General features: G+C 41.6%; 8 protein-coding genes across 10 annotated transcripts; 6 read left to right on the forward strand and 2 right to left on the reverse strand.

Moving 5' to 3' along the window:
* Positions 1–7039: 7039 nt before the first annotated feature.
* On the forward strand, positions 7040–16702 carry sgpl1 (sphingosine-1-phosphate lyase 1; the record flags this gene model as incomplete). 2 transcript variants are annotated; one of them, XM_080848718.1, is made up of 14 exons in its annotated part: positions 7040–7148; positions 9741–9906; positions 10783–10850; positions 11562–11709; positions 12177–12256; positions 12735–12863; positions 13193–13281; positions 13478–13586; positions 13916–14014; positions 14522–14668; positions 14991–15229; positions 15773–15919; positions 16072–16192; positions 16544–16702. In XM_080848718.1, the coding sequence occupies 14 exons, from the start codon at positions 7137–7139 to the stop codon at positions 16679–16681; spliced, it is 1692 nt and encodes a 563-aa protein (XP_080704844.1). In that variant the 3' UTR covers positions 16682–16702. The 2 variants fall into 2 exon arrangements, with proteins under 2 accessions (XP_080704844.1, XP_080704843.1); XM_080848717.1 differs by lacking the exon at positions 7040–7148 and having other exon boundaries at positions 9603–9906.
* Positions 16703–19203: 2501 nt separating this feature from the next.
* On the reverse strand, positions 19204–22775 carry pcbd1 (pterin-4 alpha-carbinolamine dehydratase/dimerization cofactor of hepatocyte nuclear factor 1 alpha). The gene is made up of 4 exons (XM_080848719.1): positions 22658–22775; positions 20736–20867; positions 20378–20458; positions 19204–20093 (listed from the first exon to the last, which is right to left on the reverse strand). Exons 1-4 carry the CDS (start codon positions 22658–22660, stop codon positions 20001–20003), a joined length of 309 nt encoding a protein of 102 aa, XP_080704845.1. The 5' UTR covers positions 22661–22775; the 3' UTR covers positions 19204–20000.
* Positions 22776–24150: 1375 nt separating this feature from the next.
* On the forward strand, positions 24151–62494 carry LOC308373675 (heparan-alpha-glucosaminide N-acetyltransferase; the record flags this gene model as incomplete). Its single annotated transcript, XM_080849279.1, has 18 exons — positions 24151–24235; positions 26857–26951; positions 27772–27893; positions 29576–29694; positions 32126–32195; positions 32461–32527; positions 33215–33285; positions 39808–39884; positions 42805–42835; positions 43555–43715; positions 46966–47078; positions 47382–47503; positions 49304–49427; positions 49934–50020; positions 52331–52408; positions 58719–58789; positions 62012–62124; positions 62313–62494. 18 exons carry the CDS (start codon positions 24151–24153, stop codon positions 62492–62494), a joined length of 1788 nt encoding a protein of 595 aa, XP_080705405.1.
* A 5734-nt stretch (positions 62495–68228) lies between these two features.
* On the forward strand, positions 68229–90333 carry ret (ret proto-oncogene receptor tyrosine kinase; the record flags this gene model as incomplete). Its single annotated transcript, XM_080849388.1, has 20 exons — positions 68229–68292; positions 80002–80247; positions 81180–81473; positions 81665–81903; positions 82662–82857; positions 83201–83400; positions 83591–83873; positions 84550–84681; positions 84983–85090; positions 85308–85421; positions 85794–86050; positions 86199–86346; positions 86505–86612; positions 86743–86957; positions 87161–87283; positions 87380–87450; positions 87723–87860; positions 88134–88233; positions 89037–89184; positions 90176–90333. The coding sequence occupies 20 exons, from the start codon at positions 68229–68231 to the stop codon at positions 90331–90333; spliced, it is 3342 nt and encodes a 1113-aa protein (XP_080705514.1).
* Positions 90334–102385: 12052 nt separating this feature from the next.
* znf451 (zinc finger protein 451) lies at positions 102386–108107 on the forward strand. Of its 2 annotated transcripts, XM_080848359.1 has the most exons (13): positions 102386–102444; positions 102575–102658; positions 102772–102885; positions 102990–103101; positions 103787–103940; positions 104053–104179; positions 104340–104499; positions 104707–104854; positions 105137–106719; positions 106959–107033; positions 107130–107207; positions 107289–107318; positions 107956–108094. In XM_080848359.1, exons 1-12 carry the CDS (start codon positions 102394–102396, stop codon positions 107306–107308), a joined length of 2706 nt encoding a protein of 901 aa, XP_080704485.1. In that variant the 5' UTR covers positions 102386–102393; the 3' UTR covers positions 107309–107318; positions 107956–108094. The 2 variants fall into 2 exon arrangements, with proteins under 2 accessions (XP_080704485.1, XP_080704484.1); XM_080848358.1 differs by lacking the exon at positions 107289–107318 and having other exon boundaries at positions 107956–108107.
* Positions 108108–108229: 122 nt separating this feature from the next.
* On the forward strand, positions 108230–109827 carry bag2 (BCL2 associated athanogene 2). Its single transcript, XM_080849197.1, has 3 exons — positions 108230–108532; positions 109064–109173; positions 109371–109827. The coding sequence occupies exons 1-3, from the start codon at positions 108408–108410 to the stop codon at positions 109766–109768; spliced, it is 633 nt and encodes a 210-aa protein (XP_080705323.1). The 5' UTR covers positions 108230–108407; the 3' UTR covers positions 109769–109827.
* Positions 109828–113714: 3887 nt separating this feature from the next.
* Positions 113715–122014, reverse strand: rab23 (RAB23, member RAS oncogene family). Its single transcript, XM_080848439.1, has 7 exons — positions 121915–122014; positions 118901–119136; positions 115922–116007; positions 115154–115310; positions 114819–114901; positions 114566–114655; positions 113715–114367 (listed from the first exon to the last, which is right to left on the reverse strand). Exons 2-7 carry the CDS (start codon positions 119053–119055, stop codon positions 114228–114230), a joined length of 711 nt encoding a protein of 236 aa, XP_080704565.1. The 5' UTR covers positions 119056–119136; positions 121915–122014; the 3' UTR covers positions 113715–114227.
* A 1578-nt stretch (positions 122015–123592) lies between these two features.
* prim2 (DNA primase subunit 2) lies at positions 123593–188571 on the forward strand (the record flags this gene model as incomplete). Its single annotated transcript, XM_080848797.1, has 13 exons — positions 123593–123737; positions 124073–124185; positions 124551–124645; positions 124828–124948; positions 127905–128000; positions 128191–128328; positions 151576–151643; positions 153820–153892; positions 154861–155046; positions 177284–177410; positions 177908–177990; positions 185232–185300; positions 188305–188571. 13 exons carry the CDS (start codon positions 123593–123595, stop codon positions 188569–188571), a joined length of 1581 nt encoding a protein of 526 aa, XP_080704923.1.
* Between the last annotated feature and the right edge of the window lie 42494 nt (positions 188572–231065).

Consider the following 231065-nt stretch of genomic DNA (forward strand, 5'->3'; position numbering starts at 1 on the left):
TGTCAGTACCTTCTTCCTGATGCCCTTGGATATCTCGTTTCCTCTCGGAATTGTTGATCTGTGTGGGTACACCTTGGCGCTACAGTAGTTTGGTTGCCCAACCCTTTTCCTAAGGATGTCTCAGTTGGTTGGTTTGCTTAATTGACTTATTAAGCACCCAAATATGTTTCACCGAATCTGTTAACTGCTTGACTTTACCAATGCAGCTGGGGGTTCACTTACTTTTGCAAATACACTAATTCTATGTTTCATGTAGTTTTTTGGCTACTCAAACAATTCCCTCTAAACAAGTACATGCAAATGATAAACATAAACCTGAAATTTCAACTATGGAAAATTGGTAATGAAAAAAATGAAAAATCCTAGTAAAACAACAGAAAATCTTAAGTGCTCAAGGGGTTCACATACTTCCAAGTGGCAATGTATATATATTTTTTAGTTTCTGTTCACAACTCACTGAAAAGAGCCCAGTTGTCTAGGCTAGACCTACTATTACTGATGAAGAGTGGCCCAAATCCTAGTTGTTCCATCTCCAATTCAAAAATCTCATGTTTAAGTCTGGAGCTGAACATTATATATTAACTTTCTGAGTCATTGTATGGATGATTCAGGTCTTAAACGTTTTGTTTGATGATATGATATGGTCGTCAATTGTTTGGTCAGTGAAGTCTTTAGAAATAGTGTTCGACAAAACTCAACTATTTCCATGTGCCATAATAATTGCATTCTTTGTGAAAACCGTCTCGGACGTTTGGGTGTTGGACAATTCGAGTTCATATGTTGACACCTCTGCATCCTTTTGGGCTCCATTGTACGACCTTTTTTCTATCTGCTATTTTGAGCATGGGGGTTGAGAGGTCACTGTGTTAATTAACACAGATTGGGTCACTAGCCTCTGTCGCTATAGCGACTTTCGATAAAGGCTGCTTCACGGCTTTTGAGGTATTTTGGCACTCAGTCAGCCAAGACACAGCATGATGGCAGAGTTTTGGTCAAAGGTGAGACAGAGAACTACGCAATGTGAAGAATACCAGTGTCTGTACAACATCAGTCAGGGAGCATATGCTGTCAAAGTTGCACACAATTGTTGACTGTTGGCTGGTAGGCCATGTTAACTTTGCTGACTAACTAACCCGCTAGCTAGTTCATGGCCATCACGTTGGTGCTTTTGCAAGGTGTCCCAGAGGTATGAAACTCCGGGTTTACAAGGCTGTTTTGCAACAAGTTGCTGGTTTGAAGTAGTTGCATCTCGTTGCGTCGCGAATCTTAGGTCTGAACTGGCCTAGAGTACCTATTGGTTGCTACCCTGTGAAGTATGTGGGTCATGAAATGGCCGGTCCCGATACTATTTAAACCTAAGTCGCATCGATTTTACCACTCACTCTCACGGGAATGCGCCAACCTCACAGAAAACATCACATATGTTCGGTACGGTCAAAGACAGAATTTACAATCAACTCTGCTTCTATCGTATCATCAGAGTATTAAAAAAGAACTGGTACTCCCCAAATTACTACACTTCACTAAGTGAGTCAGCCAAGTGATTAAACGATCTTATCATTTAATCATTTATATTTAATTACTACCTAGGAACCTCAATCAAAACATCATTACTGAAATAGCAAAACAACATAAGCCTATACAGCCATCAATGGTGTTAAATTTGGCTAGGCAGTCTACATCTCTAATGTAACACGAAGTATTACTCTTATTATGAAAACATACAAGGGAGGAAAATACAAGTTATTCAAGAGTAAATAAAATATATATAAACTTTAAATTAATGACAGAATCAAGTCAAGAACGTGTAAGGTGCTGACCACTGAAGATGATCTTGGCATCAGTGACCTGTCTGTGAAATTACACTCCAAATACATTTGCAGGTACAGATCAGCTGTGCAGAATTAGCAGGTAAGTCTATAATTTTAGAGCTGCGATCGTTGAAATCACCAGTTTTGATTTACTCTAAAAGCTGATGGCCCTGGGAAAGCACCGGCACCTGTCAGGTCCAAAACATTTCCCAGAGCTTCAGAATGACGAATGTCACGGCAACCAAACTCCTCAAACAGCATGCAGGTAGATTGCGCCCCAGCATCTTGCCAGCCAGGCGATGGCATAGGGGAAGTCCATCTGGAAGAACATGTGGTTGATTGGCTGCTATATTCATGGGCGCAATAGTCTGGAGACATTAAGTGAGTTTGGTATGCCTCGATGGTCAAAGTATGTCCCATATAATCTCCCATTCTGAGGGTTTCCGTCAATGCCCATATATAGTTGTGCGCAAACCTTAATGTCTCTATTTTAGTTAATTTGGCATCATCCGGCAAGGCTGGTAAGACATCTCTAAGCGCATCCAGCGCTGAGTTGAGACTGTGCATGCGGTCCCTCTCTCTGTCATTGGCCTTAACCCGTCGACTCACTCGCCGTTTGATGCAGTAATGGTTAGCTTTGGATCGAAACCCCCCAATTTTTGTATTCTCATCAATACAAATCCGGTTGTCCTTGGAACTGCTTGAATCTCCCATTCTCACACTGCTCTTTGACGCATAGATGTGTTGCTGATTTTTGCTCCTGTTGCGTCCAGAAAGTTGGGTTGACTGTTCGTTGGCGTCAGACGTATGTCTGTCGATGGAGTGGCACGCCGATTTGGGAGACATCCTTTAAAAACACGTCTGGGGTTATTAAACAGACATATAATTTTACAGTTTGCAATAAAATCAATGAAATGTGTATCTGTTGCCTTACATACATGCTTCACAAAAAGCGCAGACAATTGGTAACATGCAGAAATAAAAACAAAAACAATATTTGAATATTAGTTTCATACGGATGCTCACCTGTTCCAATTGCGCTTCACCAGATTATTTTTGAATAACAGAGTCCTCAATGTAATGGTTGTCAGGTCTCAGAGTAAGGCAGGTTTTTCCGTGGAAGCAGCAAAGTCTGAAGTCGTCGTGCCTTTTTCAGTTTCAATGACGCATTGATATTCGGCTTGGTAATTTATGTATCTTTTACCTTATCAGTGCGCAAGGAGCGTGCCTAGAGCATAATATAGGGCTGAGAAGTGGCCAATCATCTTCTAGAGAGGTCTTCGAGGTCTTCTCTTCCCAGTCAATACTTGAGTTTCAATCCCCAAGTTCAACAAAAGACAGCATGGTCGTGAAGAGGACCGTGTGGAAATTGGTAAACAAATCGTTTACGCAGACATTTGAACTGAGCCCCGCACACCTTTCATGTCAAATGCTTCACCCTTGTTCACTCTCTCTATTAAATGGTGTACCTGTCTTAAACAATTCAGCTGGAGGTAATTCTTTATTAATTATAACTAAAGTTAAGCTTTCAAGAAAATAACTGCGTAATCCACAATGGAACTAGAGCGCACGCCCTGTACATTGTTAATGGCCTATATAGCCTACAATGAAAAAAGAGTTACGCATTGAGGTCTAAGCGTAATTGATTTTTCTTAATTGGTTATTCTTGGAGAATTGGCATTCATCCTAAAAAAGTAATTCATATGTTACACCCCCAACAACCCTATAATAGTATTGTTATATATTGCGCTTTATGCACTCCAAAACGAGCTTTCAGGCTAAAATGAAATGGTTTAGCGACTGGCTATTAGAAACAAATAATGTGGCCAAGCCTGGGTTAAACTGGGACACATTTGGAATTATCTGCTGTGTTCTCCAGATAACGTAAATTATATACATATATTGGTTGTATATCAATACATGTTAACTCGTTTATTGGAATAATACGCATTTCCAAGTTGAGACACTTCAGTTGTGATTTACGCCGTGGATTATTTATATGAAGAACTCCGAAAAAAGGAAAACAGAAGAATTTGAAATTAAATTAAGTCATGGTTACTTGGTTCATATCTGTTATTAGTTTGTACAAATAAAATATAAAATATTTAACCGACCGTGGCTCCTACGTGCGCCCTGGCGTCACCTGTTTGGAGCAATCATTAAGGCAAGAGTGTGTACTTTTTTTTTTTTTTTTTACGAATAATATGGAAAGCTTTACAAACCAAAGGGGCACACATGTTCACTTTCTTCTTTACATACCCTGTATCTTAATCTTTTAGCGTTTATGAGACAAACTTAGTTGGATTGGATGTTTGCCATTGTTCGCGCAGTGCCCACATAGGTACTTCTCGACATTCTAACTAAATATGTATTTTGGGGGGCATCTGATAACCATATGCTTTCAATAAAATGGACAAATACTCCTAAGAGATAGGGGATGTTGTCATGCTGTTATAAAAGGCTCCAAATAGTACCGCTTTACAAATAACCATTCATGCCAAAACCATATTCGCGTATCGCGGACAGGTGTGAGTTTGAGTCTCTCAGTTTTGTCTCCTGATTTTTTATCAGTGTCTTGTAATATCCTGCTTGTTATGCAAAGCATGGGCAAACATTTGCCACCAGTTGCTGTGGAAATCGCAGATATCGTCTGAGTTGGTCCGAAAGTGATTTAACAATAACCCATACTAACTGGAGAGCAGGTGATAGGTGCCCCAAGTGCCATGATTAATACTTCCGTTACTACTTCACTTTACAGTCTGTTGCAATTATTTATTAAACGAAATCTATTTATTATTATTTTAGCAAACAGAAGTACCAGGTGGGGCTTTATTTTCATCCACAGCCTTTGTTTGAAGGACATTTGAAGAGGGCAATCAAAGACCAAAAACTCGCTGACCAGATTGTTGCCATCCATTTGTTCCAAACTCGCAAGCAAGCCATTGAATTCTTCCCCCTTGTTCAGCCACGGGAAAGGAACTGCGTACAAAGACGAAAAGGGAAACTTCACTCAGAAGAAAAAAACAACTTCAGAACATTCAATTACAAACCGTATGCCATATGTACACGTCTTCTAAAAACTCCAACAAAGCTATTGCTTTTATTTAGTACAGCGTGCGTCTTTGGAGATGTGCGCATTTGGAGAGGTGCGCGCGTCGTAACCAGAATGACCCCCAATTACACTTTACACAAAAAGTAATGCAGTTTTAATGTGCTGGAGAGGTTCCTTTTGAAAATCCACGTATTGTGTCCCTGTGCATATGCTTTTGATGACCAAATAAACCAATTACAATTGAATAGAAGGTGGCCTCCCCATGAAACGTCTGTTTTCTTTGTGCTGTTGGGGTCATCCAAGTGAATCCGTTCAGCATGTTAAATACAAGTTCAGTAAAACATTTTTAGAGCTCATCTGAACTGGACGTGTGTTTGCAGAAAAGAAACACGAAACTCCTTGGAAAGAATGTATTTTGCAAACGTTAAATGTAAACCTATGTTAAGGAGGAATGAAGAGAATAGACACGGACAAAGAAAATAGACTATGTCTATTGGATATGGCTATGTATAATATATCATAAAGCGTATGTCATGTTTCGACAGATCAATATGTTTGTGTATGACCCATAGCTTAAAATACCCTTTGTTAAATATAAAGATATAGGCTACTGTTAATTAATCGTTTTATGCATATTTCTGGCCTGCCTATAATTCCAGTAGGCCTACCCCGAGAACCATGCAAATCTGTAAAGTGGAGTTAACATACTTGATTCATTTTGTCTGAATATGGACCATTTGAAGATCAGACCGGAGTTGTGTTTAGATGACAAGTGTATTTTGGAAAATACAAATGGAAACACCTCGCTTGAAACTAAAGACTTGTGAAACTACTTAGGCTGCATTGCCATAGTGGATGTACTGGGTAACACTAAAACATTGTATTGTCGTGTTCCAATTTGCTTCTGTTTGTTCACAGTTTTGACCAATTGTTGTTCTATATTAGTTTCTTATCCTGGGTACCAAAATATAACTGTAAATGACAATAAAAGTATACATCAAATAACGATGTTTCAACATTTGAGAGATGTTATTGCAACCTTTAGCCAACCACTTAAATAAAAACAAGAACAAAGGAAAAAGTGGTAAATCTCATGGTCAATGTTTTAAAATGAATAAATATATATATATTTTTAAACATGGGAAGAGAAAACGCGTTGGGACGTTATTGCTGTAGATACTCATTTGTTCTGTCCTTAACTGGTCAAAGTTAAAATATATTTAAAAATTGAACATTATCTGCCTGTAATGGAGACGTGTTGCTCCCCCATGTGGCCATTCAGGACAATTCCATTTTGTTTAGTGTATTTTAGTTACTAAATATTATAGCCTAGGGCCTAGGCTATGGCCATGTGATGTCAAACGTATGTGCGAACGAACGTGAAGAATATTTCAGTTTTCCAGTTATAATGCAGCCTAATCGAGTTGTCTATAAATACCCTTTGAACAACCATGATGCCGTTTATATTAAAAAATAATAACAGTAGGCCTACACTAACGTCCATTTCTCTTTTGCCTGGTAGCTGGTAGAGCCTAAATTCTGATAAAGCAAATCGCTACCCCTAGTTTGACGATAAATTGAGTCTCACATTAGCCTATGCCTGCCTATTCCATCAAAGTATCTAGGCTAGGTCATATTACTGGCGTATCGTTTGATTAAACAAGTAGACCTATCGTGCGGTGCGCATCACAAGTTTTTAATACTTTCATTCACAATTGGGTGATGGCCCTACCCTATGCTGGGACTAAAAGTTTATTTTTGCATTTTGCAGTGATTTCTATCACCACAGCCATGTCAAGGCTATGTCCTGTCAACACACTAGCGGCTGAGGAGAGCAAAATCATCCTTTTTCAACAAACATATTCTAAGCAATTCTTCCGGTGAAACGTCATAGTGATGTGCGACGAAATCGCTTTGGTAACAGCTAAGCTCATGGGTATGTAAACTGTGCTGACTGCCGCAGTTTCCCTGGAGAAAGCCTGTTTTTCCTCCAGAACATCTTGAACAGCAAAGCAGAAAGGAAATCCACATGATATAGAAGACTGGGCATGCGCAAACTCCACATCGGCTACACGTTTGCGAACAGCGATAGGTTGCTTTTTAGTTTCCAGTCACTTCCTGATACAAGGTTGTGTCTATGATTGTATCATGACAATAAGATCCCAGACACCAAGCAGGTCAAACAACGTTCTTAAGAATCAACTTTCTAAATATACTGAACTTCGTAAAAGTCGTCTATCATATCTGCCTACGGATTGTGCTCAGTGAAGAACATGGACTACTGGGTAAGTGAATCAAATGTCAGCTCAAGAGCAAAGTGTTCTTTATCAAACACCAGGCTTTAAAGAGGAACCTGCTAATAGATAATTTATCAAGGTCAGCGAACACTTAGTTAATTGATATGCGTGTACAGTCAAGGATAGCTTGGGATATACAAGAGGCGACGATACTTGCTCAGTTCGTCAGTTAGATATAAAACTCGCTGTGAGCTCACGATACATTCGAGCTTGTCTATTAAAGGCAAGTCTGTTTCACAAAGAAATGTTGTAATAACTTTGCACGATGTAGCTTGCGAGGCGGCAAACTTCCACAGACAAACATTGCAACATTACTGATGCGACCTAAAGTGAAGGAGCATGGGATACGGTCAGACAATTTTTTTGGACAGACGAATCATGAGTCAGACAGTCTGATTAAAACCTTCAGCGCATGCAAAGATTGAGAGCTATAGCTGCTAAGTTTAAGGTTGTTCGGTGTCGTTCTTTCATTGTGTGCTGCATCATGTCTCTATCAATAGACTTCCTCTGATACATCACTCAGGGGAAGTAGCCCTCTGTTACAGCTGTAGTAACACGCATTGGGAAGGAGTGGGTTGACATGACTGCCTTAGAACTTGGCTGTAAGCCACATAAGGTCTAGTAGCTTTGTTTTGGACTTATTTATTCATCTCCAGACAACATTGCGGGTAGTTTAGCTTCTTTAGTTTCGCAGACAAGTCGTTGTGGAACGATCTTAAGAACGCTTCAGTTACCATCTGTTGTTTGTGTTCTACAGTTCGTGTGGGCACTCGTTTGCATTTTAGGAAGACTCTTTAGGAGACTCTTCTACCCTTTGTAAAGCAATAAGACATACCTAAGCAAATCCGATCCTAATTAGGATGCAAACTGAGACCTAGACTTTAGTTTTGCCCCTCAACTCACTTGAATGGTTTCTATGCACATATACTTCCACAAGGGAAATATGACCTCCCTTGAGACAACAAAGGTCTCCTCACACAGCCCAGCTTGCTTTGGAAAAAGGCAGAGGCGCCTGCTCAACAATGGGGGGCAAGAAGAAAACAAGTGTTTACAGGCCACATCTCATGTGACATGAGACCTGACACTTTTTTTTATATTCCCTCCTTGTTTCCTCCCATTTCTTTGCACAGCCATAATCTGGCTGCCGAATGCCTTCCCCATGGGGTGATGGTTCTCACCAACGCATAGAGCTTCTTTCTTAAAGGCAAACAAATCAAACTGTGCTGTCACAAACGTGAAAAACATGCATTTGATAACCTGGCTGACCTCCTTGTTACAACACATTTGTGCCTTTCGCCCCATGTTAAGATAACATATTTTAATCTCATTGCTTTATGGCAGAGGTAAAGAGATGCCGGAGGCGATGCAGATTCAGATAGCTGTTCTCAGGATTTCTTGCAATATCGTTTCCTGACGTCTGCATCGGGAGCTGTAGTAGTGGAACAGCGAGACTGGGTCTTCCCAGAGAGTGACAGTTATATTCTTACATGGTTTGTTTGCCCAGTTTCGCTGATCCAATTAGCTAACCCTGCCAAACCTGTCTAAGGTCTTGTTGTAAGCCAGCAGCTGTTGATGGGGGGATGTTTTTTTCACACTGAGCAGCCACATCCAGTCAGGCCTATTCATCTCCTCCCGTAAGTCTGTCAAATAAGACATTTATCACCACAAGGGAAAGTTTGTATGATTAAACCAAGGCCAGAAGAACATGTTTGTTGAAAGGAGCTCAATCATCAACCTCTAAAATTGCAGTTGAAGTTGCTGTTTCCAGGTCACTAAGTTGATTTTTTTTATTGGTTATTCAACACTTAAGTCACGTCAGCTGCTCCTATTATCATGGTTACTTAAGAAACGGTTATGTGACGAGAAGTTTTCGTCATTACAAATGGTGTTTTTTTTTTTTTTCACTATATGGCCCTTTTTCCCTCTGCATTGATGGTACAATCATTCCTGTTATCAGTCACCCTGGCCTTAAGTCATAAAACATACTGATAGATGTGTGCTAAAGGCATATCATATATTAGACTGACTTTGTTAAATAATTGAAAAAGAATTATGCGTTTCAGGATAGACTAATCATGGTTGTATTGTTATACCAGTCAACAATCTGTTCTTTTGTTTAATTTACTTTAGACGAAACTAAAAGGTGTTAAGAGGTGGTTTCTTGTGTACTCCAACCAATAACACTTCAGTCTAACCTTAGATAAAGACAGCAGCTACTTCATTGGTTAAAAATCCATTGATAAGCACTAAGGTGGGGCCAGGAAGATCTCCTGTACAGACTTGGTTTGCTACTACTTTCACTCACTTGAGTATCAGACAGGAACTATTCAAGGTAAACTGCACAAGCTTTGACTTGGCTTAGGTGACGTAAACCGTTGCTGTTTGGAGCAGAATCACCTAAATCTTCCGAAATGAGTCAGACTTCAAGTGTAAGTAATTTGAATGACTGTTCTACAGGGACATATGTTTGCTGTCTGTTCTACAGGGAAAGAAAACACAAATTTGACACGCTGTAAGTGGATTTGGGTTAAGATGTGTGATACTGAATTATACCCATATTTGGTGTACTTATTTCCCCAGAGTGCCTTGGAGGTGTACAGGGAGATGATTCTTCTGTATGCAGAGGAGGGTCGTAAGCTGGTGAACTTGACGTGTGCTGACCTGGAGCCATGGCAGATCATTGCTGCCACCATACTTTCCACCCTAGGAGTGGTGTGGGTCAAAGGCTTTGTCTTTCAACAAGAGAGTAAGTGTTAATCTTAGGACTCCAATATACAATATAACACACCGTGTCTATAAATCTTAGTGATATTTGGTAAATGTATGCAAATAACGCTCTCTATTCTGACCATACCTGAAGTTATTTGCATTTCATGCCAACGTATTTAACATGAAAAGCACCATCACTGGCTGAAGTTAAAAATGTGGTGTTGTTTAGGGTCTTGCTAAATGAGATTGACACACACATCCAGATGGAACTGGACTCGGAACCTTGACATCCCAGACGTTTGCTTTCCATTCTGTTGCTTTTTGTGAATCTATTCTTAATGCTCAACTCAGTAGCCATGCTGGACATTGTGTATGAGACATATCTGAATGCCCCTAGTGTCCACTGATACTCCGTAATTTGCTGTGACTCAAAAGCATTATGTCAAAATTGCTGACAGTCATGATTAAAACGCAGCTTTTGAAGACTTTAAAGACAAAGCTTCTTGTTGTTCTCCTTGTGGTTGGCAGCTGATGCTTGATGGCAGTAGTTGCTCAAGTAATCGCAAATTGTTTCTTGGTTTTGAAAGTGATGTGAAGTAAAAATAAATAAATAAATAAAAAGGCAGCCCACATTGTAATGTGTTGTGACATTCACCCTGTTCTATATTCAGAACAGGTCTTACTAGTACCTCAAAGTTATGTTATCATTGCAAGCTACTTGTTGACTGACGCTAAAGTCAACATGTGTGAACGTGCAAGAAAATCAGGCTAATAAAGCCTTATTAAGAAATTGAGTTTGAGAAGGTTTTTGGTCACTTGATAGTCTGTACTTCCCCTTGGTTCAAAAGGCTTTTCAAGTGCACTGGATGTGATGTGTTAACTACTCTCTGTACTTTGATCTTGTGATCTACAGGTCTGATGTCACGAATGAAGAAGCAGTTCTTTCGCATAATCAGAAAAATACCCTTTGTTGGCACGACAGTAAGTGTACCGTGGTTATGCAGTTCCCTTTCTTCACACGAATGCCTCATTGAGTAATAGAAGAGTCAGACAGTCACAAGATATGAGGGAGTCTGTACCTTTGACCCAGTTCATCATTGCAACAAGATAATGACAGAGTTTACCCAAGGTCATTGATACCTGCTGTCTGGATTAAACCAACGGTTTGTGTGTTGTGTGGTTTTGTGTTCCGTCAACAGTTTAATGAAGGCAAATTTGACAAAATGTAATAAATGATGTGACTGTAATGTAACTTATTTGATTACTTTTGATTACCTATTGATTGGCAGACGAGAGGCGGTGCAAATTCTAACAGGAGAACCAATCAAAAAGCTCTGTTACATATAACAAGTTACTCCCCAACTCTGATCATAGCAATATCATTTACATACTACAAGGTCTGTTAGAGTTGTTTGAATACACCAGAGGTATCTCTGCCCACTGATATTATTATTGAGTTACCACAAAGATCAAAGGAATTTGGCTTCAAAATTTAAATATGAATTATGTCAAAGCTTTAGACAGTGCGTTTGATTTATGTGTAATGCATTTCATGAGGTATTTATCATAGGGCTTTTAAATTGTGGAAACCCTACTAATAATAAAAACACTAGTAATCATTCCACTACAGTAGTGACACTAGTCATTTCAACAATGCTGATTACAATACACCTGCACCATTTTACCTTTCAGATTCAGGGCCAGCTAAACAAGGCCCTGGATGACATGTCTCAGAGCCTGTGCACCCTGAAGGACGGCATGTCCTACATCAAAAGGCTACCAGCACAGGGACTCACCGAGGAGCAAGTCCTGCAGCGCATCCGAGAGTACCAGACTCTGAGTGAGTGAACACCAACCTGGGCTAACTGACTATATTTGTCAGAAAAGGTTAAACTTGTTTATGCATTAGCTTCAAATCTCATTGTTTTCAGCAGTTTTAGTATGATAAAATCTCTGTTTAATCACAGACACAATGTTGTCTTTTTTTGTTGCACAGTTGACAGTCAGAGGATTGTTGAAGCCATATTTAGTGACAACATTTAGTTACAATGCAGGATAGGGTCCTTGTGTGGAAAGTTATGAGGATGTTGAATGTACTATATTACACTGGAGGAGTATCCCTGGGTCAGCCATGAACCTACTGAGTTTGCAAAGAATAAAATGAGAGATAGCACTGAGCCCTCTTGTAACAGAGCTTAAAAAATAACTGAAGGTACATTAGGTGGTTAAACACCAGATGGTGTCTTTCCACCCATTGTCACAAATGGCTGGTGATTAACCGTTAAACTCCTCTCTGTTTCATTGCAGATGAGGTGCAGTGGAGGAATGGCAAGGTGTCTGGTGCTGTGTACTGGGGAGATGAGACGCTGACCAAGCTCCTGGTGCAGGTATACTCACATTAAGTCTCAGTCTCTTCTGAAAGGCATCCTATTTGTCAAAGTTTAATGTAGGTCTTCTATTTACACAATCTTCAGTTTTAAGCCGTAGATCTGAATGCACTGTTGGGTGTGCTCAAATACTTACTTTCCGCGACAAATGCAAATCTATTCATAACTTTTATAAAATGCAGTTTTCTGGATGTTTTTGTTGATATTCTGTCTTTCACTGTTAAAAATAGACCTACCATTACAATTATAGATCACACATTTCTTTGCAAGTGGCTAAACTCGGCAGGGGGTCAAATACTTTTTTTCCCCACTGTACTTAGTTGTCTAAAATCCAATACTTTGTCCCAACTGGAATTTTTTCTTTAGCCATTCCTGTTCCATATGCTTGAAGTTCCTGAGCGTATAATCTATTTAACAGCTGTCAAAGCCTTATTAGCCATTTTGTCACACAGTCTTGTGTTGCGTTGTTGTTTTGCAGGTTTACGGGGACTTTGCCTGGAGCAACCCCCTCCACCCAGATATCTTCCCAGGGGTGAGGAAAATGGAGGCTGAGGTGGTGCGCATGGCCTGTGACCTTTTCCATGGTGGATCGAACTCCTGTGGCGCAGTAAGCCCTCATCCTGCCCAGTCTTCTCTCTCTCTCTCTCTCTCTCTATCTATATCACTCTCTATCTATATCACTCTCTATCTATCTCTCTCTCTCTCGCGCGCGCTCTCTCTCTCACACCAGATCTGTTAAGACATGCTAATGACCTTCAACTGTCAGGACTGTCGCTGTTCAGACCACCAAGTTCCCTTCAGTGGCTCTGCAGAGCCCTCCCTTGGGTGCCATTGGCAGCCCTACCTCATTAGAGCCTTATGTGATGTACCAAAGCTTTGGCTTTGTGATGCTGTTGTACTGCTTGTTAAACTGCTTGTTTGTTTGTAAATCCTCAGGTTACGTCTGGAGGGACTGAGAGCATCCTCATGGCCTGTAAGGCCTACAGGGAAATGGCCTATGAACGTGGGGTCAAGCACCCAGAAATGTAAGTCTCTCGCAACATAGGGGTGATGTTTACACTGATTACAATAATAATTGTGCTGGGAATAGAATGAACGTGTGTAATAAACCAAGGTTTTAGTGGATAACATGGTGACTTAATGCTGCATTAAGGATGTAATGAAGTTTCCTCAGCATTACTGTTAATCCTCTGTGTTTCTTCACCTCTTTTCTGGTCGTAGCCTTGCTCCAGTCAGTGTCCACGCTGCCTTTGACAAAGCTGCTCATTACTTTGGGATGAAGCTCGTCCACATACCCCTGGACAACAAGACCATGCAAGTGGACGTGAAGGTGCATATTCACACTCAGTTTTGAATTGAGGATGCCACCACATTAGAGAATTACAAACGTTACAATAAGCAATACATCAGCAAATTGTTCTATATAAATTCTTGGAAACAAAAATGTGTTTTAAAAGACTAATTATATATATATATATATGTATTTATCTAAAGTAATTATAGATAAATAGTTAATCTGTGCTCTTGAAATGACACCAATCTAGTTGTTTGTGTGTGTTGGCAGTCATTGTTTGTTTGTTTGTTACTTTTGATTGATGGTTGTTGTTGATTGTGTGTCAGCCTTCCTAATGGTACTTTGGGTCTGTTTCTGCCCTGTAGGCCATGAAGAGGGCCATCTCTAAGAACACAGCCATGCTGGTGTGCTCCGCCCCTCAGTTCCCTCATGGAGTCATAGACCCCATACAGGAGGTTGCGAAGGTAGGGCTTACACACACACACAAACAAACAAACAAACACACACACACACACACTCTCACTCACACAAATACTCACTCTCAATCACACTCACACACACACACTCACACACACACTCACACACACACACTCACACACACACTCACACTCACACTCACACACTCACACACTCACACTCACACACTCACACACTCACACACTCACACACTCACACACTCACACACTCACACACTCACACATTCACACACTCACACACTCACAGAGCTCCATCCAGTGTTCCAGACAATGATCACTCTTGGGCTGCCCTTTTGCTTTCGCCAATCTCCATTCAAAATGCTATTTAGTCATGGTGCACTTCCTGTCAGCCAAACGTCCAAAAATGCCCTCATGAATCTGTAGGGTATGTTATTTTTAAAGCATCCAGGAGGGAGACAAGAATTGAAGAATGAAACAATAAAACAAAACACTGTAGCGTTAGTAACAAGTGCTATCTCCTTTTGATTTTTACAGCTGGCTTTACGATATAAGATCCCTCTCCATGTTGATGCCTGTTTGGGAGGGTTTCTCATTACCTTCATGGACAAATGTGACTTCCCTCTAGCACCATTTGACTTCCGGGTCAAAGGGGTGACCAGCATCTCTGCAGATACACACAAGGTAAGTTGCGCAGAAGCAAGGGTCCAGAGGTTTGTGTGGACGGGATACTTTGTTATGTGACATAACTTTTGTCTTGTTCTCAGGGGTCAAAAAGAATGAGGATAGTTAATACCAGTTGCATAATTGCGTATATGTAATCGCTTTGTAACTTATTTTGTTGAAAGGCCTTGATATTGTTCAAAGGATATTGCTAGGTGTTACAATTCCTGATATGTGTACAGTTGTAGAAATTGTTCAAAAAGACAACGGTGCCAGAACTTCCCATGCAAGTTACTCCCATTTCCCATGAAGCTTACTTATTGCCATGTCCCTCTCCTGGCAGTATGGCTACGCCCCCAAAGGCTCCTCAGTGGTGCTTTACAGCAGTAAGGAGTATCGCCACTACCAGTACTTTGTGGCCCCAGACTGGCAGGGTGGCATCTATGCCTCTCCCTCGATCGCTGGCTCCAGGCCGGGGGGCATCATCGCGGCGTGCTGGGCCACCATGATGTACATGGGGGAGAAGGGATACGTGGACGCCACCAGGAAGGTGATCACGACGACCCGCACTATTGACGAAGCGTGAGTAGACAGCTTTTTAATCTTGGGACCATAATGCAGAGCTTGAGTTCTCTCCAGTGCTCTGGTATATTGAATTGAACAGGAATGAACACTTCTCTTAAAGGTGGACTCTGCTATTTGAATCCAGTACACTTTTACTCAAATTCAGCAAACATCTCCTCATGGTCTTCTGGCCATCCGTTATGTGTGTGTAAATAAAGGGGTTTGTACATACACTGTAACTGGGAGAGAGAGTGGCTCAGACAAAGCCATATACTATTCCAGCCGACATGTTTCAGGAGCACAGAAAGGAGGGGTGTCATTTGATTGCCTGTTGAGCTCAAATATCAACAACTTTTCACCAGTATCATGGACTGTGCCTTTAATCCTCACTTAAATCAGGAAAGGGAAGAGTAAATCACCACATGTGATTTATTTTTTCGTTTTCTCTTGTAGTCTCAATTCAGGGCCTGGTATTCATTGGAATACAATATGATGTGTTTGTGCTACTAAGCTAATTTGAGGTAGGAAGACGTAATTTGTTTGTGTATTCATTTTTGGCAGAATGCGTCAAATAGACGGAATATTTGTTTTCGGGAAACCCGAGGTGTCCGTTGTGGCGATAGGGTCGGAAGTCTTTGACATCTTCCGCTTGTCCAACGGGCTCACGACCAAGGGATGGAATCTCAACACACTGCAGTTTCCTTCTAGGTGAGTTCCAAGTTTGACCTGGTTGTCAATCACAGCTAATTTTACAAGTCATATTGTGATTATAGAATAAATGCCAGCGCTCACATCAAAGGGTTAATATCATTGACATAATGGACTTAATATAGATGATAAGACTGTTTGTTCCTCCACAGCATCCATATTTGTGTCACAGTGTTGCACACGCAGCCTGGCGTGGCTGACGAGTTCATCAGTGACGTCCGAGAGCAGGTTGACCACATCATGAAGAACCCGAAGGAGAAGACCACAGGAATGGTGAGCTCACATGTTTACTCATCTGACTGTTGATCACATGCTCACTCATCTGACTGTTGTTCTCCAGCACAGGCTGGTTTAAGAGACTACAGTTGTACAAACATAGAAATGACATGTTTGAACAAGAGAGCACAAATCAATCAGTGGTTGAATCCTGCTCAGAAATGAGTGTTTTCTCTAAAATCTAAAAGCAAAAAATAAAAGAAAACAGATCAAGGGCTACAAACACCATGATTTTGCTTCCATTATTTGGTAGAATATTTGTGTTTTTATTCTTAATCTAATTTCCACACAAAATGTCAACAATGATTAAAAAATATATATATATTGTTTTTTTGTCGTTATTTTTAGGGAGCTATTTATGGTATGGCGCAGTCCATCCCAGACCGATCAATGGTGACGGAGATTTCTCACGGGTTTTTGGACTGCCTCTTCAGCACAGAAGACCCCAAAGCCAAGAACAACCACATGAATGGCAAAACCCACTGAGTGCTTCAGCGGTGGATACTCGTCTGCTCACTCGCTGCCTTACGCCTTTCCTCTATTAATCCGCTCTCTCCTAATGGCCAGTGTCTCTGTCAAGCACAAAATAGCAATGAGTGAGGTTCAGTTTTTTTTCTTTTCTTTGTTCACTCAAAGTATGGGTTACCAAAAGACTGTCGTACAAATGTCAGTGTGAACGTCGGAAAGTGTTTCCAACCTGGATGTTTGTGGTGGAGTTGGCGTTGAGTAGATAACAGTGCACCCTCATCAAGTGGAGCCTCCTGATTTGTTTGTCAACAATGACTTCTTAAATGGCTTGCTTTTTAGGATTATGATTATCATTCAGTTGTCTTTGACAAAACTACTAGATAGGAGATAGGATAACTACTAGGTTTGAGTCTACAAAGCGCCCATCTACCTTGCTCTAAGTCCTGATTATGGTTGACAAAGAGGTGCAAAATTGTCATAGATATCATTCATCGATAAAATTCAAGTATATTTTTCTGTAATAACATTAACTAAACCACTCCTTTCATTATATGCAATATATGCAGCAGAGGCTGTAAACATAACGTACGGCTTTTATACAAAGCAGATAAAGACGATAACATTATTAAATACGTTAACAGTAAGAAGCCCATACACAGGTCAGGTGTTGATGTCCCCAGAATCCAATAGCCTTTTTACACAAGAATAGGGGTCCATTTTCATAAACGGTTTTATTCTGTGTTTCTGTACTGCTTCCTTACAGCAAACCAATGTGCTACTTGTATCCCTGTTTTATGCCCCAAAGTCAGTTTATACTGTATCTCTCAAACACTTTTTGAAGCACTTATTCAACTGATGGAGTGTATTTATTTGCTTTCAAACTGTAATACTTTCTCTACCTGAGGGCAACCTTTGGCAACTGTTATGATATGAAAGGTTCTGGGTTTTAGTTTTTTTTTAATTAATTAATTTGCGGGCTGTAGCCCAGAATGTATGGAGACCCAGACACGTTTCAGCATATGGTAATTGATCACTTTTAATTGATGAGGCTTGGACATCTCAACGTCCTGACTTAAAAACGTCCTTTAGAAAAATGCATCTTATGTGACCTTATACTCCACTGTAATCTGCTTTTATATCTACCTCAGTTAGTAACTCAATAGTATTAACTATTCATTTATTAGTCATTATTCATTCCAATTTAGTTTTCCCCTTAGTTTTTATTTCAGAAAGACTTTGCCAGTCTGGCTCACTGTACTGTCAGATTCCCCATCTGCATAATGTGTAGTGACAAACTAGTTCTTGGGTGCAAAAGCGGAGAATGGTTCTCCTCCTAATTCAGTCCTTTAATTCATGCCTTGGCCTGTCAGCTTTTATCATTGTCCTTTCCTTTTAAACTTTTTTTTTTTACTGTGCAATGAGTGATTGAGTCGTCATCGTTCCTTAGAGTTGCCCAAAGGGAAAAGTCTTTTGCATCTCAAGCAGGGATGAAATGGCACAATAGCGTGGCAATATGGTACCATTGAATTGTAACACTAGGCCTCTTTAGCGGTATTTTATCTGAAGCCTTCATGATGTTTGTGACCACTGTGTATGTTTTACATAATATTATTAATCACTAACAACATGTCTTATTTCAATTTTTGTATAATTATTTGTCCGTGTTGTGTGTTACTGTAACAGTTTTTGATTTTTGTTTGGGGCACAATGGTGTGTGGACTCATCCCCCCCTATTGAAAACAGTACCACTATATGGAAAAAAAATGGAGCAAAAAAATCAGGGTCAAATCTTTCCTGAATGTCATTGTCCCCTATGCAATAATCGAGTGTTTGCTACCTGAAATTATAGATGTCGAGCTATCTGTCTGATTGTAACCATTCCTCGTATGAGTTCAGGCTGTGCAAAAGCACAATAGTAACCGTGATGCCGCATTCACCTGTATGCCTTCTAGTCAGTGTGTGCTTAAGGGCTAAATACATGGGCATAGATCCACCTCAGGGATAGGGCTGTACCACACCACACCACACCAGGAGACCAATTCAGTGCTCTTTTATATGTAATTGTTGTTCCTTTTAAAATCATTAAAGGTTTCATTTTTTTGAAACTCAGGTGTTTGTCTATGTACAGTCTTTTCACTCTAGACCAGAAAACCAAGGTTACAGGGGTAAGGGTAAGGGTTTTCCAGGGGAAACACCTTGTAAATATATACATTTAGTCTCTAGTAAGCCTTAACAAATTAAACAATCGGCCCAGGAATACCCGGTGTCCACACAGGAAGCCAGGCCCAGCAGCACCGGCCTGATTAGGCCTTAAATGATGACATGATTACCGTCCAAAATAACACCATATTCTTCTTGACAACAGCTGCACTTCAAATTTGACCAAGAATGACATCAGAGGGGAAGTGGTGAATGTTGTATATTGTTGTCCTTCAGCCTTGCTCGTTTATAGCTTAAGCCTCGAACAAGGACAACCAAGAAGCTTGCTAGTGGGTTTTGATATTTCCAGTTTTATTTTGCTTCTCTTCACAAAAGGATCTACAAGAAAAGTTACAACATGGCCCCTACACATCACAAATGAAAACTTCACAGGGGAAGGCACAACATTTTTGCAATTAATAAAATTGACCCACAATAATACGTTTAATTTAATACGTTAAACCTTCATAAACTGCTATCCATCATTAAAATTATTGGTCTCGGTACCCTTTTAGCAAACAGTTTGACACTCTTGGCAAGGTAAAGATTTGATCAGAGGTAAGTTTTTTTTTTTTTTCTAGAGGTACTATTTAGGTTTCGTTAACGGGAATTTGATAGATTGCCTTTTCTTACAGAAAGGATGCCAATTCCCTTAGTTGGTTAATTTTATTTAAGTCCCGGGAATGTATCATTGTATTCTGGTCTGTGCTGCCAACAACAAACACAGTTTTTTTGTATTATTGTAATCATAACTTAAATAATTCAAAATTTGAAAATGTATGACCACACATTTGAACATGATATGATGTTAGGAGTCTTTTGTGATAGTGATTTTCACTAGTAAAAACCACAAGCCTGGACATATTGCCTGATAACTAGTGGTTTGTTTGGGGAGTAGTCACCATTTTGGGCAGGTCACTGAAATTGAGGTGAAGGCAGGAATGTCTTTTATCCCACAAATGAAATATCTTTTTTTCCCCCTATGGTAAAACAGTCACTTTGTTAACACCAGTCAATGATTTTGAGAATTCCACTAGTCAACAGACAATAACAGGCCTCTGAAAGTTGCTGCTGCGTGACTCTGAGCCTTTAATTCCCACACATGGACGTTTGTCTGACATGCTTGTTTGGCGGCGCCTCAGAGGACTGAGGCCTGGTCGATGAAGGTAGCTAGCGTGATGTCATTCTGTGACAGCCCTCCGCAGTCATGTGTGCTCAGTGTAATCTGCACCTGTGGAACAGTAGGAAGCAAGGAGCTGACAGACCTTAGTGTGTTGTATACATAAATAAAGCTGTGTGGTGGCTGCACGTTTATAGAAGCAGATTTGATATTCATTGACTATTGAAAAGTCAAAGTACAAAAAAGTTAGCCATCGGGACAGAACTTCAACATTAAGCAATGCAATCTGTGGATTATGATGGGCCTGCATGCCAAACCAAAAGCTTTTATTAAAATTGCTTGTGCTGAAATACTTGTTTATCTGGATAGAAACTTGGAGAAGCAGGATGTCATACCTTATTATAGACATTGAACCACTCTGGGTGATGGTCCATCTTTTCAGCCTGCAGTGCTACTCGTGACATGAAGCCAAAAGCCTATCACAGAGTGGATGGGAATTCATTTAGATAGATACTTTAGTTCAAACAGGAGATTGGTCCTAAAAGAGATACATTTATCCTCTACTTTGTTTATTACACATTAGTGCACATAAACATTTCTTCAATAGAGTGAATAATAATTTCTTGTCACTAATATATTCAGATTTCAAAGGTAATCTAAGTGCATGACGAAAGATGGATAAAAATGATATGCTAATATGTAGGTTCATTTTTTTCTATCGTTGATGGGAGTCGTGTCCTTTAAAAAGTCTACCTGGTTAAAGTCTTTAAAGACAAACTCCTTGTAGATGGCATCCCTTCCCACCACTTCCACCCACTGTGCATTCCGTAGTAGAGGAAGCAAATGATCTCTCTCCTCTGCTGTCAGGGACTGGATCTTACCTGCCTAGAAATCAGCAAATCCAAATGCATTTTAATTAGGTGAAACAGCTTGGTGTGATATACTGTACATACATTTGTTATGTGACATACATAAAGGAAAACATCAAATCAGTTGAAATGTCGATATTAGCGGGTTTGTAATTAAATATAATTGCATCCATGATATCACATAAAGTTAAGCTGAAAGTGTAAAAATGTCCACTATGTAAATATAGTACTGCCTACTTTTAATTAATGAATGAATTAATTAATATTATCCATTCAGGTATATTTAATGCATTTGCACGTCAGAATATCTAAGGAACAGGGTTACTGTGACTGAATTACAAAATACTACAGTTGGACCTGCATTGTTTTAGATCATATTAATTGCACGGCTTATCAGTTGCATTCTTTACATTTTGCAAGCTTATTGATGCTAAGCTTTAGGTGTAGGTGTGCTGTAAAAAATGCAGATCATTCGGCAGAGAATAGCACTGGTAGCTAGGTTCAATGGCCAGATATCCAGCCGTGTCTTTATACAGGCAGTCTGAAGAGGGGCAGCTTCCCAAATAACAACTGTGATTGGTTACAAAGACCTCCATCTGGAAACAATGATGACTTACATTCCCTGAACTTTCTGTTGCTGGTCACATAAAAGGCATTCCAGCCCCCCCTCCCCCTCCCAACACCGACAGCATCACATGGGACTCACAAGTGCAAAAAAAATAAGATTCTACATCTTTAAAAATCTTGTGAGACATTAGTCAATGCTTGTTAGGGATTATTGCGAAAACCTTTGAATATTGTGACTGTTACTCAACTGTTAGTAAGTAACATTCCATATATATACACGTGCAAAACACAAAGTGGGCATTATCATTGTGCTTAATACAATAAAGTACATTCCTCATACAGACAAATTTGTAGATCTAACAGATGCAAAACACACCAGTTCAATTAAATGATAAAACCAAACCGAAAATCATTGTATTCAACAAGCAAGACCTTTTATAGCCTTTCAACATTTATGGGAGGGAAAGCTTGCTCGTAACAAGAGCATATTACTGATAGTATTTTATTGTCTTAGTATTTTCAGTCCTTCTGTCCCCGCTTGAGCTAGTATCTCTGTTTCGACATCAGCACAAAGCAAACAGATGTCACAATGAAGCCCACTGTGCTGATAACGATGAATGACTTCAACAGGTATCATAGCAACCAGCTAATCTGCTCCACATCCACTAATGCCTGTAGGCTTTAGAGAAGAGCAGTGGTGACCGAAACAAGAGTGGGCTTGAACCTTCATTCACTGAATTAAAACCTCACACATGTCGACATGCTTGAATAGACAAAGAGACTCTACAATGGGCAACACAAACAGAAGGTTAACAACTGAGTGTATGTGGTGTTAAGGTATATAGAAAGAAAACATTAATCAAACAACACAGCATGCACTATAACACTAGTTCTGCAGTGGAGAGCAGCAAAAGAGAGTCAGGTCAGTAATAATCATCAGAACACAATCCCTGCTTTCAAATGTCAAGTACACCCATTTATATAATCAAGATTGCCACTGTGCCTTATTTACTTAAGTGAGCACACTAAGACATCTAGCTATTGTATTTCCCTTTCCTTTTAACTGTCCACCTGTGTATTGTAATAGGCATTTGCTATGAACATTTGCATAAAGCAACGAGTACACAAGCCAGAGCAGGCAGAAGAGTTTGCAGCATGCATCTGTAGTGTGTTTTTTCATGTATCTTGTTATTTCTTCTGCTGTAGTATGCAAGAGTAAAGCCATTAGAGCAGTCTTACCATGCTGGTTGTTTTCAGTGAGGCAGGGCTGCTTGCTGGTTTAGCCGCGCTCAGACTAAGCCGCTCTGACAGGCAGCACAGGCAGCTGCAATCATGGGGCTGGAATTCATCGCAAGGCCCTGACAAAAGCTGCCCTGGCAGAAGCCTGAATGAAAATGTCAGCAGCTGAGTGGCAAGCCACCACCTGGAGGTAAATAGACGCCAGTTGAACCATGTGGTTTTTACTGGAAGAAAATCCAAAGGGTCATGAAACCAAAGAGGCCATGATAGATTTGAGCTGAAGGTAAATGCCTATTTCAAAATGCATTTACATGTAGCTTCTGTTACATGTCTACAAATATAGTCACATACACATACTCATATGTTCATATCATTTGAACATCCAAATACACATTTAACACTGGCATTTCCTGTGTAAACAGAGATGCCTTTAAAGCTGTAACACAAAGGTGGAGCTTTTAACCAACCCCAAATCTCTGGTTACACATTATGTGCAGCAAGTTAATTCGTTTTTCTCCCCGCATGGGTAACAAACCCGCTGTGAATCAGGGAGTAGAAGGAGGAAGGGTAAGCTTGGTTGGTCATCAGTGCACTCCAGGAAATACAACTGATTCACAAAGGGGAGGAAGAGGAAGTGCAGAACAATAATTAAACTAAAAGGAAGAATGTAGTTCTACTATGTTCCTTAAAGTTTCACTTTCATTAAAAAATGATTGTAGCCTTTACTTTAAATCTGTCTGTGTTATTAAGTATGGGTGGTTTAATTTAGCCTCTTCGGATAATTTATCTTAGGCAGAAGTAGTATGTCCCAACTGAATATATAAAGTACTGTGTTGTCATATTTTCACATTAGAGAGAAGACAATGGCCATATTTCATATCAGTACCAGGGGTGTGTGTGAAACAGTGATGCAAACAATAGCATTAATCCATGAGGGTTTTAACAACTACTGTCAACAGTCATAACCATTCTCATCATCATTACCATCATCATCATCATCGTCGCCACTGTCCTAGACGTTTATGGTAGCTATAAGTCTCGGACACTACATGTTTCTCCTGGCTTTTATCATGCATCATAACATTAGCATTTTATTAATGTGTTCAGATTTACCAACCTCAAACCTCTTATTGACGGTGAACATGTGTCTAAGTGATCCTGCACCAGTCATGTGTCTCAAACACAGTGCATTTGAGATTGGAATCCATGTAGCTATGTTATGTAACTTACTCATAAGAAGGCACTACAGAGTATCAAGTATATGACTGCTGTTTCGTCTCTGTGGCATAATGGACCACAGATGAGATTAATCTGATACATTTCTAGATATAAAGGTTTGGATATTTTATCCAATCATGCGTCAGTGTCCAAAGCACGTGCAATAAAAGCACACAGTGCTCTTTGAACTCTGTTTATATTCATCTGTGTCATAAATTCACCGTGGGACCATTCTCATAGAGTGCTGGGAGACCAATCTGACAAGGCGATTAGAAATGAGAGTCGTTAGAGGAATACTAACTAAGGTCCTATTGGCAGTCATTTTCTCAAATGGACTTTGCAAAGGATCGTCAGAAAAGGGTAAGTAGATTTATGTGGATGTGTGTGTGTGAGTAAATGACTGGACTACAGGTTGCATAGTATTGAGACTCTCAACCCTACAATTTCCTCCTTTCCCCTGTTTGCACAGGTTGATATTATTGAACTGAGCCGAGGGTACTACTTCATTGAGGTGCTATAAGTGCTATTTTTGGATATGACTTTCGATGTTCAAATGAATAGAAATGCTCATGATATGGGAGAAGAACTCTGTCTGTCCAGTGGCAGGGCCTGTTTCTATGAATCAAGTGTCTATAATAATGTATTCTATCCAGTATGATGTGATCTGTTAATTACATGACATTACACAATAACCTCTTGAATGTGTTACTTTATCATGTAAGTATTATTATGCATAATATTACCTTTACTCGAGTCGCATGCAATGTTATCAGTTCTTTACTTCAAAAATTCGAAGGTATTATGGATACATAGCTTTATGTAAACCTTATGGTCACTTATAATGCATTATGTATATTTGAGTTCATGTAAATTCAGTTGCATTTTCTTTTGATTGTATTTTCACAACTGTCTGCCACTATTTCAACCAATGGTGCTTCACATTTACCAGGTGGCATACATGCGATTTGGAAAATAGTATTTTCCATATTCTATTCTATATTCTATATAATATCTATATTCTAAAATCTATTGTCTTTTTAGTTATCAACACTTGGCAACCAGCACTTCCACACTGTTTAGGCTTTCTCCCTGTCTTTGCCACTAGCTAGGCTTGCAGTCCAGTTCTTCAGAAACAGGACAGGGCAGTTCCTCTCTGTCTATTGGTCCTTGACTAAACACCATCTGTAGCCGAGAGGGCTGTCAGTCACAGTTTCCATTACTGTCCTCCCACTTGGAATATTAAATATCGGCTTTCCATCCTCTTAGATTTTGGGGGAATTCCTGCATTGCTTTCTACAGAGCAAATCATTCAGAATGCACTGATTGCACCATAGTACATATGGCAAAAAGGTGTGAAATCTTTTTGGCAAGCTGCACAGAAAACATCATGTGCTGGATGCACCCTGAACTCCATTCAAACTGACAGCTTTAGTTGAAACATTTCACCTTCTTGAGCCCGAAGTAAATGCACTAAATATGGGATATTTATGATGTTTTGCCTCAGGCATGTGTTGCAGGTTGATATGGATGATATTCATAGCACCCCTGGGGAATAAACCCAGTCCCAGAGGGGTGGAGGGCCAGTTTTAACATACAGTATGTTTCGGAGGATTTGATACAACCCTATGCGGTTTTGAATGACAACATGACGTGAGCTGTTGTGGACATGCATGAACATTAGGGGTGTGTTCAAAATATCGATACGGGGATACATCGTCGCGGGCCTCTTTACGATGCGTGTATCGATACGGAGGCGTCAGTATCGATACTTCACGTGCAAAAAAAAAAAAAAAATATATATATTATTTTTTTTTTTTTGTCTGTTTCTTTGTACAGCGTCTACTTGGTTCATGTGCCTGCCTGAATACTTTGCCCATCATCCAGTTGATGGTATAATTTGAAAGCAGAGTTTCTGTAGAATCCACATGAGGTGACATATGTTATGATGTACTGTCAAGGAGTTACAGGCAATTTGTTTGGTTATAAGCCTAAAATATCGGGATACGTATCGTATACGTACGTATCGCATGTATCGCGACCCCTGTATCGGGATGCGTATCGTATCGCGAGGTGGTTGGCGATACCCACCCCTAATGAACATGTACGCCTGGAGCTCCCTTAAATTCGGCCACTCATTGTATCTTGTCCCATGACTGTCAGGGCATCTACATGTTCTGGTCCAAAGTTATGGTCTTCTGAGTGAGTAGACCGGTGTTAGTTCATGTTTATAAAGCAGTGTGTGGTTGTCAAGTGTTGCCCACATTCAATCATGAACATCGGATCTTCTCACCTGCAATGTCAGCCCAGGGAAGGCTCAGATGACCTTTATAGAGCCTATTTCTCTCCACTGACATTTAAATTGGGCAGGTCACGTCTCATAGTCTCCAGTTCACATATTAGTGTGAAGAACAGAATAGCATTGTAGACAGGGGCAGTAGGGGCTATCAACGGCTATCAGATATAGGCAGTCTTTCGGATGGGCAGTAGGGGCTATCTACAGCTGTCAGATAAAGGCAGTCTTCTGGATGGGCAGTAGGCGTCAAATTCTTAGCATAGGCAGGGTCAAATCTTATTATTCATGTATTCTAAATGTGTCCACTATCACCTGAGCCCATAATTCACTGTGGAAGGCCTAGTACATCAAATATATTGATTATTGTCCCAAGAAACATCTCTACTCAAATATATTGATTACTGTCCTAAGAAAACTATGGCTGGTTACAAATATACAGACTGTTTCCATGGTATTCAAATATGCATGATAATTAAATCAGTACAAATATTATATTATGGACATTCACAATGTTCTTAACCAAGTTCAGTCGGTAATGTTAATAATTATCATTTTGTGGTCCTCTGTAAAGAAGATAATGTTCATGCTGACTTTTAAAAGCTTATCGGTGCTGGATCTGAAACAGGTAATAAGGAACCCCACATAAAATGTTGTAATCTTATGTGGCATCTGTTGTCCCTGCATGTAGAACATGTCTTGAAAATGGATGAAGCCTTGCTAACAGTCCACAACCACCTGCCAGAGGGCATCACACTTCTCTTTGTCTCCGACTACTGCTACAAGGTATTCTTTAGGTATCTCAGCCTTATGTGTAATTACCTCCGCCAAGGAGGTTATGTTTTCGCCCCTGTATGTTTGTTTGTTTGTTTGTTTGTTTGTTTGTTAGTTAGCAGGATTACGCAGAAATGCATGGACTGATTTCCATCAAACTTTGTGGGGAGATTGGGTAATATAATGGCAATAATTGATTAGATTTTCAGATTTCAAGGTCAAAGGTCAAGGTCACAAGGCGGAGGTTTGCATTCTCTGAATTATCCCATTCTTGTTGTCACATACGTTTACATACTTAGAGAAATATATGATAATTATTTCTTTCTAGCTTATTCATATTGAACAGCATAGGACCATGGTTTTTATTGTATAGTTTGTTATTGTTGTTTGTATTTCTATGTGTGCTTGATGGACACAAAGCTGAAAAGAAAGTGGTCCTACTGTCACTTTGGCTCTGTTGCATTACTGAACTGAGTACTAAAAAAGTTATATCAATCCATTATGATGAAGGTTTTAACAGAAATACACTATTTTCAAAACACTTCCTGTTTTCACCACATTCCGTACGTCTGTTATGTGTTGCATAAAGTGCAGTTTTAGACGGGGCAGATAGCTCTACGGTGTCCAGAAGACAACTTGCAGATTATTGATTACACAAAGATGGCTCACCTTACGCTCTTGGCTCCAGACCGCTGCTTGCTTGCAGCTACATCAATCACTGTTTAGATGTAAAATTCTTGCTAGGTGCTTTTCATATGCTAACCCGATGGTCGTAGAAATACGATAGAATAAGATTCCTGCAAAGACTGACATGATGACTCTCATCCTGCAGTGTCTGTACCAGCCACTGGTCAGTGTTAGTGGAGGACCAAGCAATACGTCTGTAGTTGTGAGCACACTCTTCGCCCTCACTCTAATGGTGGAGCAGGAGCCTGGAAACCGGACCTTATGCAGGTAAAGAATTCTACAGTTGTGAACAGCGTTAGCCGCTAAAGCTTCTCAAAGAACAATATGCACACTTCACTGGCGCTACACTGAGGCAGTCATAAAGACTGTAGTCAATGATTTAATATCAAAGTCAAAGTCAAAGTGTTTATTTAGCAGATAGGCCTATAGCCTACCTATTTGTTTTTATGTGAAAACAACCATGCGTACATCATCAATACAATAGAATATCAAATATTTGAAACGTGCAAAAACAAGGGTGGTATTTTGGTATAGGTATAAGTAAGTTGAATGAGACCATTCGTTCATTTGTTGATTAATTCATTCATCCATGCGTTTCAGTATGTATCTCTTAGTCTATCCAGCTATCCATCTTTGTATTTACATGTATTTATCTATGCATGTGCACATCCAGTGATACCTTTGCTTCCAATCTGATAAAAACCTTTTTTCCAGACATTCATCACGTCAGTGGACTACCCAAAGAGCCTTGACCCTGTGCAAAAAATACGGCCTGGGGGCCACATGCTAACCCCTCAGACTATTTACCACGACGTAGGGCACTATGGTGACCTGGCCTCTGGGTCCTAAGAGCAGGCCCTTCAGGGGAGGCTTCTCTTAAGTATCGATTCCCATGGCCTTTTCGGGTTAATACAAGCTGACACTCCAATAATGATGAAAAGAGCCATTAAGGCTTCAGAGCCATGGTTTCACTCAGATCTCTTGTCGGGGATATTGGACTGGCTACCATCGTGGTGGATGGATGTGTTTATACCACACACAATACAATACAAACTGAGTTTGAGACAGTGGGGGCAGCCATTTTGGGGACATACTTAAATGCCCAGTTGGGCAAGACAAGGTTCTCTTTTTTCCTCTTTCTTCCCTTTCATCCTTCCGCCAACTGGGGTCTCTTCATTGGCCTGCCTCAGGAGATCAATGGTGAGGTTTCTAACCAAACCGAGCCGATATCGATTTTCCCTCCCCCTTAAAACACGCGGGCCAGTATGTCATCCTGAGGTGGATCAATGCCGGCTTGTGATTGCACATTTTGGGGATGAAACTGGAGATGCAGGCTGCCTTTCCCATGAGCTGCCACTAGGTGTCCTCCATGGGCTTCTTCATGCCTTACATGGATGCTGGGCTGAGTGCAGACCAGACATGCCCAGCAGCTGAATATCCCCTTGCTTTTCAATGGCATCTCTGCCAGGACGGAGATAGACCAGGAGGAGAGATATGGTTGGCCAAAAGATGAAATATGATGTGACTGTTTCACACTGAAAGGAAGTGTTTCTCAGAGCTGCCCTCTGCAGTCTTCTAACCTTAAGAGAGAAATTCATCTGGTTTCTGCACATTCTGGTTCCCTTCAGTACAGATATCATGAGCAATTTCAAAGTATAATGTATAATCATTTTATTGTGACCCCTGAAACAGAGTGACTTGATGGGTGTGTTGTAAATATCCGAATTAAATAAAAGCTTTCATCCATTAGTTCAGATCACAAAATCCCATTTGCAAAACAGAAATTACATTATCAGGTCGAAGCAAAGTCAAGAAAAGCATGAGGAAATTAGCATGCACGGTCACATCGAACAGTCTGTGTATTTTCCTCATCTTTTTGAATGGGAACAAACACTTTGGCCTGGTGTATGCTCTGGTGTTGATTGGGTCATGTTTGCCATTGCCCCTAGGAGGATGGAGACTTTTGAGGAGGCAGGACATTACTCCCTCTGGGTCAGAGAGTCTGAGAGACCAAGCGATGTGACCTGCTTTCTGTCTGTGGACAAGAATCCAAGCAACAGCTTCCTACGTGAGTATCTGATCCCAAAGAACAGCTTAGTTATTTCTTGTGCAAGCTCACATACACACATTACACCTTTATGGTGATTTATTAATAGTATACATCCTTCGTATCATTGTAGGTTTAAATTAAAGGCTGTATCATCATAATTTCAGATATGAACATCCTTACGTCATCTAATAAACTGTTTAATAATCAAAATCAATATATTTTTGAGGATCCATTATAACGTGCATAAAGGCAAAATCAGTGAAGTAGCTACTGTCTCAAAGAGTGAAGCTGACATAGTATGATGACATGACATTTTCAGTAAAATATACTTAAAAAAGCCACTGAATGTTATTCAATTACATCTAACCGTCCCTTTAATCTCACAGACCTCTAAATTGAGTCAGCGAAGAAAGGAAATGTCTTGTGCTGTCAACTTCCACGGCAAAATGCTTTTCTCTCTCTCATCCCAAGGGTCAGATGCGCACTGTATTGATCAGATAAGCTGTACTTTTCTTCAAAACAGCTCCAAAAAGAAAGAAAAAAGCCCCCCCCCCCATGTTTGTTGTCAAGGCTTCCCCATGAGGAGCACACGGCTGGAAACACATTAAGGGAGCGAAAAGGATTAGGAGACATAATGGGCCTTTGAAAGCACCTCTCTATAATGTAGAGTCAGTTTTACAACAGCGGAGATTATGTTGTAGATTGGACTTTTAAGGCCAAGTAGCTATTATCTGTTAGACACATTGGCAGTGTGACTAAAACTCCCTGCCTTATGATGATTCTCCATTAGTCCTCCAGTCTGGTGCTTATGGAGGGGCTCCATAGGGCTTTCACAAGGAAAGTAATGAGTCTGGTAATCAGGGAAGGCCCCCTAGGTGAGGATACAACAGGGAATTTACCTTTTAAGCTGACTGTAGGTAGCAAGGTGTGTACATAGACCATGTTTCTGTCACAGATTTACTTACAGCGAAGGGAGAGTGGGCTATTGACCTCCTTTTCTATAATCCCGAGGCTGGTTTTAAGCGAAATGGCCAGAGCAGTTTATAGAGTTAGCCGGCACAGGTGCCTATGAGAGTCATGACAGTCATGTTTCTTTCATCAGGGTACATATAAAGATATATATAGATAATATGATAAAATGATAATCAATAGAATAGACAAAAAAATGAAATAAAAGACACTAACGTCAGGTTCTCTCTTTTAATTAAGTGAAATGAAACCCACGTAACTGAAGATGAAGATCTTTAACAACTATTCTCTGGTATTTCTCTGCAAACATAAATGTATTTAACCAGCTGTCCATAATGAAGTCGTTTTGGGTGAAAAACACTTAATGAAAAGCAGACTAGCACTGTACATCCTTGTCATGCCATGCTGCCTTCTCACCCCGCTGATTGAATGGACATTTCCTTGTTTGTTTTTCCGCCCATCGCGTCCACCTGTCCCCTGCGGCACGGATGAGTCCAGATGGTAGCGAGGGGAAAATCCAGAATATAAGAGCTTTTAGTGTACAGCTCGGAGTTTCTCTCACATCGAAATGAGATTTATGTATGGTAAATAAATACTTGTCCTCTCCTCCCTCATTCATCTCATATCTTGTTATAGCCTATGCCCTCCTTCTCTCATTTAACAGTGAATGATGCATTCCTTGGAGATAATTAAAATTGATTCGATCGTACCAGCCGAGCATTTACACATCAATGGCTGAGCGAGATCCAATATGTACATTTTTCCTGTGTTATTATCAGTTCTCTAGACAGTAATGGCAATAGACAAATATCTCTGAAAACTAAACTGAGTTTTCAGACCTCAAACATCGCCTCTGACACTGCATCACGCAAGGACCGACCTCAAAGGTTAAATGGCCTGAGACCTTGACTGCAGCCCTTATGACCCAAAACCGCAAGGGCATAACGTTTCCCTCCATGCATCCTGTAATGTTTCTCTCCGGACAGGCCAATCAAACTCCGGCATGATGCTCTCTGGCAGCAGTCATCATCTCTCCCCTCACAGGCTGTGAAAATATGGCCTGGGAGAATGTTGCTTATGGCCGGCCATATAGGGTTGAATTTCACAGATTGATTGCTTGCCTATGGATTGGTTTTGAGTTGCACAAGAGGGCACCATAGGCTCCTTGAGAGCTCCCCAGTGACGTGGCAAGGCTGAGGGAGAGACACACAGCACCGTCTGGGGAAGAGGGTGGGGAAGGTGGGGTAGCATAGACAACATGACGGCAGCACTTACACCGGGCCCTGGTTTTTACAACATGGTATTCTGAAACAACACGTTGATTTTTGGCTCACTTCCATTTTCACCTTGTGTAAAATCACATGATGTGTACTCATAGACAAAGCCCTTGGTGATGAGGTGACTAGTCAAACTCAACTACACTTGCGGCTAAAATACTTTGTGAGTGAAGGGAGTGTCCTTGTGTTCTTGTCTTGTCCAGCTCTCCTGGCCGCAGCTGTCCTTCTGTCCTTTCTGTCTCTCCTCTGGACAGTGGCGCCGTACATCTACAGGTACAGCTGTGTACATCTGCAAAGTTCCTGAAACACATAACCCTTTTCCAAGCAGTAGAAAAACAAGAACGTATAACAGCAACACTAGTATCCCCCAAGAAGTTTTATGTTCTTTAATTGCTACGCAGATATTAAAGGTCGCTCTGGATAAAGGACTCAGTACCTTATCAAGGTCTAGATAAAAAAACAAAAAACATTTGAAATTATGCTTACAGCAGCAGCCATCTGAAAAGTATCTTTAAACGTGGCTATCTGTCTTCAACAGATGGAAGTGTACTTCAAAGATCATCAATTTAATTTCCTGCCGGCGCCCTCAATTATCTACAGAAAATGTAAGTATCAAGTACAGCTACATAGGCTGCCATGGGACGAAGTCTGCAGAAGAAGAGGCTCCCATTGATTATTTATCATTCATCACGAGTGGGGATACACTAATGGGCCTTGATGGCTGAAAAGCAAGAGAGGAGGCAGCTCCCGTCTAAACTTTTGTTGTCTGCGTCAGGAGGTCTAAGATCAATCGTTGTCTTTTGCTGACAATGTGGATGGTTTCAGAGAGCACACACGACTCTGAAAAGCCTGAAAAGTGTCTCTGTGAGAGGACCTTTCTCATTTCCCAGTGGACGAGTGCTCTCGTCTCCCATATGCCTCCATGATGGCAGAGATATCCATCATGGAGAATTAGAGCAGGCATCTTCCTGCTCTGGCTCCTCTGAAAACTATGCGGAGCTTCTGCCCAGGGTAATCAAACTAGGACTTGCAATCCTGGGTGATCTAGTCTGCCCCACAGAAACACTAGAACCCCATTCTAAGCCTTTAGAAAGTCGTAAACTCAGTTAGCAGAGCGGCCAATTTGTGTAGAGACGTAATTCGACAGACGAAAAATTTGGAAATGCTCTGTTTAAGGGTTCTAGTGACTTAGACATCTGATTGTGGTGTGTTGCTGCATGGCGTGGAGCATGCTTGAAGTGTCATTCTTTCCATGTATTCCTGATTCCTCCTTAATGTTTTTTTTTGTGCAGGAAGGTCCATCCATTGAATCTGGTAGCCAGCCAAGATCGTCGCGGCTAAAGTCACTGGACACCTTTCGAGGGTACGTTATAAAACTCCATGCTCATCTATAGTTAATATTGTGTTCAAAACTATTGTTTATCTGACTGGCCTTATTAATTGATAAGATTTGAGAATCACTGCTGTGCTCCTTAGGTATCGTATCATATAGCTGGAAATAAGAGGGATGGGTGGTGTGGGGGGGCTGGGGTCAATGTCTGGTTGCATGGTTACTTGAGCCCTTGTTATCTGGCGCAAGCCTCGGGCAATATTTCTAATATCTTTGGCGTTCATGGTTAAAAACAAGGGATTGCTGTTGAACAGGAGTGATGTGATTTAATCTGGTATCCCAGCACCCCTTAATTGAGACTCGGGGGCAGACACAAAGCACGCGTCTCAGGAAACAGGAAGCTGGTGTGGCTTTGACCTCCCACTTACCGAATAATTGATGTAACAGTACAACCAACATATCAGCACATGTCCAGAAGGCAGTGGATCTGGAGGCTCTGTGAGAGAGAGCAGAGAAGGGCTCTGGGGCTGGGGCTGGGGCTGGGGCTGGGGCTGGGGCTGGCTATCAGGCTGTGTGGTGTGTGGAGATGGCTCTGATGCCATAGCTCGTTTATTGAGCTGATATATGGATGGCGATAAAAGTGCATAATGGGAAAAAAGGCGGTCATGCAGAAAAGGTGGCACGCAATAAAACACTGAGAGCATTTTTCCCTATTTCTGTCCTCAAATCATTATGAACCATAATATACGAGAGCACTCACACAAAGACCACTATTTCAAAATAAAACCTCCACGCAGAGACGCAAGCACAGGATTCATTATTCGGAGTCGTGCCTTGATTTGCATACGGGTTGTTCTGTGGCGATCATCATTACGAAACCAGACGCTCAGCACACACCAGCATTGTTTGCCTTCTAGTCGCCTGATTGGGATTCACCAGTCCACTTCCTCTTTACATGTAATGGCTTTATCATTACGCTGAATCAGTGTCTCCAGGAGCCCATCCCCCACCCCAACCCCCCACAAACCTCTGCTGTCAAAACCTACTTATGAGCGGTCAACACACACTGAGATGTACAGAATTATTGTGATGGATACTGTGTAGCATATGTAGTTGCAGATACAGCATTTACAGCAGAGGCATCGGTGAAGGCGCATTGGAGAGGCAATGTGATTCTCCAAATGTAGTTGACAATGTCAGTAAAGGCTTTGGTATTTCTATTCTATTATTTTCTATGTGTATTAAAGTGCATTAACATTGTGATCTGAAAGATTTAAATGGTCTGTTTACCGTTTGAGTCCATTTTACAATGGAAATATCGTATCCACAAGCATATGTCTACTTGAGATATGTCAAAGTGTAAAGAAAGGTTTATGCCAACACCTATGGTGATACCAAAGTATGGTGTCCTCAAATGTTCATTCACTCTCCCTTCAGTCTCTCCAAAAGTGCTCTTGTGTGTTTCTGCTCCACTCAGAACAACTGGGTTGCCAAATAGGTGAAGTAAGGACATTGAGAAATATTCCCCCATAAATAATATGGCGCAAAGTAGCTCCCGTACTCAGTCATACTCCTGAGGATATCAGTCTCCTTCATATTGATGTCCCCTCAATTAATTGCATTATTGTTGAGGTGGAATCAGAAATTGTACGTCAGCTCCTTGCTAGTGCCTCCAACTGAGCTAATGCAAGTGTGTGAAATATGTGCCCTCGGCTAATAAGTTAAAGTTTTCTGCGGTGGACACGAACATCTGTCATCTGCCAACCAGGCCCCATGAAATTTCTGAGGAGCCTGCTCCTTGCCTTTCTGCTGCAAAGCTTCGCCATCTATTTGTCAGACGTCATTTGTGTGATATATATATACGGTGCACCACCACTGTAGACTTTGCATTTTAATTTCTTAAAAAGGATCTTGGTTTCAATCTTGTTCGAGCTTGCTGTTCCTGGTTCCGTTCATATCAGTGACGGCATTTCCTGAATCTTGTGGTGTAGAACTGACGATGCACTGATATAAAAGGAAAGTTATTGTTGTGGAAAACCTATTCTTCACATGGTAGGTATCATAAAAATAGAGCCATCAGGACTTAGTTTGGATTTGTTTAGTGTTGAAACTAGTTAATTCATTTTTATATAACAAGATTAAAATAACGGCAAGAACAAATTGTTTATTAGTGAAATGTATGGTATTTGTTAAAAACAAAGAGATCAGATCATCATTTAAACATTTAGTGCAGGTCTTATTTGTCAACAGTTTGGCCAAGGTTCACAGACTTCATTAAAGTAATTATATACTTGTCCAGTGGCAGTCTATCACAGGTGTTTACATGAATTGGAGTTATGGCAGGTTCTTGAATCATGTCCATAGCTAGTTACAGCAATATTTTGTCAGACAGTGTGCTGAACTATGAGACATTTGCAGCATTACACAATGGATCAAAACTTCATCAACAAACTTCAGAGAGTGACGCAATTAATTAAAACTGCTTAGGTAGCCTACCTTTGGCAGGGCACTGAGGGCAAAAGCAATGAAGGTCTTATAACATGAGAGCACATTTCCTCTCGAAGACAATCATTATGTCCATTCATATCCACACATGTTCAGCAGTGCCATGTTAGATGTCTTTAAAGTGGATGTGTAAGGGCTGCTGCTGCTGACATGGGTGAGAGGAGGTGTCACTGACCTGATTCCAAAATATTATATATAAATATTATAATATATAAACCACATACTGTAGATATAAGTCAACACAGTGGAATAACTAATATACTGGTCAAATAGTATTTACAAATCATTAAAATAGGATTATGAATTTACAAGTACGAGAACAATTTTGTTGTATTTGATTGAAAAGACTGGTAATTAGTTGCTTCATGGACAATTTTTACAGATATAATTAAAAGAGTGTCTTTGTCTTTGTTTTTACAGTTACTAATGAATACAGTCTGAAAGGTGTGTGTGTGTATGTGTGTGTCTTAGTGTGTATGTGAGGACTCCTCTGGCTTTGCTCAGCCCTAATAGTCCTTTTGAGATGATAGCATGTGATTAAAATCTTGTATCAGCAGGTTAGGTCTAAAAAGGAGCAGTAATGGTTTCTGTTGTATCTCTTAATTAAATTATGTTGGACAAACAAGGGAAGTCAGTGGATGTACACAGAGAGCTCTCTCTGAATATCTATTTTGGGGACTGATTCTCTTTGTTGCACTTAAGCAACATATCACTTCTGAGCTGAGCCATCCTTAGTTTATTCGCAAATAAAAACAGCTTGAATGAGTGACATGACATTTAAAATAGATGTACAGGTGTTGGATGAAATGAATGGATGTGTGCTACTTCACATTCATCTCTTCTCCTCCACCAGATTTATGTGGCGGAAAACTGGTAAACCTTCCATGTCACACACAGCAAATATATATGCCTGTGGCAGTCACTGTGTCAACGCATGGTATCATTCCATCAAGTGCGAAATCCATCCTCCCTCTGGCTGATGTGAAGTGAAGTTATACACTCCTAGTAAATTACACGAAGAGAGCTTTAGTCAGCGTTTCTGCATGAGGAGATCCAGAGGACAAGCGCTCATTTCCTGAGTGATTCATAATGCTTAGGCTGCATTACCTTATACACACCAGTTCTGAGTCGATATATATATTATTATATATACATATATATATATTATTATATATCCATGGCCCTTTGATCTTAAATATTTGCATCTACTAGAGGCAATTCTACTGATGCCACACCTAACAGCTGAGTGTTACCCCCTAAACACACAATAAGGATTGATGATGGGTGTCAAGATGATGTATTTGCGTGCAAGAACGCGTTACGATACATATTCCCCTCAGCTTTGGGAACAGCATGCTTAACTCCCCTAGCCTGGTAGGTAACAGTGTATAAAAGCAAAGGGTATAATGTTCCGAGTGTGTAGTCGAGCAGACTACACAATATTCTGAAAGGTCTCAGTGACACCTAGTCTGGCATATGTCAGGAGAAGCCCGGAGGATATCCAGTCACAAGCGAACCCATCACAACAAGAATTAAGGGGAACAAGGGGACAGGACATGTTATGCCGCCTCAGATGAGGTCATAGACTTCCTGTCAGGAAAAGTCTGGAATTTGGAGTCGAGCAGGAACTGAAAGACAGAAAGCATCATTTTAGCAGATTGAGTTTTTCTAATTTCCATGGTTGGTGTTTTTTGTATTCATATTAATCATATATACTCTGTTGATACTTGTGTGGATATGTTTACTAAGCCACACTGACACATGCTACAAACAACCTATGTTGGATCGATTGAATATTTAGTTTCAATCTAAATAAATAACAATTTCCAGAAAATGGTCAACATGGGTCACCGGACCCATTTTAGAAAGATGCCTGTGCATAATTTTTCATTTACATCTACAGCTTGATGAAGGCGCCTCATGAATGTCTGTTTCAGCAATGGCTTGTGTACCTCACATATACTCCAGCAAATTCACTAGAACTAGTGAGATATGGACACTAGGCAACTGGGCATTGCCATTGGACAACTCTGCCTCTCTGTGATAACTGATAGCAAATGCTAACAGTTTCTCACAAGCATATGTGATAGAGTACAGAGCCTTGGTTTCTAATACAAAAGGGAAAGGAAACACACGCACAGTAGATTTAAGAATAGGGGTAAGTCTAATGACTTATAAACACAAGTCTCTTGAGTCTCTGGCTGTCAATTTGGCTAATTTTGTCCTGCACTTTTGAACCTCCCCCTGAACAGGATGTGCTGAATATGATGCAGGGGGTGGGTGAGAGTGAGATCCTTAGACAGGTTCTCGGAAAAAAAAGATAAGACTGTTGTGTTCCTTTTTCTTTAATTTACTTGACTCATAACGTCACATTTCAATGCCACATTATCTATCTGAATCACTTTTTTCTCAGGGGCACAAATATGAATAAAATGTTCCTGTGCTTCTGACACCATTCATCAAAAGCACAGTAGCTGCTAATAAGACACTGAATGGTTGTGTGTTTATTTTACATCAACCTTATAGCTCTGTTACTTTTGGGAGATTATGCACAGGTTTTCAGGTTTAAATACATGTCCCATTAAGACTTTGGTATATGCATCCACAAAATCATGACTAATGTTTTCTTTCCAGGAACCTCCGAGTCTTTCATAGTCATTAATTTCTACAATTGAATAATCTCTTGGACAAGAAATATTTTGTAATTAACTGAGTAGGCTAAGAAATGTGATTGTAGGTACTATGGGCCTGATTTACTAACATGCGACCGCTGCTTAATCTGCGCTCGCACATTAACGCTCAGTGTTTTTGCGCATCTTCCGTGGTATTTATCAAACCAGATCACGCTGGGCAAACTGTGTTTACTCCGCCCTATATAGGGCCTGATTTACTAACATTGCGACCGCTGCTTAAACTGCGTTCGCACATTAACGCACAGTGTTTTTGCGCATTTTCCGTGGTATTTATTTAGGAAGAGAAAATGAAGCTTCAGCGAAGTGGAGATAGATATATTGGTTCACGTTCGCTCAATCACTGAACCTGATTCAATGTGTGCGCTGCTATATTGTTGTTCTGCCCGCCATCACCTACAGCGAGATGTTTGAAAGAACACGATTATAAAGAATATGCTATTGGTGGCATTAATGCATACACTGTCTATTATAACAATATAGATGTGTACATGGCGAGATTAATAATTTCTACAAGGGACATGGGTTCACTACAATATATATGGACGTGGGTGGAATCAATGGTTCATATTACGTTCGGAAAGTTTGCGATTTCAAAAAAAGTCCTGTTTGATGTCTCTAATTTCAGCTGTGGCAGTGGGGAAATGTCTTGACCAGTGCGCCATAGCAATGCGTCGAGTACCTGTGTGAATATTTGGCTGAGTGAAGGTTGAGATATACCAACTGCTGATGCTATAACTGTTTGAAATGATCCGATGCCAATATTTGCAATGTTGTCCAGAGTTTACCAACTGATTGAATGGAATGTGATCTCCGGTTGGAGGGTTAGATGTCGTCTTCCGATCTTCAGTAATTGAAGTATTGCGTGGCTGGTTAACCTGTACCGTCTAATGACTTGTGGTTCATTTAACTGAAAATGTGTTATACGAGTTGAAAAAATTATTTCTGTGCGCTGTCTCTGTCTTCTTTCTTCGCCTTGCTCTTATCACTGCTGCCATATCAACGTTATCAGACTCAATGGAAATGCGCTTCCTGGTTAAGACGCGCTTTTATGAGGCGGAGAATTAGCGCGCAAATCGGAGACGTGCGCTCGCCAGGCAGTTTAGTTAATATCACGCAATACATCATTAGGCGCACTTATCTTCTCTCCTCCCAAATATTTGCGCATGTTTCCACCCACCTTTTCGTGTCCTCCCTGTCCACACCCACAAAGCGTTAATATGCGCTGCGCCCCCTTAGTAAATACCGTTTTATGTTTACGACCGCTATTTTACGCCAGAAATGGGCGCAATCCTCTTAGTAAATCAGGCCCTAAGAGTTTGACTCTGATTCTTCCCCCACTTTTGTGTTTTTGTGTCAGGTTCTCTCTTACTATCATGGTGTTTGTGAACTACGGAGGAGGAGGCTACTGGTTCCTTCAGCATGCTCCATGGAATGGTGATGTACACAGCTCCATACGTTCACGTTTAAACCTGATAGATGCACTGCATGCAATATACAGCCGCGGAAAAAATTAAGAGACCACTTCAAAATTATCAGTTTCTCTGGTTTTACTATTTATTGGTATGTGTTAAAGTAAAATGTACATTTTTGCTTTATTCTATAACCTACTGGCAACATTCCTACCAAATTTCAAATAAAAATATTGTCATTTAGATCATTTATTTGCAGAAAAATGACAATTGGTCAAAATAGCAAAAAAGATGCAGTGTCTTCAGATCTCGAATAATGCAAATAAAAAAACAAGCTCATATTCATTTTTAAACTACACAATACTAATGCTTACACTTAGGAAGAGTTCAGAAATCAATATTTGGTGGAATAACCTTGATTTAAAATCACAACTTTCATGTGTCTTGGCATGCTCTCCACCAGTCTTTCACATTGCCGTTGGGTGACTTTATGCTACTCCTGGCGCAAGAATTCAAGCAGCTCGGCTTCTTTTCATGGCTTGTGACCATCCATCTTCCTCTTGATCACATTTCAGAGGTTTTTTTTATGGGATTCAGGTCTCGAAATTGGGCTGGCCATGACAGGGTCCTGATCTGGTGGTACTCCATCCACACCTTTACTGGCCTGGCTGTGTGGCATGGAGCATTGCCCTGCTGGAAAAAACATTTCTCAGAGTTGGGGAACATTGTCAGAGCTAAAGGAAGCAAGTTTTTCTTCCGGGACAACGTTGTACTTTGCCTGGCTGAAGTTTGTAAAAGACCATAAGGATTGAAAAAAGCGGACTGGAGGGTCTTCTAGTTCGTCTTCTCTGATGAGTCCAATTTTCAGCTTTGCCCAACACATGGTCGTCTGATGGTTAGACGGAGACCTGGAGAGGCCTACAAGCCAGAGAGTCTTGCACCTACTGTGAAATCGGACTCATCAGAGAAGACGAACTTAGAAGAACCTCCAGTCCGCTTTTTCAATCCTTATGGTCTTTTACAAACCTCAGCCAGGCAAAGTACAACGTTGTCCCGGAAGAAAAACTTGCTTCCTTTTGCTCTGACAATGTTCCCCAACTCTGAGAAGTGTTTTTTCCAGCAGGCCAATGCTCCATGCCACACAGCCAGGCCAGTAAAGGTGTGGATGGAGTACCACCAGATCAGGACCCTGTCATGGCCAGCCCAATTTCGAGACCTGAATCCCATAAAAAACCTCTGAAATGTGGTCAAGAGGAAGATGGATGGTCACAAGCCATGAAAAGAAGCCGAGCTGCTTGAATTCTTGCGCCAGGAGTAGCATAAAGTCACCCAACGGCAATGTGAAAGACTGGTGGAGAGCATGCCAAGACACGTGCAAGTTGTGATTTTTAATCAAGGTTATTCCACCAAATATTGATTTCTGAACTCTTCCTAAGTGTAAGCATTAGTATTGTGTAGTTTAAAAATGAATATGAGCTTGTTTTCTTTGCATTATTCGAGATCTGAAGACACTGCATCTTTTTTGCTATTTTGACCAATTGTCATTTTTCTGCAAATAAATGATCTAAATGACAATATTTTTATTTGAAATTTGGTAGGAATGTTGCCAGTAGGTTATAGAATAAAACAAAAATGTACATTTTACTTTAACACATACCAATAAATAGTAAAACCAGAGAAACTGATAATTTTGAAGTGGTCTCTTAATTTTTTCCGCGGCTGTATATGCGCTGTAATAGATCAGAATCGCACATTTTGGAAATTGACAGTAACTTAAATGGTAGTGGCAACAAAATAGAAACCAAAGAGAAGGTTCTGAAACAGTGGGTGGTTGGAAATGTTGTCTTAAATAAATAACATTAGAAATAAATAGTATTAATGCATTGAAACGGATCATTTAACATCTACGTGAGGTATATTATTTAGGCAACAGTATTTAGTTTAAATGAGTCACAAAACAAACAAACATCTACATGACGTATATCATTGAGCCAACAGTATTTATTAAATGAGTCACAAAACAAACAAAAACTCTTGATGCGGTCCCCTGAACTGCTATAAAAAAACCTGTTTTTCTGAACCATGCCTTAAAGCTGTAAGCAGACCTTTAGATTACAATGTAATGCAGATGCTACACTCTCCACCTACACAACTGTAAGAGATTACATTTATATTTTCATCTTGTTGGGTAGTTCTAGAGAGGTAACAGAGCTCTCATCTCACATCAAATGTACAGAAAATGTACAGTATGAGACATGCTTGGGCCTTAATATTAAACAGAGAAAACAGTTTGATTTCTTTACCTAAACCAAATTAAGCATCCATCTCCGAGATCAATATCACTAATAATCTCCAGGCGAGTCAGATAAGAAGGAGGTGGCATGTTAAAATTTAATGGGAGCTATTACAAAGTGCATCTCCTGGAGTATTTAAAGATGAACTCAATTTAAGCTTTATAATAGGCTCTTCATCACATCAGCAGAATTGTATTGATCAGAGAGGAAAAGCTGATGGATTTTCATCTTTTTTCTAGGCCTCCAATGGCACAGATGTAGGCTCGTTTATAAATCACTCACTGTCTGAAAATCGAAAGATAATAAGAAAACAACGTTTTAGGGGCATTCATGGTAGTTCCATAATGATGCTCACAAGTTTTTGCTTGTGTCATTTGTGTGCCTTTATCGTAAGTCTTCATTATCTGTGGTCTACACATGGTTAAACCCAGTAATCGTAGAATTACCATGATAAAATCATAATGTGTTGGCCTGCCTGCTACCATCATGCATCTGTCCACCTGTCTTGTTTATCAATGAAACCTTTTATGTTTGGTTTCCTTCTTCAGGCTTTTGTCTCTTACACTAGGAATGGCCATATAAATATGTGTGCGAGTAGCCTGTGTGACTGACTTGTGTGTCTCTGTCTGTATTTGTCATGATGTCTTATAGGTCTAACGGTGGCTGATCTGGCATCACCTTGGTGAGCTGCCAACATGTACTTAATCAATCAATAGGAAATTATGACTTTCTCTCTTTTAGAAATGCAAAGGAATGGAACACAGGCTCAGATGACTTCAGTCTATTCCCACTCACTTGACCTTTCTGATTGACCCAGAGTGCAAATTCAAAATATTACGTGACAGTTTGTCTTTGACTATAAACCGAATATATGTCAACTGTATTGTACACCAGTACTTGCAGACATGTATTCGGTTTTGAAATAAAGGAAATATTTCCCGGGTCATCATATCTGGTGCTGTAATGACAACCACATTAAAGACAGCCTGGCCTGCATAATTATACATTAGGCATATTATTTAGTAATGAGGGCTTAATTTGAGAGGAAATATTAACGTGGGCTGTTTTACATTAATTTCTCTGTTGTTAATTAATCTGTAATTATAACTACATGTTCCAGAAAAGAGGGCTATCCTACTTTACACAGTAAAGGCTGAAATAGATTACTTGCCTGATACATCTGAAATAATTCACATTAAGTTAAAGATATTAAATACACAACGTATTCAAACTTGCCCTCCGAAATGCATTGAACTAATCTGCTAAATTAAGGAAACATTGCTACAACAATGCTGACTGGATTTAAACTGTTTAAATATCAATGTTATAAGTGAGTACCATCACAGTCAAGGCATACTCATGTCGTGAGCATGTTTCTATGATTCTGTGTTCTTACCACAGGTTTGTGTTCATCCTCGGTACGTCGGTGGCGCTGGCGTTTAGCTCCATGCGCAGAAGAGGGGTGGGCCGCCTGCAGCTGCTGAGGAAGCTGTCCTGGAGATCGGCGGTACTGATGCTGATAGGCTTCTGCTTCATCAACTACAGCCCCAAAGATGGACTGTGTATGTATGGTTTGTCTTTTTTTTTTTTACTGAAATTTGCTGTGAAAAGTGTCAGAAGGAAACGGCACTCTGTGTGTGACACTCTGGTGCAGTCGTTACACCCATTGCTTTTCTGAGAGACTGAGGACAAACGGCCTTAAGGACAGGAATTTAGTTTTTTTACGGGAGACTGTTAAAGTTCTACGTCGCCACATACATAACTATCGTCACAATGTAGTGCAAAGCAAACTATTCATATCCTGAAAATCAGTGAGATTACCAGCATCCATGGCATCACCTCTTACTCTTCTTGAACAGAGGAACACAACTCACCCTCAGAAACACCCTCAAGCGCTGACACCCACTACTGGAAACAGGGACACATGGAAGATATGCTTACGTCCGCATTCTGGAGGTTTATATCCACTCAATTAATTGAAGGCTGCCTCTATTCAGGCCATAGATTCTGAGCTTTGCTGGCCCACCCCTTAGTTACCCTGTCAAACTGCCAAGACCCTGCTTGAAATATGGATGGCTCTCAACAGAAACCTCAACAGACATGTTATGCCATGCGAGCCTGTTGTTGTGAAGCCACAGAGAATGTGACTGGATGGTTGCCACAAGCTGAGAAAATCTGATACTTGATGTCTGGTTGGTAGTGTCATAAAACAAGGTGAAGTTCAATGCCTTAGATAGGTATGATTTCTTTTAATCCAATTGGAGGTATTATTTAAAAAAAAAAAATCTTAAATTAGTATTAACATCCAGATGGCATTATGCAATGTTACGTTATGCAATGTATTGAGACAGACAGACACACAGACGGATAGCTTAATTCATTCACTGAATAACAGGTAGGTTCATAAATTACTGATAGAACAAAAAATGCTGATATATCATCTCACCTGGACAGCCATGGCTAATCCTGACTAAAAAGGGATTCTTCTCATGTAAAATGGTAAATGTGTTGGAAGCGTATGGACCTTATATTTATTTCCAATTAAAATTTCCAATCTGAACAGCCTGATGTAGAAATGCTAGACTTGCAGAGCACTTCAGAGTCTGTGTCAAGATAAATCATGCAATATATAATGAAAAGAAGCTCATCGTTTAAGAAAAGGTCAGCCATTTCTTATAGGCAGCCACTCATGCTGAGCTGATTGAAGAAGCCTGTTCAATTTCACACTCCATGCTAATACAACTGTCAGTGTAATTGTGCCAAAGGTTGACATCTACCACAAGGCCACTCACCCATTTCTTTGTTTGCATATCAGAAGACCCTTCCCTTTCTAACTGTGAAATATTCCTCCTTTCCCCCCATATCGGTAGAGTCTGGAGGTGACCGTGCCTCCTAAGCTAAGAGCAGAGTCAATTACCATTAGCCTCCGATGAGGAACAAGAGAACAAGCTGATTTCTACATAATGACATCCGGTGGTACTTCACTGAAGATGCGACAGAGTGAAGTGTGGGAAGGGTTGATAGGGTTTCCTGTGGAGATACAGCTGTCTGAAGGGAGGGAATTGGTGTCCCTCCATCGCTAGCTTTTTCAGGAAGATAAATGCTAATGCACTAGCTTGACTGTTTAACCAGGTTAGCGCAAATATTGTGATACTGTATAGCTCCAGTGGCAAATATCCTGAGGGGTGTTGAAGAGAGGTCAGGTTTGGGAACAACAAACGCTACTGTAATGGACAATTACTGCAGATAGAGTTTCGTTGACATGGCTCCAGCAGAGCAGTAGATTTTCATATAATGGAATCAGGGGGCTTTTACCATAAACCGCTGAATTTTCTACCACTTTTTTCAGTGTGGGCACTTTGTCAATTCCCCTGTGACAGTAACACCCTACTGTCTACCTCCAAACTGTGGTCAGGGTTAGTTGTGTGGTGTTTTTGTTTCCTTTTGCCATTTCCACCCCACCAATCTTTCACTGTTTCAAAGAGAAGTAGCCTCAACATTAGATATGTGACGATGATGGTTTGTGTTTCTGTGTGTTGGCACATGTCTGTGAGTGTTTGTGTATGCAGTGCAGAAACCAAAGCAGGTGAGGCCATTACTTTCTCTGGCTGTTAATTCAATCCAATAGGAGGTGGGAGTACAAGCTGTCTAATGTGCCAGGCACTGTAACAGCCAAGTGTGTGTTAATGGAGTTGCTTACAGTCCAACATATCCTAGCCAGACGGATCCATGGTCAAGGCTAAAGAGTGTCTGATCCATTGGTCTGTCAGTAAGGGATACATTGTTGATTGTCTTGCCCTTAGGCAAACATAGACCTCATTTGTTGATCACATACAAGTGTATGATTCATTTACTTCTGTTTATGTTTTTTTTCATGGTGGAGGGGTAAGTGAAAGTCATGTTATCTAAATTCTAACAAGTATTTTATGTCGTAAAAAGATTTATTGATTTCTTGATCTGATCTTTGATTCTCAGAGTTGTGAGTGATGGGGTGGGTCCCGCTTAAGAAGCACAACATGCGCTTTAAAACGACAGATGCCATTACTCATTAAAACCTCCTTCCTGCTCTTCCTGGGGAGCAGGGCGACGTTTCCTCTTTTTATTTGATTTGTTGGATCAATAATCAGGATTATATTGTTTCTCTCACTCTTACTGTACAGAACGTGCCACAAAGAGGTTTTCAATTAACTAATGTGTAGATTACCATCAATCTCTCCGCCTTCCAGCACACACACACACACACACGCAAAGGCCATCTCCGTCCAGCTTCCTTTCCTGATATCACAGGACCTGCGATTCATCTTCAGCTGCCCAGACCACAGTTAACCACTGAAGGAGTGGCAGAGTCCTCATCCTGCTCCTCTGCGTCAGCATCTTATCCTCAGATTGCCTTTCAGTTGGGCTAACTGCTATTTTAGAGAACACATCCTTTTTGCTCAACAGGGCAACAGTGTTACACAAACTGTACCATTTTCTTGTACTGGTACAAATGTACTAGCACTGTTTGTTGTTTTTCCTGAATGTAGATTTGAGGGCTGTTTAAAAACCTTTTTAACACATTCTTTAGAAAAGCCAACTGAATAATGCTCCTGTCACAGCCAAGTTAAGTCAAGTCAGGTTTATTAGTCATGTTCGGTTATATCTGGCTGTGGAAAAATGTAGAAGTAAAAATAGGTTAACAAATGAACATTTATTTGCAGTGTATTGACTGCGTATACAGTATGTGTGTGTGTGTTTGGGCATTTGTGTACATGCTTGGGTTCTTCAATGGGTGCGTTCCTCTGTGTGTATCTTTGTGTTTACATGTTCTAGTGTCGTGGTCATGGTTACGGATTCCTGGAGTTTTGCAGCGTTTGGGCTTCACCTACTTTGCTTTGGCATTGATGCAGACCTTCACAGCCCAGACAGGCGTCCCACTCAAACAGGTGGGACACCATCTCACAGGCTCCAAACTACTCACTCAATCACTCAAAGGGGGTTCTTCAAGAAAAAAGTACAGGACAAAACCTCAAGGTTGTATGAGTTGACAAGTCATTGTTGACCATGCCAGTTTGAATTTACTTGCTGTGAGATCCAATTAAAGGACTTGCATATGTAAATATGATGGAGATGAAGTAGAACATTCCAAAAGAGGTGCAGACTGTACATAACGTTCATATGATCGGAGCAAAATCTTTAAACTCATTTCTACTTTTTCACTTGAACTGGATATTTTTATATCTTTGCAGCATCATTGGTGGAACCCTATTCAGGATGTGGTTTTATATTGGCCAGAGTGGGTCTTCATCATCATTCTGGAAACTGTGTGGTTGTGTGTCACCTTCCTTCTCCCCGTCCCGGACTGCCCTACGTAAGTCAGTTACTGGCCTCAGGCTTTCAGCAAACACCTTCACCTCGCAGACGCGAGGTGGTGCTTCATTCTGACACTCTTGGCATACATTTGGTAGGAATGGGCAGGGTGCTTCATTCTTCAAAGGCTGTATGTGTAGAACTTCAGACAAAGGGCTGAATTCATTAAACTATGTTGGCATGTACAAGCGGTTCCTACTCAAGGGGCTGTAGATGTCAAAGTCCGTAATCGAATTTGCTCTGAAGTGACACAGCTCTGAAAGTGATCAAAAATAGACTGCAGCAGCATAAGATGTTTTGTTGCTGAATGTTCCATTCTCAAAACAATTAAGCGATTGACAACGATCAGAGTGTCTGTGTTTTTTTGTAATGTGGGAAATGTTAGTGGGTGAGAAGTGTTTTCTAATGCCCTCAAAGGGAGCTGTTGTAAATGGACTTTTTGTAGCTGTTTCTTTCACTGTTTCTTTCTTTCTTTCTTTCTTTCTTTATTTCTTTCTCTCGCTCTCTCTGTCTCTTGCTCTCTCTTTCTCTGTGCCTGTGTGTGTGTGTGTGTGTGTGTGTGTTGGTGTTTAAATGAGTCTGTATTAGGTACATTAGTGTGTATGTGTGTTCATACAGTACATGTAGACATGCGCATATGCACAAATGTGGGTGTGTATAGGGTGCATAAATGCAATTGTATGTGTGATTCAGGTCGAGGATTAGTGTGTGACTCTTTACCTCTCTGTATACCTTTGTTAATGTGTCTGTGTTTTTCTGTATTTCTGTTGGTGTGTGTATATGTAAGTGTCTGTGTGCCATTGTGTGTGTGTTTGTGTGTGTGTGTGTGTGTGGGGGGGGGGGGGGGTCCAGTGCGCATGTGTGCAAGTCTCTCTATGTGTCTCTCTATGTGTATGTTACGGAGGTCTTTAGAGCTCCACACAATGATTTATGAGTCAGTGGCACACGCTAGAGAGGAGATAATTAGCAAATCTCAGTCTGTCATGTGCAATAAGAGAAGGATGGGGCAGAGGATCCATCTTCGCCTATCCCTCCGTCTCGCCTTTCTGCCGCGCCCCATCCCTTCATTCATGCTCTCTTTCCTGGACTTTGCTGCCTGGCTATACCTGGGCTGGTGTCGGCACGTGATGCTCTCCACTTGATTAATGAGCTGAACTTTTTAGCACTGCCTCCAAAATGCATTTATACTCACACTGTTCCCAAATCTGCATTGGCCGTGTGTAGTGAGGATACATTACTGGATTTTTAGAGACAGAGCTGCGGTTTCATTTTTCATTCTTCTTTTTTCACGATATTAACAGATGATGGACAGGAAACTTTGATTCATTACCCCCCCCCCCCAGACATGCACACACACACACGTACACGCGCACGTACACACACACACACAAACACACACACACACACACACATACACAAACAATACGCATAAACACACTCCAAAAAAGTATACCATGCACATTTAGTTCTGGATGTGTGGTTGTGCGGACACAAAACATTTGAAACTCTCTCATATATCTCTATAGATACCACAAAACACTACATTGTAAAATACTCTACAGTATGTGGATTAGTTTGTCCAAAGTGACTGACAGTTGAGTAGTGTGCAGTAACATCATGGCCTAGAAAATGGGATGATGACGCATCCATAGTGTCATACTGATATGAAAATATGTATCGGTTCACTTAACAATTTTAGTGCACTTTCTTCAAAAAGTCTCAAAATGGTTGTGAAGCTAATGACATAGTTGACCTGTTGTGCTGTCTGTCTTGTTTGAAAACCAATCCCTGCATTAAAAAGCGGCTACTTGGGGCCCGGAGGTATTGGAGATGAAGGCCTGTTTCCAAACTGCACGGGAGGAGCCGCTGCATACGTAGACAAGTGGTTGTTAGGAGACAACATATACTGGCATCCAACATGCAAGGCAGGTGCTATCCTTGGATTCTGACATGCTACAGCAATGAGTTATTGTGGATATATTACACTGAAAAAGAATGTGTCCTTTTTCCCACCCCTGTTGTGGTCTGGTCTGGGGAAGTATGTAGACTAAGTATACCCAAGACCTCATGAATTGCTGTAAGCCTTTTTGTGCTATTTTCTTCATTTGGTGGTTCTAGACATGTTCATTGTTCACATCAAACTTCCTTTATTACAATCTTTTCTGAGCTAGAGGCATCTCTATGACTGCATCAGTCTTGAAATGAAATTTCTTTGGTGTTTGGTAAAGTATTGATGCAAGCACTAAATGATGTGCTCCATGTTGAAAGGATAGCAATAGAGACATGTGGTTTAGTTGAGTAGCCCAGAACCTCTATGGTGACTTGGATGTAGGGAAATAGAACATAAAGAATCATAGATGCACTGTAGGTGTAATGCTGGTCTCTGTGGATTACTGAGGGCTTCACTGACCGTTCTGATGTCTTTGTGCAGGCCCTTTACCGTACAACACAGCCCTTTGACCCTGAGGGAGTCCTAGGGACGATCAACTCTGTGGTCATGGGATTCATGGGGATGCAGGTAAAGTTAGTACGTGTATGTATATATGTATGTATTTTATATGTATGTATGTACTGTATGTACTGTTTGTACTGTATGAACGAGTGTGGGGAATAATGTACTGTATACTGACACTGTTTAAAGGCAGTGCTGTTTTACCTTTCTTTATTCAGTCTAGTGGAATTCTAATGCAAATTCAGCAAATTGGTACTATGGCTGTTTGTTCTGTGAATGCCCTCAAAAAACTCTGACATCTCCTAATCTGTTAACTTTACATTCCACTCAATGTGCTCAAAGTCATGGCAGGATCTGTGAGACCAGCGAGGGCAGTCTGATGATCTAATTTAATGAGCATAGTCACAGTAGTGCAGGGCAGGCTAAAACCATCAACTGCCAATTACAATTACACAATGTAATTCTGCATTGGACTTTATAACTCATGACTATGAATTTAATAGCATCCTATTATTCCTATCAAACTCTTCTCCAATTCACTCTTCTCCGATTTTATCACAACACGTCTCTATTCATATTCTGAAGTGATGATGGGATGTTAGCTGCCATAATGGACACAGTGCCTTAGCTTGTAAGCACATTTTACTCTTAATTTAGTCTTTCTTAATTACTTTTTTATAATTTCTAAAAGTAGAGCAAATTGACATGAATGGAATTTTACTCCTCTTCAATATATCCTAAAAACATGGTTGTGGTTTAGATTGTTTCCTCAAAAAAATGCTGTTTAAACTGGTTATCAGCTTCATTTTGTTGCACACTGAAATACACTCACACACACAGACACACACACACACACACACTCTTTGGATGCCATTTTTCACATCCCATTCACTCCTGTCTGGTTTTAAAAACACACCAGATCTGTTAAGACATGCTAATGACCTTCAACTGTCTGTACTATCGCTGTTCAGACAACCAAGTTCCCTTCAGTGGCTCTGTAGAGCCCTCCCTTGGTTGCCATTGGCAGCCCTACCTCATAAGAGCCAATTTTTTTTTTTTAGTTTTGTTTTGTTTGGATTCGCCCTATGTAAAGCGTCTGAGTACCTAGAAAAACGCTATATAAGTTAAAGTATTATTATTATTATTCGAATGTGATGTATCAAAGCTTTGGCTGTGATGCTGTTGTGCTACTTGTTAAACTGCACGCACAGCTGCACTCAGTCAAATGAGAGGACCAGAACAGAGAGGACAGAAACAGATGTGGGTGTGAGGTGTGTGTTTGTGTGTGTGTGTGTGTGTGTGTGTGTGTGTGTGTGTGTGTGTGTGTGTGTGTGTGTGTGTCTGTGTCTGTGTCTGTGTCTGTGTGTGTGTGTGTGTGTGTGTGTGTGTGTTCGTCCCCATGCCTTTGATGGTAGTCCTTGAGCGTGTGTGTCTTTGGCGGGAGACTGTTTAAGAGGGTCGGTTCACACACTCTCCTCAGTGACACTGCCACGGCACCAGCGCAGCCCCTGCCTCAGATGAGCGTTTTGCACGCATTCATGAACTCCCCCGTGGGCACCCGGAGAAAAAACAGTTAGTGGTGAGCTCCTCAATCAGCACGGCTTAGAGGACACGCCAGGTGTCTGCCACCCTGTCTGCATGGGCCGGGGCTAATGTCCTCTGCTGCGACGTGTTCGTCATCGCTGACTTAATCAGCCCGCGCGGCGGACGACCCAAGTGGCACATCTGGTGCCGAGAGCACCAGGAAACATGAGCCTTGTCAGGGACACTCCCTCTCGACACATCCGCTGCCAACCAATTACTGTACCTACACATCACATGGCAAACATCCTACCTCTCAACCTCTGTGAAGCTCTTCCGGACAGTCTTAACTACAAGAGGCCGCCTGTATTTCTGTGCAAAGAATCATCATAACTCCAAACAGATAGTTACAGTGATGTGCACCTAATAATAGAGTTATTAGTAATAGCGTAATATTAGTGAACATTGTTTTGACTGATTGTACTGTAACACACCAAATATCATATAGCAAAGCTGGATCTGACTAGGCAATGTGATCAAATATAACAAGGTATCAACTACCAAGCTATCTTAAATTTCACTGTACATGACACACATTTTGTCTCTGTTCTGTGCCCTTCGTGCAATAACAAAAGTACACAGTAGTTGAACAAGAAGATAGAAAAAAATATGGGAATTGTGATTCAGTGAATGTACTTGGAAAAAAGCATGACAATGACTGCTTTTATATTCTGGACTATGATTCTTCTGTGGGACTATTGGTAATCTTTATTTCATTCAGAAAAATCGGTCTCAAATAGTGACATTTACTGTACTGTACTGTATTTTGCTAACGGCAAAATGGTCTTTTTACAGGCTGGGAAAATTCTCCTGTTCTTTGGCACGAAGACTCATGAGGTCTTGACCCGCTTTCTTGTTTGGGCCATTCTCCTGGTATGTTGGTCCTCTCCACCACTCTGCATGACTACATGTAGACCTCTCCTGCCACACAGGTCATGGTCCCTTGACCTGAAAATGTACAGCAATCAATATCAAATATATTCTCTCTTTTTTGACAAGTTCTCTTGAAGCTGCTCTCCAAGGGTTGTAGTTAATCACAGTCGTCACTGCTTGAGATGTCTGTCTCAGTGCATTTCTCCATGAACCTGTATTTGTAGTAATAACTAGTTTATAAAAAGTCCCTAGGTGATAGCAGTACTGTGGGATCAGGTATGTTCTTTTTATTGTAAAAGGAATTTGCCACACTGTCAATCTGATATTTATGCTGGCTCTTTGTAATTGAACCACATAATGCAATTACAATACAAAGGGGAAAAAATCTATAGTTATTAGTTCATTACACACATTTGACTAAATATGCACTAGTTATCTGTGCATTTGAGTGTGTGTGTGTGTGTGTGTGTGTGTGTGTGTGTGTGTGTGTGTGTGTGTGTGTGTGTGTGTGTGTGTGTGTGTGTGTGTGTGTGTGTGTGTGTGTGTGTGTGTGTGTGTGTGTGTGTGTGTTTGTGTGTATTCTGCATGTTTGCATGATTAAGGATTTGGTTCCAGGCAGAGAAACATACAAAACCTCCTGTGGGACCCAACCGGATGGATCTCATGGCTTGCGTGTTCCTAATGGTTTCCCTATCCTCTACTCCAATATGAATACACACAGTGATTCACAGTATGCATAGACTAGAAGATCATATTCTTGTCTCCCCTTACCAGAACTGTCTTCTGTCCCTGGCTCGATTCTGTAGTGGTAAATAACCTCCTCTCATAACTGCTCAGAGTTTCGAAATAGGCAACTTGGGATTACTGTATCAAATAAATAACTTTCCTGGGTCTTCAGAGTGATTTTCTGATTAGATTTGTTACCATTAAACAATAGTGAAGACTGGAGGCTGTAGATGAGTGCTCAATTTGTGTGGTCCAAACAACTAAGAGAGTAGTGGCTGATAGGGGTGGGGGTGGGGTAAGTAGTGTTGGGACTGCATGGGGTCCTCAAGTGTCTTTCCCTGGAGAGTTCACCATGTTTTTACCCAAATTGCCTTTCTTGACAATGAGTCTTCGTAATCCGCCTTCCAAGATGTCTTGTAAAGCTGAAATAACAAATATGCCCCCATTTCAGAGGTCTAGATAAATAGATAGATGGAGGCTTTATGAATCCCGAGGGAAATGTATACATTTAGATGTATCTAGCAGTTTTCCAAGACTGTGTGCTTGCTATGTAGTCAGTAGGTCATAAGCTATTGTCTGAGAACCCTTAGCATCAACCCCTGCTGCGGCTGTTTTTGTCCCGGTTGTTTTGGGTTCCCAGCAATCCTGGAATGTTGTGTCCCACGACCGCAGGTGATGATGGAGCACTTTTGTCTGGGCTGGGCCAGTAGGACCTCATGGCCTTTCTCACTAAGAGAGAGAAACATTACAATCAGAGCTAAGACCATATGGCTCCTTCACTAAGAGAGAGAAATATAACAATCAGATCTAAGACCACATGGCTCCTTCACTAAGAGAGAGAAATATAACAGTCTCTAAATCAGGGGCCGTATTCACAAAGCCTTTTATCTTACCACTAGGAGTGCTCCTAACTCGCGCTAAAACCTTTTACGTAGGAGTAATTTCTTAAAAGTGATTCACAACGGCTCTGAGACCTACTCATACTAAGGATAATACCAACTCCTAAGCTTAAGATAAAAACTCCGTTGCTATGGATGACGTCGATTCTCATGCACAAGTTTAGAAGCGGTGCGTACGGTGATTGGTTGCTGACAGGCGCTGTCATTCAAAACTCAGTCCTAACATCCCCCTAACGATCCCACTAAATCAACAGAAAATAAGAGAATAACCTAGGCTTCAAATGAAGTCATATTAAATAGTTATGGATAGTGCACTTAGCAGAATGCACACGCATGATGACAAGTTTGTGCATCCAACGAGAATGACGCTTTGCACGTTAGAGAAAGAGAAATTGCCGAAAAAAACACGGAAATTGCATGAAATCAAGGAAGTAATAATTAAAGCTCCCTGCAAACTATTAGGTAATCGGCATATTTCCAGCCCTTAAACACTTCAAATATCAGTCCATACGGCTCTTTAAGTCCTCATGTCATAATGGACGAAACGAGGGCGAGACGTAAGAGAAAGTCGAACTGGTCCCAGGACCAACTGTCCATGTTGGCCCAGTGTGTGCTGGAGAGGAAGGGAGTTATAAAAGCTAAATTTGGCTGTGGGGTGACCACAAAAAAAGAAGCGTGAGGCATGGGAGGACATATGTGTTAACATAAATGCTTCATTCCCTGCCGTGTGTCGCTCTGTCGATGACTGCGAGAAGCGGTGGTATGCGCTCCAGTCACAATGTAGGATGGAGATTGTGGAGTGGACTTTAAAAGAGCCGTCGCGGCTACAGGTATTGTGTCACCAAAATAGGCCTCATGCGTATACTTGCATGTTGTAGTTCAACTGTGCTCCCGGGTGTGGATTGAGGAAGGGTGTCAAAAGCCATGTCTTGCATGGATGGCCACTGTCACCCAACAAGTGGCATCCAGCAGGTACATGGTGCCGCTCAAAAGGCTGGCGCAGACCGCTGTCCATTAAAATGCGCGAATCGTAGAGTAGATCCAGGCCACTTCGCAACAATATCTATGATTGTGAAATTTGGATCAAACACTATCTGTGTATTAATTGAATGTACCTTTTTGCGGATTACAAAGACGTCCTTATTATTACAAAGACGTCCTAATTATTTTAATGTGTGTTCCATCGATGGCACCCACGACACCGGGCATTCCTGCAATCGCCATGAAATTGACCTTGATCCTTTGAAGTAGGCGATTGTCCAAAGGGAACCGGATAAACTGTTGAACAATGTGTGGTCTACAGAGTGCGGTGATTGTTTGATGAATGAATCGGCTTACTAATGATTGCGATATTCTGTAGTTGTCTTCGTTGCAAAGTTGCATTTTCCCCGTAGCCAAAAATCTTAATGTCATCAAACATTTAACTTCCGGACTGATTGGGTTGTTTCGATTAGTTGGAGACGTGATTGCATCCCGCACTAATTCTAGTAAAATGTTGATTCCCTCACGGTTTAAGCGATATCTTCTCAACAATTCAGAGTCGTTCATTGTCTCCAATACGTTGCGTCTGGCTTCAGCCATTTTAAGACTTTTTGTGAATAGGTCTTAGTGACTTAGGAGTCCTCATGAGGAGTTTTAAGCTGTCCTAGACTTAGGTGCTACTTTTAGGAATAAAATATTTTGTGAATTGCTCTTAGTAAAAAAAAATAGGAGTCCTACATTTAAGACTGACACGCCCATTATTTTTAGGAGTTTCTCCTAAATTCGCCACTTATGAGCTACTTTTAGCCCTAAGATTCTTTGTGAATACGGCCCCAGGTCTACAGCAGTGCACCATTATACACAATCAGAAAGTCTTCTAATATTGTGTTGCAGTTATAAAGATGCTGTGACAATCTCAGTACTGAAAAAAGCTTATGGTACTAATTTAATTGATGGGCAACTGGCAACGAACAAAGCAACTGGCAACGAGCAAAATTTGTCGCACATGTCATCGTGTGACGTGTGGGAGCATTGAACTGACCCACCCATGTTTGCGCTTATGATCTTGGTCATGGTATTAAATTAGCAAAATCATTTTGCCAAGTTATTAAATTAACTTTAGTTCACGCACAGCAGACGCTGCTTGTTGCCCATTGCCCGTTGCCCATTGCCCGTTGCCCATCAATGATATCAGGGCCCCTTTGAGTTACTGAACTTTGAGTTACTCATTAGACAATATAAAACTGAAACACGTCATTGTCTTCCACTAATATTTAGTGTTGTTGAAAAAAAAATGTTTTTGAAAAAGGTTAACAACAAACCCATGATTGATTATCAAATTGGATTATTAATTAAGTTGTTTAATAAAGCAAAATGTATAACAGGATGTTTAATGAAGTCAATGAGCTGGAGTCTTATTTTGCCTGGGGATATTTTCATCAGTCAGTGTCCTTCAAGCTTCAAGCGCTGTGCCCTTAATTGTTCCCTCGGCCCAAGGTTAATTGGGCTTTGGTGCCTCGTCAGACATATTTCCCAGACAAAATATTTTTAGTTTGGTGTCTTATAAGAAGGACATGCTTGTCAAACCAAATTTTGGTCACACAGTGTGTTTTCATGTCTGCCAACATGAACATTAATGTAACATGATTCGTTAGCATTGATCATTTACAGTAATATGTGATTGATAATTAACTTACTGTACCACAGGCAGAGAAAGAGAACAGGAGCGATGGAGGGATGCTTTTGAGTATTTGTGCCTGTATTTATGTGTGTGTGTGTGTGTGTGTGTGTGTGTGTGTGTGTGTGCGTGCGTGCGTGCGTGCGTGCGTGCGTGCGTGCGTGCGTGCGTGCGTGCGTGCGTGCGTGCGTGCGTGCGTGCGTGCGTGCGTGCGTGCGTGCGTGCCATCTTCGCTGTGTGTTTTTGGATGTGCTTGTGTGTGTGTGTGTGTGTGTGCCTTTTTGTGAAACAGGGACCTTATATTAACAGAAGCTTGAGCCCTAGTCCTTTGAATTTCATTATCCTTAACTCCTATGACAAATCGGTCCATTATATTGCTATGTTGAATCATATTGCCCATTATGGTGGGGGCATTGGAGAGCAGAGTGCTAAAATATATTATAGTAGATCTATTCCACTTTACCTAGGGGCTCATGGTGATGAAATAAAGCAGCCAGAACAACACATTATGTCTCCTCTCTCTTTTCACACACAGAAAAACTCATTTAGGTTAATTGAATATATTTTATTTCAAATATCTTGTTTGCCCATCTTCTATTGCAGGGAGTTCACTGGTCCACTCCTGTACATACGCTGACATTTGGCAAAACTGTGTATTCATCTTAGGAATAGTTTATGCATTTTCATTTCATTATTTTCATTTCACTCTTGTAATTACAATTTATGGTTCAGAACTAACTCTGTGTTGGTGGTAAACATCCTCGCTCACTCAACTCGCAGACAGTCACATGTGCTCTTGAAGCAAACCTTGACCCATGGCACAGTCAGATCTTTCCAAGATGATCACGGCTAAGATTTGTCAATGTGAACAACAATCAATTATGGCCGTCTCTCCCTGGAGAGATGTGGCATTTCGAGGGAAGGCTTTGAAGCAGCGCTTGAACAGCCACTTGTTTCGCTAATGTGCTCTTGACACGAGAGGTTACCCACAGTGCTGTGCAAGGAGTTAACAGCCTCTGAGCGCAGAGACACGAGTGGTGAAACCGCACTGATGGAGAGAATAAAAAAAACACGCACACAACATTTATACCTACTATCTATGGCTGCATATATTTTAGATACATTTTTTTGCATTGAAATGTTTCCTTGGGCATCTGTGTCTCTCCCCATCCCAATAAACAAGGCTTAGAGATAATTAAAGTTCAACGATCAGTGTGCAGCAGTGAGAGATTGAAATTGAGCGACTGGCCCACATACCGTACCAGTGATTGTCCCACATCCTGCTTGCGTAGCCTGGAGACTCAATCTAGGCCCAGCCAGGCTATTTCCACATCATTGATTCTGTCATCTATACAAGTGATGGATATTCCTCTAACTAGTGTGTTTGGATACTGATCTGCCTTCTTCCTCGAAAATGAGAAATGCCTCCTCTTTTTTTCCCCCAAGTAAAAAACAAAAGACTGGATGCACAGTAGATGTGTAATGAAATATTTGATTCGGATAAAGGAATACAATCTTTATGTTTGCAGTTTGCAGCTGTGTGTGTGGGTGTCTGCATCTTTGTGTGTGTGTGTGTGTGTGTGTGTGAGTGAGTGAGTGTGTGTGTGTGTGTGTGTGTGTGTGTGTGTGTGTGTGTGTGTGTGTGTGTGTGTGTGTGTGTGTGTGTGTGTGTGTGTGTGTGTGTGTGTGTGTGTGTGTGTGTGTGTGTGTGTGTGTGTGTGTGTGTGTGTGTGTGTGTGTGTGTGTGTCAGTGCATACATGTACAAATCCAGTGTGTTTGGCAGAAAGTTTGGAGTATATGGCTTTTTTATTCAAGAAAGAACACTTATAAGGTTTTAGAAAGTTATTCTGTTGACTTTGTTTCTGTCCCAGATCAATGATGCTTGACATGCTCCAAGGCCTTGACATCCACTTACTCTCCTGAACTCTTGGATGTGGGAGGTCTGAATTTTCTCGTAGCATCTCTGTGGTGTTTACTTTATTGCTCGGGAATTGATTTCGAAATCTGTTTCATTTCAACCCTCAGGGAACCTGCGCAGCCATCCTTTCTAAGTGCACGCGAGACGAAGGATTTATACCTGTCAATAAAAATCTTTGGTAAGTGCTTCCTGACCCTCTGAATCCAGCCACTTTCCTCACAAAAGAAAGGATGAGTTTTCAAAAGGCACAAATCACCGCCCGCTAAAACACGCGTTTACTTCTCCCCTAACGACAGCACCCCCTGTAAATAATCACCAGCAACTGTCGGGACAGTGGAGCTGGCAGGGAGATACATCCTCTGACCAGATCACTCTTCTTAACAGCCAAGAGAGAGATTGAGAGAGAGACGGAGACGTTTTGTATTCCTTGTCCCCACATCATGTCAAGAGTTCTCACCATCACAAACTCGCTGTAAAAAAAAAAACAGCAAAAAAAAAAAAGCAGGTTGGTGTGAAGCTCTAACGCCTGCCAAACTTAAACACGATCCCATGTGGATATTTAGGTCATTTGTTTAAATTAAGCCAGCCAGACACGGTGATATGTAATAAATACCACAAGAGTAATCCCCCATAATTCAAAACACTAATTCATTTAGTCTTCGCTATGAGTATATTGTCTTGGATTAAGATCTGTTTCTTTTGTGGTATGTTCCACTCAAAGGTATTAGCAAAAAATCTGTGTCTCAAATCACACAAATCCCAAATTCTCAGTTGACTGACTTGGAGTGGAATACCAAATTTTCAAGAGGCAGCACCATTTGTGCATTCCGACCATTCATTTACAATAATCAAGAATGATGTCATACCATTTTAATTTGCAATACTATACTACTATACAAATGGTCTCTATTTTCCAGCATGACTTGTATGAGGTCAACCAAACATGCTGCCTATCTCTTTCCATACAGTTTGTAGCTCGCACTCTTTGCCAGAAAGATTCCCATGTTCGGGAGCTCATCCTGACCCATTACCTGCCCAGGTTTAATGGACAGTCCATCATGCACAGGTTATTGAGCTCTCAAGTTTGAGTGGCTGCCTCCATCCCTAAAAGTAATTAACTCCCAGCCAAAGACTGCTCCCTGGCCCGGCTTCAGATTAAATAAAAGATGCCTGCCGCATGGAGGACAGCCCCCAGCTCTGGGATGCCGCCATTTTACATTAGGTAATATTACATTAAACATTCTTGCACTTAGGAACAGACAGGGACAAGGCTCGCTGGCACGGCCTCCCGCAGCAGGTGCCAGGGATTCACTTTCAGCGCTAATGCTCCTTATGGACTACCGCTAGGATCATGAGTGCTATAGTATAATCTAGCATATTATTTATTTATCTGCATCACACCCCCTCCCCCCAAACATGTGCCTCCGCTGTTTGGTGATTATGATATTCTTCAATAATGCAACATGTTTCAGACGTTGTGATATTGAATGGGCAGTAAAATGGCTCATCTGTGACCAGTTGTTGTTAGAATCTCAGGTCATGACCCCATTCAAGTTTATAAGCATCAGTTATTGAAAGGAGTGACTCATTTGGAAATATGAATATTCATCTCCATGTTTAGTATGCCAGATGGCCAGACATCAACATTATCAACAGTCTTATAAGGGCTTCAAAAAATGTCTAAAGCTTAAAAATCTGTTACTTCAGTTTGTGAAATATAAACATATTGACAGCACAACAGGGCACCTCTGAAGAAAAAAATGGAAACTGTGATGATGAATGTTTGAGTGAAATGAAAGCGGGTTTCATATGAATGGCCTGGGAAAGCTAGCTTGCTAATTTGTGAGCCTACGATTCTGGACTTGGTTTTACATTTGAACGTCACATTTTAAGACTTGGAAAGTAGACCTTTCTAAAGTTTTTTCTGAGGACCTTTCTAAAGTGTTTCCCAAACCATCTCTGAAGAGAATAATTCCCCTAAGAGGAAACTTCATACGTATAGCGTAAGAGACTCAATCCATGTTTCTGGCATCATGTCATGCAAGTCATAATTTAAAAAAGCTCCCAAATAAGGACAGCTGTAGACTAGATCTTACCCACAGATTTGTATCGGCAAAGGATTAAAAATGTATTTATATTATTCAGTTATTTAATGAAGCACAAAATGTAATGCAACACATGGTCTTACATGATCTTACGTCACAGTCTTACTTTGCAGTCTTGGTTTTACATTGCAGTCGGTGCAAACACACACACATTTCATGTCCAGACACAAAACATTTTTTAGCACGTAAAACATTTGTCTGATAATTGTGTGAAGGTAGAGCTAAGAGTGGTCCAGACCAACCTTACAAAAGTAGCTCTTACAGGATGTTCCGGAAACACCTAGAAGCCCTCTGCTTACAGCTGCCCTTTCCCACCAAACTATTAATCACAAATTCTCCTCTGCTTATGGTGCATGTATATACTGTGCCAGCTTATTTACCCGTAATACTAATGAATGCCATCATTGACAGTTTTCTGCTTCATTGCTCTGCTTATCCTTATAATAGCAACCTTATGAGGACACTTTATACCAACAAAGCTGTTCTACAACCGATCCTTTGAATGCTGGCTCTTGTCAATTTTATTGACTGGTCATTTTGCATGTATCATGTATATACTTTCAATTTATATTTATATTTCATGGAATCATGTATGTATCATGAACATATGACACATGTACACTGATGAAAACCATGAAACCATCTGCTTGCTTCTGATTCTCTGTTCTCCTTCTCTCCTACCTTCCTTTAGGGGGGTTCAGGTTCTGTTTCCATTGTTATTGACGCTTTCTAAATAAAATTGAATTATACTGAATAAACGTTAAGGTATAGCTTAAGGTGTAACTTAGGAATGACATAGCATTAAGAAGGCTTCAGGAAACCTTCCCCTGTTCAAGAACTACAAAAACAAACAGGGACCTCTTCTTTTTTTTAAAATGCTTTGCTTTGTTTGGTGCCATTAGAAATGCCATAGAATTCACACAGAATTGTAGTCATCCGCCATGCTGTCAGGCAGATTCTGTTGCTTGATTGACAGGACACACTGACCACATTGAAAATCCCAATTTCCGCTACAATAACAATGTCTGGTATTTGCACTCGCTGTCAGAGGTTGTCAGTCAATCTGGTGGTTTGTTTAACATTTCTTGCGGAAAAAACTTCAAAACTTACAACAACAAAAGAAATCTTGCTTTGAAAATAAACGTAAAGCCCATCAAACATATTCAACATCCCTCAATGTATTAAATGCGAGTGAACACCTAAAACAAGATTAGGCCTTATTGCAAAACTCCATCCAGGCGTAAGCCCGACAGCTCCCAGCGCTAACATGCTCACATGTCTTTCTCTCTCCTCAGGTCTCTGTCTTATGTGACCTGCATGGGCTTTATGTCCTTCCTCCTGCTCGGATTGATGTACTTCATTATAGACATCAAAGGCTGGTGGGGTGGCCAGCCTTTCATATACCCAGGTATGTCAATCAATAGGAGACCAGTATCATTCGAACTAAATGTAGAACCTAGACACTATCTCTTGTGTGCCCTGTCACCTACACTACATGCAGACAATTCAGCACGTTTGTTTGCCTAAATGACACAGCGCTCTATCATTCTCCTCGTCCGCATTATCCTAATGGCATTATTATAACGTTGTCTGCAGGCATGAACTCCATCTTCGTGTATGTGGGCCACTCTCTCCTGGGTTTCTATTTCCCATTCAGCTGGGAGATGCGCTTCCAAGATAGCCACTGGGAGTGGCTCTTCAAGAGCCTATGGGGCACCTTCCTCTGGGTGCTAATCACCTACCTCCTCTACAGGAAGAAATTCTTCCTTAAAATCTGATGGCCCACCAGATGAACACTGAGCCAGCACCCCCACTTGGACCATGCCGGACCATAAAATCAAATTAGGAATATTTTGTGGGCTTAATTAGCAAATAGCTATGCGTGTAAAAACCCTGGAAGGCCAGATTTATGGGTGACTGCGGACACCTGCGATGTTTTATTTGGTGTCTGCTCTGTTAGGACCAAATGTGGCGATTAAATCAAATATACTGAAGTGGTACTTAACAAATTAGAAGGAGCGATTCCTCCACTCCAGGGTAGCCATTATCAATCGGTTGCCATGGCCGCACCCCGGTGTTCTAGGGGGGAAGAGGGGGAACCATCTGCTCCTCAAGTGACAGTGCCTTAATAGGGGTCAAGCTGGACGACTCAGCAAGGAGTGTGTGTGTGTAATAAGGCCAGCCCCCCTCTCCCGCTCACACTAATGGGGAGTCAGAGATAGCACATGTCCACAGCCCACCCTCGCCCATACTGCAGCAGAAACAAAACACTGAGCTCTCTCTTTGGCTTGATATCACTTCTTCACTCTTTCCTATGTTTCTCTCTCTCTGTTGTTGTTGTTGCTGTGCATAGAGGGGACTAAGAATGAAATATTTTTTGTCTTGCTTACTGTTGTTGTCCTTCTTACTCCGAATTTAACAAGATCCCTTGACATCCTCTCTTTCTCTTCCTAGAGATGTAACATTTAGGGCACATCAAATCCAATCAACATATTAATTGTATTGATTGATCAAACTGTAGAAGTCTATTGTTTAGTTTGTACATAAAGAGATCAGCGGATGGGATCTGGTCACAGGCTCAGATTAAATCTCCATTTCTGTAACGAGTTTGAAGGGACGGAAATGGACCGCCTCTAAACTGTCCTCGCTCATTAGAGCTCAATGAGTGCAGCCCAGAAAAAAAGCTGAATCACTTTGGCCACTGAAACACACCTTCACAGCCTCTCTTCATCATTCACAGTAATCACATCCAACATAACGTAGCAGTTTAGTTGTTACTGCGAAAAGACCGTATGTGTATTCAACATCTTAAACCTCTCTAATCGAGACAAGAAAAATCCAGTGCAGTCATTCAGGCTCAACTCCAGTAAAGAAGCCAGTCTTTCTGTCAAAGGCAACTTATTGTGAGCACAAAATGATAAGAGAGGAAGCAAATGGGAGAAATGGCTTGAGGATTTAACAGTAAGTGAAAAAAAGCCTAGTATTACACCCTCTGTTGTCCCGTGAGGACCTCCACGGCATATCAATTTGTTTAAAAGCTTGCAGTAAAGGACAAAACTATACGATATGGATCACAAAAAGCCGCACAGACGCATTTTCACTTGATCTGGTTAGGATGGCACGTCTGTCTGCTGTGGGGGCAGGGAAAAGGCAGAGAAAGATCCAGCTGTGTGGTCACACTTGTCATAGATCTGACACTGCATCGGCTTGTCTCTATTGATTTCAACTGTCCATATGTCTCAAAATGCCATCGGGTCACCCATATAGGGAAACTTGATCTCTGGTGTTATGCATCTTTCAGACAAGGGCCTGTACTCTTCATGTTTAGCTATGTAAATAAAAACCTCAGAGGGCCACTATGAATCTGGGCTAAGGTGACCAGGTGTCCCGCTTTTGTGCTGCACTGCACAGCATTATGACCTTTTGTCCCGCATCCCACATCTAAAGATGTTTCCCTGCATTTTCATTGGTCGTTTGGTTTGTAGTTGTAGTCAGAAATAAGAACACGTGGATGTGTCCTTTTGCCCGCCCGGCACATAAACCGCTTATTCCATTGCGGTATAGTTTCTACTCTATACGACAGCAACCTGGGTCAAATGCAACATAGGCAAAAGCTACTGCTTTCATCAAGAGGCTTTGAAGGCCTACAATCAAACTGCAGACATGGCGCTGGTGAACTCCTCTACTACTTCACAAAAAAATGAATTGCACAAACTTTGCTGGTAAGTAATAGCTATCTTTTTTATATCTTTCATCCAGGAAAAGCTGTAGCCTGTATCTTTTTTATCAGGGCTAACTGATGTGCTGTGGAATCAACTAGAGGACAAAGTATAAGTGTTTATGAGCTGAAGGACAGAATACAAATGTTTGTTATTCAGTTATATGACATTATAGGTTGCATTTAGGTTGCCTCTCAGTATTCAGAACATGTCCCACATTGTCCCACACAAGCTTACTACTCTTTCCACATTTGGTCTGTGTGTATCTGGTCACCCTAATTTGGACCCTATCATTCCCATCTGCCAAACATCTTTGCACATGACAGTTTCACATAACCCAATGTGTTGTGTGCTTGAAAAAGAAGTATATATTCGGTGGCTCTGGCCTCTCCTCCAGGAGGTACATTTAATGTTTTTCTCACTCTTGAGACCATTAGACATTGCCCATAGGCTGTCTTGGAGCATCGAATGAGGTGACATGTCCTCAAGTCATTTGCAAGAGGCTTCCAGCATACGTAGGTGCAGTCATATACAATCAGATATCCTATGGCGTGCTGCCCACAGTTGTGGTGCATCCTCTTGTTACCTGACATGTTACCTGGTTTCTATTTATGCCACAGCCACGTAAAAATAAATTATAAAGCACTGAGTGAGAGATTTAAAGTTTGCGGGTCCACCAAAAAATATGTGGCTCTGTTGGTTATTTCCTCTCTGTTAGGGACTCGGCTCTTGAGACAATGATTGGAGTGATTGTGGCATGATGGACTGGTGGCTCGAGCCGGGAGCAGGGTAATGGATCAGGCCTGGCACCCGGCACTGAAACCCAGGCGATCAGCCCAGACGTGGACCTGGCCTCAGACACAGCCATCAATGTCAGGGCCAAGGCAGACTTAGCCAGAGACTCCGATGTGCTGTGCATGGTGTGGCTATTTGAGACCATCGTAGGCCAGTGCTCAATCAAATGCCCACTGAAATACAAAGCTTTGTATGACTCACAATGGGATTAAATGTGGAGTAAAATGTCAAATGCTGAATGAGAAAATGATAAGGTGTCTTATATGGCCTAACAGTCTTTCAGTACAGAAAAATACCACTATAGAGGAGAGTTTCAAAATGAGGGTTCACAGCAAATATGGGAAATGTGGGTGATGGCAAAGGCTAGACGGCCTGTTTAAAATTATAGAATCAATCTCGAGTCTTCTCCAATAATGACAGTGAGAACACAAGAAACATGCTCTTGAGGCACTGTTCATGATGCTTTCAGGATCCAACAAAACTCCTGTCTGGATCTTCTGTGTGCACATATCCATGTGGAAATGTAAGATGAATCATACTGTATATACTTTACACCAGGGGTCTTCAACAGGGGGTCCGCGGAGGTACTGCAGGGGGGTCGCGAAATCTTTGGTTGATAAGATAATTTTTTTTAATATTTCCAAAAAAAAAAAAAAATTCCACAAATTTAAATGTCTTCCAAATCAGAATTGTATTTATTCCCTTTAAATTTACATTAACGTAAATCCGACATATTGTAGCGAACGTATAAATTGATCGAGAAGACGTTATCTTTCAGTCCAATCGCCACATTCAGCTACCCACAGGAGCTCTCTCAAGCTGGGCACCGGTTCACTCACAGCACCTTTCATGCACAGGCACTAGCCAATCAGATCGCGTTTCTGCTCAAGTCTAAAGAACGCGAAGGTCAAAAATAAAAGATGACGAACCAAACTCCATAGCTGGTCTTGTTTGTACCTATAAATTGTTAGTTTGACATTTGCTTAGATTTAAAAAAAAGAATAAAAATAAAGAGAACTAGACACTGTACAAGGTACAAGGAAAAGAAGATACATCTCCTTAATGTGGGAGGATGTGTGCCATCGACACAATAACAGGGTAGCTATGTTTATTTGGCACTAGGCCCAGTATATTATAAACAAAATTTTATGCAATTTATATAGTAGGGGGTCCCTGCTCATCTCGCCATCAGTTTGGGGGTCCCTGGCCTGAAAAACGTTGAAGACCCCTGCTTTACACCATTGAATAGTGTAGCACTAAATATCTCTTTGTGAAACGTACCATGACAATTGTGAGCTTTGTTGAGCTGAATATGCCTTTGGTAGACCTGGTAATGTCAAGGCAGGAGATGCATAAAGATTTAAACCAGATAAAACACTTACACTGACGTCAGAAGAAGATTTCACCAGCCAACACCTTCAGCCTCTGACTGCTTTCCCCCAGTTGTTTGTCTAGAAAGGAAAATCACAGGCTCTGCCACTTTATAATGGGTTGGCACTTTGGTTGGTCTGTGAGCCTAGCTGAACTCTGCCCAAAATACAACATCTCCGATAAGAGACAACCACAGATTCAACCATGTCTTGACACAGACTCACAACACTCCCAAAATGGCATTGCCCTTATCAATAGCTCACACCCAGCCTATTATTGAAGAGGCTCAATAACAGAGCTTGTAAAAGGGTATAAACATCATATGACAGGCACAGTGACAGCACAGGTCACTTCCTCTTAACTTCTGACACGGGGTCAAATTGAATTATGAAGACTAATGGAGACCCAAGGACTGCCAACCACAGATTCATTCAGAGCATTTGTAAAAACGTGTGAGCACAGACCACCAAGGGGTTTTATGTAGTAAATGATGTAATGTGTCTATGAGATGGTTCGATTTTAATTCATATTAAAGTGACAAAAATTCACAGTGGGTGATCAGACACTGATACTCTTATAGCAAGTAGAACCCAGCTGTGATGTTATGACATTAATGCTTTAACGAGTACAAGATATCACTTGATACTCTTGTTCTCTGATTCCTTAATTGCCAGGGTTCTACACGCAGTGTGATAGCTCATGATCATGTTGTTCTTCCCTGCTAAAACACTGTGCACTTAATGGTACATCAAATTAATTTGGGTCAGTTGTACATTGTCCTCTCTGACACTGTCTGTATCATGGAAAGCTATAATTAATTTGTTCACATCATTAAGCTTTCCATGTAATGGTTACAATTGAGTTATGTTTGCCTTTGAAAAATGTCATGATATGCAAATACAATTTGTTTTCTGAGTGGGCTGCAGATTCTCAAGTGGTAAAAACACATTCTGTGATTGAGGGCTAAACAAATTGGGATGTGAAATAAATACATAATGATTATACAAAAAAAAAAGAACACCCAAATCAATGTTGACTGCTGTAGCAAAGTTTTACTTTGCCTGGCTATCTCCCTTTGTGCCTTATATTGCTGACGCATGGGCTCAGCGAAAAGTGGCAGCATTTAGAACGCATAGACAGCTAACCAGTTGTTTTAATACCCTCAAAACGCTCTATTCAGACAGTAGATATCCGTGATATTTTTTCTAGAACGCCCCAAAAACTTAAAATGTAAACACTTCTACCTTATGTGATTTTTGCTTCGCTTTTAAACTCAGCATTGCTGATTCACCAAAGAATTGTAAATTAACAGGCGTAAACGCATTCTCGACTTTGGTTTTGGTGGAGATGGTCTCGCTCTAGCTCGCCCTCTCTCTCCCCTTCTGCTCTCCTCTGCCAGGCAGCATATTAGCTTGACGTGAACCTCCTCCCCCCTGCACTGCCTGCCTCAGACGTCCAGCTGCCCAGCCTGCAGTGACCAACCCATCTATGGGATACCGGGACTTATGACTTAGGCTGCTTGACTGCTAAACACATTTTCTGATCTAAAAGCTACTAGAAGACCCTTCAATAGAATACACTGCTGAACAAGTTCTTTTGGGATTTTTTTCACCTATGGTTACTAAGTATGGAAACAACGCGTGGCATATTCTGGGGAGAAATCGTACTGGTACTCCTTTCCGTCTGTAAAGGTAAGAGTTGACCTCAATTAGCCTTGTAAGGACATCGCAGTTTAAAGATGTGAACAACCCTGACATTTGACTGTGAATGCATTAATTGAACTTTATGATAGTCCAGACTGTTCACAACTACGATTGCGATGACCGCAGATAAACTTTATAACATTTACGAACGGGTGTTTATCACGGACAACTCATTGTTGATCACGAAAGGTAATTGAACCAGGCAAATTACTCACAATATCTTAACAAATATAACCAAAGTCGATGCTATGATTTGTATTGTTTAAGTAAGAAGGTCGACAGTATATTTATGGGAATCCAGACGTGCACTTGTATACGCGCTGTTTTGGCTCCGGACCTTTCAGATACGGGTGGAACGTTTGGGAGAAGGCTACACCAAGTTTACGCCAACTTTGCGCTCTTTTAGCATCGCCAGCTGTTCCCTGATGCTGCAGAATGGTTCATAATGAAGTCCCATAGCCCAGTATAGAATCTTGCTCTTTTACTAACAGCGGGGGTTGATAAACCACAGTAATGAGCACCAATGGGAATATGTTTAATTAAGCCAAATGTTATGAATATTTGAAATGTCCATTTGTGGAAATCAGGCAGCGTTATCAGACATTTGTTTCTTGACTTACTGACCAGCCCTGGTTGGGTCATTTAGGCTACATCGGCGCGCATTTTTCGTCAAAGGCTACATTTCCACATGATTCGTGCATGCTATAGTGCAGAAGATAATTTAGACATGGTGTTACCTGGCCACGCGAATTGGCTGTTAGAACAAACATAGGTGTTCCAAATAATAAACAGAGGTGACAGACATGGGAAAAAAAATCCAAGCAAAACCCTTGTCTGGTTGGTGTCCTTCACAGGGGGAAATATAAGTCCACTAAGCTTGATAATTTTTGGAGTTGGCTGGACTGTCTAAACTCTCAGTCACATAGTCTAACTCGGTCTTTTAAAATATCGACTCGACATTCTTGCCAAGCATCAAAGTAGGAAAATATTGCTGAGGTATAAATACCTCCCTCGAAATTGTAACGCTCCGCCACATGGTGCCGACTAGGAAAATGCATAGAGCTATATATCATAATATTATAATCCCTCGTAAAACCCCACTGTCCAACTGTACTAACACTTGCTTCTGTCCCTGTGACTATATTTATAGTTTAACTCATGGCGAAAGAGTTTGCAAATCTCATTGTGTGGCCACTCGAATTCAAATGGGACGGTCATTGTGGCACAGTTCGTTTACAGCGCATACCAGATAATTTGCAGGTCTTTCGCTGAGCCTACTTTCTTATGCGTTTTCTAATATTATGGTCAATACTAATACCATGGGCGTCGGTGTACTTAACTACATTTTCCATTAAGAAATACGATATTTTTTTTAAAGGAAAATGCTTTATGAAGCAGTTCCTTCCATTTTGTAACCTACAATTAATATAAAGGCCTAGCAGTTCAGATGCAGTACTGTAAGTTTAAATATACTGTTTGAATGTGCTGTTTTATTGATTCATTGATGAATATCAATGCAACAACTATTACCACACCAATTCTGATTATCAGTTACTTTCCAGACCAAATAGTCCTCAATTTTATGGCTGCATGACTTAGAACAAATATCTTCTCCTCCCAGACTGTACCATGCTTGAATTGGCACTCTTTTAATCATGGTTAAAAAGTATCCACTAAATTGCACCCCCAAGGGTGTGAAATGTTCACATGAGACATTTTAATGCCTCAACATCCTGCTCCTGTTGCTGATGAATTCCTCCCATATTGCTTATTTATTGGCTGAGCTGTTTGTTTGTTTACCTGATGTAACTCTCATAAGAAGCTCTTGGGTTCAAGTACCCAAAGAACATTTTCAAGCCTAGGAGCATCATAAAAGCACCCAGGGGGATTAGGTACAAAAAAAATCAAATCTGAAAGCCACCAGCAGAAACACCTGTGATGCCACTTGCATGTCTTCAAGAGCGTGTTATTTTAGTGAGGAGAAGGGAAACGTGGAGGACATTTTCTCTGTCTGGGGCTTGAAGAGTGGCCTCTTGTTGAAACTTCACGTGGTGACTCATTGTGTGAAGGACCCACGCAGCAGCCTGCCATGTTGAAAAAAACAAAACAAAAGGCACACACACGCACACACTCAGAGCGGCCATCCCAAGGGCAGGTGTGCAGCAGGTGCTGCTAGCTCTGGACAAACAGAGTGTGTTTGTCTTCTGGTCGGAAAACACTGCCTGTAAAATAATAGAGAGCGCACCGCTCACCGATAACAGATGAGGCTCTAAAACCCTCATTAAAGACACAGGACGGGTGACTGCCCCCACTGCAAAATGGATCTCATATATTTGATGACAGCCCTTTGTGCTCAAAATGGATGTTGGGGATAGAGTTGGGTGGGGGGTGTGGATGGAAGCAATAGCACTTTTTCCATGCTATGAAAAGGAAGGAAGGGTGTATTTCACTGCTTTGCTACCTTTCGCAAGTTTTTCATCAGAAAGCTGGCTGCTTCATCAAGCACTTAGATTTGCGAGCCCCCTGGTCTTTGTTTTTCTATTTTACTTTTCCTCAACGCACGGGCTCACATTTGTTTTTGTTATACACAGAGACAGTCTTCTGTCTCACCTCTTCTCTTATAAGAACCTGTGCTACCTGGGTGCAAGCCCAATTGATATTCAGATAGGGGAGAACTTGGGCTAATGGACTGAATATACTTGGAGGGCTCCTGAAGGATGGGGAGGAGGCTGGTAAACAGTCTGATGTTTCAGGTGACAAGCCTCTCTCCCTGGGAAGGACAATTGTCTGTGTCTGTGTTTTTGTCTCTCTCTCTGTCTGCATGCAGCTCTTGAAATGACAATTTACGGAAAGCGAAGCAATACAAATTAGATATGTTAAGAACTGTCAATGACAGCTGATTTTAGAGAGTCACGCACTCTAGTGCGTCCCCTGAAGAAGGGCAAAAACGCTTTACATGTTTTTCAGAACCAGTAGATGCTTAATGAAATCATGTCAAGTGTCCTGTTCTACACATACATATATATATATATATATATATATATGTATATTCTTAACTTAAAGCATTTAGATTAACATTCTGCCAGTGACAAAAAACTTTGAACAAAATCTCATCGAATACCTGAAGTTAAGTTCTACAAAAAGTTTTCTCGATATTTACATTTATTTAGATTATTCATAACGTGTCTATTTTTATCCATATGCCTCTGCCTTGCTACCTTCAAGACAGTCGACTCTGTTTTGACACGGAAATTATTTTTTCATTTCAAGCTTGTACATGATTGGCTGATGAGATTGGGGTTAAAACATTCTCTGAAAAATGATCATGCTAGTGTTGCCAAAAGTCATCGGCCATATTCCCTAATGTGGATGGGTTAATTGACTGGAGGAAATAGGATATTAGTGATAACTATCAGTAGTGTAATGAAAAGATGGGATGTTTGGAAATTGGTGGTAAAATGGTTTGCCGTAGAAAAACGTCAGGGTCTTCGTAATAGCTCCCAAACCAATGATGATATATGGGGACGATTTATCTTGACAGCTGACAGCTGCTTGATAAGAGTTGTAAAAATGAACAGACAGTAATTGATCACAAACCTTTCTTTCTCCCTACCACAAGAAGGGAAATTGTCTGATTCTTTCGGTCTCAGTTCAAGCTCAAAAAACAATGTTTGAATTTCAGTGGAACTGAGTTTTGATTGCTTATAACTGACGAATCCTTTTAACATTACAGTACAGTACAGTACAGTACAGTATGCTACATATCTAGCACATGCTGACCACTCAGTCTGTATGGAAAGAGGTTTCAAACACCTGCAGCCATGTTTGCGGAGACAGGATTGCAAGGATGAGGTTGCTTTTGAACCCAACCTCAGAAGCAGAGTTCTTGGATGGCCACCAGGGTTAAGTGAGTTTCAGCAGATACGCGTTGAGCATAATACATCTTAAATATCTTCTACCACAATGGAGAGGAGGAACATACTGAAGATGGGCTTTGTATTGGTTGTGAGATACACATTTCCTCACATAGAGCGAATAGCCAGGTGCTTTTCTTCAGACAATCACTTACCCACATCTTAATGAATGACGTACGTGATGTTTTATTGATAATATCTCTGTTTATGTTTCGAAAAAGCCTCTCAATGACCCCCATCACCTCTGTAGTCTATTGTTCTTCATCACTGTAGATGCTGCTGCTCCACCCAGAGAGTTAAAAGCCATGCATGTTTAGGGTGCAACACATTGATTTATGCATCAGCAGACCTGACCCTTGGCTACCTTATCTATGGCTGCGTTTGTGACCGCTGACCTGGGGAAGCCTTGGCTGAGTGCTAATCTGCAGGAGTCTGCTACTGGGTCGCTGGTCCGGCTCTACTTCCTCCATGCATTTTTTTCAATAATTTTCATCAGAGGGCCAATGGCTTATGAGACAGACCAGACCAATATATCTCATTTGATACATGCTGCTATTTGATTTAGCTACCCATATTACATTATATGATTTAGTTTAGCTTGTGTCTCGAATTGCTTGTGGAGGGATCGTAAATCTTCTCAATTTGGTCCCATTATCATCACCGGCTTTCTTTTATTATAATGGAATCTTTTGTGTGGTGTGTTGTGTGTGTATGTGTGCCTGTATATAAGTGTGTGGTGTGTGTGTGTGTGTGTGTGTGTGTGTGTGTGTGTGTGTGTGTGTGTGTGTGTGTGTGTGTGTGTGTGTGTGTGTGTTTTGATCATTTGAGAGTATTTCCCTTTTTGCTCTGTGCTTAGTCCATCTTGTAAGTCCATTGTTGTAAGGGACATGCAAAATACACTCTTTTGTTTCTTAAAGTAAGGTAAAAACAAGGTGTGCGGTCTTGCAAAAAACAAAATCGAAATGAATTGAATTTGGGTAAAAGTAAGGCTATTTTTCTTTGTTTGTAATCATTATTTGTGAAGCAGAATTTGTTTAGGTTGCTGTTCTTTAATAGGTAATTAATTCCACTAATTACATTAGTGATTTGATGTCCTTGACTGCATTAGTACAGAAGTGATACAATTTTCAATTCTTTAGTCCTTGTTCAACCTGTGTTGATCCATCTTTTTTTTAACCAGTTTCCATCCTTGTCCATATGGCAGCCCTTAATTAGCCATTCCTTAGCACTCATAACCATGTTGGTGCTATCGATTAATAAAAAAAGTCAATACCTCAGCTTCAATTGGATTTTGGAGGCAACGTCTTTGGCTAATGATAAATTGCACTGTAAAGTCTTTCATACAAAACTTAACTTTCGGTTCTGAGGGCACCTTTGGCTGTCCTTAAAACAATAGAGTGCCCACCAGAATGACTCTCAGACTCTACACAGTATATGGGATGGCTGCTTCTGCTGTGTCCTAGCAATGGCCAATCTGCATCTCTCTCTCTGTCAACTAAGGGTCACATTTCTATTACAAGCCTCGGCGGAATCTAATTTGCCTCAGCGAGGGGGGACAAGAAGACATTGATTGAAATAGGGTCCCAAGGGCATTTGGAGTTCTCGTTTTCCTACACGGGTCTTTACACGTTACGTTGCAGTGGTCAGTGATGCATGATGTGTTTGACCGATCATTTACAACAATGCACAATGCAAAAGCCTGGTCTGGGCTCGGCTGGACTGCGACTGTTTTAGGTCTCTGTTATGAGGAAGTGGGGGAGATAGAAATGGTGGCCAGATTGGTTACACAGTTGCCACATTGGGATGACATTTTTGCCGTTAGAGTTAATGATTTACAAGGTTAGTTTGTTGCCTTGTAAAGTGTAGTATTGCCAATGTGTGAAGGATCTTTTTTATCCGGTGTGATAGTCATCGCACACAAACAAAGACACACTAATGGCCATTTCAAAAGCCTGTGAGGGCATTGCAGGATATGATGACATTTCAAAGTTAAACACAAAAAAAAGGGTATTTAAACTCCACACTTTTCAGCAACAAAAGCGTAGTGTATGGAAAATACTTTTGTAAACGTAGAGTAGAAAGGAAGCTGACCCATGTCATTTCCTAAGCGCTTGAACATAAAGGAAATGCCAGTGCCCGATGCAATTCTCAGACCCAGTGGTCCGTGTAATATCAACTGCTAGCCTATTGCAGCCGGGCAGGCAGGAAGTGAGAAGCTCAGCAGGTGCTGAATCCAAAAGCCACAGGCAGTCAGCAGACTGATCATGTGTGGGAGAAAACACACAACGAAACAACAGCACAAATGAATGCAATTAGTGCACTGGATGGTAAAGTCAGCAAATGTTGGGAAGTTAATTGTCAGAGCACTTTTTGTTTTCATTGGGATGTTTCCCCAAGAGCTCTGCTCTTAATGTGTTGCTGTTAATCTGGAAAAAAGGTGAATAGGATTATGTGGCCTATATATGCCAGGGAATACTGTTTTAATTTCAAACACAGAACCACAAGTGTAGTTCCCTACTCTCATTGACAATGCATCATCTGCTTCAGTGTATACTGAAGCCTGCCTTCCCGTACACCCCATTTCCAGCGAATGTAAATGATAACAAGCCTGACAATAATGGCTTTAAACTGCCTCCACTGTTTAATGGAGCCTCAGCCATGTCTCGTGATGTGCCATCCAGCCCCAGGGACAGCCTAAAACCCAATTCTGATGCAGCGGCCGATCCCAAAGGAGATCATAAAATCTAATTTCTCGATGACTGATGAACATTGCGAGAGGTTTTTGGGGCTTTGTTCAGACGGATGGAAGATTTGATTGCGCTCATGATGACTGATTGATCTGTGCGTCATGCCATTATGGCCATGTCTATACCTGTGTCATGAGGCAATTACACTATATCTAGGGCTAGATACTTATCTAAACCAGAGGAGCGGTTGTTTCAACATGTAAACAGGCTCCTCAATGCCTAATTGGCCATTAACATGCCTTAAAAAAAGAAGGCTGTTCCAATTAAGCTTTTTGGAGGGTTGTTGTGTATCCTGCTTCTTGTCCCCCGCTGTAAATTAGCTCATAGTTACCACAGGTCCTATGCTGAATAATATTGTAAGCAAAATATACTACATTTAATTTTTTTAATGAATCAATACATTATTTCACCTCAACCCAAAAAACTGGCTATACTAGGATTATAGGGTTTCTTAGTGAAATACATAAAACACTGACAAAATGGATAAAGGTGTTTTCAGTTTCCTGTGCAGTTATTCTGGTAACACATGTGGGACAACTGAGTCTAGACATTTGGGCTAGACCATCAGGCACCTGTCACCTGACCCTAAGTCTCTATCTATCTGTGAATTGTTTCCTCCTGTCTATCATGTCTACTTGTGTCAGACTCATACAAACCTGTAGCTCTAAACCCCAACATTAAGGCTCAACTGGTGTTACTCGCTGTCCCCAGTGTCAAAAGATAGTTTGATATGATGGGTTTCACCTCAGTTTTTTCACCTTTGTCCATTTTGTCCTTAATATTATGATCAATAATATTACCTCTTCTCCCTTCACCACAGTGGCCATAACTGTTGTTGTTGTTGTATAGTATGTCAGCTAATTAAAACCCTGCCACAGTAATGACTCCCAGGATTGTGTGGTATCTAGTGGGCTATGAGTAGGCGTGGCAGTGGTCGGCTGGTGTATTACAGTGGGAGGATGTTCAGTCTGGTCTTATAGAGTCACTGTCAGTTGTGTAGACAAACCAGTGGCACCTCCACGTGTCTGTTGTGTAGACAAACCAGTGGCACTTCCACTGTTTATTATGCTGTACACCTGGTTCAGAAGATAAACTTGAACAATGATTTGAGCAATACCAAAACTCATTAATTAAAATCTTGAAAGGCACAAATAATGATGTGTGTATATATGTAATAATGTGTAGTGTTGAATATTTGTCAGGGTGAAATGAATCCTGCGATGATAAATCATAAAACTGTGTGTTTTCCCAGTGATAGGCTAACAAAAAAATGAAAGTACATTTCTCTACCCCATATCATAGTATCACAGAGTGTTTCCTCAATAATTCTATCCATGAAGTTAGCTGTATTTGTATTGATTTGTACCATGTAGCTACTGCATGAGTGGTCTGAAGCGGTTTGCCTTCTGTGCAAGCATGCAGTCCTGCTCATGCTCTGTCCCCAGGATCAGTTAAAACCATTCGCTTGCCTGTTGATTAGAATTGCAATTGATTAGCCAGCTGTTGGTTACTTGACTCCCCAGCAGATCATTTTTGCAGGCAAACTCGTTGAATGTTGACCTTGGTTGAAAGGGCAAGGGGCTTCCTTTTTTTGGCAACAGATCAGTGTAGCTTGTGTACATTTATATAACTGATATAATACTTATAATATTATCAACGGATCAGTGTAGCTTGTATTTATATAACTGTAAAAAAATGTAGCCTTGAGGAAAACTCCAGCTTTCCTTCTGTAGCTTAATGCACTAAAGCAACGCCAGCAAATGCCTCACGTCAAAAAGATGATTGCTGTTACAGATCGGCCAGTGGGCGCTGTGTAATAGCTAGTGAAAGGACCTGCTATTGTTTAATCCAGGCAGTCACAGTGGATATAAAGCACCATAAAGTCTTTTGATACAGTATCAGCCATCCATCGGCCAGGTTTCAGGTCAGCGGTATGCTGGAACAGCAAGCTCTTGAGCTCCACCATCACATGATCTCATAGATGGTAAATCTCCCAGGCAGCGCATGTGTTGAGCTAATCGAGTTCCTGTCTTTGTCCCTGGCCAGTTTGCATGGCATCTCCGTAGCCTTGCCTCTCACATTCCTGCAGAGCTCTGTGCTGCCAACTAGGCTTTATTTATACTGTGTTAAACTGAGGGCATGGGCCTTTTTGCCCCGGTGAAAGCTCCAAAAATAAAGATAAATGTCGCTAAAAGAGCTTGATGCACTAAATTACTTTATTCCTCACAGCTTTTTTCTATAGCACTCTGTTGTTCTCTTCCACCCACCCCTCTCTCTCTCTCTGTCTCTCTCTCTCTCTCTCTAGCTGTCTTTCACTCTCTCTGTCACTCTCTCTCTGCCATGATTCTCTGACTAACACAGGTTACTGTAAACCCTCATTGTTGAGTTGAATTCTCAATATGCCCGCGAGGTGAAATCAATATGTTCAGATTGTATTATTGTGTTTACTGTCGTAATCCATTCGCCAGTTGTGTGAGGTCAGAGCGCCGGGCGTCTCTGATGAACCGAGTCTCTATTACAGCGAGGAACCACACGTTCATAGTCATCATCGTATGGCATTTAGGAACACTTTAGGGGAACATTTTCCTGATTTTGCAAAACAGGCAGTCTCTCTGCCTGCAAGGCCTGTTTGATGCATTCACCTAATTACCTCTGACTGCTTCCCTTTTTTCTTGGCTTCCGTCCTGGAAATAAATTGAATTTTGAATGATATAAACCAATTGGAAAGCCTGTGGTTCACTGTTGGCTTACTCATGCTGTGGCTAAATTCTTACAAGTGAATTCTAGTTTAAATAATTAATCAACTTATTCTTTAATCCTGATGTGCCACTGTAGAAACACACACACACACACACACACACACACACACACACACACACACACACACACACACACACACACACACACACACACTCACACACACAAAAACACACACACACACACACACACACACACACACAAACACAGACATACACACACTTACAGAATATATAAAGAGAATATATAAGATTTTATGTTAAATTCATTATTTGAAAGCTTTAATACTCAAGGTTGAGTCAATCTTTACACATGCTTGCACACACACACACACTGAAGTGCTGAAACAGAGCTCTGGACCTTAGCACTTCCAGTCAGTGGTGCTTTTATGTCGAAGCACAGATAGTCGTCTCTGCCAAGCCTCTGAAGGAGGAGAGCAGAGGTGAATCCTGTTAGAGGCCCAGCTCAAACCTCCATGATGTGCCGTAGTGCCGCCCCAGGCTTGGCATCACAGACTAGGCTCAGACCACTGGCCGGGGTCCAAGCAGTAGTAGAGATGGCACGCTTCCCCCAATGCCATCGCTCTGCAGTAACACCCACTGTCAGCCAGGTCTATAAAAGTGTTGCAGGGATCCAGTTAAACGGCACTTTTCTCCACCCCACTGCTGGTTGTGAAAAAAGATGGTAGCTGACAACAGAAGCATCAACAGAAGTCTCCTAGAGGGCTAACAAAGATGAAGTGATTGAGAGTGTTCAGAAGCCTCAAATTCAGAAGGGGTAATGTAGTTATGGGAGTGATCAATAAGCTGTGGAGTTATGTTAAACTTAGAAATGCATGTGGCCTTGGAAACAGCTTGCAGTATTGTTGCAGTCAGGGGTATAGGCTTCAATACCTTTAAGCTCAAGGAATATGTCTACATCTGGTGGTCAGAAACAGGAGAAGCAACATCTCTACCTTTCATCTGTGCTTTGAAAAATAGCATGGGAATGTCAAATGCCAGATTAGTTTATACTGCCGTTTGGCGTCATATTCTAAAATGTGAAATCTGATACAGTCCTGTTCTTTTGAAATATCACGAAATCCTCCATGTGGCACCAGCCGTATCAGTGGATCATTTAACAAGGTACACTTAGTCCTTGTGTTTGTTTTGGTCTCGACAAGGCATTTAATAAAGGGTCTTGTAGCTGGCCTGAGTGTATCTCCATCCTTCAGGAGGGCTGGCCACATTTTATCCATCAATCCGACCTCCTGTCATCCAAGCGCAGCAAAATTAAATCAGCGTCTGAAACCAGAGCCAAGGCCTAAACTGCACCAACAGAAATAGCAAATCAAGTTTCACTGTCTGCTAATGACATTAGTGCGTTCCCTAAATGGCCGCCCACCGTCGTCGAACAGGAGCGCAATGGGGGATATAATTACAGGGCAAACACTCGCATCTCCCTTTTCCGGTAAAACACACGAGGGCCGTTATGGTGTTTTATAGATTATCCCTCTCTCTCTATCTCTCTATTTCTCCTCTCATGTGCTCTCTCTCTTTCTCCCTCTCTCATGTCATCCTCTCCACATAGGTCCTAGCAGGTCGTGATTCATTTCTTGGCCGTATTATGTTATCCCCTCTAATTAAACTTCCCAAGGTGAACCCAAGGAGAAGCGGAAACCACATCGTATTGACCATGTGAGAAATTCATTAGAGGAGCAGTGTCGCTGAGTCACATGATCTTCTTCCCTTTCAATTTCCGTTGATTTAAGAGCAAAGGGGACGTTTTCAGTGGGACTGCTGACCCCTCCTCTAGGCATTTGTAATAAGCAGATCCTCTTTGGTTTTTATTCTTTGTCACTTTTGTTCGGTTGTTGAATAGAATGAAATACATCATGTCTTTCTCTTGAGGAGCACAATGTCCTGTCAGATGTAGATTGATATGAAGCCACAGTGACACATTGTTGGGCTCCTGTTACAGGAGGAGGGGGGGTTACTGTGCAAAGGGGCTGAGTAGCGTGCACAAAACCAATATCCCGGCCTGTTATTGGTAAAAGACTAATAGCACGGGCAATAGCGGGTCTGGTTATTGGTTTGGCTTATAGTGTGTACCTGGCCTCTGGTGAGTCACATCCGTCTTGAGCCTGAAGTTTGGTGCTGACACATAGCTTTACCGGCTCTGCAGAAGACATTTGTTTTTGAAGGCATTTACTCACTCAGCTGGATAATTACTTGGAGTAACGTTACTCGTTTTATATCACCTGTGTGATGAATGATAACGCACGTGTGTATGATTTACAGGTGCTTCAGGCCTGTACTTCCCGCAGAGTGATTACTCCGAGAGCATTTACATCGGGCAGCCTGCTGGGTCGCCCGTGCTTCAGGTCTTCGCCATGCAGGACAAGGAACCCCAGAGGCCCCACTTCTACCTGTGCTGGCAGAACCCTTCGAGACCTCCGCACTATGCGTCGTGGTTCCACATGGATGAGGCCACAGGAATGATCAGCATGAATAAAACACTGGAGTGGAACGACTTCGGCTCTGTGTGTGAGTTGCACTACAACACCGTCAGCTGCCCTTATAAGCTTGACAAAAGCAACTCATGAGTCCTTACCTTGGGCCATGACACTGGTCACAATGATTGATTATGTTGACATAACCTCAATGAGCAGCATACATTAGATATTTTACATTTTACTGTGTCATTGTCAATTGTACAGTTTTATCATAAAACTACAATGAAGTGACATCACTCTGACAGTAAGTTTGTACATAACTTATATTTGAGGCTTGATATGTTTCCCTTTTTCAAAATATTTTCATATTAAATACACAAATCAGAAACAACCTTCTGTTTCTTCCTAATGGCACTTTTTTGTATGGTAGCTCTGTGTCACAAAGCCATCACACATCTCCTCATTCTGCATCCTGGACCTTAGCAGTGGAGCTGCTTCTCCAGAGCATGCAGAGGAGTGTGCATTAAGTGCATATGAGAGTTATGAGGTCAAAGGGGCTAAGACATTCTCCTATATCTTTCCGCTGCTACGGGAATTAGTCCATCATTAGGCCACTTTACTGCAAGTCTTACGACATTCCATGCTGTCATACTGACTCATAACTTTATCACTCTCCCATCAGTGTGAATGTGCTAAAGAGATGGGTTAAGCTGTGTCTTTCCATGATTCTACAGCAAGAGGATACAAATGAACTTCCATCCTGTTTACAGCTTAAGGGGTCATAGGATATTTTCAGTAATTTAATATTACCTTAATTAAAATAACCAAGTGAAAACATACCCAGATTATTATGAGTAATATGCAGTTATGACTATAAAGGATGTCAGGGCCACCAATGCAAATAGCAAAAAACAAAAAAAGCACATTATACACCTTAATTGTTCCTATCTTCACTCTGATGATGTTCAGTAACTCAGAACTAATTATTTTTTTTCTTCATTGTGGTAATCTTCGTGATTCAAGATCCAAGCTCCATGATGTCCTTCAAGAAGCTCAGCCTGAAGGCTATGGTCACCTATGGACCAGTGCAGAGAGCCAGCTGCCACCTCCGGAACACAGTGGGGATCAACCTCATCTTCATCAACGCCACAGCGCCCCCTTGTGACCAGATCACGCTGGAGAAGCTCTGTTTCCCAGACAAGGAAGTGACCCCTCACATCACAGAGAACCGTATGCCTGGGCCGCTGTTCCAACTAAGGAGGCTGACCAGATCCCATCTGTGCCTCAACTACACCATCAGCTATGGGGTGGATGCAGGTAGTTAAACCAGGTCTTCTAGGTTGTATTCTTTCAACTTGTATTGCACATCGTTTTGCCTGATAATGACACACATTGGTGAGAGATGATATTGTGTGCATGAATAAAATTAGGTAAGTGTAAAAAGTAAGTGTTGTTTTGTTTTCATTAACATCTGTAAATAAAATAGACTCTTTGGCTCCACTCTGCAGACGAACCTGTGCCATTCGAGGTGAACGACACCACCTCTGAGCTGCTGGTGACGAGGCCTGTGGACCGGGAGGAGAGGGAGGTGTACCGCATGCAGGTCGTCTGCATAGTGGAGACGGGAGAGACCATCAACAAACTGTTCCTCCCTATGCATGTGAACATCTACGACGAGAACGACAACGCGCCGTACGTCAACGGCACAGACACAGAGGATGTGGTGGTGGAGTTCAATCGAATGGAAGTGAGTACCCCCTTCTGTTTGTTTCTCAACACTTTTTCAATAATAAATAATAAAAGTGCTGATAGATAATGATGAATAATGACCTTGCTTAACACCTGTCCACATTCTTTTTTATCTTGAAAGAGATGAAAACAAGAACACATTCACAGTCCTGCATTCCAGTCCTAAGACCAAGACCTAGTGTTATAGGAAAGGGAGTGTTTTGTGTTTTCAAAAACACAAAATGGCGGCAGGAACTAGCTCAGTGTCACTTACAAGCATTAAGACGGCATTATGCTATTTGGGAAATGCCAGCAGTTAATTCCCTCTGTGGCTAAAACTTGCTTGAATAAGCAGTTCTACAGCTCCCCCAATAATATATGGACCAATCTTCTGCCTATAATTAGCAAGTGTTTATGTCAATGGGGTATTCAGTGTCTCCAACAATGGTATCAAGTAGCTTGTTGCCCCAAGTAAATTGATGCCAAAGGATATCTTGGCTTTGATAATTGGAAATGTTGACAGCACCATTTATCAGAAACGGTTCATGGACATCATACAATGACGAGCAGAATGACAAGTGTAATATGTAATGCTGTGGGTACTGTACATTGGCTTTGTCTTCACACGGACGGCCACAAAATAATTATTATTCGTCTGTGTCAGATTTACCTACAATGCATAACATTAAGCACATCAGCACAAAGTGTCACCAATTACGCCTTTACATCTGGGTGCAGTAGCAGTCATTAACATTGAAACCCCCTTTTTTTTTGCAGGGGGCTGTTTTTGGCAACTTGTCTGTTTATGACAGGGACACCACACCAATCTACCCGAAAGATCTCATTCAGAACAAGCTTACTGGTACCATGATCACCAATGACACCTGGACCAAAAACACGTTTTTCGTGGCCCACTCATTCCGAGAAGAAAAGGCCATTTTTGGGAATGTGCGGGGCACCATCCATGAGTACAGTAAGTCAAGCAAACACTGTTGCTGATACTTAACCTCTTTACTATTAGTTGGAGAGGGGGATTGAAATTGTTCTGTCATAATAAAAATGCCTGGTGTGATTGAGGCAGTCGTGTCTTGAAATGAAGCCAGATTATGTTATTAATTTTAAAATGTTAATGCACGTTAATCATGTAAGAAGTTTCATACAACGGAAGCACAAAGTTGTTCTCATCCCTCATCTGACTGCTCACAGCCAATACAGTATTGCAATCATCCAGTGCAGTAGTCACCTGAGTGCATGCTTTGTTTCGTTCTGACTGACTGACTGACTGATTCATTCTGCCCATGTTACTGTACCTCTAGAACTGATCCTCAATAAGAGCCTGTCCATCCTGGAGAACAGATCCTTTCAGATGGACTATCTGGTAAAGGACAGATCATACCCAGGGCGGGACTGGAACGTGATGCTGCACTTTAACATTACCATTCTGCCCGTGCCCATTCGCTTCACCAACGTCAGCTATGTGTTCACCGTCTCAAGAAAATCCACTATGTTCTCAAAGGTTTGTGATGAGTTTTTAGTTACGTTCCTGATAAAACTTCATATGAATTGTGCTGAAGCTCATAATCATTTTTTTGTAGGTCTTCTAGCCTCTACAAGGGCAAGATTCGTAATAGCTGTTGACAGACACATTTGTCCAGATAGTAAAAGAAGTGCATATGTACTTATTCATCTGTTATCTTATATTTCAGATCGGAAGGGTCTGTGTGGACAATTGCCAGAAATTTCAGGGCATTGACGTGGAATACCAGCTGGAGATTGTCGACAGGAACATGTCAGTAGACCTGCAGTCCTGCTTCTCAGCAGTGGGCATTGGCCGCAGCCTGAGGGACGTTTCAGGGATGTTGTACGTGAACGACACTGAGGTGCTTCGTCGGGCTGAATGCCAAGAGCTTCAATATGTTGTGATCGCAACGGAGCAGCAGCTGCAACTGCAGGCCAGGACCCAGCTGCTTGTCATCTTTGAAGATGAATGTAAATCTCTCTCTCTCTCTCTCTCTGTCTAGACGGATTGTTTGTTTTACAAAAACATTTGACACTTTCTAAAGGATGACATTTATTGGTTATTTTGGTGCAGTCTTCCATTCAATATTGTAAGATTTGAGAGTGGACTAGACTTAAAAGTGAGTAGAACGATAGGGTTTGAAGGTAGTGACATTGTGGGTGACTTATAAAGTGCTGTGGAAAATAATTATCCATGCTGCACAGAAGCATGCAATGCCTGCTGAAAAAAAGTTGGTTTGCTGGTGCACTTTGGTTTTGCTGGACAGTGCTTGTTTATGCTCAGAGGACAAAATATCTTTTCAGACATTCTGTTCTGTTGTGAGCATACTTGGGCACAGACCCTTTATCATGATGGTCACGTTCTGGACACTGATATTGATGCTACTGATTTTTCCACTTATTCCGTGTGTACGATTTGCAGAGGCAAATCAGCTTCAAATGTCTCATACATATCACACTATTAATTACAAATATATATATATATATATATATATTACATATCACACTATTAATTACAAATAAATTAAAAAAAAAACAACAAGACATTTTTTCCATGCGCATGTTAAATCAATTACTTGCCAAATAGTTTTCATCTTCTTGAAATGAAACTGAGTGGTCTCTCAACCTTTGGAATTGTGATGTGTAGATGCTCAGGAGGAGTTTGTGGACCAGCGTATGTTATCATGTGCGGAGAAGAGAAAACGAGGGGAATGTGAAGCATTCCGGGGACTGGGAACGCCAACAGGGAGATGCCAGTGGAGACAAAGCACAGAGAAAGGTTCAGTTCCCCGACACTCTGACTACAATCCAAACCTCTCCCACACTCTCCATCTGATCTGATCTGCAGGGAATTGTTGGCAGACACTGCTCTCTTATACACATACAAAATATAAACATAATATGACATACTATGACATCCATAATATATATATATCTATTATATGAATTATGGTTCCAGCAGATCTACTTTCCCTCTTTTAATGTTAGCTCGACTTTTTTTAATTACTTTTTCTGACAAACCACTCATTTGAATACTGTTTTGTGGAACTACTTTGTAATTCCATCTCTTTCCACCACAGGCATATCGCAGAATTACTCCACCTGCTCTCCAGACCTGCGGACCTGCCCTGATGGTTTCTGTGATGTAGTGGAGAGAAAAGATACAATATGTCCTCAGGACTGCACAAGTGAGCCACATCGCTGACTAACTTTTTTCACTAACATTTTTGTGATCATGCAATTGGTTTTATTTTGTTTGTGCCATTGTTTAGATGCATTCCTGTTCAGTTAATATGCGTTATTTAATGGGGCCTAAAATGCCTCCATGTCTACTAACTGACATGTATTTATTGCAGCTTAGGATAAAGGAATGGCTTTGCTCACTTTCCCCATGTACTTGTGTAGGGGACACTATTATTGGGGGACACGAGGCAGGCCTGATGTTTGGAATCAAAGCTGGCTATGGAACCTGCTACTGCTTCTCAGAGAAATGCTTCTGTGAAAAGGATGACATAGAGGGTGAGTGACATTAGCAAAAATGTGTCTATCATATCTAACATGCTTTCATGCAAGTTTCAAAATGATTTTAAAAGCATGTGCCCTTCAGTGTGACAAACTTTCTAAATGTAGTCAGATTGTAGGTTTTGATGTCCAGGTTTACAAAAGGCGACCGCAGATATATTAAATTGCTCTTATAATAATGATATAATAATTTGTAACTTGCTTTCATGGAATCATTTTATTTGTTGGCAATTCATGAACTTGTAAAAGGCTCACGTCCATTATGCCAACTCCATCAGAATGGGATACAAATGGGGCAAATTTTGAAAACTTGTTTTGGAAAGCGATTTGTTTTTAATTACCTTGTCTCTTGACTGTGCTCTGCTCCAGATGCCATGTGTGACGATGTCTGCAAGACCATCATCGCCACGGCCGTGCTCCTCTCCTTCGTTGTCTCCATCCTCCTCTCCTCCTACTACATCCACCGCTACCACAAGAACACGCCCAAGCCGCCCATCGCCTCCGCGGAGATGACCTTCCGCCGGCCCGCCCAGTCCTACCCCATCAGCTACTCAGCCAATAACATGCGGCGAGGCTCTCTGGACTCCATGGAGAACCAAGTGGCCATCGACACCTTTAAAATACCGGTACGAGATCCTAGGCCAGTTGCTCTCCTTGAGGTATTGTTGTGATATGTGTCATGCACATTCTGCCCTGGAAAGTATCAGTAAGGGATTCTGGTTTTTGAACCTTAGGGTGTAGTACATTTCCTTCCTTTGTGTGGTCTGCTAACAGGAGGATCCAAAATGGGAGTTCCCACGTAAGAATCTGGTGTTGGGTAAGACTCTCGGAGAGGGAGAGTTCGGAAAGGTGGTGAAGGCAACAGCATTCCGACTGAAGGGGAAAGCTGGATACACCACTGTGGCTGTTAAAATGTTGAAAGGTAAGAAGACTTTACTTTTATCAACACACAATAAGTATCACATAATATACAATAGTTATGTTTCTTGTATGTATGGGTTTACAGCAGCTTGTTAAAAATATTATATCAGAACATATCAGAATGATTGACACAGTGTGTCATTCCTCTATTTCCCACAGAAAATGCCTCTCACAGTGAACTTCGTGACCTCATGTCTGAGTTCACCCTGTTGAAGCAGGTCAACCATCCACACGTCATAAAGATGTATGGAGCCTGCACCCAAGATGGTAAGACCCTCTTGTGTTTTCATCAACCTCTTTCACTCTCTTCTCCTGCCCCTGGATGGTGATTAAATATTTGAGACTATTGTTTGCCTTAAATCTGTATGCTGGGCTTCTGTTCCTGCTTTGCCTCCAGGTCCACTGTATCTGATCGTGGAGTATGCCAAGTATGGCTCTCTGCGCAACTTCCTGCGAGAGAGCCGGAAGGTGGGGCCCAGCTACATGAGCAACGATGGCAACCGTAACTCTAGCTACCTGGAGAACCCAGACGAGAGGGCACTCACCCAGGGCGACCTGATCTCATTCGCCTGGCAGATTTCAAGAGGCATGCAGTACCTGGCAGAAATGAAGGTAGATAGGGAGCCATTAGCTGACCAGACAGAGTTGTTTTTTGTTGAGGAGACATCGACATTGTATTGTTTTAGTGAGATGAAAGATGATTTAATCAGAGAGTCAAATTGGTTTGACTTGAGAATGCATCTGGAATATAAAGAAGGCTCTCTCTTTTTTTTAAGCGACAAATTGTATTTTATCTGTTGTCCTTTGCTTTACAGCTTGTTCACAGAGACCTTGCTGCAAGAAATGTTTTGGTTGCTGAAGGACGGAAGATGAAGATTTCAGACTTTGGCTTGTCACGAGACGTGTATGAGGAAGACTCCTATGTAAAGCGAAGCAAGGTAACATTCCTTAAGCTCTGAGGCATAATAATTAGCATGAACACAGCAATAAAACTTTAAAATTACATTTTCCTGATTTTTTTTTCTTTTTATCAGGGTCGCATTCCTGTGAAATGGATGGCAATAGAGTCTCTGTTTGATCACATCTACACAACCCAAAGTGATGTGTGAGTAAAAATTCATACTGTCAATGAGGTTAACAATACATGAACAAACATGCGTAATCAAAAATATACACACGTTACATCTACAGTATATATGAATACCTTTTGGTCAAAATGAAAAACACAAACCTTAATATGAATTATATTGTGAAGATTAAGTGGCATTACTGCCATTGGTCAATTTGTAATATCACCAAAAAAGAAGAACTAATACATTGTATCCCAACAGTTCAGCTGATCGTCTGTTAACAGAATATTGTTATCCTCCCCACTAGCTGGTCATTTGGTGTTCTTCTGTGGGAGATCATGACTTTGGGAGGAAATCCCTACCCAGGCATTGCACCTGAGAGGCTCTTCAACCTTCTGAAGACAGGATACCGCATGGAAAAACCAGAGAACTGCTCTGAAGAAATGTATGCTCACTGTCTAATATCATTCAATACATTTATCCCGTATGCTGTCACATTATCACATTATAATTGAATACATTCATACTGTCACATGCACATGATATTGTGATTTTTGTTTTCAAATATCTAAAAAATTGTATACAATTCTTATACTATCCATTATTGTCCAAATCAAATCAACAATTAAGTTGTCCTGTGTTTCATGTCATCATTCTGCTGTGTTGTGGCAGATGCTAACGGTATTTTTTTCTTTCTTTCTTTTCTTTTTTCCAAAAGGTACAATCTGATGCTTCGATGCTGGAAACAGGAATCCGACAAACGATCAACATTCACAGAGATCAGCAAGGAGTTGGAGAAGATGATGGTGAAAAGTCGAGTAAGGGCAGAAAAAAACATTCTCTCTCCCGCTCTTTACACCCCACCTCCCCTCCTACATGCACACAGAGAACCTTGTCAAAAATGAATTACCATTTTCAAATCAATTTTGCCTCAGGAACACCATTATGCATAGCATACATTATCTCTGCACTTGTGCTCCAGACATTTCCCTTTCATTAGATTCACTCAGTTCAACACATAGAATGGGATATCATGCCCTTGCTTGTCTGGCTTAGACACCTCTAGTCACACCTAAAAAGGGGGGGGGGGGGGGGGGGGGGGTCGTGGGCACTGTTCAGGGGTGTGTCAGTGGAGGAGATGTGCTCTGCTGCGACCTTTGTACACTTCTACCGCTTGGACTTCTACCGCATGGTGGCCCCATCAGTATCAGCTTCCTCTGCCCTCTTTACTCCACGGTTGGGTGCTAATATTCTCTTCAGCCTCAGCCTCAGCTGTGTGATTATAGGTCCCATACTTTTTGTGTTGTACCGGGTGAATCGACTGAGAGGGAATGCAAGGTTATGCATAAAACCACAGTTCCCTGAAGGAGATAGTGTCTGGTGAAGAGCTCTGGGTTGATCTGAGGAGTGTCCTGGCTTATGTAGGCTGGTGTGGTCTCCATACGTCACTTGGTGTCATCTGCATTTTAGTGATATCCCATACTGTCTGTATTGTACCTCTTTCCTCCTTCAGGGAACAGTGGTTTTATGTATAACCTTACGTTTTTCCCCTCATCAACCACATCAATCAGCCTCAACCTCCCAGAGGTGAACTGTAACCAAGTTCCTCTCTCCCTGTTAGGATTACCTGGACCTGGCGGCTTCCACGCCAGCCGACGCCCTTCTCTACGATGACGCCCTCTCTGAAGAGGACACGCCTCTAGTGGACTGTAATAACGCCCCACTCCCTCGAAACCTCCCCTCCACTTGGATTGAAAACAAGCTCTATGGTAGAATTTCCAATGCATTTACTCGATTCTAGTGACAGAAAAAAACACAAGTTGTCTTTTTTCTGGCAATTTGTGCTTGGCTATGGAGTGGGTAGTCGTGGTAGTGGCATGCTAACCGGTGATCTCAGTCTTTAGTGGCAAACTTTTTGATTGTCTTTAATATGTTAAGGGGGGAATCGGCTGTCTAATTTTAACATGGACCTGCTTCTGATGTACGCGAAGCTTAATAAAGTAACAGTGAGAAACCTTTTGGAAACTGTACAATTTTGATTATTTGCACTGGTTTAATGGACTTTTGCTATCAATTATTATCACTTAATATTGATTTTGTATTTGCACGATAGTAGTAATACCTTTATGACATCCAACATTGTATGCAATGTTTTATTTTAATTTTAGGTTATTTTACAGCATTATAAATAGGAATACATTCGAAACAGGTCCTAGCTAAGTCAGTTGTGTATTTGGTTTGGATTACAAACTGTCCTATGATTTCTGTACTTCTTTGTACATAGTGATAAAATGTATATATGGATTCTGAATTGCTGAACAGAGGAACAGTAAGGCTTTTCAACTGAACTCTTCTGAACATGAACATAAACCTCACTGTTAAACAAATGAATAAAAAACAATCAATACAATCAGTCGTAAGCCCTTAAATGTATTTAGCAATAATATCAGAGAAACAATTCTTGTGAATAGTCTTCCACTACAAGGCTCCTTTAAAAGGAAAGAGCTTTATTGAGCTTGCATGTTGAAAACAGAACATAATTGAAGAGAATTTAATTTACATACTGTTCACAACATCAACTACTGACATCTCTTTTTGCCCACATGCAGAGATTATAATCATGTCAGGTCATTCACCATTTTTGTCCAATTCTCCTGACCCTGAGTCCACTTTATAAGAGATTTTGTTGAGAGCCTTACTGTCTGTACTCTACATTACCCTCACCCTCCCTGCAGACAAATGATATGTTCTCGTTTTTAGGCATGTCATACCCGAACTGGCCAGAGAGGAGCCCGGTACAGCTCAACAGACTTGATGGCACTAACCCTGTCTTTTCAAGATATGCCAATGATAGTGTTTATGCAAACTGGATTGCTTTGCCTACGTCTGCAAAAATTGTGGACAAGCTTGACAGTTAAAAGCAAAAACAGTTAATGGAAAAGACTCAAACAACTGGACAGATGTGTATATTTATAAATATATATATATATATTGGAAGAAATGATGTGTACATATTCCCTGATGCTAAAGGTGGTTCCCTTTTATTTCTGTTGCACGAGCAATTCAAAATGGAGATGAAGGTTACAGTGCACAGCCGAATGGCTGGAACCTCCTATACTGTGCCATGCTTCAAGCAGCACCTTGGTATGTCATTCGTTACCTCAAGGTCCTGTCGGCCATCTTGTATTATTGCATGACTGTGTACACGGTTCAATGTCCATGTTAATGTCTTTCAAGTGCCTGTGCAGCTTCTATTATATCCTCCAGTTTAAACATAAAACCGTTTAGGCCTCAGAAGATCTAGTTGCCAGTCCAGGAATGAAAGGGAGCGTCTTTTCCATCATTTACTTTTCAAAGTTGTGTGTGGATGAGGGTAGAGAAGAAATGGCGCAGCATTCATCTGGGGAAGGTGCAAAAAAAAAAAAAAAAAAATGAAATGAAAGGATATGACAGGTTTATATTGAAGGGAAGTTATTTATTTTTCTTATTTTTTTATGTTCCTTTAAAAAATATTCCAGATGGGATTTGCCAAAGATATTTGTTTTCAATAATTTCCTCAACTTGTCAAAAAGCAGTTATTACATGCCTTGTGAAAGATGTTTGAACCATTATGGGCATGTCCAGGTTGTATCATGTTATGATTTACTGTTGACTTCCCAGTGCAGTTTCTTTGTGCAACAGATGTGAATGAGTGGGATTACCAATTATGTTGTTAATAACATGATAACGTCACCATCAATAAAAATGTTAAGGTATATTGCTTTGGTTTTATGTGGAGCTTTTGAAATCACAATGGTTCCCCAATATGAATTGGTGTAACATAGCATACAACTGTAAAACAACTTGCTCCTGGTTGTCAGCCTTGTCATTGTTGTTGACGCATAATGTAGGATCAGTTTTACCTTTTACTTATTACCCTGAAGACAAACATTTTCTCAGCTTTGTCAGCTCGTTGGACACAGAATTTGTGGTGTTGCTTAATACACATTAGAAATGCAGGTAGGAGTAAATTACTTTAGCATTAGTGGTATGCTTTACCAAGCGTGAAAGTGATCCAGGGAGTGGTGATTGCATGGACCACGTCCAGTATGGGCTGTTCTGTGTTATTTACAATGGCTAAATCGTTTGATTGTGAAAAAGTAAGTGTTAAAGGCTCCGTAAATATGTCCTATTTTTTTCAATCAAGACTTGTTATAAGTGCGCTTTCAACAGAGATTGCAGCTGAAATAATTGTTAGAATAAGTTATCCTTAAGACAGTGTCATTATATCCATACATTTGGCCTAGGTGGTAGACCTTACTTTAGTAACAGTAAGTAACGGCTCAATTTGACCTATTGTGTCTTTACATCTCAATTATATTACATATGGACAAAATAAGCAGTATAGCAGCATATGCTATGACAAGAAAACTGTTTCAAACTAGAATAAGCTTTTCCTGAAGGAAATAACAGTGCATGCAATGCAAAAGTTAAGAATAAAAAAAAAAATCCTGAAGGAAATACCAGTACCAAAGGAAAAGTACAAGTGGTTGCAAGGTTGTTGCTAGAGTAATTGATGTGGTTGCTAGGGTAGTCATGTTGGTTGAAAGTAAGTCAGAGAAAGCTGACATAAAAAGATGAAAAAGGAGTAAGAATTGATGGACAAATGATCATAAGAAGAAAGGAAAGAAGAGTGAGCAGGAGTGGCAATAGGATGTCATTCACTGTAAAAAGAAGCCTAGAAATAACAATACAGGGCATTGATGCATTTCATGCACTGTAATTAAGAATTAACTCTGAAAACAATGCACTGTCAACAAGCATCCCCTGCCTTTTTTTTGACGCTCATGTGCATATTCAAATTAATTTCAAAAGAAGCTTGTAATACAAAAAAGGACTTTTAGTATGTTGTTCTGGACACCTCATAGTAATGATCTATGCTGAAAAAAATTATTTTACAATTAAGTCTATTTTTGGCTCCAAAATGGGCTATTTTGCCGGGCCTATAGACAATGAGCAGACTGCAAACAGAGGTTGTCAATTTCACACACGCACATGTTGTTTAATTAAATGGAAGCTTTTTGCGGTTATTTAATTGGGTTTGGATTCATTGTGCAGCACTACCTCGTGGCAAGAACAGCAAGATGTAAGATTACTTTTTTTTAATTTAATTTCATCAACCTGGTTACCTTACAAAAAAAATCATACAAAAGCTAATAACTAATGTTAATAGGGATTGAAATTAACACTAATTTGTCTCCTAGAGTGAAACCACGACTAGCACTCCATTCGAACAGTTTTCTTTATCTTGGTTCCATGTCAGTGGTAGAAAATGGCTTACCTAAATGAGAAACAGCCTAACTTACAGACCATTCTGGGACAGTACTAGCAGACCATTCTGGGACAGTTACCCACCGGTGGGAATTGTTTTTCATGTTGTCAAAACTCCGCAAGTTTTTGTCCTACAGACATATAAAGAAACCCCACATGAACCTTGGACCCTTTTCTTTTAAAATATATAAAGTTCGAAAATTAAATATAAATAAGTACTTTGTAAGAAGAATATAGCTGAGCTGATGCACTTTTCAGTCTGTCAGTGAGTTTTCTGCTCCTAAGGACCCACCCATTAGCAAATGACAGCCATTCATATGATGAGTAATGGTGATTAAGTGATCTCCATTGGGCCATGGTGTGGCCTGAAAACCTCTGGGGGAAGTGAGCCACAAAGACATTCCTGGGCCATTATGCAATGGCCATTGTCTTTGTCTGAGGTCTCCCAGGTAACTCATCAATATGCATTTGTAGGGACACACATTTGAGAGAGAAACAGGTTACTCTGCTATTATAAATATGTAGTAGTAAAACCACACACAGTTTCTGAATGCTAAACTCACATATGTATAGCCAACACCTATGTTTACAAGTTTCAGAGTTCAAAGGTCTTAGCTCGAAATCTTTACAATGTTTTTTTTGCACAAATTCTGAGCACCTCTGAATAAAGGTATTTGTAAGGGTGGTTTAACATTTGATTTAAAAAATGTACTACATTCCTTTTACTCTAATGTTGTTATGTCTGATGTTCTCTATAACATAATCATATAAGCCACTTGTGCATCAATACTTATAGCTAGGGGAAATATACAAAAACATCAAGGCATGTTAGATTTTCTAAAAAAGTCAAACAGGCCTCTGTCCCTGAAGGGTTAAGGCTTTAGAAACTTAAATCAGAACACTTACTTGCCACTTCAGGTCTATGGATTACTTTGTATCAGGTGGGTACCACTTCATGTAGCCTCCATGACCAGTCATGATTAATTGCCTTCCCAGTATAGTGTCACAATAGAGAGGAGCATCCAGAATGTTTAGTCTTGCCTGGCCCCTGTCAATTGTCTCATTCTTCAGCTTGCTTGCCATTGAGGAAGGGACCTCACATAACTTCAGCGGCCACATCACCCGGTGGTAGAGTATGTGCTGGTAGCACCTTACCTTGTACTTGCCCGGGAGCTGGCTCCGGTGGATCCTGGCCAGGCCGTCTGCAAGCTGGTTCCTCACGGCCTCTCCCACCTGCTTGTCAGAGAGCTCCGCTGTGTAGGATCGCCCCAGGCTGCGGATGGGTTGTTTCGAGAGCAAAGGGATCTCTTCTCCCCCTGCAGTGAAGATGGTGTGGTCATTTCTGACCCCTTTCCTGAGGGACAGGCTTCGTGACTTGGACGGCTTAATCTTCATCCTCGCCCAGCCTACAAGCTCATCCATCCTCTTCAGCAGTCTTGTTGTACATGCTGCTGTCTGGAGGATGGTGGTGACGTCGTCCATAAAGCCTCTCAGCGGTGGTAGCCTTTGACCGGATGGCAGTTTCATTCCTCCGACCATCTTCCTCGCCCCGATGAGGATGATCTCGAAGGCTGCGATGAACAGGATGGGAGAGATTGAACATCCCATTGCTATGCCCACTTCAAGCTGCTGCCAGCCTGTGGTGAAGTCCTGATGGGCACTGCACATCTGTAGGTCAGCAAAGTACTTGGCCACCAGGTCTTTGATGCAGTTTGGGGTGTGGAAGAACTCCAAGGCGAAGTCGATCAGTTGGTGTGGAACGGACCCATATGCGTTGGCAAGATCCAGCCACACAACGTGCAGGTCGCTCTTCTCTCTCCTTGCCCTCTGGATTTGCTCCCAAATGACGGCTGAGTGCTCCACGCACCCTGGGAATCCTGGGACTCCGGCCTTCTGACAGCTGGTGTCTATGTAGCTGTTACTTGTGAGGTAGCTGGTCAACCTCTTGGCCATGACGGAAAAGAAGATTTTCCCTTCTACGTTCAGTAGCGCGATGCTCCTGAATTGGCCGATTGAGTTGGAGTTCTTCTCCTTCGGAATAAGGACTGAGACAGCTCTCTGCCATTCTGAAGGGATGATGTTCTTTTCCCACGCCACTTTCTGGAGTTTCCACAGGATCTTCAGAACCCCTGGGCAGTACTTGTACAGCTTGTACGGTACGCCATTGGGGCCAGGGGCTGAGGCTGCTCTTGCCTTCCAAACCACATCTGCAACCTCACTGAGTTTGGGGGGAGCTGTGTTGAACGGGATGACTGGAGGGGCTGGGCGAGGAACATAACCTGGGGATCCCAGCGGGGTGGTTTTTGCCGGGTCGCTGTATTGATCCCTTATATGCTTCTCGAGCTCTAGCTTTGTGATCTCCAGTTTCCCACTCCTCTTGTCCTCCAGCAGTTGCTTTGCGTGCTTGAAGGGGTTCTTGAAGAAGTTGCTCCTCTCTTTCTCCTTCCTCCTCCTGCGCTGGCGGATCCGCTCTGCCCTCCTCAGGTTGGAGAGGCTCATCCTCACCTCCTCCCATAGTGGCTTCAATTCCTCTTTCTCCTCCTGGCTTGCCTTCCTCCACTGCTTTCGGAGCTGGCGCCGTCTCCACACCAACTGCTCAATCTTTTGTTCCCTCCTTCCTTTCTGCCTGGGGGATGCTTTTCGCCTCTCTGCTACCACTCCAAATCGGCTCTTACACTCCTCGTACAGGATGGCTCCCAAGATGTTAAGCTTGGATTTGCTTGGATTCCACCCGGCCGCGGAGAGAATGCTCCAGGAGGACCGTGATGTCGTCGTCCAGCTTCTGCCAGACTGCGGACTCGTTGGCTTTTGGCCACTTGATTGCCTGCCTCCGCCCGGGTTCTTTCTTCTCCCTTCTCTGGGATACTTGCTGGTAGTTGACCCCTGATGTTCCTGGTGTGTTTCCGGTGCCACTCTGTAAGGGACTGCTCTCCACCACCGGCCCTTCTGCCTACTGCCTTCTGTCAGCAGCGTTGGATCCTTCTGCTCTGTGGTTTGAGACCTGGCTTCTGGTTCCTAGTGTCTGACCTGCGGTTGCAGCGCACTGTTGCTGCTGACCCCTTGCTATGCACCCCTTCTTTCCTTGGTGGATTCGCAGTCCCCTGAAGGTTGTCACCTTCTCCCACCCACACCTGCATTTCCTCGTTATTCTAGAATCTTTGTCCGGTTCCGTTCCAGTCGTTGCCGTGAGGTCTGTCCGTTTCGGCCCTTCTTCCACCCCGCCTCTCGGAGGGCCGTCGGGTTGTTTTTCATTATTTGCCTTCGTAGTAAGTTAGGGTGTCCTTCGCAGGACTAGTGGGTTGGGTAACTAGCCCGCCACTCCCGGTGCAGACTTTCCTGCAGTCATCCAGTCTTTCCTGGCTGTCTTTCAGTCTTTCCTGAACGCCAACTGCTTTTTCACAATAGTCACTGGACAATGTCCAGGAAAATTAATTTGGAAATACAGGATTGGTGGTCTTCCTGCCGGGCATTTCTGCCTGACGCACCTCCTCCGGTGCCATTGGAACTCAGGTGTACCTGAACATCATTTTGGGCCTACTTGGGTCATCAGCTGGGGACCACCGGTCATTGATGTTTCGCTCCTTTAACCCCAGGACATCGACCGGTGGCGGAGCGATGGCTGGGAATTCTCCCTGCCAACCCCTCTGATGCCCTAGGTGTTACTCGGCCCCCAGCTCCTATACTTCCTCCGCAGCCACAGCCAGAAGCTGCCCTTCTCTGCCTCCTCCGCCAGCTCCTTTGTCGCTTTCCGATGGCCAGCTCCTGTGCACCCCAGGTCTCGGAGCAGGCGAGAGGTTGAAGAGCCAACAAAGCCCCTACACCCCACCTCTACAGGGCATATAGTGGCTTTCCAGCCAGCCTCCCTGCACTCAGCTGCCAGGTCCGAGTACTTTGCCCGTTTCCTCTCATATGCAGCTTCCAGTCCCCCCTCCCATGGAACAGTGAGCTCCACCAAGAGGACCGTTTTGATGGCCACGGACCATGAAATATATGTATCTCACCCCACTCTCCCCTAAATTAAAACTGAAAACAGTGATTTGTAAATTCTCTTTGACCTTTATTGCATTGAACACAACAGCACATTATTTGATGTTTTACCTCGTGAATTTGAAAATAAACACTTAATTCAAATTTGATTTTTGCAACATATTTAAAAATGTATTGCCATTCCTTTTCACAACACTAAAGATGTTTAGGGACTGAAAACACCAAGTGATGAAGAGTTTTAGGTGTAACTTTGTCACATTCTTCAAGGTGTGCAACGGTACGGAGTCTTCGCTGTCGCATTTTGCGTTTCAAAATGCACCACACATTCTCTATTGAGGACAAGTCAGGACTCAAGGCAGGCCAGTCCAGCACCCCCGCACACTCTTGTTCCTCAGCCATGCATTTGAAATGTACGCAGAATCTGGCTTCGCATTGTCATGGTGAAATATCCATGGGCGTCCCTGGAAAGGATAATAATAATAATAATAATAATAATAATAATAATAATAATAATAATAATACATTTTATTTTTAGGGCGCCTTTCAAGAAACCCAAGGTCGCCTTACAACAGTGAATAAAACATTGAATAATACATAATACAGCAACAACTTCAGTTGGCAGGACCTTTACAGGTTATAGGCCTGCCTAAACAGGTGTGATTTGATATGTGTTTTAAAAAGAGCGAATGAGTTAGGGTCAATGTTCCTGATGTCAGGGGGGAGAGAGTTCCAGAGGTGAGGGGCAGAGTGGCTGAAGGCTCTGGATCCCATGGTGGACAGATGGGCTCGGGGGACGGTCAGGGTGATGGAGGAGGCAGACCTGAGAGACCGGGTAGGGACATTGATGTGGAGGATGACGTCTTGAAGGCAGCATATGTTGCTCTAAAATCTCGATGTACTTTTCAGCATTAATGGTGCATCACAGAAGTGTAAACTAGAAAATGCATTTCCTGAAGGAAATACCAGTGCATGAAATGCAAAAGTTAGGAAAGGAAGAAGAAAAGAAAGAAGAGTGAAAGAAGGAAAGAAGAAAGGAAAGAAGAGTGGAAGAAGGAAAGAAGAAAGGAAAGAAGAGTGAAGAAAGGAGAGAAGAGAGGAAGAAGGAAAGAAGAGTGAAAGAAGGAAAGCAGAAAAAAGAAAGAAGAGTGAAGAAAGGAAAGAAGAGTGAAAGAAGGAAATCATAGTTGAAAAATGAAAGAAGAAAGGAAAGAAGAGTGAAAGAAGGAAAGAAGAAAGGAGAGTGAAGAAAGGAAAGAAAAGTGAAAGAAGGAAAGAAGAGTGGAAGAAGGAAAGAAGAAAGGAAAGAAGAGTGGAAGAAGGAAAGAAGAGTGAACAAGAGTGAAAGAGAAAAAGAGAGTGAAAATATTGAAAAAAGGAGATAAAAATGGAGTGAAGAAGAGAGATTGAGTGTGAGAGAAAGTAGACTGAGAGGGACAGAGAGAAAGATGGAGAGATGGAGAGAAAAAAAAGTAGAGAATGGAAGGTGTCTTAATGTTCCTAGTTACAGTTAAATTGAGAGGGACAGTCCTTGGATTTGGCGCAGGTGTCAGTGAAGCACAGGTGCAAGCCAGTTTAAAGACCCTATTATGATGTCATAATGGCCCAATGTAAGTCAATGGGAAAATTTAGATTCGTTTTTATTTAATATCTTAAAAAGTATAAAGTTTAGAAAAGTGAAAAATACATAGCATAAGTGTCCTTGTGTCCAAACAAAGTTTGAATGAAGTTCCTACGTTAAGCGGTTTGGGCTGAATTAATCGCAGAAAAAGGTGAGAAGAAGAAGAAGAAGAAGAAGAAGAAGAAGAAGAAGAAGAAGAAGAAGAAGAAGAAGAAGAAGAAGCCTAGGAATAACAATACAGGGCATTTCATGCACTGTAATTACTTTTGCCAAGGGCACGGACACAACCCCATACCATGACAGGACCCTGGCTTTTGGACTTGTTCCTGACAGGGTAGTAATGAGGTAGAATAATTAGATAATGATTTGAAACTATTGATGTCAACAGGTCATTGTAATCATGATTTGGTACAAAAGCAGCATCCAGGAAAGTCCTAGTGCTTTAGGACCCTTTATTTTATTTTTTTTTGTATTTGTTTTTTCCATACCGTCCCAACTTTCTCTGATTTGGGGTTGTATTATAGCCACTGTAGGACTAAATGTATTTAATGGAATCTCATTTGTAGCATTTTCCACTTTTCCTTATTTTATGTGGGTTGGAAACCACACAGCAAGACAATACAAACTAGAAAATGCATTTCCTGAAGGAAATACCAGTGCATGAAATGCAAAAGTTAGGAAAGGAAGAAGAAAAGAAAGAAGAGTGAAAGAAGGAAAGAAGAAAGGAAAGAAGTGTGGAAGAAGGAAAGAAGAAAGGATAGAAGAGTGAAGAAAGGAGAGAAGAGAGGATGAAGGAAAGAAGAGTGAAAGAAGGAAAGAAGAAAACAAAGAAGAGTGAAGAAAGGAAAGAAGAGTGAAAGAAGGAAATAATAGTTGAAGAAGGAAAGAAGAAAAGGAAAGAAGAGTGAAAGAAGGAAAGAAGAAAGGAGAGTGAAGAAAGGAAAGAAAAGTGAAAGAAGGAAAGAAGAGTGGAAGAAGGAAAGATGAGTGGAAGAAGGAAAGAAGAGTGAAAGAGAAAAAGAGAGTGAAAATATTGAAAAAAGGAGATAAAAATGGAGTGAAGGAGAGATTGAGTGTGAGAGAAAGTAGACTGAGAGGGATAGAGAGAAAGATGGAGAGATGGAGAGAAAAAAAGTAGAGAATGGAAGGTGTCTTAATGTTCCTAGTTACAGTTAAATTGAGAGGGACAGAGAAGGGGTTCCTTTGATTTGGCGCAGCTGTCAGTGAAGCACAGGTGCAAGCCAGTTTAAAGACCCTATTATGATGTCATAATGGCCCAATGTAAGTCAATGGGAAAATTTCGATTCGTTTTTATTTAATATCTTAAAAAGTATAAAGTTTAGAAAAGTGAAAAATACATAGCATAAGTGTCCTTTACAAGACCTACGCGACAAAGTTTGAATGAAGTTTCTACGTTAAGCGGTTCGGGCTGAATTAATCGCAGAAAAAGGTAACAAGAACTAGAAAATGCATTTCCTGAAGGAAATACCAGTGCATGAAATGCAAAGGTTAAGAAAGGAAGAAGAAAAGAAAGAAGAGTGAAAGAAGGAAAGAAGAAAGGAAAGAAGAGTGTAAGAAGGAAAGAAGAGTGAAGAAAGGAAAGAAAAGTGGAAGAAGGAAAGAAGAGTGGATGAAGGAAAAAAGAAAGGCAAGAAGAGTGGAAGAAGGAAAGACAAAAGGAAAGAAGAGTGAAGAAAGGAGAGAAGAGTGGAAGAGGGAAAGAAGAAAGGAAAGAAGAGTGAAAGAAGGAAAGAAGAAAAGAAAGAAGAGTGAAGAAAGGAAAGAAGAGTGGAAGAAGGAAAGAAGAAAAGAAAGAAGAGTGAAATAATGAAAGAAGAAAGGAAAGAAGAGTGAAGGAAGGAAAGAAGAGTGGAAGAAGGAAATAAGGAAAGAAAGAAGAGTGAAAGAAGGAAAGAAGAAAGGAAAGAAGAGTGTAAGAAGGAAAGAAGAGTGAAGAAAGGAAAGAAAAGTGGAAGAAGGAAAGAAGAGTGGATGAAGGAAAAAAGAAAGGCAAGAAGAGTGGAAGAAGGAAAGAAAAATGGAAGAAGAAAATAAGAAAGGAAAGAAGAGTGGAAGAAGGAAAGAAGAGTGAACAAGAGTGGCTCTGGATGAAGAGATAAAGAGAGAGTGAAAATATTGAAAAAAGGAGATAAAAATGGAGTGAAGAAGAGAGATTGAGTGTGAGAGAAAGTTGACAGAGAGAAAGATGGAGAGAAAAAAAATAGAGAATGGATGGTGTCTTAATGTTCCTAGTTACAGTTAAATTGAGAGGGACAGAGAGAGAAGAGGTTCTTTGGATTTGGCACAGGTGTCAGTGAAGCATACTAAGGCAGAAGGCAGTAACTTCTATGTTAAAGCTCAGTGGTATGATAACAATGGAATAATGACCCTATTAATTAATCAGTAGTAATACTATTTCATTTATCACAATTACCAATACAATGATTATCACACACACACACACACACACACACACACCATTGAATTATCACATTAAGCACATAAAACAATGAACTTGAATTGTCACATGAAACACATAAAACATCTATGTCAGTCCATTGGGGTGTGTGTGTGTGTGTGTGAGAGAGAGAGAGAGAGAGAGAGAGAGAGAGAGAGAGAGAGAGAGAGAGAGAGAGAGAGAGAGAGAGAGAACGATAGAGAATGAGGCCCATTTTCCCCCTCCACATGCCCCCGCTCGCCAAGCGAAGTTACCCGATTTAGATGCACCTTTTTCGGACTAGCCACAGGCACTGGGTGGGGGAATAGCCCGATAGCTTAGCATATCTGCCATGCAATTCTAATGGTAATGCTACCTAGCTTGGTATGCTAACTGTCGGTAGCCTATACATCGTGAAATCAACCAAAATACTGATGTCACTGGCTTTAATTTGATAATGGCATGTTAGTAGTACATTTAATATCAGTACATTTGTTTAATTACTGCTGATATTTTACAAATACGTCAAAAACTCATTTTTGACCAAACTTGAAGTTACGGTCTTTTGCCTTAGCACGGCAGAGTAAAGCACAGGTGCAAGCCAGTTTAAAGACCCTATTATGATGTCATAATGGCCCAATGTAAGTCAATGGGAGAAATTTATATTCGTTTTTCTTTAATATCTTAAAAAGTATAAAGTTTAGAAAAGTGAAAAATACATAGCATAAGTGTCGTTTACAAGACCTACGCGACAAAGTTTGAATGAAGTTTCTACGTTAAGTGGTTCGGGCTGAATTAATCGCAGAAAAAGGTAACAAGAATAAGAAGAAGAAGAAGCCTAGGAATAACAATACAGGGCATTTCATGCACTGTAATAAGAAGAAGAAGAAGAAGAAGAAGCCTAGGAATAACAATACAGGGCATTTCATGCACTGTAATGATATTAAAATTTGTATCAAACAATACGTTAACTGAGTTGCTGACATTTTCTGGAACTATTCATAGATCAATGCTCTCCGCATTTGGTCTTGTAGGAACGTATTTTTTCGAAGGGTGGCAGTAACGCTCTAGATATTTGGTAGAAAACCAAAACACCCGACAGAAGAAGGAAGGACGAGAAGAAGGGATTTTACCAACGTAACTACAAGTATTGCCATCTGCAAGTGTGTTTTTCTGTCTTTTGTTCTGTGTGTTCACCGTGTGGTCATTGTGCTTTTTGTTTTATGAATGAGACAGTATTTATATATATCTTAAAACAGTTACTAGCCTACTTGGTCCTATCCAGTTGAATAGCAGGCTTGTTATGCTAGGATAACTAGCTAGCAGGAAGCTACAACATTTCTTCAAGTTATCAGTCCAAACGTACGTATTTATCGTTTATGTTTGTGCGGTAAGGACCTGTCATAGCACATGGAATGTATAAATAGTAAAGAGTAATACACATCGCTTGCCATTGGCGACTTTCTTAGAAAACCTATTTCAGATCAGTTCTTTCTCTACTTCTGTTCTTTTCAGTATGTTATTTGTGTAACGTCTCTAGTGAGTCCACTATTTGAACTGATGAGGTCGATCTTGCTTAACTGAGTTAACTTTATCTGTTTGTTTTCACATGGCAGGTTGAAACACATGTCTTCGGATGTGGTAGATGTTGATGACGAGGATGTGGAGTTTGTATCCGTAAGTGTCAGTTTTCATAAATATGAAGAAGCCTTTTCTGCTAATCTAGCTCGCAATCCAAACCTGAGTATACTTGCACTAAGGCAGCTAAAACAAACCACCAATGAGACACGGCCTCTTTAAAATCTAGGAGGGTCCTCTCAGGCCAGTGGTGGACTTCATTGACTTATCCAGTGATGATGATGGTGATGATAACAAAACGCCTCCCGAGACTGTGAGTATTTTAATTTGAGCTGTGTATGTATTGTAATTTTATGTCATGACTGAATCCATCGCCGCTCTGCCCCTTGGTTAATTTGGATTTATCGTCTCCTTTTCATTTCAAAGATTGAGGATGAGGTTGAAAAGCACAAAGCTCAGGTCACTTCGACTTTGGACAGACTTGCCCGGCAAGTTGCTGCTGAAAAACAAGAGAGAGCTGACAAGTGCCAGGCCTTCAAGGTTATTCATTTCTTAATGTGTGTTTTACCAGGCAGCATATGAGTTGCAACCAAATGCATCGTTACACTAATGTTTATTGATTATTGTGTGTTTTTCACAAACAGAGAAAGGTGATGTCACAGCAGGCCCATGGCAGACAAGAACTGGCAGTCAGTCACAATAACGGAGAGACTTATGATGCCAGGCGTTGTGTTGATATGTGGTTAAAGATGCCAGGTAATATCTGAGCAGCTGCTTACTTTCATAAATGTTGCAGAGGACTTAATACACTTTTGTAGAATAAAGGCTCCTCAGGCTCCTCAGGGTCTTCTAGCTGTCTGTGCTGTGTACTCAAAAAAAAAAAAAAAAAAAAACCTGGTACACAGCACTGATTCTGTAGGAAACAAACATAGTTGCTCAGACCAGGCCATAAAAAATTCTAACCAATCAGCACTCTGCCTCAAGACTGTCTTTGATTGGGTGGGGGGAGGGGATTTCAAGGATGTGGTTTAGTGACAAACCTGGTTCAATTAACTCAGACTAAGTGATAAACTTCCTAATACAAGAGCGCCGTGGCTTCATTCACCTTGCAAGACAAAGCCACAGGGCTCTTCTTTTAGGAGCTTTACCCCTTACTCCGTGGTTTATTTACCCAGGTTTGTCACTGAACCACAAGCTTACTTGGAATACTCCCATGGTCCGCAGTGAGCATGGCAAGGTACTGTACCGTGACAAGCAGCTGAGACGCAACAGGAGTCCTTTGGAAAGTATTCTGCTCAAGGGCTGAGGTGGATATGCCTCACTGGAGATTATAAGCTATAACTTGGATATTGAAGAGTAGAAATGAAATGACACTGAGGCAGAGAAGTGCTGAAGTGGTGCTGGATATTAATCCGTTTTTTCGCCTCGACGTTTGGTGCAGGAGTAAAGCCTGGAGTTATTAACAGTGGTACCGGCTGGAGAAGGCAGTCTGCAGCCTCAGCTGCAATGTTCAAGTCCAGTCCTCAGACCTGCCCCGTAGTCAACTGTGGCCGTGTGTACGATAACAAAGCTCTTCTGGAGGGACACCTCATAAGGTTAGAGCTTTAAGATGCGTTATACGCTACTGAGTGGTTTACCATAACACAGAAACATGGGTGAGTTTTTATTAGTTAGTTGAGTTATGTTATCTTCTGGGTTTTTGTCCAGGTTTGACCACTCTCCGTGTGACCCCAACATCACGCTAAAGGGGCACCCCTCAGTTCAGTATGCTTGTGTTGCCTGTGGTTGGCATTTTGACACCAAAGATTCATGGAGGGCGCATCAGCTGTCTAAGGTATGTGTGTCTCTATCCACATATGTTTAGTAGGTTTTACTATTTTGAAAACAGTCTGTAGGAATTAGGTGGTGTTTGTTGTGTGAGTTGAATGAGTGAGCCAGAATGCATTGAGTTAGTGATTGTTTGTTTGTTTGTGTGTTTGCTCTGATTTCTACAGATGACCTCTTCTAATCCCGGGAGTCATGGAAGCTCTCAGACCTGTCAGCAAATTGTGTGCTTTGCTTGTCCAGCTTGCTGCCTCCTCTTTAACATCAGGGATGAGTGCCTTCAGCATATGGCGGAGAAAGACCACTTCTCGGAATGCATTAAAGGCTTTGGTGAGCGCACATGGTTTACCATCTCCAGAGGACCCGTTGCTCGGGTTACTTTACCCCATAGCCTTTGTAAGAGTAAGCTACTGTTAGACTGCTGGTGTAGTTGAACTGAAAGAGAAAAGCTGTGCCACATTCAGAGATTTAGTCCAGATCTACCTAGATACATTGATCTTGATTACGTTTTTTTTTGTACTGTTCCTTGGAGTGCAGCTTCAAAGAGTGTAGCCACACCAATACCTGTCACCCGCTACGCCAAGAACCGCCTCATAGCCTTGTGCAAAGAGGTGGGTTTCAGTGTCCGATGCTCAGGTTGCCAAAAACGTCTGCCTTCACACATGGAAGCCCGTGCACATTTCAAGTAAGTGGCCCACCCCACCCCACTCGATACCCAAACACACACACACACACACACACACACACTCTCATACCTATTTGTACATACCACGTGTATACACATTAAATAAAGCTGTCAACTGTCGAAAAGCTGTCATTGTATTAAGGCAACACATTTTCTGTCTCAAAAATGATCACCTTTACCCAGTCTCAAATTCTGTTACAAAGGTGTTAACTGAGGTTGTGGTCTGCCTGTCTGTCTGTCTTTCTGTCGTCTCTGTGCTCTGCGTTTCTCTGGGTTTTCTAGTGTGAATTGCAGAAACGCGACAGCTGTAGCGGTAGCAGAACAGAATGTAGCCGAGGTGATGCAGCTGCTCATCATACAAGGCCGCTGCACCAACTGCCCCACGATCTTCCACAACCAAGATCAGATTGAGGAGCATAAGCAGCAGACACAGCACACGGTGGAGCCGACTGGCAACATGGAGAAGGCTATCCTGCATTACAGCCATTTCCAGGAGAGCCAGATGTCCCACCGGGCACCAGCTGCAACATCCTCACTAGGACCCTCCAAACGAGCCTTGGGGCAAACAGACTCTCTGCAGCTGAGAGGCAGCCAGTTCTCTATCGGCTCCCCCGCCAAGAGGAAGAGGCCGGGTACCATTCATGACAACGGCAAATCTGGTTGTGGCATGACTAAGGTGTGGTACTGCGAGTGCAGCCTGCGCTTCCCTGCTGAGGCGCTAGCGAGCAAACACCTGCTGGCGGCCAACCAGATCTTTCACAAGTGCGGCGTGTGCGGCAAGTTGATGGGGGAGTCGTCCATTACACGGCTGCACATGAGTCGCTTCCACGGTGGCGCTCACCTCTCCAACTTTCTGCTGCACTGCCGGAAGTGCGCGGTCGACATGCCACGCATGGAGGACATCATGGCTCACGTTGGCACCACACACCAGGGTCACACTTTCTACCAGGAGAAGGAAGAGGAAGTGACGGCCAGTGCACCCAGTGCAGACCCATCGGCTAAAGCGTCCACCAGCACAGGGGGACCGGGGACCGGACCAGGACCGAGGCAGGCGTCTCCCAAAAAGCAGAAGTGGTTGTGCCGGATGTGCGAGGACCTGTTCGACTCTGAGGCGGCGGCGGCCGAGCATTGCGGGGACCTGACGGCTCACAGCTTCCAGAAGTTCGCCTGCGCCCACTGCCCCCAGAAGTTCTTCAAGGAGGCCACGCTGCGCCGTCACGGACACACGGAGCACGAGGGCCAGGAGGCCACCACACGCTTCTTCTGCGGCCTCTGCGACAGCATGCTCTACGACACCGAGCACGATTTCCTCCAGCACTACAACAGCATCCACAGCAAGGACTACTACTGTCTGGAGGCAACCCAGCCCAGCACATCCACCGCCAGTCAACAGGCCTCAGATCAGCTCTCAGATCAGCTGGTCACCACCGTGACGGATGCGAACCCTGACCTCGACCGCCTCTGTCCCTGCATGAGCGCTGACTTGCCCAAAGACCAGGCGAAAGCCACTTACACAAGGTGCATGAAGCAGCTGGCACACGCCCAGGAGTGCAGTTACTCCTGCAGCCTGTGTGACGAGCAGGTGCTGTCCTATGCGCAGATCAAGACACACGTGCACACGAAGCATGGCGTGCTGAAACAGGCGAAGGCCTTTATGGTTGTGTGCGGGGCATGCTCAGAGAAACATGAAGATGTACCTTCCTTCCACAGCCACTACCACTCTCAACACTGCCCCCTGGAGCCCTGTGTGAGCTCCCGCAGCTGTGACCAGAGGGCTGAGGCCTCAACCAGCACCAAGATACTGCATGCTGAGGAGATCTGCCCAGAAAAGCATGGCAAGTGTCTTTCAACAACTGACATCCACAGTAAGGGTTTTGTTGATCATTAAAGCATGTACAAAAGCCATGGTTAATAATAACAGCCTGGCGTGTTGTTCTAGAGATGGATGAAGTGCTGTTTGTGTTTGTGTTTGTGGATGGTTGGTTATATTATTATGATAATATTACTTCATCTTAAATGCAGTCCAATAGGAACATAATCCTTTTGCACATACGTATGAATATGTATGAACATATAAGTAATGTTTATTTGATCTCTGTTCTAGTGGAAGAATGTGAAGACGTGAAGCAGGTCATGTCATTGGTGTCATCTGTAAAAGAAGACAAGAAATCGGAAGAGGGTGTGTACATGCCTGACATTGAGTCCCCCCCCCCCCCCCCATCATATACCATGTCTTTTGTAGAAGGTATTTTGAAGCCTGTCCCTGTCTTTATAGATGAGTCCGATGAGGACTTGAAACGTGCACTGGCCTTAAGTGAGGAGGAAGCAAAGAAGCCCACAGTCTTTGATAACGGTTGGTGTCCACCGCACATACTATTTGATCATTTTTCTTTGTCCCTGCTGTTTGGCTGATATTGGCATCTTTTTCTGACAGACGTGAACGCAACAGTCTGACCTCATGTAGGTATGTTTAAATAGATCACTTCAGGGTGCATTCACTGCCTCTTCAGAGGTTGGTGTGGTTTCAAGGCCTTTTTGCCACAACTCTGTTTCCTGGGGGGTAGTCTGTGTGTATTGACCTGGTGGGATTTATGGACTTTGATCTGGCTAGGCCTGACAAAAGGAAGTAATGTTCACATTTTTATTTGTGCTCAGGAATTTTATAACCATGGTGATTAAATCAGATTTTTTGACATGATGAGAAGAATCACCCTTGGAAAACCGTTTTCCCACCACGTTATCCCACCCCAGTTTCATTTTTTTAATGGGCTTGCTTTTTTTTTGACCAAGACTCGCAGTGCAACACACTTGACTAATAAGTGTTTTAGATTCAAATACAAATGGTCCACAAATGACATGTTTTAAACTGGAGTCCTCCTAGTACAAACTGTATTACCTTATTAGGCGTCTGTGTCATCTCAGGTTCTGGAAGACATACATACACAATCACACAAGTCTGTGTAAATAATTAGAGCTCTAGTGTAAAAGCTATAATACACCATACGATGAGTACAAGCCCATTCATTAATTGCACTGGTTTCTTTCATACTTTATTTATGTATTTATGTCCAATTTATGTATTTATGGCTTTTATTCCACAGAAATGGAGGAAGCTTTAAGAAGAAGTCTGGAAGAGTTCTAATATTGCAAGGACCCCACATGATTTAATTTGTGTTGTTGTTTATATTTGTTGTTGTCTGAAACATACACACAGGTATGTGTATGGGTTATGTTTGGTTGTATGTAAGTTATTTTGAATAAAACTGGAATGCTTTACATGTGGTCCAGGTCCTCTGTGAATTGTTCATGTTATGAGATCACTCACTAGGCTGTGCCGTTGCTGAAATCACACCCTCCCCCAATCACTCCCTGAAGTCTTTACTAGGGGAGTATGCTGGGCAACGGAGGAAGCTTCCACCCATGTTTGGAAATGTTGACTGTGGTCGCCGTCCGTCAAGGAAACCGCTAGAACGTGCTCCAGGGAATATTTGCTCCCCCGGCTGTCCTTAATAGTTGTGACTCCTTTCAGCAGCAACTTAATTGTTTCTTCGGTATGGCTCACGCTAAGATCCAGGCGAAAATGAACGAAGCCGCAAAAGGAAATATGTTCAGTAGATCTATGTCAATGGCCGATCGTTCTTCGCGACTTCTAGACCATTTGGACCAACTTGAGACGAGGTATAGTTAAATCAACAAGCATGAGAGATTTAATTCAGGGGTTATAATTCACTTTTGAATATGTCCGAAGAGTTTTTATCACGAGTGAACGGCATGTTTCCTCATTTGGATAATTGCAATGCAATTGCAAACTTGCGGCATGAGTTGCATAAATGTTGTTAACCACGTTTTACTGGCGTCGCATATGAATTAGTTAGGCCTACACCTTCATGTATTGCACAACACTGTGTTATAAAGCAATCTGATTTTGACAGCCTGAGTTTTGGTGCCGTGGTCCAGGCTGTGCATTATGTATCTATAGCTGAATGAATCTGTATATTGGCAGTGTTGAGCAATAGATTTGTATGTACTCCACTTCTGTCGGATAGTATAAGGTAGCCTATTGTTAAGGCCAACAAATAGCAATATGCATTACACTGCGTTTCCTTCCTTCTTTTTTTGAGATTAGCGTAACATAAACTCACATCTGAAACACGCTCTCTTCCAGACTTTAAGAGAGGCTAACAGTTTATTCTGATGAATATTTTTCAGGGTGGAGGTATTGAGAGACACAGCCACCGCAATGGAGCAAGAGAGGGAGTGCTTGTTGGAGATGATTCAGTCGGTACAGAACAGCCAAGAAATGCGCAGCATCTGTGACGGTAGGTTTGGCTGGTAGGCTTATAAAATGTTTGTGTTACCTCTCTGATTAATGAGAAAATGGGCCCTTACTCACAGGCCGTGCCAAATCAGCCACATGTTAAAGATGACTGTGTGACAGCTGTCAATTAACCCCACGTGGGTGATCTTAGGCAAGGGCTCTCCAAGTGACCTTTCAGTGTTTACCATTTTGCCATAGGCGAAAGAGAGGAGCTTACGCTGACAGCCGACCGTCTCATGGGAAGGACACTTACGGTCAACGTTTCTGTGGATACAATTCGCAACCCTGAGCAGGAGGACGCTCTACAAAAAGCTATGGCGCTCATCGATGTCATCGCCGCCAAGGTGCTCGACGACATGGAGGACGCAAGGAAGAGGCTGATGGCTCTGCACGCAGCTTGCGTAACGGAGGCGCCGCCCGTGCCTATCGATCAGAAATTTCAGATGATTGTGATTAGCTGCGCTTTGGAGGACCAAAAGAAGATCAAGAGGCGGCTGGAAACTCTCATCAGAAACGTGGACAATGCCGAAAGAAACATCAAAATCATGGATAATCAGAAGGTGGAGTCAGAAAAAACTAAGTCGAATGGCAAATAAATGTATAATAAGCATCATAAACAGATTAATAAAGATTTCCAAAGTTGTTTTAATCAGAATGCCAATGTCTCTCGTTTACTTCACTGTCATCGAATCTAGTTGTAATTGTCAGGCTCTCTATAAATAAGAAACACACCCTCCTATTATGGTTACGAATAACTGTAAGAACATTCCACTAGACTTCAGACAGTCAAAATATCACTGGTCTGTTTATAGGTTACTCCATCCCCAATTTGTGACCAGGGCTGGTTCAATTAGAGGCTGGGTGCAGGAATGAAAATGGATGTGAAGACTTTTCTCACGGAGGCACGAAGTGGCGCAGTCAAATAGGCTAATAAATATGTACAAACTAATAAAAATATGTCCGCGAACCTGCTTTGGGGCCTATTGTAATCGCTACCTGCCTCTGTTTTAACACTTTTCAATTATTCACAAAAACAATAGAAAAATGCTTTTTATTTTAAAATGTTTTAAAATAGATCTAACGTTTTTTTTTTTTTTCAAATAGATGTTTACATTGTATTGAGACAAACCTTACTCGCCTTAACACGTTCTGCCGTTTGTTCTTATGGGATTCAGTCCTGTGAAGTTTCAAAAGGTGTCACTGATACAAAATAAAACTGAACACGTGTCAGACGCCGTGGATCATAGCCTAAAATCTGTGGATGGATGAGGGCGTCAAAATGGATACCAAAGCCCAAGGGGAGTGAAAAGAAAAAAAAATCCCAACAGATGTACATTAAATAACAGGCTTGGTTGCTTTAGGGCCTGTAGTATCTTCAACATACCCGACATTGTGTAGCAAAGGTGGAATTTATTAGGCTAGTGTAAGTATTCCCTTGATAAAGATGCGCGAAAAGGCTGTATAAAACACGGTACTGTGCTAAAATGCATGTCTGCTTATAGTCTACATTTCCAACAACAGGCAACAAAGTTGTGTTTTGTTTATTGTCAGCCATGTATGAATATTAAAATATATACAGTATGGTGTGGAATACTGTTCTGTGGGGTAGCTCTATTGAGCACTCACCTACATACTTACTACATTTTATTTAATAATTTGAAACAATACTTTGACTTCTTGAGATTTTTCTTTTACAATTACTTGTACTTCTACTGGACACAGTGTATTTCACAGCCACCTGATCACCAACCTGATCACCAAGGAGACAGTCAAGAGAAAGTGAGCACGGCACATACTACTCAGCTTTGAAGTAGTTTTGGGACAGTAGGTATGCATATTTAAGGGGACCACAAAGATGGTGCACTGGTGGGTGGTGACCTATTGTAGTAGGCCGTGTGGGCCAGAATTGCCAGGACCAATTTTTTTGTACCAGTCCAGGCCTGCATTTAATCATTTCATTCTGTGGCACCCAGATTAATGGGCTGAACTGATACGTTTGGCTGACTGAGCCATGAACTTGAAAGTCATGAGAAAGGGAGGCTTTCGTATTTATCATGAGCTTCGTAACTCCTTAGTCATTAGGGAGGACTCAGTGGGTAGATCTCAGTGGGAGTCTACTTACATATGATGAAATCCTTCTGTCCTCTCTAAAACAAATGATGCAATCTCAATAGAATGGACATGACGTTCTATGGGCATGACTTGAGAAAGTAACACGCACCCCCTAATTGGAATCAGCTGAGCCAACAATATTAAACATGAAATTGGGTTTAGAATAAAAGCAAAAGAAATCCCGACAAATTACACCTGTAAATTAATTTACTGCCCTTTTTGCAGCCATTTACAGTTGGCAGAATACTAAGTTGAAATGATGAGTATGTATATGGCATCTCACTATTATAAATGTTCACTTGATTTACCTTGTATTCATTTAGGATACTAAATATGCTCAGAGGGCTCAGAATTGAGGGTACAGAATTGTTCCTTATTTTAAACAAAGAGGCAGTAAATACTGGAAGCAAATATGTAGATGTTTTCCTTTATGTCTTTTATTGTTCAATTGATCTCGACATGGTCTCAATTATGAAGTTAATGAAATAGCACATGATGAAAAATTTCACTAGGAACTGAAATGGGGCAAAAAAAGAAAACAAAAGAAACTTAAAAAAAAAGTGCTTAAAAAAACTGAAATTACACAGCCACACTTCAATTATAAGATGTAAACATACATTACATAAGAAAAGTGTTGTAGGCATAAGATGTAATGCAGGCATGCAATGGTTTAAGACAATTAGGTAATTCATGTTAAAATAAACAGTTAATGCAAACATACATGAACTAAAACAAGTAAAACCCAGACTAGGGCTTACGAGGAATTATACAACAGGCACACAATGAAACTGCATTCTCTCTGTGCTCGTAGAGATCTGATATTTAATGCAGAAATGCTTCCTGACCTTAACAATTCATAAATCACTCCATAATCGGAAATCCCCAATTCATGATTTTGTACATGTGCTTTTATTCTAATCAGATAATTGCATTCAAGGCAATTCATCGTAAAAATGAAGAAATGCGATCCATAGTTGTACATTTCTAATTATTTGCTATGGGTCACAATAAGTGTTAAGAAAAACATGACAAACTGTAACAGTGAACAACTATAAAATCAACAACCCACTTTGACAACATAAGCTGTAGTGTTGTAAGCATAATTGAGAGAATCTCCACTGACCTTAAAATGTAAGAGACTACGAACACAAATAATGGTATGGATAGGCATAATTTCATCTCCAACACATCTTAAGTAACATATATTAATATACACGAATAGGTCTTTAAAAAAGTGTCAGGAATTTAAACATTTTTTTTTTACTCTTTGAACAATCAACTTGTCAAGATAATTTCCAAATACAGGATACATGTAAACCGTTTGGGTAACAGAACAATCCACAATATTTCCAGACATGAAAAGTGATTGTAATTTCCTGTTTGAGCGTAGTCAGGACGGCAAGGGTTTCTTTTAGTGTTGCTTGGGGTGACCTAAGAAGTAAACACTAGCACCAATGCCTCTCAGTTTTGTATCGACTCAATTCTTTATCAGACGTACCTCTGCCGGAGGTTAAACTTTTGTGGACTCGACATGCTTTCCGTCCTGAAGTTATATTGTGCAACAGGTCCTCACACCTCAGGTGGTCATTTAAGCCCTACTCAACGCACACTTCCCTTCACCTTTCAAATTGTTTTCTATTTCTATATAATTATGGATTTGTCATTTATATTGTAACTATTTAAAATATATACAATTTATTAAACAGTTAGAATTGTTTCAAAACTATTTGGCACTAAAATTCCTGCCGAACTGTCCGGCCATTCATGGTCTGCCGATATTTCTGCAACACCAACAACATTCATATAAAAATACCTTTTGGAGCAAAGTGACCTGATGACTCCTCATCAGGTGGCTCTCGTCCATGATATGTACCATATATGACTATCCAACATTTACATTTTTAGTAAAAGCAAACAAAATACTATGGAGCTGGAGTGTCTGAGTGGGCTAACAGCAATACACTTAGAGGAAGAATTTAGCAGAAGACTGATCCCTTTCTGCTTCTCCTTATCGTTTGGAGGCCTCCTCTCCAGTGTCTCAGTCAAATGGATCAGTTTCTTTCAGGAGTCTTTTTGGGTAGACTGGATTCAATCTAGAGGACCTGATCAGTCATTGATCCCGAGTTAATGTCGCTGATAACACAGCATTCAGAATCGACTACTCTTCTAGGAAAATGCTAAACTCTAAAAGACCTTTGGATCTCTAGTATTTGAATAAGGCACAGTCGTATGCTAACATCCTGCTCAAAGTTTATGGCCATTAGCCTAGTATACCTACCAGTACAAACATATTGCACAGATGAGCAGTCAAATGCACATAGGTCATTTGTTAAAAAAAAAGAAAAGAAAACTAAATTAAACAAAAACGGCAGAATTTACATACATGTAGTTATGTCCCACTGATGTATAAGAATGAAACCCTGGTCTACACCATAAGTAAAGCACAATTTGGATCACTTCCTATCAGAACTGTGCACTTCATTAAGTACCATCACTGACAGGCCCTGCTAATTTTCTGAAATGCAGTACCATCTGCAAACACCAGGTGGAGACAGAATCCCAACCTGTTACCAAGACAAAAGTTTGAAGACCAGACTCTCTTGCTGCTCATCCACAAAGATCAATAGGTGGAACATTGTGAGATAAGTGCAGTAGGTTAGCAGCAATGCTAGGAAGCAGACTACAGTCAAGGCTATCTGAACTAGATCAAATACGTTCAAATGGAAAGTGATCCACCCCAGTTGTTTTTGATCTATGTGAAGGCCCTCACCACTTCCGGTTTTGTAAAGTGAGATGTATGTCTCCACTTTCATTGCATTCTTTATAGCTGGTCAGATCAGGAAATACACTAGTCTCTACAGATAAGCCACACTCAGTTAAGACTTCCATCTCTCTGACCTAGCAGCCAAGACGGGATTTTTTTTTTTAAATGATGGAATCCTGTTAAATCAGCCTGCAGCCACCAAAAGGGTTTTTACTTTTCTTGGTCCTCTGCTTGTTCGGGCGCAGGTTGATGACCTCACGTCCGTTCAGACTGCTGGAGTTCTGGCTTAAGTGTCCACCGCTTGTTGTGTTGAAAACGCCTGCAATAAAAATATGAGGGCAATTAACTGGGTTATCCAGGTACCGATATTCAAACTTTGTTTTCCAGCAATGCTATCCAAAAATAACCATTATTAATAACCATTAGATTAAGTACCTTCATAATGCATAAGAAATAGAAGTTACTATTTTCTCCTTCTTTCATAAAAAATGTCTGACTTGAATAAGAGGAACCTTACCAATTTTATTGCTTGTGGAGTGAATCTCAGGCTCCTCAGCAGTCTGTTGCTTGAGTCTCTGGAGATATTTTTCAGCCAGGTATTTGAAAACTACAAGAAAAGTCAGGCAGATTCAGAAAAGGCTTGTTGTACTGCATGTACACTTCCATCACACCTTATGCACATGTGCCATTCAGCATGAACACACACACACTCCAATACATACATTTGACATCACATGAATCAATAATCAACAAACAGTCCCGACAGTCACCTTCATTGACATTGAGGTCCTCCTTCACGGAGGCCCGGTAAAATCTCAACTTGAGCTTCTTGGCAAGTCCCTCTGCCTCCTCACTGCAGGTACAAGACAAATTAAAGATAAGATAATAAGTAACATTAGAGCCTCTTCAACTACCAGGCCCACAGCCAAGTAGACAGCTGTAGTGTTTAAACCACCCCTCAAAAGCCCAAGAATCTTAGTGTACTACAGAAAGTCATTTTATTTATTCTTCACCATCCTCACCTCTCCAGCATGTGGGCTAAACATCTGGCCAGGTGTTTGCTCTAGACCAGGTTTATGGTTCATGGAGGAAAACAGTTTCTTACTTCTTAATCACCGTGTCGTCCAAGAGGTCAATTTTGTTCTGAACCAGGACAGTAGGGATGTCTCCGACCTCAATCTCAACCTTCTCTCTCCAGCTGCTGATGGCCTCAAAGGACTCTCTGTCCGTGGTGGAGAAGACCAGCACGCACGCCTGTGCCCCTGAAAAGCACACACACACATCTGTGACACCAGCCACATGTCTCCTGTCCCCCTACCAGCCTTCAGATTAGGGGAAACAGATAAGGAGCTCAAATAATCAATAGGTCATGACATATTTATCATAATGATTTATTAATAATCTATACTGATATTAATGTTTTTCATTTTCATTTATGTTCATCATTTTCTGTGCAGATTTCCATTCCGAAAAAAATAAAGTAGGAAACAAACAAACACACCCATAGCAAGGCGCGCATTAGCAGAGCTAGAAAATGCCTATCTCCCACAGTTTTTTTATGGAAAATGCCCCATTCATTATTTTTAATAATAATAATAATTCATTTTATTTTTAACGCACTTTTCATTCAAAAGAATCTCAGAGTGCCTTTTAATCAATGATTTACTTTCAAACAACACATACAACCAACAAGCAATGTGAAAAATAAAGACCTAACATCAGCTGTCAAACCTCCATCTCTCTTATATCTCCCACATCTCTTTCCAGGACAGACTAAGCTCTTAGGCCAAGTTCTCACCAACCAAATAGGGTCCTGTCTAGCAAAGTTGACTAATTAAAATATCAACTGTGTGCCAGCATCTTAAAGTCTCACCTCTGTAGTAGGCCTTTGTGATGGCGTCAAATTCCTCCTGTCCGGCTGTGTCCCACAACATCAGTCGCACGTCCTCATCGTTGACTCTAGGAGAGGGGAAAAATGAGCAAGCAGACGTGTGAGACTTCTGAAGTCGAATCAACAAAGGTCCTGAGCCAAGGCACTCTTGTTCTTCTGAGCGAACCTGCTACTTCTAGGCTGGATTGTTAAAAGCACTATGGACTTAACTCCCCCAGCTGTCATAAGGGACGGTTGAGCTACTTTGATGTGTTCCAGAGCCACCTCTATAACAAACAACATTAACAGGCCTAGGTACAGCAGGCTGGGGTCATGCTGGGCACACACTCAGGATGTTGCCCTTTTTATTCACACTTCCTCCTTATCATCCTAATTATTTATATTGTAATATATTATAATTTATACTGATATATGTCCTCACTTTTTAAGGAAATCTGCTTAAAAAAGCTGAGCTGAGAGAGCTGTCTGTTTAAATGAACTGTTGGGATGGGATGTACATCTGAGGGGTGTATAAATGCCTGAAAGGTAAGATAGATGTGGGAAAACATTAACGTTGTTTTGGAGTGGTCAGTCTGCTTAACGAGTGGATAAAGTAAAATACCGGGTCACTGTTCTTATTTTGTTAGCAAGTGTTTCATCAGATGATGACAACACATTTATCATGTTTCCACAAGGGGAATCGCTGCACTGGGCGTATTTTTTCCCGGGATTCTCCACCAGTTCCGGCTCTAAGCGACAGTAAATCTCCTGAGAAAGCTTTGACCAACAACGTAACCGCCGCCTCTGGACAGCATTCCACTCACATCTGTTTGGCATACAAGTGCCTTACTCCGACGACCTCAACCTCCGCGCAAGCCGCAGGAAGGGACTGGGAGCACATTTTCCAAATAACTCAGCAGAGCTCTGGGGTGGGAGCTTCACAGAGCAAAGCACCATCTGTCTGCCAGTGTGAGGACTGGACATCAGGAATGTCATTTAAAAAATCTCAGTGACAGAGAAGAAAAAAAGGGAAGGTAGCAAACTGAGATTCATTATGCAAGAGATAATCCATGGCTAGGTGTGCATAGAAAATTATTTCAACACTTCACCACACACACACACACTTCTCTTGCAAGTCAGGATTGTTCTTTTCGACTCAGTATGACTGAGTGTGGGTGTACAACAGGGGGTGCCTTTAAAATCTAATTTAATTTAATTTAATAGCATTTTAATTAAAATACAGGGATATCTTGCTCATGTAACTCGTTGTTCCATGTTTTATTTCAGTTTTGACAATCCTGGTCTAGTGTTTCTGAAGTGAAAATGTCTTCTTCCTGTTGTTGCTGCTGCCTGTTGCTTGTGACCTTGAGATATATAATAAAGAAGGTGAATGCTTGCTTGGAAAGTCTTACAAACAGAATTGAAATGGGGCAGCAGCCTTGTAGAAATTTTACTCGATGGAATCCTGAAATGTGTGACTACAAGATTAAACATCAAACTCAGATGGCGTTAGATCACGATTGCACAATATATTTCTGGAAAGGCGCAGCCAAAGAAGTCTTAAGTGTGCTGGCCTTCAAATTCATGTTTTTGTGATAAATGGCAGGAAAGGGAATTTATTTAAATGATCCTTAATCCCACCCAAGACTCTGAATTGACATACCATCTGTTTCCCAAATTGCACTGTAGGCTAACTTTATTTTCAACTTAATTATCTTCAGCTCTTATAACATGTTTTTATAGGGAGAGTTTTCCACAGTTAAGACGAAGGTGAAATGCAGCGACATTTGTGTCCTATTTTAAATGCAATGAAAATTAAACCAGTGTTGTCAAGGTGGCCAAAGGGAATAATGTGTACTCCTATGTAAAAAGGGTTTCACCATGTAAAAAAGAGAAGGTACAATCACATTAGCATTTTCTTTCTTCTGCACAGGCCTTACCTTTAGTTCATCTACTGTCTCTACAGCTAGACCTTCTTTGCGCTAGAACAGGGGTTTTCAACCGGGGGTCCGCGGCGGCATTACAGGGGGTCCGCGAAAAAATAAATAAAATAAATAATAATAATAATATTTGCTTTGAGATTTCAACACATTTCCAGATTACTAAGAAAAATATATCTTAAATAATATTAAGGTGATTCACGCTGACAGAATGTAGCCTTGCACCTATCCAGTCTATGGTAGCCTGTGCTTTGCTGATGTTAATGCATTGCGTTCGTAACGTCACGCCATACCGCATAATTCATAACGTACAGTCTCGCGTGCAAAGTTGACAAGCATCTGCAGTTAAGCTAAGCCTACGAGTACTTTTGAAGTCGAAAAAGTAAAACTTTTGGTAAACGGCTGAAGTTATCTACTGTCCTTAGCTAACATTTCGTTCTACCGTGGAGTTAGCTGGTCAGAAGCACCAATGGATCGTTGTTTAGTGAGGAGAGAGACAGGCTGCCACGACAAAGGTACACCTTCACAGGATACAGGGAAACTAAGTCAACAAAGAAAAAGAAAAATGCACGAACAAACGCACACGCGCAGGCACATCAGTGGGCCGCGGATTACTTTTTAGTCAGAATGGTGGTCCCTGGGACAAAACCAGTTGAAAACCCCTGCTCTAGAAGATGGCAAGTTAACTTAAAATCATAAACCATAATGATAATGATTATAATTAGCTTTATATGTGTCCAGTGTTGATGAACAGGTGCATCAATCAGGTGGTGTATTAAATACGTCACTGACACATTTTACTGTTATACTAATGTCCATTTTATGAAAAAACTCCCTTGTGTGCTTGGACATTACAAAAAACCTTGTCTCAGTGTTTTTATTCTGTGTAAGACAAATTAATGTAATGAGTATGACCATAAAACTTCCCCCCCAAAAAAGTGCACAAGTTGACAGTGCTGGAAAACTGGGAGAGAAAAAGAAGGAAGAGAACAAACATGAAGATTTGTCATCATGGAAAACAATGGGAAAATCCCCTCCTTACACAATCTGGCGCTCCAGGAAGTCTACTCCGATGGTCTTCTTGTAGTCCTTGGTGAAGATGCCCTTGCAGTAGCGCTGGATCATGCTGGACTTCCCAACTGCCCCGTTGCCCACCACCACCACCTTGATGGCCACTTCCATGTCCTCCTCCAACATGGCTGCCACCTTTCTCCGCTCCCCTTATAGTCCGCTTGGGTCCTCCTTCTGATTGCTTTGTGAGGTCACCGTTGGATTACTCTGTTGAGGCATTAAGGACATCAGACAAAAACATGCACATAAAAAAAGTTAAAATCATCATTGAGAACACTTTCCATTTACAATGCTGTTTATACTTTTTAATGGGCATCCCTTAAAAGACAAAGATCCCTGATGCACTTAACAACTTATTAAAGCAAACAGTGCTGCTGCTTTTTTATTGTCACTGCAGTTGCTCTCTTGTTCACTCTGTGTACTTTGAACCTGGCTGGTTTTCCACTTCATCCATAAATTCTTCCATTGCTAAGTGTTCATAATGTGGAAGCAGGGTGAAGGCCTGAGCCTGAAGCATCCAAGCATCAATGCAAAACAAAGACGCATTGAAGCCTTATTTCATGTCCCCCGAGCTTGATAGTCTAGCTTGGACCCTATCATCTGTTTTCAGTACGAAGGAGGTTGCTAGTGATCTGTGTTGTTGGTGTGGTTCAAATGGCACAAGTTCAGCAAAAGAAGAGATTCCAAGGTTGAGGTCATAACATTCCAAGGGGTTACGGATGAGCCACGGAACTTTTGCCACGTGAAGTCAAATTCCGCCTCCAAACTACAAGCTGGGCGTAGCAGATTTTACCACTATGTCAGTGCGATCTTATACAAGGCAGAAAACAAAACTTCACTGATTCTTCAATCATGCAGCTGTCTATTTCTGTTTTCCCCAGCCACTGATGGGAAGTGGCAGCTGATCTCACAGCAGGGCAAATGTGAGTGGCCCAGGGCTGCTTGAGAATATCAAAGAGTAATTTATAGAGAGGTGCAGCTGTATACCATTTTAGTTGTACAAGAGGTGTTGTGGGAATTTAAAGCCATAGGATAAGAAAAAGCTTTGCTAGTCTCTTCTCAATCAAAGACACAACATAACATTATCTGTAAATGATCTGCACCATTATAGGAACTATAATCCCAAATAGTCTTAACCCCATAATGTCATAAAAAACCCAATGTAAAAGACAAATTCTAGAATCAGACAATTCTGATTCACGCCTTTCTTAAAATGTACACCTGACCAAGACCAAGACCAACACCACCAAATACCTATCAGGTAGATGAAAACCCCGGGACTCTGTGAAACCAGATTGGGTTACAGTATGCAGAGGCTCCCCTTAAACCATCCATATGAGAGGTAACTGAATACAGTGACACAACATACCACAACAAAGCTTCCCTACGCAGGGTCACCGGAGTGATATCCATCCTAATAGCCCTCGTCTATTGGCAAGAAAAACATTGAGGCCGTATTTCCACTTGCGGGCCAAATCCGAGCAAACAATTGCATGCCAAGGCCAGTTGCCTTTGCCAGTTTACCTACACTACAGAACAATTTGTCTGAAGCTGCTATAAACAGAGAACCCTATAAAGTTTCGACCATCGAGGAAGCTGGACGTGGATGATGTAGACTTCAAAAGACTTCTCACTTTACAAACAATCCCACAGCGAACTGGATCTATGCCCTAATGCTATCAATAATGATCATATGACCGTAACAGTAATTGAAATTTAAGTGACTTGTCATACCATACCAAGGATGAAAATGAGTACGGCTTTGAATCTGACCTCCTGCATCATTTCATTAAACTTTTTGGCTGTCAACAGTGCAACTTGGCTCTTTAGCATTGCCAACCCACAAGCTTGTGATTTTTGTTTAGTTATAGGACTCATAACAATTATGTAACTCTGACAGCATTTGAAGTAACCAGTGTGCACTTTCATATCGGTTTCAGCCCTTAAGCAACGCCTGGGCCCACTAAATTGTCATCTTTCAGACATGTCACTAATATAGGTCTGGAAGCATTTCCATTTTCTCACAACAAAAACTATTGACCTCACCTTTAAACAACAATGAGTTTATAAACACAATAGAGGTCTCGTTAAGTGTTGGCGTGGGATTTGCCATTTTAAGAACACAGCTCTCCAGACATCACTTGACCACTGTAACCAAGACATACTCCAAATACAGTGTTGGGGAGGATGACATGCTGGCTAGAAGGACACTGACACTATACAAAGGAAACCCCATCAAAGTCTAACCCCTGCCAGAGGAAAACCCATCACAGTGGATATACTGACGTGAATCAGTGAAAAATGAACTGATATAGCATACTAACTGATATAGCATAATTGTATTTAGACTAGAATGTTCTAGTTTCTTTGGAGAACGCATTTCTGCAACTTCTTACAAGCCACTGGTGGACAATAATGAGCTAATAATCTTTTTTCCCAACAATCCTCTGGGTATGGTTACCTCTTTATAGCAAAGCATCTCCTTGATTAATTTTGCAAGAAAGCGAACAATTGCAGCCTACACTCCATCCGTCATTCGAAAACAAAACTACTGATGCCGAATGTATTTACTGACATCAATGAACCGTCATTTGGTTGACCTTGAGCCACTGATTTAGCAATTAAAGATATGAGATTTCTTGCGCAGATAAATTCAAGCAATCAATTAGCTACCTGGTCTAGCTAACGTTAGCTGCCACTTGTTGTAAGCATAGCTTACGTAGCAAGGTTGTAGGAAAGCTACGTGAACTAGCTATCTCTCTCAGCGGCCGTTCTAGCTACATAGCCGAGACCAGGCTAATGATATTTGCAAACGACTAAATTGCAGTCTCGATATCTCCATATACAAATGCATTGCTGTTTAATTGTCTGAACGAAATCATACTGTAAACGGCAGCAGACAAAAATGTGCGCAAAAAGATCTTAAGTGTAACGGTGATGTCAGCGCCAATGCTTGCCTGACAACGCCAAAGTATTGCATCTTACCTGCATTACTAGCTAGGTCTGGATCCGATGAAACTTGGGCTACTACGAGAATTCGAAATGGAAAGTTGCTTAATGAGGCTGCAGATCTGTCACATAGATTTGTATGTTAGATCTGAAATCGAGAGGTGTATATATTTTGCCACGTTACCTATAGTTGGCTTTCTATCCACAACTGGGATCACTGCGATTTCTACAAAAGAGATGGCTATACGGCCTCACGATATCTGGCCCTTTCGCTTACGTTACTAACGTTACTGCTACTGCTTCAGTTTTTAGCTAACGGTGGCCCTGCAAAGCTGGCTAGCTCATTGTGAATTCAATCCTGCTCACAACTCTTTTGGGCTTCCTGAATGGCAGCAATGCATTAGCAGTTCACTTGGCAATAGTCACTTTCACAAAATATATAACATCTAACAATTTAAATTAATGTACAGAGTAAGGTGTAAGCTCTGATTTATCGTTTTTTAATTCTTAAAACACAAGCTTGTAATAATGGACATTTAAATGTAAAAATCACCGAATTAATGTAGAATCAACACAAAGGAATTATATTTAAATTAAAATACTGTACTTTGACCACATATTTTCTCCTGTGAACGACAGATTTCGAATAAAACCATTAAGGCCATAATAATTGACTGTCAGTTTGAAAGGCGTATTAGGACTTTTATTTCGAAACAGGGATTGAGACGAAGATGCGGAAAGGCAGAGAAGAAGAGAGATGAATTTTGGGGGAGTAGACAGTCTCGAGATACTTTTCTCTACATGGCTCTGGAGGGAGCACACGACTAGGTCGGTTGTTACAATGTGGTTTGCAGCCCTTTCAATCAACTTGCAAGCTTGTGAATTAATCTAACCTCCGTAGAATGCCCCCAGAAATTCTGAAGCATTAATTATGTTCTAACAAAAATAATTACATAAAATAAAATACCAGGCAGTGCAGTGCGAAATAGAAAACGCAATTTTGTTTACAAAAATAGATGGGTACAATCATTGGGCATAGCCAGAGAATCTAGCCCACACCCCACAGTTTGCCGAAACTAGCTTAACCAACGCGATTGGTCTGCCAGTTTGACGTCATTCTCCCGCGCTTTGCTGGGATTGGAAAATTGGCGCGAGATATTTCGTCAAAGAGGAAGGAAGCAACATTGTTGGAGCCTTACTGTTTGAATCCATTTTAGTGGTAATTACCTAATTCGTCATTTATATCTACACATTTTCTCAGGTTTATGCTATACTCATATTTTTAATATGAGTTATAAGGGGGGCTAATTCACGGTAACCTTTTAATACACGGTGTCAAGCTAGGTTATGCTAAAAACAAAAAGCCTGACCACAAATATTAGCTGTCAGCTAGCTAACTACCATTAATGTGAACTTAATCCTTTAACAATATCTAGCTATCTATGGAGCAACGAAATGACTTACTTAAACTTACTCGTCTTTCCTACTGTTGTATATATAATACACTATGTACGATCGTCTAGAACCAAAGTAATGTGTTTTACTCAGTGCATATGTTACCACCACTACAGTAAAAGTTAACAGGTGGAGATAGTCAGCCATCTACATCAAAACATTTGTCCAAAACGAACGTGTCATTGGGCAAACCTAAGTGATGTTTTCTAGTAAGATAATTTGCTGACCTGTGTAATGCCAATGTTTTTCAGGTGTGACCATGCAGTTTCTCTCCAGGAGAAAAAAGCTCTTAAGCAATCCGCAAAATGAGCTGTACGGTCACTGTCTCCAGTTCTACAGTCAACCTCCAATTGAAAATATGTCGCTTGCCGAGTTTGAGACCTTTGCAGTGGAGAGATTAAAACGTACGCGCCTCGGCACTACATGCTGTGTTTGTAATGCATTCATTGAGAGTTATAATTTTGTTCCCATACATTCAAATAACCAGTCTCCACCAGCGACTGAAATGGCAGTGTGCATTTGGGATTGAAATATATATAAATGAGAAATTGGATATCAATTATAAAATAGTTTGTAGTACATCGCCTTTGATTGTATTTTGTCAGTAAAATCCAGAAAACATTGAAGTTCTCTTAAGACCGTAATACTTCAGCCGGGTTGGTAGTTTTGTTTCATTAAACTGAACAGTGTTCCCATGTGTCTTTAAAGCTCATTTAACAAACCTGGATTTATCTTTTAGTGCTAAAGACAGTGGAAAACCTTGGTGTGAGCTATGTGAAGACGTCAGAGCAATACCATAAGAAGCTGTATTCTGAGCTCACCAATTTGAACTTCCCTCATAAAACAGAGGCTGTAAGTATTCAAAGCATCATATCATCCAAAACAATTTTAATTTTTGACAAACAACAAAAACTACTGACTGCATGTTTATTCAGGCTGCTTGATCATTTCTTTTTAATTGGTGATGCACAGAACTGACAGGTATGAGCATTGTCTTAGTAAACAGTTGGATGAAGCTGAGAGCCTCTGATGTATGCTTTGGGGTCAGAGTTCAGTTCAATAATGATTTTCAGCACACATAATTCCGCATTATCCCAAATTCCTCTCAGTGTCATACAATTTTTCAGTCTCACTGAAAAATTAGCTATCAAGATGTTTTGACGTGACTTTGCATTAGTGTTAGTTGAGTGATGCGCTTTTCATGTCCTGCCTGACAGGATGACCGTAAAGATCAAACTGGGCCGACAGAGTTTGAGAAGCGGAGAAAGGACCACATCTCCCATTTCATTCTTCGTCTTGCCTACTGTCAAACGTATGTACAATATCTGCATGTGTTTCGTTAAGATAACGCTCTTGCACCAGTGCTATGAATTGTTTTTAAAGATTCATTGGGATAAATCATCCTGAAAGTGAAAAATTGGAAATGTTTTTGGTTGATCCTGAACAGAGTTTTAGAGCATCGCTAATAATGTAATGCATTTGCTACTTTTGCAGAGAGGACCTCCGGCGCTGGTTCATCCAGCAGGAAATGGATCTGTTTCGGTACCGCTTCAGTGACCTGCCTGCCAGGTACAAGACAGAGTTTCTGCACCGCAACAATCTGCAGTATGACACGGTAAGAGCATTTTCATACAAGAATTTGCAATCACTTAATAATTGGCTTGAATTTGCATTTCAGGCAAAGGTATTATAGGATAGGATATATCTTGAGATACAAACGGCATTGGCATTTAAGACTATTTATCCACGTCTCTCCACCCCCACATACCTACTACGCACATGCAGATTCATAAATGAAATGGGAAACACAATTTTTCAGGGGTATACAGCTTCACTAGCACTGTCAGATGTACAGTCATGGACGAAAATGTTGGCACCCCTGCACTTCTGTCAGATAATGCACCACTACTCCCAGAAAAGTGTTGCAATTACAAATGTTTTTGTATTCACATGTTTATTTACTTAGTTTGCATCGGAATAACACAAAATATCTGACAAATAATGCCAAATCTGACTTTATTACACATAAAACTCAAAAATGGGCCGGACAAAATTATTGGCACCCTTAAGAAATAATTGTATTTGAAGCATGTAATGCTCCTTTAATCTTTATTTAAACTCACCTGTGGCGAGCCACAGATGCTGGTAATATAGAAATCACATTTGCAACCAGTTAAAATGGAGCAAAGTTGACTCAACCTATGTGGTGTGTGTCTGTATACCGCACTAAGCATGGGGAAAAGAAAGAAGAGCAAAGAATTGTCTGAGGACTTGAGAACCAAAATTGTAGAAAAGCATGGACAATCTCAAGGCTACAAGTCCATCTCCAGCGATCTTAATGTTCTTGTGTCCACTGTGCGCAGTGTCATCAACAAGTTTACAGCCCATGGCATTGTCGATAACCTCCCTGGATGTGGAAGGAAGAGAAAAATTGATGACAGAATGCAACAAAAGATTGTTTGAATGGTGGATAAATAACCTAGAACAACTTCCAAATAAATTCAAGCTACCCTGCATACAAAGGGTACAACGGTGTCAGCTTGCACTATCCGTCGCCATTTGAATGAAATGGGATGCTATGGTAGGAGACCCAGAGGTCCCCACTGCTGACACAGAGACGTAAAAAAGCCAGACTTGAGTTTGACAAAAACTTTCTTGGGGAAGCCAAAATCATTCTGGGAGAATGTCCTGTAGATAGATGAGACCAAAGTAGAGCTTTTTGGTAAAGCAGTTTACAGACAACAGATGAGGCCTTCAAAGAAAAGAACACGGTCCCTACAGGCTAATATGGTGGAGCTGGACCGATATTTTGGGGTTGCTTTGCTGCTTCTGGAACCTGATGCCTTGACTGTGTGCATAGCATCAGGAAATCTGAGGACTACCAAATCATTTTTGGGCGCAATGTAGGGCCCAGTGTCAGAAAGCTGGGTCTCCGTCAGAGGACATGGGTCTTCCAGCAGGACAATGACCCAAAGCACACTTCAAAAAGTACCCAGAAATGGTTAAGAAAAAGCACTGGAGAGTTCTGAAGTGTCCGAGATGAGTCCTGATCTTAATCCCATAGCACAACTGGGGCATGATCTCAAATCAGTAGTTGGGAGAGGGCACCCTTCAAATGTGAGAGACCTGGAGCAGTTGGCAAAAGAAGAGCGGTCCGAAATTCCAGTAGAGAGGTGTAAGACACCTCATTAATGGTTACAGGAAGCAATTGATTTCAGATATTTGTATTTCTTTATTTTTAAGGGTGTTCTACTTATTATAAAGTTGAGGGTGCCAATAATTTTGTCCGGCCCTTTTTTGAGTTTTAGGTGGAATAAAGTCAGATATTTTTGTGTTTTTCCAATGCAAACTAAGTAAATAAACATGTGAATACAAAAGCATTTGTAATTGCAACACTTTTCTGGGAGTAGTGGTGCATTATCTGACAGAAGTGCAGGGGTGCCAACATTTTCGTCCATGACTGTATATATTGTCCCTCCACTTACACAGAAATAATCAGTCATCTGTGTGGACAGCAGCAGGACATGTCTTTCTGTGCCTCCAGTAGGGGGCAGTGTAAGCACACTTAATCCAGTGTGGTTTTTATATAAGTAGTGAAGAAGTCTTTGTAGATGTGCAGATATTTGGGTTTATTTTTGCACATTAGGGTTGTATCTTATCAGTTACAGTTACACTTATCATTAACAGCTTTGCAAAAGTAGAAACAAATTCTGCATCGATTTTTGAAATATCCACTTTGTTCTTGTGCTTTGTGTCTAAGAAAATATGTGATGTGTATCTTTTCCAGTGCTGTCTCTTCTGCCAAACTAAATATTTCCCACACTCTGGCCTAGCAGAAAACAGTCACTATAAATGGGCAGTTTTCTTGACTTACAGTAGGGGGTGAACTGCAAAGGCGTATTGGGCCTCATCATTATTCTAACATCGTACCACACAGAGCCCTCCTTGTGAGGGAAGTAGCATGATGCATGGTTTGATATTGTTCATCGTTCTCCCCTAAGGCAAAAAGCGAATGGAGGAGCTGCATTTGGATGGAATGTATATAAATATTTGAGCACTGTGCCTGTGATGTGTCTAGTTTTTCCTCAGGTGAAACATAGCAGGCACAGTGGAGGGCGGCGACCCTTAACTCAAAGACCTGGCTACTAGTCTCTCACTGCTGTCAGAGTAGTCCCTCTGAGGATAAGCTTTCACAGCCAGCTGTTTAAATTGCTAATGACTAAGACTGCATGAAGAAGAACAGTTGATGACTAAAGAGGGCTCTATAGATAAAATAATTTCCAAATAAATTCCTCCTTCAAATGGCTGTATGTTTAGAGGCTAATAAGCGGAACATTATTTATCTTTTTGCCACCTTTTGGTTAAAAGGAGGATGCCCAATCGGAAGGTATTACAGGATACAGAATGAATTTTAATAACAAAAATGAATGCTATCAGGAGAACCTAGATAGCTTAAGTCATTTCTAGATAGCTTAAGTTTATTTTCACGGATCTCTAATGAGCAGCTGTTACTGTGATCAGTGGTATTTCTGAAAATGTCACACACTAATTATCCCCCCCCCCACATGTAGCTCAGTGTGGAGGAAAAGAGAAAGCTGGCAGTGAAACTCATTAACTCCAGCTATGGAGTCAGTGGAACCACGGTCGAAGAGCAGGACTTCTATAAGGTGAGTGGTCGGGCAGGGTTGCCCAGCTCTACCATAAGGTTGGGAAGGGTCTGTGTAAATATTCAAAGTGTTAAGGAGTGCCAACATAAACCTTTACTGACAGTGGAAAACAACATGAAATCCAATACAGTTAAATAAAAAAAAGGATGTGTGGTGTGTGTACATCATTTTTTGTCCTGTGCATTTTTAGGTGCCTTTCCAAGATGCACTAGATCTGGTACGGACCAGGAAGGTTTTCCTGCAAGGGGGCTACGCCTACATCCCCCACCAGGACATCATATCCATAGTCCTCAATGACTTCCGCACAAGGCTCTCCAAAGCGCTCGCGGTAAGCCACTTTCTAATCCCATTAACCTGGGAATCCGGGAGGTGTCACATTTCCTGAAGAGTAGATTATGAATATAGAGAACACATCCACGTACACACAAACGTGTACACACGCACACAAACAAACAAACACACATACACACACACACACACACTTAACACACACAAACACAAACAGCCACATGCTTGAACAGAATGCTTCTCTTGGGGCCAGTGAAAGAACATTTGTTTACAAGTATGGCTCAGAGGTATTAGTGCGCCACACAATTTGTAAAATCAACACATTCTGTTAGATGGATGCATCTGCCTCGGCCTAATCATTTATTCATTAGTATTTGCATGTGACAAACTGTAATTCTCATTCTCCTGCCTGCAAGCCATCCGTCATGGCTCAAGCACACCGCAGGCTTTTCTCTCACTGGCCCTGATAGAGGGGGTTATCTAAGATTAATGTGCAAATCAATACCAATAATAATGCAGCAAATTAAACATGGCGTTGGTCTTGTCAATACACAAATTGCTGAAAGATCTCAGTCCACTAAGGCCATCTCGGGGGAGGAAATTAAATTACAATACACAGCCTAAACCAAGTCTTGGAACTTATTCTTGAAACCTGTGAATTGAGGGGAACCGCATCATTATCAACTTTTGATTGTCCATTCAAGTCCACATTAACACATTGTTAAAATGTCAGGTTTGCTGTGCCATCTAGTCACCAAGCAGCACCAATTGAAACATCTTCAGCACATTACAGTTCGCCCCTCAGTGTGAAGAATGGCCCCGCTCAGATGTCTGGCATCACAGCAAGTCTAGTTTTCTCTCGGGGAGAATCCAGCGCGGGTGGTGCAGTGATGAAAAGAGCGCAGGCCTCCCTTTCTTTGTGAGGGGGATGGCGATAGCGATGGTGATGAGGGGCTCTGTGTAGGTTAGCAAGTCTCGATTTGAGATTGGATGGCCTGTTGACAGAGACCCACTCCTTTTCACGGCTTTTTGATGGGCGTGGGTGGGGAAATAAGAGATGATGGGTTTTGTAGAAACAGTTTGTTGAGCACACTTGGAAGTCATCGGTCATTCCTGCCTGACCACGGCCCTTAACTGGCCCCCCTCATATCACAAGCCTGCATGGCCAGGGCCAAGAGGCGTACTCAGCATTATGAAGGCAGGACCGCTCCTGATACTGCAGCACAGGCCTGAGCAAACGGATGAATACAGGAAACACTGAGCCATTGCTTGGTTACTCGGTCACATGATCTTTCTTCTTTCATGCCGTCAAGATCACCTTTCATGAACAGCTGTGTCGATCCTAGTTTTCCCCAGCAAGGTTATTTTCATTAGGCAAGGTAACGGGGCATATTTGTAAACACATTTCACACGCGTTTAATTGATGGCAAGAGCAATGCATTGACGTGTTTAATGAGTGTGTTGATGAAGAATACCATATTGGCAGTTCAGATGGTGCCTTGCAGTGGGATTAAAAAAAAGGAAAGAAAGAAAAGTGTGAAGAAGCAAGACAATGCCGAAAGGACCTCAAGGTTAGGGATAATTGGAAATGTCATACCTGACTTTTCACTGCATCAGCAGGATCTCACGGTCTCCACCTTTTTCTGTTGGTAAATCAGCTTGTAGTTGCTAGGCAACATCTGAATATTTGTTATTTTTTTGTGATTTGAGTACCGGCAAGCTTGTGGTCTGAAAGTTTTCATTTGTAACTGTTAAGTAGTGACGTGTCTTTGGTTTACCATCATGGTACAAGTTATTAAAAAATGGCCCTTCTGTGTAGCCATCAGCTTTTCACATGACACGATGACACTAAAGGCTTGATGTGTTGCACGGTGAACAGAAATTGATTTAGTTGGAACCGTGCTTGTTGAAATAGGCAAACAACAAAAATGGAAAGCTGTTGTATGACTTTACCCTTCTCTGTGTATTGGTGGACTTCATGCCTATGACCAGATTGGAGACTTGCACAGCAGGATGACAGTACTTTCGGTGTGAAACAAATATTCTGTTATGGTTTCATGCAGAAATAATGAATATGCTGGGGGAACTATGTTAGAATTATTTTAATTTAACCAGTTGTCTGCTTTTTGTGGCCCCATGTGGTGTCTTTGAAATACCTCTTCACAGTTTATCACCAGTGTTTTAATGAAGCATTTTTTAAAACACTTATGTTTTCTTTCTTCTTTTTTCTTTTTTAAAAAGGACCCTGCTTCAGCTCTCGAGTCTGAGATTTCATTCCACCCCATTTCTCTACACCAATGTGCCCTCGTGTCCAAACCTTCTTCTCCCTCTTTTTTGGAGATGACCCTCCTCTGGCACCCAGTGATTGGAATGCCTCATTCCGAGCGCCTCATTCCCAGCACTCCCATTATTATTAGAGCCCAATGGGCCGTTTAGTCGGAAAGTGACCATAAAAAGCATATTGTAGGGAGTGTCTCTGTCTCCTATGATGTAGTGGAATTATTCATGCATGGACAGGGCTTCTGGTTCTATTATCACGCCTCCTTTTGTTGTCGGGGAGATGAGCGCGGCGCTGGCTTTGTTCATAGGAAAACAAAAGGGAGCTGCCAGTTTAGTTAGCTGTTAGAGGTGAGGGTCTGCCCAGAGCCTGTTTGCTTGCTTTGGTGATGCTGATCTTTTATGCAGGCTCTGCAGGGGCTACAGGTGTAAGGAGAGACAGGGAATTGGTTGGAAGTGCTTTCGTTTGCTCTGCCTCGGATACAATATTTAGACAGAACTATATGGTACTTCAAAATGACACCATTGGGGGAAATCCATTTATTTTGCCGATCTGTTTTTTTCCTTCTCAATTCAACTATCGCATTTTAATGATTACACATATGAATTACACACTTTTCTGAATAGGTTGACTGCAACACATTAAGTTTGTTCAGTGGAAGGGAATGTGAATAATCTTTATGGTAATAGCAGACTTTCGTCAGCTTGGGCCTCCTGACCTCTAAAATTATAATTTGAAACCCAGTCATAGTAAACAAAGTGGAAGCGTATTTAATTGGGGCTATAACTAGAGGTATTAAACGCAGCGCATGAGCATGGAGGGTAATAATAAGTCTGACAGCTCCGGGAACCGCTTTAGAGCTACCCAAAGCTTGATTGAGCATTTTAATTACATTTTTGCAGAAAACCATAAGAAGTTTGCCTCTCAATTCAAGCAAAAAAAAAAAAGCTACCGTCAAGGACCAACTCTGTGTACTGTTTTGCATTCCCACGCCCCAGCTCCTTTCCTATCTTTGAATGGGTTTCTGTTTGTATATCTCAGTCCTGCTCACACTCTCTTTACTGCATGTGCTGAACGTGCGCGCGCACACACACACACACACACACACACACATACGCACACGCACACAGACAGAAGTTTGTATATCATGTGCAGAATGCGAAGAGAACTGTATTTGCAGAAATTGTAGGGCCCTGCATTCATCCCCAAGGCTCAGGTGAAATTCAGAATGGTTTAATCAGAGATTCCCATTCGCTCATTTGCAAGTCTGTCCTTTCAAGTTCTATGATGTCTATTGAAAACTGACTTGATTTAACAGGCAGATATGAAGGAGCTGTCCGGTGCTGATTGTAAATTCAACAGCTGATTCCAGCTCCCCTGTGACATGAGGTACTCTCCGATGTGTGCCAAGGGATCATTCTTGGCACACAACACTACTTGGGCTCAAACTGTGATGCCAGCTTTAGGTTAAAGAGTGCTTTTGCTCTCAAATGTCAGGGCTCTTCTGGCTTCCTTCAGTGCAGAAGTTGCTCACGCTGTGAATGCCCAACGAGTTTGCAGACATTCATCTTTCCATCTTATTCCAATTTGTTGAAAAAGTTGACACTCCAGACAGGTTCTGAAAATATGTAAAATGAATAAAGCCTATGCTTATCTTCGGTGGAAGGCTGTTATTTTGTTCTCTTTTTTTTTTGCCTTCAACCCGTTTCAGCCATTGTGCGGGGTTCCAGGCCATGTTTGAGTCCAAGCCAGATGAGATGAGACAGCCAGGGGATGGATTTTTGTCGTCACTGAATTTTCCCTGTCTCTCAAAGCCCACATTTGAATTATTATTTTGTAAACCCGTGTCCGTCAGAGACGGAACAGACAATAGCAGTCAAGGAGTGCCACTTTCGCCAATGTAAAAGGCCCCCGAGGGCTGCCTGTATTAATCCATCGCTGCAAATGAAAACATATGCTGCCCACACATTTCCCCGGCGATGGGGCCTAGACTATCAAGCGGCAGGGAGAAAATGAAATGTGTCAATCTTCATATGTCGCCACTCTGCCGTGTACGTGGGCCCACGCGGAGACTTTTTATGAGACTCAAAATAGTTTCCCGGGAGTGATGCTGAAATCAATTTCCAATGTGGAAATCCTGCAAGACACTTGAGATGAGGGATTTTATTTATTTATTTTGTCTGGAAATTATATTTGAAGTGTAGCCAGTGAGCCTGTTCATGTGTCACAACACTGCTAAGTGCAGTCATAAAGTTAGCCGGCAGGACATTTTAATATAAATGTTTAAGTCAATGCATTTAACATCTCAAACAAATAAAATAAAATAGGTTTGATGTATGTTACAGTTTATAATGAGATTAACAGCAATACAGTGGAACAATAAGAGGCTGTTGGAGATTGGAGACAACATGAAGGCTATTCTCATTCCAAGTTGCAATAGAATGTAGTGTGACTCATGGGTGAAGGATATGTTCATGGTCTATGCTAAGAATTTACGTACATACAGTCTAAGTCCAATCATCATTCCACATGGTCTTTCATTTTCCGACCGTCTTTATTTTTAGCTTTAGATGATGCTCTGAAATGCCCCTTTAAGCTTTAGCAAATGTTGAGACCATTTAATAGAAGCACTTCTACATCTTGTTCTCAAAGTCTTCTGTTCTGTTTTATCTTGAAACCCTCAATAAAGCAGTCCATTAGTTGAATGCTGCAATAACACCACTTCATCATAACAATCCTGTAAACTGTGGAACAAATTGACTAATAGGAAAATAAAACCTCATTACAGAACCAATAGAATTTTCCCCCAGTTGCCAATGTGAATTGTCCACAGTGTATAAAACGCAACTCTAGCCATCACTCCTGACCAGGCCTTTTCATTAAAAAGCAAAATTATTCCTCAGAATGTTCCACTCTTCTCCCCTCAGACGAAAGAAGAATGGGCAGACAGCAGAGGCTTCTGAAAAGAGTGAACTCTTATCACGGCCTACTGTTTAGACCTCAGACATATGTCTGGACTCATGCGGTCCTCCCGAGGCACGACTCACTTTCCCTCTGTCCCCCGCCATGTTCCCCACGTTCTGGAACGGCATCACTTCAGGCCTCTAGTCCTCCACACAGGGCCCAGACAAATCATTCACGGTTCATTTGATGCTCTCCACTTAAGCATTGTGAAGTGTGCATCCACAGGCCACCAGCGGGTCCTTGTGAGTAAAATGGAACAGCCTCTGCACATGCTTCTGCTGCCATGGCTTGCAGACAATACTGGATGTATTTTTTAATTTTTTATGTTTCAATTTAGTCATGCGTTCTCTGTCTGCTTTCTAGCCTTATTCCTACCACTGGAACTCTGTAAAACTCCATGCATTTTAAGTGGCTCTGAGTTTTTCCACCTTTTGTGGTTTGTTTGTTAAACGGTCACTGCTTGTTTATACAAGCAGTTTTGTTGGATTTTTTTATGATTCACTGGTTTACATTTGCATTACTTTTATTGGAGATTTAATACATGACCTTGGAAAAAGATTAACCTATGTACAGTATACAAACTATATTGTGCCAGCCTTAATTGAGTTTAACTTTCTCGTCATAACATTCAATTACACTCGGAGCCCTGTTTGGTAGTGTTTGGTAACGGTAAGTGCCAAGCTGAAGGGTGCATAAAAAAGCACTCACACTGATTCCACAGTATGATTGTGTTGGGTTGCTAGTATTCTAAGGAGATACATGTCACACCAACTAAAAAGCTTCAGCCAAGTATTTTGAATACTTTGCTTTTGTGTCTATCAATCATATAAGTTTATTCTCCATCCATGGAAATTGTGCAAAATAACTTGCCAAACGGGCATGAGAAGACAAGCTGCAAGGCTTTGGTAAACATTTGTTATCACATCAGTGTCACTCCACCACTATCAGATCGCATACATTTTACATCGTTCACTTCATGATCAATTCCTATTTCCTTTTTGTGTGAAAGTATGCTACTACTGTCCTTCATAGACGTTTCCCCTTGAGCTTAAATTGGGCCGAAGAGTCATGTTCACAAAATGTCAGTTTTTATTAAACTGATGTTCTTGCTCTCAGTGTTCAGATAAAGAAAGTGATGGTATGTCCTCTGCAGTAGACTAGTTGTGTCTCCTTCTATGACCTAATATAAATCTAGCTGAGGTAACAGCTCTATATTTGATCAAGGGTGTATCATGTTAGTGACGACACAAACTATTTTGGTTCTAGCCAGATTCAAACGCCATGTTTAATTGTTTTCTCTTTTGAAGTTTCTGTAAGTATGTAGAGAAAGTATATTCCACAGAAACGGGTATATCTTAGCTTTTGTATTGAAAACAGATCAAACCTCTATCAGATCTGTTGGTAACATTGGAAGTCTGTTCCAATCTCAGGCCTCATTTTTATATTGGCTTTTCAGTGATTAATAAAAAAAAAAGTCATTGGCTTGGTGGCATTAAGCGATTTTGAAACCCCAGAACTGATTAATGTTGCTACCAGTGTGAAGTTTTTATAATGAATTCCGTAAAATAGCTCAATTTCTGTATAGCTTGGTTGAGGAAAGAGCATGGCTTTTAGGTGGGGGATTAACATCCAACTGAAATTCTCTTATTTCATTCTTCGCATAGTTTTGGTAATACTTCACTTTTTATTCCTGCTTAGCGTAGCTTCCTTTTACCCATCATCTCTCTCCCTTGCTGTCCACTTTCTTCCCCCATGCTGAGAAGTGTGGCTTATTTGTCTGGCCTCTGCATATTATTGAACATAATGTAATGTCTGGGGCTAGCACAAGCGAAACCCATAACAGTACAGACACACAACAGGGAGATGTCTATTTTTCACCAACAAACTTGGTTTGTCGCATGGTTGGTCTTCAAATGCCTTCTGATAAATACTGTGATGGTTGTGTTTGTCAGGTTTTTGTTTGGAAAGGCATGTTCTCCTGCAGTCTCTTAATAAGTAGTTGGCACATTGTTGTGAAGATTGTCTTTGCCAAGTGTAGCATGCAGGGAATTGCATGGAGTACGCACCTTGCCTATTTCTTTGCTAAACTGTTAAATAGAAAGTGCATTTTGCAAGCATCTGAAAACCCATTCTGATGTTGTTGGTCTATAATGAAAGCCCCAAATGGCACATACAAATAAACAATAGGGAAATATCTTAAAATGTCTTGAATTCAGACCTGGGAAAGGGGTCGAGCATTCTGTCTGCTCTTTGTTTACTGGTTGTTAGAAAACATTCGGTTGCATGTCCTGAGGTGTTAACAGAGTTTCATGGAATGTCACCAAGCAAAGGAAGAGATAGGAAAAAAGAGAGGGAAAACACTCACACACACACACACAAACACACACAAGCACTTTCGTTTAAACTGACAGCAATCCAATTGAAGCTGTCAGTCTTAGGTGTTTTCCAAACACAAGGTGCTCGGAGGGATACGTTGATGTCTCTGGCTGTGGCCACAGTGGCTGGCTGGATGGATGGCTGCCTGTTGAGGAAGATGGCAGGAGTGAATACTCAATCACTGTTGGCTCGCCCCTTAACTGAAAGGCCATCTTGAAAAGTTGAAGGTTTATTTTGCACCCTGTCTGGCGGTTTGATTAATGAGCTTCTGTGACACGAGGAGAGGCGACACCAGCCAGGCCCAGTCATCGGCGTGGTGGAGTAAGGGTTCAGGTGTGTGTGTGTGATGTGACTGGGAGGCGGTGGTGGGTTGAGGGCTCTTTATCAGATTGCTACACCAGTGCTTGGGTGGACAGCCTGGATCAACAGTGTGTTCGGATGGGGGGGGCTGGGCAGCAAGGAGGCCAGATGAGGATAGTCAACAAAATGAGTTTGCTGGGGGAAGTGCCCTGACAGCATGGCTGCTGTTCTAGTGTAATTGTCTGCTAGAGGGCTGAATAATGGCAGGCATGAAATAAATATACTACACTATTTCAGTCAAGTTTGTTGAATCTGACAAATAAGAGACCGGTCTTGGAGAGCACTAGGTTACCTGTACAGATATGATGCTCAGACCATTTGTCACTTGTCAGACATTTTAATGTGGATAGAAATTTGGCATTTTGGAATAGATAGCTAAATTGAGATTGAAACTGAATACCTGCACATGGTTTTGCGGGTTTAGGGATGCAACGGACACAGTATTATGTTGAACTGTTCGGAACACCTCCTGCAGTTCAATACGCACACGTGAACTGTGGTATTATGAAATGTCTGTAATTTTCTTTTAATTTCCCAAACGTGTTTATTGTGCTGCGGTCTGTATGCACGTTGTACATTCAAATCCACAGAGAATGTATGCAAATCGGAGCTGGAGAAGAAAGGGGAAACTAAAAAACAAATCTCCGCTCCAACTTGACAATGGCGAGACGAGCTAATTTGGAGAGGCACCACTGTCAAATCCGCTGTGTGGGTACATTTTTGATTCAGCATTCAATATGATGACGAGTATAAGAAGACTGCAAAGCAGAGTCTGCAAGCATTGCTTCGCCACTGTTGGATACTCGGACTCTTCTAAGGTTATGTCTTATTGACGTCGCCATCACTCAGGTGTATCCCAGGTGGAGCAAGGAGTGTCCACTTGTTGGCGAAGACGCATCGAACACTCACTGTTGCCTTCCAACAACAACTTATGATGAATTAAAAAAAAAACAAGCAAATAAACTATTGGTGGAGCTAATAATGTAAAGCAGTGGGAGTATTTATAGCCAACGATTTGCAGCTCTATGCAGTGGTTACGGACCCAGGATTATTTACCTAATGCAAAATACATTACAATGTCCCCTCCCATGCACACTTCAGCATTAAAACTCTATGACACATTACAGAGAGAAATTGAAAAATAATTGGCAGCCACCCTTTCTAGCTCTCTCCACTGATAGTTAGACCTCCAGAGCAAGTGAAGGCTACCTCACTGCAGTAGAGACAGACACTAGGCCTAGTCAGTCATGCTGTGATTTTTCTGAAAAGAAAGTTTTATTTGTCTTGAGGCAAAATAAGTAGTTCATTATTTAAAGGGACATTTTTTTTTTCTTTTTCTTAAATATAAAGATACCAAAACCTTTATACTAATGCGTACCTTCGGCCACTGTACCATTGCATCCTTAGTGTGTGTGAGGGGGATATTAAGCTGAGGAGTACAACCTGCTCATCAGAAAAAAAGCAGTTTAATTTTTGTAGGCCATTGCAGCTAGTTTCCAGATAGAGTTGTGAATCTCCCCTGTAAAACTCTGTGTCTGTGACATTAAATAGCTAATAACTGTTTGATCAGTGATTTCATGTGTATTTCCCATGACAAATAGTGCCAAACAACTGCCAAACAACACCTACCTGCATATATTAATAGCTGTCAGTATCAAGCATAAATTGTGTGGCTAATAACAAAAGTCTATCTCATAAACTTTGTTTATAGCAAATTACTTCAAATTACATGGACACAATGTTTCTTTCAATGTTTCTGTGGAGTTATTGAGCTAAATGACCTCTATGCCTTCCAAAGCTAACCGAAGATGATTTATTTGGCGTTCCAGTCGACCAAATCTCACCAGGGATGTAACAGTTGGACATGTCCAAACATTTATCAAACCCTCTCCTGTTGCGTTCATTACTGTCTCTTCACTCATTGAAATGCGCAACAACAAGCAGTTTGTTTGGAATAATTTGCTTCTGTTGAAGGGAGAGAAAGGGCCTTGGGGATATGGCAGGGGGAAAATGGCCTTTCAAATAGGTCCCACGATTGCTTTTCACTGGCTGCCGAGTCATCAGTTTTTGCTGGCCACCCCAGAAGGTATGATGCGGCTAACGACCATGGCAGGGACTTTTGTTTTTCTTCCGTGAGAAAGGTGTCGGACATGTTAATGTGGTAGTGCTCGCCTTTTAATGGAAGTTTCTGTTTTGGTGAAGGTGGACAAATATTGATGGACAGAAAATACGTGGCTCTAAGGATCTCGGGGCACCTTTCTGCCTCTCATCAGTTTGTATGTGTTTTTGTATGTCTGTTACATCTTGCATGATTATTTTTCAAAAATGCACTGTGTGTGGTCATTATTATGAAATGATGGGGCTATTGCGCCTTGTGTAATTTGAATGAGAAATGAATAAGCTTAATGCATCACTGAACTAGTAAAGTAGTACTCCATCACTGAGGCCTTGGTTCAGTGCTGCTTGTTGCTCTCACAGTCTCTGTTGATTTTCTTAAGTGGTAGACAAGGACATTTTTCCTCTTTTCCTGAAAATGAAGTGGACAAAGATGTTTCCTGTTAAATGCAAATACACGCCACATAATGATATTTCAAAGTTCAAGTTCAAAAGTTCAAAGTACTTTATTTGTTGGCTATATTTAAAAAAAAAAAAAATTGATAAGAGCTTTCTACTAAAGTGGCGCGCATAGTTTACTTTCTAAGTAATGCGTAGAGAGAGATGAAGAGAAAGGGAGAATAGCCACTCTATAGAAGGATGGCCTGAGCTAGTTTGAAATGGCACATTATTGTTCTCTGCTTACTGTTGATGTTTGGAGCTGCAACGCTTATAAGGCCTTGTTCTTCCTCATTGACAGAGTTGAAATGCCAGTGTGAAAAGTATCACTTTGCTTCCTCGAATTCCACCACTCATCTGTAAAATATCAATCTTCCCCCTCATCTCCCGCTCCCTTCCTACAGTGGTGCTCAAATGAATATTTCACAATTGTAATTGCTTTTCACCTTCACCTCTTGAGGAAGAAAGGGTACTGTTTAGTAACTGTAGATGATTGTCAGTGTTTCTGTTAGCCTGCAGTTCCCATACAGCTGTTGTATCGTCCATGACCGGTTTCCTTGAATTAATTTTTGGGCACAATGACTTGGTAGTAATATCTTATGAACATGCTTGAAAAGACACAGAGTGAAAACTACTATTAGGGATGTTTAGTTAAATATCGCTCGTTTTGAAATGCACTCATTGTGTATATACGAAACTTTCCCAGTTTGCAGGCTAGAAAACCAACTTATTTTCCTCTTCAGTCTTAAGTTTTGGCAGAAGGGTGACCTGGACCTCTTGGCTTGACCTTCAAAGCCTAAATGGATTTGTCGTCTGGAACAGTATTTCAGAGTTCGTAATATTAAACAATATGTTTTTCCCTCTCGGATGGCAACCTTTGTCGATGCCCATTTTACCAAACAGAGACACATTGACCAAAATGATGAAGCCACCTGTACAAATTAAACTCTGGAAAGGCTACAGCCATGTCAAGTCTGTTGAGTTAATTAGTTATCTTAAAAGGGAGTAGAGGTGATGGCCTTCTTTGAAGCAGATGGCTCTGCAGTCATTAGAAAGCACCCTTTCTCTAGCACTGGGATGGTATAGACTTTTGTCATTCACTGTACGATTTCTGTAGGTGTGAGAGCTGAAAGCAGGTTATCAAAAAGTGTTATGAAGTCCTACACAAAAAGTAAGGTATCTGTAAACTGGCGCTACATTGCACATTGTGGGTTGTGGTTTGTACCTTTCTGCAGATCTATGTGAAGATCTATGTGATATGCAAGAGTCCTGACCTCTACCCTCGTGTCGTTGGCTGCGTCGTCCCTCTCATTTGAGACGGGTGACCTGTGGAGGGCTGCAGATCCAGGGAAGAAATTACTTCTGTGATCCCCTGTGACCTTTGGTGTGGAGGCAGTCTGGCCGTTCTGCTCCCAAACCTATGGTGGTCCTTGGAGGGCAAGGTTTTTTGTATTTGTTTGTTACATCTGTTCCTTAGGACCACAGGTTTTTGTTTTTTGCATGCAGTATCTGCACCTCAGAGCTGCAGGCGTTCTTGTTTTAGCTTTCTATTTTTGTTTTTGTTTGTTTTTGTGTTTTCCACTCCAGTGCCACTGTGCAAACCCATCAAGGCTTAATTTCTGAAGTTGAGGATGAAATTGAGTGATATGCCTCCAAACCCAGGCCACTTCAACTCTGGCCTCAGACCTGCAGCTGTTTTCATGAACATCAGGTGTATTGCTTCACTGCTGCCTTGGAAAAAGCGACCAGATTTCAGAGCACTGATTGAATCCCCAAGATTTTATCCATGCTAGCTCTAGTTATGCTGCATATCTTATCAGAACTTCTTGCTACAGTTCCTAACTAGTCTTGAGACATTTTTTTTTTGCCAAATACTTTCTCCTAGGTCCAGCGTCTTGCATAAATTGAGAACAGTCATCCACCTACTCACTCTGCCAAGTATTAATGCCAACTCTGCACTACTGACCTGGTCCCTGAGCACCCGTAAATTTGCATCAAATGACATTTTGCTGCAGCGCTAACACGACAGCCTGTGTATTCAATCAATCAGCTCTTGAAAGGCTCTCCCTTTGGACGTCAACAAAGAGGTTCGGTTGCAGACCTAAGAAGACATTATTGTGCTTATGCTGCATACATGCGGTGGGTCACCCCCCCGCCCCCCAACCCCCCTGCATGAATCATCACATTTTGCTTTTGTTCAACAATTTGGATCTACCCTAGGACAGAAATAAAATCATTAGTTATTATGTCCCTAAGCTGTCATTTAGTTCTTGTCCTGTAGGTTGATTCACTTCTGTAAAATGCGTAGAACTTCATTATTAAACGAAAGTTCACTTTACTGTAGAGCAGGTGACTGCATTGAGCAGATGGCGAATTACACATGGGGTTTTAAATAATTGGTCACACTTCTTTGTCAGATATCAAAAGCGCAAGACTATTTTCCCGCTTATCCAGTCACTCTTGTTTAAGTGCTAAGTGTGAACGCTCCAACCCATTCACTTGTCTGTGTTGAGATGCGCCGGACAGGATGGAGTGTTTCTTAGCAACCAATGTCTGGTGCACCTGTCACTCAAGCCGTTGAGGCTTTTAATTTTCACAACAGGAACAGGGCCAGAGCTGGATCTTTAACCAGAGGGATTTATCACCCCTCTCTCGCGCTTGGGCTTGCATCCTTGAAATGGTTTGTTCTTATCTGATGATGATAAAATGTTAAACAATAAATATATGCCACAGATAAGAACACATCATAATGTAACACGACCCATCATAACATTACCGTTATTAAGGCTGCTATTATTTAACGTACACTGTTTGACCTTGGACAGCTATTTTAAGTGTAACCTAAGAGGTTTCTTCTGTGGACTTTTGAAGGATTTTCCTGAGATGGAAATTTAAGCTGCCCCCGCTTTTTTTTTTTTTTTTGTCAGTGCAAACCAAAAATGGAATTACTCTCCTGAAATAATGGAACTGTGAAGTCATGAATATCAAAGGTGTAATGTCATTTGATTCTAGTTTCTGATAGCCAAAGTAATATTTGAAATGTGCTCGCAAAGCAAACAGGCAATTTTGGCAGAGCTACACTAAGAAGCTTGCTCTCCCCGATGTTTTTAATCGGCACACACAAACAGAATTAATGTGTTTGCTGCTAATCTCCTGCGGTGGCCAATGCATCTCACCTTGTCTTGGCCTCCTTCTCATATCTTTGCTAGCCAGATACCCCTCAGTGGTTCCAGATAGTTAATCTTGTCAAGTCAATTGTGGTATTTCCGATTGCTTATCGGGGATGCCAACGTCTGTCAACAGGGCGAAGATGACTTTTCAGCTTACTCTCCAACCATGCTAAGTGAATGGTCAATGCTTAGCCTGTCTATGGGATTTGCAACTGCTGGCATGGTTTGTAGCTGTTCACGGAAATATCTTGGCCCAGAGGATGAGACCGTGTTCAATCAAGTTAACAAGTCGATGGCCTTCTTTCTGGAGCAATACATGTTGAAGGAGGCAAACTGCTGCCTTGCACACTGCTTTGAGCACACTGCATTGGTTGTGCAGCATTGTTTAGCCAAACATCATCTCAGAACTTCCCTTTTACCTTGTGGAGGCGCTAGAAACAACACCCTTACGTGCTGACTTTTTCAGTCATCCCAAGGTCTTTGAAAATCCTGATGAATGTATGGTGTGAGTCACAGGGCAGGTGGACGTGACTTTGGCCTTGCACTCGGAACGTCTGTGCTGTCAGCCTCCCGGAGTGGTCCTCCTTCTCTGCCTCAGTTGTCTAGCAATTACAATCTGTGGAAGAAGCCTTCTGACCCTCAGTCCTTTTTAAGGGCTCTGGACTATTTGTGTGCATTTATTTTTTTAATTCCTTTTAGACATCGAAGTTACGTTTTTTTAGTTGCTTTGTACCCACTGTACAACAGTGAATGATGAGGAGCCAGTCTATCTAGCTTTACTCTACCGTTTCATTCAGAATGAGGGACTAAGTTGTTTGGATGTCACATTCACCCTTTGAAGTTGGTTTTTACATGGCAAAATTTCTGAGTGTGCAAATCATTCTGAAAAAAAAAAAAGATTGGATTGGGCGAGATCAGTCTTTCATTGGTAAGAATGCTGCTAAGTAACTGTCTTCTGGAATGTATAGTTTCAGAACACTGATAAGAATCTTGCCTTGTAATATTATCTGTTTATTCATCACGTCTGTCCTGGGAGTACAGCATCTGCACTTGGATCAGTGGTAGCTGTGTGGGTTGAGTGATTCATTTTGTGATGCTACTAACCATTTTGACTGTAGGCCTGTGTCGATGCAAAAAAGTGCAGTTCATTCAATTTGAACAGCAATACAGACTTTGTGTTGAGAACCATATTTATGTGTTGGCTTTGCACTTTGCACTTAAAAAAAGGCACGTTTTGACGAGGGCCTAGACACACAGATTTCCACTCCAAAGATGCATCTGATGAGCACATTTATGGAGATGTTTATAATCTCACAGCCAATCGCAGCCCTGCAAGTTTAGGTTCTCTCATCTGTTTGGTCTGTCTTTTGGACAACCCAGCATTTTTTATTTAATTTTAAAAATTTGATTTTAAGCTTTCATCCAAAATGGTTATTTTACTCAGAAGGTCTGTGCTACTGAATCTATATCTCTGGCAAATTTTAAAATCCAAACCTGAATTTACTGGGTCTGGATGTCTTTTAATTAGGGATGCACCGAATCCAGATTTTTAGGGTTCTGCCGAATACCGAATCCACTGGTTAAGATTCGGCCGAATCCGAATCCGAATACCCAATCCTACTCCATTAACACTAAACACATTAATGAAGTAAACAACGTCAACATCAGTGTATTTTTCGTTTTATTTAATTTTCACTGGGAAAAAATACAGACTTTGTGTTGTGTTGTTGCAAAGTAAAGTGTTTTTCTTTAAAAAAAAAAAAAAAAAAGACTTAACTGAAATGAATGTTATTGAACATTAATCAATAAACATGGATAATATGCAGTTTTTTTACCGTTCAGATCATAGGCAATAATGAGAACAGTAGCCAAATGTTACTAAAATGTTAGGCCTAACCACACAGGCCTCTCCTGCATCACAATGAACCTATTAACATTAATAATTTCAGTTAGCCTAAGTCACCAAACATATATATATATATATATATATATAGGCTAACTGAAATTATTAATGTTATTGAACATTTACTCAGTATAGGCTTTATGGATAATAGGCTCGTTTAGAACATAGGCTATGATGAGAACATGTAGCCATATAACTTACAATTTTAGGCCTAACCACACACATTCTCTGCATATTACATCCAACCATCACATGAAATGAGCGTTTCCTTTGAGGAAAACAAGACGCTCGGAATTAAGAGGTGACAGCCGGTTGCGAGTGTGGGAACGAATGTCCCCAGCAGTACTGAAAAGTCTTTCACTGGGCACAGAGGTTGGTGGCGCACAGAGGTAGACTTTTGCCGTTTTCGCCAGTAATGGAAATCGCTGCTGGTTTGTCTTCCACCACTGAAGAGGATCCTCTCTAAGAGGAATAAGGGGCTCACTGAAAAAAGTCAACACTCGATGTGCCTGCATCAGTATCGCTGCGGTACAGATCGTCCCAGCCGCTCCAGATTCCTGAGCAGTGCCGTTTAGTGCTTACTGTCGGGCCTTGTTCCCTCTCAGGCTGTTCAGTTGCTGTAGGCCTCGCAGATGCGCCTTGCTCCGATTCAGATAAACGGGATACAGCCTCCTGCACAAGCAACTTTGATCGACACTGTTCTGTGTCACTCACCCCAAATTTCGCCTTGTATCTGGGATCCAGACATGTTGCCACAACTAAGTGGCTATTTTGCTCGCTTCCCGCAAACCTGTCCTCCAGAGATTTCAGCAAGCGGGTTTTCATCTGCTTGATTCCATGCCCGTCTGTTTCGTTGTGGATATAGAGCTTCAACATCATCACGGCTGGCAGGACAGTAGATATACACGCATTTTCTGCGCTTATTTCTCGAGTCAACTCTTCGAAGGGCCTGAGCACCATCAGAACATCCCCCATCAGAGTCCACTTCTGTGCATGGATATGTTGCATACCCTCTGTCTCGGACACGTATACGTTTATGGCACGTTTTTGTTCTGTTAAACGATCGCACATCAGGTATGTTGAATTCCATCACGTTGACACGTCCTGGATTAAATGGTGGTTTGGCAGCCCTAACTCCTGCTGTAGAGCAGAAAGCCTTGATTTAGCACTTGAAGAGTGCCTGAAGTGGCCAACAGTTTTCCTGGCCAGTGTGATCATGTCAGAGACACCTTGTTGAGATAAAAGACTGTCGTGGATGCACAACTGGAGCGTGTGCGCAAAACAGCCAACACTTGGCACCCCTGCATTGGACATGGCTTTCCGCATGTTTGCAGCATTGTCCCTCAAGACCAGATGACACTTGTTGACAGGTATGTCCCACGCTCTGATCATTTCTTGCAGTGCATCTGCAATGTTTAATGCGGTGTGTCTTCCATGGAATGCTTCACATCGAAGAATTGCATGTGAACGCTTAAAATCATCATCAATCCAATGTGAGGTCACACTGATGTAGGACTGTGTAGTGTACTCACAAGTCCATATGTCGGTTGTAAATGAGAGAGCCTGTGCTTCGGCAACGTGTTCTTGTATGCGAGAAGTGACAGACTCATGCATTTCAGGGATGATTTTGTCAGCAAAAAAGCGCCTGGAGGGAATTTTGTAACGAGGCTCAAGCAGTTGGAGTAGTTTGGTGAATCCAGTGTCTTCTACTATGCTATATGGCTGCAAGTCAATGGCTATCATTTTTCCAATTGCTGCATGAATGGCTTTGGCTTTAGGCTGATCTGAGGGCCACTGTTTGTTCGGTGTAGGGCTGACAAAGCTGTTCATGGTCGCCTGGCTAACACACGTTTTTAGCTGTGATTCATTTGTCGTACCTGAAGTTGCTGGATTTTGTCTGCTGTCTTCAGATTCCTTCGTGCACAACTCGTATTCTTTTGGATGTTTAATACGCAAATGCTTTAACAGGGGGGATGTTGTATATTTTTTAGGTTCCTTGCCACCACGAGACAAATCGGATTTGCAAATTGAACATATAGCTCGACTTGAATCGCCTTCTTTTATTTGAAAGAACTGCCAAACGACACTTTTTTTGTTAACTACTTCCATTTTAGCTTTCTAGTGACTCGCAGCTACAGCCACTGCATTCCAACGCGCCACTTGTTTGTAAACAGATAATTACGTCGACCAGCGTGGCGCGCGCAGTGAAAGCTTAGGATTCGGATTCGGTGGAAAAAAATGCCAAGGTTCGGCAGAACCCGAACCCCTCAAAAAAGCCCAATATTCGGCCGAATCCGAATCCGAATACTGGATTCGGTGCAACCCTACTTTTAATGGCAATGTGACCACTCATTGCCTCTCTTTATTTACTTTTCTCTGGGACTACCAGGTTGTCAAACTTGTGGGAGATCTTACAAAGTGCAAAAAGACCCAACATTAAGACATGACTTCTCTGGTTGCCCATGTTTTGAGAACTATAGCCTGGGGGTATTTCCTTAAGCACTAATGTGAGGAAAATGAATCACATTCAGGTATTCATATTCATCAGACAGCATGGGGGAACCAATTAATTAACATAACCGTACCCCCCAGGGCACCACTTGCTACTCTCAAGAAGTATACCCTTGACTTTTGCCCTGTAACAATCATTGCTTTAAAATGTTATGTGGAAAGATTTTCTATAAATAGCGTGATATTGCAGGCTCGTGTGTGTGTGTGTGTGTGTGTGTGTGTGTGTGTGTGTGTGTGTGTGTGTGTGTGTGTGTGTGTGTGTGTGTGTGTGTGTGTGTGTGTGTGTGTGTGTGTGTGTGTGTGTGTGTGTGTGTGTGTGTGTGTGTGTGTGTGCGCGTGCGTGCGTGCGCCTGCTTATTTATATGACTCATTTGAACCAGATGGTGGAGCTGTCCTGTCACTGAGAGCTTTTCTGTGTCTCTCTGCCTGAGTGAGTGTATTGTCTCAAATTCCAGCTCGTTTGAGTAATTTAAACTGAGATTAGGAATGCAATTATTAAGAGTACATACACACTTTATAATTTAAAAGAGGACACTTTAGATGAATGCATAGTTTAGGGCCAGTCATTGATTCTTTGCTTCTATTATTGGATTGTTTGGATTTATGAATACTAGAAGTAGTCTTTCTTGGAGTTAAAAGACAGCTAGAATTGTTCTTTTACAAAGGTGGTTTCTCCACTGTTGCTTGGGTCCTCGCTCGTTGTGTCAAATGTAAGATGATGAAAACAGTCTAATTATCAGCGGTGTGAAAAGCGCCCAAGGAACTATTGATCAGCTTCTCCTCTTGTAAATTGAAGCTTTTGTGTTTCCTCTGTGGCCTCATACAGTGGTATCACTCAAATGGATCCGGAGTCCCATAGCCAGGGCCAGACAGATGGCAATCTGTTAGTCAATACACCAGTGAATAGGACAGTGTTTCTGTTAAGCACAGGCCTCTTTTGCCACTTGTGTGTGTGTGTGTGTGTGTGTGTGTGTGTGTGTGTGTGTGGCTCTTCATGTAATTCAGCACCTGGAAGGTATGACCTTGTGCAGTACCATTCCGTATCCATGGGTGATGGAGCTCCACTACTGAAAAAATGTATTCCCAGGGAAATGAGAGGGATGAGGTTGGAAGCTTTATATGTCTATGTGCAACACTTCGGGGGACTCACAGCTGAAGGCTAACAATGCCGAATCCTTGCTTTATTATTCATTTATTTACTTCATTTTTACTAGCATCTTCAACTTCTAGTTACTTCATCTTCATATTGTTGCAGCTGCAGGAACTCTTGACATATTAATGATTTCTACTTTTTTCTTGTTTGAACTTCATGTAACTTGAGGTAGTGAATCATTTATTATTAAATAAACAGGTGCTCATATGATGAGAACATAACTTGTCTGTAGAACTAGTCAGAACAAAAGCTAATTGCACCCACATTTTGTTGTACCTGCTACGCACTAGCCCTGAAAAACACAGACGGGGGAATTTAATTAGGATGCTCTTGAAAAGTAAGTAGCCCTGCAAATGTGTTTTTCCTAACGTCGGGTATTTGCATAAAAAATCCAGGCAAGATATTTAAAGCTCAATTATAATTGTGAATGGTATGCATACATAGTAAAATCCACAGAATTAATGTTAACATAGAGGTGTAATGTCCTAGCAACCCCTCTCCTCCAATTTGCAGTCTTTCTTTAATTGAAAAAAAAAAAAAAAAAAAAACATTGAACAGTAATGCTCATTATGCTCTCAGGTGGAAATGTTATGATTGCCAAATTATTGGAATTTCATACTTGCATGCATGCATGCACATGTATGTGAACAAGCAGTAGAACAGAATAAATGGAAACTACTTTAGTTAGCCCAGCTAGCCTAGCTAGCCAGCATCAACAAGCCAGTAGCAACTTCGCTGCAGCCAGGAGCATGTTATCTATATTTTTTCAGTACTGTGTTGGAATGATGGTGAACATCATTGGCACATTAGTGACTCAGTTCTTTATGTATAGCTAAATTCATAACTTGTTATAGCTTGTCACTGGTGTTGGGTATCCACATAACTGTGGTAGACATGAAAAACCCAAGACTCTCTAAAATGTTCCTGGCCACTACACTGTTCAAGGCTTTCACAGTGCGGTTTCCATGGGCACCAGCATGCACCTGTGGTAAAAGTTTGTTTTACCCCCACCGGAATAGTTGATTTAATATTTTTATTATTAAGAATTTATATTGAAATTCACTAATAGCAGGTGTGACAGCTGAAACCTCACATGACCGCTGCAAAATTCTCATCTTAAATGACTGTTGCTTAAATGCACGAGCTCTGTTTTTAGCCAGCACATCCTTTGAATGTGTAACAAAGCCAGGCCGTGTCAGGTGCGGAGTAATATAGAGAGTGCACACCTGGCTCGGGTCAGGGGGTGAGATTCCTCCCCTCCCCAGTGACTGTGTGCCCACCCCGAGCGAGGTATTGGACTATGACGGCTGCCCGTGCCTGACTTCCATTTCCTGGCAATTATCCGGATCACAAACGTGGCTGAAAGTGAAGCATTGACTGCCTCCTCCCAGCTCTGTTAGCGGCCCATTGTGCCTGAGCTGTGCCATTATACTCGTGAGAGGACAGAGGGAGGACATCACAGAGAGTGTTTCATTAAATGAGCGTGAAATTGAAAGCTGCTAGCCATCTGACTGCATTTCTTTTGCTGAACTTTTGTCTGTCTCTGATCTCTCGCTGTGTGTGTGTGAGTGTGAGTGCGCATGTGTGAGTGTGTCTCGGTGTGTGCATGCTTGTATGGCATTCAGATACTTTGAGTAGGCTTTGAAGAGTGCAATTATTTTATTTTTTTAGCATTTTTAATACCTACATTTTCATAATGGTCTTTTTAAAATGATAGACTTTAGCAGCACATAAAAAAGTAAAAAGGCATAAATATGTATAATTGTTTTTCGCCTTGGCACAGCTGGTTAATAAATGATTGCTTCAGTGTGTTAATGCATTCATAACAGCATCTACATTTACGCTAATTAGTATCATCATTGTTATTGTTTTAGTGAAAGTGTTAGTGAACGATGATTCTTGTAGATAGCCAATGCTTTCCCAGCCAGATTAGGTTTTGGTAGGCAAACCCTTCAAGTGACCTGAGTAATGCAACCATCCCCCTCCTCCTCCTCTCTCTGTGTGCTGGAGGGACTGTTCGACCAGAAGGGTTGCTGCCAACTGCAGGCAGTCTCTAATGTGATACCGCTGCAGCAGTTTGGCCACTCACAAAACAGCCCTTCTTCACTGTCGGGAATATCTGTTAAGCAAGGCAAAACGCCGAGTTCATGCCACAGAACTGATGGATGACTTTTAGGTGAAAACGCGCATCGACTTAATTTTTCCCCACCGTCTTCAGAAAGGCTTGACTACTCTTTAATTTTCCTCAATGGTCATCACTACTGAATAAGTGATGGGACGGAGTTGTGGGAATGGTCTGTTCATCTTAATTTGCACTTTCAGGTTTTTAATGATTCCCCCCCCCCTCCCTCCCTCCGCCCTTGTTTTTCTTTCTTGCATTCTTTCTTTCTTGCATTTTAAGCAGATTTTTAATGATGATGTAGCCTCATGAGTAGAGTGATGGAAAGTTTCCTGACGTGGGAGCCTCTTGTCTAAAGAAACGTAGTGAGATGGAGATATCATTGTGGAGACAACAAAGCATGAATTATGACTCAATCGATCGATCTTTAGCAGTGACAGCTCAATAGTGAAAACGTGCTTAGTAGACATTTTTAATGAACGATTTTCTCCCTCCTTTTAACCCTGTGTCAATCACAAATGCAAGGCTCTCGAACTCTCTGGAGAATAAGTGAACGGGCTGGTGTTTGAACCTATCCTTTTTTTTGTTTGCTGATTCAAATACGTGATTGACCCGAAGTTGATACCCACAACTATAACAGTCTTCACCTGATTACCCTTTAGAAGTCTCCTCAATGGTGTTTTCACATCAGCTCTCTGTAATGCTGAAGTATTAAGATGTGAAAATATTAACAATACTCCAGTGTTTTGAAGTATTCCCATAAAACATAAACAATAGAGCAATATAAAATATTTAGTACAGTATATACAGTCATGGACAAAAATATTGGCACCCCTGCACTTCTGTCAGATAATGCACCACTACTCCCAGAAAAGTGTTGCAATTACAAATGCTTTTGTATTCACATGTTTATTTACTTAGTTTGCATTGGAAAAACACAAAAAAATCAGAGAAATAATGCCAAATCTGACTTTATTCCACATAAAACTCAAAAAAGGGCCGGACAAAATTATTGGCACCCTCAACTTTATAATGGGTAGAACACCCTTAAAAATAAAGAAATACAAATATCTGAAATCAATTGCTTCATGTAACCATTAATGAGGTGTCTTACACCTCTCTACTGGAATTTTGGGCCACTCTTATGCCAACTGCTCCAGGTCTCTCACATTTTGAAGGGTGCCTTCTCCCAACTACTGATTTGAGATCATGCCCCAGTTGTGCTATTGGATTAAGATCTGGACTCATCTCGGACACTTCAGAACTCTCCAGTGCTTTGTCTTCACCATTTCTGGGTACTTTTTGAAGTGTGCTATGGGTCATTGTCCTGCTGGAAGACCCATATCCTCTGATGGAGACCCAGCTTTCTGACACTGGGCCCTACATTGCGCCCAAAAATGATTTATTTTCTCCATGCTCAGTGCTTGTATACACAGACACACAACACAAAGGTTGAGTCAACTTTGCTCCATTTTAACTGGTTGCAAATGTGATTTCTATATTACCAGTATCTGTGGTTTGCCACAGGTGAGTTTAAATAAAGATTAAAGGAGAATTACATGCTTAAAATACAATTATTTCTTATAATTTTGAAAGGGTGCCAATCATTTTTTGAGTTTTATGTGGAATAAAGTCAGATTTGGCATTATTTCTCAGATTTTTTGTGTTTTTCCAATTCAAACTAAGTAAATAAACATGTTTATACAAAAGCATTGGTAATTGCAACACTTTTCTGGGAGTAGTGGTGCATTATCTGAAGGAAGTGCAGGGGTGCCAATATTTTTGTCCATGACAGTAATATGCACCACAGTACGGCCTAGAATACACAACATAGTACAGTATTTTGTGTTTACAATATTTCTCTCTGTTCTCTGTTTTGATTGGTTGTCTCATTTGACAGCTGACTGCGAGATCCCTGCCAGCGGTACAGTCTGACGAGCGACTCCAGCCTCTCCTCAGCCACCTCAGGTAAGTGATCTCAGAGACAGCGTTACTACTGCCTTACTCCACTCGGGCCTATGACTCATCATGGGTGCCGTTCTGACAGCACTGACAGCGAGCTGATGGTCTTAATTCAGTGGGTTTTAGGAGACACTTTCCCTTTTATTAGAGCACGGCTTCCAAACAAAGACAATGCACTTAGCAAACAATTGTCGTTAGAGACTTTTTCATCCGGTGGATCCTTCGGTAGATAACAACACCCACTTTCCTTTGATAATGGAGTTACAGCTTTCATCTCTCTCTCTCACTGTTTCTCCCCCTCTTACTTTCACTCTCTCTTTCTGTCTTTATATTTGTCTTTCTTTCCTTTTTTTCTTTATATCTTTCTTTCTCACTAATTTTCTCTCCCTCCCTCCTTGTGTCTCTCTCTCCGTCTGTCCCATTATCTCTCGTTCCCATACTTCGTCTCAGTGTCACTCTCAACCTGTCCTCTGGGGCGGCTCCTTCTGCAGTGATCCACTCCAGGCCCTACAGGTGTAAGCACAGCCTGGCTTACCACACGTTTGGGAGTCTCGGCTGAGATTAAACCACACACATTCTCATCTACACACACACACACACACACACACACACACACACACACACACAGCTGTGTTTCTTTCGCTCATTCAGTCCAGGTACTCTGTAGCTGGCAGTGGGTTGGATGGTTTAGGCAGGATTTATGCCCTGTGTAACCAGCTGTAAACTAAGAGGGCCGAGTTAATTGTTAGCGTCTAAACCAATTGCTGGGAAAGGGACATAAAAACTAAAACACCACTACTCTTTCCTTGTAAATGTTCTGTGTAATACAGGACTCACATTCTGACTGGGGATAATAAGTATTGAAGGTGGTAATAAGCTGATTTCGGTTTAGCCTCTTTGGCTATGAAGCCTCTTGCATGGATGTTTTATCATTGTAAGTGGCTGGAGTAAATTCCTTGCTAGAATTTCATATAAAGTACAAAGGAAACCAGATCAGCCTTTTATTGATCTGCTTTTTTCCCCCTGAGGCCATTGTTAAATACCACTGTAAAGTTTAGTGCTTTGAAATTATTTGAAAAGTATACTTTTGGAATACTGATATTGATTGGGTCTGAGGAGCCAAATTTTTTGCCTTGGCGTTTCAGACCAAATGTTTGTTTGGTGGCTTGTGTGGAATGGAACAGAATTTTAAGCACTCAATCCATCCTTTTTAAAGTGTACTGTGACCGCTTGTATTGTTAGCAGGTTAGTCAAATGAATACCAGTGCATTAATGCAGACAAAACACATGTACTTATATACAAGTCATTCTCGGTGTACATAAACAATACTCCTAACCAATAAAAAAACGCACTGAATACAGTGAAAGTCGCTGGTCTGAAAATGATATCAGATTGATGCATTGTTGGTGAAACCGTATCATTAGCAGACACTGTCAGCCGACCAATTCTGAACTCAGTTTTTACACCATAGAGCTGCTGATCATTTCTTTTTAAAAGAAAAACTTCATTCTGATGGACAGTGATGGACATATGGGAAATAGTGAGTACTTTATATAGTTTTAGACAGCTGTCATTTCACCCTATCTCACTTTTCCAAGCGGCAGTCAGAGCACCCTTAAAACCCGGAAAATTGGCTCCATGTGGGGCGCTTCAGTGCAAAAATATCATCTTAGAGTGACACTTCCTGTGACCCCATCAGCCTGAAAGCCCAGATTATGTTTGTCACATTTTTTTCTTTCTTTCTTTAGTTCTTTCCTGTTTTTTTTTTTGTTGGCGGCGTAGATAGTTTGCATAATGATTCGGAGGAAGCTGTGGCTCTTAGGTCGTCATTTAATGCAGCCAGAGTGCTCCTCAGCTGTCTTTCCCCCATCCACCTCCCAAAAAGCCTTTTGGAGCTTCTCATCAAAAGACCGCAAATATGGTTCCCTCTCTCTCTCTCTCTCTCTCTCTCTCTCTCTCTCTCTCTCTCTCTCTCTCTCTCTCTCTCTCTCTCTCTCACACACTCTCACTCTCTCACACACTCTCTCACACACTCTCACTCACTCACTCACTCACTCACTCACTCTCTCAATCTCTATTTGTCTCGTTGTTGTTTTGCTCTTTGTTTGTTTTTCCTTGGAAAAAATGAAACTGCTCTGTTCTTTGATCATTCCATTTTTCTGTTTGCTCTTGATTTTGCAGTCATGCCTACGTGGGTCAGGATTACAGTATTCAGAAGAACATTGGGAAAATATCTTTGGAACAGATTGATCCAGTAAGCACACACACACACACACACACACACACACACACACACACACACACACACACACACACACACACTCACTGCTATGAAATATTCTGTTGGAGAGTGTAAGCTCAATAAGCATGCACAGAGGGAAGCCGGGTTGCATAGCTTAGGTTAAAATGCCTGAAGACTTCTGACACATTGACATGCATTTATATTTTCTTTCCCTTCCAAAAGCGTTCATGGACTAGGAGATGAATTTAGCCATAGAGAAAATCATGCTGTCTGGTTATGTCTTCAGAGCATGCTAAATCCTTTGACTGCATCACTGTGTCTACTGTAGAAGTTAGTGTAGAAATCAGTCTTGTGGTCAGGTCTGGCTGTCAAACCAGTTAAGGTTTGCAGCTCCCAATGCGAAGCTCCAGTTCTCCCCCCTGTATGTAGAGCTCACCACTAGTCATTTGCAGCTATCGGGATGTATGGCCTTCTTCCAGGAAATGGGAGATGTTGAATCAGCAGTATTACACAAATACATATGTAAATACATACAAAACTGTTCGACTGTGTCCAATTAATCAGAGCCTTACCTTATGTATTTATATCTTATGTATGTAGTCTTCACTTGTCTTCTGAGATCGGACATTTATTTCCAAGATTAAGAACCAGGCGTGCTACTATGGTAAAGCAGAGATTGATTATGTGGGGAATGAGGAATGAGAAGGTCGCCTTGAGTAATTATTCAGTCTCACTTCCCTCCCCTCTCTAGTTTGCTCTCATGTAATGTGAGTTAAAAGTGTTGTTTGGTAGCACACAAGGGCAAACCAGGTCAAGCCACAACTGTGGTCACTCACCAAAAGACAGCAAATGACACGGCTGTTTTAAAAGCGTATGTAACTAAAGTTTGTTTGTGTTCCAACACGTGATTATTGGCCACCATTGCTTTATCTCCCATGGTGCATCCCCTTAACCTGCTGGTTCCTCTGTCCCTGCCGCAGCTCTCCGCCAAGTCCTTCCCCCTGTGCATGAGACAGCTCCACAAGTCGCTGAGGGACAACCACCACCTGCGCCACGGCGGGCGCATGCAGTACGGCCTTTTTCTCAAGGGCGTTGGGCTCACGCTAGACCAGGCCCTGCAGTTCTGGAGGTCCGAATTTGTAAAAGGCAAGGTGGATGCAGACAAGGTATGTTTATCAGTGGTGGCACACGGTGGAGTTTTGATATGAAATTGAGACTGGTTTTGGAATTGCTAGTTAACATTTAGCATAAAAAAGTCTTTAAAATAAGAGTTTATTTGATATAACTATTTTTTTTCATTGAGATGATTGATCATCAGGATGTGTGAAAAAACAACAAGATAGATTGGTCATCTGAAGATGTAAATCTTAGAGTAGCCACCCAGAATTGAGACCTCAGAATGTACAGGCTATGAAAAGATTAAGAAAGGTGCTTAGTCTACAGGACTGGAAGCTCTTACCACATTTATTTGCATTTTCTTAAACATACACCTCTGTGATCTCATCTGGGGTTACTGCCTGCCATCACGCCTCAGTGTCATTTAGAGGGTGACTGGTTTGATAATGATGTTTCCTCAGCAGAAATCTCTGGTTTAAGCACACACACACACACACACACACACACACACCCCCCCCCCCCCCCTTCAAAAACCCTAATCATTTTGCCATTTCTTCAGCACCCCGTCTTTGCCTTTTGCTTTCTCTCTCTCTCTCTCTCTCTCTCTTTCTCTCTCTCTCTCTCTCCCCCCCCCCCCTCCCCTCAGACATATCACATGTTTATTGTTATGGATTTGGATGATATGATTTTCTCTTTTCACCCTCCAATAAGTCTTATATTTTAAGAAACAACTAAATGAATAGATATGAGGTGTTTAGAGTAGAAGCAGACTTTAGACAGGCCTGCTACGCTGAGCCCTCAGCTGTCCAACTGCAGTATTCATATTGATGTGGGAGATAATTGGGCGCCCTTCCTCCTTGTCCTTAATTACACATTTCTGGAGAAGCGATCAGCATACTGCTTTATGCGATTTAATTTTTTACGTCTATGGTACATTTAACAGGAAAATTAGGTTCCCCAGCTGAGAGTTCGGATTCCCTGTTTTTTTGTTTGTTTCCTTTTTTATCCCTCTATCAGACGAATGCTTATTTTCAGCTGATCCACAGTTATTACATAGGAGATATTACATAGGATTGTTGTCCATTTCCTGAGACGTACAAATATAATCACCATTGCCTTTGGGTCTCAAATATTCCCATTTCAAGCACGAGTGATCTTTCTCAAGAGGTTTTAGAATGATGGCACGTTCTTTTGCTCTCAGAATTTCAGTCAAGCATGCACAGTATCTTGTCTTTTTTGTCAAGAGCATCTAGACGGAGCCAGCATGATAGTGTAGTTTAATCAAAGAGTAGTGCAGGAGAATGTTATTGTCTGCCAAGTTTATGCCACTTTACTGTGTTAGTCAAGGAATCTGGTGATGTCGGTAAGTCTTCTGGAATGCCTAAATTAGTGCCCACTCTAGATGCGAGACTGTCCTCCACTGACAGTATTTTGACAGAATGGGGAGTGTGTCCGTTGAAAAGCCTTGCGCTAGTCTGTTGTTGGTCTGCATTTATTTTCAAGCCCCGTTTGATCAGAGATGACAAAACATTGCGTTGTTGTGCATTCAGTGCCGACATTATGATGCACAACAGATGCAATGTCGGATAGCAGAAAATAACCACAGACCGTTCACATCTGTTTAGGAGAACAACATTATTTGGAGTCAGAGAACATTTCATACAGATTGAGGTGTGCCTTTTTGTTCTAGACTATTGTGTTGTGATGGACTGTTTGTCACATCCCTTCTGTTCTAGCTCTTTATAAAAGCTCAGTCTTTTTAGTTTTTTGTTGCAAGGTGCATCTTAAACTACGTTCAAACTTAAACTTAACTCCTTAAAATACTGCAAGTGAGAATAGAGCTCCAGGTTTGCTAGTTTTACTATTCTTATAAAGTCTGGTCCACACTGTACCTTAACCTGGCCAAGGGGCAGGGTTTTTCCTGCATATAGAACATTTGGGCGCGCGCCTAAGCCGTTTTCCCGAGCGCCTATGAAAAATCCCGAGCGCCTAAGAAAAAAAAAAAAAGAGTCTGCGATTAAAAAAAAAAACTGTCATCCAATTCAGCTTAATGGTGTTTTGAGCACTCACGTTAAATTCAAGGCAGCAGTAGCAGATCCCGCCTCCCACCCCCTCAGCCAATCATTGAACAGAGGCTTCTCCAAGCTTGGCACTTGGCAGTTTAGAGAAGACGTTAGTTTGACTTTTTTTTTTATAAAACAGCTAGCGAGGAGTTGCATACATTATCTAGCTAGCTAGCAGTTGCCTTCATTATCTTAAAAAAAACAATACTTTGATAGTAGTCTTAGAGTTTTATTTAAGCGGTGTGTGTGTGAACCTATATATCCTATGTGTGATGGTAAGAATAATATTAATGCCATATACAATAACAGACAATAAGAGAGCTATCCAAAGACTGGTGGCTGCAGATTTAGCAGTCAACCTCCCTTACTCTGTACGTTTAGATGCTTTACAGGTAGCTGGAAGCCATTAGATGCCTGGGAAATATTTATTATCTATAAATAACAGCTCACCTTTATCTTTTTAACCAGATTTGTAAACTGGTCGCCATCAACAGGCTCAATAGGTACAATAGGCTACCTTGGTTAAAAATCGAATTACGGTAGAGTCATGCTAGCATTGCGCTTAATAATTAGACAGCTAACATTAATAAGTAGTGTTTACATAAAGTCACTTATAGTATATGGCATAAATATAATTCTAAAACACCTTCACTAGTTGTTTTAAGCAGATTTGTAAGCAATTCATCACGTATGCAATGCACGTCAGGGAATATGTTCTGAATAGTATGTTTCAAGTAGGCTGCAGCTGAACCCTCGTACTGTTTTGATCAATAGTAATCGAGTTGATAAGTCTGATCTATACGCAACTGTGAGGTAAGCGAATGGACAGAGCGGCCAACTGCCAATCACTTAATTACTCAACCTGCGTATGCATCCTGACTTCATTAGTCGGCGGTTTCAATATTCATGGCTTTCAATTTATTAAAATACCTGCTATGTTGAGAACTATCACAGGTGTAGGCTATTACTTGATTTGTCTACCTGATTGAACGAGTTGAACGAGTACCAGTAGAACGCGGGGCCTCGGGAAGGCTGACAACAGCATTGGTTTATCAATGAAAGCTCAACTCGTTTGTGTTGCATCTCGAATATAATAATATTAATATTATTATTGATAAACCGGTGTGGTTGAAAACTGTCGTTCCACTGCGAGGGCCAGCCCGACGTGCTTGAATACACCTGTACAAATGCACATTAAATTTCAACTCATATTGCTGTCAAAAGTTTTATTATCGATTTCCAACGCAGCCTCCATTGGTGAAAATAATGGTATGTAGGTTTGTATAATAAACATGAATAGTAATAATAGATAAACTTGACTTTCATAATTCGTGTGTTCCATTTCTGACCACTGGTTAGCTCTAGATTCTATTGAATATAGATTTTAGTAGTTTGCATATATATGAGGTAAAACTTGACAATATTTGAACCATACATGATAGCACCATGGGGCTTGGACTAGTGTTCAATATATTGGCCTATCTATTTTGTTTTAAAGTGGAAGCAAAATGATAACCTCAAGCATGGCCTCCATTATTTATGAAATGTAAAAAAAAAAAAAAGAATAATAAAAAAAAGACATTGATGTCTGCTGATAGGTAACACAGACTGTGCGTGCGTAGCGCGCAATTATTTTTTGAGGGGAGCACCGAAGAACCATTTTGACCCAGGAAAAACCCTGAGGGGTACCTACTATGAATGGAAGGGGTCTGTTTTGGGGGGAAATGCAGGAAATCGACCAAAAACCAATGCTTTTCAGGTGCAAATTCTGAAATTGTTTTAGTAACAAATACAGCTCTAAAAATAATGTTTTTTCATCAGCAGGCTGACATTCACAGTGGCTCAGTAAGTGTGTAAGAAATGTTAGGCCTCCAACAACCCACAGAAATAACTTTCCAACCAACTTTAAAACACACTTATTTAGGTCAGTTAAGTGATTGCAGAGAATTAACATTCATGGAGATGTACTTATTTTCTCTTTGACATGAAAATGCCCTTTTGGTTTGATTTCTTTACATTGACATGAAAATACATTAGGAGGACAGGCACATTGCTGCTGTATGAAAGGACTGTAATAAATCTATGGTACTCTTATTTATTTTGTGTTTTGCCCTTTAATATAGTTGAGCCTGAATTATGTATTGATTAAGGGGGCATTTGGTTACACCCTTATAGAGAAGGAAAACAAATACCCCAGGGAGGCTCTTGTTTTTTTCACTGAGCTGTTTTATCTTGCGGTGGTGGTTAGTATCCATTCAAATGCATTATGCATGCTTTCATATACATCTTCTGCAGGGTGCTATTGAATGGCAGGAGTAGCTTCCTTTGAGCGAGGAATGAGGGAGTGACTGTCTGCATCACAATGGTTCTGAAACCAAGACAAAACACAGCTCCGTCTGTCTGTGTGTGTGCGTGTGTTTGTGTGTGTGTGCGCATGTGTGTGTGTGTGTGTGTCTGTGTGTGTCTGTGTCTGCACAGGTATCTCTCTTCCGTTGCTGCCATAGCTTTTATTCCCCCCCTTTTCTGTGAGAATACATTTGCTAGACAATGGAAGTGCTGTTAGTGTCCCCATTATATATAGAAAGACTTTACAATTTGCTGTAAATGTCATTTTGCCCTATGAAAATGTTAAATTAAGATCACAAAGACCAGGGGGTTAAAGGATGTCAGTTTTCTTTTTCCTCAGTCATAGAAAACAGATGAAACTTGAGGAAACAACATAAACTAGAGAGGGGAAAAGCATTTACCTCACTGATTGACAGGCTTTAACATCCACCGGCTTTTCACGTCAGGTGATGTTGAATGAGGGATGAGTGTCGTCTGGCGTGTTCCACGCATTTCACTCTCTGAGCTATCAAAGCCTGGCAGTCAGATGCTGTGCTATGGATGGGAGTGCTACACGGTACATGACTTGACATGAACAGTATTGACAATAGAGCTGGGAAAAAGAACCACTTTCAAGATGCGTCTCGATGCTAATATGAAAGGTTTAGAATCAATAATCAATGTTTTTAAACGTCGTAATTTAATAATAGTAGCCAGCAAGTACAGTGCTGTGCAGTGAGTAAACCTCACTACTCTGCACCTTAAGAGACGTGCTTGTGACAGACGCTAGCACCCATGGGTTTGGGCTTCCATGCTAGCACGTCAGCTTCCAATGTCCGAGGTTGTGCTTTTGAGTCTGGTGTGGGACTGCGCTTGTCTACACAATGCAGGTTGTATATGCATGCCAGCATAATGATATTAAACCGCTCATTCAAACCCATTTCACTGCAATTTGCAGTGGTATGGAGCCCAGGAGTGGACATAGCTAGAAAAACTTTCTAAAACGTGTGCATGAGATACAAATAAAACAATAAATTGTCCCCTTTCAGGCTACGTACTGTTGTAATGATGAATGAAAAGTAACTTTACAAATGTGTAACGTTACACATTTCTTAGGCTCTTGTGAGGCTAGCCAAATACAGTTAATATAAACAAATATCTCTACTGTGACAGCCATATATATGTCAAGGATACCCCATGTACACAATCCATTGGGCCTTGTGATGTTAGCCAGGTACAGTTACACAATGCATTTTAACGCAGTTGTGCTGTCATCACATCAGTGACTGAACAAAGCTTTAATATCGCTTTACCACCTGGCTTAGCTTAATGCTAGTAGCCTACCTCCTTTGGTGTCATATTAGTCATACAGTGCACGGTTCTTTTTAATAGGCTTTTCACGTATTTACCATGATTCATATGAATTTTTGTTTAATAAAATCAAACATGATTATCCATATAACAAAGTAATAGAGACGGCTGTTTTGCATTGTGTTTTAAAGAACAGTAACTGAATTATCCTGTAGGCCTAAATTATTTTAATTTTAAAGCAATTACATTTTTCTAGAAGTTGTATTTACCACGCAGTAGGCTACACAGTATTTAGTATTTAAAGACAGGCCTACTGCTGGGCAATCTTGTTTGAAAAAGGTGTCTGTTTTTAATGTGATGTGAGGTCCTCATTTAAAAAAAAAAAAAGATTTACAATAAAACGTTTAAATGGGGAAAATAGAAATCAAATCTGAGTGCTTGTATTTATTCATAAAAAAAAATCAGAGCCAAGTGACCCATCGAGAATCAATTTATAATCAAAACGCTACCTTTTGAAAATGAATCGAACGCAGAGGCCAATGAGTATTCACACCTCTAATTGACAGGTTGAGGAGATCTTGTGTGGCTAATGATGGGCAGAAATGTGACTCCTTACCTCTTGGGCATGTTCCTTTTCCAAGGCATGGAAAGTCATAGATGGCTAAAGTTCTACATTGAACTTGCCTTTAGCATTGACAAAAGAAAAAGTATTTGCCTTGATAACGATGACTTCTCATGTGCCATCCACCACACTGTGAGAGTTTGCAGCTGTTTATTGTTATAACATTAATTTGCAAGGACTTCCAAGTGATGTCCTTAAAGATAGCTAGAATGTAGCTTGATATCTAAAGAAGGATGAAACCCTGTGATTAAGCAGTTGTGTGAGCTGATGCCCTCTAAAGCTCATAAAACTAATCCTCATGAAGTTTGAAGGTTTCAGTACTTTGATGCTGTGGTGCATGGAACACTTAAAGGAGCTTTTCAAGTATGTGGGTGACTCAATTCATTTTTGTGTTACAGCTGTTTGCATGAATACTGTCCCAATTGAACCGCTTTTAGATTGCGAAGTACACACAGTTTGTAGCTCAGTCTAGCCCTCTCCTCAGAGACCTCTGTAGCCCTCTTAAGCAGTAAACATTTGCCATGCCACACTGACTCAATAGGAACAAGATGCAGTTCAAAGAGGCCCTTTTGCTTTGACTACCGCTAACCCACTTTCACAGACTCAAAATGAATTGGACTGCTGCTCAGTTCCTCCCTCCACCCCCTCCACCCTCTCCACCCGCGAAACCATTCCTCACATTTAAGATACTTACCCGCGCGACAAACACATTCCCCAGTGGTCACGCACCGCCACTTACCAAAGTGCCCTATTTCCAGGGCAACTGAGCCCCCTCTGTCTGCCCGCTCAGATGTGACGCGGCCGGGCAGGACGCTCCAAGCACAGCCGGTGTTCCGTGGCGCAGCTAGCGGGAGAGAGCGCCACGTTTGGCTGGCTGGCTGGCTGGCTGGCGGCTCCGAGGGAGATGTATGCGTGGTGTCAGAGATGGCAGTGCACGGTGCCACCACACGGCCCTTTCTATTAGCATTCCAACGACATGAGAGAGAGAGAGAGAGAGAGAGAGAGAGAGAGAGAGAGAGAGAGAGAGAGAGAGAGAGAGAGAGAGAGAGAGAGAGAGAGAGAGAGAGAGAGAGAGAGAGAGAGAGAGAGAGAGAGAGAGAGAGAGAGAGAGAGAGAGAGAGAGAGAGAGAGAGAGAGAGAGAGATGAATGGAGGAGGGTGAAGGAGAGAAAAGGATGAAGGGGGGGTAAAGGTGGAGAGAAAATGAGGGATGAATAAACTCATAGAAATGGAAGGTGAGAGCAAGAGGGAAGGAAAAGAAGGCAGGATGTAGATGAAGGAGAGAGTGATTGTAAAGAATGAGAGAAGGAAATGAAGACAGAATGGAGGTAGATGTTGTAAGACTGAGCAACACAGAAAGGATAAACCAGTGAGATGAAGATCACAAGCACAGGCAGAGCTGTATAGATTGGTTGTGTTGGTGTGTATTTTTATTTTTTTTATTTTGTAATTTTTTGGATGGTGTTTTTTGATTTTGCTGTTCACTAGCCCAGCTAAGTCATTCTTAAGCTCCTTAACATAGTTTTCGCTGGAGTTCAGTCTACCAATGAGTTTGCCAGACCCACTGCTTTGGAGTCCACTCCTCAGATACCAGTGGGAATTGCCTCTACTCTGCTCTCATTGGTTGAAGGCTGGTCTATTCACGTCATATTAATACCAGGTTAACGCCTTTTACCAGCACCACGAATACAAAACAGATCCCAACTGAGCTTTGCTAAAATGATCATGTTCAAATGAAGTGAATGTGTGTCCGACTGTGCCAGGATAACTGGTCCCAGTTCTGGGGCATTAGTTGACCTTCTCCATATTTGAGATTTTATTGTCTGAATGACAATATCAAGAGCCATAACATAATTACATTCCATCATAAAGGCGTCATAAAAAGCTAAATCAGGAATATCCTATGAAATGTAAGAATATTCTAATGAATGTGTCTTAACAAATGTCTGAATGCTACATCATTAAGTCTGGTAATGCACATTTGGGTTTGAATAAATGATGGGACACCCTTTGGCCTATACAGTGCCTCTAGGATACAACTCCCTTTGAAACCTCTCATCAATATTGCATCATCCGCTTTTGGTTTGGAGACACACGTGTCCCTAAATGTCTGCGTCTTAGGTGCCCTTTCCTGTAGGCCAGGGACTGCTGGGTCTTCATCTCACTGGCTCCTCACTGTTCACCCATACTAAGAGGACATTGTTGACACTCTGGGTTTTTGTTTTTGTTTATTAGCGCGTTTTTTGTCTGCAATGTTGAGGCGCTACGGGGTGAAGCTCATTAGACTTAGTGTGGAGATAATGCCTCACTGCCTGCCAAGGAGAGGTCCACACTCTCATTACCAACTCTCATGTCAAGAAGGAAGACAAAGACGGGTGGGCATGTATTACTACCGCAGTCTGGATCCTGTTAGGGTCGCAGATGCTCGGTGACTTGTGTCATGGACAAATTGGGAGACGTGAAGATGTCCTTATAGGGTATCATAGGGATTACAGGCTTGTGGGAATGTTAACTCCAGGAGAGACCGAGAGAGAGACGTATGCAGGAATGTTTTTTTTTTTTTTTTTTTTTTTACATCAACTTGTAGAGGATACACATCCAGAGATGTGTGCTGTGACAGTTTTAAGTTTAACTGACACAGTTACCAAAAAGTGCCATGATCCATGTCCTATTTCTTATAGCTATACGGTCTGGTTGGCGGTTTTCTGACGTCATTTCCTCCGAAGTTATGTCTGAAACTCTTGACCTGTAATGGAAGCTCTAATTGTTTTTTTTTCTTGGATTCTGAAATTATTTTGCAACATGCCAGAGATTCCAGAATGGAGAATTGACTGTTCTGTCTTGCAGTATCCCTTTATGCAGAGGTTTAAGTAGGCCACCATTAAGTGACAGAGGCAGGACAAATTAAGTCAGTCGTTTTTAAATGAAGGTCGATTTAATACACATTTAAGGATATTGTATTGTTCCAGGGCAGACTGAGAACTGTTCTTTTAAAATACATAAGGAGGATGGAGAATGATTAAAAAAAGCTCTGAAGCTTCAAAATCAAGCAATCAGACAAGAAGTGCAGTTGTCACTTGTCAGACAAAAAAATCTACAAAACGGCAATTTACAACGCTTAGAGAGCTGATGTGAGAGAAACTGTCCAGACATCAACAATCTCTCCAGCCCTCCACAGAACTTGAGAACTCTCCAGAAGGGAGACTTGATGTTGGCTATTCTTAGAAGTGGCCTGCCTCTAGTCAATGCCCCACAACCTTTTTGGATGGCGATCGTGGCCTGTTGAGGAGTCAAGCTGTATAGCCTGAGAGCAAAAGCATTATATTTGGTGCAGAAAATCCCAAAAGCCACCCAAGTCCCTTCCCCACCCTTAAGAATGCTAGTTGTAGCAGTCATCCTCTTTGGACAGTTTTTGTTAGCCTTGTAAGCAACATGCTTCAGTTCCACCTGTGTTTTTAAAAGTGATGTCTGGCTTTGTTAAGAGATGAATTTAAATCTTAGGAGTATGACGTGACGGGGCTGGGGGGGCGATGTAGCACTCGCACCAACATAAAGGGCATTTTTCACCTTTTCCAGTATTTGCTGAACGTTGGTGGATACATTTAGCTGAAGTCAGAAGTGTTGTATGCAGATGATATTAAGCAAGGATGTTGTGTTTTCACCCATGTCCGTTGGTTGGTTGGTTGGTTGGTTGGTTGGTTTGTTGGTTTGTTTGTTTGTTTGTGAGCAAGATAACACAAAAACTACGGGCATGATTTTCATGAAACTTGGTGGAAAACGGACCAAGGAAGAACCCATTACAGTTTGTCCCACGGGGCCCCAGCAGGAATTTAGTTTCGCTTTCGCTAACGTTGCAACATACGGGAACCTTGCATGAATTTAGTTTCGCTTTCGCTAATGTTGCAAGATACGGCATGTGCCCTTGGCAGAGGTATGCACTCTCCTGAATGCCATTCTAATTTTGTAGTGTTTTATTCATGTTATATATGCAAAGCTTTATGTAGCCTGTTGTCTGTTCTCTGTGAAATTGTTCTTGTACACCTCATACATTCCTGTGTCCTGTGCTTCAGCTGTCCTCAAAGAGAACAGTGCTGATGTTTCCGTTGCCGGTTGCATCTCCCTGGTCTAATATTCATTCTCCCCTTTCCCTTCTTCCTTCCATTTCCCAGCGAGAAAGACCGGCTCAGTGGGCACAACCATTTCAAGACACACATACACACACACACACACACACACACACAAAGACATGACACACTTCCACATCCACAGGCAACACGCACAGTTATCAACCCACACTGTTCCGTCTCTCTCTTTCTCCCTCAGCTGCAAGAACACACAAACAATCAATCACACACACACCCTCTCGTTCAAACACCTCTTGTTTGTAGGCCTGTACTGGTCTTCCCCTCACCAGCTGGCTGTTTAATTAGAGCAGCCCAGCCTCCAGAGACTCCAGATTCCTGAGCAGCGTCACGTAAAGGAGTGAAGCCTCTTCCATCACGCTGCAGCTCTCATACACACACACACACACACACCACATTCCCCACACCACATACCCCATACAGCTGTTTATATATTCCACAACCTGCATATAGACACACACACACACGCGCACACACACAGCTGTTTATATATTCCACAACTTCCATATTGAAAAACATACACCACACACACACACCTGTTTATATATATTCCGCACCTCCATACAGACACACAAACACACACACACACACACATATATACAGCCGCGGAAAAAATTAAGAGACCACTTCAAAATTATCAGTTTCTCTGGTTTTACTATTTATTGGTATGTGTTAAAGTAAAATGTACATTTTTGTTTTATTCTATAACCTACTGGCAACATTCCTACCAAATTTCAAATAAAAATATTGTCATTTAGATCATTTATTTGCAGAAAAATGACAATTGGTCAAAATAGCAAAAATGATGCAGTGTCTTCAGATTTCGAATAATGCAAAGAAAACAAGCTCATATTCATTTTTAAACTACACAATACTAATACTTACACTTAGGAAGTGTTCAGAAATCAATATTTGGTGGAATAACCTTGATTTAAAATCACAACTTTCATGTGTCATGGCATGCTCTCCACCAGTCTTTCACATTGCCGTTGGGTGACTTTATGCCACTCCTGGCGCAAGAATTCAAGCAGCTCGGCTTCTTTTCATGGCTTGTGACCATCCATCTTCCTCTTGATCACATTTCAGAGGTTTTTTATGGGATTCAGGTCTCGAAATTGGGCTGGCCATGACAGGGTCCTGATCTGGTGGTACTCCATCCACACCTTTACTGGCCTGGCTGTGTGGCATGGAGCATTGCCCTGCTGGAAAAAACACTTCTCAGAGTTGGGGAACATTGTCAGAGCAAAAGGAAGCAAGTTTTTCTTCCGGGACAACGTTGTACTTTGCCTGGCTGAGGTTTGTAAAAGACCATAAGGATTGAAAAAGCGGACTGGAGGTTCTTCTAAGTTCGTCTTCTCTGATGAGTCCGATTTCACAGTAGGTGCAAGACTCTGTGGCTTGTAGGCCTCTCCAGGTCTCCGTCTAACCATCAGACGACCATGTGTTGGGCAAAGCTGAAAATTGGACTCATCAGAGAAGACGAACTAGAAGACCCTCCAGTCCGCTTTTTTCAATCCTTATGGTCTTTTACAAACCTCAGCCAGGCAAAGTACAACGTTGTCCCGGAAGAAAAACTTGCTTCCTTTAGCTCTGACAATGTTCCACAACTCTGAGAAATGTTTTTTCCAGCAGGGCAATGCTCCATGCCACACAGCCAGGCCAGTAAAGGTGTGGATGGAGTACCACCAGATCAGGACCCTGTCATGGCCAGCCCAATTTCGAGACCTGAATCCCATAAAAAACCTCTGAAATGTGATCAAGAGGAAGATGGATGGTCACAAGCCATGAAAAGAAGCTGAGCTGCTTGAATTCTTGCGCCAGGAGTAGCATAAAGTCCCCCAACGGCAATGTGAAAGACTGGTGGAGAGCATGCCAAGACACATGAAAGTTGTGATTTTAAATCAAGGTTATTCCACCAAATATTGATTTCTGAACTCTTCCTAAGTGTAAGCATTAGTCTTGTGTAGTTTAAAAATGAATATGAGCTTGTTTTCTTTGCATTATTCGAGATCTGAAGACACTGCATCTTTTTTGCTATTTTGACCAATTGTCATTTTTCTGCAAATAAATGATCTAAATGACAATATTTTTATTTGAAATTTGGTAGGAATGTTGCCAGTAGGTTATAGAATAAAACAAAAATGTACATTTTACTTTAACACATACCAATAAATAGTAAAACCAGAGAAACTGATAATTTTGAAGTGGTCTCTTAATTTTTTCCGCGGCTGTATATACACTACCGTTCAAAAGTTTGGGGTCACCCAGACAATTTCATGTTTTCCATGAAAACTCACACTTGTATTTATCAAATGAGTTGCAAAATGAATAGAAAATATAGTCAAGACATTGACAAAGTTGGAAATAATATTTTTATTTGAAATATAAATTTTGTTCTTAAAGCTTTGCTTTCATCAAAAAAGGCTCAATTTGCAGCAATTACAGCATTGGAGACCTTTAGCATTCTAGCTGTTAATTTGTTGAGGTAATCTGTAGATATTTCACCCCACGCTTCCTGAAGCACCTCCCACAAGTTGGACTGGCCTGATGGGCACTTGTTGCGTACCATACGGCCAAGCTGCTCCCACAACAGCTCAATGGGGTTGAGATCCAGTGACTGCGCTGGCCACTCCATTACAGACAGCATACAAGCTGCCTTCTTCTTCCCTATATAGTTCCATAATTTGGAGGTGTGCTTTGGGTCATTGTCCTTTTGTAGGAGGAAATTGGCTCTAATCAAGCGCTGTCCACAGGGTATGGCATGGAGTTGCAAAATGGAGTGATAGCCTTCCTTATCTGTACAAATCTCCCACTTTACCAGCACCAAAGCAGCCCCAGACCATCACATTACCTCCACCATGCTTGACAGATGGAGTCAGGCACTCTTCCAGCATCTTTTCACTCGTTCTGCGTCTCACAAATGTTCTTCTGTATGATCCAAACTTTAAATTCATCCAGAACACTTTTTTCCAATCTTCCTCTGTCCAATGTCTGTGTTCTTTTGCCCATATCAATCTTTTCTTTTTATTGGCCAGTCTCAGATATAGCTTTTTCTTTGCAACTCTGCCTATAAGGCCAGCATCCCAGTCGCCCCTCCACTGTAGATGGTGACACTGGTGTTTTGCGGGTACCATTTAAAAAGCTGCCAGTTGAGGACCTGTGAGGCGTCCTTTTCTTAAACTAGACACACTTATATACCTGTCTTCTTGCTGGGTTATGCACCGGGGCCTCCCACTTCTCTTTCTACTCTGGTTAGAGCCCGTTTCTGCTGTTCTCTGTAGAGATTAGTACACACCGTTGTAGGAAAATTTCAGTTTCTTCACAATTTCTCACATGGAATAGCCTTCATTTTTAAGAACAAGAATAGACTGGCGAGTTTAACATGAAAGTTATCTTTTTCAAGCCATTTTGAGAGTATAACCGAACCCACAAATGTGATGCTCCAGATACTCAACTCAGCTCAAATGAAGGCCAGTTTTATAATTTCTCTCACCAGCAAAACAGTTTTCAGCTGTGCTAACATAATTGCACAAGAGTTTTCAAGGGTTTTCTAGTCATCCATGAGTCTTCTAAGGCGATTAGCAAACACAATGTACCATTAGAACACCTTTGTAGATATTTAATTAAAAACCAGATATTTCCACCTAGAATAGTCATTTGCCACATTAACAATGTATAGAGTGTATTTCTGACTAATTTAATGTCATCTTCTTTGAAAAAAGCAGTGCTTTTCTTTGAAAAATAAGGACATTTCTAAGTGACTCCAAACTTTTGAACGGTAGTGTATATATGCACAACAATCAGCTATTAAAACCACTGACGGGTTTAGTGATCATTGATTATTTGGTTACAACGGCACCTATCAATGGTTGGGATATATTATGCAGCAAGTAAACCGTCAGTTTTTGAAGTTGGTGTTGGAAGCAGGAAAGGACTTTGACAAGGGCCATTTTGTGATGGCTAGTCGACTAGGTAAGAGCATCTCCAACAGTAGGTGTTGTGGGGTATTCCCGGTATGCAGTGATTAGTACCCATCAAAAGGAAAGATAACCAGTGAACCGCCGACAGGGTTTTGCGCGCCCAAGGCTCACGGATGTGCGTGGGGAGCGAAGGCTTACCCGTGTGGTCCGATCCCACAGAAGGTTGGAAGGTGTCAGAACACACAGTGCATTGCAGAAGTAAGCACTCAGACCAACATAAAGGGCATTTTTTTTTTATCTTTTCCAGCACTTGCTGAGTGTTGGTACATTTAGCTAAAGTCACAAGTGTTGTATGCAGTTAAGATTTAGCAAGGAGGTTGTGTTTTCACCCGTGCGTATGGGGCCACATGGCCACAGACCGGTCAGAATGCCCATGCATGCCCCCGAAGGCTCCTACAATGGCTATGTGAGCGTGATGAACAACATTCTCTTTTACACCATGTAGATAGAAGGGCGCGTGTGCATTGTTTACCTGGGGAAGAGGTGGTAGCAAGATGCAGAATACGAAGAAAGAGGGGGCCGTTGATCCTCTGGGCAATGTTTTGCTGGGAAACCTTTGGTCGTGGCCTTCATGTGGATTCAAACTCCCTAGATCTCAAACGGATCGAGCATCTGTGGCATGTGCTGAAAATCAAGTTCGATTCATGGAGGCCCCGCCTCGCAACTTACAGGATTTAAAGTATCTGCTGCGAACGTCTTGGTGCCGGATACCACAGGACACCTTCAGAGGTCTTGTGGAGTCCATGCCTCAACAGATCAGAGTTGTTTTGCAGGCACGAGGGGGACCGACACAATACTAGGCAGGCGGTTTAATGTTGTGGCTGGTTGGTGTATACCCACAGCTGTTTATACATTCCACTACCTCTACACAGAGACACATACATAGACTCCATATATCAGGCACTTACCATATGATGCCCTCACTCACACCATACATGGCACTGATTTAGGTTGCATTGTATAGGGAGTCTCCTAGCCGTTCCCTCACCAGGGCTAATTGACAGGCCAAAGAGTGACAGCGCAGTCTCAGCCTTGGAGTGTGGGCAGGCTGCCTTGATGTGAGGCTGTTGTGCAGTTTGGCAGGACACAGCCTCTGTCCTTGAGCTTGTGGTCTGCCCATGTCCTTCTTTTGAAATATACACTTTTTGTTGTCAGCATTTTATGATGAGGTCTATGTGTGAGAGGATCTGGAACAAATATGTTTTTTTGGGGGGGATGGTCTTGACCCTGGGTTGATTGATTGATCGACTGAAGAATTGATGAATGTAATGAGTACATGCCTTGTCTGTTTTAAACATTTATTATGTTTCAGACAATGGAATCAATATTGGTTGCGGTAAGAGAAGAATAAGTGTGTGTGGAATGCTAGTATGATTTGAGTCCCTGGGTTTAAATTCAGTTGTCCTGACTACTGCGCGTTCCTGCTCTCAAACCACCCAATCAGATGGCGACACAGGCCTACCCTAAGTGAGCACCATGTTTTCTGTTTCACACAACATGATTAGCAACAATTGTCCTCGGCTAATTTTCTGAGTTTGATAGAGCTTTGTTTTCATAATTATATCCTACAGCGAGCAGAAGCCTACATTATAATCGGCATGCGTGCGTTTCTCTCACCAAACACTCCTCTAGAATCTTCCTGCCGTTTTATTCACACTGTCGCTCTTAGTTTCCCCCCCTCGTGTTGTTCTTGATTGCAAACTACCTAATTAAATAATTGACCCTAAAGTGCCTCTTGGTTGCGTACAACAACTGCATGACTGGGTTAGTGACAAGGGTGGGGTGTGTTTGTGTGTGGGGGGGTGGGAGGGGGGACAGTGGCTTAATCTCTTCTTGAAAAAAAGCGCAGACGCTTGACATTCAACTCGTATTTTGTCTCTAATCTCTTGTTTCCATCGTTGTGCTATTTGTAAACGCTCATCTTTTTTTTTTTAACCCTCAGCCTTCTCGCATGCCAGTCATAATTTCCACCAAGTGCGAGTGAGGAAATTGTGATAGCCCTGCACTATACACACCCGTAGTACATCTTTGCCCAGCTATCTGTCTGAGAGAGAGGGAGACTTAATAATGACTGTGCCATTCTCGGTCTGGACTAGGCAAGAAACAGATTGTGTGTTGGGGGGGGGGGGGGGGGGCGGGGGCCTTGCTTGATACTGTCACTCTGAATCCAAATTAAGTCAGAGATTATTTGTGCGCAATCATTTGCACACTCACCTGTCTTCACGTTACATGTTAATTTGTACATTCCCTTTACTCCATGTTTTCCTTTTCCTCACTCTAGCACTGTGAAATGTAATTCTCAGTGCCTACTGTTCTGCACTCTGCCTTTGAATGAATGAAATGTTGACGTCGTACAATGCAGTGGTTAAAGTATATCAGACGTGTGAGTGATTAAGCAATTGAATTAACGTTTTTATTGTTGTTCTTAACTGCCTCCATTCAAAGATGCTTTGTGAGGGGCCTTTCAACGGTGTTTTAAAATGGAAAGCGTTTTAATGGCATTACGCTTAAGATGGATTGGAGCCAGTGCCACATCTGTCAGGACTGTCAGGCAGGTGGTCTTGCCAAGATTCTGCCTGCGTGGGAATACACAATCACACACGAACAAGATGCACCCACATACACACTTACAAACATACACACACTACAATAGGCACTAAGATACACATATATATACACACACACACACACACACACACACACACACACACACACACACACACACACACACACATTAACACGTAAGTAAGCCTAGACACACACACCACCCATATGCACTCATACACACGCACACACACTTACACTCAAGGGCTACACTCATGAGTATTGACTCAAAGCTTTTCTCTCTGCTTTGTGTCGGCAGTGGTTCAGTGGCATACGGCAGGCGTGTAAAGAGGAGATTGTCAGTCCTGCTTTCCATGCTAGCCCTCATCCTCCTCTAACTCTCCCTGCCATGCCTGCCATGGACTGGGACTGTGTTTATGCTCCCCAGCTTTTTGTTGTTATTGCGGAAACTGTAACACTGGCTTTTGGAGTAAGCAATGCAGCCCCTCCCCCCTCTCCTTTTTATTTTTCTTCTTCTTGGCCATATTTGGAAGTGGTATGCCTGGCAATTCTCTGTAGTCACCCCATTCCTTCAGTTTTATGGAAGGCTGTAGCTGTTGAAAGGGGATTGGTGGTGAATAGGTGCACTGTGTTTGGAATCGATAGGCCTTCAAAGAGCAGTAAGTACAGGCAGTAATTTACCCTGCAGGACAGCTTGAATATGAGTTTGTGGGAAATTATGACTGCCCTGACAACTCTTTCATTGCCTGTACCTCATTAAAGGTTTGCAAAAGTCACTCAGGTTTTTATTGATTGAATGCTAGAAGCTGTGAGTAGTTTTACCCCGCAAAAGTAAGAATGTTTTGAATCCTCTGGAACCAAAATGTTTGAAGATTCAAGCCTCAGACTCACCTTCATATGGAGCTACATGAAGGACATTCACAGCTGCTGCTACTGCTGACTGGGGAACATCCATATTGGCATACATTATGGCAAAGGCGGTGGACATTAATGTGGTAATTAATGGCAGGTTAAGATGATGAGCTTGTGCTGTAAGTGGGGCTGGCACTACATGATGAAGCTTTTGACTAATATCTCAGGGCTGAGGGAAATTAATATTTTTCCTTCCATTTCAAACAGTAGCCATCAGAATAACCCCTATAGAATGCAGGACTGAATCGATGTGAAGACTATAAATCAGTTCCGTCATTTAAATACCTGTGAATGATTTGATTCAGTACAGTTGATCTTTTTGATATCAGAAATATTGCAGTGTATTGAAAGGACTACTAAGTCTGCCTTTATGGCACTTGATGAATGGTGGACAAAGCTTTATCAAACTTATTGCTAAAATGACGCTAATAAGAAGTTGCCTTATAGAAGTTGCTAGAAAAAATTGGGCCTCTCCTGAAAAGGTATTGTCAGCCAAACCTAGCGGTAAGGTTTACATTGAGGAGGATATAATAGCTCTACCTCATCTGTGAGAACAGACTGCAGGTAGAGATAGTCCCCTTCTTTTTTCATTTCCAGGGTCAACAGGGTACCAGCTCGATAACTGTTCTCAGAAGGGTAGAAACTCAGCTCAGACTTCCTTTAAATGAAAACGGCAAATTCAGGTGCAAAGCTGGTGCATTTCATTTATCAGAGAATGACTAAACAGCTAGAGCTGCCCCACTTGAGTATTGGAGTGCTTGTGGATCAGTTTGATATGAGATGTATTGCAAACATTCCACCCATGCGCTGAACTCAGAGAATGTACTTTTCATAGGCGTTTTGTATTAGTTGCATTGAACAGATGGATACATTGTTATATCCCTGTTGGCATGGTATATTGTACTTTCATGAAACGCCCCGTTCTCAAAGCCTATCAGTAATATTTTAGCAATATGAGTGAGAGTAGGGCTGGTAACGGATACCTTCATGGCTGTGATTCGCAATCGGAACAGGAGTGACATTGATTTTATACAAATAACGACTAATTGAAATAAGAATTGAGTCTTTAGTTTATTTCAATTTAGTTTATTCATTCTCTGCCCCCAAGAAATTGTTCCAACCGGTGTCAGGACTTGACAAGAGAAAAAGAAAGTCTGCAGCCAAGTTGAGTCAGAGAGACTGTTTGTGCACGCTCATTTGGACACTCACCTGTCTTCACGTTGCATGTTAATTAGTACGTTCCCTCTACTCCAGTTGCTCCCTTTCCTCACTTGAAAACTGTCAAATGTAACGTTATGAAATCTATGCCTTCCATTCTGGTCTCTTGCTTTTGATGAATGGAATGTTGGAGTGGAACAATTCAACGGTTAAAGTATATCAAACGTGTGAGAGGATATTCCACTCATGAAATACCTGTTATCAAATCAGAAAGTAATAAATCGTTCGACCGGATCTAACTGTTGTGTATATAGTCATATATTTTGTTTTCTTTCAAGCAGAAGTAACCACACTAATAACAACAGCTGCATACCACAACAGTGTACCTTTCAGGCAAGAGCCCAGTGCTTCCAGATGGCACAATAACATATAAATATCTGTAATGACATGCAAAATTGATAAATAAATAAAAACTATTGAGAGAGAAGTAATCCCAATAGCGCTGTAGGGCTAGTCGACAACAAACAAAACGGAAATAGAAACGTGTCCATTTTATTTCTGGACCCTATGAGTTATTCCCATGGCCTCAGTTCGGTTTTTGCTGCTGCTGATCATCTATACTCGTAATCAGGGCTGGAATTTCTTCATTTGAGGGACAAGGCCACTTTTTGAACACACTAAGACCATATGCAAGGACATCAAGGCGGTAAAATAAAAAAAAAGAACATGATTTGTTATTTACTGAATTTGAGTTATTTTACAGAATGGCATGCTCTGTGAAAAGAACAAAAAATAGCCTGTGAACTGGACAAAATGTCACCATTACACCTGGTTTAGGAATGTTAACAGTAGCATTAAGTATGTACTCTCTCTCTATCTCTACCTCTCTCTCTCTCTCTCTCTCTCTCTGTCTCTGCCTCTCTCTCTCTGTCTGTCTGTCTGACTTGTATTTGAGAGTTTACTGTAATTTATTTGACTTTTCTGTTAAAAACATTTAATTGAGTGTAGTGTACAATCTGGCAATGAAGTAGACTCAACTTTCATTTTTCTCTGATCAGTTTACACTTAATGAGCAGAAATGGAAGAAGTAACGTAACACGTTATGCTTCAGTAGAGAACTTTGCATTACAGAAGTTAAGTCATCTGGCTAAATTATTCCACACGTAAAAGATATTTGGTAAGCGTCTTTGAAACATTAGGCATATTCGAGGTGTACATAGACACTGTATTTTTATATCGGGACGCCTTGTCAGATCAATAACATTCTGAATGGCATCATCACTAACATTATTAAGTATATTGGTTTGTCAGAATAAATAAATAAATGAATGCCGATCATGCAGGGCACCAAGGCCACAGTGGCGGATGAACATTAGGTATTCACAATGGCCTTGTCGTGCTGTCGGAAATTCCTGCCCTGCTTGTAATAGCGTAACAAGATTCTCAAAGCCCATGTTTTATTTGTTTGTCTTTCGGTGCCACAGCTCTGAACAGCTATTTTATTTGTCTGTCTGTTCCAGTGAGAGATCTTTAGGCTTTTACCCCCTTCACTCTCACAGTAGCAGGTTTGTGTGCCTTGTGTCCAATAGCATGCACACCAACAGCAGTGAAATTAAAAGCATAGGGCACTCCTCAGGATAAATAATCTCTGCATCACCACGGCAACAATCTAGCGATCAGTTTTTAATGCAGTAGGTTGTGATCTTTAAACTTGAAATGGCTTCCTAAATCCTTAGAACTAGCGCATAATTAATGTAAGTCAGTCTTTATCGCTTAAATATATATTTTTATTGCGACTATGCAGATAGTCACCTTGTCAAGTTCAGAGGGTTTTACGAGCTCTTTTAATGGGTGTAGAATGGGGGAGGGTATGGCAAGTTCTGATGAATAGGACACACGTGCATGCACACGCATCTTGATTTAAGCTCCTTGCCAAGCTGTATTTCCTCATTGAATGGTCAGCCGTGTGTGTATGATTGGTATATTGGGTTTGCCGTCGTGGAGATTGAACGCACTGACCCCCAACGAATGCAAACACTGTAATGTTTTGGTTTTTTTAAGCATGAGATGTATTTCTGCAGTCTGAGGGAAGCACTCGTTCGGCTCTCTCTCTCTCCCTCCCTCCCTCTCCCTTTCCTGCTCTCTCTTTCTTTCTCTCTCTCTCTCTCTCTCTCTTTCTCTCTTTCTGGGTTTGTGTGGGTAGGTCTTAAATCTATTGATTTCTTATTGTTAGTATTGTTACTTTGTTTTGTTAGACATAGCAGTGCTCAATTTTTAACTTCCAGTATTCAACTTGATCAGCACTTTGCAGCCACTAGCCGTAAAGTGAGCATTTATTACGAGGCAGGAGGAAAGAAATAAAACAAGTCGTATTTTCTGTCTCATCATTTAATCTTATTATCACAAAGTGTTGGCTGTGATTTGCAATACTCTAAAGCGCAAAAGAAGATCAGAGAGTAGATGTATGGGGAACGAGAGAGGGGGAGACATGGGGAAAACAGCCACATTATCCATAATCCAGTCACAGCTGTCTGCAGTTGGGCGACACCTCTACAGCAGGCTTGTGCTAATAGCTCTATATTTCATGGCGGAAAACACCCTGCCACATCCAACATGATGTACGACAACATTCCTGTTTCCAGCCCCCACCTCACCACACCACACCACACCACACCTCACCACACCACACCACACCACACCACACCACACCATACCCAGACCCCTACCGACACCCTTTCCCCACACCCTCTCTCTCGCTCATTCTTTCTCTCTCTCATTCTTTCTTTCTCTCCCTCTCATTCTTACTCTCTGTCTCACCCTCCCTTTGTCTTTCTCTGTCAGTCTCTTTGTCTTTCTCTCAGTCTTCCTCTCACTCACCTCTCCCTTTCTCTCTGTCACTCACTTTCCTCTCTCACACTCATATTCTTGATTTCTATCTCACTCTCTCGGTTTCTCTTTCTCTCTCTCCCTTTCTCTCTCACTCCCTTCCTCTCCCTTAATGCACATGTTTATTCTCCCATGTCTTTCTACACATGTGCACTTGCTCACTACCTGTTCCTGTCAGCCTTCATTACGCACACACACGCACACACGCACACACACACACACAGGCACACACACATGCACACACACACTCTCTCCCTCTCCCAAACTCACACACCCCACCACACACTTGCTCATGTCTCTCTTTCTCTCTCTCTCTCTCCTCAGTTTGACAAACAGTATGCCTACAACGTGCGCCACATGTTCGGGAAGGAAGGCAAGCGCACAGACTACACTCCCTACAGCTGCATGAAGGTGATTTTGTCAAATGCACCCAGCCAAGGCGACTACCATGGTGAGTTCCACCTGCTGAAATATACCACATCCCAAACCTTGGGCTTTGCCTGGCGTAGAATCACATATAGCCCCCTTACTGTTTGGGATGCTCATTAGACGCCTTTTTTTTTTTAAAAAAAAGCAAAAAACAAATAGACTTGAGATGATTTCTGCTGCTCCCAGAGGCCCTCAGTTAATTAAGTGATTTGTTTTATGCTCTTCAGCCCCTGAACCTCCCAAGCTCCGATGCCAGATTTATGTGAATTGGGCCTTGATCTGAAGTGTTTATTAGTTCTCATTGTGCACACAGCTCCATTAAGAGTATCCATCCCTGCTTCTGCCTCATGCTATATTCTGTCTTTGCCATATTCCCTCCTTCCATTCACTCTCTCTCTCTGTCCCCTCTTTCCTCTCTTTCCCCCTCTGCTCTCTCTCTCTCTTTCCTCTCTCTCCCCCTCTGCCCTGTCTCCCTCTCTTTCACCCCCCTCCCCCCCTCTTATTACCTTGTCCTTGCAGGGTGTCCATTCCGGCACAGTGACCCAGAGCTGCTGAAACAGAAGCTGCAGTCCTATAAGCTGTCCCCCAGCGGGATCTCTCAGGTGGGTCTAGACCAGAGGAACCACAGGCCCACTGGTGCCATGTAAACATAAGTGCACACACAATGCAGGCCGTCGGCCCCCAGTTTGCTTATTTACTCCCAAGGTGGATGGATGGAGGCATTTTTAACAGGCCGCTAACCTGTCAAGCCCAGTAAGACAACGGTCTGCCCACTGATTAATGCCAGAATTCTCTGAAGCTAAAATGATTGCAACCTTTTGTTGACTGTCAGTTTTTATATTCTTCTCACTTCAGAGACTTTAGAGCATATGTGTATCCATAAATGTTGATTAAAAATATATTTAGAGGACCCCAGGAATGTTTATGTAGCAATTGCCTGGAGCAAGCACTACGGTGGCCATGTTCGGCAAATCCAACAGAGTAGTGCAGGTCATAAGAGTCGCTCCACTTTCCTGTTATATTATGAATCCAAGGCTTTGACCTCTCTGAATACATGGCTTCACATTAAAGTCCGATCACCTCATAAAGTCCGCTTTCCGGCACTTTCAGAGCGCTTTCTCAACACATTACAGGCGACTCAATGACGCAGGTAATGAAATTAAGATGGTAAGGTCTCAAAATTAATGTTCTAATGCAGTTATAAAGCTCCAGGCTCACATGTAATGTAATTAATGGCCTGCTCTTAATTAGGCCATAAAGGTTCAGTGTTCAATGCCTGTTAAGGAGAACCTATACATGAGGTCTAATATTCTCAGCATAATCACAAGTATAACATACTGGCAAGGATTAAGATTGAAAGTGTCTGTTAAACAATTACTAATAACCAAGGCTGACTGGAATTGATGGGAAGGTCGAAGCTAATGTTTTTTGTGGGCTCAGAAATAACACTTGACAGAGCACAACATCAAAATGACTGTCCATGCATTTGATATTTTCATTTCTTTATAAGAGCAAGCAGAAAGATGGGCTTGTTTGACAAATCTGACATTTACAAGAAATTAATAAACACAGCGACAAAGTTGGGCCAGACTTGTTGAAGCTATATTGTATATTTGTAAACAAAGGGCTTTGGTAGTGAGTCAAACAAGCTGTTCAATTACTAGCCCGGAGCTGCAGTTTAATTGTTCCATAATTGGCATTAGACAGGCGAGCCGTATAGATTTCTAATTTGTTGCGTATATTATTTTTATGCCTAATGTTTATATTATATGTTTGAGGTCGTAACACGCTAGAGTGTTGTACTGGAGCATTCTGAAGATGATTACAAATTCTGAAATTCAATATAATTGAATACATTAATTATATAATTCAGCGAACTCTGCGCCACTCAGAATTCCTGGGCTAACATAAGCATCCTCTAAATCCCATTTCCCCCTCTGCTTCCACCCAAGGCCACCTGAGCAGCCGAGGTGTACTGGTTACTTCCTCAGTTTGAGAGATAGCTCCTCAATGTTAAGAGTTTGAGTGAAAAACGGTACTCTCCTCCAGTCATTAACCATCAAATTCAGGCTTTTTTCTGGCCATGACATGTCTTGTTGAACAGTTTCATATATAACAAATAGCTTTTTTTGTGTGTCTGTGTATTAAAGCATATTTTCACACATGCAACAAGGACACAATACAAATGTGATATTTAAAATCACATGATGCATTAAAGCATTTCCCAATGACTCATCTGCATAGAATGTAATTAGTATGAAATTAATATACAAGGTAAGCAAGGCTGCTGTCACAAGTATTTCATCGTATAAAGTAAATGTCTGAAGGCTTGCTAGTACTTTTTAAATGCCAAACACACCCCAAAAGCCTTAATCTCTTGTGCCCTAAATACATATCCTTTACAAGGTGGACCAGCTCCCTCAGTCGAGGTTACCCATGTGATATTGCGCAGGTTTTAGCAGCACTGCTGTGCACTCAGGTGTACGCCTCAGCTCCCTTTTCATGATTGGAGAGGAGCCTCCCCCCCTTCCCCCAACCCCGATGTTCCGGCTGTTTCTAACCACAGGTGTTCATACGCTGGGGCCACATGTCCGTCACGACCCACGTCGCCGCTTTGAGCTCCGAGGCAAGATCGAGCTAACGCAGTGGGACAGCCACCCTAAAGGACGAGAAGCCTTCCGCTCATCAAATGAGATGCCTTTTTTTTTTTTTTTTTTTTTCGGTCATGCTGCCAGGCGTAGGCAGAGCCAGTCGGAGAGCAGCAGTCAGTCCCGTAGGCGGGCTTTTGCACTGTGGCACTTCGAGGAAGTTTCAACCCCCTGGAGCTGCAGTTCCTTAGCATTCAATTAAAGAGTGCTCTGAGTGGCGGGGGGTGAAGGCCGTAATTATCATGCTCCAGACACCAGTCCTCTTTCTGTCGCCGTCAGTCCTCTCTCCGTCGCTCCCCGCTCGTTACGAAGAGGTAGACAGCAGGAGGGAACAGGTAACACCAGAGGCCAGAGAGGCCAAATGTCAGACGAGAGGAGGGGAGAGTGCAGGGGAGAGCGAGAGCTTCCTCGTCTCGCCACCTGCATACCTTTCACAGCTGAGGGTTGAAATTAGAAGTTGTAGAATTGATTGCTGACATTTCAACAAGAGTTTTGCCATTTTACTTGATCATTGCCATAAGCCTGCGTTTTCCACTAACTTTTAAAAGAACAGGAGCTTGTAAGAGGCGCATGACTGTATTTCTACTTCGTAGAACATGACTAAAATCAACACCATCTTTACTTAACATTCAGTACAGACAGACAAATAGTAACAAATAAGCAGCATATTTGATCGAATCTAGGCAGAGAGAACCTGTGTAGTTTTTCTTACGTCATTCACCTGGCAGAGGGGGAGAGAGAACAAAGACAAGCTGACACTGGGGGCCAGAAGTGAAACAAACAAAGAAGAATGGCAGACAGAGCAAGAGCTCATCTCCCATGCAGAGAGCACCACTGCCACTCACCTTTCATAGCCCGCGGTGGTGCCTAGTTAAAGCCTAACCTCTTGTGCCAGCAGTTCAGTGCATTTAAACCGAGCTGAGTCTGTGAATTATAGGAGCTTAATGAGTTATTAATGCAAACTGCGCGGAACGATATAGATGTAATTTCGCCAATCTATAAACCACTGCCATTTTGCCTTTGACATGATGGAGCACTAATGGTTTGACTTGCATGCCCCTGCTGCTTATACCCACAGTCCCACACATATATACATACACACACTTACTCTCTCTCTTTCTCCCTCTCTCTCTCTCTCTCTCTCTTTCTCTTTCTTTCTCTCTCTCTTTCTCTCTCACACACACACACACACTATCTGTCTCTCTTTCTCTCTCACACACACATCTCATAGCCTGTAAAAGTGGTTCAGGTCCACCGAGGCTTAGATGTTGACCCATGTGTTCCATGTATAATGCATATCTGTATCTTGTCTATATGTGGGATGGGTTTTAGAGATGTGGGGTTTAGACAGGACCCTGAGGGAACATCTTCTCTAGACTCAGGTATGTGCATATTGTATGCATGTCTATATACCCACGTGAAGGAACGAACACTCTCACACACACACACACACACACACACACACACACACACACACACACACACACACAAACACAAACACACACGCTCTGGCTCTGTTTCTCTTACACACTGGCTCGCTTTTTCTCTCTCTCTCTTCCACACACACACACACACACACACTGGATACTCTATCAAAGCTAGAGGCTAGTTAGTTTAGAAGTTTCCTTAAACATACAAACGTATGCTGCTTGCTGAGACAACCTCAATCTCAGTAAGATCACTACCAGAGAGCACCTTGTCATTGCAGAAGGATGAAGATAGGCTGTATAAATAACTCCTGGATGGCTTGTCATTCACATCTAAATCCATGAATTTGGTTGGCTTGCACATCAGTCAACAAGCCCCTACTGTTTTGTGTAGACGTTTCCTGGGGTCTGGCCTGGTTAAGATACAATGAGGATCCGAATGTGTACTCATGCTCTAAAGTGTGTTGTGCATGTGAATAGTTTTGGAGACTGTTTACACACACACACTCACAAACACACAGCCCTATTTTTTTTTTCTAGAGTTGAATTGTTCTCAAATTGGGAAAACAGAAATCTACATGTCAGAGGCACTTCCTGGAAGAAGCGAGACTGCTTCTGCAGAACTTGAGTTCTCGTGCAACGACTGTGTCAGACTTATAAGCTCAGTGCTCTGCATGTGCTGTCACACTCACTGTTCCATCATGCATAAAATCTGACTAATCAAACGGGGAATAGGGAAACCGCTGGCTATAATTAAATAAGCACTGATCATTTCTGGGTAGTAAGGCTGTGATATTGAGAATAATATTCACCATAATCTAATGCTCTGTAGATAGTCTGCAAGATAAACCCTGTAAAATCTCACTCCAGAAGTGGTGGGGTTTAGCTTAAACCAACCTGCTAAAATACCCAAACTGTGAAACCTGTGCCTACAAATGTCATGACTTTAAAACAGAGTAAGCTTGTGAACAATCACATTAACCAGATATTATTCACCTAAAACAGATATTTTTCACCAGAAATTGAACTTATGTCCCTCTCATATTTCTCTTTTCTCATGTTTGTATCTACTTTTGCAGTGAAAATGGTGCTAATAGCTGTAACTGCAGAAGTAGTAGTAGTGGTGGTGGTGTGGTTGTAACCTAGATGTTGTAGTCGTGACCTACTTGGTATTTAGTCTGGAACAGATAGAATACTTAAAGAGTTGTTAGAGAGATGTTCCAAAAACTAATTTTTACATCTTTACATCTCTATTCATCCTCTGTCTTAAACGCTAGAGCATTATATTAGAGCATATAAAAGTATTGTTGTGGGAGAGAGTTACTCCCTCTGGAATGTACTGTGGGCTGGACTTTGCAGACCATTTCCATGTACAAAAAGCTATATGACACACTACATTTAGTTTTCTCTTGTCTAATCTTGAGATGTTTAGGTTAAATCAGGTAAAGAAAATGAAGCTGGGCTGAGTTAAGATTATAGGTTATGGTGGTATGGTTGTTTATATTTATTATACGGCTCTTCAGAATGTTCCAAAAAGTACCGTTGATTTGAATGGGCCATCCCAACATTCGCCGGTGACTATTTCCTGATAATTCACCGCTGCGAAAGATATTGACCACTGTCATTGGCAACGAGTTTTGTGCTTCTAATTCACATCTTTCATATCATTCTGCAAGAAGTCCGGTCATTTAACGTAACAGACTAATGGTAATTTGAAGTCAGCAAGTAATGGGTTGCTACGCAACACCTGCAACTTCAAAGTTCTATTTGCTTTAAGAACTATTTATTTCTCAACGGTAATCATGAAACGGCAACTAAATCATTAAAAAGAGGTATGTTGGAGGAATGTCTTCTATCGTTTTTGGCAAGTAACCGTATAATATGCGGGATAATGTATTGTCCTTCGGTAATTATCCAAAAATAAATCCCTTCAGGACGAAACAACGGGATTTATTTTTGGATAATGACCTCCGGACAATACATTATCCCTTACATATGTTATGGTGGTTTTGTGACCATTTCTAATGTGTAATACAGTAATAGTTCATCTGCTGCATGGACCAAATTATAGTGACCTTTCAGGTCTTTTTGCTACTCCGTTTGCCTTGAGATATTCCCTCCACCCTGTTTGGGAGGAAAATGTTCAAGTCCCATCTTTAATCTTGTTTTCTGATTCATTTGTTGAAATCCACCTCTATCTGGTCAAGCAGCACAGTGACAAATAAAAATGACATGCTGTGTGACCTTTCACATCCTCGTCCAAAACAATCTTATGAAATGCTGGGGCTGGATTTAGACCGGTTTGCTAGCAGGCCGCCTTTCTCCTTCCTCCCTTTCACAACCAGTTGAAATTAGAGCCACAGAGAGGTATTTGTGGTGTACGACCAGTAGTGCTGTAGCAATGCGTCGATGATGTCGACGTGTCAATTTCAAAATTACGTCAACGCCTTGTTTTTACGTCGACGCTTCGCCACATACACGTGGTTGACCCAAACAGAAACAAACATTGCGCAATTAGAATGGAGATAGAAACGGCAACCACCCACAGCAGGATGCCCCTCAAAGCCCTGCAAAAAAGCCCCATTAAAATAAAAAGTCCAAATACCTCGCCCTAAATCATCGAAGGTATGGGAATACTTCAAATTCAGTCCCAAATGTAAAGGTGTCGTTATTTGCCGTCTTTGCCAAATGGAGTTGGCATACCACACCAGCACAACAGCGATGTGGGAGCATCTGAGGCGGAGGCACCCAATTGTCTCTCGTGAAGGGGACAATAAGTAACGTTGGTTACATTGATTTAACGTTTGTTCAGTGTGTTGTGTAGCTTGAGGTCTGCGCACTTCCGTGGTGCTAGCTAACTATCTTCTTAGCTCTCCGTGCAGTTTGTTCGTGCTTGGTTGCTAGTAGTTAACGTTAGCTAGCTACTAGCGGCTAGACAGCTGTGTCAGTTAAATGCTAACTAACGTTAATTAAACTTACGGCTGCAGAGCACGGCAACTAAGCACGAACAAACGGCACAGAGAGCTAACTCATGCTGTGGTCATTTACGAGTCAAACACATAACATTAGACTAACGTTGGCCATCTTATAGTATGTATCATGATTCACTATGTTAGATCGCCAATGTCAACTAATGGCGCCAAGCAACTTCCAGGCCAGGGCTGCACATAAGGTGGTGGGCAGTGGTCATGAATGAATGAATGTTTTTATGAGCACTGAAAACATTTAATTAATAAGCACTTCCAAGTGTGATAGGGCTCATTTGAGTAGCAAACATTTTTACTGTGCCTCTAGATAAACATGAAATGCATTGTTGGACTTTTGCTGTGCAAAACGGTGCTCAATAAAGTATATTATTAAGATTTTTTTGGTATTTATTTGAGATACATTATGGTTTTAAGCGAGCAACTGAAAAATAATGGTTAGATTAATCGTCCAATTAGTCGTTAGATTAGTCGACTAATCGATAAACAAATCGCAAGATTAATCGTTTAGAAAATAATAGTTTACCCCCAGCCCTAACGACCAGTGAGCTAACTACCTATAAGGCCAAACCAACTACCCAAAAAACAGTGCTTACACCAGCAACAGCACAGTTGGCAATCATAGATGCTGCTCAGCATGCTAACTGGTGGTGTTTGGCGATAAAGTTGATGATGTGCGGTGAAAGCTACATTCTTACAATTTTGCCTTGTAATTCAGTAATTGTGTGCTAGAGTGTTGCTTCAAAGTTATGACACTGTGACCCCCCCCCCTTCACTTTTACAGATCTTGGACTTAGTCAAGGGAATGCACTATCAGCTGGCCTGCCAGAAGTACTTCGAGTTTACACATGGGGTAAGTTCGCAGCCGGATAAAATTGAGGCTCGCCTCTCTCTCCTCCCCTCATCTGCTCTGTTCGGCTCGGCTCTCCTCTCCTCTCCTCTCCTCTCCTCTCCTCTCCTCTCGTCTCTCGTCAGCTTAGCTCGGGGATGGCTGCCACAACTCAAGCGCGAAGACTCTGCATCAACCAGGCACCCGACTCGCATCCATCATTAGCTGTCATTGCCGTTTAATTTTTATGGGTTTATTATAGCACTTTAGATTCATTCCCCCCCTCCCCCTCTCATGAATATTTAAATGATTTGATCTACTGCTTTTTAGCAGAGACCTTTCAGATCAGCACTTTCACTCACTCGTCCCACGTTATTAATATTCAATCCTTATTTAGATGGGGGAAGAAGGGATTGTGGAATGAGCCATTGTAAACTTCTCCCGGAGTACGATAAATCTCTCAGCCCGTTGAGGATTCATTATGGGACTGTGCGGTACAGTTCAGCCAGCCAGCTCTCACACCTCTTTGTAGGGTCTGGTAATGCACTGTGTTGCGGAGGGCATGAAAGCGGAGAGTTTTTGTGGGGCTGAGCGCTCCGAAAGCCCAAATTAGGGAGCCTTCATGTGTCAACAGCTTCACAGTTATTTATTTTATTTTATTTCATTTTATGTATTTATTTATTTGTTTATTTGTTTGTTTGTTTCTCCCCCCTGCCTCTGCACTGCAGTATTTATCATGCTTGTGTTGGATGCCACAGCACCGGATTTGCGTGTGTGTGGTTTTTTGTTAGTTTTTTTTCCTCCCTTCTCTCCCTCCAAGGAAGTCATAATCCAGAGTGATGTCACTCTGGATTAACTCCTTGACATGTGCCAAGGCGGTCAGTCTCTTTCAAAGCAGCGGAGATGACACATTGGGGATGGAAATGTGCGCTCATAGTGTGCCGATGCACAACACTGCCTTATCTGTGAGGGGACTCAATTTGAAATGTAAGAAAACAGTTCATATGAAAGAGAGAGACGAGCACTTCAAACGTTTGTCTCCGTGCATACAAGGTTCTGACCTCATTGGAAATTGTATGCTCCTCGGATTTTTGCTTTTGGGTTTTTCATGACAAAGTCTGTCAAAGAATTTGTTTTCAAGGTTTACCTAATTTCGAAATTATTTGTTTTTTAATTTTTAGAATCGAATACTCTCTCATACATTTACCCTGCAAATCATTTTCCTTTAGCTGGCCTAGTGGACAGGTTCTCAGCTGTCCTTATCCCAAGTGCCTTGTTATCCTTTGCAATTATCAGAGGTGTGTGTGCTCTGGGTCCATATAAATGTAATTGGATCAGATAACACATTACTGCATTGTTTGCTCTGACTCTTTAATAGCGCCACAATGGAGATGTTTCACGAGGCCAGTATACCAAGTGTGGGCAAGGCCATAAAATGGCCCACAGTCTGATGCATCACGTGCCACTAATAACCAGCCCTTGATAATTGGCCTTTTTCCCCCGCTCCTCTGTCCCTCTCCCAGTAATGTTGCACTGCTCTCAAGGAGTCCTTGATGGGCCATAATGGTTTTTAGTGTTCTCCTTTTGAAATCGCTGTGTCTTTACATTCCAAGGACAGCCCAGCACACACTGACACTGTAGGGATGTGGGGAAAAGGGGGCGGGGTGTCCTAAAGAACGTTAAGAGCGTGACAAATTGCCTGAAGGCATGCAGTCAAACCAATCCTTGGCCCTCAAAAGAAAATGAATTGGAAAAAACATGCTAGGTTAGCCACAATGATCCAAGAACTATCAAACGATAATCTGGCCATCCCTATATGGAATTGTCTTTCAAAAAAAGACATCAGTATCCACCAAGAATAAAGACCTGTGTTGGTACAGGGGTATTCCCCCTCTCCTCTCTGTCCACCTTGCCTGCCCCCCCCCCCCCCCACGCCCCCGACACATATACACACACACACACACACACACACACACACACCCAACATACACACACAAAAACACACATACAAACACACACAGGCGCAGGAGCCCTCTCTACACAGTGGGCTGCAGCGGCTCACTTGTAGGCCCATGCCTGAGAGACTTTAATCACCACCATATGTCCCCCCTGGTTCCAGATCTGTGAGTAAGAACAGATAGATCACTGCTGATCCTCCCTCCCTTCTCTGCTGCATTTATTAAAGGTCAAAATGTAATACTTCACTGATGAAATATTTACACAAGGGCAATAAATCAAACAATAGGAAGAATAATGAAATGGCACCCCACAAGAGGGGGCGGGGGGTGTTCAGCCTTGGCGGACAGTATGGGCCTGAAGGACTGGGGGTTTACTTGAGAATGGTGGGGGGGGGGCGGATGCCGGCGTGGGGGAATTAGGCTGCTACTAGCAGAACAATTGTGGATTGATTCATTTTTTTTTTCTGAGCCGCCTCTCAGTTTAATTTCGTGTTTATGCATTTTTCATTAGTCACCCGAGAGAACGGTCAGAGTTGCCTCGCTTTTCCGACGCGGAATGCGGTTTAAGTGCTGAGAGAGATTTGCGAATAATGGATCGTGGAGATCTCCCACCACAGGGATTTGGATTGTTTTTCCCCCTCCCGCACATCCGATGGGCAGAGACCTTTGATTTATTTACGGCTAGGTGATCGGGGTGCTGAACCCAGCGCTGCTCGGCTGGGGAGGAGCAGCTTAACAATCAGCCATCGTTTGCTGAGAAAAAGGAGGGAAAAGGACGACGATCTGCCAAGCAGTGATGGATCACTGGGCTTCTAAAACAGATTCACTTTTCTTAGCAAAGACATCGGGCAAGGGAGGTGTACAGGGAATAAGTTGTTACTTAAAAGAGGTTATAAGGATATCGTGTGTGTTGGTATAGACCATAAATCACTTTGGTGATACTGTTTGCTTGTATTTTACATGTTTGATTTTGGCTGCCAATCATCACTGGGGTGACCGTTGTGGGTACTTTCATCGTGGTCCAGTACACTGTTCTGTACTGAACGTCACTCTCATTTCTGTCCCACTAGATCGAGGACTCTGGCTTCTCACTCAACCACCCCAACCAGTACTTCATTGAGAGCCAGAAGCTGCTGGGAGGAGGAGGAGGAGGAGGAGGAGGAGGAGGTGGAGGTGGAGGAAGTAAGGAGGTAAAAAGTGAACCGGCGGAGATGCCCCAGAAAAGCCAAAACATGGCTGCTAAGACGCCCAGCAACCCCCACCCCCAAACGCAAGCACTCTCCAAGCAAGACGCTGCCGAAATGGAAGACCTCGATTCTCTCTTCACGGACGAATAGCAGCCCTGTGAGAGTATTGGCCTTGTTGGTAAAGAGTGTTATTTCCAGGGCTCTCTGAACTTCTGGAGCTCTCCTGGTCTCTGAACAGTTCTTGCTGACTTTTGCGAAAGGGGCACCAGGCATCCAAACCCTAATACCTCTTAACTGTCAAGCTCTTTATGTATGGTTGTATTCTGCCTATTCGAAATGTTTTGATGAAGTTTTCTGCTTGTCCTTTATAAAAACTTTTTGTTGCTACATTTGTATTGATATCTTTCGTCCTGGTGGCTGAATTTAAAACCATATCGACTATCACTGCCTTTCGCAATAATAAAATAAAATAAATGTGAAATGCTATTCTTTGAATTCTCTGTTTTGTTAAGCCTTGCCCTATAAAGTAAGCACAATGACTGTTATCTTTTGTTATCACAAACCATCTGTCTTGGAACAGCCCGCAGGTTCTTTGGGGTTATGTATTCCATTTGCCACGGTTTGAACAGCGGTGGCTTATCGCCAGTGTCCAACACCAGAGTGAGGATTTGCCTGCCTACCCGGCTGTGACCAGGATATTTCTCAGCTGCCTTCAACAGGGGCCTTTACCACGGCTGCTTCCTCAGTCTGATGGCCTCGAGCAAACACAATTTCCACTGTTGTATCCCTTTGCCCAGAACAGTGCTCAGTGCTATTTAGCTTAAGCCAACTCCATCTGAGCTTATTTGTACGTTTGTTCGGGTTTGTTCGTTTGTCCCCGGGAGGCGAATTAAACCAATTCTAGATCTCGTTGAATTTAAGATTGCCATCCCCCCCCCCCCCCCCCCCCACACACACACACACACACACACACTGACACACACATCTGTAGGGAAAAGCTAAGTGAAATTAAAATAGAGCTGTTTATTTGGATTTATGGGTGAGTGCTTGAAGGGAATACTGAGGGCCAGTTGGAGCGTTTTATTTTGTATTCGTGCATGGGCCAAGTTGATATGGCCTGAATACTAAGCATGATGTGGCTTTCTTCATTTTGGATACCTACCGCTCTAATCTCTCTAGATATACTCTTCTTCATGGTGGAGGAGCGCATAACTCTAATGGGACGCTACTGAGGGACTAGGTGTGCTATTTATTCCAGATTGTCTTAGTGATGTTCTCTAAACTCCAGCCCTCCAAAGCATCTTTGGGCTTTGCCTTCAAGACATTTTCTTCTTACGTCTTGTTGACATTTCAGACCTTTTCTACATCGCGATAAGGCATAATGAATAAATTAGCACTAATTAGATATTATTCTCCCCTCGCCCAACGCGCACACACATCTTTTTGCCTTCAGTAAACTTATCCCATGGACAGATAAGACCCTAATGTGAATTTCTCCACAGTTAGTTTTCTCCGTGCATTGAATAATGACCCTGCCCATTTCAGTATGTCCCCAATATACCCCGTCCCCTTTACCCTTCTGTCCTCGTCATACATTTGTCTATAATGGCCCTGTGCGCCCATCTTTCCTTGCACTCCGTTACATCCTGAACAAGCCCGGGATGCTAAATTTAGAGGCAATTAGGAGCACAGTGGAGTTGGGACCTGCATTGTGAATGCAAATGGTTCCCTTGGTAAGGCAAAGGCATGTAATGGTGCCATTAAGGGCCAAATTGAATGAACGTTCTCACCCTAGAGTGGGTGTTGTGAGGCCTTTCTGTGAGACCCAGTGTTGTGTCCAGTATTTCCGACACCGTTATTACTGATTAAGTGTCTAATCTGGAATGTAGGGCCAAGGAAGAGGTCCCTCTTGTCCTAGTTGCAAGTCTTTTTTTTTTAATTGAGACAATTTGTAGTTTTCTAAACGTGCTAAACAGAGTTCTTGAAAAGTGATTAACTCTGTAAAAATGTAAATTTCAGAGAGACTTTTTTTTTAACCCCCAGTATGTGTAACAGCTTCCACAGGCCTGAGTTCTCAAATACAGACCAAGTTGTAGTTTGATTGATAATGTGACCAATTTGAAGCCGTGCAGTTGGCCTTGCTTATAAACGAATAAGCTGAACCGGTGGAATCCTACTGACCTGTAACCTTTCGCTTCTTCTGTGCAGAGAATTTGAGTCTCTGTGGGATTGCACTAGTTGCACCTCTGCCATTTTGATTTATTAACTCATGAAAGTGAGTAGAGAACTGCAGCTGATGTGTACACACGGGGTAGTCCCTGGAACATTTAGCTCCGGTTCAGACGTTTCTCAAGAGTCGTAGACACATTAGACTCTTATATCTGAACGGTTTACCTCCGTTTGTACTTCACCATCTGGGTTTGCCAATGAACACAAGTGTGTCAGGTCAGGCTAGTAAAGTGCGATCAGTCTGCGCTGTGCCATAATTGGAACAAAACCACACTGCTTGTGAGGTTCTCTTAATATGAACTCTCCTGTCTCTGCATTGCAGTACACTCTAAACGAGGACTTCTAGCCATGTGCTGTCTACACATCTCTTTATGTGGTGACTGTCCTTAAAATCCTCATTGACTGTCTGGTCAACAGATGCCTCCTAATTAAAACTCCCCATGACTAGGGTTGGGTACCAAGAACCGGTACCAATACGGCACCGGTTCCATACAACCGATACCTACCCGGACCGAAATGCAACGCAGATTTCGGGCTTCCTTTCGGTGCCTGAGCAAATCATTTTTTTTTTTGTTTTTTTTTTTTAATTAAAATTTTTATAATTTAACAAAACTAGCGATAGCTAACGAGAAGTAACGTTAGTGGCGTAGATCTTTCTGAGTACGATCTGTATACTTTTTTGTGTTGATAACAGATTTCGTGGGGCACATATAAAACTGCTCCATCTCCCAATATAGACTCTCGCCTGTGTCGCTCACGCTGCATTCCGTATGGGACTAGTGGAAACGGGATTTGTGTTGAGAAGTTGCCATGGTAATGGGTTGACTTGCGTGTGGTTTCGGTTTCAAGATAAGTGTGGTTGTTCTAAGCAGAAGTTGGATACGCTTTATTAAACGGAGAGCTACCGTCTCATCCAAAGATATTCCTTCTCAATGTGAGTTCTTAAGAGAGCACTAACTTGGACGCTACAATAACATTGCAACAGTCTGACAGCGAAGAGAAGGCAGCCTTGCACAGAGCAAGCACAAACAGAGCTAGCCATCAATATAACGGAGAAAATGTCGAAAGGTAAACGATCAAAAGTGTGGCTGTATTTCGCACAAAAAGATTGTGGTGTAAATGGGGGAGAGAACTCAAGAGGCCCTGAAGCTAAACTTTTAAAGGGGCAGTACACATTCACGAAACCAGTGGGTTTAAATAAATGCAAACTAATTAATATTTGTTTTACTCTGAAGGCAAACATGCTCATATTTCTGCAAAAGTATTACTTAAGTGTGAAGTGTGTGTACAGAGTTTGTTATGTATTTATTTATATTTATTTAAGTATACTGTAAACAGTTGTTATAAGTTAATATATTGTTCATAGTTTGAAGTTAAAAGGTTTGAAGCCAAGTGTTTTGTATTTATTTTTATTTATAGTATACCTTAAACAGTTAATATATTGTTAAATTTGAAGAAAACTATTTGCCTTGGCAATAAATAAGCCTAATGTCTTTAATTAAAAAAAAAAAAAGTATCGGTTCTGGCACCGTTTAGGCACCGGTATCGTTTTAAAAGTATCGGTTATGTACCGGTATCGGAAAAAACCCAAACGATACCCATCCCTACCCATGACCCTCAGGCTTTCTCATCTGCCCCCTTTGTTGGCCATTTAAGGTGGCACAGTGATGGGGGTACGGGCCTTGGCTGACGGCGATCACATGCCTTTCCCACATAGCCAGACTGAAATTACTTTTTAAAATTGAACCTGTGGAGCCCCACTCAGAGGGGAATTTGCTCTAAGTAATAATGTAGCTAGTTTGTAAGTGCGTAGCCAGATGCTTACCAGTGAGAGAGACCTTGATGTAATATCCGGCGTCACTTGCCTGTGTTGGACGAAAACTGTTGTCCTCTCTATCCTCCATGGCTTTGCGTCAGTTCAGCAAGGCAGCATTCACCTTGACAAATAGATTCACAATTATAAACCCCATTATAGGCTCCAGTGCCAATGCTGAAGCATCCCCCCCCCCCCCCCCCCCGGCTGATTACTTGGGTCCAGGGCCTGTTTGGGTTGGAACATCTCATGGGGGGAAATGTGTAATGAATTCTGAGCAGAGCCATGGTACTTGAAAGGCATAAGGTGCCTTTTTTTTTTTTTTTTTTTTAAGACTCCCTCCTCGTGTGTGATGGTATTGTTTTTCCATTTATCTTGAGGGAGGAACAGTGAAAGGCTGTGAATCATTTACATGTGTTTACTGTGCTCTGTGGTGAGCGAAATGAAAATTTCTTTAACGTCCTGGCGCCATCACGTCATCTACCGCTTGTGTATTTATTATTTAGTCCTGGCACCTGTGCCAAATTAGACAGTTGGGGAACTGCCATTCGTCATGCGCTTCCCATTCCTATGCAAAAGAGTGCACATATTCAGAATCGTCACCATTTCAGGATCACGCCCTGCAGCTCCATAGGAATGGTGATGCTTGAGGAATAAAATGACCTTGATGTAATGCCCCATTTCTCGAACGCATTTGATGAAATGCCCCATGCCGAGCGCATTTACCGTCTCTGAGCGCCATGCGCGCACACTCGCAAGTCTCAAGCCTCCTGTTGGTTAATTAGGTCCATTTGTCAGACTTCCTTGAGGTTAATATGACCGCATGGACGTGTATGCAAGAGAGGTGGGGAACACAAGGTAATGTACTCCTTTACCAGCCATTATGTGCCCTTGACAACTAATTTCACCCACAGACGGCGTTTTCATAATGTACAGTGGATGTGATGTTAATCCACATCACTGGTTAGCGTGTCAAGGGTGGAAAAGAGAGTTTGCTATGCTTCTGTCATACTGTGAAAGGAAGACAACCACTGCCTGGCCTGTTTGTGATATAGGCAAAGTTGTGCTTGTTGTAGTCGGTGGCTCGGTATTAAGTAAAAAAACTTCCATCTCTGAATCAAGGTGGGGGTATAGAGGGCCGTCGTTATCTTGATGTAGTGGTTCCATGTGCACAATTGTATTCACTGGGGGTATAATTTTCCCCTAATCTTGCAGCAACTACAGAAGAAATGTCATAAATAAGCACTTTTTGGCTGCTGTGCCTGCTCCTCTGGGGATAATTCTAGGCTCTCAGACTCTCTACCTTTGTGAAAGGAGCGCTAGCATTGAAATATAAAGGCAGCCATTTATCTTTCGGAAGTGTTTTGATTAGCGTTAATTTAAGGCATGGGTCAAAGCAACCTTTCTAGATTCTCCTGTAAGGGTTTGTGTCGACAAAGTGAGATGTATGAATAATATACAAGCTCTTATAAATGGTTACGTTCAAACTTTTGCCTCCTCCAAACAATGGGAGTAAACAAACCCTATGTTGCTTTTATAGGATGCTGACATTATTAGAATTTTGGTATTACTGTTGTATTTTTCATACCCATAAGTTATTCCTAGTCACAGTTCCCATTATAAGCACTTTTCATGTTTTGCGGCTCTTGACAATGAAATTATGATTAGATATGCATGTTTAGATATATGCATTTGGTGAATCAATCACATAATCCTTTAATGTGGTCAGAAATAGACGTCCAATATAAGTAATGTATTGTTGTGATGCAATGATGAATAATGTTGGTTGTTTGAATATTAAAATGTGTTCAGGTTTTAGTTTCCACTACCTGGCACATATAAGTCTGGCCTAGGGACACATACCCATACTTCAGCATTCTCCCATGCACTTAATCGCTCCTGACTTTGAATAATTAACGTGGACCAATTGTGTGTGTGTGTGTGCGTTGGTTGGTTTTGGGGGGGGGGGGGGGTGTCTGTGTGTGTGTGTGTGTGTGTGTGTGTGTGTGTGTGTGTGCGCGTATGCATGTCTCTCTGTATGCCCGCGGAGCCCGAGCGCAGTCATCTCGAAGAGCCTGTTTTTTTTGGATAAACCTATTTCCATTTTCCTTCCTCACTTCCCAGCATCGCATTGCAACTGTGGTTCTGAATCATGAATCCAAGCATTCCATTACAGGAGGGCAGGTTGAGAGGGTGGTGGTGGTTGCGGCAGCAGCAGCACTCATTACCAGCGTGCTCTCAGACAGGCTTGCCTCTTGCCATCTGCACGATTGGGGCCCAAGCAGGGGGTCCGGGGCAGGCGAGGCGAGGAGGCATGTCACAACGCATTTGATCACTCCACGGCGACAGCAACAACAACAGCAGCAGCGAACCAAAGTCACAATGCGATGGCGCTGCCTGTGGGAGAAAGAAAGCAGACTGGCAGGAGGCAACGAGCGAGTGGAGGTCCTGCTAATTTCATCTGGCATGCGTGAGGTCTTCATCTACGCTCAAGTGCCTCGGAGGGCGAGAGGTGGTCACCTTGTACTGAACAGACACACTGGAATGAAATGTTCATCTCTATAGGGAAAGCCTGACCTTCGTCCTGTGGCGAGATGTCAGCTGACACAAGGCAGTCTGTGCGTCTAGCATTATTGCACGTCTTAATGACCTCCATTAGCATATACAGTAGGAACAGAGGGTGGCTCTTTCTTTCATCTTTTTCATTTCCGTCTGCACGTGTGGTCCTCCCCAGTCCCCATACATACAGACCGAGGGGGTTTTCCCACTTTATGTTTTGCTTTCTCTTGGTGTTGACCCATGCTGTTATTAGCATGAAACAATATCCTTGGACATGGCTGAACTGCACATTCCTTCCCTTTCTTTCAGGTTCCTAGTGCAGGATACACATCCAAGCCATGACACCTGCGTCACACCCATCCCCTTATTTCCTTTTTTTCCCTCACAGACATTGGGCTCTACCTGCTCGCTCGATCCTGGACAGGGCATCAATCACTTCAGACACAGGTAATGGTAAGCTACAGTTCAACACGAAGGAAACATGGATAACAAGCTCTGTGTTGCACGTTTAGCACTAATTTGTCCCCTCCCTCATCTTGGATGATTCCTCTTCACCTTCTTCCCAAGTGCATATAATATGAGAAAACAAATGCATTTGGACAGAACATCCATTATTTTGATGAAGCATTGTAGAGAATATCTGAATCGTGGATTTTTTTTTCACATGGATATTAGGCGCTGTTTGATATCATCACTGTCCGAGGAACCACTTACCGTTTTATTCAGCTCAATCTTTTCTCACTCCTTGGTGAGCCTGCCCCCATCTTGTCAGCGAATGACTGCGCGACAGAGCAATTTTTATGATACAAAAATCCTCTTACAAAGCAGAAGCCCACATGATATCATTCAATCATTTGACGTCTGAGATAAGCTGGGGAAAGGAATCAAGTCGGGTGGGCCCCTTTCTCGGTTTGAATGACAAAGACCTTCAGCTGCACCAGTCCTTCTTTGTGGCTCACGCCCTGGTCTAGATCAGCCGCCCGCCACCTTCTGGCAGTCTCATAACTCTTCATAAGGAACGTGTTAATATTAAACCGTTTTCGGTCATTTTCAAAAGGCGAACAGCATCATACTGCAAACCAAGATGAAGATCAAGAGTCAGAGCTATCTGGATTATACAGCCTCCCTTTTGGACATGTGTAAAAAAAGAAAGGACGCTAGTATATTAAGATATTTTCATGATATCTTTTTTTTAAATAGAATAAATATAACATAAAAAAATCAAATAAAGTGCATAAAAATATATTGATTTATAAAGAATATATCAATGCTATATAGGCCCCTGGCTAAATGGACATGCAAGGACTTGCATCCAATTCAAACATATTTTATGCAAACCTCCAGTGGTTTCTCACGTCAAGCGTAGTCACCTTAACGCTCTCTCCTTCAGACAATGTTGACTTTCCCCGTCTAATGTACCATCGCTCTGGGACACAGTGTTTTAAAACGGTTCAAAAAGTCCGCTTGGAGTGGTCAGGTCTCTCAAAAGCATAAAGCTCGAGCCATCTTCGCTCCATAAATCATCCAGTCTTGCTCTAATGTGACTTCGTCCCCCTGGACCCTCACAGGAAGGTCTCTTGTGAGGGGGCAAAAAAAGCTCAAATGCACTGTCGCCCCAATTAATTATTTTTGGAAGACTTCAGCCCCCTTTACTCCCCCCCCCCCCCCCCCCCAAAAAAAAAATCCTAGCAGGACTCAGTGAACAAAACACAGCCCCGTTTTTGTCATAGAGGACTTAGACACATATTTAGAACCTGACGGGAGACTGGAAATACGTTTCTGACCTTGTCAGACATTAGCATGTTCCCCTCACACTTACAACAGCACTGATAGATTATGCCTCGGCTTGCCAAGAACAGTGTTTCCTGTTTTTTTTGGAAGGGCAAATGTGTTGCCAATAACTCCACTTTCCCTTGACTTCTGTGGTCTTTGCACAACATCATACAAAAGTTTAGAGAGGGATTTGGAATTGGCCACAGAAAAAGAGCTGAATCCCTCATGAATGCACTCAGTGTTTGGTAGCTGTCATGTTGGTATTGTGTGTTGTTGTGTGAATGTTGCCTCTCTCTTGAAGCTCCTCCTTAGAGATTACATTCTGGTCATGGTGATAATTTGTTTTAGGGTTGATGCAGGGGCTTGCGGTGGTTTAAAAAAAAAAAAAAGGGGGGGGGGGGGGGTTCCAAAAATATACGGATTTTCTTGACCCTGGAAATATTCTGTGGCAATACAACACACAAGACAAAGCACTGCAGCGGGAAAAAAGCTGGATGCACTATTGCAACCTAACAATGCATAATAAAATGCTTTCTTTATTTAAATACTCCCAGCCCCCCAAAAGAAAAATACTGCAGAGAGAAAGACAAATTAGCCCTGTGCATGTATACCTATCCGCACATAGAATAACACAGGAAAAGAAGTAAGCCATTTCTAAATCTGCACAGGAGACAGTGATTTTTCCTGACTTCACTAAACACCTGCTCTGCGAAGTTGACTTCGTGCCAGGCTGGGTGAACAGGAAGTAGGCCACAATGGCGGGCAGCATATTTTCGGTGACAATCGGAAGAGCCGGTGGGAGTTAAAGGGCCCCTTCTAACGTTTCCCCTTACTGACGTGTGCCAGTGTCCATACCTGCTCCTTCAGATGTGTGCTGGGAGGCTCAGACTGCACGCACGCACGCACGCACACACACACACGCACGCACGCACACACACGCCACCAGCACCTTCCCTGTCCCATCCACACACACCTCTGCATTCCTCCTGCTCTTCCTCCTCATCTTCCTTCCCGCCCATGATAACCATGCACAATTGTTTCCAGAAGACAAGTATGTTTTATTACTGTGTTATTAACATGTAGCCTGTAAGGATATTATCTATACATCGTTATATATTTATATTTCATAAAAATATAAATGCCTAAAAAGGGTATTATTCCATCTATAGCTTTAGAATTGGCTTTTTGTGCTTAGAATATTTTCCTCATTTGGTAATATGTAACTTTGGTAACAGCTAAATTACAGAGTGTTTTATTACCAAGTCATTAATACAGTGCTATTTATATTAAACCATAATAGTTAACTTACCCTTAAGGACATTTTGCGTAATATAGCAGTCTCCTATTCAAATTGCCTAGTTTTAAGTCTGAGGCAAATTATCACAGATATTTCATTGCTGTTGTGGTTGTTGATGCTGGGCCTGAACCACATTTTCAAGTATGACTTGTCCAAACATCTGGACAGCCTTGTTGGCTGACCTTTATTTGTTGTTGATGTTCTACGGTAATGGCAGAATTATTTCCTGAATCACCTGGACTACCGTGTGCGCATGGTCACCCACCCTGAGAAAATAAGATTAAACAGCTTGCCATCATATAATGCAAATAAACAGTTGACAGTTGATTGCATCTCCCATAAATAGATTGATCAAATCAGTGTCTTGCAGAGAAACAGGACCAGATGGCTTCAGCTTGAATCTCCATAAAGAAATACTGTTCATTAAACCAAAATCTATTTTAGCCTTTAATGGCAAAGAAATGAATGTCCTGATTCAAATGGAAGATTCTGTCTCCCACTGGTTGTCATGGATATTGAGATTATTGTTCGATTTGCAATCAGAAATCACCATTCCTTTGTTGTCCTAGAGGTGAGCACATTTACTGTCATCCTGTAGTGACTTTACTGGAGTACATCATTTGGGCACAAGTTATGCCATCAGGCAGGAAAACAAACCGCAATATCCTTCACTCTCTCTCGTTCACTCTCTCTCTCCTCTCTCTTTCTCTCTTCCCTCACTCTTTCTCCCATCCTTCCAAGTGCAGCCATCTAGACTGTCCACAATCTCAAATGGAGAGAAATATTGTGTATGTGGCATGGCTAACATCATTATCCCTATTGTGTATTGCACAAATAACTGTAATAAGTTGGTGTTGCTGTGTGCTGGTGTCACAGGGTGAACGCACAGCGGGAGGGCGGGGACGCTGGAAGGCGGACGAATCCCCCCGCAGTGGCTTCCATTGCAACCGGGAGCCAGGAAACAAATGAGCCACGTGGCGCTTCCTCATTCATCAGGAGCAGAGACACGCTACTCCCAGGCGGCCTGACTTCCCTCTCCTCTCCTCTCTCTCTCCTTTTATATCTCTTTCTTTCTCTCTCTATTACACACACACACACACACACACACACACACACACACACACACACTGCCCCACTGAGACACCTACTCAGTGCAGGCAAGACATTTCATCCTGTCAGAGGTGCACAAAAAACTTCACCAGCCCCCCAAACTGTTGTCTAAGTAGGACTGTATGTTTCCTATCAGAGACAGAGTTCTGCTCCTGCTGGCTGGAAAAAAACAAGAAAAATGTGTCTCCATCAAAGTGATTTTCAATTAGCCATTTAAAAGTAATTTTACTCTGAAGTGTCCTATGGCTCAGAGAAAGCATGTCTATGCAGGGGAACTGGAAGTCTGATTGCCACAGTATGCTTAAAATACTTTTCCACTGAGTACCTCCTTAGCGCGTGAGGGTGGTGTTCTGCTGCATGTGTAAATCTGATGGTATGAGCGGGTGTACGCGAGCAGTTTGATTAAATCAAAACTGCAAGAGAAATCATCGACAGCCAGATTTTAATCAAATCTGCTTCCACAAATCACTTGCTGCCGTGGAAGACTTGTCACCCCAGAAAAAAAGGTTAATTATCTGTGCCCCCAGTTTGATGTTCAAAAATACACTCCTTCGTGCAGATAGATTTGGGTATGATTTTATCTTCTGATAATCATCTATGTGCAACCCTTATTGCTTGTGAGATGGTGAGTGATTCTGTGATGGGGATGTGTGCCACATCAGTAGAAACACATGGATCCTGTCAACCACAGATACACAATACCCCTTACAAATGACTGAAAACACAAACAATGTGGACAATGTATGAAAATGGAAGATATAAGATATAAAGAAAGTCATCAAAGACCATTAAAGATCATAATGATACAAGCCAAACCTGAGTGTGTAAGTGCAAAACAATTAGAGCAACATTTTCTGAAAATCCACAACTTCTGGCCCTCCGTCATGGCTTATTTTCTGTCTGAGTTGCAAACAGAGGGATCGTAGCTCAACCCCTTAGTGGGAGAGGAATCGCTTTAACCTCTGCACAGTCATCAGGTCAGGACTAGAACAGAGCTGTCTAATAAAGATTTGATTGCAAGCCTCCATCTGAGTCAGGAGGGAAGCTCTTACAAGAAGTTTCTTAGGAGGAGCTGACGCAACCGTGTTTTGGAGTTCGAAAAGTTCCCCAGTTCTTGCCAGCGCTGTATATTGTGGTTGTTCCACTTGTTTACTGATTAATATTCTGCTCCGAATTAAAGCGCATGTACCGTGTCTTATTCTTTCGGTGAAGTTTGCACAAGGTTACCATATCCGAGAGCATCCACTGACAGCAAACAACAAACCAAATAATAGATATTTTTAGACACTGCAGATAGCTTTGACCAGAAATAAATACAAGGTTTGCCAGGGGAAAAAAAGTCCTCTCCCTCTGTGCCATAAAATTCATCCGGCTTCAGAACTGACCCCAATATTTCATCCGTGGTGATGCGTCTCAATGATCCAGAATAAGTAGAGTGCCATATAAAATACTGATTCAGGGGAACAATCACAGTGAGCTGCAGGAGGGATTTACAGTGTCTCCTCATCCCCGGCTCACTTCTAGACACTGCGCTAGGCCGCAGGGGAAGGCCATCGCAATTGATGGGAGTGATTTAGGACAACAGCTTGGAGCGTATGATTAAAGCTCATAATTCAGTGGTATTTATGGAAAAAAGAAAACAAGGAAGATGAAGCCTTGCTGGTCTTCCCTTCCAAGTGTGGACCAAGAAAATATCCAGAGATTTCACTGATGGGTTGTGACTGAACTAGGAGGCCTGTCCACAAAACTCATTTATTAGTGGATTCTGAGGAAGCATGCAATATTGTAGGGCATAAAAAAATGTAAACAACAAATAAACAGTGTAGTGTTTGGGATACTTACCAAACTTACCAAGTGGGTAAAATATGAACCACATCTGGTGATGCTTTACAGAAATGCCTTTAAATAATGAAAACTATGAAACAGTATTGCCTACAGTATTATAGTATACATATTTAGTAAGGTTAAATACTGATCTAAGTTTTGCTTATTTTAACTTAGGGTTACCAACCATCCCTTAACCAACATCACTTAATTCATTGTTTTTTATGATTGAACCAATAGCTTTGACAACAACCATTAGCAAGTACTGCTTTATTAATGTTTCCCTCTGCACAGACTCAATGTTGATGAATGGAAATGCAATGTAAAGCACTAGCATACATAATTATAAATAAGTGACTCACTCATACCTCTGGAGGTGATTGTTAAGTTAAGGGTAGATGTAATCTATGCACTATAGTGACTGACTGAATCACTACCTAGTGATTCTCTGTGCACTCACAGGGGTGATTGGTGAGGTCCTGTTTTCACCAGTGCTCTGATGGTATGGAGGCCAGTACACTGGATGACACACTGGGCATCATTTGGATATTGTCAGGTATCCTTCATGTTCCTCTTTTATGTCAGTCCACAAATCCACAGAAGGCCGGAGGTTTGTATAAAGGTCACAACCACAACCTTTTAAAGGTCTAGGTCATTAATTATTAGTTTCATCCTATTACTAAGGTCATGAGCATATCATGGGATACAGGCATGCAATGATAATAATGCAAACAGTACATTAATGAAAGTAATGAGTAGTTAATGGAAAGAAGTTTTTTGAGTGCCTTGTTGAAATTGTGTCGATCAAGATTCACATTCTGTAAACAGTATGGTTTTGTGTTTCTCACTATGAGGTGTGCGTTCTACACGTGACACACACTGGTTCCCTCTTTCTGTCTACAGCGCTCCCTTCCACGCCTGGAAACCCCTAGTGTGTTTGATATTCTCACATGGTTTTTGCGTGCTCTATATCTGAATTGTCCATCCATCTGTCTGTCCGTCCATCCATCAGAACAGAGCACTCAAATGTACAGTATAACAAATCCATTGTTGGTTTGAGCCTAAAACCCCACAAAAAAAGGTCTTATAAAGTTTTTATAAATTGAAGACCATTAGCTACTTGCCTTTTGTCATGTTTTGTCAAGGAATTGGGCACACGCTGTGGTCATACAATGTATAATTCATATCAAAGTGAATGATAATACATGCACCCTTGTGTTATATTATAGAAATGCAGAGGAATGATGAGTAATTGAAAGGAATTTCTTTAAAAGATTTTGCTGAAATTCTGCCTTGACAGTCAGAAAGCCCTTGGATGAAAAAAAACCATGACAGATGAGTCAAGCTTGAATTGTCAATCAAGATTCATCATGTGTGAGCAATATGCTTTTTTGTGTTTTGTACACTGTTTTGTTTGTGTTATTCAGTGCTGGGTATTTGTGATTTCTGGCAGACATATATATCAACTGATCCATTGTTTTTCAATATCTTAAATATTTATAAAGCAGCATTTGAAGGGTTTTGTAGCAAAAATACAGTCATTTGGTGCACACCTTTTTCCTCTATAATTAATATGTTTTCAGCAAACAGGCAACACTTACGTAACTAAATTGTTTGCCAATGTTCCCTTTATTTGCTGTACTACCCTCCGGTCCAAAAGGAAAGAAGAAGAAGTTTGAATCTAATCTAGGGCATTACTGGTGAATGGAATAAGGCCCTGAGACTCCAACACTGGTAAGTGGACTGTGTTTTTCTCTGCCCAAACTCTTTCTCTATCTGAGAACTCTCTTTTGTGCCCTGTAGCAAACCATTACAATGGGATTGTTCATAAATTGTTGTTTAGCTATATCTGGGAGAAAAGGAAGTGAGTGTACTTTGTTTTTATTAATTCATTCATTCATTTATGTTATTCCTTTTATGCTTTAAGATTATTTTTAGATTACACCATTTCTTAAACTAACATTATTTTCATAAGGTCTTATTATGGCCAATAAAGCACGTTTATATTCAGATTTGTGTGTAAATTATACCTTTAATATGCATCTTCAATCTCATTATGAGCTCCAAGTACCCTGAGTCCCCTAACTTCAATTACTTTTCCTGCAGCTTAGCTGTTGTTCCCAATAGCATCCGCCTTGCTGTTGTTCCCACTGGCAGCCTGCATCCTACTGCTTTGAATGGCACCTGCCGGTTTGGTGTTTGGAACTGACACTGTAATTGCCTCGCCACACATGTGACCACGCCTCACCTGTCTTTCTCTGTGGTCGTTAGCCCGCCACCTATGAGGAAATCTCTGAGGGGAGGCAACTTCCAGAGTCTACATCAAAGAGAACAAACTGGCATTTAGCATCAAAGTCGTCTCCTCTCTGTGATGAAATTAGCGAGGGCTGCGAAACATGCTAAAAACCCTGCTGGTTGTAAAATTGGAAACTGGCTTCCTGAGGCAGTGTGTAAACCTCTCATTATTCTGTTGCTGTTTAGTTTATTAACCCCACAGACACGTGACCCCCGTCTGCATATTTGATTAATGTCACATCCTTATCTCTCTCTTCCTCCCTCTCCCTCTCTTTCTCTCTTCTCCTCATTTTCTTTCTATTTCTCTCTCTGCCTCTCTCTTTCTTTTTATTTGACTCTCTCCCTAATCTTTCGCTTTCTCTTTCTACCTCTCTGTCTCTATTTCTCTCTCTTTTTCATTCTCTTGATCTGTCTTTCATTCTCTGTCTTTCACTCTCCCTCTCTCTCTTTCTCTCTCCTTCCCTCCATCCCTCCCTCTCTATATTTCTCTCTCCCTGTAAGCCCCACCTGCAGCCACACTGTCATACCTGATTACATGTTAAGTTGTAGACAACCACTTGAAAAAGATTTTGATTTTGCACGCAACAGATGTTGTAAAATAGATCACGCTCCAGCATGTCACAGAAGCTCTTTGGAGGTTCATGCTGGCTAGCTGGCCTAACCTCGCTGTTACTGTAAATGATAGTGTAACTCACTGGATATCCTAACTAAATTTCCTCCAGTCTCTTGATGATTTGGAAGTTAGCCTTTGAAAAATCCCTGTGATCTAAGATAATGTCTGGAGGCCGCGGTAGAAGTGTTGAGTTCAGAAAGATTGAAGTGTTACTTTTACACATAAGAAGAATTGTAGACACAAGAAACTTCTCAAATTGCAAAGTTGTAAGAGGGCATTTGGAAGATGGTTACATTACGTCTGAATATTATTCATTATGATGTGAATGGGCATACACGGCTTGTCATTAATTTTAATTGGATATTAAGTTACAAAGGCAGACAGAAATAGCAATGAAAAAGCTGGAGCTGTGGCTCGCCCGATTGGCTCAAACACCCCAGATTCACCCCATGTTCATGAGTTATTCAATCACAGATCTTTTCTTCTTTTTTTTTTATCTTGTCTCACTTCCCTGAAATGTATGCCCCTGCATTCCGAAGAAGCATCGCCTTTCTTGAAAGTTGTCATCGGGGGGCTTCTCACTGCTCAAGGAAAATAAGTCTTTCCTTCTCATGCTCCTCTTCATGTTGTTAAGTGGATCCTGTCACACGTATTAAAAAACAAGTCCATATCAGAGTGTCACACATCAAAGGGAAAATGGAAAACCACAAACCCTCTTGTTAATGGAGGAATTGCGAGCGACTGGGATCCTTGGAGAATGCGGGGGACATAATGGCACTGGCAATCAACTGCCTGAGTGGATGTCTTTGTGTCTGTCCGGTTCTTTTTGCCCTCCTCTTTTTTGTCAGCAGACGGAACGCAGGTATTAAGGCGGCGGGAGAGTCGAAACGCTGGGCGGCGATAAGCACCGGGTGAGAGATGTGAGGAAAGTTGCCGTGGAGTAATCCTTCGGGAGCCTGTTGACGTTGACAGATTAAAAAATAAATAAAGAAATAACAATAAAATCAGCCACACATACTTCAGTACTTGGTGTTGACAACGCTCTCACTCTCAGACAAACACATCGAGATAAGCCTCTGACGGCTGGACGACTTGGAAAAAAGAAATCAATCTCATTGCAAGAAGACACTTGTCACAGAGGGTCTGCGGGGTGAAAGTGAAAACGCCCGTCCCTGATAGCTGTGTCTAGTCTGTGTGCATCTTAAGTAAAGTAAACAATACAACTTCCCCTATAACAGACTGACAGACAACTCAAAGGCAAAAGTGATTTTTGACTAACAGGCCCCATGCGGATTTCTACTGCTGCAAGTGAGATACATCTTAATGGCACACATAGTGAGAACAATGTTATAATATCGGTGCTAACAAAAAATGTTTCCCTCTGAAAGGACCCTCTTGTCTGAAGGACAATTAGTTCCTCCTAGGTAGTGATTCTATGGCCTTGGTTTTGCTTTTGATGTGCCTTTCAGCACAAACTTCTGGGGCCACTGTCATATTCATAATTGTACTCAAATCAAACTGCAAAATGCATGAAATGATTTAGTCATACTTCAAGCGGACAGTTTACATACCAGTCAAAATATTCTTTTCACGTGATATGTGCAACAACACAAAATGGGTTATGAGACTGTTGGTAGGCTCTTAATTAGTGTCCCTTTCATTTAAAATATCCTCTAAAAGTTAAAGCCACAAAGCTTTCGACAGTTCTGCACAGCTGAATGAGACTTTGTAAAAGTTGTACCAAGGAAGGAGTTCAATGTCATCTTGCAGTAAGCTCTCAAGTCTTTGTATATAATGGGGAGGGGCCTCCGCAGATTTGCATGGGAGACGAGAAGTGCAAGTGGCGAGAATGAACATGCTAAAAATACCCCCCGATTCCAAGGCACCACTGCTGCTGGGAGGCGGTTTAGTGAAGAACCCTTCAGCCAAGATACAATGGCAGAGAATGGGCTGCTAGCCAGCATAAAAAAGGCTATGGCACAGATTCAGAGCCAGCACCTTCTCTGACATTCATGTCTGCAATACATCATTAGTGTGATTCTAATGCCTTGTGATTTACTGAACTGACCTTCTAATGCCAAGAGAATAAATCTAAATGTTGTTCAAACATAATGGTGTATAACTGTTAAAGGTGTGTCACTGATAGTGTAGTTATGTTCTACATTGTGGGTTGGTTAGTGAGCCCAATCCATAAAGGCATGGCAGGTGTGGAGGCACTAGTTTCAGCACCATGGACAGCGCAAAGCAGGATCAGCAGCTGGTTTCAGGACCATGGTCAGCTCCCCATTCTTCCTCTGCAGTGGAGTAGAGTGGGCAGTGATCCAGCTCTCTGCTGTTTTCCACAGCTTTCACTCTGCAGTGGTGACTGGCACTTACCTTACCTGAGCTGCACTCCCTCAACAGCGAGGGCCTTTGAAATCCCAGGCCTGTCTATCAGGAGTTAGTGTTGTCACTCTTATGTGATGGCAGTAACAAAGCCAAAGCCCCTCCTGTCCAAAACCTGCTCTCAATTTCCTAATCAGATTTGCAGGAGATGAGTTCCTTGAGCACCACCACACTAGTCCATTCAGCACCCTTGTGACACTCCATCTTTGTGAAAAGCAGAGACTGCATAAACTAACTGTAACTCTGTACACATTCTTAGTATGTTAGCAACAGTGTTACAAAATGAAAATACAATATGAAAATATCTTGGTGAGATCAATCTAATGTGTCTCTGCACTTATTCACTTTTTTATTCTGCTTTGTTTTTTCCATAAGCATACTGATTCTGGAGCACTGAGTGGCTCATCTGACTGCATGCACACACAGTAGCTATTTGAGTCTCGCACTCTGACCTGACCGTGCCGCCTGAACGCAGTTAATTCATCTTCTCTGTGTTAAGAGTCCTTTACCGAAGCCAATTAAAAGGCCTCTTTTTAGATGGTGCAGTTGAGTGCAAAATGCTTAAATTAGCCGAAGAAATAACAGCTTGCACACAGCACACTGATGGTGTTCCTCCCATATATAACAATGAATTGTTTCTGAGGTTCAAACATTTGATAGATCTCTAGAATAGAATTCTGATCAAATCATTTTGGCTATTTCCCAGTTAGACTTTGTCTACATTGTCAGTTAAGGGAAGAGCTAACACAGAAGCTTTTTTTAAATCTTACCTTTGTAACACTTAATTACTACAACCATAAGCTGTGCCCTATAAGATCAAAAATTGATTGTGCAAGGGGGAACCCTCTGCATCAATAATCCCCACTACATTTCTATTGTTTGTGTTTGTGTGTGTGTGTCTTTGTGTGTGAGTGTGTGTGTGTGTGTGTGTGTGTGTGTGTGTGTGTGTGTGTGTGTGTGTGTGTGTGTGTGTGTGTGTGCGTGTGTGCGTGTGTGCTTGTGTGTCTGTCTGTGTGTGTGTGTGTGTGTTTGTGCGCGCGCTTGTGCGTTTGCGTGTAAAACTGACCTAAAAAAGTCAATTCAGCAACATACAATATTATGGCTGACAGCGGGATTGAAAGGCCTCACAGTTGAAATATTTCTTAAAGCCTGAATGCCATCTTTACATATGTCCACATATGTAAACAAATGCATCAAAACCCATCTGTTTGACATGGCCCTTTCATTGATTTCTATTTGAGATCACAGACGGTTGCCAGCCTTCCATGTCTTTGTTGCGGGTAGACCAGGGCTGCTGTGTCTCTCAGGGAATTGTGGGATTTGTAAGAGTTGACTCCAGGGAGTCCTCGACGCCACAGATTACAACGAGCAGCTCAGGAACAAGCCAAGCCCTCACTCTCACACCAAACCCTTTTGTTCTCTCGTATTGGAAGTCTATGCTGCACAGGCCTCCATAACGTGCGCATTTGGACCAGCCCCTACCGCAGGAGCAGAGAACAAATGGCTGAACAGGCAGAATACAAATCTGAGCTCCTCCTCTGGTTTCTCTAGCTATCCTCTGGATAGCTTTATCTCTAAAGCCAGACGTTATCAGGTCAGCTGGTCAATGGCCCTTGCCATTATATTTAATTAACACAACATTGTACACCAGGCTTTTGGCTTGTTCCCAATGTATCACATCTTCAGCAAAAGAAAAGAAAAGCATGTAGGCCGTTGCCTTCACATTGTTCGGTCATTCATTTTTGGTCATCCAGATGCACCAGAGCTCAGAGAAGCTTCCAATAATGAGAATCATGCCATTAGCATCAGGCCTAGTCTATATACCCCATATGGCATTACGATTAATTAAAGGAATGTTAATTATATTGTTTTGAAAAGAGTCTTGAAGAGATGCAGTTTTCAGCCATCATTAGAGAGAAATAAAGAGTTTCACAAGTTCCGTGAGGTTGAGGTCAGTCGTTCTTCACTTTTTGAGATTTGCAGGGCAGAGAGGCAGACAATTAGTATAACTTTTCACACAGCTCAGTTGTCTCTTGGCAGTAATTGTCTCTTTGACATTGTGGAACAAGAAAAAAATCGTTTACAGCGCTCACAACACTGTGTATGAACAGTTTAGCAATCAATTGAAATCCAACTCCTTCCTGTAAATTTAATTTGTTCATTCTTCTCCGTGGTCAAGCTCTACATAACTCTAGGCATCGCAGTGCTGCTTGAAGTGTTCCCAAAGGGACTAATTGTTCATCTCAGCTGGTGTCCTTGCTTCTCTCAGGGAGATAAAAAAACTCACATCACATATTCAATTTCAGAGACAATAATGGGGAGTGGAGATTGACAAATGAACTATCTCTCAACTCTGTTACATATTCCACAGTTTGAGTGATGGATTGAGTGATGGATTGCGTGACGTGGATACTATTTAAGACACACCGGTCGCACCAGCCACGCCTTGATAAGTGCGACAGAGCACCTGTGTTGCCGCGGGACTGGTGCTTGATATTGATCGACACGCGTCTCCAAGCGGCCCTGAGGTGGAGAGATAGTCTGTTCACTCAGGAAACAAAGGTTACAATGTAACCTAACGATTTCCTGTGGTGATAGAGGAGACACGTCTCGCTGGACATTTCTATTACTGGGACAAAGGCACCTGCCTGAAGGATTTACAGTATTTCCAGGGGACTGTCAAAAAAACGCCAAGGTATGTCTTTGTAGGTTTGACATACTGACCAGTAAATGAGGAGATTGGAGGTACATTGTTGTACACACTGTACTACATACACACAAACACACATACACACACTTCCTCTCACCTCTGTCTTAGACACACTCTCTTTCATCTCACCCAACACACACACACACACACACACACACACACACACACACACACACACCGAAAGCTGAAGAGAGATAGAGAGAATGGCTGCTCGGAATTAAAGAACATCTGTCAGTTTCAGAGGTTTAAACTCACTTGACACACCAATGGCTATTAACAAAGCAAATGGTGCAAGAGAAAATATCCACTGAGCCCACACCTTCTCAGCCAATCGGACGGCTTCCTCAACTTCCTGTCAACGGTTCATGTGTACACTGGGCTTCCTATGTATGTGTGCAGGCAGTGCAGGTGGAGAAGGTGAAAAATCTGATTGGTCAACTGTAACAGCACTGCTGTGCACTGCTGTGCTTGCTATGCTATGCATTACACACCCGGAGAGCTTAGCTGGTCACAAACTGTGAACAGGGAAGAGAAAAAAACACTCACTGCGACCAGCGCGTATAACTCTACGTGCTTTCTGAGAAAAACACAACACAAAAAATGAAACAAGTTTCTGTGGCAGGCTGAAGCTCTGTACTCTGTACTGGCGATTTCCCTCATTCGCAAATCCTCATCTACCTGCTCGTCAATCATTTTGGCATGTGCAGCACGGTGTATAATAAGTGCTTACTGAGAGAGGATAGAGGAGGTTGCAGGGAGGGGGATTTGGACAGAGATCTGAAGGTAAGTGGGTGAGTTCTTTTAAGGTTTTAAGGGCGGTAAGCTTTTTAGTTCCATCAAGAATAGCACTCTGTTGCTTTAAGAGACAAGCAACAGACTTATTACCATAACAAAATTGTGTTTCCTAAACAGAGATAGCCTTATCAGTTATTAACCCAGCAGCTACATTCTGATTATTCTACCACAGCTTCCTGGCCTTTTCCCCTCAAATCTTCTTTTACCTCGAATGATGCTTTTGTGACACATTGTAACCTGCTTGTGTGTCCTTGTCCATGGAAGGGAATACTGAGGATTAAGCTCCTACACTAGTTTTCTCTTTTTATGCCTGGACCTTTAGAAACCAGCCTTGTGCGCGTGTGGACTTTAGAGCCTGACAGAGAGATATGAGGAGAGGTCGAAGGGCATGTATTTCTGCAGCACAACCGATAGTGCAAAGTGCTAACAAAACCAAGGTTGTGAACCTGATTCTGTGGGCACACTCATGCTAATGAAATGTTTTCAGTTTGTATACATGCATCTAACAAATGAATAAATGCTGGAGACATTTGGAGATTTTGTGATGATTTTTTCCAAACTGGCTTTCAACAAAAGAGATTCAATTGATGACTAATTTTCTTCAAACATGGTTTGAATTCTGGCACACAGACAAAAAAAAATGTCAGTGAGAAAGAAAAGCGCCAAGAACAGATGGTTATTTAACAATGAAAGAACATTTCAAAATGTCACCGGCACTCTGTTTGCAGTTCCTAGAGAATCCTTTTGTTTTTCTAGACAAAATGAGGTGCAAATACAGCTCCAGGGCTTGCCACTTTGATAAGGTGAGGTCAACGCAAGCTCGTAATCTACTTCAACAGCTTACAGCCTCTGCCCCGAGGGAATCTTCACATCGCTACAAATGGTGCCACACAGAGGAAGTAATAATCCACTGGTGTGTGTGGACTGGGGCTCTAGAGTTCCAATGTGGATGCTTTCTAGCAGGAAGCAGTCAGAGAAAAAGAAGGGGCTGAAGAGAGTTGAAAGGTGAATTATCATGCTGTTTCGCCAGAATATGTGGAATTTATCATGCTTTATCACCAGAATATGCGGAATTTATCGTACTCTATCATCAGAATATGTGGAAATTATCACGCTCTGTCGCCATAATATCTTGTGTGAAATCCTGATGGATTTTAGAATGCAGAGTAGGTTGTCTTCCCCCCTAAACCATTTCCAGCTGTGAGTGTGGGGCTGCAGTGATGAAAATGAGTTCTGACAAAGGTATTCAAACCAGTCGTGTGATTTTTGGCTTGTGCATTTTATGGCAGCGTGATTACAGGCAGCATTGCTTGAAAGCCATATATCAAAGGCTTCCATTTTTGATGACGCTTCCACAAGGCAATGAACTCAAATTGAAATGGGTCAGTCACCAAACTAATGATGTCCTTGTATGCTTAAGCCCACTGTAGGTACTGAGGACTGCTGGAAATTAAGGATATGCTCCACTGAAGTTGAACAACCCCCCCCCCCCCCCCTACAATCCCTTCAAACATTGTGCTAGATATATTTTAATAATTTATACAGTACGTATTTCTATTCATTCATATCCCTATATATTGAGATTAATTAAATTATTAGAACATATATTTGTAGGGCTGTGGTTTAACTTGGTCTTTGATGGTAGAATTGTGTGTGTCTCCTGGCTCGACTCAAAGTTTGTGTTGAATTATGTATATTGTATACAGATGTAAGCATTGGACAGTTACATTGCATTTTTTATGTTTGTTTTTAGGGTGAATCAATAAGACTCAGACAATAGCCCTGGGACATTGATTACTGCACAGAGACAAAGACATCATCCATTTTTATGCTCCTATAAAACCAACCCATTCACGTTTTACCTGATTTTTGAAATAAGGTTACCACACTCCTAGACTTATAAAAGACAAGTACCCTTAAGAAAGGTTTGTTCCTTCATGAATGTAAACATTACAAACACAAAATAAATTATAAACAAACTGCCAGGAACAACTTGAGAGCAATTTTTTTTTTTTTTTATGTTTATGAGAATTCTTACTATAATAGCTTGGAACTGTTTCAGACAAAGAGCTTGAAAAAAAGTCATTGTGTCATACGTTCAAATAATATATCCTGTTTCTGATTTTTCGTCTTTGATAAATGAAATGACATGGCACAGAGTATAAAGCCTTGACTGACCCATACACAACGCACTGGACAAAGAAGACTCCACAGATAACTCCGTCAAAGGGTACACCTGACATAATAGAACACAGGTAGCTAAATACATTATAACCAAACAGAGTCAAATAAACCGCCATGAATAGGTCTGTGAGGCACATAACACACACACACACACACACACTTGCAAGCAGTCTGACAGCTCACAGGAGAGGTTGAGGCAAGATGAGCAAAACAAGCCGGTTTGAAACACTGACGGGCAACTGGCAACGAGCAAAGCAACAAGCATTGTCCGGCACACATGAACTAAAGCTAATTTATTAACTTGGCAAAATCATTTGCTAATTTAATACCATGACCAAGATCCTAAGCACAAACATGGGCGGGTCAGCACAATGCTCCCACACACCACACGATAGCTTTAGTTGATGTGCTATGGACAGTGCCCATTGCTTGTTGCTTTGCTTGTTGCCTGCCAATGAAGTTAGGGCCCTTTACCTTTGAAGTTATACTCTGCATTAAAGGCAAGTTGGAAATATCTTCAACCTTAACTGTATTTGCTTGCATTTATATTCTTAAGTGGATATATTATAAAGACCTACTGTACCTCTGTGTATATATGTCCTTTCTCTGAATTGTTCTGTTGTATATTCTCATCATTAAAAATTGCTTTTATAGCAGTATTACAGTGCTAGTCTGTGGCCAACACCCATATCAAGCACCAGCAGATGGAGGATACAGTCTGGCAGCCACAGAATATAGACAGAGGAAGTCTTGTGGAACCTGAGATCTAAGTGGACACTCAAAGTAAAAATCCTGTCTGACAGTAAGTACATCGAAATGATGACCTTTAGAAGTGTCTCAAAGAGACAGGAATAGCCTTTGGAAACATTTTGTGGACTTGCTGTAGGTTTTAGCTTCAGTCTGTGCTGCAGTGAGGTGAGGGCTGAACTGTTGTGTTTCGGATTGAGTGAGAAAGTGAATAACGCCAACATTATTTGCAAAAGACATTTGAGATGGGTTTACTGGAGAAAAAGGATTGTGAACATGTCATACTTCTCTTTGAACTGAGATATCATTGTGATCTATCGGGTTCTGCCCTTAGCTTGGCACAAGCAATAGACCAGTACATCATGTCGACTATTGTTCTTTTGCCCCTGTTGTAAAGCTAACACATGTGTCTGGGAAGCTTAAGGCAAGGCTCCAGGGCTAAAATACATGACCTTGATCATGGAAACATGTTCAAATCAATATTTGGCTGTGTCAGAGCTGCAAGCCATGGAGCTAACTGCTAGCCCTCGGTCTCGCTGCTGCACTTCTTAGTCTCGGGGATCAAACCAAAGGCTACTTCATCTATCCATCTTACCTCAACCTGTGTCAGTGTTGAGGTGAAACCACTCTGTCACGGTGTTTCTGTCAAAGCAGCGTTTGTCTCTGCAAAGCCCAGACCCATCTGCTGAAACCTCCATCCATCCATTACATGCACCTCCCTCAGTCCTATGTATAAAACCAAACTGATTGACTGTAAGACAGGATTGTTTAAATCAACAGACATGTACAAAGCCCCCCTACACAATCTGTGGAATTACCTCCTCCATTGTTTCCAGTGGAACCCCTGTTGTATTTTTTTTTTATAGAGGAGCTGAGAAAACGCGGTGGAACACACCAATAATTGATGGACATGTAATGGGATGTTAAAGAACAATGCTGGGCTCTGGCCATGCAGCGCTGTGCACTGGAGCATGTTGGTGTCAACAGCCAATATGAGAGAGACTTCATAATGATGAGCAGAGCGGCTGGAAGGGCGAGGGATTCCATTAAAGTGCCACGGCCTCTGACAGGGCGTGTGTTCAGACTCTTGGGAGACACACACAACAACAGATATATAGTATGTATACTCTCCATCTCACACAAAGGCAGGCCTTGGATTCATGGTCGCATAAATGATGAATAGAAACAAACCTAGTACAGCGTTTTAAATGCTGTGTGCAGTACGATGTGAGACATTTGAAAATCAAAGGTGCAATGAATCTTGTATGTGTGTGTTGGTTTTTATAAAACTTTTAACTCGATAAACATGTAGATGGTTTAAGGAGCTGGAATGTGCTGCAGTCTTTTCATGAGGAAATAGGAGTTCTTTGTCACAGTTGGACAGCTCCTGCCAAACTCTGCTGAATGGCTTTGACCTTGCTGGTTTAATTATTTCTATATGGAAAGAAATTCAAAGCATGCTTGAAATTCAAAGGGATCCATCTGGACTTGTGCATTTGCACTAAGATCATTTGGCTCCTTCAGAGCTATAAATAGTCACAGATCTTTGAAATCTTCCATCCCGTTGGGATTGAGAGATGAAGTGAGCAGTGCCAAACCTGAGTATATTTAAGCACACTCACCGCCCCTCCCCCAACACTCCCTCCTTTCTGATCAGCTTGCTGCAGTGAGCTCAAAATGTGCAGTGATTTCTAGAGTGATACTGTTTTAGTGTGGCAAATCAATGCCTTACTCTTTTTTCCCCCCAGACTGAGTCCCTGCCCTAATTCTGAAACTCACTGAAATATTTATCAAATGTAAATGTGTGTCAGCGCCTCCTGTGTCTACCAACAAGACGTTGTCGTATCTGCAGTTACAGATTGACTGAGGGCTGCAGGGTTGTAATTCTCCTTTGTTCTCTGACATTCCTGCAAGAGATAGATAGAAGTTCATGTCTGTTGCTTGCGGTTGGGTCAGTCAATGCCTCTCGGATTAACACAGCCCTGTGTATTTACAATGGGATCACTAAGGTCGTGGCAGAGAGATCTGGGAGGTTAACGTGGCGATGGCGAGAATCTGTCTCAGATATTCCTCATTCGCACAGATGTCAGGATAGATTGGCTGATGGCGCTTGGCGTGATAAACCAATTTGATGAGCAAAATGTCCGTAGTCTCACCTGAAGTATTTATGACCCTGGGTGTGTTACAGACACACCGGGGGGTTTCTGAATGCACCTGCACACACTGCAGTTTCCTTAGCTCTAGACCTACTCTCAAGTTACCCATAGGACCTAGGCAACACAAACTTATCTCAATAGTCTTAACAGTGCAATCCACTGAGTAAACCCATTTTCAATAGAAATTGCTGAGAAAGACATTACGTATATATCGAGAGATAGAAATTGACAATTTTAGGGGGGATTTTTTATCTTAATAATAACTCAATTTCAACAAGCGGGTAACATACATTGTCACCTTCACTGGATGTTTGAAAGTACTTGATACTTAAAATGAACTACCGGTCCTTCTGTTCTCTGTCTTGGAATGGACTTTGTATGTGAGGGTGGGGGTGGGGGTGGGGGTGGGGGACCAGAAATGAGGTTTGGGTTGAGTGACGTTTAAATGTGATACTGAGAAAGCATGTGGAGAATACAGCTCGACTTCCTTGAGCTGTCAGGACACCATCGCAGGCTGTCACCTGTTCTTGAAACCCATCCAATGCCTTCAACACAGAAAAAAGCGGAAAAAAAGGAGAAAGAAATCATCAAAACCTGTCAAGGACTTGTCGCGTGCTGCGTTTCATCATACATTCTCTCTGGGTGGAGGGGGGGGGCCTTTTGGAGTTTAGCGCTGATAACAGTTCCCTTTCCTATTTCGGCCTCATCACACAGGGCTAACTGTTTAAACAAGGACGACTTTGCCCTGTTACCTGTCACAGGCAGAAGGGAACGACTGTGTTTGAACTATCCCCCGGTACCTGTTTTGCATCGCTGAGCAGCCACCCCATGAAAGATAGAGCCTTCTTCTAATCCCTCTCTTCCCCTGTGTTTCATTCCAGCTTTGTCAAGCTGGATGGGTTTCCAATTATTTTCCCATTTTCATGAAGAGGATTAAAAAGTGATAACTTGTTGCAAATAAACAACAGAACCCTTCGTGGGAACCAGAGGTCTGTCTGTGTTCACTTCTGGAGACACAGAGCCAAAACCATGGAAGAGCTGCTCTTGGTCATCATATTGGCAAGGCCTGCTCATGCTTTACATGGAGGTAGGGTGTCCAAAAAAATTCGACTGAATGCTACTATAGCTTGTCCCCAGTATTTCTACAAGATTTAGTTTTAGTCTTTCTATGCAGCATTTTGGTTATTTATATGTTTTTTTATTCATCTGTGAAAGCCTACAGTCAATGTAAGAAAACTTCAGTGAAATACTCGACATGTCTTTACAGACCATCATGTAGTCTTTTGCCAAACCACAGACATTCATACTAGTTGGCTAGACTCTACGTTCCCTTTACGATTCATCCATCAAAACACAGATGAATCCCCAAAAGACTTCCCATGCCAGCTCACCTTTCCCAATAACCCTTGTGCCCACCCGGTCTGTTAATTAATGCTAACCAGATGCGCGGCTTCAGACATCTTCCCTCACTGTCATGCCGTCCAGATTCACCCCTCCACACACAAACACACACACCCTTCTCCAACCACCCCCCCAGAAGCAGATTGAGTTACAGGCTTTGTCTGGCAGTCATTTATTCAGTGTCCGGTGACAGAGCACAGCTATAATGGGAGTCTGACATCTGGCCCAGCTTGCCAGCGGTGGGCCTGACTGCCTAATGAACTAACATGTTTTGCATTGGCACTGCTGAACGCGCCGTTCATTAGCGCGGTTGCGACACACACACCCGAGGTCTTCCCCATCTTTCAGCGGTGACACTCTCCTACTGATAATGCTACGTGTCAGTTTGGTCCCCGGTCCAGCGGCTGAAAGAGCCTGGCAGCCATGTTGTCAAAGACTCCCTTCCAATTGCTTTTGAGCACTTTGCTTGTGAACACTGAAGTTCGGTGAGCACAGACTACACTGAACACTATCCTGTAAGAAATGCTAAAAAATGGTTAGCGTTCTATATCGCTGTGTGGTGTGGACACATTTATTGTTGTCCAAAAGGCCGTCATATGGGGATATCGTGCAATCATTTTAGTCTGTGACTGAATGTTCTGTATAGTAAATTCTTTTAACTTTTTCCTGACCTTGAAGTGGATCAATGTTTTGGATATTTATTTTGTTGTCAGTATGTGAAACATGTTTTTAAACATGGCAAACTCTATCACTAGTCTCACTCGAAACCCTGTTTATAGAAACACTAAGGTCATGAATCATAAAAACAGAATCGTCAGTCACACAAAAAAATACTAAACTGAATAAAAATCCTTTTTATTGCATTCCAGAACATTCAAAGACACACTTCTATTGAAAGAGAGCATTACCAAATGATTCAATTTTAGCTAAACCACAAACAGTTATTTGATCCTGGAGGCCTGGCCTAAGTCTTTTTCATGAATAGGTGTCCATTTCACCTTTTTGAGGTGAGTCTCGCTGGCAGATATTTCCACTGATGCGGCTTAGACGGTTACAGATGGATGTATTGCATTTCTGCGTGTATTGAAAAATCCTTGAGCAACTGCATTCATCGCTGACAGCCTGCAATACAGAGATGAAAAACAATCCATTACACCCTTTCGATTTATAATACAAACTGAGCAAAGTGCTGGTTGGGTGACATTTTCCATTACTGTGGCAGCAGCATGAAAATTCATTGTGGAGCGATGGGCTATTTTCTCTCGACAAAAACGCAGATGCACGGACTCAGGGCGAGCGGAGAAATTAAATGCAAGGTTGAGATAAAGTGCTAATTGAATTCGGCAGCGGAAAAGGGAAAAGGCTTCTTCAGAACTCGGCGTCGATGGGCGTGCGCGGTTATCTGGCTGTTGTCATGCAGCTTTGGCTGACAGATTGGCTCTGCATTTGGCGTCAGCTTCGTACCATCTCGTACATCTCACAACAAACTCATCTACTTGTTCTCAGCCACATAGCACCACAAACACGCATACCCTCATTATCATTTCATAATAACTGATAATTACATATGATGTATCAGTTCATGCAGTGGGATCTATACCACGGCAGCTCCAATGACACACAATAATACTCTCTGCTGACAACCAAAGGCCTGGTGATTGAAGAACAGCTGAAGAACAGACTTCTGACTATTTCCCCTCTGAGATTGACAGCAGGAGGGTGTGGTGTGTATTGAATGCCTTTGCTCTCACTCTATTTGAGCTCGCTCCCTATCCGTGGCTAGATTTTGATCAGTGTGAATTTGACATCGACTGTGAAGTGTGCCAGGCTGGTGGTGCTTAAACCCTCTCAGAATCCTGCTGGTAATGAACTGGTGCTTGGACTAGATGAGAAGAACAGCTCACGTTTGATGGATGCCTTTACATTTTCTATGTTAATTTCTACTTTACTTTTTGGCAAAGTGAATTGGCACAGCCCTTATGTGAGAGCTAATGATGAGCAAATGAGGCAATATTGAATTCTAGCTCTCGTGACCCTTAGAGAGACAGATTCTGAAATAATGGGGCTTCAATACAATTGATAGACCTGATTGGCAAAGGTACCTTTAAAATTACCTTGTCAAAGATGTATAGGGTTTAATATACTTGCCTGAACACACCTGACATTTTCAACAGCAGGTACAAATAAGAAAAACAGTCCACTTTAGTAAAAGACCACAGCCGCACATACCACGTGCCTCAATACTCGACAAAGAGGAAAATAACTTTACTTGGCATGAAATTACAGCACAGTTAATGATAATTGAGTAGATTTGTCATTGTGTGACAACAAGTACTGCCACAGGCCTATCTGGATTGAGTGCAGGCCAGTTCAACAGAGCGTTTATATGCAAAGGAAGAATAATGAGAATAATGTGAGCAGATGACAAAGACAGTGAGAGACAATAGCAGAAAGCTTGATAAATGAGCTAACGTTTGTATTAAAAACCCTACCCTCTGAGGTGTGTTTGATTGGTTGACCAGTAAGAGAGAGTGTCGGTTTCTGGGGCCTTGGATCAGTAAATCTGCGAAGGAGAAGAATATTAATTGCCCTCTACAGAGATTCACAGTAATATGATTAATGTTTTCATTGCATTTTGAACGTTGATTGGATCATGCAGACATTTTCATCTTGTGGATATTAATAATGGATTATATCTAACGAAATAACAGGTTTTTCAAATTCCTGTCATTAATTATTAAAATCACAATAACAGAGTCTCAGATTGTTTCCAACCTTGCCCCGTAGATCTCTCCCTGGGCACGGCAAACAAACAAACAAAAAATGTAAATAAGGTTTTTATTGCTTTATAATCCTGTATGGTTGGAAAAATGTCTGATTTTTGTTTATGGAGTGTTTACAGCTTGTAATGCCACACAAAGTTAAATCTTATGGGCACAAACACAAAAAGAATGGCAGATGCGTCTATTTACATACTGTAAACAATGTTGGATCCTGTTGTTCAACAATGGCAGTTGGTTATGTACTACGACTGGCCGAGGAATTAAGGCATTTATCCCACAGTTGAGTTCCCATCCTTCCCATGCAGCCATCCAACTCTAGACTCATCTGTGAGCTGAGGAGAGAGTAAGCATCAGCGGAGTGCAGATCATCACGTGCTGGGCCGTGTTGTTGTAGTCAGCCAAACAAGCCGACAAAATTAGTTAGCAGCAGAAATACAAATTAATGGAGCTTTTCTCACTTCAAGTTAAGTCTTCTTCCACGTTCTCAAGTTAACAGTGCGCTCCATAATGTGCTCCTCAAAGCGCTCGAGGACCAGATTAAATCTAAGAGCTTTTAAAACCTGGCACTGAGGCTGTGAAAATCTTCCTGTCAGATGCGTGTGCAGAGCCCAGTCATTACACTTGTGTTCAGAACAAATCCCTTCCTTGACTTTGCCAAGAGCAATGTGTTGCCTTTGTTATAGGGACGAGGCTATTGGCAACAGAAGCTCTCAGGCAGATGGTGTAATTGTGAAATGTTATGATGTCGAGTCAGCTTTCATTAATTAAGTGCTCCATCACAATATACTCTTCTTTTCTATTTGTCTAATGGGATAAGTTAGGCATTACACATGTACTGACAGATTAGCCTTTTTCCTTTTATTAAAAGCAAAAATTCTGATCTGTGTGGAATGGATGATGGATTGCATTTTGTAAACATACGTAATCCCTTTTTTTTTTTTTTTTTTGGCGATTCAGAAATACCTGTTGATCCATGTGCGTCATTATTTCACATAGATGTACAGACTTGGCTTCATCACTCTTCATTTTAGGCACAAGACATCACAAAAGAGTTATCTGATGCATTGGAAGGTACAATGGACTCAGTGGCTCCATAAAGAACAACCAGCTACTTAAATCTCTACCCACACACCAGATTATTAATTAATGTCTCTTGTGTGAGCCACCCCTGGATTGAAATTTAGAGTGACAAGATTTAAGTAAGTCCCCTACAACGGACATGAGTCACTTGTAATCACTGGATGAGAGTGAGGGTGGAACCCAACTGAACAGCTATGGAAATAGACACCAAATATGTGCTTAGCTCACAGGGACTCTGGCCCTTGGCAAGCATGGTTGTGCGCTCTCTCAAAGAAAATGGATCTGAGAGTGGTTTTGGCAAGGGCCACATGACTGACAGAAAACACTGAATTACTCTGGCATTGACCCACTCAGGAGCAGGTGGGTTGAATTTTTGAACATTCGAATAGGAAATCTTAAATGGAAACGCTTGAAATTCTCATTAAAAAGAAAAAGAAATTGTATTCACTGGAAGAGGGTGGGTTAAGACCCAATTCACATAGAGTATAAATCAAAGGCTGATAGAAATGGGTTTATTAGTAAAAAAAAAATCCATTAAAGTTGCCCCGACAACCTTATGTTTTGATACAAACACGTGGTTCACAACTCTTGATTAAGGCAGAGTCCATTTTTAATTAGCATCATATAGCGGATGAAAACTCACATTTTCTTTTGCCGAATTCCCATGAATGTGCTTCAAATCTGCCAATAAGTTGGTTGGAAACCCAGTAACTGAGAATATCTGCTTCTACCTCTACATTGGATGTATAAGCTCATAACAATGTTTATTTCAAACCTGTCATCTCCACATCATAATGTAATTGTGTGTGTGTGGTGTCTGTGTGGATTCTTCTATGCATGAATAATGAAAGGGGAATCTAATTTTAGATGCATGTGATTGTTTTATCAAGGTGCGATCATATGCGTACCGTCAGGCAAATCCGCATCTGACAGACATTGATCTTTATCACTCAGCACATACTTTCCCTCTTTGTATTAACTCACAACTGAATCCAATTATAACAAAATGTCTGAGCTGCCATTCAACGGCGTAACAGCAGTGAGTGGCTCTTACAGAAAAAAGGCCAACAATTTCCCTTTTATGGTTCAATTGTCACTGGCACGATATGGAATATATCTACTCATCACAACCGCTACTGTGTATGAGTGCTTCTGGCTTCTGGATTCAGAGTGTATATATTATGTCTCACGCCTTGGCCATGACTTACCATTCTGGACACACTCCGAGTGTGTGAGGGAACCCTATCTCCCAACATTTCTCTCTTTCTTTCTTTCTTTCTTTCCCGCCTCAATTCTACCTGAGGGAACGGCTCCTGGAACATGAAAAGAAAAGTAGGTGAGATGTAAAGCAGGGACATTTCCATTCATCACACACTGAAGGAGACCGTCGGTAGGGGAAGATGGGAAGGGGCAGAGTCGGGGCAAATAGATGATGCAGCAGTCGCGTTATGTATTTGCATCACACCTTAAAGCTGATCTTTGTCAACCTTTCACTGATGTGTGATGGCTTGAACACACCTAAAATTCCTCGTCATGGAACACCACCAGTTCGTTTAAAAACAGACAGAATCGGTCTGTGTGTAATGGCACATGTTAGTAACATGCTTGTTATCACCGTGTTTGTATTGGCACACCCTGTGCAGCCGTTTGCTTTAAACCGTGTTTCTTTGCCCTTTAAAAGGGGAAAAAAAAATCCTATTACACGTTTCTGTGTATCATTCATCTGCCGTTATGGCCTTTCAGACTTCCCTCCACTGGGTCAGCTCCTATACATCTATCATCTATCAACTGACGAAGTAATGAAATAATCTATTTTCTTTCTCATTGTGCAGGGATGACTCAGTACGTGGAATGGCGGCTATAGAGACTGTGCTGCTGCCCTGAGCTGCGTCACTACATCACTGGTCCTAATCTGAGATAAGCGTGCAACAGAGGAGAGAGGATTTACTTGAGCGCATTCTTCACGACCATCGACCAGGGGGGAGGATCTACAGAGGGCCAGATAATAGGTCAAATAGTGAAGACATAAAAAGGGTAAATGGTCATTACAAGAGCTGTACCATTTCTCCATAACTGAGAGAGGAATTTGATTAAGCACCGCAGCTATTAAATGGCATTGACATTTTGAAGTAGATGCTGGATAAATTGTTTGGTCAAAGCCATCACCTGCTGCTGTCCATTAGGTGCTGACTACCAACTATACTTTATGTCTGAGGAACTAAAAATAGGAAGTTTCTGTGTCATTAAAAAACAAGCTTCTGGAACTTGTTGCTTCAGAAAGTCCTCACATTGTAATTGTGAGTTTGTTATCCTGCAGAGTGAAGATCCATCTGAATTCAATTACAAGAGCAGCAAGTGGCATTCGTGGAAGCATGCTGTTGAACCTAATCATTTTACTGTCGGTGTAGGCTATTCCCTTCCCACCTCACCTGTTTCTTTTAATAGGCATTAGAAGCTGTGACAAAATACCTTGGCTAGTATGAAATAGGCTGCTCACAGAGTGTGGTCGGATAACAATTACTTTGATTATACATCAATCTGGCAGTTGATTGCATTGACGCTGGCGATGTAATGAATACCACTGAAGGTTGTATTGAAGGTCGCAGTTTTTGCTTCTATCTACTTTTCTTCTACTTTTATATATTAAAATATCTTCATATATTTAATACATCTCAACAACTGTCGAGACTGAATGCATCAAAAATGCAGTCTATGATTCGGTTTCGGTTTTGTGAAAGGATGTTGATATTTGAACTCAACTGCCATTCAAATTACACCCCTCCCTTCCGTTCTTGTGATGCACCATGTTAATTGGCTGGGATTGTTTATTGTGTGGTCTGAGCCACTATGCCTGTTCCCCATTTACAGAGCTAGGACTGTGTACAAACATTGGACTGATTTTGAGCACAAACATTGAACGGAAAGCTGTAGGATTGTAAAAATGTGTACGCAATTAGAATCGTGGACTGCACATTTAATGGAAGGGAGGAGTATATCATCGAGCACTCCAAGGTTAATGTATTGGCAGTAAAATATACAGACTGAACAACATGCTTGTAAATTGATTTACAGGTGTAAAACATGAAGAAAACTTTGTGAATGTAATTTCTTTTCACTCTAAATGCACGCTTTTTCCTTTCCTATGAACAAGGCACTTTATAAAACCAAAATATTGATAGATGCATTCATTTTATATGCCCTCGCGTTATAAAATGTGTTCAACCATAATAACTACATTTATAAATAAATGGCTCAAATATGTGTTTACAGGAATAGACGGACCATTGCATTTCCAGTATAATTAATGTTGGGGAGGGAGTGCATTTTGACAGGCTAAAAACGAATCTGTGCTGAGGGCGTCATGAATGATAATTTCCTCTTATGTGCTTGCAGTGCCTTTTTAAAAACACCACTACTTTCAATCACAGCAAAGTTTTATGGCCTCTGAAAGCAACCTGCAGTAGGTGAGAGGGCTGAACCGACCTCATGTTATATTTGTACATGACCTCTTTCTGCCATCTTGATGTGATCCTAGTGCTCCATCTTCGAACCCCGAGGACAATTTAGCATTTCGCCACAAAGCCCCCTCTTGCTGATAAGCAGGGGGATTCTTTTTTTGCCAGAGACAAATGAGATGCTAAGTATACAGGCTTCAAAGTTTGCCGGTGACACGGCTCAACCCCGAGCACAACTGGGAGATGACAAAAGTTACCACCTGTGTGCCACTGATTAGAAGAATGTGCCGGTTTTAATTAGTGGGCCTGAAGCCATTCAGATGTAAGAGCTGTCTGGCCAGAGAAAGAGGCCTCCTAGAGCTCGCCGGCTCCACACATTAATAAGCTCCCAGCCGGCGTGTCGCACAAGTGTGAACTTCAAGGTCTGCACAGAGAGAGGGAATAGCCTAGGACACCCATCTCATTGTGTGTGAGTGCTTTAATACACCGAATTGTGTTGTATTTCACTAGCTGAGCAAAAGTGCTAATTAATCTGATTACATTATGGTGTTAATTGGTAGTTGAATTTGAGGCATGCAGGTGTGTGGAGAATGGAAAGTCTGGTATGCAATGTTCAGTTCGACATTTATTGGTCATCTTTCAGCTTTTTGTCAGAAATAAACTTACAACATCCAACACTTCTGTTATAGGTGTTTGTTTTTGCAGTTTTACTGGCTTTGACTGATATTTTTCACAAAAACAAAACTCCCTAATGGCTAGTTATCTTTCAAAACCAAAGAAATAATGTACTTCACACATCTAAGCTGTGCTAACATTGTTGGCTTTTAGTCACAATATCTTCTTGCAGATAAACATATCTGCACACTCGTGGCAGAAACAAAATCCTACTGGAAGGGAAATTATCATCAACAAAGAAGATGATTTTTTGTTGCTTCTGAAACAGAAACACATCCTGTCTAATCCATTGTTAGGCTGTGTTAGCTTTATGGGCTACATAGCAACATGGTACAAAGATGTAGTATACAGTAGATTATGCTATAGTATATAGCATAGTAGTATACTTGCAGTAGCGATGCAAATGGTTTGTCTGAATACAAATGCTTACCTACTACGGTAACAAATAGCACATGCAATCCTCTGTTCTGTCAACGCTTACCTGGGCACACGGTAACATTACTTTAGCAGGGCTTTAAGAGGGTGGATTCCTGAGCGAATGTGATTTAATGACTTATTGGGGGAAAATGGCTCCTTAACTGATAGCCATGCACTGGAGGTCGGGCCCTCTTGTGGTGCCCTCGTCATGAGAATTGATTAGAAGTGCTTTTAAAATCAATATCCCCAAGCAGGGATTAGTGACCTCTGCATGTGGTTCAGGTGTTCTTGCAGAAAGGAATTTATTAACATTTCCTCATCAAGATGAGCTACTATCTGATTCTGTGTAATACAGGCACAGCAGGGAAAATAACACCCACATGAGCAATCTGCCTCCCATCATCTGATAAAAGTATTGCAAATTGGTCATGTGACCATGCGTGGGCCATACAACAAATCCAACCTGGCTATAGACTGGGTTATTGACTTGGAACTTTATAAATATCTTGTCCTCGTTAGATAGGCTAGGTTGGTTGTGCTTGTCAGTTAAGGCACAGGCGATGCAAGGTTTATTTATCTAGCACAATTTATACACAGAAGAAATGTGCTTTACCCTCAATAAAAACAACATCCAAAGGAAAAATAAAGAAAAAGTGCTTTGTAGAGAAAATAATAAAAGATAAAACTATATAATATATCATAATATAAAAAACGTAGTTAAAAGAAGGTAAAAAGTACATGAAGTAGAATAAAACAAAGTGGAAGTAGCCCCAATAGGGTCTGCCTAAGAACAGAGCCAAAAAATAACCACGCCAATAGAGCTTAGCCGTAAGCCTAAAATGTCACTTCCCAGCCAGGAATTACGAGAAATCTACTTCCAGAATTAAAATAAAGTAAAAATAGAATGCAAGTTTTGGAGCTCAATCACAGGCACATGTTTTCAACCTAGATTTAGAAATGGCTACATTTGGACCACATCTAAGCTCTTCCACCAGTTTGTTCCAGTTAATTGCTGCTTCACTAAGTTTAGTTTGGAGTCTGGGTTCTACTAGCTGAGCTGAGCCCATGGATCTAAGAGCCCTATTTGGTTTATATTCTATAAAAATATCAGAGATATATTCTGGGCCTAAACCATTCAATGATTTATAGACTAGTAGCAGCACTTTAAAATCTATTATGTAACTAACTGGAAGCCGGTGTAAAGATTTTTGAGCAGGAGTAATGTGCTCTGTTCTCTTGGTCCTGGGAAGAAGTCAAGCTGCAGCATCCTAAATGAGCTGCAGCTGTTTAATGACCTTTTGGAGAAGTCCAGTTAAGAGAACATTACAGCAGTCACCCTGCTGGAGATAAATTGATGGATGAGATTCTCTTGGTCTTTTTGGAAACTCCAAACTCTTGATTTTGACTCTATGTCTGTTCGTCTGTTTTGGTGATTGCTTTGATAAGGCTGGTGAAGGTCAGCTCTGAGCATTACAATGCCAAGATCTTATAAATGGTCTTTTGCTTGTATGGCCAGAGAATCAAGGTGTTTAATAATTACTGCTTCTCTTCTCTTTGTTGCCAAACACAATAATCTCTTGTATTTCTTTAATTGAGGAAAACGTTGGTTCCAATTGTTTATTTGCTTTAAACTTTGCACAGTGAGTCTATTTGGCTTTAGTCATCCAGTGAGAGAGCCAGCTATATCTGTGTATCATCGGCATAAAAATGGTAAACAATCTTGTTGTTCTGTAGAATTTGTCCCGAAGGCAGCATATAGAAATTGAACAGAAGAGGTCTGAGAACTGATCCCTGGGGGATTACGGGTGCCAAAGCCATCCTATCAGATTCATAACTGCCAATGGTGAGAAAGTGACTCTGGCCTTCTAAATCAGACCTGAACCAATTAAGGACTGTTCCAGAAAGTCCTACCACATTTCCCAATCTGTACAGCAGCATTCTATGATCTACAGTGTCAAAAGGCTGATCTAGTAAAACCGGAACTGATATTTTATATGAATCAGTATTCAGCCATGTATCATTTAACACTTTTTATGAGAGCTGTTTCAGTACTGTGTATATTTGTCAAAATGACCACTTGAGTTAAAAACAACTTGCGATATGCAATATGCGACAAGCCTATAGTTGAGGCATCCAGTGTTATTTTTTTAGGAGTGGCTTAGTGGTAGCTGTTTTTAGTGGTTTTGAGGAAATGCCTGATAGCAGTGAGCCATAAACTATTTGTTGCAAATCAGCTGTTGAAGTTTAAAAAAGAGTCAGTCGGTAGTGTACAATGTGCTGAACTGTTTTTTTGGTTAATAGTATAACATTCTGACATAATAGTCAAGTTATTTCTAGGTGGTCGTAGAGACATCATGTTTTCATTGTTTTGACTGTGTGGTGATGATGGTCAGTCTAATAGTTTAGATTTTTTTGACCAAATTCATTACAGTTTTCTGTGGAAACAAGATCTGTTTTGGGGGGTTGAGCTTGTCAACCATGACAAATAGAGTGCAGATATTGTTAATGTTCCTGTTAATCATCTTAGACAAACGTAGCTGTCAAGCCCTGCATAACCCATTGTTAAAACTACAAAATCGGTTTAATAGAGGTCATAGTGGATTTGAAGTTTATCATAAGTTCACTTTTCCTGCATTCTCCTTTCAGGACTTTTAGCATCATGGTGTTTCTCCACCCTCCTGTTTGCAGTTTTATTGACTTTTGCCTGTGCAACAACATTCATGACATTTTAAAATTTCAAGTTAAAATTCATCTTTAAATAAAGCAGCTACTCTTTCTCCTATCTTAACATTTCAGCATGTATTCATAAAACTGAAATTCACTGGTGCGGTTTTGTTGAGAACAATAGCGCTGCTGCTGCTATCAGTAGCACTCACTGAACTTTATGTACTCTGTGCTGCCAGAGGAGATGAAGGGCAAGGCTACTGCTAATGATGTTGAAGTGGCCTAAGAGATATTTCCAAATGAGGAAGGGGACAGGGACAGGGGGACATGGGTGCCATGCCATTTGAGGGCAGAACTTGTGGGCTGGCTGAGGGAGTTTAGTCCCAGCACAGACCATTTCCTCCATAATCTCTGAGGCGGGGGCTTGAGGAAGAGAGGGTGGAGGATGAGAGGGATGACTGCAGTGATTTGCTGGTAACGGTGGTGTCCTTGGTAGACGATGCAGGTAATCATAACTCTCCTCACAGGGACAAGAGAACAGGAAAAAAGTCAAAAAGGGACAAAAGTATAGAGTGAGTCTTTTGTGTTTTCCATTTATTGAAAGAACTTAACTTATATTCTTCTATCTCACAATCACATAGAGGGTGTGTGTGTATATGTGTATGTGTATATGTGTATGTGTGTGTGTGTGTGTGTGTATATGTGTATATTTATGTGTGTGTGTGTGTGTGTGTTGGGGGGGGGGGGGGGGGGGGGGGTTGTTGTGCTTCGCTTCAAGTTTTACTGGCAGCCTCTAAAGTACACAGGATGGATGCCAGGCCAGCTGTCTCACATTCCTCACGTAAAAAAAAACGTCAGCATATAATTAATTAGGAGTGAATGTCAGGTGTGATAATTACCTCTTTCCCCAAAGATAAACATTCCCTCTCCATCTTGTCTTCAGGTTTCAGACAACAGTGATTGTGCGGCACACACAGATCATCGCGAAGGGAAGAAGAATCTGTATATTTCTCACATTTTTTTTTTGTCAGTTCTATACTCTGCATAGGGCTGTAATGACATTCACATGACACAAACAAACAAACGAACAAAAATAGATTAGTCACAGGCGAAACTCTTTTAATGGCATTCATTCATTTGTATTACATTTTTTTCTGTCCCGTGGCCTTGGTTATTCTGTGCTTGTATCCTGCAGCTTAATTAAGGGAATGTTAATTACCCAAATGTTCAAAGCATTGTTGTACAGGGGCACAGTTCCACTTGAGCAGACAGTCCCCTGAGACCATCAGTCATGTGTGTAATTAATCTGCATACTCAATCTGACTGGTTTGCATTATTCTAAACAGAGGGTACCTCGGAGCTCTCTCCTTGTCTCGACTCTGTTGCTTGTATAAATGGATGAATAATATCACTGCCGTAGAAAAAAAGAAAAACCTCTACAACCCCCCAGATTTTCAAATGAAGTCCTCACAGTTTAACTGCTTTGGATGGAAATGCAGTTGGCCCGCGATGCTATTTGAATTGTTAAACTCTTTTGGTCACTGAAACAACACTGTTTTTGTGTTGATGTCTTACGAAAAGTCGAACATGGTTCTGCCTCTGATATATGTGAATACATCAAGTGTGGAAATTGCGCAGGACACACACACATACACCATATACATTCCTCTCTTTAAATTACTTGGACTGAGTATCACCTCACAGCATTTTGGACATTTAAAAAGTCTATGCAATGCATTATATACTATTAGATAACACTTCTTTTAATTATTCCTTGACAGAATGGAATTGAAAGATGGACCAGTTCACTTTCAAGAAACAAGTGTGTTTTAACCAGTGAATGGGGTACTGCTGACAGTACCACAAATTGAAGATGTAAATATTCATGAGCCCAACTCCCCCAATCTATGTCACAGTGGAATTAATTCCTTTTATAACTCTGAGGGCCAGATTTACTAACAGAAATGCGCACACTTCAGGCGTGATTTCTACGCAATATGCGCTGTTTGCGGTTTGGCAAAGGCACTGATTACGCTGCGCTCGCAAATGTTTGTAAATGAGGCCCTGAGAGTCAACATAGAAACATTTTATTTTTTTTATTTCTCAAAAACCATTGTGAATTTTTCCAACCCAAAAATAAACTAAATAAACTACATCCATTGATTAATTAATCAATAATTCACAGATGTAGCAGAAAACTAAATGACACCATAGAGCACTGTCGGCTATAAATACATAATAGTATGCTTCTATCGGTCATATCTGTACATTCTTCATTGAGCCCTGAGTGGCTAACAATTTATCTCACTACAGGCGTTCAATAAGCCATGAGACTGCAGTAAGGAGAGTTTACACACATCTTTTCATGATACTGCTAATATACTTCAGGATGTGAACAGAATTCCACAAAGGCTGGTATTTAGGGCTAGACTTGTGTGTCTTCTCACAGGACGGACATACACACACACACACACACACACACACACACACACACACACTGCTGAAATCTGAATGGCCCTTAAACAGAATGACTCACAACAGTTTCTCTTTGAGTGTGTTTCATGGCTGACCTTTCCAGTGTTTGCAAACAAGTCTGATATGATTATCTGTGCCTGACTGAGAGGGAAATGGCTTTGTTGCACTTACAAATCTGTGGCAGTTATTTACACAGGAATGAAGATCACACATTTGGGGTTCTATTATAAGCACCGACAGAGAGCTAAAATGGCAGCTACACGATGTTCAGAGTGTGTATGGAAAGAGTGAGACTCAGTTAAAGGTGTGGCATCTGTCACAACGAACTCCACAGCTGTCTGATCCCTCTAAATGAAAGTCTTAGACGTGTTTAGAATGACACGTTCTATAATGTGTTTGGAGATTCCACAGCGTGGTTTTCAGGACTGAACAGGTTCACTTGGGAGAGAGCTGCATTTTAAAGTCAGTTCAAACACACACTGCACACAGGCCGAGGGTGTAGTTTTGAACGTATCGTCTGCCATCTTTGTACTCCACCAACCATCTGTATCTGGATGGAGAGAATTGCCTGTAGGGTCACGTGGACAGCACTGTTTTCTAATGTGTGAGCAACTGTTCTCATGCACGATTAATGTTCAGCTGAAATGCTGGAAAATTGCTATTGGCTATTGTGTGACCCACGTGGGTTCATTTTATAGACCCACAAGGCCACAGGTGACTGCATATATGGATGGCATTCTGAGACCATCCTGGTCACACTGCTAAAGGTATAAACCCAATTTGAAATACGAAATAAGGATTTCGGCTCGAGTAGTGTGTGAATGACATACTGCAAGTAATTACACTCATGGCTATGACATATCAAAAGAAAAAACAACAACAACAAAAAATGTGTCAGTTCAAGAGGAGGCTTTTTGTGCACATCCTTATGTAGGTGTAAACAAACAGCAGAGGAAAAGCCCTATGCTCTGTGTCTCTAAAAGTCTTTAAATGCAAATGTTGCATGGAGTTCCTGCATGAAATGGTAACAGCTGTAACATCTTATTGACTATTACATAAAAAAAAAGTAAATATATTTGTTGTTTTTGCCAAGACTACCTTATCCTAAAGTAAGGAGAAATTAGTAATAAAGTGGTAAATTACAGAAAATCAAGAATGTTGATTGTTATTGTGCAACAGTCTGTATGTCGTCAGTTGACATACT

This window comes from Sprattus sprattus (assembly GCF_963457725.1).
Source record: "Sprattus sprattus genome assembly, chromosome: 12".
Taxonomy (NCBI): domain Eukaryota; kingdom Metazoa; phylum Chordata; class Actinopteri; order Clupeiformes; family Clupeidae; genus Sprattus; species Sprattus sprattus.

Coding starts and splice junctions, on each gene's coding strand:
- pcbd1 (XM_080848719.1), bottom strand. Junction 20,459..20,735: donor TCTTTAAAGACTTTAACCAG/GTAGACTTTTTA, acceptor ACTCTGTGATAG/GCTTTTGGCTTCATGTCACG. Junction 20,094..20,377: donor GGTTCAATGTCTATAATAAG/GTATGACATCCT, acceptor ACTGTTCCACAG/GTGCAGATTACACTGAGCAC.
- znf451 (XM_080848358.1), top strand. CDS start 102,394: ATGTCTTCGGATGTGGTAGATGTTGATGACGAGGATGTGGAGTTTGTA. Junction 103,102..103,786: donor TATGTGGTTAAAGATGCCAG/GTAATATCTGAG, acceptor CGTTTGGTGCAG/GAGTAAAGCCTGGAGTTATT. Junction 103,941..104,052: donor CTGGAGGGACACCTCATAAG/GTTAGAGCTTTA, acceptor GTTTTTGTCCAG/GTTTGACCACTCTCCGTGTG.
- bag2 (XM_080849197.1), top strand. CDS start 108,408: ATGGCTCACGCTAAGATCCAGGCGAAAATGAACGAAGCCGCAAAAGGA. Junction 108,533..109,063: donor TTGGACCAACTTGAGACGAG/GTATAGTTAAAT, acceptor AATATTTTTCAG/GGTGGAGGTATTGAGAGACA. Junction 109,174..109,370: donor AATGCGCAGCATCTGTGACG/GTAGGTTTGGCT, acceptor ATTTTGCCATAG/GCGAAAGAGAGGAGCTTACG.
- rab23 (XM_080848439.1), bottom strand. CDS start 119,055: ATGTTGGAGGAGGACATGGAAGTGGCCATCAAGGTGGTGGTGGTGGGC. Junction 114,902..115,153: donor GACGACACGGTGATTAAGAA/GTAAGAAACTGT, acceptor TTGTACCTGCAG/TGAGGAGGCAGAGGGACTTG. Junction 114,368..114,565: donor CTCCACAAGCAATAAAATTG/GTAAGGTTCCTC, acceptor TTTTTATTGCAG/GCGTTTTCAACACAACAAGC.